The sequence below is a fragment of the Bufo gargarizans genome, chromosome 4 (assembly GCF_014858855.1).
Source record: "Bufo gargarizans isolate SCDJY-AF-19 chromosome 4, ASM1485885v1, whole genome shotgun sequence".
NCBI lineage: Eukaryota > Metazoa > Chordata > Amphibia > Anura > Bufonidae > Bufo > Bufo gargarizans.
Genome location: NC_058083.1, coordinates 19,007,693 through 19,260,479, shown reverse-complemented (window position 1 = coordinate 19,260,479; position 252,787 = coordinate 19,007,693). Strand labels below are relative to the sequence as shown.

The 252,787-nt window shown below is 44.1% G+C and overlaps 1 protein-coding gene and 1 long non-coding RNA gene across 2 annotated transcripts; both read left to right on the top strand.

Annotated features, from left to right (window-relative positions):
* Positions 1-15,161: 15,161 nt before the first annotated feature.
* KCNS3 (potassium voltage-gated channel modifier subfamily S member 3) lies at positions 15,162-160,375 on the top strand. Its single transcript, XM_044291375.1, is given in 4 exon segments — positions 15,162-15,441; positions 17,274-17,372; positions 158,052-158,839; positions 158,842-160,375. Coding segments are annotated over 2 exon segments (1,452 nt in total). The 5' UTR covers positions 15,162-15,441; positions 17,274-17,372; positions 158,052-158,094; the 3' UTR covers positions 159,549-160,375.
* A 76,051-nt stretch (positions 160,376-236,426) lies between these two features.
* On the top strand, positions 236,427-240,195 carry LOC122933997. The gene is made up of 3 exons (XR_006388622.1): positions 236,427-236,543; positions 239,358-239,385; positions 240,017-240,195. It is a non-coding gene; the product is annotated as an uncharacterized LOC122933997 (long non-coding RNA).
* The last annotated feature ends 12,592 nt before the right edge of the window (positions 240,196-252,787 follow it).

The window sequence follows — 252,787 nt, the reverse complement described above, 5'->3', positions numbered from 1 at the left end:
AGATTAGCAATTTTCATATTTTGAAATTCGGTCACGCTTCGTTTGGTGGTAAAAGATAAATTGCGTTATGGATTACGTTACCACGGACCTTAACGAAATTCTATGACGGAATGTCTTTAGAGGCATCCTGTTATTCATTCCGTCATAATAGAAATCTATGGTCTGCAAAACGGATCCGTTCCGTTTCCGTTATGCAGGGGAGTCCTCTAAAGGCATTCCATCATAGAATTGCGTTATGGTCCGTGGTAATGAAATCCATAACGCAATTCACCTTTTACCACCAAACGAAGTGTGAACGAATTTCATAAGCGGAAATTCGCTCATCTCTAATGACAACCTTTGTTTTGCTAAACATTTTTTGTACTGACATGCGACATGCTGTGACTGTAAAGTGTTAGTCGCCTGTCGGAGTGTGACACCATTCACTATCATGACAAAAAAAGTCTTAGTGTACTTGTACTCTTTTTGTCACGCAGCAGCACCCTAAGGCCCCTTGCAGACAAGCGTGAGCGGATTAGGTCCGGATTCGTTCAGTGAAAAATGCGCGATTTCACAAGCAAGCTCATTCGGTTTTGTATGCGATCGCATTCAGTTTTTATCACGCGGGTGCAATGTGCATTGTTGCGTTTTTCACGCGTGTGATAAAAAAACTGAAGGGTTATAAACAACATCTCTTAGCAACCATCCGTGAAAAACGCATCGCATCCACATTTGCTTGCGGATGCAATGCGATTTTCACGCAGCCCCATTCACTTCTATGGGGCCAGCGTTGATTGAAAAACGCTGAATAAAGAGCTTGCTGCGATTTTCACGCAACGCACAAGTGATTCCATGTGGGCGCAATGCGTTCGCATCACGCATTGCACCGGCGCGGAATACTCGTTCGTGTGAAAGGGGCCTAAGGCCCTAATGCACACAGCCGTTGTCCAGCCATGCCCGAATTGCGGTCTGTGAACGGTGGGTCCACAATATGCAGGAACCAGCAGTGTGCTCACAACATCCCGGATCCATTCACTTGAATGGTTCCACAATCCGTAAGGTGCGGTGCGGAGGCTATGAAGTGCTTCCGTGAGGTTTCTTTCCATGCCTCACGTTCTATTTTTTTGCGGTGTGGACGGATTATGGACCCATTCAAGTTGAATGGGTCTGGATCCATCTGTGGAATCCACACAGATGTTGTCCCCAATGCACAGAACGGCTGAGCAATCGCTGCACGGTTTTTCCATGGTGTGTAAAGATCTTATGCACTTTCTACATGCAATTCTACCTAAGAAAAATCTGCGGCGTATGTGTCGGAGGGCTTATCCAGACTTTACGTTTACGTCGTGTTTTTTGGAATGATTATGGTGTATTCACATGGGTGATTTTTGTGGCAGGTTCTGACACACTGGGGGAGACTTATCAAAACTGGTGTAAAGGAAAACCAGCTTAGTTGCCCAAGGCAACCAATCAGATTACACCTTTCATTTTCCAAAGGAGCTGTGAAAAATGAAAGGTGGAATCTGATTGGATGCTATTGAGAACTAAGGCAGTTCTCCTTTACACCAGTTCTTATAAATCCCCCCCCCCATTGTTTTGATAATGTCAGTGGGCACGCAGGCATATGCTGATGTCTCCACCATGGTGACATTAAGCATATTGGGAATTGTAGTTCTGTCACTGTTATTCCCCCCCTTTTTCCCTCCTTTTTCTCTTTGTGTCAGTTATCTTTTTCAGCTCATCTGAGGTGATTCTAGTGAGCAGCTGTGATTGGTCATCGGTTGCTTACCTGTTGCTGGGTACCTGTTTTCTGCCCAGCAGTGATTGGTCAGCCAAGGTCCAATGGCGGGAAACTTGTGTATTTATACAGGTGGTCAGCGGGTCCAGAGCTTCTCCGTCGCTGATACCTGAAAGGAGAAGACATTGTTCTGCCTGTCCTCCCTTTACAGAAGTCATGGTCCACAATTGGAGGGGAGGGGGGACAGTTGAGGAAGTACTGGTTTTTAATGGTTATTTCTTCATTTATTATTCATTAATTATTTATGAGTTTATATTTGGTATGTAAATTAACCCTTAATAAAGGACCGCGGCCATTATTTCACCATAATAAGTTGGGGTGAGCGAATCGACTTCGGATAAAACATCCGAAGTCGATTCGCATAAAACTTTGTTTCAATACTGTATGGAGCGAGGGCTCCGTACAGTATTAGAATGTATTGCAAAGTTATTACTTCACGAAGTCTCGTGAGATTTTGCATAATAACTTCAGAAATTGATTTATACTGTAAAAAAAACGTTTCCCCGAACTCTGCTTCGGTTCCAAGTGGTACCTTGCAACCAAACCCGAGTTCAGGAAATGTTATTTTACAGCATAAGGCCTCCTGCACACGAACATATTTTTTGTTTCCATGTCCGTTCCGATTTTTTTGCGGATAGGATGCGTACCCGTTCATTTCAATGGGTCCGCAAAAAATGCAGACAGCACACTGTGTGCTATCTGCATCCGTTCTGTAGCCCTGAAAAAAATATAGAACATGTCCTATTCTTGTCCGTTTTAGGCATTGTTACAATAGATCCGCAAAAAAAAAATGATGGAATACGGATGTCATCTGTTTTTTGGGCGGATCCGCAGTTTGCGGACCGCAGAACACATACGGTCTACATCAATTTCTGAAGTAATAACTTCGGCTCATCAGAGCCAATACATTCTAACACTGTAGAGAGCTCTTGCTCCGTAAAGTATTGAAACAAAGTTTTATGCTCATCCCTAATAAGGTTTAGTGTAATTATTTTATTGTTAAAATTAAAGTTATTTAACCTCTTCAGGACACATGACGTACCGGTACGGCATGTTGTCCTGGTACTTAAGGACACATGACGTACCGGTACGTCATGTATAGTTCCGATCACCGCCACCCGGTGCTTGGGGGGGAGGGCAGGCATGCGATCATCCGCCCGCCCCCTCTCTCAGGATAGCCGAGCGGTTTGCAGAGTGTCAGCACAATGCTGACACTCTGCTTGGCACAGATGCCATGCGCTTAACCCCTTCCATGCCGCCGTCCGTCGGGACCGCTGTATGGAAAAGGTTAAGAGGGAGGGAGCTCCCTCCCTCTCCCATCGGGGGCTGCTGTGCCTTTTCAGACCCTGATGGGAGAGGGAGGGGGCCCCCTCCCTCCCCATCACCCACTGCTCTGCTGTGGCAGCGAGTGATGGGTACCATGGCAACCGAACGCCTTCACAGGCGTCCGGCTGTCCATGGTACTGATCAGAGGCTGTCCATGGTGCTGATTAGACTTCTGCTAAAGGCAGAAGTCTAATCAGATTTTGTAAAGTGAAAATACAGTACAGTACACTATATAGTGTACTGTACTGTATTATGCAGACATCAGACCCACTGGATCTTCAAGAACTAAGTGGGTCTGCGTCAAAAAAATTAAACAAAAAAGTACAAATCAAAAATCACTGATTACAGAATTAGAGCCATAAATATTGAGTTTTTTTTGGCTGTTAACCCTTGCTTTGTAACTGGAACAAAATTATTAAAATGGAAAATCTGCACAAAAAGTTAAATTTTGAAATTGTATCTCTATTTTCCATTAAATCTTGTGCAACACCTAAAGGGGTAACAAAGTTTGTAAAATCAGTTTTGAATTCCTTGAGAGGTGTAGTTTCTTAGATGGGGTTACTTTTATGGAGTTTCTACTCTAGGGGTGCATCAGGGGGCTTCAAATGGGACATGGTGTAAAAAAAAAACAGTCCAGCAAAATCTGCCTTCCAAAAACCATACGGCGCATATTTCCCTCTACGCCCTGCCGTGTGCCCGTACAGTAGTTTACGGCCACATATGGGGTGTTTTTGCAAATTACAGAATCGGGGCATTAAATTTACCGGCTGTCCATGGTACTGATCAGAGGCTGTCCATGGTGCTGATTAGACTTCTGCTAAAGGCAGAAGTCTAATCAGATTTTGTAAAGTGAAAATACAGTACAGTACACTATATAGTGTACTGTACTGTATTATGCAGACATCAGACCCACTGGATCTTCAAGAACTAAGTGGGTCTGCGTCAAATAAATTAAACAAAAAAGTACAAATCAAAAATCACTGATTACAGAATTAGAGCCATAAATATTGAGGTTTTTTTGGCTGTTAACCCTTGCTTTGTAACTGGAACAAAATTATTAAAATGGAAAATCTGCCCAAAAAGTTAAATTTTGAAATTGTATCTCTATTTTCCATTAAATCTTGTGCAACACCTAAAGGGGTAACAAAGTTTGTAAAATCAGTTTTGAATTCCTTGAGAGGTGTAGTTTCTTAGATGGGGTTACTTTTATGGAGTTTCTACTCTAGGGGTGCATCAGGGGGCTTCAAATGGGACATGGTGTAAAAAAAAAACAGTCCAGCAAAATCTGCCTTCCAAAAACCATACGGCGCATATTTCCCTCTACGCCCTGCCGTGTGCCCGTACAGTAGTTTACGGCCACATATGGGGTGTTTTTGCAAATTATAGAATCGGGGCATTAAATTTACCGTCTGTCCATGGTACTGATCAGAGGCTGTCCATGGTGCTGATTAGACTTCTGCTAAAGGCAGAAGTCTAATCAGATTTTGTAAAGTGAAAATACAGTACAGTACACTATATAGTGTACTGTACTGTATTATGCAGACATCAGACCCACTGGATCTTCAAGAACTAAGTGGGTCTGCGTTCAAAAAATGCAAAAAAAAGTACAAATCAAAAACTGATTAAAAATGAAAAAAAAAAAAATTCCCTACACATGTTTGATATCACCGCGTCCGTAACGACGTGATATATAAAACGGTCATGTTACTTTACCCGCACGGTGAACACCATAAAAAAATAAAAAAACTATGATGAAATTGTAATTTAGCCCACCTTACTTCCCAAAAAAGGTAATAAAAGTGATCAAAAAAGTTGTATGTACGCCAAAATAGTACCAACCAAACCGTCACCTCATCCCGCAAAAAATGAGACCCTACCTAAGATAATCGCCCAAAAACTGAAAAAACTATGGCTCTCAGAATATGGAGACACTAAAACATGATAATTTTTTTTTTGTTTAAAAAATGAAATAATTGTGTAAAACTTACATAAATAAAAAAATAGTATACATATTAGGTATCGCCGTGTCCATGACAACCTTCTCTATAAAAATATTACATGATCTAATCCCTCAGGTGAATACCGTAAAAAAAAAAAAAATTTAAAAAGCAGTTTTTTGTCACCTTACATCACAAAAAGTGTAATAGTAAGCGATCAAAAAGTCATACGCACCCCAAAATAGTGCCAATCAAACCGTCATCTCATCCAAGCAAAAATCATACCCTACCCAAGATATTTGTCCAAAAATTTAAAAAACTATGGCTCTCAGATGCCAATAACTCCAAATATCTCCATTTGCCAATAACTTTTGTGCAACACCTAAGGGGTTAACAAAGTTTGCAAAATCAGTTTTGAATACCTTGAGGGGTGTAGTTTCTTAGATGGGGTCACTTTTATATAGTTTCTATTCTAGGGGTGCATCAGGGGGGCTTCAAATGGGACATGGTGTAAATAAACCAGTTCAGCAAAATCTGCCTTCCAAAAACCATATGGCATTCCTTTCCCTCTACGCCCTTCTGTGTGCCCGTACAGTAGTTTATGGCCACATATGGGGTGTTTCTGCAAGCTACAGAATCGGGGGAATAAACATAGCATTTTGTTTGGCTGTTAACCCTTGATTTGTTACTGGAAAAAATTGATTAAAATTGAAAATTTGCCAAAAAATCTAAATTCTGAAATGTTATCACCATTTGCCATTAACTCTTGTGGAACACCTAAAGGGTTAACAACGTTTGTAAATTCAGTTTTAAATACCTTGAGGGGTGTAGTTTCTAGAATGGGGTCATTTTTGGGTGGTTTCTATTATGTAAGCCTCACTTCAGTGACTTCAGACCTGAACTGGTCCCTAAAAAGTGGGTTTTTCAAAATTTCAAGATTTGCTTCTAAAATGTCATCCCCAAATTGATCCAAACATGAAGTAGTATATGGGGAATGTAAAGTAATAACTATTTTTGTAGGTATTACTATGTATTATAGAAGTAGAGAAATTGAAACTTGGAAATTAGAATTTTTTTAATTATTTTTTTTTTTTACTTCATTTTACCAGTGTCATGAAGTACAACGTGTGACGAAAAAACTATCTCAGAATGGCCTGGATAAGTCAAAGCGTTTTAAAGTTCTCACCACTTAAAGTGACATTGGTCAGATTTGCAAACAATTGCCTGGTCCTTAAGGTGAAATTAGGCTGTGTCCTTAAGGGGTTAAGTTGGTTATAAATGCTAGGGTTCATATGGCACCATGCTATTGGTCACTGTGGCAAGGTTGCGCCATTTAGTTAAAAATGCTGCGGTTTTGTCATGATTCTGGTGAAAATTTTCAACAAAGAGTGACACAAAAACCACTGTGGTCAATCTGGTAATGATAATTTATCTGCATGTACAGGGAGTGGCCACCATGTGGCAGCACTGGTACAGATGCATTGACTGTAGTCTGTTATTTCCTGGTTTATCTCAGGCTAAATGCATCCACAGGAATTCAATATTTTTTTCCCTCACTGTATTATAATGATCTCTGATGCTGTGACTCCGAAGCATATTGCGCATCTACGTGATAACATGATGCGTTGAGTTTTGGTTAGACGAGCAGTGGTCGATCTGGGAACCGTCAACCGTCGTACGGGAACCGTATTTCCTGGACTGCATGCGCTCATCTGCGCTCAAAAATCACAAATGTGCGAAGGAAGAAAAACGTAAGGTGACATCATGCATTGTATAGTGACAAAACATATAACATCCCCGCCTAATGACGTTCCTCAACTTGCTTATATATTTAGAATTTTATTTTCTCATCTTCAGTATCTCTGCTTGCTGTGCGTGTGTCAAAACATTCTTGTTGGAGTCCAGGTAAGCTGACAGAAGGATGTCCACCATTGTAACAAACCCTCATCTGCGAGAAGTAGTAGGTCTGTACTGGTTTAAAGGAGTATACCAGTTACATTAAGGATAGGGGATAACTATAAGATCGGTTGGGGTCCTACCGCAGGGACCCCTACTGATCACGAGAATAGGGGCCTCACACCCCGTGGAGCTCCTATAAAATGGACAGAGTGGCCGTTTGGAAATGTGCATCACCGCTCCATTCATTTCTATGGGAATGCTGTACTCTACTATCTCCCGAACCTCCATAGAAATGAATGGAGCTGCCGCACACATGCCCGACCATCCGCTTCGTTCATTTCAGGCGGACTGCAGGGAGTACGGGGCCCCCATTCTTGTGATCCCAGCAGTAGGACCCCCACTGATCTGATAGTTATCCCAGTCCTATGAATAGGGGATAATGTAATGTAACCGGAATACCCTTTTAACTCATGGGTACAAACAAGAATGATCCTGTTTACTGACAGTTAACAGTGATCTTGAAAATAGGGAGGATCAAAAGCACATTGTGACAATTTTTTTAAGCAAAACGCACCAGAAAACTGGTGAAAGTGACATGCGTCATGTTTAAGAAACAACGTGCGCAATTTTTTATGCTATCCTTTTAATTGCGTTTGCTTAAAAAAATGGCGGAATGGACAAATATTCTGAGTGATTTGCCTCATTATATGAGACCAACGACCAATCAGATTTCAACAGTCATTTTGGAAGCGGCCCCTAAAAATGAAAAGACTGTGATTGTATGGGAATGTATACCGCTATAACTTCACTGTAAAGAGCTACGAGGATATAGATGTATTCACATTGGATGGTTTGGTGGCGGTTTTTGTTGTTGCAGGAAAAAAAGCCACAAAAATGTCAAGTGTGAAAACACCCAACTGTTTCTGCGACAGCAGATGAACTGTAATGTTACTGTCCGCCATCTAGTGGCAGAACCTTCTACTGCACTGCATTTCCAGCAGCACGGAGCCCTAAGATTCTATGGTCACACAGAGGAAACTGTCAACATACATGGCAAGATTTCATGGTGTAGGCTAGGTCTACACGACGACATTTGTCGTGCGACAGATAGGGCGCAACATTTCTCGCGCGACATTTTGTTGCACTAATATTGCGCGACAATTTTTATAATGGCAGTCTATGGTGTTGCACTGCAACATGTGACATGCTGCGACTGCGATGCAACAGTCGCAGAAAAATCCATCTCTGCCATTATAAAAATTATTGTGCGACATTAGTGCAACAAAATGTTGCGCGACAAATGTCGTCGTGTAGACCTAGCCTTAATGGTCCAAACTTTTTTTTATTCTGTTGGACTACCAAAATAATAGTAATTTTTTATTTTTTTTGCTTTTTGTTAATATTTGGGGAAAACTGCAAATTTTAAAAATCACTTTTTTCAAGCTATAACTTCTTATTTTTCTAAATATGAAAACTGACACCAAAATAAATGAGTTTATTTTGAGCTGGTCGTTTTGATATATAATATATATAGTTTTGTATGCAAGGGGCGACTATGGTGACGCTTTATATTTTTTTCTTTTAGTTGTATTTTATTTTATTTTTTTACTTTTTTTTTTGGTATATAATATATCCCCCAAGAGGTCATTAAAAGACCTCTGGGGGACATTGACACTGTCACACCTGCATTTTCATGGCAGAAAATCCATAGTGCTATTCCCTGTGTAAACGTACTGACATGCTTTTTAAGTACCACCCATCCAGACCTATGAAGAGAAGTCTCCGGCATGTAAACTTCCGGCACGGATGGGGACACGTGCTCTGCTGCAGTCAATCAATAGTGGTAATGCTGGTTCATGAGCCACTTGGGGACACATCCCTGCAGAGACCAGTCATTGGCTGCAGTTGCACATGTAATCCTGTCCAGGCAGGAAGTTTACATCCAGGAACCGGAAAGCAGTGGAGACAGTGGTGGACACACAGAGCCAGAACTGATTGGTGGGGGGTGGAGTGTTATTTAAAAAGCATGTTAGGGTTGGACAAGACCTTTGAGGGGTCTTTAGGCACATAAAACTTAAAGGAGTTATCCCTATCCCATGAATAATGTAAGAAATGAAAATCAGACATTGTATAGCACATGACAATCTCTATCTAACAAAGCTAGAACCAGCCCTGTACCTCACATGGATCCAGAGATCTCCTCATTCATTGCTCCGCTAGATTTATATCAAGCTGACAGCTCAAGGGGAGGGTCTTTTCTTCTGCAGCTCAGGGGGCGTGTCCATGCTCTCCCTATCACAGCTCAGGGGGCGTGTCCATCCCCTCCCTATCACAGTTCAGGAGGCAGTTGACGGATGGAACTGAGCATGTGCGGCCATCTCAGTGAGCAGGACAAAGAAATAAGAAAAAACAAACAGCAGGTGGCGCTATACGGATACATTTTATTGAATAACTCAGTATCTTTGCTAAATGTTTAATTACATGCAATTACAGAAGTATTCAGATCTTTGAAAACTGTAGAATGTTTTTCGTGGGACAACCTCTTTTAATCAACGGACAATAATTAAACAAAATACTAAACAATATGTGTGGAAACATATATAAAAGAAAAGCCACACAAATGACAATACAAAAATACATCTTTATTAAATCATCCAAAAAGGACATCGTATACATAATCATAAGTGCTATGAAATGGAAGAAAGCCCTCCCCACATAAACTGGAGTCAATAGGGTAAATATACTTCCCTCAATGGTGGCTGTAAATAACACGGTTTAAGGGTCCATTCACACGTCCGCAATTTCGTTCCGCAAAAGACCCATTCACTTCTATGGGGCAGCACGATGTGCTGCCCGGATCCGGAATTGTGGATCCGCACTTCCGGGTCCGCAATTCCGTTCCCGAAAAAAAAAAAAGAACATGTCCTATTCTTGTCCGCAATTGCGGACAAGAACAGGCATATTCTATTAGTGCCGGCAATGTGCGGTCCGCAAAATGCGGAACGCACATTGCCGCTGTCCGTGTTTTGTGGATCCGCAAAACACATTGTGGACGTGTGAAGGGAGCCTTACACGGGGTTCTAAATACAGTATATACCTACAGGCTGAATGAGCCGCACATAGAAAATAACAGCAGCGGTCCTGAAGCCATAGCAGTGCATGCAGTAGATCAAAACATAACTATGCAAACCAGTGGAGAGCCAAGAACCGACGTACGTTTCGCAGACGCGCTTCTTCGGGGGGGGGGGGGGGGGGGCTGTGTCTAACCGCATCTTCAAGCCACCTATATATACCCCTACATATAACCTTTTTAATGTATAATGGGCAGTCATGTAGCTAATATGTTGTGTTTCAGTTCCTTATCATATGCAAGATCTCTGTTTGCTGTCAGTGAACAGTAACATTCTAAAAACCAAAGACATAACATTTTACAGTTGTATCAGTTGTAGGGGAAAGAAGAAGGTGCCTATTTGACCTGAGCACCCCTTGTGTAGGCAAGGAATGAGTTCCCATCCTTAGCCCTGCTTGTAAATACCCTGCCCAAGGTAGAGGACATTGCTGGGGCCCCCTCCCCAGTATTTAGTACCTGCCCCTTCAGGCTCTAGCTACACCCCTTGTCTCTGCTACATATCTCCTTGGACACAGTTTTTGACCGGGTCCAGACATGTCGGCAGTACAGCTGAGGGCCTATTCACACTGCGTCAGAGGATTCCAAGACATATGGCGCATACACCAAAAGGACGCAATGTCAGGATATCCTAAGATCTACAATATCTGTGCAGTCGTGTCACTGAGGAGCTCGTTGCTATCACGGCAGGAGGTGACAGAAGTTCTTCAGAAGAGTCAGCAAGGGTCTCGCCATCGCATCAGTCTCGTCTTATTCTTGGAGGCAGTCCTGAAGAGCGATCGCCTCCAAGAACATTCTTGAGATGTCTCCTTCCCATATTAGAATCTGTGACGGCTCTGGTACAGAATGGTAAGATTATATTACTGAGGCATATTCCAGATTTCATGGCAGGATAGAAATAGAAATTCATAGGGCCGTCCTCACTCACTGTCTATTAATGGGGGTCTTCTGGGACTTTCATATTGATGGCCTATCCGTAGAATAGAGGGATCCGATTGGTGAAGTCTGACTCCCGTCAAACACACTGGAGACTGATGTGCTCCCTTCATTGACCAGCAGGCACAGCTCTGTATATAGGGTTGAGTCCGTGGCTGATCTTACAGCTTAGTCCCATTGGGACTGAGCTGCAGTACCAGGCACGGCCACTATAAAATGTATGGCGCTGTGCCTGGAGGACAATGAAGAGGTTGAAGAGGTGGTACCTGCACCTTTCCTAGCGATATGTCACCAATGTCTGAGAGGACACAACCCTTTTAATGGACTTTCACTTTGTTCTGGCATGCTGTCCCAGTAGAAGAAACTGTATTGTGCTCACTGAGGACATCTAGTGGTAGCTCCATGCATGGATAGCAGAACAGGTCTCTGGTATAGAAGTGCTGTGTCACACCCAGGCTGTTTATAACAGGTAGTGGAGAAGAGGACCAGGGTCTGCTGATATAGGAAGGACCAGCTGCCAGGAGTAATTGTTAGTTATCAAGTGGGGGTGAGTGATGCTTGCAAATTGGCACACCACTATAAGAATCTAGTGAGAAATTGGAGCACTGACACCCACTGACCATGCAAAATGCCAGATACAAGGTTACAGGACTGCAGTTTTATATGCGACTGTCCGAGTAAACTTTCTAAATGGGAAGCCAATGGGGTGGCTGTGCATTTGTTTTCCCCAGGTGCTAGGTAAAGGAGGCTAGCCAATGCCAGGACTTGCTCTGCAGGCTTGCTAGAAATTGAGTTTTGGACATCTGGCACAGCTACCTCTGTAACCCCCCCAAACCCTCACATTGGAAAGAACATGGAGGTTATGCTGCCATCTACTGACCAATTGTATTATTACTGTTGGATAATGTGGCTGCAACAGGACTTTGTTCTTCTGACATCATGTTAGAAGCAGGCAGGAGATAGAAGAGTGAGCTGGGAACCTGCTGCTGGAAATAAAGCCAGCACTATTGCTGTGTGTAGCTAGCTAGCAAGTGGAAGTGATTGGTTCTAGTCATAACCTCAACCTAGACAGCTCAGGGGCATGGATAGAGCTACAGAGCAGCTGAACATCCCAGAAGAGTTCAGATTGGAGCTGAGGAGTAGAAAGAAACCACCTAGTCCATGCATCCTGATAGCAGCTTAGACCTATATAATACTCAGGCCTCTGACTAAGACCAGCCAGCCTGCTGCCTGTAAGAAGTATTGTATGAGAGACTCTTTGGAAGGGATCCTATAAAAAGAAGAAGCCACGATGATAACTGCAGATACAATCATCTTCATTGCTATTACTCTGAGATGACCAGAACTAGAGTGCCATCACCCTAGGCAGCTAGGTGGAGAGTGAGTTGTTGGCTCTTAAAGGAACTGTGTTATGTTTTCCTATTGCCCCTTAAAGAGACAGTGTAACTAATTAACCAGTTGCCTCTAAGCATGTGCCCTCATCGAGAGACTGTAACCACTAAGCCTGTTGCCTGTCAGTAGACTGTTGTAACCACTAAGCTTGTTGCCTGTCAATAGCCTGTTGTAACCACTAAGCCTGTTGCCTGTCAGTAGACTGTTGTAACCACTAAGCCTGTTGCCTGTCAGTAGACTGTTGTAACCACTAAGCCTGTTGCCTGTCAATAGACTGTTGTAACCACTAAGCCAGTTGCCTGTCAATAGCCTGTTGTAACCACTAAGCTTGTTGCCTGTCAATAGCCTGTTGTAACCACTAAGCCTGTTGCCTGTCAGTAGACTGTTGTAACCACTAAGCTTGTTGAGATCACTAAAAAACAAACAAACACCCTGTTATAGTAGCAACTGTGTCCATCCTAAAGTGGGGAGCCACACACACCGCTCATTGCTTCCTGTAAGGTCTGACACCCTTTCAGGAACTCTGCTGGAACTATTGTTTATGGTAGGTCAGGGTACTAGTGGATGGGGTTTGTATAGTGAAAAAAGTATGTGATGCATAAAGTGCATCTCCTGATTCCTTAAAGGGGTTGTCCCACCAAAAATACTCCACATTTTTCAAACCAGCACCTGGATCTAAATACTTTCGTAATTGCTTGTAATTTGCATAGCCACTGAGCTATTCAATAAGATCTGTCTGTATAGCGCCACCTGCTGTTTATTTTCCTTATTTCTCCATCCTCCTCACACGTGCTCAGTTTAAATCTTCAACTTTCATCAGCCATATGTTCTGTTAGAAGCTGTGGCAGTTACAGGAGAGAGCTGCAGCAGAATGGACATTCCCTCTGAGCTGTGATAGGAACAAAACTGAAGCAGAAAGGACACACCCCCTGAGCTTCCAGCTTGATACAAATCTAGCAGAACAATAATTGGGGAGATCTTCGGATCCATGTGAGGTACAGGGCTGGTTCTAGCTTTGTTAGAAGTTGTCATGTACTATATGATGTCTGATTTTCATTTTTGACATTAGTCATGGGGATAACCCCTTTAGGCTCCATTCAGACGTCCGTAGAATGGGTCTGCATCCGTTCTGCAATTATCCGGAACGGGTGCAGACCCATTCATTCTCTATGGGGCCGCAAGAGATGCGGAGAGCCGCAGTTCCGCAAAAAAATAGAACATGTCCTATTCTTGTCCGCAATTGCGGACAAGAATAGGCAGTTCTATGGGGGGTGCCGGCCGAGTGTATTGCAATTTGCGGATCCGCAATACACTACGGACGTGTGAATGGACCCTAAAAGTGTTGTCACCTGTCTTGTTTTAGTAACTCCTTGTATTCTCCATCAGATAGCAATTGTGGTTTATCTTTTCTCTGCATCTTTCTGTTCCTCTATTACTCCACCTGGGAATGCATAAATTAATCGCTGACTGGATGTTACCATTCTCCTTTTGTCAGCAGGGCGTGTCCCTATGTAGTCTGACATCGTCCAGTCACTGGTTACAGTTTTAGATTCTGTAAGGATACACACTATTGACAAGGGGAACAGTATAGGCCAATTGCCTATTTATTTCTACATTTCCAGGAGGAATAGCAGAGGAACAACACAAAGCATGTTGTCCATGCAGAACTTCAGGATAGTGTTGAGCGAACTTGTGTTTTAAGTTCGGCGTCTAAAGTTCGGGTTATCGAAGAATCGCATTATGGATTCAGCTACCACGGACCATAACGGAATTTAGAATCCATAACGCGATTCTTCGATAACCCGAACACGAACTTTAGGCGCCGAACTTAAAACACAAGTTCGCTCAACACTACTTCAGGAACCAAAGGTGTTGAGGCGCATCCTGAAGAGATCTTGTCCTAACCCCACCGTTGTGATAAAAACTCTTCTACTATACCCGTCTTATCGGGGGAAATTCTCTGTCACTGAAATGGTTCCCTTAGCGCATTATAAATGATGGGAGTCATTTACAAACATTTTAACGCCCGGTTTTGGTGTAAAAATGGTCGCAAGACACCTTATTGCAACTTTTTTTTAACGCCTGTGTGACAATATTTTTTCGGACAGGCGTTTTTACGCCAAGATTGCTACGAAGGAGTGGTGAGGGCGTGACAGAGGGACGGGGCTTCAACACACTTACCAAACTACTCCAGTCAGGGGCAGTCAGAGAGTAGTTTTTACCCAGGACTGCCGGAGGTGCAGGGGCACGCCTCGTCATAAATTAGGCAAATCCTTCTTCAACGCAGGGGGGGACAAAGACCAGCGTAAAAAGCTAGTCTTTGTAAATGACCCCCTATCACCGGTGCACCTAGCCTTTCTGCTGCCTGAGGCGAAAACTGAAACAATGCCAATTACTTAACCTAACCCCTTTGCCACAATGAAATCGCTCATTGCCCATGGTCTTTCCGCTGCCCCCTCTTGCCTCACCTGGCCTCATTGGGGGTGCACCCCTGCCCCCTATAATTGTGTGTGCATAGTCTAGCTGGGAGTAGTGTAGAGTTCTGCTACTACGTATGTATACGGAAAACTTACTAGCCTGCTCAAACATAACATATTTATACATATGTAGCAGAGCTGACAATGTCAGTTTAGGTGAGTTGGGTTTGGCGTGAACTCCTATGATCTCACAATATGTTATCTCTGTTTTTCCATAGGACTGCAAGCAAACCTCCTGCCTCGTGTCAACTCTGTTTATTACGATGTAGGAGAAATGGTTAAGCAACAAATCCAGCTCTGCTACAGAGAGGTAGACGGTGTAGAGAAGAGAGTGCACTACAACCCATCTGGAGAGGGAGTCCCCAGCTGGCATATGGTCCTGAGACTGCTGTGCTGTGTATTCCCCAGCCAGGAGGGGAGGGGAGATCAGGAGGTCCAATGATGGTTCTGCCTCTCCTGCCAGCATCTCCTCCCCATGCAGCCTGTGTGTGCTCGGGAGGGACCAGCCGCAGCAGCACAGCCCGGACTGGGAGCACTGACACCGACCCATGCACACAGCTCTCCCTCCAGGTACGTCACCCCAGGACTGGGCGCCCCAGCCAGGACTGGGAACTTTTCACTGCATGTGGAAAGTGCCAACTCCTGTCCCGTGTGTCTTATGCTGGCACCTACCCTCAGGTCTAGGCACTTACCTACTTGTTAGCTGTATGCATGCAGCATGGATTGTACAACCGGTATACTGCTGTGTCTGCGTCATGCTGAGGGCAAAGCGTAAGATGGATACGTTACAGATGCAGCAGGGCTGAGTTTGTCACTTGGTGCAGCTCGTAGTGCAATTGTTCACATAGAACTGCAGGTACTGCATTATCTGAATTTATCATAGGGCACAGAAAACTCTGTCAATGACTAATTCAGCTCTGCTACATGCAGTGTATAATATCTGTACCATGTATGTAAAAGAGCTATCTGCTAGGATGGGAAACAGTGGGCTCTTTCAGTAAAGATTCAGTATTTTCCCTGAATGGAAATTATTATGTGATGCAAATAAGTATGTAATATGTTATCTATCTATCTATCTATCTATCTATCTATCTATCTATCTACAGTATATTATATCTATCTATCTATCTATCTATCTACAGTATATTATATCTATCTATCTATCTATCTATCTATCTTCTATCTACAGTATATTATATCTATCTATCTATCTATCTATCTATCTATCTACAGTATATTATATCTATCTATCTATCTACAGTATATTATATCTATCTATCTATCTACAGTATATTATATCTATCTATCTATCTATCTATCTATCTATCTATCTTCTATCTACAGTATATTATATCTATCTATCTATCTATCTATCTATCTATCTATCTATCTACAGTATATTATATCTATCTATCTATCTATCTACAGTATATTATATCTATCTATCTATCTATCTACAGTATATTATATCTATCTATCTATCTATCTATCTATCTATCTATCTATCTACAGTATATTATATCTATCTATCTACAGTATATTATATCTATCTATCTATCTACAGTATATTATATCTATCTATCTATCTATCTACAGTATATTATATCTATCTCCTATCTATCTATCTATCTATCTATCTATCTATCTATCTATCTATCTATCTATCTCCTATCTATCTATCTATCTATCTATCTATCTATCTATCTATCTATCTTCTATCTATCTCATATCTATCTATCTATCTATCTATCTATCTATCTTCTATCTATCTATCTATCTATCTATCTATCTATCTCATATCTATCTCATATCTATCTATTTTTCTAGTTTTTTGTGTCAAAATGTCACTTAAGTCTACAGTAAAATATAAAGCTCTTGGTGCTCTTCCATCTGGATATGGCATTCTCCCAGCGGCTTCTCTATAGGACTTGTAAAAACACAAGAAAAACTTGTGACAAAATAAAAAAGTAACAAAACTGACTTTCGTGTACTTGAAGGACCCTTGTATTATACATCTAAAGTTAAACTCCAGTGAAAACCTGAATATTCGGTTCTCCAACATCCCACGTCCTCTGGGATTCAGGAAGCTGAGATATGAGGTGCTGTTTGCTGGGGTCTATTTTCCGCTCTGTGGTCGCTGGTGATATTCAGGCCTCCTGCCCACGGCCATAGTTCATTCATTTATTTTTATTATGGGGCTCCAAAAATTGTGGACGGCGCATCTGTGAGGCCGCAAAGCAAATGATAAAACGTGTCCTATTTTTTAAAAAGTCAGTTCTAGTAGAAAATTGCGGCAGCCATGTGGCCAGTGTGCGTATTTTGCAGATCTGCAGTTTGTAGACTGCAACACGGTTACAGTCGTGTGAATGAGGCCTTACAATGATGTTTTTTTTGTGTTGCAGAGTGACCACCAGTGTGAGGACCCTGACAAATAGCAACCCATATCTCAGCTACTTGGACCTGTATATGATGTGGTGCTGGGCTTAATGGAAGTCACACCAGTAGGTAGATGTTAGTGTATGTGTCTATAAGGGCTCATGCACACGAACCTATTTTCTTTCCGCTTCCGTTCTAATTTTTTTGCGGACCGTATGCGGAACCATTCACTTTAATTGGTCCGCAAAAACAACAGAAGTTACTCCGTGTGCATTCCGTTTCCGTATTTCCGTTCCGCAAAAAAGTAGTGCATGTCCTATTATTGTCCTCAAATCACGGTCCGAGGCCCAATTCAAGTCAATGGGTCCACAAAAAATACGGAACGCACATGGAACACATCCGTATGTGATCCGTATTTTGCGGATCCATACTGTAGAAACTCTATGCCCAGCCCATATCGCTCATGTGTTTGGTGATTAACAAGTTACGCAAAAAACGGATTGCATACGGAAACCATACGGATATGTTTTGTGGAATAACGGAACGGAAGAGGACTTAAATCAGAGGAAATAAAACTCAGATACGGAACAACGGATCCGTAAAAAAGGGACTACAAAACAACAACGGTCGTGTGCACGAGCCCTTCAGTGTGTAGTGTGATTATATGTGTGTCTGCAGGTTATCGTATGTGCAGTTACTATAGATGTACACTACTGTCACCTTATTTGATGTAGCAGGGCTGAATCTGCTGGGTTAAGGCATACAGATGTAGCAGTGCAGAATCTACTAGGTTAATGTATACAGATGTAGAAGTGTCAAATCTGCAAGGTTAAGGCATACAGATGTAGCAGTGCAGAATCTACTAGGTTAAGGTATACAGATGTAGAAGTGTCAAATCTGCAAGGTTAAGGCATACAGATGTAGCAGTGCAGAATCTACTAGGTTAAGGTATACAGATGTGGCATTGCAGAATCTGTTCGGTTAAGGTATACAGATGTAGCAGTGCAGAATCTACTAGGTTAAGGTATACAGATGTAGAAGTGTCAAATCTGCAAGGTTAAGGCATACAGATGTAGCAGTGCAGAATCTACTAGTTTAAGGTATACAGATGTGGCATTGCAGAATCTGTTCGGTTAAGGTGTACAGATGTAGCAGTGCAGAATCTACTAGGTTAATGTATACAGATGTAGCAGTACAGAATCTACTAGGTTAATGTATACAGATGTGGCAGTGCAGAATCTGTTAGGTTAAGGCGTACAGATGTAGCAGTGCCGAATCTGCTAGGTTAAGACGTACAGATGTAGCAGTGCAGAATCTACTAGGTTAATGTATACAGATGTGGCAGTGCAGAATCTGTTAGGTTAAGGCGTACAGATGTAGCAGTGCCGAATCTGCTAGGTTAAGACGTACAGATGTAGCAGTGCAGAATCTACTAGGTTAATGTATACAGATGTGGCATTGCAGAATCTGTTCGGTTAAGGTATACAGATGTAGCAGTGCAGAATCTACTAGGTTAAGGTATACAGATGTAGAAGTGTCAAATCTGCAAGGTTAAGGCATACAGATGTAGCAGTGCAGAATCTACTAGTTTAAGGTATACAGATGTGGCATTGCAGAATCTGTTCGGTTAAGGTGTACAGATGTAGCAGTGCAGAATCTACTAGGTTAATGTATACAGATGTAGCAGTACAGAATCTACTAGGTTAATGTATACAGATGTGGCAGTGCAGAATCTGTTAGGTTAAGGCGTACAGATGTAGCAGTGCCGAATCTGCTAGGTTAAGACGTACAGATGTAGCAGTGCAGAATCTACTAGGTTAATGTATACAGATGTGGCAGTGCAGAATCTGTTAGGTTAAGGCGTACAGATGTAGCAGTGCCGAATCTGCTAGGTTAAGACGTACAGATGTAGCAGTGCAGAATCTGCTAGGTTAAGACGTCAAGATATAGCAGACAGGTTAAGGCAAACAAATGTAGCAGTGTAGAATCTGCTAGGTTAGGATGTACAGATGTAGCAGTACAGAATCTGCTAGGTTAAGACGTACAGATGTAGCAGTGCCGAATCTGCTAGGTTAAGACGTACAGATGTAGCAGTGCCGAATCTGCTAGGTTAAGGCATACAGATGTAGCAGTGCAGAATCTGCTAGGTTAAGGCTAGATTCACATAACTGTTTCCGTGTTACAAACCGCACATTGCAGATCCGCAAAATACAGATGTCGACCCTGTGTGTCCTGCCCTTTTCGTGGCCCCCATTGTAAAAACTCCTATTATGCAAAACAGACGAGAATAGGGCAGGTTCTCTAATTTTAAACATTTTAAAAATTCGACATTTTTGAAGGCCTCATAGAAAAGAATGGGTCTGTGTGTGATCCACAAGAAATGCGGCTCTGACGTGCTAAAAATACAGTCGTGTGAATGTAGCCTATGGCGTATAGATTTAGCAGAGCTGAATTTGTTACATTAAAGGGATTCTACAGTTCGTTTTAACTGATGATCTATCCTCTGGATAGATCATCAGCTTCTGATTGGCGGGGGTCCGACAACTGGGACCCCTGTCGATCAGCTGTTTGAGAAGGCAGCGGTGCTATAGCAGCGCCGCGGCCTTCTCACTGTTTACCGCAGGCCCAGTGACGTCACGACTAGTATCAATGGCCTGGGCCGGGCTAAGCTCTGTTCACTTTAATGGAGCTTAGCCGCGCCCAGGCCAGTTGATACTAGTCGTGACGTCACTGGGCCAGCGGTAAACAGTGAGAAGGCCGCGACGCTGCTGGAGCGCCACTGCCTTCTCAAACAGCTGATCGGCGGGGGTCCTGGGTGTCGGACCCCCGCCTTTCAGATGCTGATGATCTATCCAGAGGATAGATCATCAGTTTAAACAAAGTGCAGAACCCCTTTAAGGAAATTAGATGTAGCAGTGCTGAATTGGTTAGGTTAAGGCACACAGATGTAGGAGGGGTCGAATTTGTGATTTAATTCTGAATAGTTTGTGCACAAGATGATGCAGTAGCTTTTACTTGCAGTCCCATGCAAATTCACAGATGGCACGCCACAACAGAACAACGGGTTGTGCCAAATGATTAGCTCAGCTTTACTAAGCCGATCATAGAAGTGCATTATGTTGATTCCATTCACTTTTGTCAATTTCCATTTGTCTATTTTGCCGTTTTGGTTTTGACCACACACCTATTAGACATGGCTAACAAGCAGAGCTGGGTTTGTCATTGAACTCTTCAGGGCCTGACTGTTTGCACACTGGAATCACAGATGACACTTGGTTTATAGTGATCTGATCTGGGGTTGTGCCACAATGATACGTTTGTAAAATCTCTCCATGATAACAGTGTACAGCTGGTATAATGTGTATTATGGCAACACTAGGAATTGTGGGTGATCACATGCAAATCTTCACCTTTGTGCTTTTATTTAGCTTAATGCAGTCAGATATGAAAATCTTGCAGTGTCCAGCGACCGCTCCAGGCTGCAGTGGTGTAGTGGGGGGCTGCGGGCGCTCTGTGAGGGTCCTCTGGAGTATTGGACTCACTTTTACTATACAATAATAGAGAAATCAGCTGCCATAATAACAGCGCTGTATATGTCCTTATTACAGAGCGGGGTCCTTATTACAGAGCAGGTTCCTTATTACAGAGCGGGGTCCTTATTACAGAGCGGGGTCCTTATTACAGAGCAGGTTCCTTATTACAGAGCGGGGTCCTTATTACATAGCGGGGTCCTTATTACATAGCGGGGTCCTTATTACAGAGCAGGGTCCTTATTACAGAGCGGGGTCCTTATTACATAGCGGGGTCCTTATTACATAGCGGGGTCCTTATTACAGAGCAGGGTCCTTATTACAGAGCGGGGTCCTTATTACATAGCGGGGTCCTTATTACATAGCGGGGTCCTTATTACAGAGCGGGGTCCTTATTACAGAGCGGGGTCCTTATTACATAGCGGGGTCCTTATTACATAGCGGGGTCCTTATTACAGAGCAGGGTCCTTATTACAGAGCGGGGTCCTTATTACATAGCGGGGTCCTTATTACATAGTGGGGTCCTTATTACAGAGCGGGGTGCTTATTACTGAGCGGGGTCCTTGTAACCTGGTAATAATAGACAATCGGAAGGGTAATGATTTCAGGTATTCCTTTGTGGTGGGAAAGTATCTATCTCTCTATCTATTTATCACCTATCTATCTATCTATCTATCTATCTATCTATCTATCTATTTATCACCTATCTATCTATCTATCTATCTATCTACTATCTCATATCTATCTATCTATCTATCTATCTATCTATCTATCTATCTATTTCATATCTATCTATCTATCTATCTATCTATCTATCTATCTATCTCCTATCTATCATATATCTATCATCTATCTATCTCATATCTATCTAATATATCATGCAGATCTATCCATATCATATCTATCTGCATATGTCTGTCTGTAGGGAGGAGTGGTGTGTGAATATGAGTAATTTGGTGCCAGACCATAAAGGGGGCTTCCGCTGGTACATGGCTGTGGTCCTTCCTTACTTATCATATGTCTCTTTATGTAAAGTATTCAGATGATATTTGGGAAGTATGGGAAGTAATGGGAATCTGCCAAGCGCCACTGAATTACGGAGAAATAATTGATATTGACGCCTGGTGCCGATGTTACAGTAAGGCTGCATTCACACGGCAGAAGCATTGCGTTGCGGTTCTATTCACAAGGCCTTTTTTAATGGTCCGTAAATAACTGATGTCAAATAATAGGATATGTCCTATTTTTTTTTCAGTTTTAGTTTTCACGGACCAACATCCCCCATACAATTGAAGGGGGTCATTATCACTGGCCGTTTTTCAGAAAAGCATCAGTGAATAAACGGCTGGTAAAATGAACTATTTTGCCATTTTTACCGGCTGTATTTTTTTCCGGACGATATAAGAATTGTGCTGATCCCTAGTCCTCACAGACCGGATTTCTTTTTAATACTCCATATAGCAGATTTCCCTTTTGAAATGTCTCTTCGTTCTTCTATTCCTGAGTGTTTTCTTGGTCTCTGGGCTATAAGCGGAGCCTGCACGTCGTGTGCTGTTCTCTAATTCCCCTAAGGAACTGTAGGAAGTAGCAGAGTAGATTATGTACTGATTGTTATTCAATGATGGTTCCTGGGAACTTGTTATGTTGTATACCGCTATGTCAGAGTTCACACTCGACCAATATAGTGCAGTTGTTATCACGTGTGCACAGCAGCGAGAAGCAGTTCCAGTAGGTCAATCTTACCCGGCGGGAAGCTGATCTTCAGCTGTTGAAAAGTATAACTCCCAGCATGCTCTGAGTTGCAATTTTGCAAGAGCACAGAGCCACAGGTTGGAGGCCACCGCTTTTGAGAATGACGACAGGGCCACACTTTTCTCTATGGGCCCCATAGAAGACACTGCTTATGTTCTTTGACCCCAGTGTGTGTTCCAGTAATACAGATGGTAATGAAATTTGACTTTTCATAATGTCTGTGAAGGTTCTCATTCATGCATGTCCTGGTATATCAGAGCAAATGGGCTTGATGTATGTATATTTTTTCTTGAAGACGTTTCGCTAGTCATCTGACTGGCTTTCTCAGTTAGAATGGCTTGCACAAGAAACCTCCGGCATTAAATACTGGTGACTCGTGCTTCCGTCATGGAGGAGTTGATTGCATTTGCATGACTGAAGCTATTGGGAGTGATTCAACTGCCTCAGGAGAGATGTTAGAACAGCCTTGTAAGTGGCAGACAATAGAAGCCACAGCAACATATGGCCCAGCATAGAAGACTCAACACCTGCGGTAAAGACTCAGCTGTTTGCCTACATATTAAAGGGCATCTGTCAGCAGATTTGTACCTATGACACTGGCTGACCTGTTACATGTGCGCTTGGCAGCTGAAGACATCTGTGTTGGTCCAATGTTCATATGTGCCCGCATGGCTGAGAAAAATGATGTTTTAATATATGCAAATGAACCTCTAGGAGCAACGGGGGCGTTGCCATTACACCTAGAGGTTCTGCTCTCTGCAACTGCCATGCCCTCTCCACTTTGAACGACAGGACTAGGACAGATAACATTTTCACTTGCTGCTCCTATCTTTCAAAGTGGAGAGGGCATGGCAGTTGCAGAGAGCAGAACCTCTAGGTGTAATGGCAACGCCCCCGTTGCTCCTAGAGGCTCATTTGCATATATTAGAACATAATTTTTCTCAGCAATGCGGGCACATATGAACATGGGACCAACAGATGCCTTCAGCTGCCAAGTGCTCATGTAACAGCTCAGCCAGTGTCATAGGTACAAATCTGCTGACAAAGGCCTTTAAGGACAAAGGACACTAGTTTGACAGCGAGATTTGCATCTTAGACACAGAGGAGAACTGCTTCAAAAGAGGTGTGAAATCGGAAAAAACAAGGTTGAATAGAGATGGACGGGTGCGACATCTATTGTTTGCCACTTACAATGCTGTTCTAACTCCTCTCTCAAGGCAGTATAATCTCACCTAATAACTGTAGTCATGCAAATGCAATCAACACGTCCATGACTGAGACAGGAGTCACCAGTTTGTAATGTGGGAGAATTCTGGTACAAGCCATTCCAACTGAGAAAGTCAGTCGGGCACCAGTTGCTCTGACTTAGTGCTGCTCATAGTCACTGTAATGTCATTTTCCAAGTATAATACATGAAGCATGACTAATAATCTGTATACCTGACTAATCATATTCGATGCCCTCCTCGTGTGTTCTTCATTTTGTAGCTGCACTTATTCTTCATCCCGCACTCCAATAAGAGTCTCGGCTCAGTGACTTCCTATTACATTGATCGTAACATGTTTGGTCCTGAGATACAGAGGTCAGATTGTGACCCTAAAGCTACATGCACACAAATGTATTTTGTTTCCATGTCCGTTCAGTGTTTTTGCGAATAGGATGCAAACCCATTTATTTAAATGTGCTGTCCGCATCAGTATGTCCATTCCATAGCCCCACAAAAAAAAATAGAACATGTCCTATTCTTGTCCGTTTTGTGGACAAGGATAGGCATTGTTGCAATCCATTTCCGTATTTCCGTTCAAAGATAGAACATGTCCAAACGGACAAGGATCTTACTGTTCTATCAGGGGCCAGCTGTTCCGTTTAGCAAAAACAAAGGAATGCACACGGACGTCATCTATATTTTTTGTGGATCCGTTTTTTGTGGACCGCAAAATACTGAAAAAGCCACACGGTCGTGTGCAAGAGGCCTAATGCTGAGATATGACTTGGTCGTAATGCAAACTTTGTAAAACGGCTCCTCCTTCCATTTATAATACTTGTGTCTTGTCACTTGGCAGAGGGGCGCCAGGGTCCAGGTGTGACTTCCACCTCTGTATCTCCTATAGCTTTGCCTCATAAGTGGTAATAGGGACTGATATAAATGTAAACTACAGAAATAAATGTAACTACCTACCTGTAATATATTTACTGGTGCTGGACCTACCATATTGGGGCATTTAAGCCCCACCAGAGCCTCCAAACTGATCGGGAATGCACTTAAAATTTGATTTTTGGAAAAATATTGAATAAACCTTTGCAGTCTTGAAGTTTGTGGTACTGTTGGCAAGTATGCTATAAGGCGACCACCTTTACTGGAAGGTGTAATTTGCCGAAATTATTCTCCGCTTTGGGTAACGTCTACTTGTTAGAAGGGTTCCTTGACAATAAGGTAATCATAGACTTTCTTTCTGCTGGGACTTGAACCTGGCAATAAGTGTTTAATTTCACTTCAGCACCACCACTGGCAAAATTAAGTATTACACGGTGTCCATTCATATCAATGTTTATTGTGCAGTGCAGGATAGGACCTCCGAAGATAGAGGGACACTCTTTATACCTATTTCAGAGCATGACATCTATCACTTATCTGCTTGATGGGTTGAGGTCTGATGTAAAACAGGTTCTCACTAGGCTGTTTGTGGACCTCCCATAGAATAATATGGAGTAGCTATCAAGCATGTCCAATGCCTAGGTCGTGCTGGTGTATGTGTTGGAGGGGGGGGGGGTACTGGTGTCCTTTATTCTCGCTATCTGTGCAGGTTCAAACCACAAGACCTGAAGGTTTAGACAACTCATGCTTTCTTGAATCAATAATTAACAGCAATGGATCCAGCGGTCTAGAAATGACTGCAGGAGAACACTTGTCCTGGGTGAGAGCCTGGGACAGAGTGATGGCTGTGTGAAAACAAAGATCAGATTGTGCAGGACGCTGGATTCTCTGTGGTTCTTTATTGGACAATAAAAAAAGTTCTGGAACAGGATTTTTGATTCATGTTCTGACAAAGAAGGCTGAAAGTGCAAGAATGAAAGGAAGCCTGGTCTTCTCTAATCTCTATGACTAGACTGAAGCTGTCTTAAAGCAAATCTGCCCCACAGTATCTGAGAGTAAGGTATGATCGGGGGAAAGAAGCTGAGCTCTGTGATCCATAGGTTTTTATGGTTTAGAGTAACGCCTCATGCATGTAACCGTATCCGTTTTGCGGTCTGCAAATTGCAGATCTGCAAAATACAAATGTGGTCCATGCCGTCCACATTTTTTTGGCGGACCCATTGACTTCAAAGGGTCCGTGGTCCACATTTTGCAGACATATTCTATCTTTTTGCAGAACGGACATAGTGATGCAGAAAGCACGTGGATGATTGCAAAATATGGACCACGGACCCATTGAAGTCAATGGGTCTGCAAAATATGCAGACGCAACACGGACTGTATCCATATTTTGCAGATCCGCACTTTGCGGACCACAAAATACATACGGTTGTCTGCACAAGGCTTAAAACAGAGAGAAAATTCTTATAGGACTCTTAGGTGTGAGAGCCTCGACTACCCCAATTGCACAGGATGAGTGACTGCCTTCTCCGATACAGTGAGAGCTGTCAGTAGTCTGGTATGGGTGGGGTAATCAGGACTCTCTCCTAGGAGTCCTGTCTGGATTTCCTCTCAAAAGTTACTCAAAAATCCTCCTCTATTTGATAACAACCTATAGATCACAGAGCTCGGCTTCTCTTCTTCTGATATCCTGCTCTTAGCCTTTAAAGGGGTTGTCCAGTTTTAGCAAGAAACCGTGCAACACAAGGAAGCCTTCTGCAAATAAAAAATGCACGCACGTTACTTACTTGACAGTTCATACACCATTGCATGGGTGATATCATGTCAAAAACATGTGACCACTGTAGCCAGTCGCTGGCTTCTTTGGTACAGTGATTGGCTGCAGTGGTCACGTGTTGTCAACATGATGTCACTGCTGCAGCCAGGTAAATGGACCATGGCCAGGAGAACTGTAGGGGTAGTGCAGAAACTGTCAGGTAAGTAGCACTCAGTTCTATTTTTCTGGAAGAATCCCTTGTGTTGTCTGTTTTCTTCCTGAATCCAGACGACTATTCTGCCACTGATGTACATAAGCAAAGTCCCTGAGTGTAAGTGACAATTTATTTTTACAAGTAATGGAAGATTGTGAACTCGCTATATACATTCACCTAGCGACACCAGTTGTATGTAGAATTCCATTGAGGGAGATGCGGTGGATATCCCTTTAGGTAATTTCTGAAATGTATCTTGAGAAATGAGGATAGGGGTCAAAGGAAAATCGTCTCTCCAGCTCTGTGATGCATGTCTTACAAACAGGAAAAGACTGCAGGACACAGGATAAGGATATGAGCTCACAGAGTAGTAGGAGTTAAGTTACAAGATGAATGACATAATGAATTACAACCATATATAACTTAATAAACCAAATATACCAATGGCCATTAGATGGCAGCAAAGTACACTAAGTGGGTAACAGACATAATAATATTAATCTCTATTTACATAGCACCACCATATTCTGCAGCGCTTTACAATCAGGGGGTTCGTGGAGTCGTAAATTACCTAGCAACAAACAGTCAATTACACAATTAAAAACAACAAATAAAACCAGCGAGGGCCCTGCTCGCAAGAGCTTACAATCTATGAGAAGATAGCAGTGACACAAAAGGTAAAAAGTGCTTGCTGGCTAGCCACCAGCCGATATCTGTAATGCATTTGAGTGCATGGCGGTATGGTAGATAGTATTTGGGTGATGGATCCGGTACAGAATAATGGTGATGAAGAGGGGTGAATGGAGAAGAGTCATATTAGGGGATGTGATAGGCCACCCTAAAAACAGGTGTTTTTAGGGAGCGTCTAAAACGTAATACAGTTAGGCCTCTTTCACACGGGCGTCAGTTTTTTTGCCCGGATAAGAGCCGGGTGCGTTGCGGGAAAATGCGCGATTTTCCCGCACGAGTGCAAAACATTGTCATGCGTTGCACTCGCGTGAGAAAAATCGCGCATGTTTGGTACCCAAACCCGAACTTCTTCATAGAAGTTCGGGCTTGGGATTGATGTTCTGAAGATTGTATTATTTTCCCTTATAACATGGTTATAAGGGAAAATAATAGCATTCTGAATACAGAATGCATAGTAAACCAGCGCTAGAGGGGTTAAAAAAAATTAAAAAAAATTTAACTCACCTTAGTCCACTTGATCACGAAGCCCGGCATCTCCTTGTGTCTCCTTTGCGCTGAACAGGACCTGGGGTGAGCTGCTCCATTAAATACAGGTTAAGGACCTTTGATGACGTCACTCCGGTCATCACATGGTACGTCACATGATCTTTTACCATGGTGATTCACCATGGTAAAAGACCATGTGATGACCGGAGTGACGTCATCGAAGGTCCTTAACCGGTATTTAATGGAGCAGCTCACCCCAGGTCCTGTTCAGCGCAAAGGAGACACAAGGAGATGCCAGCTTCGCGATCAAGTGGACTAAGGTGAGTTAATTTAAAAAAAAAAATTTTTTAACCCCTCTAGCGCTGGTTTACTATGCATTCTGTATTCAGAATGCTATTATTTTCCCTTATAACCATGTTATAAGGGAAAATAATAATGATCGGGTCTCCATCCCGATCGTCTCCTAGCAACCGTGCGTGCAAATCGCACGGCATCCGTACTTGCTTGCGGATGCCATCCGATTTTCACACACCCCATTCACTTCTATGGGGCCTGCGTCACGTCAAAATCGGACAATATAGAGCATGCTGCGATTTCAACTGAACGCACAAGTGATGCGTTAAAAACAACGCTCATGTGCACAGCCCCATAGAAATGAATGGGTCAGGATTTAGTGCGGGTGCCATACGTTCACCGCACGCATCGCACCCGCACGGAAAACTCGCCCGTGTGAAAGGGGCCTTATGGCGTATTATGAAGGAGAGCCATAGCTAGGACAATTACAACCCCTTTAAAGTAACATTACAGCAGAGATTTCATGTAGCCTCAATGTGCAGATTTCTATGCAGGAAAATGAGATTTGTCAAATTTTATATATACACAATGTATATTTTTACCTGTGGTGTGGCTTTTAAAATCTGCAGCATGTCAATTGTTTGTGCAGATCCTTGGCTAATGTATTGTACTTTCCCAATAGTCTGCAATGGGGTTGTTAAAATACACAGAAAATCCAAACCAAAAGCCGTGATAATATTGCATATATTGCAGATTTATGTTTTTTTTTTTTGTAAATGAGCTTTTTATGTTGTTTTTATGCAGACTTTCTGTATATAAATTTGCAGGTACCCTAAAGATTTTTTTTCTAGGGTCAGCATATTGATCCCTAGGATAGGTCCTCATTATGACATCGGCAGGGGTCCCAGTCCCTACATCCTCGTCAGCTGTTTCCAGTAGCCGCCACGCTCACCAGAGCTCTGGTGTTCGCAGCAGCTCCCGGCAGCTTTCCAATTGACTTGAATGGGGCTGAGCTGCAAATAGGCCGCATGACCGATCTACGATGATGTCACACGGCCCAGGAAAACGCTGCGGCGTGCACGGAGTGCCGGCCTCTACTAACAGCTGATCTGATATTGATGACCTAATATAAATTCCCAGCTAACCCCTTTAAAGGGGTTCATGATCTTGGACTTGTAGATGCAGTAATACATAAGTACTACAGCAGATGAGGACTAAAGTCTTGCCTGCTGTGGTGTGCTAACATAATGGAGACGACTCCTGCATGCACAGCAGTCCTGACAATGTATTTAGAAACATAGAATGTGTCGGCAGATAAGAACCATTTGGCCCATCTAGTCTGCCCAATATACTGAATACTATGGATAGCCCCTGGCCCTATCTTATATGAAGGATGGCCTTATGCCTATCCCATGCATGCTTAAACTCCTCCACTGTATTTGCAGCTGCCACTTCTTTCAGTGCAGTTCCAAGTGCTGACAGCGAGGGAACAGGGGGCAGTAGGATAATTCTGAAAAAAAAAGATCTAGACTCCTTATCTGCAGCACTACTCATGCAGTACTGCAGATGAGACTGCAGATTTTTTCGGTGACAGATTCTCTTTGAGGATGAGCCATCAATATGCTGATCTCAGAAAAGTATTTCAAGCGGGGAAGTGATGCCATCCATACAAATTAATATATGGTGATCTCTGGTGATAAGAGAGTTGCAGCCTTAAAGGGGTACTACAGTTAAAGTTACCCCCTATCCATAGGAGAAGGATTCATACCCCTTGAACTTTTCCACATTTTTTCATGTTACACCCACAAACATAAATGTATTTTATTAGGGTCTTATATGATAGAAAACCACAGAAATAAGATAATAATGCACTTAGTAAAGTAGATGCAAGCATTATATATGGACAAAGTCCTCACTCTGATATGATAATATCTGAGACACTTTTTGATCAAAACACATCTGCCCCTGCCTACCAAGCCCCAAGGCAGTCTCAGGTCAGGCGGGTCCTACGCTAAACCTACCTAAGCCATTGGGCTTCTATGTTCAGGAGCGCAGACGCCGCACATATAGTGTGCTGCTCCTAGTCACCTCCATGTGCATCCAGCAACCAATGGGAGGAGGAGCAAGCACACCTATATGTACCACCTAATCAAGGCGCTCCATTGGATAGGGGAGGGGGGCAAAAGTGCAGAGGAATGCTACTCCCAAGATAATAGGTGCGCATTCACACTTGAAGGTGCCACTCCCTCAAGCAACTACATAGAAAAAAAAATATAAAACACAGAAAAAACGAAGATAAAAACATCCCGCACGGTATGATATATAAATTTGCGGATGTCACTGGCCATATTATTGAAGAAAATCACAGAAATAAGATAATAATGAGCTTAGTAAAGTAGATGCAAGCACTATATATGGACAAAGTCCTCACTCTGATATGATAAAATCTGAGACACTTATATGATAGACCAACACAAAGTAGCAAGTATGAGTGAGGTGAAAGGAAAATGATACATGGTTTTCAAAATGTTTAATACATAAAAATCTGAAAAGCGTGGCGTGCATTTGTACTCAGCCGCCTGTACTCTGATCCCCCTTAATAAAATCCAGTGTGACCAAATGCCTTCAGAAGTCACCTACTTAGTAAATAGAGTACACCTGTGTGTAATTTATTCTCAGTATAACTGCAGCTGTTCTGTGATGGCCTCAGAGGTTTGTTAGACGAGAACATTAGTGATCAAACAGCATCATTAAAACCAAGGAACACACCAGAAAGGTCAGGGATAAATTTGTGGAGAAGTATAAAGCAGGGTTAGGTTTTAAAAAAATATCCCAAGCTCTGAACATCTCACGGAGCACTGTTCAATCCATCATCCGGAAATAGAAGGCGTATGGCACAACTGTAAAACTTACCAAGACATGGCCATCCACCTAAACTGACAGGCTAGGCAAGGAGAGGACTAGAGAAGCAGCCAAGAGGCCCATGGTCACTCTGGAGGAGCTGTAGAGAATCTGTCCACAGGACAACTATTAGTCGTGTACTCCACAAATCTGACCTTTATGCAAGAGTGGCAAGAAGAAAGTCATTTTTTAAAGCAAGCCGTAAGAAGTCTCATTTGTAGTTTGTGACAAGCCATTGGGAGACACAGCAAACATGGAAGAAGGTGTTCTGGTCAGATGAGACCAAAGTTGAACGTTTTGGCCTGAATGCAAAACGCTGTGTGTGGCAGAAAACTAACACTGCACATCATCCTGAACACACCGTCCCCACCGTGAGACATGGCGGTGGCAGCATCATGCTGCAGGGAGGCTTTTCTCCAGCAGGGACAGGGAAGCTGGTCTGAGTTGATGGGAAGATGGATGGAGCTAATACAGAACAATCCTCGAGGAAAACCTGGTAGAGGCTGCAAAAGACTTGACACTGGGGAGGAGGTTCACCTTCCAGTAGGACAACCCTAAACTTACAGCCAGAGCTACAATGGAATGGTTTAGATCAAAGCATATTCATGTGTTAGAATGGCCCAGTCACAGTCCAGACCTAAATCCCATTGAGAATCGGAATTGGTGTTTACAGACGCTCTCCATCCAATCTGACTGAGATTGAGCTATTTTGCAAAGAAGAATGGGCAAAAATTTCAGCCTCTAGATGTGCAAAGCTGGTAGTGACCCCAAAAGACTTGCAGCTGTAATTGCAGAGAAAGGTGGTCCTAAAAAGTATTGACTCAGGGGGTGCTGAATACAGATGCACGTCACACTTTCTGGATTATTATTTGTGCTAAATGTTGAAAACCACGTATCATTTTCTTTTCACTTCACACAAACTGTACTTGCTACTTTGTGTGGGTCAATCGCATAACATCCCAATAAAATACATTTAACGGGGTTATCCGAGACTAGCAAATATCCCCCATATGCTGGGCCCCTCACACTAAATATATACTTAACTGGAACCCCGCTCCCTGTGCCGCTCCTGGTCCCTGCACCGCCACTGCAGTTTCTCCCCGTGCGCCGATGAAAACATCTGGTGTCGGGAGGGAGCAGAAAATGACAGTTGGTGATGGGCATGAGCCTTCCTAGCATCGCGGGTGACGTTAGGGAGGCTCGTCCCCGTCACTGCCTGCCATTGGCTGCTCCCCCCGACACTGGATGTTTTCATCGGCGCACGGGGAGAAGCAGCAGCGGTGGTGCGAAGACCAGGAGCGGCACAGGGAGGCAGTGGCGTGCCTAGGTTGTTTGGCACCCAGGGTGGGTCCTTTCTCTGGCCCCCCCAATACTTGAAAAAATTGTGCCCCCTTCACAGTAGTTATGCTCTATTTGTGCCCCCTTCACAGTAGTTATGCCCTATCTGTGCCCCTTTCACAGTAGTAATGCCCTATCTGTGCCCATTCACAGTTGTAATGCCCTCTTTGTTCCCCCTTCACAGTAATAGCCTCCATTGTGCCCCCTTCATAGTAATAATCCCCATTGTGCCCCCTTCATAGTAATAATCACTATTGTGCCTCCTTCACAGTAATAATGCCCTTTAATAATAGTAATGCCCATTGTACCCCCTTCACAGTAATACTGCACATTGTGCCCCCTTAATAGTAACAATGCCCATTGTGCACCCTTAATAGTAATAATGCCCACTGTGCTCCCTTCATAGTAATAATGCCCATTGTGCTCCCTTCACAGTAATAATGCCCATTGTTCCCCCTTAATAATAGTAACGCCCATTTCCTTCACAGTAATTATGCCCATTGTGCCCCCTTCACAGTAATAATGCCCTCTGTGCCCCCTCCATAGTATAAATCCCCATTGTGCCCCTTAAAAGTAGAAATGCCCTCTGTGCTAGTAAGGCCCATTGTGCCCCCTTTATAGTAGTAATGCCCATTGTGCCCCCTTCACATTAGCAATGCCCATTGTGGCCCCTTCACATTAGCAATGCCCATTGTGCCCCCTCCAGAGTAGAAATGCCCATTGTGCCCCCTCTGTGTTACAGGGAGCAGGGAGCCAGGCTGTGGCGTGCATAGGTTATTTGGCACCCTGGGTGGGTCCTCCCATTACTTTTAAAATTGTACCCCTCACAGTAGTATTGCCCTCATTGTACATCCTTGACAGTAGTTTTGTACAGATGTGTGCCCCCTAAGAGTAGTTATGCCCACTTTGTGCCCCCCTCACAGTAGTTGTGCCCTCTCTGTGCCTCTTTCACAGTAGTAATGCCCTATCTGTGCCCATTCGCAGTTGTAATGTCCTATCTGTGCCCCCTTCATAGTAATAATCCCCATTGTGCCCCCTCCATAGTAATAATCACTATTGTGCCCCCCTCATAGTAATAATCCCCTTCGTGCCTCCTTCACAGTAATAATGCCCCTTAATAGTAGTAATGGCCATTGTGCCCCCTCAAAAGTAATAATGCCCATTGTGCCACCTTAATAGTAATAATGCCCACTGTGCCCCCTTCATAGTAATGATGCCTGTTGTGCCCCCTTCACAGTAATAATGCCCATTGTGCCCCCTTCATAGTAATGCCCATTGTGCCCCCTTAATAGTAATAATGACCATTATGCCTCCTTAATAGTAATAATGCTCATTGTGCCCCCTTAATAATAGTAATGCCCATTGTGTTCCCTTCACAGTAATAATGCCCTCTGTGCCCCATTCACACTAATAATGCCCTCTGTGCCCCCTCCATAGTAGAAATCCCCATTGTGCCCCCTTAAAAGTAGAAATGCCCTCTGTGCTAGTATTGCACATTGTGCCTCGTTCATAGTAGTAATGCCCATTGTGCCTTCTTCATAGTAGAAATGCCCATTGTGCCCCCTCCATAGCAGAAATGCCCATTGTGCCCCCTTCACATCAGCCATGCCCATTGTGCCCCCTCCAGAGTAGAAATGCCCATTGTGCCCCCTCCAGAGTAGAAATGCCCATTGTGCCCTCTCCAGAGTAGAAATGCCCATTGTGCCCCCTCCAGAGTAGAAATGCCCATTGTGCCCCCTCCAGAGTAAAAATGCCCATTGTGCCACCTCCATAGTAGAAATGCCTATTGTGTCCCCTCTGTGTTAAAAAACAACAGAGTAACTACTCACCTTGTCCCGTTCCTGGAGCTCACAGGCTCCACCCACACAGGCTGGCAGCGAGATCTGTGCCTGCAGGCTGAATGGTGGAGCGGGGAGAAGTCTTCCTGCTTCACCATTCAGAGCACCGCTGGGCTAAAGGAGGGGAGGAGCGCGGGGAGCTGAGCGGTGAGTGACAGGACCCAGCTCCCTGTGCTCCAGAAATGAGTGCTTCCATCTGTATTGATGGAAGCGCCTATTGCTTCTGGACTCTGGCACCCCCTGTCACCCAGGCAGGCCGCCCCCCACTCCCCCCCTCTTCCTTAGCATGCCACTGGAGCCAGGTAAGTAGATTCAGAGTAAGGGGCCTGGCATATTGGGTGGCATTTGTGAGTCTCAGATAACCCCTTTAAGTTTTTGAGTGTAATTTGAACAATGTGGAAAAGTTCAAATAGCATGAATTATTTTCCAAGGCACTGTATTAGATCAGTGGAGGTCCTACCGCTGTACCCGGCTATCTCTGGCTCTCGTATAGAAATGAATGGAGCAGAGGCGCACATTTCCGATCAGCTGCTCCGTCCATTTCAGGGGTCACATCAGCAGAATGGCGGGAAAATGTCTACCCTTTTATCCCCTTGTTCCAAATCAGATGGGCAATGCAACCTCTCTTCGCAACAACGTCCACCTGCTGGCCTCCGAAGCCAATAACGCTGTCTTCCCCTGTTAATGATGGTGGCTGCCGCCGACACCCCCCATATAGAGGAGGCCAGTCACCTACCCTTGGCAACTAAGCCCCAAACGGACCTGGCCCTTCTACATTTTCCTGATTTCCCACCTATCTACCAAGGTCTTACCCCTTTAATGACCCATTACTGCATCCCATACTGAACTTCAATAAGGTATATAAGATGAGGCACAGGCTACCGCAACTCCGTTCTGAATTCGCCACGTGTTACACATTGCAGTAACACAGACGTAACGTGTCCCTCTCCCACCCGCCTTACACATGTACAGTCACATACTATACTATAGCGGTTATGCTTCACATCAGGGATGCTCAACCTGCGGCCCTCCAGCTGTTGTAAAACTACAACTCCCACCATTCTCTTCTGTAGGCTGATAGCTGTAGGCTGTCCGTGTCCGGGAATGATAAGAGTTGTAGTTTTTCAACAGCTGGAGGGCGCCAGGTTGAGCATGCCTGCTTTACGTGAACTTTAGAAGATGCAGAATCACACTGATGAAGCTTTCGCTGTCATTAATAGCATAAAGCAGTGAATAGAAACCATTTCTTTGCTTTCGCTGGGTCTGCAGTGCGACAGATGTCATTGAAGGCCATTCGGCCATCCTATACATCAGCAGCACTTGTGTCTCCGGCAATCGCTTTTGTCCTCTGCCGTCTGCAAATATTTGTTTTCTGGGGCTGATGTACGGCGTGCTGAGAGTGCAACTCGTGTATTGATCCGAACTCTATGTACAAAGCAATAAAGCTCAAAATATCCAGACAAGTCTTTGGATAACGTGCGTTGCAGTCCAGTCTCAAAAAGCTTTCCCGCAGCTTTTAGGTAACCCTTTCTTATATAAATCCACCTGTATAGTACATGCTGGTGTGGAAAGTTTTCAAGTCCACAAAACACGCATTATACGCATGTGCAAAGCACATGGATCGTTCTTGTGCTTTCCGCATCCGTATTTCCTTTCTGTTAGGGCTCATGCACATGAACGTGTGCCGCCCGGGCCTGTCCTGCGGACCGACGCGAGATGACGCGCTTAGCTGGCCCGCGCATGCGCAGAAAAAGTTAGAGGGGGGTCACGTCACCAGCCTGCCAGCCAATGACCGTTGCTGGCAGGCTGGCGATTTTTTAAATCTCAAATCAGAAGCCATCTAACACATTATATTTGTAAATATGATGTGTTAAATGGCTTCCCTGCTCCTCTGCTGGTCCTTTTCGTCGGTTGGTCTCAGCAGAGGAGCAGGCTTCACAGTGAGTAGCACCAAACACTTCACTTAGCCCCAGATCCCCCCGCAGCACCCCAATTAACCCCTTGATCACCCCTTTGATCACCCCTGTCAATCACCTAGTGAAAGGGAAAAAGTGATCAGTGTAAACTGTCACTTTTTTTTCCCACTGGTATTGACTGTTAGGTTTTAGGGATAGTTTAGGCCCCTTGGTTAGGTAGTTAGCGATCGCTTAGCGCCCAGCCCACTGCACCGCAGTCCGTTATTCGCTGATTAGCGTATCGCTAATCAGCTTTTGTACTTTTATAGTATCTGGAAGTGATCAAAACAGATCACAGTCAGATCTATAATAGTATTAGTGTCACCTTAGTTCTCCCTCCACCCAAAACGCAGTGTTTGCCCGATCAGGCCTGATCGGTCGCCCACACGTGCGTTCACCCACGCCCCCGCCCCGCCGCAGTGACAAATTTTTCTGGGCCTTCTCCTCAACATGGGTCTAACCAAAAAACATGAATTGCGGTCATATTGGTCCACGAACCCAATTCATCACATGCCCATGTTCTCTGCTGCTATGTCCAGGGCACGATTTGAGGCCATCCTGCGTTTCCTGCACTTTAGTGACAACACCGCCTCCCGTCCCAGAGGCCACCCAGCTTTTGACTGGCTCCACAAAATTCGGCCCCTCATAGACCACTTCAACCAGAAATTTGCAGATTTGTATACCCCTGAGCAAAACATCTGCGTAGACGAGTCCCTAATACATTTTACCGGGCGCCTTGGCTTCAAACAATACATCCCAAGCAAGCGCGCCCGGTATGGGGTCAAATTGTATAAACTCTGTGAAAGGGCCACAGGCTATACCCACAAATTTCGGATCTATGAGGGAAAAGATCAGACCCTGGAGTCGGTCGGTTGCCCTGACTACCTGGGGAGCAGTGGGAAGACAGTCTGGGACTTGGTGTCACCCTTATTTGGCAAGGGGTACCATCTTTATGTAGACAATTTCTACACAAGTGTGGCCCTCTTCAGGCATTTGTTCCTAGAACAGATTGGCTGCTGTGGCACCGCACGAACTAGTCGCGCGGGCTTCCCCCAACGGCTCGTTACCACCCGTCTTGCAAGGGGGGAGAGGGCTGCCTTGTGTAACCAAGAACTGCTCGCGGTGAAATGGAGAGACAAGCGTGACGTTTACCTGCTCTCCTCCATTCACGCAGACACGACAATCCAAATTGAGCGAGCAACCAGTGTCATTAAAAAGCCCCTCTGTGTCCATGACTATAATTGCTCATGGGAGGGGTGGACTTCAATGACCAGATGTTGTCTCCGTATTTAGTTTCCCAACGCACCAGACGAAGGTGTCTGTATATTTAATTCAATTGGCTCTGTATAATAGTTTTGTTCTCTACAGTAAGGCTGGGAGAACAGGATCCTTCCTCAAATTTCAGGAAGAGATCATCGAGAACCTCCTGTACCCAGGAGGTTCCGTGGCCCCATCCACCAGTGTAGTGAGCCGTCTACACGAGCGACATTTCCCCAGTGTCGTTGCTGGTACCTCAAACCAACCGTCACCCCGAAAAATATGTCGTGTCTGTAGCAGGAGTGTAATAAGACGTGACACCCGCTATTTCTGTCCTGACTGCCCTGACCACCCTGCCCTATGCTTTGGAGAGTGTTTCCACACACAGGTACACTTAGCATAGGGATCACATCTAACCAGGACAGGCACACAGGGCTATTAGGGCCCATTCAAACACAGAGCTGCTGCAAACCTCTCCTTTCACCTGGGACAAAGTGCATAATGCACTTCGCCACATCTTTGGGCGATTTGCGCTTTGCACATTGTCCCATGGGGAAGGAGAGGTTTGTCCTATAAAGGTAAAAAAAACAAAAAAAAACACCAGTAAGCAAAAAAGTTAACGTTCAGTTTCAAAAGTTAAATAAAGTTTATATGTTCTGTTCTAAAGTTATTATAAAGTTAATAAAATGTATTGCGTTGCGGCCTGGTTTTTTCTTTTTTGTTTTGTTTGTTTACCTTCCAGGTGGACCAACCGATCGACTAGCTGCAGCACTGATGTGCATTCTGACAGAAGCATTGCGCTGCTGTCAGATTACACACAAGTCGGTGTATGCGGCGCTGCAAGACGAGATTTCTCCTCTGCAGTAAAAGATACGTTTGCCGAGGCATATAAGCTGAGGAGGTGGCGGTGTTCATATGCTTTGGCAAACACTTTGTGTTTGCCAAAGCATATAATAATAATTAATCCCGACAATGATTTATTTATCCACATCGATTGATGTGAATGGAGAAATCGGGTTTGCCAGGGCATACGAGCTAAGTGGGTATGGATGTTAAGCGGAGCGATCTGAATGAAGAAATCTGTGACGTTCATTTTTTCTTTCAGCCCAGAGGCTGAACGAAAAAAAAAAATCTCATTACCTGTATGCTCAATATAAGGAGAATAGCAGAAACTCCTAATGCTGGCCATACATGTAATGATTGCGGAGACCCTCAAATGCCAGGGCAGTACAAACACCCCACAAATGACCCCATTTTGGAAAGAAGACACCCCAAGGTATCCGCTGAGGGGCATATTGAGTCCATGAAAGATTGAAATTTTGGTCTCAAGTTAGCGGAAAGGGAGACTTTGGGAGAAAAATTTTTTTTTATCAATTTCCGCTAACTTGTGCCCAAAATTCTTTTTTTATATGAACTCGGCATGCCCCTGATTGAATACCTTGGGGTGTCTTCTTTCCAAAATGGGGTCACATGCGAGGTATTTATACTGCCCTGGCTTTTTAGGGGCCCTAAAGCATGAGAAGAAGTCTGGGATCCAAATGTCTAAAACTGCCCTCCTAAAAGGAATTTGGGCACCTTTGCGCATCTAGGCTGCAAAAAAGTGTCACACATGTGGTATCGCCGTACTCAGGAGAAGTTGGGGAATGTGTTTTGGGGTGTCATTTTACATGTACCCATGCTGGGTGAGATAAATATCTTGGTCAAATGCCAACTTTGTATAAAAAAATGGAAAAAGTTGACTTTTGCTGAGATATTTATCTCACCCAGCATGGGTATATGTAAAATGACACCCCAAAACACATTCCCCAACTTCTCCTGAGTACGGCGATACCACATGTGTGACACTTTTTTTCAGCCTAGGTGGGCAAAGGGGCCCACATTCCAAAGAGCACCTTTAGGATTTCACAGGCCATTTTTTACAGATTCTGACTACTTCTCACGCATCTGGGCCCCTAAAATGCCAGGGCAGTATAACTACCCCACAAGTGACCCCATTTTGGAAAGAAGACACCCCAAGGTATTCTGTGAGGGGCATGGCGAGTTCCTAGAACTTTTTATTTTTTGTCACAAGTTAGCGGAAAATGATGTTTTTTTTTTTTGTTTGATGCGTGCGAAGTAGTTTGAAATCAAAATCTGTAAAAAATGGCCTGTGAAATCCGAAAGGTGCTCTTTGGAATGTGGGCCTCTTTGCCCACCTAGGCTGCAAAAAAGTGTCACACATATGTGTCACAACCAGACAGCTGAGAAGCTCTGACAGAGGCCTTTCAGAACCTCCCCCTTGAGTTTCTTTGTTGTGGTATTCATTACTCATCTCGTTAGCCTCTCGTTAGCCTCTCTCAGCTGTCATGTGTTGGACTAATTGCTTCCCTTTAAATTCCTCCCCAGAATGCTTTTCTGGGCGGCCTATACTTCTTCCTGGAATGTGTGTGCATGCTCATCTGGTTCTCCTCTCTTCTACAAAGTTAAGTGTGGAACATTTATCTGTTATTTTCTGTTTGCTGGATCCCAGGTGACCCTGACTCCCTCTGTATCTTGTGTAGGGAGCTGGTGGTCGTGTCCCCTCACTATTGTAGGGTGCTCAGGGGTTATATAGTCAAGGTACGTGGATATGCAAACCTCCACCATTCGGATCTTTGCATAGGCTGAGCAGCCAGGGAAAGTGCCAGGTCTTCTGCAGGGGTCTCCCTTTGGTTCCTTAGCTCTTGGATCCACTCAGTCATATATGCATGTTGTTTTGCCTTGTTTCCTGTACACCGTCCGTGACAATATGGTATCGCCGTACTCAGGAGAAGTTGGGGAATGTGTTTTGGGGTGTCATTTTACATATACCCATGCTGGGTGAGAGAAACATCTCGGCAAAAGACAACTTTTCCCATTTTTTATACAAAGTTGGCATTTGACCAAGATATTTATCTCACCCAGCATGGGTATATGTAAAATGACACCCCAAAACATATTACCAAACTTCTCCTGAGTACGGCGATACCAGATGTGTGACACTTTTTTGCAGCCTAGGTGGGCAAAGGGGCACACATTCCAAAGAGCACCTTTTGGATTTCACAGGCCATTTTTTACACATTTTGATTGCAAACTACTTTGCACGCATTTGGGCCCCTAAAATGCCAGGGCAGTATAACTACCCCACAAGTGACCACATTTTGGAAAGAAGACACCCCAAGGTATTTCATGATGGGCATAGTGAGTTCATGGAAGTTTTTATTTTTTTGTCACAAGTTAGTGGAATATGAGACTTTGCAAGAAAAAAAAAATCATCATTTTCCGCTAACTTGTGACAAAAAATAAAAAGTTCTATGATCTCACTATGCCAATCATCGAATATCTTAGGGTGTCTACTTTCCGAAATGGGGTCATTTGTGGGGTTTTTCTACTGTTTGGGCATTGTAGAACCTCAGGAATCATGACAGGTGCTCAGAAAGTCAGAGCTGCTTCAAAAAGCGGAAATTCACATTTTTGTACCATAGTTTGTAAACGCTATAACTTTTACCCAAACCATTTTTTTTTTTTACCCAGACATTTTTTTTTAATCAAAGACATGTAGAACAATAAATTTAGCGAAAAATTAATATATAGATGTCGTTTTCTTTGAATAATTTTACAACTGAAAGTGAAAAATGTAATTGTTTTGCAAAAAAATTGTTAATTTTGATTATTAACAAAAAAAGTAAAAATGTCAGCAGCAATGAAATACCACCAAATGAAAGCTCTATTAGTGAGAAGAAAAGGAGGTAAAATTCATTTGGGTGGTAAGTTGCATGACCGAGCAATAAACTGTGAAAGTAGTGTAGTGCAGAAGTGTAAAAAGTGGTCTGGTCATTAAGGGTGTTTCAGCTAGGGGGGCTGAGGTAGTTAAAGACAGAACATGTCCAATTCTTGGCCACAAAATGGGTCCAGAAAACCCCAAAACATGGAAGCAACACGGACATCATCGGTATTTCACAGATCCGGACTGCAGAACACATACGGTTGTGTGCACGAGGCCTAAAGCTGACAGCTATTCCTCCCAGCTCCCCCATATGCACACATAACCAATGGTGCCGGTGCTCTCGATGGGGAAGTGAGGGCCAATGATTGGGAACTGGAAAGACTTGTTTTGCAGGTTTTCACTTCTTTCATGCAGCACAAAAATAAAGTCATTTGTTGGCGGCCGGTTGTCCTTTGTGAACAGGGACATGTTGCCAACCATATGGAAAGTGAATGGGAGAATGAATGATTGTAATGATCAGCTATTATTCCCCATTCAGTTTGCATTGGGCCAAGTGAAAACGAGGGGTGATCTGCTTATATACAGTATAGTCAACTAGCACTGAAAGTGCCCTGTGGAAAGTCTCATTCACACGTCAGTGTTTCACGGATGTATGCTGGTCATGGTCTCCACGGACAGCACACGTCTCATTCATTTTAATGTGTGTATTCAGACATCAGTGTTTTTAGCACGGATGCATGCTGTACTTTATCCGGATCCATCACGTCCATTATAGTCTATTGGTCAGTGAAAATCACGGATACAACAAGGATGCCATCCATGTTGCATCTGTGTTTCACGGATCATTAAGAAGAGATGCTTTGATAATAATTTTTCAGCTGTTCAGTGTCAGTGAAACACAGATGCAACACAGACAGCAAAAAACGGACACAAGGATCCATCACGGACATATCACTGACCACATGCTCACGGATTTGAGCGCGGACACGGACGTGTGAATGAGGAATAAGAGGACCTTAAATCACTGCCAGACATGGCTGAGCTCCCCTGAAAACAAAAGGATAAGGTGCTGAATTACAGCAGGAAAGAATCTTCTGTGTATGATCTCCGAAGTATAACCTCTACATTGTGTCACACTGTATGGTCCTATATCACTACGTTCTTACATGGTATGGCCTCATGTATGATCTCTACATTATATTATACTGTACGACCCTATGTATGATCTCCACATTATACTACACTGTACGACCCTATGTATGATCTCCACAATATAATACACTGTGCGACCCTATGTATGATCTCTACATTATATTACACTGTGCGACCCTATGTATGATCTCCACATTATACTACACTGTACGACCCTATGTATGATCTCCACAATATAATACACTGTGCGACCCTATGTATGATCTCCACATTATACTACACTGTACGACCCTATGTATGATCTCCACAATATAATACACTGTGCGACCCTATGTATGATCTCTACATTATATTACACTGTGCGACCCTATGTATGATCTCCACATTATACTACACTGTACGACCCTATGTATGATCTCTACATTATATTACACTGTGCGACCCTATGTATGATCTCCACATTATACTACACTGTACGACCCTATGTATGATCTCCACAATATAATACACTGTGCGACCCTATGTATGATCTCTACATTATATTACACTGTGCGACCCTATGTATGATCTCCACATTATACTACACTGTACGACCCTATGTATGATCTCTACATTATATTACACTGTGCGACCCTATGTATGATCTCCACATTATACTACACTGTACGACCCTATGTATGATCTCTACATTATATTACACTGTGCGACCCTATGTATGATCTCCACATTATACTACACTGTACGACCCTATGTATGATCTCCACAATATAATACACTGTGCGACCCTATGTATGATCTCTACATTATATTACACTGTGCGACCCTATGTATGATCTCCACATTATACTACACTGTACGACCCTATGTATGATCTCTACATTATATTACACTGTGCGACCCTATGTATGATCTCCACATTATACTACACTGTGCGACCCTATGTATGATCTCCACAATATAATACACTGTGCGACCCTATGTATGATCTCCACATTATACTACACTGTACGACCCTATGTATGATCTCTACATTATATTACACTGTGCGACCCTATGTATGATCTGCACATTATAATACACTGTGCGACCCTATGTATGATCTCCACAATATAATACACTGTGCGACCCTATGTATGATCTCCACAATATAATACACTGTGCGACCCTATGTATGATCTCCACATTATACTACACTGTACGACCCTATGTATGATCTCCACATTATATTACACTGTACGACCCTATGTATGATCTCTACATTATATTATACTGTACGATCCTATGTATGATCTCCACATTATATTACACTGTACGACCCTATGTATGATCTCCACATTATAATACACTGTGCGACCCTATGTATGATCTCCACATTATATTACACTGTATGACCTGATGTATGATCTCCACATTATATTACACTGTGCGACCCTATGTATGATCTCTACATTATATTACACTGTGCGACCCTATGTATGATCTCCACATTATACTACACTGTACGACCCTATGTATGATCTCTACATTATATTACACTGTGCGACCCTATGTATGATCTCTACATTATATTACACTGTGCGACCCTATGTATGATCTCCACAATATAATACACTGTGCGACCCTATGTATGATCTCCACAATATAATACACTGTGCGACCCTATGTATGATCTCCACATTATACTACACTGTACGACCCTATGTATGATCTCCACATTATATTACACTGTACGGCCCTATGTATGATCTCTACATTATATTATACTGTACGATCCTATGTATGATCTCCACATTATATTACACTGTACGACCCTATGTATGATCTCCACATTATAATACACTGTGCGACCCTATGTATGATCTCCACATTATATTACACTGTATGACCTGATGTATGAACTCCACATTATATTACACTGTGCGACCCTATGTATGATCTGCACATTATATTACACTGTACGACCCTATGTATGATCTCCACATTATAATACACTGTGCGACCCTATGTATGATCTGCACATTATATTACACTGTACGACCCTATGTATGATCTCCACATTATATTACACTGTACGACCTGATGTATTATCTCCACATTATAATACACTGTGCGACCCTATGTATGATCTCCACATTATATTACACTGTGCGACCCTATGTATGATCTGCACATTATATTACACTGTACGACCCTGTGTATGATCTCCACATTATATTACACTGTACGACCTGATGTATGATCTCCACATTATAATACACTGTGCGACCCTATGTATGATCTCCACATTATATTACACTGTGCGACCCGATGTATGATCTCCACATTATATTACACTGTACGACCCTATGTATGATCGCCACATTATATTAGACTGTACGACCCTGTGTATGATCTCTAGATTATATTACACTGTACGACCCTGTGTATGATCTCCACATTATACTACACTGTATGACCCTATGTATGATCTCCACATTATACTATACAGTACGACCCTATGTATGATCTCTAGATTATATTACACTGTACGACACTATGTATGATCTCCACATAATATTACACTGTATGACCCTATGTATGATCTCCACATTATACTACACTGTGCGACCCTATGTATGATCTCCACATTATATTAGACTGTACGACCCTATGTGTGATCTCCACATTATATTAGACTGTACGACCTTATGTATGATCTCTACATTATATTACACTGTACGACCCTATGTATAATCTCCACATTATACTACACTGTACGACCCTGTGTATGATCTCCACATTATATTACACTGTACGACCCTGTGTATGATCTCCACATTATATTACACTGTACGACCCTATGTATGATCTCCACATTATATTACACTGTACGACCCTATGTATGATCTCCACATTATAGTACATTGTACGACCCTATGTATGATCTCCACATTATATTACACTGTACGACCTTATGTATGATCTCCACATTATATTACATTGTACGACCCTATGTATGATCCCCACATTATACTATACTGTACGACCCTATGTATGATCTCTAGATTATATTACACTGTAAGACCCTATGTATGATCTCCACATTATATTGCACTGTGCGACCCTATGTATGATCTCCACATTATACTACACTGTGCGACCCTATGTATGATCTCCACATTATATTAGACTGTACGACCTTATGTATGATCTCTAGATTATATTACACTGTACGACCCTATGTATGATCTCCACATTATATTACACTGTACGACCTTATGTATGATCTCCACATTATATTACATTGTACGACCCTATGTATGATCTCCACATTATATTACACTGTACAACCCTATGTGTGATCTCTACATTAGATTACACTGTACGACTCTATCTATGATCTCCACATTATATTGCACTGTACGACCCTATGTATGATCTCCACATTATATTGCACTGTACGACCCTATGTATGATCTCCATCCACATTATAATACACTGTGCGACCCTATGTATGATCTCCACATTATATTACATTGTACGACCCTATGTATGATCTCCACATTATATTACATTGTACGACCCTATGTATGATCTCCACATCATATTGCACTGTACGACCCTATGTATGATCTCCACATTATATTACATTGTACGACCCTATGTATGATCTCCACATTATATTGCACTGTACGACCCTATGTATGATCTCCACATCATATTGCACTGTACGACCCTATGTATGATCTCCACATTATATTACATTGTACGACCCTATGTATGATCTCCACATTATATTACATTGTACGACCCTATGTATGATCTCCACATTATATTACATTGTACGACCCTATGTATGATCTCCACATTATATTACATTGTACGACCCTATGTATGATCTCCACATTATATTACACTGTACAACCCTATGTGTGATCTCTACATTATATTACACTGTACGACTCTATGTATGATCTCCACATTATATTGCACTGTACGACCCTATGTATGATCTCCACATTATATTGCACTGTACGACCCTATGTATGATCTCCACATTATATTACATTGTACGACCCTATGTATGAACTCCACATTATATTACATTGTACGACCCTATGTATGATCTCCACATTATATTGCACTGTACGACCCTATGTATGATCTCCACATCATATTGCACTGTACGACCCTATGTATGATCTCCACATTATATTACATTGTACGACCCTATGTATGATCTCCACATTATATTACATTGTACGACCCTATGTATGATCTCCACATTATATTACATTGTACGACCCTATGTATGATCTCCACATTATATTGCACTGTACGACCCTATGTATGATCTCCACATTGTATTACACTGTACGACCCTATGTATGAACTCCACATTATATTACATTGTACGACCCTATGTATGATCTCCACATTATATTGCACTGTACGACCCTATGTATGATCTCCACATCATATTGCACTGTACGACCCTATGTATGATCTCCACATTATATTACATTGTACGACCCTATGTATGATCTCCACATTATATTACATTGTACGACCCTATGTATGATCTCCACATTATATTACATTGTACGACCCTATGTATGATCTCCACATTATATTGCACTGTACGACCCTATGTATGATCTCCACATTGTATTACACTGTACGACCCTATGTATGATCTCTACATTATATTACATGGTATGACCCTATGTATGATCTCTACGTTGCATTATGTTGTATGATCCTATATATCAGTGATGGCGAACCTATGACACGGGTACCAGAGGCGGCACTCAGAGCCCTCTCTGTGGGCACCCGCACCCTGGAAAAAGTCTATGGTGTACCAATATGCTTTATACTTTTCCTGCAATTCATTCAGCGCAGGATGCACTATGAACGGCGCAGGCTGAATGTAGGCAGGCTATTATAGCTAAATAATAAAGTACATGGAAGATAGACTATACTGGACTGTAGTATTCAGGTTAAATTGCTGTGTTGGCACTTTGTGGTAAATAATTGGGTTTTGGGTTGCAGTTTGGGCACTCGGTCTCTAAAAGGTTCGCCATCACTGCTATATATGATCTTTATGTTGTATTACGTGTATTCATCACTCCTATGTATGATCTTTATGTTGTATTGTGTTGTATGTTCCTAGGTATTATTTCTACGATCTTAAGTTTCACAAATCAAAAGAAGCGCGTCATGGTGAGCAATGGGAACGTCGCCTCACAGCCGCTTGCTTTGCCTTTTCAATCACAAAAAAAGCTAAAGATGCTCTAACGGCTTCCTGTATATAGATAACTGCCTCTGATAATGTAAAGCTTAATTACACCCTGCCGGGCATTAGCCCTAACCTTCTCCTCAATGTATTGTATTCAGGAAGCTGTGATCTGGTGTGCTGTATGTATGAATCAGAGGTGTAACTTGAAGTCCCTGCACCTCAATATAATCTCCTGTAACAGGGTCCCCAGCTCTAACATCTACTACTTATATGGGCTAGAAGGAACTTATGGGCCTCCTCAGCCTACAGGGCCCAATGTGTGAAGGCAACCTCTGCACCCCTACCCCTGTTCGCGGTGGGGTAATGCTTTAGCTGATCCTGTATTGGCAGAACTTGCATGAAGGGAACAATAGGGGTAATTTCTGAGGTTCCTTCCTGGACTAAAGTAAAAATAGTTTTTAGTGGTGCAGTGAGAAGACCCTGTCCAACAGCCTCATGGATCTCAGCTTCCTGGAGCTTTAACGCCAGCTTCTGGCTGACACCAGGGAGCAATCAATCACATTGCTTACTTTAGCTTTCATTTACCTCTGATTAGATCCCACCACTTTCGATCTGGCCTGCAGAAGTCATATCCATGCCGCCTCTGGTAAAGTACAATTGAATCTTGAGCGTGCCCACCAGCAAAGCAACATCACAAGGAGTGCTGCCCCTTGTTGTAATAAACTTCTATTAAACCTACCGCACATTGCACAAGGTTATTCTTCACCGCCACCAGGGAGTCCTTCTAAGATTACTGGAAAAGAAGGAAAGGTAGACATTTTTGTTATTTTCATAGAACTGCAGAGGTAGCAGTTCCACCTGGTGCCTTATGGGAGCACAGAAGCCCCTCAGCCACATAAGAGGACAGTATTATAATAGATACAGTAGATGGTGTCCCTGTAATTGTAGCACAATGGTACAAGAAACCTGTTTAATAGAGAGTTGGTCGAGTCCATGCTTAAATGGGTTGTCCCACTAAAAATTTTCTAAATTTTTCAAACCACACCCTGGATCTGAATACATTTGTAATTGTTTGTAATTAAAAATTTTGTTTACTCACTGAGTTATTCACTAAAATCTATCTGTATAGCGCCACCTGCTGTTTTTCTTATTTCTCTGTCCACTTCTTTAAGGTGGGCACACATGCTCAGTTCCATCCTTGAATTACCACCAACTGCAGTAGACAGGGTATTCCCCCTGAGCTGTGATAGGGAGAGAGCTGCAGCAGAAAGGACACGCCCCCTGAACTGCCAGCTTGAAATAAATCTAGCAGTGCAATTGCACAAATGAATGATGAGATCTCTGGATCCATGTGAGGTACAGGGCTGGTTCTAGCTTTGTTAGAAAGAGAATGTCATGTAATATATGATGTCTGATTTTCATTTTTTTACGTTAATCATGTGAAAACCCCTTTAAGCAAGGACTGTTTCAAACATGGCTCCCGGCTATGGAGAACACAAGAGGCCATAGAAAAGAATAGAAGTCATATTAGATACAAGAGATCAATAACTCGGCCTCTTCAACACTTCAATTTTTTTTTATGCTGTACCCTAACCAGGACAGTTCCCTTTTAAATTTAATGAATGTATTGCCTATAATTTTTTTTTTTTACTAATTAAAATTAGATAGTGACACATATCCCTTAGTTTCTGTTTTTATTTTCTGAATGTAGATGGTTTATTCTGTTTTCTGTACATGATTATGTTAACCCCTTCTACCCAGGAGGTTTTTTGACTTTGCGTTTTCGTTTTGCGCTCCCCACCTTTCTATATCCATAACTTTTTTATTTTTCCGTTCACATAGCCGTATGTGGTCTTGTTTTTTGCGGGATGAGTCGTACTTTCCGGAGCCACCATTTAATATTGCATAGAATGTAGTGGGAAGTGGGAAAAAATTCCAAAGGTGGTGCAATTGAAAAAAAACACAAAGTTTTGTGACAGTTTTACAGTTAGTTTTTTTTATGGTGTTTATTATGCAGTAAAACTGACTTGTGATCTTCATTCTCCAGGTCACTATGAATCCAGCAATACCACATATGCATAGTTTTTCTTGTGTTTTCATACTGATTTTTTTTTTAAAACTAATTTATTTATTTATGACCCCTTACCATCTGCCTTTCGCCCTCTTCACTCTCAGAAACTGCCCTTACTAAAGTGTCTAACGATCTCCTAACAGCAAGAAGAAATTGTGACTATGCGCTACTTATTCTTCTGGATCTCTCTGCAGCGTTTGATACCATAGACCAGGGATGGGCAAACTGCGGCTCTCCAGCTGTATGCCTAGTATGCCTCCCAGTATGCCTAGTCTGCCTACAGCTATCAGCCTACAGCAGGGCATGATGGTATTTGTAGTTTTACAACAGCTGGAGGGCCGCAGTTTGCCCATCACTGCCGTAGACCATAAACTCCTCCTCACATGCTCCACTCAATAGGCCTTAAGGAGTAGGACACTGCTCTCTCTTGTTTCTCTTCCTATCTCTCTGGCCGCTCCTATAGTGTATCATTCACTGGCTCTACTTCTTCTCCTCTTCCTCTTGATGTTGGTGTTCCTCAGGGCTCATTACTAGGTCCTCTACCCTTCTCCCTCTACACAGCCCCCATCGGACAGACTATCAGTAGATTTGGCTTTCGTTACCATCTCTTTGCTGACGAAACCCAACTATACACTTCGTCCCCTGACATCACCCCTGCTTTACTCCAAAACACCAGCAATTGTCTGGCAGCTGTCTCTAACATCATGTCCTCTCTGTATCTAAAATTGAACCTCTCAAAAACGGAACTTCTCGTCTTTCCGCCATCTACTAACCCATCTAAACTTGATATTTCAATCTCTGTCTGCAGCATTATCATAACTCCTGTTTAACATGCCCGCTGTCTTGGGGCCACATTTGACTCTGATCCTTCCTTTGTTCCCCATATTCAATCACTTACATGCTCTTGACGTCTGCACCTCAAGAATATCACCAGAATCCACCCTTTACTTACGGTGAAAACGGCAAAAACTCTTGTTGTTGCCTTCATTCATTCTCATCTATTAGTAATCGGCCTCCCTTTAACTAAACTCTTCCCCCTTTAGTGTGTCCTAAATGCTGCAGCTAGGCTCATCTAAACCTTCCAACCGCTACACTGATGCTACTAGTCTCTGCCAGTCACGTCACTGGTTGCCCATCCACCACAGAATACAGTTCAAACTTATCACCTCACCCACAAAGTTTTCCACAGTGCTGCACCTCCATACATCTCCTCCCTCATTTCTGTCTACCACTCTACTCGTGCTCTCCGTTCTGTTAGCGACCTAAAATTAACATCCTCCATAATTTGTACCTCTCACTTCCGTCTTCAAGACTTTTCTCGAGCTGCACCTACTCCCTGGAATGCTCTGCCCCGGTATATTAAGTCAATTCACAACTTCTGCACCTTTAAACGGGCCTTAAAAACACATATTTTCAGGCAGGCTTATCAAGCTACCTAAAATGACTTTTCCCCGACTAAACCGCTCCCCCCAACCGACTCCTCTGGCCTGAACTCGATCCTCTAGTCCCAAAGCCGAAGTAGATTGGCCGGCACAACTCCTTTCAGTTCAATAATGGCTCAAATCCTACTTATCACAATCGACTACCTTATGTGTCACCCCCAATTTCTCATAGATTGTAAGTGCAGTACGCCGGACCCGCAGGGTATTGCGATTGTGAGGTCACGGTTTATGGGCAAGCAAGGGTTACTCACAGTTCTGTAGGAAAACTCTGGGCAAGCGTACAGCAGTGAAGGAAAGGCTGGCACAGCGGTCCTCTGGGGTACACTCTGTATTTTGGGACCAGGCCTTATGGTGGATGAGGTGCCCTGGATGTTGCAGATGTTTAATGTGCCTGGGGCAAGGTCCCTTTAAGAAACGTGACGCTAGTGCCTGCGACGATGGCCCACCGATTTCTAGCAGTAGTAAATGAGGAACACGATGGTATGGTGAACCAAACTTTGCTTTACTGGTGAAACAGTTGAACTTTGTACAGTTGGGTGTCAATACAGTTGCATATATCAGGTTCCCTTCACAAGCAGGCTTTCACAATAATGGCAGGTATACTGTTGCTTGCAAGATACTCAGAGGGTAAACAACAACACACTCAGATCAGGCTGTACCTTCTCCTCAGAAATAGTGTACACTGTTCCTTAGAACTCCTGCCTGGTTTTATCCCAAGGCCCGGATGCCCTAATACTGGCTTTATCCTTGGTAGAAATCCTCCTCCCGTATTTATCCTTGCTTTACATTTATAATCCTTCTGCCCTTCAGCTTACTTGTTTTAGCTGGAAACACTGGCTCTGCTTGGCTTGTGGGAACCGCAGGTTTCTCCCAGGAGGCAAACTCTTCTCATGGGGTGACTCTTCTGAGCTAACTCTGGCTCTTTATCCTCAGGCAGGCTAGGATCCTTCCACTAGCCTCCGGGTAGCAACTAGAAGCCTGGACTGTCTAGCTGCATGTCAGGAGGAGGCCCTCAGCTTATCTCTGGCTGGTGCCCTCTCACTTCTGTCTCCACAGACTCCTGACTACAGACCAACCCCTCCCTGTCTGGGCCTGAACATTTTTACTAGGGGCTCTCTATCTCCCTCTAGTGTCTAGGATGCTACACTACACCCCAATAGGCCTGCTATACATATCACAGGGGAACAATACATATAAAAGCATATAGAAAATACATTAAAATGGACGGTTAAATATACTGCCACTGTCCCTTAGGAGTAGGAGGACAACGTGGCCCAATTGACCCTTATGTAGCGCCCACCTTTACCTAGTGGGACACTACATAAGTTCTTGCGAGCAGGGCCCTGACTGCTAGTGTTTCAGTTGTATATTACCCAGTTACCTTTGTTCTGTACATGAACCCTATTAATTTGTAAAGCGCTGCGGAATATGCTGGCGCTATATAAATAAATATTATTTTTATTTATTATTATTATTATAATTTTTTTTTTATGTCATTTTCTGACCCCCTATACTTAGTATACAGTATGTATGCGGAGCTGTATGAAGGCTCATTTTTTTGCGGGCTCATTAATACCATTCTGGGGTGTGTAATACTTTTTGATCAGGAGAAGCGACCAAAAAAATGGCAAATCAGCCATTTTGAACCCTTTTTTTCATTAAGTCTTTTTCCATATGGGGAAAGGAGGGTGATTTGAATTTGTATGTATATTTTTATTCTTAAAAACTATTTTTTACACTTTTTTTATAGTTCCCATAGGGAACTATAACAAGCAATCATTAGATTGCTATTCTCATAGATCCCAATGCATTAGCTCAGATGCCGTGGTCAGTATTGACTACGGCATCTGAAGTATTAAATGTCGCGGGTGTCTGCTGTAAGAAACAGCAGGAACCCTGCGGCTATGGCGCCCACTCCGCTCAGGTGCAGGCCCTATCTTTAAGGACCTGGCCAGCGCCGTACTAGGAAGGGTTAAATGATGTTAACAGCATTCAGAGATACTTTGGAGAGAGTTCAGAGAAGAGCTACTAAACTGGTACATGGATTGCAGGATAAAACTTACCAGGAAAGATTAAAAGACCTTAACATTTATAGCTTGGAAGAAAGACGAGACAGAGGGAATATGATAGAAACTTCTAAATACATAAAGGGAATCAACAAGGCAAAAGAGGAGAGAATATTTAAAAGAAGAAAAACTGCTACAAGAGGACATAGTTTTAAATTAGCGGGGCAAAGGTTTAAAAGTAATATCAGGAAGTATTACTTTACTGAGAGAGTAGTGGATGCATGGAATAGCCTTCCTGCAGAAGTGGTAGCTGCAAATACAGTGGAGGAGTTTAAGCATGCCTGGGATAGGCATAAGGCCATCCTTCATATAAGATAGGGCCAGGGACTATTCATAGGATTCAGATATATTGGGCAGACTAGATGGGCCAAATGGTTTTTTATCTGCCGACACATTCTATGTTTCTATATATGCTTTACAACAGCCACATGGAACCTGCACCTGGAGATGATTTCTATGAGAGAGCTTTTTAGAAATGCTCTGTGTCCTGTGCTGTGGTCGTGGTGCAGGGAGGGGGAGGAGGTGAGCTGTGACCATTAGCACAGGATCCACTGCTCACAATAGCTATCTATATACAAGTGATATCTGTCATTGTAATATTGCCTGTAATGATAATGATAACTGAAATGTGATCTCTACAAAATAGGAAGTGTCAGGCAGCATAGGTTTAGCAGCTAATGTCGAAAAAAATATGAATGACGTCCGTGTGCATTCTGTATTTTGCGGAACGGAACAGCTGGCCCCTAATAGAACAGTCCTATCCTTGTCCGTTATGTGGACAATAATGAGACATGTTCTATTTTTTTGCTGAACGGAAATACAGACATACGGAAACTGAGTAACTTACGTTTTTTTTGCGGACCCATTGAAATGAATGGTTTCGTATACGGTACGCAAAAAAAATTGAATGGACACGGAAAGAAAATACGTTCGTGTGCATGAGCCCTTAAGGACAGAATAAAAAATGAGCTAAGGAATAAGTGAAAAAACTGTCATGAAGATAAGTTACAAAGCTGATACGTAAATTTTTGTAACTTTGCATTGTAGAGCAGAGATAATATTAAAGAGGACCTTTCATCGGTCCTAACATTGTGAACTAAGTATCATGACATGTACAGCGGCGCCCGGGGATCTAACTGCACTTACTATTATCCCTGGGCGCCGCTCCGTTCTCCCGTTATGTCCTCCGGTATGTTCGGGGACTTGGTTATAATAGGCAGAGTCTTAGGGGACTTGGTTATAGTAGGCGGAGTCTGCCCTTGTTCTGCTGGGCGTCTCTTTCTCCTAGGCTGTAGCGCTGGCCAATCGCATCGCAGAGCTCACAGCCTGGGAGAAAAAGCCTCCCAGGCTGTGAGCTCTGCGATTGGCCAGCGCTACAACCTAAGAGAAAGAGACGCCCAGCAGAACAAGGGCAGACTCCGCCTACTATAACCAAGTCCCCTAAGACTCTGCCTACTATAACCAAGTCCCCGAACATACCGGAGGACATAACGGGAGAACGGAGCGGCGCCCAGGGATAATAGTAATTGCAGTGAGATCCCTGGGCGCCGCTGTATATGTCATGATACTTAGTTCACAATGTTTGGACCGATGAAATGCCCTCTTTAATCAAAGGCAGAAGCACACTTTATGCAAATTATTGACATGGAGGGTTAATGTCATTTCTGTATGTTTCTATATTTTATATTATTTTTCTATATTTCATATATGTGCCAGCGCTGCACATTCATGTCCCTGCCTATCCTGTGTGTTTTCCAAGGGTTTTCGGAACACGCAGAGAGAAAATAGCTGGAGTAATTACTGTAACCGCAAGTCAACACATGACTGCCAATGAAAAGTGAAGGGATATTTACGTGAGGGCAGCTACTATACCAAGCCGTGCAAAATGACAGCCATGTTACACCCTCTAATAACATATTTCTGTGTCCATCACATGTCAAAACCCAGATATCTCATGAGCATCACATTCCCATTACGTATTTCCATATAAAATGCAGTAAAATAGCAGATAAGAGGAATTATGGTATTAAATTATACAAAAGCACAGCATTTAAGCCACAAAATTGGCGCACCATTTCCTGCTGCCTGTAAATCTTTGTCTATTACCATATTTTTTTTTTTTGCAATCCATTAGTGAAATAGCATTCTGTGCAGACGATTGGTGTAATCACACAAGTCCTCAGAGAAAACAAGCCTGGAACATGCTAATATTTCACCATGGAACAATGTTTTTTATTTTTAACCCATTAACTCCTTCAAAACCAAGCCAGTTTTCACTTTATTGACCAGGCCGTTGCGGATGCGATGATATCTAATATTTTTTATATTTTTTTACAAATTAAAATGACTTGATTATGGGAAAGGGGCACTTTGTTTTTTTGCTTGAAACTTTTTTATATTTGTAAAACACCATTTTTTTTGGGGGGGGATATCAAGTTTTAGGGGTCTGATCCCTTCTACAGTGCATTACACTATATAGTGTATTGTAATGCATTGATACTGTCAGTATTACACTGACAGTCGCCTATGAGGCCCAGCCCCCAGACAGTAGCTGGCAGGTCCCAAGGCCATAGCCGCCATCGGGACCCCACCCACCATCGTAGTGCGGGGACTCGATGGTATAAGAGAGGGAGCTTGCGCTCTCTGTAAACCCCTGTAACAGAGTTTTCTTAGATGCCAACGGATACCGCAGGGGCCAGGCTGTCAGTAAGTCGGGCCCCCATCGCTGATCTGGAGACTACAGCACCTGCGTCTGCCCGATCAGCACACTGTAAATGTACGGCACTGGCAGTCTATGGGTTAAAGTTTTTTTTCAGGATTACTACGGTTTTTAACAGATATGCTCTTCTGGCCTTTTTTTCACCATGTAAACCAATCCCTCTGGTTTGTTTCCAGCCTGTATGTAGCACTTCCTGTTCCTATATACAACCAAATCCATGATGCACTTCTTCTTTCTCTACCACAGCTCCAGTACCACCCCTAACGGCATAGGGCATAAGCTATCAATATTTGATCGGTGGGGGTTCGACTCCTGGCACCCCTGCTGATAAGCTGTTTTAAGAAGTTGAAGAGCTCTGTGGAGCAATGTGGCCTCTTCCTAGGCCAGTGATTTATTTGGTGTATAATAAATATCACACCAAATAAAGAGTCGGAAAAAATGTGTGGCACCGGTCTGTAGGAGGAGAGACAATACAGTATCTCTTATATGCATAGCTTCCAGTTATTTATAGGGGACTCTTTTGGACACCAGTAGAAGAGCCTTCGTTTAGAACCCATAGTAGTTTTTGTAGAGTGTATTTAAAGGGCATCTTTCACAATTGAAATCACCCTTATGGCTTCCTCCCAAAAAAAAACTATTGTAAAGGTTGTATAGCTCAAAAGACACATTCATAATATATCATTTGTATCTTTCTACTCTTGTGGGGTCCTCTCTATTGTTCACAGAGCTTAGGAGTCCTCTCCATTGTATCACAGAGTTTAGAAGTCCTCTCTGTTGTATCACGGAGCTTAGGAGTCCTCTCCGTTGTATCACTGAGCTTTGATATCCTCTCCGTTGTATCATGATGCTTTGGAGTCCTCTCTGTTGTATCACAGAGCTTTGGAGTCCTCTCATTAGTATCACAGAGCTCTGGAGTTCTCTGACTTGTATTACAGAGCTCTGGAGTCCTCTCTGTTGTATCACGGAGCTTAGGAGCCCTCTCCATTGTATCACAGAGCTTTGGAAACCTGTCTGTTGTATCACACAGCTTTGTAGTCCTCTCCATTGTATTACGATGCTTTGAAGTCCTCTGATTTGTATCATAGAGCTTTGGCGTCCTCTCCGTTGTATCACGGAGCTTTGGAGTCCTCTCCATTGTATCATGGAGCTTTGGACTCCTCTCCATTCTATCATGGAGCTTTGAAGTCCTCTCCGTTGTATCATGGAGCTTTGAAGTGCTTTCCGTTGTATCATGGAGCTTTGAAGTGCTCTCTGTTGTGTCATGGTCATGGAGCTTCGGAGTCCTCTCCGTTGTTTCACGGAGCTTTGAAGTGCTCTCCATTGTATCACAGAGCTTTGAAGTGCTCTCTGTTGTATCCTGAAGCTTTGGAGTCCTCTCCATTGTATCATGGAGCTTTGGAGTCCTTTCCATGGTATCATGGAGCTTTGAAGTGCTCTCCGTTGCATCATGGAGCTTTGAAGTGCTTTCCATTGTATCATGGAGCTTTGAAGTGCTCTCTGTTGTATCATAGAGCTTTGGAGTCCTCTCCGTTGTGTCACGGAGTCCTCTCCGTTGTATCACGGAGCTTTGAAGTGCTCTCCATTGTATCACAGAGCTTTAAAGGGCTCTCCGTTGTATCATGGAGCTTTGAAGCGCTTTCTGTTGTATCATGGAGCTTTGGAGTAATCTCCGTTGTATCACAGGGCTTTGGAGTCCTTGGTATACATGCCACTTTGTGGGCTTACTGTAGGGGAATGCAAGTGAGTAGAACGCTAACAAATACATATTCAGAATCTGTGTCTTTTGAGCTAACCAATCATCACAGTAGTTTAGGGTTGAGTTCTGTGGCGACAGATTCCCTTTAAGGTAGCGGGAACAAGAACCAAGGACTATCATTGTTTTGTGTTCCTTAGGTTTATTCCATTGTGCTATCGTGGATGATGAATCTCATAGAAATGAGGTGACGCACGATTGATTACTGCCGGGAGTCACTGAAGAAGAGACAACTGGACAACCAGGGAAACAGTGCACAGCCTGAGAGTCTGGGAAAACACAAAAAAACTAGTTTAATTTTTTTTTTTAAGAATTGATAATAATAATAAGATTCTATAAAAGGAAAGCTCAAATGGATTCATACAATTATTTTATAATGCTGGAAACTTAGGCTTTAGCGTTTGACCATCTGCTGGACTAAATACAGTGTGTAAATACTGCATGAGCCAACAAAATGCTAAATAGAAAAAAAACGACTAGTACATCTCTGGCAGAGATACAGACACTTAGTGCTAATAACAGATAGCATCTGTTCTCCCAGGTCATGTGAAAATGGTATTGGGTCGTATAGATATTATCAACTTATTAGGACATTTTTTTGCCTTCTGAGCTCAAGAACTTTTAAAGGGGTTGTTCCCTTTAATTCTGCATGACAACTGATTACTTGTAACTTATTTTCTGTTAAAAAATGCTTCAGTTGTGAGAGTCTTTTTATTCCAATATAATGGTGCCATCTGGTGTTCACCTAATGAGGTGATGGCACATGCTAAATTCCATTCTTTAACTGCCACCAGCCATATCTACTGTTAGAGGCTGTGATGGTTGCAAGGAGAGTGCTGCAGCAGAAAGGACACGTCCTCTGAGCTGTGATAGGGAGAGGGCTGCAGCAGAAAGGACACCCCCCTGTGCTATGATAAGGAGAGAGAGCTGCAGCAGAAAGGGAATAACCCCTGAGCTGTGATATGGAGAGCTGTAGTAGAAAGGACAATCCCTGGAGCGGTGATAGGGAGAGAGCTGTAGCAGAAAGGATAGACCCCTGAGCAGGGGCGTAGCTATAGGGGGTGCAGAGGTATCAGTCGCTACCGGACCCAGGAGCCTGAAGGGGCCCAAAGACCCCTGTGCCACATATAAAGACACTGTATTATAGAAAGTGCATGCTAGTCAAGTTACACCTCTGGTTGGAGAGAAGGGGTTAGGTCAAGAATTTGGCATGGGGAGGAATGGCTTACATTTTTGTCTCAGGCAGCACAAAGGCTATGTACTTCCCTGCTCCTTGCCACAAGGCACTGAGGGAAGGGGGGTCCAAGCTAAACTCTTGCACTAACCCTGCCCCTGAACTATGAGAGACAGAGAAAAATCTGCATCAGAAAGGACACCGCCCTGAGCTGTGATAGGGAGAGAGCTGTAGCAGAAAGAACACTAGGCTGCCAGCCTGAAATGAATCTAGCAGAACAATTGCATCAATGAATAGGGAGATCTCTGGATCCATGTGAGGTACAGGGCTGGTTCTAGCTTTGCTAGAAAAAGATTGTCATTTGCTATATGATGTCTGATTTTCATTTTTTAGATCAATCATGGCTTTAACCTCTTAAGGACACAGGGCTGTAGGGGGGACCCGATGGCATGGAAGGTAGCGCGATGTCTGAGGAAGGCATCGCGCTGCCTTCCGGTGACGAGCCTGTGAGGTCCAGCCCCCTGGATCTCACAGGCCGGAAGCTGTATGAGTAATACACACAGTATTACTCATACAGCCAATGCATTCCAATACAGAAGTATTGGAATGCATTGTAAAAGGGATTAGACCCCCAAAAGTTGAAGTCCCAAAGTGGGACAAAAAATAAAGTGAAAAAAAAAAGTAGAAAAAAAAAAGTTTTCCCCCAAAAAACTTTCAAGTTTCAAGTAAAAATAAACAAAAACGTCATTTTCCCCAAATAAAGTTAAAAAAATTGGTAAAAAATAGGGAAAAAAAAAGTTTACATATTAAGTATCGCCGCGTCCGCATCGACCGGCTCTATAAATATATCACATGACCTAACCCCTCAGATAAACAACGTAAAAAAAAAAAAATTAAAACGGTGCTAAATAAACCATTTTTTTTGTCACCTTGCATCACAAAAAGTACAACAGTAAGCGATCAAAAAGTCATATGCACCCCAAAATAGGGCCAATCTAACCGACACCTCATCCTGCAAAAAATGAGAACCTAAGTAAGACAATCGCCCAAAAAAAAATAATATGGCTCAGAATATGGAGACGTTTAAAACATCATTTTTTTTGTTTTAAAAAAGCTGTTATTGTGTAAAACTTAAGTTAATTAAAAAAAGTATACATATTAGGTATCGCCGCGTCCGTATCGACCAGCTCTATAAAAATATCACATGAGCTATCCCCTTAGGTGAACACCGTAAAAAAAAAAAGAAAGGTGTAAAAAAAGCCTTTTTTGTCACCTTTCATCACAAAAAGTGTAATAGCAAGCGATAAAAAAGTCATACGCTCCCCAAAATAGTGGCAATAAAACCGTCATCTCATCCCGCAAAAAATGAGACCCTACCTAAGATAATCGCCCAAAAACTGAAAAAACTATGGCTTTCAGACTATGGAGACACTAAAACTTGTTTTTTTGTTTCAAAAACGAAATCATTGTGTAAAACTTACATAAATAAACAAAAGTATACATATTAGGTATCGCCGCATCCGTATCGACCGGCTCTATAAAAATATCACATGACCTAACCTCTCAGATGAACACCGTAAAAAAAAAAAAAAACGGGGTAAAAAAAGCCATCTTACATCACAAAAAGTGTAATAGCAAGCGATCAAAAAGTCATATGCACCCCAAAATAGGGCCAATCAAACAGTCATCTCATCCCGCAAAAAATGAGACCCTACCTAAGATAATCGCCCAAAAACTGAAAAAACTATAGCTCTCAGACTATGGAGACACTAAAACATGATTTTTTTTGTTTCAAAAATGAAATCATTGTGTAAAACTTACATAAATAAAGAAATTGTATACATGTTAGGTATCGCCGCATCCGAGACAACCTGCTCTATAAAAATACCACATGATCTAACCTGTCAGATGAATGTTGTAAATAACAAAAAAATCTGTGCCAAAACAGCTATTTCTTGTTACCTTGCCTCACAAAAAGTGTAATGTAGAGCAGCCAAAAATCATGTGCAACCTAAACTAGTACCAACAAAACTTCCACCCTATCCCGTAGTTTCTAAAATGGGGTCACTTTTTTGGAGTTTCTACTCTAGGGGTGCATCAGGGGGGCTTCAAATGGGACATGGTGTAAAAAAAAAACAGTCCAGCAAAATCTGCCTTCCAAAAACCATATGGCATTCCTTTCCTTCTGCACCCTGCCGTGTGCCCGTACAGCAGTTTACGACCACATATAGAGTGTTTCTGTAAACTACAGAATCAGAGCCATAAATATTGAGTTTGGTTTGGCTGTTAACCCTTGCTTTGTAACTGGAAAAATTTATTAAAATGGAAATCTGCCAAAAATTTGAAATTTGGAAATTGTATCTCTATTTTTCATTAATTCTTGTGGAACACCTAAAGGGTTAACAAAGTTTGTAAAATCAGTTTTGAATACCTTGAGGGGTGTAGTTTCTATAATGGGGTTGAGTTTTGGGTGGTTTCTATTATGTAAGCCTCACAAAGTGACTTCAGACCTGAACTGGTCCTTAAAAAGTTAGTTTTTGAAAATTTCTGAGAAATTTCAAGATTTACTTCTAAACTTCTAAGCCTTGTAACGTCCCCAAAAAATAAAATGTCATTCCGAAAATGATCCAAACATGAAGTAGTATATGGGGAATGTAAAGTAATAACTATTTTGTAGGTATTACTATGTATTATAGAAGCAGAGAAATTGAAACTTGGAAATTTGCTAATTTTTTCCAAATTTTTGGCAAATTTGGTATTTTTTTATAAATAAAAATGAATTCTTTTTACTTCATTTTACCAGTGTCATGAAGTACAATATGTGACGAAAAAACAATCTCAGAATGGCCTGGATAAGTCAAAGCGTTTTAAAGTTATCACCACTTAAAGTGACACTGATCAGATTTGCAAAAAATGGCCTGGTCCTTAAGGTGAAAATGAGCCCGGTCCCTAAGGGGTTAAAGGGGTTGTCTCACTTAAGCAAATATAATTTATTATATATTGGAAGTTAATACAAGCCACTTTCTAATGTATTGTTATTATCCATATTGTTTCCTTTGCTGGTTGGATTCATTTTTCCATCACATTATACACTGCTCGTTTCAATGGTTACGACCACCCTGTAATCCATTAGTGGTGGTCGTACTTGCACATTTTAGGAAAAAACACTAGCCTAAGTGCACTCAGGCCAGCACTTTTTCCTACAGTGTGGAAGCACGACCACCACTGATGGATTTCAGGGTGGCCGTAACCATGGAAACGAGCAGTGTATAATGTGAAGTGGCTTATACTGTATTAACTTCCTGTACATAATAAATGCAATTTCATAAATTGAAATATCCCCATTAAGAGTGATTTTATTTTTGGGGCATCTTGCACTTTTTCAGATGCTGCCATACTATGTGTCAGTATGGGAGTGGAGACATGCTTCACCGCGACATTTGCCATTCAGTTTTGCCAGAAACGGAAAAGACTGAATGCAAAAGGGAATCTGTTAGCAGCGACCTCCCTATCCAACTGTTTGCATAGACCCAGTTGTTGTTCACCTGAATAAAACAATGTTTTTCTTTTGTTGATCGGAGGCTCCATTTCTGAGTTATGATACTTTTTCTTAACCCCTTAAGGACTCAGCCCTATTTCACCTTAAGGACTTGGCCATTTTTGAATATCTGACCAGTGTCACTTTAAGTGCTGATAACTTTAAAACGCTTTGACTTATCCAGGCCATTCTAAGACTGTTTTTTCGTCACACATTGTAGCTCATGACACTGGTAAAATGAAGTAAAAAAAAATTACTTTTATTTATAAAAAAAATACAAAGTTTACAAATTTTTTTTAAAAATTGCAAATTTCCAAGTTTCAATTTCTCTACTTCTATAATACATAGTAATGCATCAAAAAATTGTTATTACTTTACATTCCCCATATGTCTACTTCATGTTTGGATCATTTTGGGAATGATATTTTATTTTTTGGAGATGTTACAAGGCTTAGAATTTTAGAAGCAAATCTTGAAATTTTTCAGAAATTTTCAAAAACCCAATTTTTAGGGACCAGTTCAGGTCTGAAGTCACTTTGCGAGGCTTACATAATCACCCAAAAATGATGCCACCCAAAAATGATGCCATTCCATAAACTACACCCCTCAAGGTATTCAAAACTGATTTTACAAACTTTGTTAACCCTTTAGGTGTTCCACAAGAATTAATGGAAAATAGAGATACAATTTCAAAATTTCAAATTTTTGGCAGATTTTCCATTTTAATAATTTTTTCCAGTTACAAAGCAAGGGTTAACAGCCAAACCAAACTCAATATTTATGGCCCTGATTCTGTAGTTTACAGAAACACCCCATATGTGGTCGTAAACCGCTGTACGGGCACACGGCAGGGCGCAGAAGGAAAGGAATGCCATATGGTTTTTGGAAGGCAGGTTTTGCTGGACTGGTTTTTTTGACACCATGTGCCATTTGAAACCCCCCTGATGCACCCCTAGAGTAGAAACTCCATAAAAGTGACCCCATCTAAGAAACTACACCCCTCAAGGTATTCAAAACTGATTTTACAAATGTCGTTAACCCTTTAGGTGTTCCACAAGAATTCATGGAATATAGAGATACAATTAAAAAATTTCACTTTTTTGGCAGATTTTCCATTTTCATAATTTTTTTCCAGTTACAAAGCAAGGGTTAACAGCCAAACCAAACTCAATATTTATGGCACTGATTCTGTAGTTTACAGAAACACCCCATATGTGGTCGTAAACCGCTGTACGGGCACACGGCAGGGCGCAGAAGGAAAGGAATGCCATACGGTTTTTGGAAGGCAGGTTTTGCTGGACTGTTTCTTTTTTTACACCATGTCCCATTTGAAGCCCCCCCTGATGCACCCCTAGAGTAGAAACTCCAAAAAAGTGACCCTATTTTAGAAACTACGGGATAGGTTGGCAGTATTGTTGGTACTAGTTCAGGGTACATATTGTTTTGGCACAGTTTTTATTTTTTGTTGTTTACAACATTCGTCTGACAGGTTAGATCATGTGATATTTTTATAGACCAGGTTGTCACGGACGCTGCGATATCTAATATGTATACTTTTTTTTTTATTTATGTTAGTTTTACACAATGATTTCATTTTTGAAGCAAAAAAAAACATGTTTTAGTGTTTCCATAGTCTGAGAGCCATAATTTTTTCAGTTTTTGGGCGATTACCTTGGGTAGGGTATGATTTTTGCGGGATGAGATGACGGTTTTATTGGCACTATTTTGGGGTGTGTGTGACTTTTTGATCGCTTGTTATTTCTTTTTTGTGATGTAAGGTGACAAAAAATGGTTTATTTAGCACAGTTTTTATTTTTTATTTTTTACGGTGTTCATCTGAGGGGTTAGGTCATGTGATATTTTTATGGAGCCGGTCGATACGGACGCGGCGATACCTAATATGTATACTTTTTTTATTTATGTAAGTTTTACACAATAATATCATTTTTTAAACAAAAAAATGTTGTTTTAGTGTTTCCATATTCTGAGCCATATTTTTTTTTATTTTTTGGGCGATTGTCTAAGGTAGGGGCTCATTTTTTGCGGGATGAGGTGACGGTTAGATTGGTACTATTTTGGTGGGCAATTGCCTTTTTGATCGCTTGCTGTTGTACTTTTTGTGATGTAAGGTGACAAAAAATGTTTTTTTTAGCACAGTTTTTATTTTTTAGTTTTTACGGTGTTCATCTGAGGAGTTAGGTCATGTGATATGTTTATAGAGCCGGTCGAAACGGACATGGCGATACCTAATATGTATACTTTTTTTTTGCCCTATATTTTTCCCTTTTTTTTTCATCTTTATTTGGGGAAAATTACGTTTTTGTTTATTTTTACTTGAAACTTTTAATTTTGGGGGGGCAAACTTTATTTTTTCAAATTTTTTTCACTTTATTTTTTGTCCCACTTTGGGACTTGAACTTTTGGGGGTCTAATCCCCTTCACAATGCATCCCAATACTTCTGTATTGGAATGCATTGGCTGTGTGAGTAATACAGTGTGTATTACTCATACAGCTTCCAGCCTGTGAGATCCAGGGGGCTGGATCTCACAGGTTCGTCACCGGAAGGCAGCGCAGATGCCTCAGGAAGGCATCGCGCTGCCTGCCATGCCATCGGGTCCCCCCTACAGCCGCATGGGGACCCGATGGCACCGGACATCCTGTTCCGATTAACCCCCGCCACACCGCAATCGCGTTTTAAAGGGAACCTGTCACCAGGATTTTGTGTATAGAGCTGAGGACATGGGTTGCTAGATGGCCGCTAGCACATCCGCAATACCCAGTCCCCATAGCTCTCTGTGCTTTTATTGTGTCAAAAACCCAATTTGATACATATGCAAATTAACCTGAGATGAGTCCTGTCCCTGACTCATCTCACATACAGGACTCATCTCAGGTTCATTTGCATATGTATCAAATCGGTTTTTTTACACAATAAAAGCACACAGAGCTATGGGGACTGGGTATTGTGGATATGCTAGTGGCCATCTAGCAACCCATGTCCTCAGCTCTATACACAAAATCCCGGTGACAGGTTCCCTTTAAAGTTAGGACGTACCGGTATGCCCTGGGTCCTTAAGGACTCTCCAAACATGGCGTACCGGTACATCCTAAGTCCCTAAGGGGTTAATATGCAAATTATGCTTTGATTGACAGGGCCAGGCAGTGGCAAAGCACTCTCCCTGTAAAATAGGAAAGTCTTGTGAAATTGCAACGGACTTGGTCCTACCAGGGGCCCCTTAAAACGAAAGACTCCCAGGCCTGTCGTGACGCCACTTGGTTTGCAGCGGGCGGTAGACAGCATCTGGGGTTTCCCTTGCCCCTTAGGAGGTTTCTACAAAATATGAGCCAGTTGCAGGTAAGGCTACATTCACACTCGCGTTTGGTGCGGATCCGTCTCTATCGTTAATCCCTTAACAACCCTATGTAAAAATAAGTCAAGCAGGTCCATGCTGGATGGCACCAACTACTGTATTGTAACACCATTAGTCAATAAGACCTTTGAAATCTCATAATTTCCAAGGCCTTCCCATTGTCTGTCCTCACTACTACTCACTAAATGTTGATTAAAATGGTTATGACCTTCAGCTCATTTCACTACTGTTTACATTTCTGATTTTTTTTAGTTTTTGGAATAGGATCATGGTTTTTTATCTTTTGTTTATCTTTGCTTGAGAGTTTTAAGTCAATTGCTGGCCTAGACCAGAGGCACTATTGGTGGCCACTGATGGGCCCCAAAGGTCCAGCAGAAAACCATTCTATTTGGAGCTGACTTTGACACTTGCCACAAGGGACTATTTCTAATGGGTTGGTTCATCCATTAAATCTTATTGAAAATCTGTCCAATAGGTGTGCAATGACAGTAACAAAGTTTACAATGCAATTTAAAGGGGATGAGCACATGTATGTATGGAAGGTGGACTCTCAGTATTATTTCCTCTGGTGGTCCCAAGGTACCTTAGTGTGATCCCCAGATTGGATAGTTTTGCAGCAAATTGTAGGGGGAGTGGAGAGGATGACATTAGTTGTATTCAGGATGGTGGCCTTCACTCTGGTGCTCCCTGGGGACTGAAGTTATAGGAGGTCACATCCATTCTCCCCTTGGGGCACACTCAGACTTTGGGGCACTCTGCCTGATAGTGGAAGTGCCCTTGCAAGGGAGTGGTTTTGTGTAATCAGAGAGGTTACGTACCACCAATGATGAGACCGATGTTTGGTAACAGTTCAACAGCTTTAGGCTACATTCACACGTCCGCAAATGGGTCCGCACCTGTTCCGCAATTTTGTGAAACGGGTGCGGACCCATTTATTCTCTATGGGGACAGAAAAGATGCGGACAGCACACAGTGTGCTGTCTGCATCCGCATTTCCGTGCTGCGGCCCCGAACTTCCGGGCCGTGGCTCCGCAAAACATAGAACATGTCCTATTCTCGTCCGCAATTGCGGACAAGAATAGGCAGTTCTATGGGGGGTGCTGGCTGGGTGTATTGCGGATCCGCAATACACTACGGACATGTGAATGTACCCTTACTAGCAACTTCAGAAGTTGACAACTACACATGTTGGCAGAGTTCATATCACACATTACATAGGCAGCTTTCTCAAAGGCAGTGTATGAGGGGATGAACCTGATATAGACATTCCCTCTGAATCTCTTTTACAGATCCCTTGTGCTATCTTCTCAAAGAAAGGGGTGACATTCCTCTCCCTCTATCTCTCTAAGTACCCTTTGCAGAGACAGTTTTCATATCAGATGGACAGTCTGTATTTTCAATGTGGTAAAGGTCCTGAAGTATATTGTGCTATGGATAACCCCTGGATAAAAAACATACCTAAAAGCCAATTTCAGAGGGATTGTTCTAGACTAGAGGATTATGATACACAAAGTGAAATTATATTAGAAGGGTTTGTAGAGAAAGGATATAAAGAAGGAGAGTTGAGACTGAAAAGAGAAAATGTGCGACAAGGAAATGCAGGAATTAAGAACACAACTAAACAGGGAGATGATAGATAATAGTTCTCCTTCTCCACTGCATACTCTTCAATGTGCCCTCAAATCAAACATATTATTCAGAAAAGTTGGGGAATCCTAAAAAATTATCCGATATTAGGACCCCAGATACCTGCAAAACCTCTAGTTATCTTTAAACATGCACCAACTATTAAAGACAAAGTAGTACATAGCTGTTTTAAGGAAGAGAAACCTCAATAAAAAAAGGCACGTTTACATGGTGTGGTTTTTGCATGGGATGCAGAAACAGGTCACAAGAAGACAAAAAGAATAGAACTAGAAAAAATATAGTTGTAACAACAAATCAAAAAGAACTACAAGTGAAAGGGAGTTTAACCTGTGAGAGTATAAGTGTTATATATGTTTTAGAGTGCCCTTGTAAAATGCAAAATGAGGGTAGGACACTCAAAAAATTTAAAGCGAGAATTGGAGAACACATAAGAAATATTACAAAAGGTCTAGATTCTCACAGTGTTTCCGCACACATAAGAAATATTACAATATACTGCCTTTAAGAAGGTACATCAAGAAAACCCTTCAGGTTTGAATTTTATAGGGGTGGAGTATGTAGAGAAAAAATGGAGAGGAGGCGATCCAGTTAAACAAATAAACAGGAGAGAGGTAGAATAGATATACAATATGGGAAGTTGGGAACTCCCCAACTGAAGGGGTTAAATATAGAGTGGGATGTAAAGTCTGTATGTATGGCGTGAAGGAACTAAGTATAATGTGTGAAGGTTGAGAGCGAGCGATTCATGTTTACCGGTACTGATGTGGTTAGCAGCAGTAATATGGCATCCTGACTAGAGTTGAGCGAACACCTGGATGTTCGGGTTCGAGAAGTTCGGCCGAACATCCCGGAAATGTTCGGGTTCGGGATCCGAACCCGATCCGAACTTCGTCCCGAACCCGAACCCCATTGAAGTCAATGGGGACCTGAACTTTTCGGCACTAAAAAGGCTGTAAAACAGCCCAGGAAAGAGCTAGAGGGCTGCAAAAGGCAGCAACATGTAGGTAAATCCCCTGCAAACAAATGTGGATAGGGAAATGAATTAAAATAAAAATTAAATAAATAAAAATTAACCAAAATCAATTGGAGAGAGGTTCCATAGCAGAGAATCTGGCTTCCCGTCACCCACCACTGGAACAGTCCATTCTCAGATATTTAGGCCCCGGCACCCAGGCAGAGGAGAGAGGTCCCGTAACAGAGAATCTGTCTTCATGTCAGCAGAGAATTAGTCTGCATGTCATAGCAGAGAATGAGGCTTCACGTCAGCCACCACTGCAACAGTCCATTGGCATATATTTAGGCCCAGCACCCAGGCAGAGGAGGGAGGTCCCGTAACAGAGAATCTGTCTTCATGTCAGCAGAGAATTAGTCTGCATGTCATAGCAGAGAATGAGGCTTCACGTCAGCCACCACTGCAACAGTCCATTGGCATATATTTAGGCCCAGCACACACACAGGCAGAGGAGAGAGGTCCCGTAACAGAGAATCTGGCTTCATGTCAGCAGAGAATCAGTCTGCATGTCATAGCAGAGAATCTGGCTTCCCGTCAGCCACCACTGCAACAGTCCATTGGCATATATTTAGGCCCAGCACCCAGGCAGAGGAGGGAGGTCCCGTAACAGAGAATCTGTCTTCATGTCAGCAGAGAATTAGTCTGCATGTCATAGCAGAGAATGAGGCTTCACGTCAGCCACCACTGCAACAGTCCATTGGCATATATTTAGGCCCAGCACACACACAAGCAGAGGAGAGAGGTCCCGTAACAGAGAATCTGGCTTCATGTCAGCAGAGAATCAGTCTGCATGTCATAGCAGAGAATGAGGCTTCACGTCACCCACCACTGCAACAGTCCATTGGCATATATTTAGGCCTAGCACACAGGCAGAGCAGAGAGGTCCCGTAACAGACAATCTGGCTTCATGTCAGCAGAGAATCAGTCTGCATGTCATAGCAGAGAATCAGGCTTCACGTCAGCCACCACTGCAACAGTCCATTGTCATAAATTTAGGCCCAGCACCCAGGCAGAGGAGAGAGGTCCCGTAACAGAGAATCTGGCTTCATGTCAGCAGAGAATCAGTCTTCATATCATAGCAGAGAATCAGGCTTCACGTCACCCACCACTGTAAGAGTCAATTTTCATAAATTTAGGCCCAGAACCCAGGCAGAGGAGAAAGGTCCCGTAACAGACAATCTGGCTTCATGTCAGCAGAGAATCAGTCTTCATATCATAGCCTAGAATCAGGCTTCACGTCACCCACCACTGTAAGAGTCAATTTTCATAAATTTAGGCCCAGAACCCAGGCAGAGGAGAAAGGTCCCGTAACAGACAATCTGGCTTCATGTCAGCAGAGAATCAGTCTTCATATCATAGCAGAGAATCAGGCTTCACGTCACCCACCACTGCAACAGTCAATTGTCATAAATTTAGGCCCAGCACCCAGGCAGAGGAGAGAGCTCCCGTAACAGAGGATCTGGCTTCATGTCAGCAGAGAATCAGTCTGCATGTCATAGCAGAGAATGAGGCTTCACGTCACCCACCACTGCAACAGTCCATTGGCATATATTTAGGCCTAGCACACAGGCAGAGCAGAGAGGTCCCGTAACAGACAATCTGGCTTCATGTCAGCAGAGAATCAGTCTGCATGTCATAGCAGAGAATGAGGCTTCACGTCACCCACCACTGCAACAGTCCATTGGCATATATTTAGGCCTAGCACACAGGCAGAGCAGAGAGGTCCCGTAACAGACAATCTGGCTTCATGACAGCAGAGAATCAGTCTGCATGTCATAGCAGAGAATGAGGCTTCACGTCACCCACCACTGCAACAGTCCATTGGCATATATTTAGGCCTAGCACACAGGCAGAGCAGAGAGGTCCCGTAACAGACAATCTGGCTTCATGTCAGCAGAGAATCAGTCTGCATGTCATAGCAGAGAATGAGGCTTCACGTCACCCACCACTGCAACAGTCCATTGGCATATATTTAGGCCTAGCACACAGGCAGAGCAGAGAGGTCCCGTAACAGACAATCTGGCTTCATGACAGCAGAGAATCAGTCTGCATGTCATAGCAGAGAATGAGGCTTCACGTCACCCACCACTGCAACAGTCCATTGGCATATATTTAGGCCTAGCACACAGGCAGAGCAGAGAGGTCCCGTAACAGACAATCTGGCTTCATGTCAGCAGAGAATCAGTCTGCATGTCATAGCAGAGAATGAGGCTTCACGTCACCCACCACTGCAACAGTCCATTGGCATATATTTAGGCCTAGCACACAGGCAGAGCAGAGAGGTCCCGTAACAGACAATCTGGCTTCATGTCAGCAGAGAATCAGTCTGCATGTCATAGCAGAGAATGAGGCTTCACGTCACCCACCACTGCAACAGTCCATTGGCATATATTTAGGCCTAGCACACAGGCAGAGCAGAGAGGTCCCGTAACAGACGATCTGGCTTCATGTCAGCAGAGAATCAGTCTGCATGTCATAGCAGAGAATCAGGCTTCACGTCAGCCACCACTGCAACAGTCCATGGTCATAAATTTAGGCCCAGCACCCAGGCAGAGGAGAGAGGTCCCGTAACAGACAATCTGGCTTCATGTCAGCAGAGAATTAGTCTGCATGTCATAGCAGAGAATCAGGCTTCATGTCAGCCACCACTGCAACAGTCCATTGGCATATATTTAGGCCTAGCACACAGGCAGAGGAGAGGTTCATTCAACTTTGGGTAGCATCGCAATATAATGGTAAAATGAAAATAAAAATAGGATTGAATGAGGAAGTGCCCTGGAGTCCAATAATATATGGTTATGGGGAGGTAGTTAATGTCTAATCTGGACAAGGGACGGACAGGTCCTGTGGGATCCATGCCTGGTTCATTTTTATGAACGTCAGCTTGTCCACATTGGCTGTAGACAGGCGGCTGCGTTTGTCTGTAATGACGCCCCCTGCCGTGCTGAATACACGTTCAGACAAAACGCTGGCTGCCGGGCAGGCCAGCACCTCCAAGGCATAAAAGGCTAGCTCTGGCCACGTGGACAATTTAGAGACCCAGAAGTTGAATGGGGCCGAACCATCAGTCAGTACGTGGAGGGGTGTGCACACGTACTGTTCCACCATGTTAGTGAAATGTTGCCTCCTGCTAACACGTTGCGTATCAGGTGGTGGTGCAGTTAGCTGTGGCGTGTTGACAAAAGTTTTCCACATCTCTGCCATGCTAACCCTGCCCTCAGAGGAGCTGGCCGTGACACAGCTGCCTTGGCGACCTCTTGCTCCTCCTCTGCCTTGGCCTTGGGCTTCCACTTGTTCCCCTGTGACATTTGGGAATGCTCTCAGTAGCGCGTCTACCAACGTGCGCTTGTACTCGCGCATCTTCCTATCACGCTCCAGTGCAGGAAGTAAGGTGGGCACATTGTCTTTGTAGCGTGGATCCAGCAGGGTGGCAACCCAGTAGTCCGCACAGGTTAAAATGTGGGCAACTCTGCTGTCGTTGCGCAGGCACTGCAGCATGTAGTCGCTCATGTGTGCCAGGCTGCCCAGGGGTAAGGACAAGCTGTCCTCTGTGGGAGGCGTATCGTCATCGTCCTGCCTTTCCCCCCAGCCACGCACCAGTGATGGACCCGAGCTGCGTTGGGTGCCACCCCGCTGTGACCATGCTTCATCCTCATCCTCCTCCACCTCCTCCTCATCCTCGTCCTCCTCGTCCTCCAGTAGTGGGCCCTGGCTGGCCACATTTGTACCTGGCCTCTGCTGTTGCAAAAAACCTCCCTCTGAGTCACTTCGAAGAGACTGGCCTGAAAGTGCTAAAAATGACCCCTCTTCCTCATCCTCCTCCTCCTCCTCCTGGGCCACCTCCTGTTCCATCATCGCCCTAAGTGTTTTCTCAAGGAGACATAGAAGTGGTATTGTAACGCTGATAACGGTGTCATCGCCACTGGCCATGTTGGTGGAGTACTCGAAACAGCGCAACAGGGCACACAGGTCTCGCATGGAGGCCCAGTCATTGGTGGTGAAGTGGTGCTGTTCTGTAGTGCGACTGACCCGTGCGTGCTGCAGCTGAAACTCCACTATGGCCTGCTGCTGCTCGCACAGTCTGTCCAGCATGTGCAAGGTGGAGTTCCACCTGGTGGGCACGTCGCATATGAGGCGGTGAGCGGGAAGGCCGAAGTTACGCTGTAGCGCAGACAGGCGAGCAGCGGCAGGATGTGAACGCCGGAAGCGCGAACAGACGGCCCGCACTTTATGCAGCAGCTCTGACATGTCGGGGTAGTTGTGAATGAACTTCTGCACCACCAAATTCAGCACATGCGCCAAGCAAGGGATGTGCGTCAAATTGGCTAGTCCCAGAGCTGCAACGAGATTTCGCCCATTATCACACACCACCAGGCCGGGCTTGAGGCTCACCGGCAGCAACCACTCGTCGGTCTGTTGTTCAATACCCCGCCACAACTCCTGTGCGGTGTGGGGCCTGTCCCCCAAACATATGAGTTTCAGAATGGCCTGCTGACGTTTACCCCGGGCTGTGCTGAAGTTGGTGGTGAAGGTGTGTGGCTGACTGGATGAGCAGGTGGAAGAAGAGGAGGAGGAAGCCGAGAAGGAGGAGGTGGCAACAGGAGGCAAAGAATGTTGCCCTGCGATCCTTGGCGGCGGCAGGACGTGCGCCAAACAGCTCTCCGCCTGGGGCCCAGCTGCCACTACATTTACCCAGTGTGCAGTTAGGGAGATATAGCGTCCCTGGCCGTGCTTACTGGTCCACGTATCTGTGGTTAGGTGGACCTTGCTACAGATGGCGTTGCGCAGTGCACACTTGATTTTATCGGATACTTGGTTGTGCAGGGAAGGCACGGCTCTCTTGGAGAAGTAGTGCCGGCTGGGAACAACATACTGTGGGACAGCAAGCGACATGAGCTGTTTGAAGCTGTCTGTGTCCACCAGCCTAAATGACAGCATTTCATAGGCCAGTAGTTTAGAAATGCTGGCATTCAGGGCCAGGGATCGAGGGTGGCTAGGTGGGAATTTACGCTTTCTATCAAATGTTTGTGAGATGGAGAGCTGAACGCTGGCGTGTGACATGGTTGAGACGCTTGGTGACGGAGGTGGTGGTGGTGGTGTTGGTGGTACATCCCCTGTTTGCTGGGCGGCAGGTGCCAACGTTCCTCCAGAGGCGGAGGAAGAGGCCGAGGCGGCAGCAGCAGAATAGGCCGAGGCGGCAGCAGCAGAAGAGGTAGCAGGGGGAGCCTGAGTGACTTCCTTGGTTTTAAGGTGTTTACTCCACTGCAGTTCATGCTTTGCATGCAGGTGCCTGGTCATGCAGGTTGTGCTCAGGTTCAGAACGTTAATGCCTCGCTTCAGGCTCTGATGGCACAGCGTGCAAACCACTCGGGTCTTGTCGTCAGCACATTGTTTGAAGAAGTGCCATGCCAGGGAACTCCTTGAAGCTGCCTTTGGGGTGCTCGGTCCCAGATGGCGGCGGTCAGTAGCAGGCGGAGTCTCTTGGCGGCGGGTGTTCTGCTTTTGCCCACTGCTCCCTCTTTTGCTACGCTGTTGGCTCGGTCTCACCACTGCCTCTTCCTCCGAACTGTGAAAGTCAGTGGCACGACCTTCATTCCATGTGGGGTCTAGGACCTCATCGTCCCCTGCATCGTCTTCCACCCAGTCTTGATCCCTGACCTCCTGTTCAGTCTGCACACTGCAGAAAGACGCAGCAGTTGGCACCTGTGTTTCGTCATCATCAGAGACATGCTGAGGTGGTATTCCCATGTCCTCATCATCAGGAAACATAAGTGGTTGTGCGTCAGTGCATTCTATGTCTTTCACCGCTGGGGAAGGGCTAGGTGGATGCCCTTGGGAAACCCTGCCAGCGGAGTCTTCAAACAGCATAAGAGACTGCTGCATAACTTGAGGCTGAGACAGTTTCCCTGGTATGCATGGGGGTGATGTGACAGACTGATGGGGTTGGTTTTCAGGCGCCATCTGTGCGCTTTCTGCAGAAGACTGGGTGGGAGATAATGTGAACGTGCTGGATCCACTGTCGGCCACCCAATTGACTAATGCCTGTACCTGCTCAGGCCTTACCATCCTTAGAACGGCATTGGGCCCCACCATATATCGCTGTAAATTCTGGCGGCTACTGGGACCTGAGGTAGTTGGTACACTAGGACGTGTGGATGTGGCAGAACGGCCACGTCCTCTCCCAGCACCAGAGGGTCCACTAACACCACCACGACCATGTCCACGTCCGCGTCCCTTACTAGATGTTTTTCTCATTGTTATGGTTCACCACAACAACAAATATATTATTTGGCCCAATGTATTGTATTCAAATTCAGCGGGATATAAATTTGAGGCCTAGTATTTAGGCGCTGGGTGACCGGTATGGATTTAGTGACAGAATTAGACTTGGAAATGCACAGAAGCGTGTGTGTGAAGTTATTCTGAATGACCCTATGTGCACCTTCAATATTATATACCCTTTTAGGGATAGATTTCAAATAGCTCTGATATAGCAGAAACCACTAAATTATGAAATTGCTAAATTGGGAATTGTACTTCAACCCAGAACAAAAAATGTGCTTTGACGGACACTAAATATCTTGCCCAGCAACAACAGTACACCGGTGGGTAACGAGAGATTTAGAGGGAATTAAATTTGAGGCCTAGTATTTAGGCGCTGGGTCACCGGTATGGATTTAGTGACAGAATTAGACTTGGAAATACACAGTAGCGGGTGTGTGTGAAGTTATTCTGAATGACCCTATGTGCACCTTCAATATTATATACCCTTTTAGGGATAGATTTCAAATAGCTCTGATATAGCAGAAACCACTAAATTATGAAATTGCTAAATTGGGAATTGTACTTCAACCCAGAACAAAAAATGTGCTTTGACGGACACTAAATATCTTGCCCAGCAACAACAGTACAGCGGTGGGTAACGAGAGATTTAGAGGGAATTAAATTTGAGGCCTAGTATTTAGGCGCTGGGTCACCGGTATGGATTTAGTGACAGAATTAGACTTGGAAATGCACAGAAGCGTGTGTGTGAAGTTATTCTGAATGACCCTATGTGCACCTTCAATATTATATACCCTTTTAGGGATAGATTTCAAATAGCTCTGATATAGCAGAAACCACTAAATTATGAAATTGCTAAATTGGGAATTGTACTTCAACCCAGAACAAAAAATGTGCTTTGACGGACACTAAATATCTTGCCCAGCAACAACAGTACAGCGGTGGGTAACGAGAGATTTAGAGGGATTTAAATTTGAGGCCTAGTATTTAGGCGCTGGGTCACCGGTATGGATTTAGTGACAGAATTAGACTTGGAAATGCACAGAAGCGTGTGTGTGAAGTTATTCTGAATGACCCTATGTGCACCTTCAATATTATATACCCTTTTAGGGATAGATTTCAAATAGCTCTGATATAGCAGAAACCACTAAATTATGAAATTGCTAAATTGGGAATTGTACTTCAACCCAGAACAAAAAATGTGCTTTGACGGACACTAAATATCTTGCCCAGCAACAACAGTACAGTGGTGGGTAACGAGAGATTTAGAGGGATTTAAATTTGAGGCCTAGTATTTAGGCGCTGGGTGACCGGTATGGATTTAGTGACAGAATTAGACTTGGAAATGCACAGAAGCGTGTGTGTGAAGTTATTCTGAATGACCCTATGTGCACCTTCAATATTATATACCCTTTTAGGGATAGATTTCAAATAGCTCTGATATAGCAGAAACCACTAAATTATGAAATTGCTAAATTGGGAATTGTACTTCAACCCAGAACAAAAAATGTGCTTTGACGGACACTAAATATCTTGCCCAGCAACAACAGTACAGTGGTGGGTAACGAGAGATTTAGAGGGATTTAAATTTGAGGCCTAGTATTTAGGCGCTGGGTGACCGGTATGGATTTAGTGACAGAATTAGACTTGGAAATGCACAGAAGCGTGTGTGTGAAGTTATTCTGAATGACCCTATGTGCACCTTCAATATTATATACCCTTTTAGGGATAGATTTCAAATAGCTCTGATATAGCAGAAACCACTAAATTATGAAATTGCTAAATTGGGAATTGTACTTCAACCCAGAACAAAAAATGTGCTTTGACGGACACTAAATATCTTGCCCAGCAACAACAGTACACCGGTGGGTAACGAGAGATTTAGAGGGAATTAAATTTGAGGCCTAGTATTTAGGCGCTGGGTCACCGGTATGGATTTAGTGACAGAATTAGACTTGGAAATACACAGTAGCGGGTGTGTGTGAAGTTATTCTGAATGACCCTATGTGCACCTTCAATATTATATACCCTTTTAGGGATAGATTTCAAATAGCTCTGATATAGCAGAAACCACTAAATTATGAAATTGCTAAATTGGGAATTGTACTTCAACCCAGAACAAAAAATGTGCTTTGACGGACACTAAATATCTTGCCCAGCAACAACAGTACAGCGGTGGGTAACGAGAGATTTAGAGGGAATTAAATTTGAGGCCTAGTATTTAGGCGCTGGGTCACCGGTATGGATTTAGTGACAGAATTAGACTTGGAAATGCACAGAAGCGTGTGTGTGAAGTTATTCTGAATGACCCTATGTGCACCTTCAATATTATATACCCTTTTAGGGATAGATTTCAAATAGCTCTGATATAGCAGAAACCACTAAATTATGAAATTGCTAAATTGGGAATTGTACTTCAACCCAGAACAAAAAATGTGCTTTGACGGACACTAAATATCTTGCCCAGCAACAACAGTACAGTGGTGGGTAACGAGAGATTTAGAGGGATTTAAATTTGAGGCCTAGTATTTAGGCGCTGGGTCACCGGTATGGATTTAGTGACAGAATTAGACTTGGAAATACACAGTAGCGGGTGTGTGTGAAGTTATTCTGAATGACCCTATGTGCACCTTCAATATTATATACCCTTTTTGGGATAGATTTCAAATAGCTCTGATATAGCAGGAACCACTAAATTATGAAATTGCTAAATTGGGAATTGTACTTCAACCCAGAACAAAAAATGTGCTTTGACGGACACTAAATATCTTGCCCAGCAACAACAGTACAGTGGTGGGTAACGAGAGATTTAGAGGGATTTAAATTTGAGGCCTAGTATTTAGGCGCTGGGTCACCGGTATGGATTTAGTGACAGAATTAGACTTGGAAATGCACAGAAGCGTGTGTGTGAAGTTATTCTGAATGACCCTATGTGCACCTTCAATATTATATACCCTTTTTGGGATAGATTTCAAATAGCTCTGATATAGCAGGAACCACTAAATTATGAAATTGCTAAATTGGGAATTGTACTTCAACCCAGAACAAAAAATGTGCTTTGACGGGCACTAAATAACTTTCCCAGCTACAACAGGACAACGGTAACGAGAGATTTAGAGGGATTTAAATTTGAGGCCTAGTATTTAGGCGCTGGGTGACAGGTATGGGTTTAGTGACAGAATTAGACTTGGAAATACACAGTAGCGGGTGTGTGTGAAGTTATTCTGAATGACCCTATGTGCACCTTCAATATTATATACCCTTTTTGGGATAGATTTCAAATAGCTCTGATATAGCAGAAACCACTAAATTATGAAATTGCTAAATTGGGAATTGTACTTCAACCCAGAACAAAAAATGTGCTTTGACGGACACTAAATATCTTGCCCAGCAACAACAGTACAGCGGTGGGTAACGAGAGATTTAGAGGGAATTAAATTTGAGGCCTAGTATTTAGGCGCTGGGTCACCGGTATGGATTTAGTGACAGAATTAGACTTGGAAATACACAGTAGCGGGTGTGTGTGAAGTTACTCTGAATGACCCTATGTGCACCTTCAATATTATATACCCTTTTTGGGATAGATTTCAAAGAGCTCTGATATAGCAGGAACCACTAAATTATGAAATTGCTAAATTGAGAATTGTATTTCAACCCAGAACAAGAAATGTGCTTGAACGGACACTAAATAACTCGCCCAGCTACAGCACTAGGGACAGATTTAGCTGGATATAAATTTGAGGCCTAGTATTTAGGCGCTGGGTGACCGGTATGGATTTAGTGACAGAATTAGACTGGGATATGGCCAAAAAATGAACAGACTATTGCTGGTTAAATGCACTTGGTGTGACAGCTTGACCAACCACACCATTGAGGGTTAAATGCACTTGGTGACAGGCGCAGCTTGCCCCTGATTTTGTATATGGCCAAAAAATGAACAGACTATTGCTGGTTAAATGCACTTGGTGTGACAGCTTCACCCTGATGTAGGCTTTAGCCAAAAAACAACCACACCATTGAGGGTTAAATGCACTTGGTGACAGGCGCAGCTTGCCCCTGATTTTGTATATGGCCAAAAAATGAACAGACTATTGCTGGTTAAATGCACTTGGTGTGACAGCTTCACCCTGATGTAGGCTTTAGCCAAAAAACAACCACACCATTGAGGGTTAAATGCACTTGGTGACAGGCGCAGCTTGCCCCTGATTTTGTATATGGCCAAAAAATGAACAGACTATTGCTGGTTAAATGCACTTGGTGTGACAGCTTCACCCTGATGTAGGCTTTAGCCAAAAAACAACCACACCATTGAGGGTTAAATGCACTTGGTCGCAGCTTGTGCTGGCGCACCACAAGACACAAAATGGCCGCCGATCACCCCAGAAAAATGAGACTGACAAACGGTCTGTGCAGCCTAAAAACAGTGAGCAATTGAGGATCAGCAGCTCAATGATCCACAGCTGCAGATCGATCAGTTAATCAAGTCCTTTGGAGGAGTTAATCTGCCTAATCTCGCCCTACTGTCGCAGCCGCAACCTCTCCCTACGCTAATCAGAGCAGAGTGACGGGCGGCGCTATGTGACTCCAGCTTAAATAGAGGCTGGGTCACATGGTGCTCTGGCCAATCACAGCCATGCCAATAGTAGGCATGGCTGTGATGGCCTCTTGGGGCAAGTAGTATGACGCTTGTTGATTGGCTGCTTTGCAGCCTTTCAAAAAGCGCCAAGAAAGCGTCACAAAAGCGCCAAGAAAGCGACGAACACCGAACCCGAACCCGGACTTTTACGAAAATGTCCGGGTTCGGGTCCGTGTCACGGACACCCCAAAATTCGGTACGAACCCGAACTATACAGTTCGAGTTCGCTCATCCCTAATCCTGACGTTTGAGCGGGACGTCGGTCTTAACTGGACCTGCCCGTAGTTCTCGATATATAAACAACCTGAAGATATTAGATGAGATACGGTAGTATTGATTGTTAAATACGAGAGCTAGAGAACAAAATCTTAATATATAGAGATAGGAGGTATGGAGGATACTTTTAAGATATAACATGGAGTAAAATACCGTGGGAGAAAGCCAATGCACAAACAATATATATAATGAACTTTAATTTTATTGGTAAATTATAAACTTATATTTATGTTCTAAAAAGGAAAAAAAATATTGTAATGATAAAGACAATTGTATTGGAGATATAAGGAAAGAGAAATATGAAGGATATGGTTTGAAAGATAAGAAGATTATTGAGAAGTAAAGAGTTAAGTCATGTGATCTTATGATGTAGCTATAAAACCATCCCTGATGTGACGCAATGAAGACGCCCCAGACGAAGCAGGAACGAAACCCGTTTCGGGCTGCAATTTTATTGTATATGGGATTTTGAAAGAGAGAATTTTGGACACATGATAAAAGGATATCGTTGGTCGATCTGTGAAATGAATAAGCTTGGTGCTGGTCGGTATAGAAATTGAAAAGGTGGTGAAACTCGAGAGAAGATCAAGCGGAGGAGCCATCTGAGGAATCAGTAGTTTTCTGCAAGCTTCTATTCAAAAGTATAGCGCAAACCTATTATTTTTATTAGTATTAAATTTGGGCTCCTTATCTCTGCTCTCTCACATTATAAACACTTAATATAGCTCAATCCTTATTTTACTGATAAGAATGTGGCTTATACAAGTGTTTATGACCTCTTAGTAGTTTAGACTTAGAGATAATGATTTTTAGATGACCACAAAATAAAAGTACAGTCACACAGTAGGAAAAACAATTAACCCTTTGTGACAGAATGGCTCAATATTTTTAATAAAGGCCAACTGAAAATATGATTTTTACCCAAAAATTTGTAAAATGAAATCATAAACAAAAATTGACTCCAAAGGTGTACATAGCCTTTAAGCTGATATCAAGTTTATTTGTGGCCACTGCAGTGTTCCACCCAACATCTTATAATGTTTCTATATTTGTAACAACATTAAAATTAATCAGTGCTGTTTACTGCTTCCCGCAAGGAAGGATCAGGTTTATGGCTATACACTGCGCACATTCAGGATCTAGTTCTGCTATGTGGTGGCAACCGCCTCCGATAAAGGTCATGTCTTGTGTGCTCATTTTAAGTTAATAAGTGACTACAGTACAGTTCTGTAATTAATTATGTGAAATGTAATTAGAGAAAATTTATGTAAATTTTACTAACCTGAATTAATGAATGTAAATTAATAGAAATTAAAGTGCATTAAAGCTAAGGAAATGAATTAAATACGTGTGATAGTGCCCGAGAGTTGATACTGGGGTCTTAGTTTTGAGAGCTCCATGCTTTGTACATACAAATGTAGGGGGTCATTTACAGATATACACCACTTTTTGGCGTATGTCTGTCGCAGATTGCAGCGCAAATAACAATCTGAGACTTTTTCCCCTTTTCCACTGCTCACACCAGGTGGGGAAAAGGGCGGGCCGGCATTTACCATTTTCTACCCTGTTTTAGGTGTAGAAAATGGTCTAAATCTACACCAGCATGTGAGCTTAAGTACAGTATATTTAGACAAGTGTAAAGTCCACCTAAGTTATGTAAAGGGCAGCGCCTCTACATAACTAAGGCAGATAAACCACCAGCGCAGGAGGGACTAAGATCGGCGTCTAAATCACCGGTCTTCATAAATGTTCTCCATAGTGTGCCAAGTGCCAATGCTTGTAAGTTGGGTTCTGTGTCCCCTTCCACCAAAATTAAAGATTGCGGATCAAGATTTGAGATTGTATCAAACACCCAGTGGTGTCCTTTTGCACTGCTATCAGTTACACAGCTGTACAGCAAATACCAGATATTAATCCAAAGATCCAACGATGGAGAGGAACTGACGAGTTAGAGCTTGCTGATATGACTTCATGTGAAGTCAGTGGAGGTCTACCGCTTGGGAAGGAGGACTGGATGACCAGTTCTCCTGCTGCTACATCTTCTCCTGTCTATTAGTTTGTTTGGGGCAGTGGCTGTGCAGCTGTCTGACAGCCTGATCTATTAGTGTAGGTCAATTAGGTCAACTGATCACTCAGCTGTAGTTCAGGTTTGTTTGCAGAGAAGTTCCTGATTTAGCCTCTTTAGTTCCTGGTTAGCCTCTCATTAAATATTTCTAGCTTCTGCAGTAGTTTGCTGGTTATAGCATAAGCTCTGTGCATTTAAATCCAGTATCCTAGTATATTTCTAGTTTCTTGTTCCTTGCGCAATTTGCTTCTTGTTTCTGTTTTTTACTCCCTGTTTGAATCTTGCCTTAGGGTACTTTCACACTAGCGGCAGGATGCATCTTACAGGCTGTTCACCCTGTCGGATCCATCCCGCCGCTATTTCGCCGTGCTTTTAGTCTGGCGGCCTCTTGCAGTGCACTGCCGTGCTGCGCCGGAGCTCCGTCCCGTCCCCATTATAGTCAATGGGGACAGAGCGGCGGTCCGGCGGCACGGCGAAATAGCGGGAGGACGGATCCGACAGGGAGAACAGCCTGTCGGATCGTTTCTGCCGCTAGTGTGAAAGTAGCCTTACTGCTAGTTCTGCTCAGTTTGCGTTTTTTGTCTCTGGATCTTTCCTCCAGTTGTGTTATTGTCAGACGTCAGTACTACAGATAAAGCTTTTCAACTTGGATAAATTATGCGACATTGAGAGTCATAGAGACTAGTATTAGGACAAGTGTTCAGAGATAGATCTAGGGAATAGTTTTGATCGCGAATATTCTAATCGTGAATTTTTATCACGAATATTGGCACTTCGAGAATTTGCGAATATCTAGAATATAGCGCTATATCTTTGTAATTGCGACTATTCTAGATTTTTTTTCCTCAGTACCCATGATCCTTTCCTGCTTCTTGCTTGTGGGCCAATGAGAAGGCTGTAATATCTTTGACTTTAGGAGTAGTGTTGATCGCAAATTTTCTTTTTATTGCAAATTATTATCGCAAATTTTACGATTGCTGATTTTCGCAATCAAGAAAATAATGACTGGAGATCGCGAATTCTCGAATTTGCGAATATATGACGAATATTCACCCAAATATTCACGAAATACCGCAAATTCTAATATTTCCCCTGCCACTCATAACTGCTAGGGAAAGATTAAGAGAGTAAATTAGGGTCAGTTGTTTTCTGTTTTTTCATCTTCGTTTATCATCATCTATTTGCTCCAGTAACGGATTGTGATCACTAGACTTGAGCGAATAGAGCTTTGGATCATAGATCCTAGGTTGATTTGTTAAAAAATGTCGGTGTTAATGCTGTTTCCATACAGTAATAAAATATACTGGCTCCGTGAAGCCAAACTTTGTCTTGCCCAAAGTCATGTGAGACTTTGTGAATTACTACAGTATTCCTATCTGCATATTTCAAAACATTTTAAAATAGGAATCCGAAGGTGGCTTTGGTACTGGCTAGTCGGTACCAAAGTAGACTTTCGATTCCTATTTTAAAATGTTTTTAAATGTGCATATAGGAATACCGTAGTAATTCACCGAAGTCTCTCTGACGAAGTTTGGCTTCACGGAGCCAATACATTTTCATGCTGTACGATTCAAAGCTCGATTCGCTCAAGCCTAGTCATCACACAAAATACGTATGACAGCGCACCATTACACATGCAAACAATAGAACTAGAGATAAGGGATTATTCTGGATTACAGTGGTACTATACCTACTTAACATGAAAAATGGAAGCTCTTTGCGCACATTTTTGATCAAATGTGTGTCGGGCCCATCTACAAGCGTCAAAGTGGCTTTAACAGATGGGTACCTAACACTAACAGAACTGCCCTTCCTGGACCTAACCTAAGCCTACAATGTTCAGGGCAGTGTAGGAATCAACATATATCAATATATTCATACTCTGCTCAGAAGCCCTGGGCAGATGGGTGGGGAGTGCTCAATCGAAAGGAGGGAGTTACCCTCCAAACATTGTAGGCTTAGGTTAGACCCAGGAGAGGTGACGCCGGTAGGTGGGCCTGACACAGGTTTGATCAAAAATGTGCGCAAAGAGCATCCTTTTTTTATGTATAGTAGGTATAGTACCACTTTAATCCAGAACAATCCCTAATCCCTAGTTCTATTCTTTGCATGTGTAATGGTGTACTGCCATAGGTTTTTTGTTTGCTGTCTGCATGTTAGCTTCATAGATGTGCACATGTGACTTTGGATGTGCTAGTCTAAATGTTCTTGTAGCCTAGTCATCACAATCATCCTTTTTGGCAGTAGTCCATTTACTATCACCATACGGTTCCTGTTATCTGTTGATGACTTTCTATTTCCTTGCTTTTTTGTTACCTGCTAGTGTCAAAGGTGTTGTCCAGGCTTTTTCAGGTGATGGCCCACTCTTGGTATTGGCCACCATTAGCTAATCGGCAGGGGTCTGCCCCACACCACCACCGATCAGCTGTCATGTAGCTCCATTGCCGAAAGTCGGCGCCAGAAGTACACTGCACTTGAAACATCGTAGTGGACAGCGCTCATGAATGCAGTAACGAGTGCTGTTCACTACAATGTTGACGGTGCTGTCTAGTTCTGGTGATGGAGCTACACAGAACAGCTAATTGGACGGGAGGCGACGTGCCGGACGCCCACGGATCAGCTGGTAATTGCCTATCCTAAGACTGGACAACCCCTTTTAATATGTGCTTTATATTATTGTTCACATGACTGTATGGCAGTTACGCCATTTGGCACTGTTGTAAGTCCTGGGGGGTATATGAGTACTCAAAGATACTGTTAGAACCTGGTAAATGTGACTGCTTTAGGTGAAGTCCAGTTCTAACATCTACTGTCAAGCTGTGATTTCCATAGTGATACACCAATTTGCCATAACATTAAAACCAGAACCCTCCCAACCCCCCCCCCCCCCCCCCCCCCCGGTCTCTCCTTCCTGGTCCCTCTTGAGACCCAGGCAGGAAATGACTTCTCAGCCAATCATTTGCTGAGGTGGGGCAACAGACAGTGATCGGCAGAGCAGTCATTTCCTACGTGCCAAGAGGGACCAGGAAGGAGAAACTGACAAGGGACCTGGGAAGTGTCAGAACAGGGGATAGTTTTGAGGTGAGTATTGCTTCTGTATAATATTATATAGATCCTCTCGTACTAGTATGTGAGTATGTGAGCTCTCACCTTTCAAAGAGTGGACTGAATAAGACCTCTTATGGTGTCCTATGGTATCTAGAACAAAGATGTTAGCAGCAGATGCTTTACGTCTTAAAAGTTGTAAGGTGCAATCTCCATGAATCATGATTTGGAATGGGATCTGGGGAATTTAGAGACATGTCACTAGTCACCACCATGAATTCTTCCTTAAATTCCATGCACCATTCCTGAACAACCGTGTTGACGGACAACTCAAAAAGTTACGGCTCCTGGAAGGCGACAATGAAAAAATGCTGCAGCAAAATAGATCACATATTCCGAATGGACACTCTGCATCTATTGTATCTATGTTTTGTGCGTACAATGTATTTATTGTTTTTTTGTTTGCCGGTTCTAGGATTCTGTTGTGATTATTGGAATGTGCTGTTTGAATAGAATCCGGTTGTAAGAAAATGAAATTCCTACTGGGAACACATCACCCTGAGTACACACAAGTAGTTGGGCCCATATTATTACCAGTTGCAAAATGTAATCACGGTGGAGTACTTTTCATTGCACTTACAATATTTTAGGTTTACTTCTGAATGGACTGAAGTGTATCTAGTGATACACTGCTATGGAGCCTTGTTAATAGCGATTCATTCACGCGATTGTTAATACTCAGAATGGTCTCAAAAATAAAAGAAGCAATACTCACATCACTTATCCACTGTCGCCCCTGTTCTGACACTTCCCGGGTCCTCCTCGAGACACAGGCAGGAAATGGTTGCTCAGCCAATCATTGGCCCAGGCAGGACACTGCAGCAGACAGTGATTGGCAGAGCAATCATTTCCTGTGTGTCAAGAGAGACCAAGAAGGAGACACTGGCGGAGGACCTGGGAAGTGTCAGAACGAGAGCAACAGAATATCGGTGAAGTGAGTATTGCTTCTTTTATTTTTTTCGCCTATTTTGTTTTTTGTAAGAACTTTTTATCTGCTGGACAACTATTATGAGGCCCGATTGAGCCTTAAAGGGTCACTGAGCTTTCCAAAAACTTTTGATATATAATAGCGACATTTTAAGTTTTGATTAGTGGGGGTCTGAGTGCTGAGACCTTCAAAGAGAGAGGAGCGTTTACATGGCATACTCTCTCGCTTCACTGCAGTAGATGAGCTAAAAAAAAAGTATATGATCTTGATTCTATCTCCAAAGCGCTCTATGTCTGTTCTCCTCTCTCCTAGCTCTAGCGATTGGTGGGGGTCTCAAGCACTCAGACTCCCACTGATATGTCGCTATGACATATTAAAAATGTTTGGAAAACTCAGTGACCCTTTAATGCACTTTAATGCTCAACTATTTTAGTTTTTTTAGTTTTTGCCTCTCTGCTTTTTTTTCTTAGCAGCCATAATTTTATTTATTTTTTTCATTGACATTGCTGTAGGAGGCCTTGCTTTATGTTGGATAAACTATGGCTCTTTTATTATATAAAATACTGTGTATTTTGTATAATATTTTGCTGCACCATTATTGAAAAAAAAAAGCCATTTTAGGCACGGTAATTCTTGTTTGTTTTATACCATTCATGGTTTACACTGATTAACTGGTTAAATTGATTCTTCAGATTACAGTGTAACGGTTGTGTAGTTGCCTAATAAGTGCATTTTGTCTTTATGTCATGCATGCACTAGAAAATGCATTTTATACTAGAAAATGCATTTTATACTAGAAAATGCTAATTTTATACGAGAAAATGCTAATTTTATTCTAGACAATGTTTTATACATTTTAGTTGAACTTTTTTTTTTAAACAACTTTTTAAATCCCATTTAAGGTATTTCTAGTCACCCTATTAATATCAGGAGTTCAGGTTCAGATAGGCGTGGGACTCCTGGGTGGTATTATTCTACAGCACCGTAAAAATGCTGCATTGTAGAATAAATCTCTTTGATGGCCGCTGTAAAAAGGTGTAATAGCAGTCATTAAAGGTGAGCTTTTTCCAGTATGAACATAATGTCCAAATGAGAAAAATGATGTAAAAAACTCATACATTTTATGATACTATAAAACACTTGTATAGCTGGAGGAAACTCTTTGGCTGTTCTTTTCTCCTGCAGTGGCCACTACAGGACAAACATGGTATTACAAGGTGGCTATTTGTTGCATGGAGTCCACAGAGCTGGAGCTGTTGTTAGCAGCTGGTCATAGTCTTGAACACTGCAACATCCATAGGTCCCAACATATCCTATGGAACACAGTGGACAACCCCGTTAATGTAAAAAACAACAACATATTTTACTATAGTGAGATGACACTAGATTTACTATTCATCATCTTTATAAGCAATCTTCTTGTTTTACACCATCTAGTATCGAGGCATGACTTATAACTATGCATGCCTATACACAGGGCAGCTTCTCTCTATATTCCGAGGGTGTCAATGAAATTTATGATGAGTTTTTAAATCACTTGTTCGCAGTAATAAACCTTCCCTGGATGGCATTCACCGTTTTGTATTTACTACCTGTGTATACAGGCCTGGGAGTACATTTTTTTTGTGTGCCAGTGGCCCTGTGAAAACATGATATCTCACAAGCCGGTAACATTTATCTCAGCTGTTTTTCTTTTTTACTTAGATAAATAGGGTTGTCTTGGGATCATAGCCAGGGAAGAATCTCTGTGTACTGGCATTACACATGGGAAAAAAAATTGAAACGTAGAAAAATTTTGGATTTTTTTTGTTATAGAACTTAAATAGATTTTGGGCTGTTTTATTTTGCCAGTACCATACCATTAAAACATATAAAATATTGTCCTTTTTCTAGCTCCAAGAAATAAAAGTAAAGCAATCTCTGCTGCACAGGAAAAGCTTCATCTGCAAGGTAATAGTCATTACAATAGTAGGTAGAGGACTGGGATGACTAACAGAATGACAGCTCTATTGTTTTTTTCATATACCTAGATAAAAAAGCAAACAGAGGAGTATTGCGTTGTATAATATGAGAAGCCCTGACCAGCCACAGATACAGGAGGTGTGATGCTCTGAGTCACCACCCCTCACTCCTCCCTGGTCTGACTGATGGTCTGACAAAGAGTGTTATGGTCGATTTACACGTACAGATATTTAGGCAGATTATTTGGGATGGACTTTTCTGCGAACACTTATTCCCGACAATCTGCCCGTCTAAAGATGCAGCCGAACGTTTGTTCATTGGGTGAAACTGTCCTTAGTGCTGGCAAGTAAATTGTAATTTCTGGGCAGAAGATCGTGATTTCTAAACAGCGATCTGCTGCCGAGAAACAATGCAGCTGTATGAGGACGAGCAATGGCAATAGCGATCTTTCAATATCATACTGTGGAGGTGATCACTGCATGTAAATGCAGCACTTCACCTCCACTGAATGAGCAGCCAGTTGTCAGGAAAGAACTCTTCCACCTTTACGTGAGACTCTCTACCATGCTAAAAGCCAGGAGAGTTACTAGAGACTTCAGAGTGACTTCAAAAAACTATATTAAGAAAAACATATAGCTATTATATATATATTGTGACACAGGGAGCGGTTTTGTCTGGGAAGGCAGGCATTTTCCTCCCAACATGTGTGGCTGGGCCATGGCTGTTTTCCAGCCAGGTGAGGTCAAATACCAGACCAGAGTTTAAGTGCCGATCCGGGTTTTGGCAGCACCTGGCTGTTCTTAAATAAGAAGCTGAGTCTCTGTGTTGGGATCTGAGGAGGGCTGAGACCCATGTGCAGGAGGAACAGGCTCCCTAAAGCCTGCTGTGGACTACTGGAGGCAGAATTGTGTGTGAATTAACACCAAAGACTGCAAAGTGACATGCTGTTCTGTGCAAATTGAACTTTCCATTTGTGTGCAAATTAACACCAAAGACTGCAAAGTGACGTGTTGTTTTATGCAACTGCCGCAAGTGTGAATAAAAACTGAAGTTTGAGTTAAGAATTAGTATTTTACCTCTGTACTGCGGCCGCTTACCCTATCTACCAGAGTGAAACCTCACAATTGGTGGAGGATGGGGTCAAGCACAGTGAGGCTGGCGTGAAGGCACGGTTGTATTTCTTGCATCAAACCAGCGAGATTACAATCCGTGTCCCTAGACAAAATGGAAGCTGTCGTGAAAGCCCCTTGTGGAGGCTAACCTGCAGCAGCGGGAGACTAATAAGCAGTAGCAAGAAACAAACCAGCTGCTGTTACAACATGTAATGGCTTTACAGGCGACAGGAGCATCACAAAGCGTCGACGATGCCCGGAAAGCGGTCCGTGCGGCGATCCCCAAGATGACCCCCTCGGATGACGTTGAAACTTATCTGGGGGTGTTTGAAAAAGTGACCGTGAGGGAGAAGCTACCCAGAGATCAATGGGCTGAGGTCGTGGCTCCGTTTCTGGCATCCGGACCCCAGCAGGTGTATTTCGACTTACTGGATGATCAAGCGGCCGACAACCCGACAGTAAAGGGTGATATTCTGGCAAGACTGGGGGTGAATGTGTTGGTCCGGGCACAGCGGTTGCATCAGTGGGAGTTTAACCCGGCTAAACCCGCAAGACCTCAGTATTATGGTCTATTACACCTGTTGCAAAAATTGATGCAGCCTGACGTGCTGAGTTCCACTGCTATGCTGGACCTTCTGTTGGCTGATGTATGAGGCTACCAGGAATCTACAGAGGGGTTCTTTTGGGAGGCGGGCAGTCAAACCCTGAAAATCTCCACCCCAGGCCCAGTGACTTGTGCCAACAAAACCCGCCCGGGATGTACCCCCTACGGACCCGGCTCCGATAGTCTGCTGGCAGTGCCAGGAGCCTGGTCACGTAAGGGCTGACTGTCCCCATTGGGGTGAGCCCATGGACACGAACTATGGCTACCGGAAAGTCGGAATAATGTGTATTCATGGAGACTACCCCACCGCTACGGTGTCTCTATCCACGGTTGCTGGCAGGTGGACCCACAAGGTGGCCGTCGCCACCAATCTACACTATGAACTAATAATAGGGAGAGACTTCCAGGGATTCCCGGCACTGTGGCCTGCTACGAGAATTACCGATACCCATGAGACAGGGATTACCCTAGCAGAAGAGTGGCCCTGCTTAGAGGGGAGACCAGAACCCTGGTAACCTGAGACTGAAGGGCCAGTGGTAGGGGTGACCACCACTTCGGTGGAAGAGGGGGAGACAACCCCACTAAGTGTGATGGTGGGAGACGTGGAGGACTTTCCGCCGGGTCCTGAATTGGCAGACCTCAATGTCTCCGGGGATAATATTGGTACCTACCGCTTAATGTCGGGACCCAACACTATCCCGAGCCTGGGAAAATGTGTTAATGGTAGATGGTGAACCACAACAACCTGGGACAGAGTCAGTGTTTCCCTGTTTTGTGGTTCATCAGTATATGTTGTATCGGGTAAACCAACTACGGGGGGTGCCAATTAAACAGTTGGTGGTCCCCAAGGCTTATCGCAAACTCGTGTTAGATCTAGCCCACATTCTCGGGGTCACCTGGGGCTGCAGAAAACTCAGGATCGTATTCTACAGCGGTTTTACTGGCCCAGCATATTCAGAGAGGTGGAAGAGTTTTGTAAGTCTTGCCCGACCTGCCAGATAACTAGCCCCCAGCCACATTTCCGTAGTCTCCTAGTACCTCCCGATTATCGAGGTATCGTTTGACCGAACAGCTATGGATCTCAGGCCCAGTACCGAAGTCCGCCAGAGGGCATCAACACATCTTAGTCATCCTACACTACGCCACTTGGTACCCGGAGGAGGTGCCACTGAGACATACCTCCGCCAAACTCATTGATAAGGAGTTAATTAAGATGTTTTCCTGAGTAGGACTACCTAAAGAGGTTCTGACCGACCAGGGGACCCCTTTTATGTCCAAGGTGATGAGGGAACTCTGTAAGTTGCTGCACATAAAACAATTACGGACGTCCGTTTACCACCCGCAAACTGACGGTCTGGTAGAAAGGTTTAACCAAACATAAAAAAATATGTTGAAAAGGGTAGTGTCTAAAGATGGGAAGGATTGGGACCTCCTTCTGCCCTATCTCATGTTCGCAGTGCGAGAGGTAGCCTCTACTGGGTTCTCGTCCTTCGAACTTCTATGTGGCAGACACCCTCACGGTCTTTTGGACGTGGCTAAAGAGGTGTGGGAACAACAATCCACTCCACATAAAAGTGTCATTGAGTACGTTACCCAGATGCAAGATCGGATAGAGACAGTGTTGCCTCTTGTTTGGGAGCATATGGAGGCAGCTCAGCGAGCCCAGAGTCGGATCTATAATCGGCAGGCTCGGTCCGGATCTTTAACCCGGGTGATCGGGTTTTGGTTCTGGTGCCGATCATGGACAGTAAGTTCCTGGCTAGGGGGCAGGGGCCCTATGCGGTACTCGAGAAAATTGAAGATGCAAACTACAAGGTACACCAGCCAGGGCGACGAAAGCCAGAGCAGGTTTACCATGTGAATTTACTCAAACCGTGGAAAGATAGGGAAACCTGTACTGAAGACAGCCTGCAGCCGGGTTAGGAGAAGAGGTTCCGGCCCCTCTGTCTGATGCAAGAGAAGCGGCTGCCACAGTAAAAATTGCTGATAGCCTCTCCTATAAACAGACTCAGGAGGCCAGGGAGTTAGTTAGTCAGAACAAGGATGTGTTCTCGGACCTCTCTGGACGCACTTCCATAATCCAGCATGACATTGTCACTGAGCCTAAGGCAAAAGTCCGGTTAAAACCATACCGGGTACCCGAACCTCGGCGACAAGCAATCTCGAAGGAGGTGTAGCTAATCTTGCAGCTAGATGTCATTGAGGAGTCAAAAAGTGAGTGGGCCAATCCTATAGTATTGATACCCAAGCCGGACAGGACGTTGCGGTTTTGTAATTACTTTTGTAAACTTAACGATTTTTCTAAGTTCGACGCGTATCCCATGCCCCAGGTGGATGAGCTAGTCTCGAGGCTAGGACAAGCACGGTACTTTTCTGTTTTGGACCTCACTAAAGGGTACTGGCAGGTGCCCTTAACGGAGGCTGCCAAAGAGAAAACTGCCTTCGTCACACCTGAGGGGCTGTATCACTATAAGGTGTTACCCTTTGGTCTGCATGGCGCCCGCACCACTTTTCAGTGACTTACAGACGTGGACAAAATTGTTGGTACCCTTTGGTCAATGAAAGAAAAAGTCACAATGGTCACAGAAATAACTTTAATCTGACAAAAGTAATAATAAATTAAAATTCTATAAATGTTAACCAATGAAAGTCAGACATTGTTTTTCAACCATGCTTCAACAGAATTATGTAAAAAAATAAACTCATGAAACAGGCATGGACAAAAATGATGGTACCCCTAACTTAATATTTTGTTGCGCAACCTTTTGAGGCAATCACTGCAATCAAACGCTTCCTGTAACTGTCAATGAGACATCTGCACCTCTCAGCAGGTATTTTGGCCCACTCCTCATGAGCAAACTGCTCCAGTTGTGTCCGGTTTGAAGGGTGCCTTTTCCAGACTGCATGTTTCAGCTCCTTCCAAAGATGCTCAATAGGATTGAGGTCAGGGCTCATAGAAGGCCACTTTAGAATAGTCCAATTTTTTCCTCTTAGCCATTCTTGGGTGTTTTTAGCGGTGTGTTTTGGGTCATTGTCCTGTTGCAAGACCCATGACCTGCGACTGAGACCAAGCTTTCTGACACTGGCTAGTACATTTCTCTCTAGAATTCCTTGATAGTCTTGAGATTTCATTGTACCCTGCACAGATTCAAGACACCCTGTGCCAGACGCAGCAAAGCAGCCCCAGAACATAACAGAGCCTCCTCCATGTTTCACAGTAGGGACAGTGTTCTTTTCTTGATATGCTTCATTTTTTCGTCTGTGAACATACAGCTGATGTGCCTTGGCAAAAACTTCGATTTTTGTCTCATCTGTCCACAGGACATTCTCCCAGAAGCTTTGTGGCTTGTCAACATGTAGTTTGGCATATTCCAGTCTTGCTTTTTTATGATTCGTTTTCAACAATGGTGTCCTCCTTGGTCGTCTCCCATGTAGTCCACTTTGGCTCAAACAACGACGGATGGTGCGATCTGACACTGATGTTCCTTGAGCATGAAGTTCACCTTGAATCTCTTTAGAAGTCTTTCTAGGCTCTTTTGTTACCATTCGGATTATCCGTCTCTTAGATTTGTCATCAATTTTCCTCCTGCGGCCACGTCCAGGGAGGTTGGCTACAGTCCCATGGATCTTAAACTTATGAATAATATGTGCAACTGTACTCACAGGAACATCTAGTTGCTTGGAGATGGTCTTATAGCCTTTACCTTTAACATGCTTGTCTATAATTTTCTTTCTGATCTCTTGAGACAGCTCTTTCCTTTGCTTCCTCTGGTCCATGTCGAGTGTGGTACACACCATATCACCAAACAACACAGTGATTACCTGGAGCCATATATATAGGCCCAATGGCTGATTACAAGGTTGTAGACACCTGTGATGCTAATTAGTGGACACACCTTGAATTAACATGTCCCTTTGGTCACATTATGTTCTGTGTTTTCTAGGGGTACCATCATTTTTGTCCATGCCTGTTTCATGAGTTTATTTTTTTACATAATTCTGTTGAAGCATGGTTGAAAAACAATGTCTGACTTTCATTGGTTAACATTTATAGAATTTTAATTTATTATTACTTTTGTCAGATTAAAGTTATTTCTGTGACCATTGTGACTTTTTCTTTCATTGACCAAAGGGTACCAACAATTTTGTCCACGTCTGTATGAACATTTTGCTTCATCCACATCGTCGGTATGCTTCGACTTACCTGGACGATTGTCATGACCATGTTTATGGCCGTGACTCCTTGGGAGCCGCATACAGTTGCCCGCGGTTTGGTTTGTTGTGTCAACCGCAGCTGGGGGGCACTTTGCTGTTTGCCTCAAGTGCGGTTGCCGCGGACAACAGGTATGTGTGCGGTTGCCTTGGAGTTGTGTGTGTGTGTATGTATGCACTTTGAATGTCTGCTGTGCACTCTGTGTTATGTTTGGTGTGCACTGTGACATTTTCCCTTCACTGTAGCTGCCCCTGGCAACGTTTGGTTTGAAGTACATGTGGTGGCAGTGTCTCGGCCTTTTGGCCGACTCCCAGGACACGTTTGCCACACATGTCATTGTCAATGGTAACAGCTGCAGTAAGTATTTGTGTGTATTCCCCTTTCAGTTGCTGTCTTCCCTTCCCTGGTGTTGGAAGGGTTAATTCCCTTCTGTGTGTGTAAACACTGGGTGTGTCTCTATGTGGGTGTGACTACTTGGGCCTATAAAGCCTCAGTGTATAGTGCAGTTCAGGTGGGTGCTTCAGCCATGCTTTGCTGGAGACACTCTCCTGGTATTTACATCTGCCAGTAGGGGCCACCCTTGTGGTCATACGTTTAGGTTTATGTGTGATGTTTACTTGATGTTTTCCTTTGTTATTTGGTGCAGCTATGGATCTGGGTTCCTGTGTGTGGATGTGTGTGTGCTGTGTTCATTTTGTATTGTGTGGACATCAGCTTGCCAGCACAGGGATCCAGTCAGCAAGGCTGTGGCAGGTGGCTGGAACTAGTGCAGTTCACCTGCCATATCCATAGATCTGTTTATGTTCCCTTCTTCCTTGCAGCTTGGCCAGTGAGACTCCTGTTCCTCCGTGTCCAGAAGGAACAGGTCGTATTACCCTACTCCTAGTTCAGGGACTGGCGGAGAGTGAGTAGGGATCTGAGGTTCCTGAGCATGGGCCCTCCTACCTTCAAGGTCGGCCCATGCAGATAGGAGTTAGGGTCGGATTAGGGATGCGTTAGGAGGTGACCTGCTCCCTAATTCTCTCGTCCTGGCCAAGCAGCCGTTAACATCTTCTGGCATCGCACGGCTGAGGGTTTTCCCCATCCTCAGCCGTGAAAAAAACGATATTGTTATCCACAGTACCGACTGGAAGAGTCACCTACCCAAAGTGCAGGCTGTAGTGGACTCCCTTCGGAAGGCTGGACTAACCTCTAACCCGAAAAAATGTGCAATAGGGTTAGAGGAGACTAAGTACCTGGGGTATGTCATTGGGCACATCAAACCCCAAGTAAACAAAATAGATGCGATAAGAAATTGGCCCCGACCTGTCACCACTAGGCAAGTAAAGTCATTCCTGGGAATAGTGGGCTATTACATGAGGTTTGTTCCCCACTTTGCTTTGGTGGGCACGCCATTGACAGGGCTCTTGAAGGGACACAAGTTAGTGATGGTTTGCTGGGATGCCTCCGAAGTAGGCCTTGGTGCTGTACTGTCTCAGGAAGTCAACGGGGAGGAGCATCTCATTGTCTTCCTCAGCCGTAAGCTCACCCCAACCGAGATCAGGTATAGTATAGTGGAGAGAGAGTGCCTGGTCATCAAGTGTCAAACAATTTGCCACTTGGGCTAGAAACCACTCTTGTCCCAGACACTAAAACTTAACTTTTACTTCTTTTTTTAAAATGAATTGTAAGAGGTGAACACATGTGAGCTAACTGAAAGATTAAAACTAGCTAAACCCTACGAGTGCTCTTTTGAGACTAGTGTAAGCCGCGGGAATGCAGGCGGGGGTGCACTCACCCACACTGCCTTTCCTCAGATTCCCTGCTATATTAGCTGGGGTATTGCACTGTGCCCTATTGCTGATAAGCCCACACAATTGTGTTGCAAACTTGCGGAATACAGTCCGCACTGGATAATTGACACATAAAGCACAGATTAAGGTCTAGTCACTTGTAGAGTTCGGCAAATAAAACCTCATTTCTGCCGCCCAACATTTTTCGCCAGCTAATCTGGCTACATCAGGGGTAGAGGGCAGACTTGGTCATCAAGTGGGCACTCGAGTCTCTCCGCTATTATTTGCTGGGGGGAAAGTTCCGCCTGGTGACTGACCACTCCCCTCTCAAATATATGAGCAAGGCCAAGGACAGAAATGCCTGGGTCACCCGATGGTTTCTGTCCTTACAAAAAAGTTTTCAGGGGAACAGAGGGCAGGCCGGTTACAGGGAAACGCGGATGACCTGTCCCGGGTACACTGTCTGGTGTGTGTTCACCCCCTCAGGATTGAACAAAGGGTATGTGACACAGCGGGGGTTTTTTTATGGGAAGGCAGGTATTTTCCTTCCAACATGTGCAGTTTGTCTGGTTTCCAGCCAGGTGAGGTAAAACACCGGACCAGAGTTTAAGTGCCGGTCCGGGTTTTGGCAGCACCTGGCTGTCCTTAACCACCTCCCGACCGCCCGCTGACTATAAACGTCCGGGAGGTGGTTCTCTATCTCTGAATGGACGTTTCTGCAGAGGGTCAGTGACAGCAGGGCAACCCAAAGAGAAGGCAGGGACAGTTCCCAGGTGTCCCTGCCTTCTAGATCACTGTATACACAGCGCTTACCGAGCTATGCGCTTCCTGTTCCAGCCCGGCGGTCATGTGACTGCCGGGGCCGGGAGAGTGCAGGAGCTGTCGGTCGTTCACAGACCACGATCAGCCCTGCACTGAGGCTGTACAGCACAGTATAGTGCTGTACAGCCTCTCTGGGGGGTGTATTTCCCCTGTAACTGGGGCTACTATGTCGGCCCAAGTTACAGGAGAAATCAATAGTAAAAAAAAAGTGAAGTTAAATGTCCCCCAGAGGTCTTGTATGACCTTATGAAGGACGCAAAGTGTAAAATAAAAAAAATAAAAATAAAGTGTTAAAATAAAAAAAAGCTTTCACATATAAAAAAATAAAAATTCCCCAAGTAAGGAATTAAAAAAAAAGTTAAAAAATTTAAAAAATAAAATAGACATATTTGGTATTTCCGTGTCCGTGACAGTCGGCTCTATAAATATATCACATGATCCACCCAGTCCGATAAACACCATAAAAAATAAAAAAAACTGTGTCAAAAAAAGCCATTTTTGTCACCTTACATCACAAAAAGTGCAACACCAAGTGATCAAAAAGGCGTATGTCCCACAAAATAGTAACAATAAAACCGTCACCTCATCCTGCAAAAAATGAGCCCCTACATAATAAAATCATTAAAAAAATAATAACATAGCCAGGGCCAGCTCCAGGTTCATGTGGGCCCTTGGGCGATCAATCCCAGTGGGCCCCCTTGAGGCATTTCTTTACATTTACATGTCCCCCTGTGACTCCCACATGGTATAATGACCCCCAGTGGCCCCTATACAGTATAATGACCACTAGTGGCTCTTCACACAGTATAATGCCCCCCCAATGCCCCCCCACTGTATAATGACCCCCAGTGGCCCTCCATTCAGAATAATAACCCCCAGTCACCCCCATTAAGAATAATGACCCCCAGTAGCCCCCACACTGGGGGAATACTGTATGGAGGGGGCACTGCGGGTCATTATACTGTATGGTGGTCACTGGGGGTCATTATATTGAATGGGGGCTCTGGGGGTCATTATACTGAATGGAGGGTCATTGGGGATCATTATACTAAATGGGGGACACTGGGGGTCATTATACAATGTAAAGGGCCCTCACAGTATAATGACCCCACAGTGGACCTCCATTCAGAATAATGACCCCCCAGTCACCCCCACACTAGGGATTATACTGTATGAAGGGGGCACTGGGGGTCATTACATTGAATGGGGGCTCTGGGGGTCATTATACTAAATGGAGGGTCAATGGGGATCATTATACTAAATGGGGGTCATTATATTGTGTAAGGGGCCCTCACAGTGTAATGACCCCCCAGTGGCCCCCTCACATACCTATCATTGCTGGAGCGCAGGGAAGCCGGCGGTCCTGTCATCCACTAACTGCAACTCCCTGAGCTCCTTCTCTCCTCTGACCCGCTGCAACAGTGAGACACACGTCATGACGTCACCACAGGGCTGGGTCTGGAGGAGAGAAGGAGCTGTGCAGTGATGTAGCTAGAACTGACCGAGCCCCACAGCAAATTTTAGTACCCCCTTCCCCCAGTAGGTTCACATCACGTTTTTACTATCAGTTTGATGTATAGAAATGTTCAGCACTACACGGTTTTGTATTATGCAGAGTCCAGTAAACAATGCATACGTTAACGTATATGTTTGTTTACAATGGAGCTGTATGGTGAACGGACGCCGCTGTACGGCATCAGTCTGAGGATTGTATGGTGAACGGACGCCACTGTACGGCATCAGTCTGAGGCATCTGTTAATGTATACATTTTTGGTATACATTAAATGGATGCCACAAATAGGATGTGAACCCAGGCCTAGTGTCAGAATAAGCACCAGTACACAGCGGAGCAGCGTGGCGGAGAGGGGAGGCCGCCATGTACTGACAGAGCGCTACCTGGTCCTGGTGGTCAGGGATGAGGACTGTGTTTCCCAAGGATCATTTTCTACTGGGAAATACAGAGCACAGTATAATACACTAGAATCTATATAATATAGAGATATTAGCCCTACCCCAGAATAATAATACAATTAGGGGGTCATTTATTATATAGAAATACGTCTATGTTAGGCGTATTTCTGACACAGATTGTGGCACAAAGGTCCTTAGCACCGCAATCTGTATCTTTTCCTGCTCATGCCAGGTCTAAAAAAAGTGGCGTGGGAAGGGGATACGGTTATTAGATACCACTGCCATATAGTGATAACACCGACATACAATGATAAAACCACCATACAGTAACTGGATAAAAGGGTATAAGAGGGCACAGTACAGGGAATGACTAGGGGCACTGCACAGGGTGTGGTAAGAGGGCACAATGCAGGGTATAAAAGGGCACATCACTGGGTGGGGTGCACAGTACAGGGTGGGGGGCACAGTCACATGACCCTGTGACGTTAGAAGGTCCTTATGGTGAATGCGGTTCAGATGCCACCATAATGAGAGGCAGAGGAGTGAGACAGGGGCCCGGGGCCCTGGATGGACAGGAGGGGTGGGCACAGCAAGTAGGTGAAAGGGGCTCTGAGGGGGAGGAGGTCTGTGCAGGGCAGAAATAGGAGATAGGAGGGTGGAACAGTAGCTCTGGATACATGAGGGAGGAAAGGACACAGAAGGGGATCCATGAGGATGAGATAGGACAGGATATGGGGCGGGGGGCAGGTGTCATGGAGGCAAACTGCTTAATGAAACAGTAAAACAACTAAATAGAATGAAGCAGCATCCAGCAGCAGCACGAATAGTTCCCCCCTCCTGTCCCACAGAGAAAAGACAGTCACAGTGCAGACTCACTCACAGACTGTCCTCACACTTCTCTGCTCCAGCCCTGCGGTCTCTCTCCTCAGGCAGCATGTGTCCTGTGTATAGGGGCGTGTCCTGTGTAGAGGGGCGTGTCCTGTGTAGAGGGGGCGTGTTCTGAGTCTCTGCAGCTCAGAGGGCCCACCAGAGGTGTACTGCGTAAGTGAAATGACAGCAGTGAGAGCTTCCATCTGTATTGATGGAAGTGCTTATAGCAGCTCAGTGGGCCCCCCAGAAGCATTGGGCCCCGACACTTGCCCAGGGATGCCGGGTTATGACGCCAGCCCTGACTATAGCTCTCTCAGAACATGGACACATTAAAACATCATTTTTTTGTTTCAAAAATGCTATTATTGTGTAAAACTTAAATAAATAAGAAAAAGTATACATATTAGGTATCGACACGTTCATAACGATCTGCTCTATAAAAATGTCACATTACCTAACCCCTCAGGTGAACGCTGTAAAAATAAATAAATAAAAACTGTGCTAAAACAACCAGCTTTTTGGCCACCTTGCCCTATAAAACATTATAATGAATGATCAAAAAATCATATGTACCCAAAAATAGTACCAATAAAACTGGGACCTTATCCCCTAGTTTCCAAAATGGGGTCACTTTTTGGGAGTTTCTACTGTAAGGGTGCATCAGGGGGGCTTCAAATGGGATATCGCATCTAAAAACCAGTTCAGCAAAATCTGCCTTAAAAAAAAACATGTGGCGCTCCTTTTTTTCTGTGCCCTACCGTGTGCCCTTACATAAGTTTACCACCACATATGGTGTGTTTCTGTAAACCGCAGAATCCGGGTAATAAATTTAGATTTTTTGTTTGGCTGTTAACCCTCGATGTGTTAAAGAAAAAAATTGATTAAAATGGAAAATCTGCCAAAAAAGTAAAATTAAGAAATTTGACTTCCATTTTCCTTTAATTCTTGTGGAACACCTAAAGGGTTAACAAAGTTTGTAAAATCAGTTTTAACTAACTTGAGGGGTGTAGTTTCTACAATGGGGTCATTTATGGGGTATCCACTATGTAAGCCCCACAAAGTGACTTCAGACCTGAACTGGTCCTTAAAAAGTGGGTTTTGGCAATTTTCAAAATTCTAAGCCTTTTAACGTCCTAAAAAAATTAAATGACATTTACAAAATGATGCCAACATAAAGTAGACATATGGGGAGTGTTAAGTAATAAATATTTTATGAGGTATCACTTTCTGTTTTAATAGCAGAAAAAATAGAAATTTTGAAAATTCCGAATTTTTCAAAATGTTTGGTAAATTTGGGATTTTTTCATAAATAAAGGGGAAATATATTGACTCAAATTTATGACTATCATGAAGTACAATGTGTCACGAAAAAACTGTCTCAGAATGGCTTGTATAAGTAAAAGTGTTCCAAAGCTATTACCACATAAAGTGACATACGTCAGATTTGTAAAATTAGGCCTGGTCAGGAAGGGGGCAAATAACCCGGATGTGAAGTGGTTAAAGGGGTATTCTCATCTTGCTACTTCATCCTCAATTGCTGCCAGCTAGCTGTTCACTTCCTGGTTTTCTGCAGCTAAGGCTGGGCAGGCTTAGGCAGCTAGAGTGAAGGCCAGCCACGCCTCCTTATGACATCACACTGCGTGCTAGTTCATGTGAAAAGTATGAGTCATCAGTCTGGCAGCCTGCAGTGTCTGAGGGGAATGGTCACTCAGAGAGCCATGTGAAGTGAGCTCAGTGCACAGTAACACGTGGCTCTTCTGCACAGTTTTACACACAAAATCTCAGATCTTTTACAAACCAATTCTGTGCATCAAAAACTATAATTCCATATTATACATTAGCTCAAAAGCTTGACCAACCCCCACCCACCAGCACTGATGCAGATTTGTTTTCATTACAGCTGTACTCCAGTTGTGTATAAACCTTACACTATGTATCTTTATAGATGCATATACAGCTCAGCTACATGTGTCTTCTCCAGCCCCCTAACATCACTTTGGCTGAATGGCTTCCTATACAGCCCTACTACATCTTTATTCTACTCCCCCACTAGCACTGTGACTGAAAAGCTTCATATACAGTCTTCAGCTCTGCTACATCTCTTTCTCTCTTTCACCAGCATTGATGCCTACCTGCCACATATACAGCTCTGCTACATCTGTTTCTCTCTTTCACCAGCATTGACATCTGTCTATTCCCTTCCCCACTCAAACTATGGCTGAACAGCAGCATATTCAGCTCTGCTACATCCATCAGCCCCCAAAGTGCCTCCATCAGCCCCCAAGTGCCTTCATCAGCCCCCAAGTGCCTCCATCAGCCCCCATCTGCCCCCTCAAGTGCCTCCATCTGCCCCCTCAAGATGCCTCCATCTGCCCCCTCAAGTGCCTCCATCTGCCCCCAATCGCATGTATCACATCAGCCCCAATCGCATATATCACATCAGCCCCCAATCGCATATATCACATCAGCCCCCAATCGCATATATAACAAATACTCACCCCGCTGTCTCTCCCACGCCGTCCGCACTCATCTCTTCCTTCCACGAACTGATTGGGCGGCCGCGCATGCGCAGATCTATATTCCTTAGTGCTGCATTGGAGCCGCGCATGCGCGGCTCTATTTTCAACGCGGCTCAAAGGAAAATAGATCTGCGCATGCGCGGCCGGTGATGTGCGCGATCTCGAGGAGAATGGAGGCCGGCACTAGATCACCAGGGAATAATGTGCGCAATCGTGGCTTATGGATGCAGCCGGCGAGCGGTGGCCGTAACCATGGGCAGCGCTGATCAACAACAAATTTGGATTTTTCAATTATAAGAAGAATAGTATTTTATTTTTTATATATATATTTAGTAAAAGGTTTATTGGGGGACATTTAATAGAATAAACTATGATTAATCAAATGAGAATACCCCTTTAAATAAGCAGCTGAGTCTCTGTGTTAGGATCTGAGGTTTTGTGCCGGACTGGAGGGCTGAGACCCATGTGCAGGGGGAACAGGCCCCCTAAAGCCTGCTGTGGACTACTGGAGGCAGAACTGCCAGCAAGGTGACTTGTGACTTGATCTCTTGTCTGCTGTGTAATGCTTTAGTTTAAATGTCAGTTCTTTGTTCCTCTGTCCATGGCATCTAGGATTGCTCCAAACAACATTTCATTGTATTGTACAGTGACAATAAAGGCATCTTATCTTATCTTGTGCAATCTGAACTTTCCATTGTGTGTGAATTAACACCAAAGACTGCAAAGTAATGCGTTGTTTTGTGCAACTGCCGCAAGTGTGAATAAACACAGAAGTTTGAGTTAAGAACTTGTATTTTGCCTCTGTACTGCGTCCGCTTACCCTATCTACCAGAGCGAAACCCCACAATATATATATATATATATATATATATAGTAACATATATTGTAGGTTGGTAATAGGTGTTAAAAAAAATTGAGGGCCCCTTTAAACATACTGTATTTGCGTAAGTAGATACATTGGACATATGCCTCACTACCGTGCCCCAGCAACTACACCTATCTAAAAAAAATATTAAAAAATTCAGTGATTAAATACATAATATATCTTTGTAGTGTTTGTAGCTCTGTTATTTTAGACACAGCTCCAAATCCACTATATAGATGATAAAGTTCAAAGGTAAAATTCTGGCTACCTCCAACCACCACCATACTGATTATTCATTGAAGCTTCCCCTAGATTGGTGGTTGTAGGCAGCCAGAGTTTTAGCTTTTAACTCTGTGTTTATGCACGATACTTGGAGCTCTGTTTTAGAAAACAAGGCTTCAGCCACTAAAAGGATATATTGAGAAATTATTTGGCAGAGAATATTGGACCTAAAAATGACATGGCGTTGAAAGATGGACATTCACTGTAAATCTTTTTTCCTTTATACACAATAAGTGACCTTCAGTACTTAGTGAGGTCCAGAAATAGAATAAATTACTGCAAAGGTTTTTATAGGTACTACATTTGCATAGTTATATCAAGTGCTTTATATCGCCCCTCAGTCTTCTCTTCTCTGGCATGAATATGTACATTATGAAAAACTCTTTTTGTATCTGATCAGGCGTACATAGAAATCATGGGGCCCCATAGCAACTCAGTTTTGGACCCCCCCCCTGCCGAAATAAGTACATCTATCTATCTATCTATCTGTCTATCAGAGAGAGATCAAATGGTTCTCACTGTCCTATTAGGGTACGGAGTGAACTTAAAAAAGAGAAGAAGTCATATCTGTCCTTTATACTTTCTTATCTCTCTTTATGATTCACTCCTGATTTTGGCTTCCAAAACTGCATGCAGAAACCTGACTGTGTGGCTTCACCCTTACTATTAGCGCCCCCATAGACATCAAGTTCTGAGAGGAGTCCAGTCCCTCATTGCCCAATTCTGAACTTGAAGTATATGTCTAAGGAGGGATTGTATATATAGGACATACAGTCAAAGACCACCAGCACAACCACCAACCCCGACCCCCCTCCCCACTACATTGCAGTACAGTGTGTAACTATTTACACTCAATGTCCTGACTTCTTCATCTGCTCGGCCTGGCTGGAGTCAGTGGGACCTTTTCTCTGTCTCCAGCCTCCTGGATCTCTAGGTTGCCATTCAGGATGCCACTCGAGTGGCGTGGGCATGGAGGTCACACTGGCAATCTCGCACTGCCTGCCCCGGTGGGAATCAATCATGCTACCTTGAAGCTAAAGGAAGGGCCCTCACTACTGCAATAGATCCAGACTGAGTAGCAGGAAAAGCCAGAGCCTAGGGCAGAGGTCAGCTCACCAAGAAGCAGTGCAAGCAGCACAGCATCCCCATGCTTCTTGGCCACTTGAATATGGAAAACGGCCACAAGCTAATGCCTTTAGGAGGCCTCAATAGGGGGACTGAGGAGGGCCAGCATGGGATGCAGGATTTACTTCTACTTTATCTTTCTAGTGTTAAAGTGTACAACGCCATTCAGCCTGGCCACGACCGCCCAACCTGACGGGCCCTATAGTAACGCCATGGTTGCCTCGATTCACAGTACGCCACTGTATGTTAGATTTTAGCTCCAACTTCTTAGAGTAGTTACCAGAGGCACAACTTGAAGCTTCTGGATCTTCCTGTAAAAAATCTAGACCCCCATACTGTACCAAGTGAGCTTGCACCCAACTCATAAATTTACTTACAAAATAATGATCTGCATCCTCTGCTTGCTTTGACACTTCGTAGTGACCACCACTACTAAGGCGAAGCCTATCACACACAGATTTAAACAGCTTCCACTGAGTTCAATTTTGCTGTAAATGCAGTTAGCTCCCCCTAGTGGTTGCTGTGTGTGCCCATAGTTACCAAGATTCTAAAGGTCCTAGAGCTTGCTTTCAGGAGGAAAATGCATTTTAACTTCTATAGGTTTGAGCATTCATTGTTGACCCACATTACAGGACATGGGTAATCCTGTATAAGAAGACACTGCCAAGTCTTTCTGTCTTGTCTAGTGTGTTGTACATGGTGTTATTCTGACAATCAGTCCCTTGTGACGTGTCTATGTTGAGTACTGTAGACCAGTCTTGACTTAATGCCAGTTGTCTGAAACCCCATGAGATCCTTCTGTAGACTTCATCTTAACCCAGCATTGAGTTCATGCTTTTGAGTATTCTCAGGAGATCCTTGCTTTTCACTTAGAGGCAGCTGGTGCATGTCTGACATTGCTAGTCTTTGAAAACAATAGTTAAATAATTTTGTTGAATTGTGTAACAAGAAGACAACTCTCCTCATTGTACCACACTGATATTCTGCTTCCAAAGATTTTTTTGCCTTAAAGGTGCTCTCTAAGCAAACTGATATACTGTATCATGCCTGGTGCTCAGCCCGTAGTATGAAGCATGGCTCATGGATTTAGAGAATACCTGTGTCTTACGCCCTCCCTCCCCCTTCAGGCCTCCTAAATCCTCCAGACCAGCAAACTGCTAAAATGTCTGCTTTTATAGTGGTGGTCTCACTTGCTGATGATTAATTAATCAAGAGCATTTAATTAGCAACACCTGGCTGCTACTTACCCTTTTTACTTCCCATTATAGCAGCGAGATTGTATAACGGGCAGCGAGGATGGACCCACTGTGCCAACTAACTGGTTTTGCTTTGTGCTATCAATAAGGGCATTATTGTAGCAGTACTCTGTTTTTCATTCTTTAATCTATACACAGAAATCTGGTCTTTGCTGTAGGGGAGCCACCAGACCACTACCTCTTGAGATAGACCCAGTGTAGTTGGCGGCTAACCTATGGGGGTCAGAGACACTGGTACGAAGCACCAAGGCATAAGGCAATGTTCATAGTCAGAAACAAGTTGAAGTCTTGGAAGGTAGAGTTCGTGTGTAGCAGCGTATCCATGAAACTGGTCCGAGTTCAGGGCAGGCAGCAATGGTTCAATATGGCTAAAGTCAGAGCAGGAAGCAGATAATCAGAGTCAATGAACAGGCAGGCATATGTACACGAGCAGACAAACAAATAGGCACACCTTCACTGGAACGTTAACAATCTAGGAAACTAAAGCTCAGACACCTTCCACCTAGGGACGGTGCATGAACAGACGCAAGCAACCAGCCCTTGGCTGAAAGCAACTAGGGTACACGTGTGCTGACCCTTTAAGAGCCAGGGAATACTCACACGTGAAGCCTAAAGACAGGCCTGGAGGCCTTCACAAAGCAGCACAGGCTGCAATCTGCATCACAAGAGACACCCGTGGCCAGGACAGCTGCTGATGAGCAGATCTTCGCTGCTGGCTGCCAAGAAGAGAGGTGAGTAACATGGTTCCTGTGCCTGCCTGAGTGAGTGGGACAGCAGCAGGCACAGATCACCATTGTAACTGTATCTCCCCTTACACCAGGCATGTCCAAACTGCGGCCCTCCAGCTGTTCCAAAACTACAACTCCCAGCATGCCTGGATAGCTTACAGCTATTAGAGCATGCTGGGAGTTGTAGTTTTTCAACAGCTGGAGGGCCGCAGTTTGGACATGCCTGCCTTACACTCTCTCTTCTTTAGTATGAATTTTTGCAGGAACTTCTTGAGAAGGACTGGAGCGCGGGCTGCCACTGTATCAGGGTATACTTCGTTTTTCACACACAGCATCTGCATTTTGGCCTAGTTTTTGTTAAATAAATACAATGTCATTTGTGATGTGTTATTCATTTAAGGTTGTGTTTGCCTAATTGTAAGTCCTTCTAAGGACCATGTGTTTTTTTAAATTATATCTTAATATGTAAGATTATAGAATATAAAGAGGGTGTATTTTATCTTTTTATCATGACTGTATATATAGATTTGGAGCCCAGATACCGGTACCATTTGATTGACTTTAAAGATAAACTGTCACAGTGAAATGCAAAGCATGTTATAGAGCAGAAGGAGCTGAGCATATATATATACATATAAACAGGGGCGTAGATATAGGGAGAGCAGTCGCTACCGGGCCCTGGAGCCCGAGGGGGCCCAAATACCCTTCTGCCACTTAAGAAGACACTGGTTTTATAGAAAGTGCACGCTGGTCAAGTTATACCTCTGGCTGGAGGGAAGGGGTTAGGTCAAGAATTTGGTAGGGAGTGCCGTTTGAATTTTTGCCTCAGGCAGCACAAAGGCTATTTGCTTCCCTGCCCCTGGCCACAAAGCACTGAGGGAAGGGGGGCCCAAGCTGAACTCTTGCACTCTTGTTTTCCTCAACAATACTCTAGACCACCAGGGATGCTGACATTTGCCCCTCCACTAACTTCCACCACCAGGAAAGCAGAGACTCCCTTCTATTGTAGAGAGCCATTTAAATGATGTTGTCTTGTCATCGCAGGTGAGCTCGCACAGCTTGATAAAGATGCGTGCTAAGCTCCTTACGCTTCAGAGTTTTCATATATTCTAGCGCTGCTACATTTTTCTGTTTGTGTGCTTACGCATTGCAGTGGCAGCAGATATGAACCTGGTCATTTATTTCACAGCGTTATGAGGGGACGCCGGTGTTTTGCAGATGAGGTGTCCCGCATTGTAATTATGCCGGGCTCTAATGCACCAATTTTACCTTTAAGGCTGAATAAAAAACAAAAGTAAAAAAAAAAAAACCTTAAAGGTCATCATTTCCATCAGCGCGCGAGAAGTTAGCGACCCTTTACACTTCAATACTGAGAACTGCCTAGGTAGAGCAATTGTTGCAAATTGGTAAAGATTTGAGCTGTCAGCAGAGATTAGTTGTGATTTTAGCCAAGTATTGAACTTCCTTCATTGCTCTTGTGTCTTATCTGGGCAGAATGCTAATGACTATAAACTATCCGAGCTGTAATTCTGCACTTGTCAGAACTCCACTGCATCTCAATGACACCATCGACCGATTCATACTATTGGAAATTGGTAAAAAAAAAAAAAAAAGTACTTAAACAACACCTGTCAGCAGGATCGAATCTATTAAATGAGGTGTTGATCCTGCTGATTACAATGACATCTGCCTTGTGAAAATGGGTTGCGTGCGTTGTTTCCCAGTGAAAAGACTTTTATTTATTTTTTATACAAATAAGGGCTCATGCACACGAACGTATGGGTTCCGTTTCCATATTGAGGACCGCATATGCCATTCACTTGAATGGGTCCGCAAATCCGGAGATGCGGAACGGAAGCACGGAACGGAACCCCACGGAAGCACTAGGGAGTGCTTCTGGGGGGTTCTGTTCCGTTCTTCTGTTCCGCAAAAAAGATAGATGTCCTATATTTTTGCGTAATGGATCCAGAATGGGTCTGGATACGTGCGCAAATTGCGGCCCCCAATGCACAGAACGGAACCCATACGTTTGTGTGCATGAGCCCTAAGGGCTTCAGTGCACTGAGGGAGGGGCCTAGCATCTCAACTCGTTTTCACAAGACAGTTATCATTGTAATCAGCAGGATCAACCTTACCGGACAGTATGCCTTGTTTAATAGGATTAATCCAGCTGATAGATTCCCTTAACTATAATAATAAAAAAATGTAAAATGTAGTTATTTATGGTGCTTTTGTTTTTATTATTGCATACTTCCGTCAGATCCCTTTTTTATGTTATCGGTTGCTTGGTTACTGCACATCTACGTCTTTTACAGGGACATAGTAAGAGTCTAAATCACCTGCTTGATAAAGACCTCTATGTGGATAAAAATGTTGCTTTTTGGCATGGAGCATGTAAATGAATTGCCTCATTTTTCCTTATTTTTTCATTTTTAACTTGAAGAAAGTTGGTGCTTCTGGACTAATGAATGTTATATTCTTCAACTAGATTTTGCTTTTTATGTCTTACATGTAGCACGGTGGCTCAGTGGTTAGCACTGGTGCCTTGGAGCGCCGAGGTTCTAGTTTCAAATCTGACCAAGAGCAACATCTGCATGGAGTTTGTAGGTCCTCCTTGTGTTTGATTGGGTTTCCTCCGGGTACTCCAGTTTCCTCCCACACTCCAAAGACATAATGATGGGGAACTTAGAGCCCCATTGGGGACAGTGTGATGCTAATGTCTGTAAAGCGATGAGGAATATATTAGCGCTATATAAGTGAGCTCATTGATAGTAGTAGTCTTTATTTATATAGCGCCAACATATTCTGCAATGTTTTGCAATCAGAGGGCACATGTATAGACAATCAGGCATTACATAGGAACCAGCAAGTCAATGATTAACCTCTTAGTGACCACCAATATGCTTTTTTACGGTGGTCACTGAGGGGCGATCGAGGGTGCCGATGTGTGTATATTCAGGCTGGGACCTGGTGAGGGCCCCAAGCCAGCCTTGAGTGTTCCCCAATGGGCTGCGCCTCTCTGGCACAGCCTGCTGGTCAATGTCAGTAAAGCACTATAGGGATGGTGCATTGTATTTTAGAAGCAATCAAAAATTGCCTGTTATTGAGTGGTTCTAAAAGTAAAAGAAAAAAATGCATTAAATAAAAAATTCTAATAAAAATTTTTTTTTCCATTGATAATACACTTTTCAATAAGTAAAAATTGCAAAAATAAAATTTCCCCCACGTGTTTGGTATCACCACATCTGTAACAACCTGCACTACATAAATGTCATTTATCCCCTACAGTGAACGCTGCAAAAAAACAAACAAAAAAACAACAAATAAAATTGACAGAATTGCTAATTTATAAAAAATGAACACCGCAAAATTTATGACATAATAACTCAGTGGCAATATTGATATTTTTTCCCATCTCCCTCCCAGAAAGAGTTAATAAAAGGTAATCAAAAAGTTATGTGTACCCGAAAATGGGCTCATTAAAAACTACAACCTATAGCGAAAAAAAAACAAGCCCTCATACAGCTATAGATGGAAAAATAAAAAAAGTTATAGCTCTTGGAAGGCGACGATGAAAAAAGGAAGAAAAACATAAGGTCAGTAAGGTCCAAAACAGGCTGGTCACTAAGGGGTTAAAACCAGGGTGAATGAAGTGGGTGAATGAAGAAGAGTTAGATTATGTAATAAGCCACCCTAAAAAGATGTGTTTTAGGGCATGGTTCAAACTGTCAGAGGCAGCAATATTGTAAGAGCGCACTTAGAGGACATCAATAGTGTTGAGCGCGAATATTCGAATTACGAATATTTATCTCGAATATCGCAACTTCGAGAATTTGAGAATATTTTGAATATCGTGCCATATATTCGCTATATCGAATATTCGTCATTTTTTAACATCTAAAAACATGATTTCTCCCTGCTTCTTGCTTGTGGGCCAATGAGTCATGGGCCCACAAGCAACTTAAGCAGGGAGGAATCATGACTTTAGATGGGAAAAATGACGAATATTCTAAAAAACAAATATATAGCATTATATTGAATATATTAGTTTTTTAGAATATTCATAATATTCTAAAACAAGAATATATAGCAATATATAGCGAATATTCGAAAAAAACGAATATAGAGCAATTTAGCTAATAAAGTGCTATAATCTTCTTTGTCTAATAGTTGTAATTTTTTTCTCATCTGAAGTTCAGATTGGAATAAAATTACAACTATAAAAAAAGACTATAGCACTATATTAGCTAAATTGCTCTATATTGGTTTTTTTTCTAAATATTCGCTATATTGCTATATATTCTTGTTTTAGAATATTACGAGTATTCTAAAAAACAAATATATAGCACTATATCGAATATATTTGTTTTTTAGAATATTCGTCTTTTTTTCCCCATCAGAAGTCATGATTCCTCCCTGCTTAAGTTACTTTTTTTTTGGTTTATAAAAGGATAATATAGTGTAAAACCTAAATAAATGTAAAAAAGTAGACATATTAGGTATCGCCACGTCCATAAGAATCCTTTCTATAAAAATACCCCATGACCTAACCCCCCAGATTAACACAGTAAAAAAAAAAAAGGTATTTTTTTGTCACCTTACATAACAAAAAGTGTCATAGCAAGCGATCAAAAAGTCATATAGCCCCCAAAATAGTGCCAATAAAACCGTCCCCTCATCCCGCAAAAAATGAGCCCCTATCTAAGATAGTCGGCTAAAAATAAAAAAAACCCTGACTCTTAGGCTACTTCTACACGGCGACATTTGTCGCGCGACAATAAGTCGCACGACAGATAGGGCACAACTACACTGCAAAATTTGTAGAGCAACGTTTTGTTGCACGAATGTCACGCGACAATTTTTATAATGGCAGTCTATGGTGTCGTACTGCAACATGCAACATGCTGCGACTGCGACGCAATAGTCGCAGAAAAATCCATCTAGTCGTGTAGACGTAGCCTTAGACTATTGAAATACTAAAATGTTTTTTTGTTTATAAAAGGATAATATAGTGTAAAACCTAAATAAATGTCAAAAAGTAGACATATTAGGTATCGCCACGTCCATAAGAATCCTTTCTATAAAAATACCCCATGACCTAACCCCCCAGATTAACACGGTCAAAAAAAAATATATTAAAAATGGTGCCAAAACTGATATTTTTGGCACATTTTCCATTTTAATCCATTTTTTACGGTAACAAAGCAAGGCTTAACAGCCAAACAAAACAATATTTATTATCCTGATTCTGCAGTTTACAGAAACGCCCCATATGTGGTCGTAAACTGCTGTATGACCAAACGGCAGGGCGCAGAAGGAAAAGAACGACATATGGTTTCTGGAAGGCAGATTTTGATTACCTTTTTTTTTGACACCATGTCCCATTTGAAGAACCCCTGATGCACCCCTAGAGTAGAAACTCCATAAAAGTGACCCCCATCTAAGAAACTACACCCCTCAAGGTATGCAAAACTCATTTTACAAACTTGATTAACCCTTTAGGTGTTTCTCAACAGTTTATGGCAAATGTTGATGAAATTTCAGAATTTCTATTTTTGGCAACCTTACCTCACAAAAATGTAATATAGAGCAACTAAAAATAATATGTACCCTTAAAATAGTCCCAACAAAACCGTCACCTTATCCGGTAGTTTCCAAAATGGGTTCACTTTTAGGGAGTTTCTACTGTAGGGGTGCATCAGGGGGGCTTCAAATGGGACATGGTGTAAATAAACCAGTCCATCAAAATCTGCCTTCCAAAAACCACACGGCGCTCCTTTGCCTCTACGTACTGCCGTGTGGCCATACAGTAGTGTTCGACCACATATGGGGTGTTTCTGTAAACCGCAGAGTCAGGGCAATAAATATAGAGTTTTGTTTGGCTGTTAACCCTTGCTTTGTTAGTGTAAAAAGTTGATTAAAATGGAAAATTTGGCAAAAAATTGAAATTCTGAAATTTCATCTCCATTTGCCAATAACTCTTGTGGAGCACCTAAAGGGTTAATGATGTTTGTAAAATTAGTTTTGAATACCTTGAGGGGTGTAGTTTCTAGAATGGGTGGTTTCTATTATGTAAGCTTAACAAAGTGACTTCAGACCTGAAATGGTTCCTAAAAATTGGGTATTTGAAAATTTCAGAAAATTTTCAAGATTTGCTTCTAAACTTCTAAGCCTTGTAACGTCCCCAAAAACTAAAATTTCATTCCCAAAATGATCCAAACATGAAGTAGACATATGGGGAATGTAAAGTAATAACTATTTTTGTAGGTATTACTATGTATTATAGAAGTAGAGAAATTGAAATTTGCAAATTTTCCCCAAATTTTGTATTTTTTTATAAATAAAAATTACTTTTTTTTACTTCATTTTACCAGTGTCATGAAGTACAATATGTGACGAAAAAAACATTCTCAGAATGGCCTGGATAAGTAAAAACGTTTTAAAGTGACACTGGTCAGATTTGCAAAAAATGGCCTGGTCCTTAGGTGAAATATGGCCGTGTCCTTAAGGGGTTAAATACCAATTCTAATTGAACCAGGAAATGTATTGGGTGATTCATGGATCAAACATCTGTTGCGAATTTTTCTGTTAGGCCTCTTTCAGACGGGCGACATTTCCGCGCGGGTGCGATGCGTGAGGTGAACGCATTGCACCCGCACTGAATCCAGACCCATTCATTTCTATGGGGCTGTGCACACGAGCAGTGATTTTAACGCATTACTGTACTTGTGCGTTGCGTAAAAATTGCAGGATGCTCCTCTTTGTGCGTTTTCCATGCAACACAGGCCCCATAGAAGTGTATAGGGCTGCGTGAAAATTGCAAGCATCCGCAAGCAAGTGCTGATGCGGTGCGATTTTCATGCACGGGTGCTAGGAGACGGTCGGGATGGGGACCCAATCATTACTTTTTTCTCTTATAACATGGTTATAAGGGAAAATAATAGCATTCTTAATACAGAATGCATAGTACAATAGGGCTGGAGGGGTTAAAAAAAAATAAAAAATTTAACTCACCTTAATCCACTTGTTCGCGCAGCCCGGCTTCTCTTCTATTTTCATCTTTGCTGTGCACAGGAAAAGGACCTGTGGTGACATCACTACGCTCATCACATGGTACGTCACATGATCCATTACCATGGTAAAAGATCATGTGATGGACTGTGTGATGAGCGCAGTGACATCATCAAAGGTCCTATTCCTCAAAGAAGAAGACAGAAGAGATGCCGGCTGCGCGAACAAGTGGATTAAGGTGAGTTAAAAAAAAAATTATTTTCTTTAACCCCTTCAGCCCTATTGTACTATGCATTCTGTATTCAGAATGCTATTATTTTCCCTTATTACCATGTTATAAGGGAAAATAATACAGTCTACACAACATAACCCAAACCCGAACTTCAGTGAAGTTCGGATTTGGGTACAAGACATGCCGATTTTTCTCACGCGAGTGCAAAACGCATTACAATGTCGTAAAATCGCTCATTTTCCCGCAACGGACCCACATCTTATCCGGGCCAAAAACATGACGCTCGTGTGAAAGAGGCCTTAAGCTCCTTTTTAGAGAACAGCAAGTTGTGCAAAAAGCACTGAAACAGTGAGCAGTTGGACATGTGCATTCAAAAGTTTAGAGAAGGCCACATTAGGTTCACCTGTAAAGGTTAGAGTGCATTTTAGGTTCATCCTGCAATTTCACCCACAAGTCAAATATCCCTAACTTTTTGTGAGTAGTGTACAGTAACCAAGACAAGAATTAATGAGGGCAACAGAAAGAATCTAGAGATGTTTTTAAGATGCAGGTGCCATGAGCAGGCAAGCGATTGAATATAGGGGCTTAAGGAAAGGTCTGAGTGAAACAAAACCCAAGCGAGTGTGCTGCCCAGGAGTTATAGTAGTGTCACACACTGAGATGAACATATCAGACTTAGGTAGATTAGTAGATGGAGAAAACCCAAGAAGTTCAGTGTTTAAAAGATTCAGTATCAGATAGAGACATGATGTTAGAGACAGCAGACAGACAGTTACTGGTGTTTTGTAGTACATCTGGGGTGATCTCACGGTATGAGGTCTATAGTTAGGCGTAAGACTAAGTTCTTAACTTTTTTCCACGGGTTGTTATACTTACAGTTAATGGTGCCACAGATTTCCACAGCAGGCTGTAGTATAGCTGGCATATCTGGATTTTACCTTTTAGGTTTGTCCAGGGCCCGGAAGCCTTTGACCCTGTGGACAATATATGCTTTGAAGTCTATAATTCACATATAAGACAGTTTATCTACGCAGAGCTTGTACATGCACCTTCTTTCAATGCTTCTCAATGTTTCTCAATGTTTTCTACCTGGAATGCTTTTCAATGTTTTCTACCTCCACTTTTCTTCTATATACTGTATTTGCTTCTTTGGCTGTTTTTTATTGCAGGGCTGTGTCCTTCTGCATTTGCTCACTTCACAGTCACTCACACTACGCTCTCTCACTGAACTAGCTCCTCCTCCTTATGGGGCAGGTAGCACAGCCCCACCTAGCCACTGTTTGCAACACCCATTAACTCCATTAGCACTATGCATAAAGTGAAACACATTTTAACCCCTTGTTGCAGTGTACCATTACCGTAGTAGTGGGGGACACTGCATATGAAACTACAGTTTCTTAGAAAATTTTATAACTTTGCATTATATTATAATCTTTTTTTGAGTCAAAACCAGAATCCTTTTACACTTTTTGGATATCAGATATAGTCACATAGAGGCAGAGATTACAAATTAATTTGCAAAGGAAATTCAGATGAATGTATCTTAGTTGCTGAGTCATATTTCCATAAATGTATATTTTCTTACCATCAGGTTAATTTTGTGACATGCTCCTCTTGCCTGCAGACTGAGTGCCATATGGTATTGCATTTGCTGTTTGGGGTTATGGGTATGTGAATGTGTATGACATATAATATGAAGGCAAAATATGACATGAGGTCTCCACGTGTAATCATGGGAAGAAGAAGAGAAGGGGGACGTAGAACAGGATGGTGATTTCCCAGTACACAGAGAAACAGATGACGAGAGGCCAGGATAAAATCAGAAATACATTACCCATGGGTTAGGATCAGGAGTAAATAATATGGGCCAATTGGTGAAAGGCACTTCCGGGTCCACAATTCCGTTCCCGAAAAAAATAGAACATGTCCTATTCTTGTCTGCAATTGCAGACACGAATAGGCATTTTCTATTAAGTGCCGGCAATGTGCGGTCTGCAAAATGCGGAACGCACATCGCCAGTGTTAGTGTTTTGTGGATCCGCAGATATGCAAAACAAACACGGACGTGTGAATGGACCCTAAATGTGATTATTTCTACCTGCCAAAGGTAGGGATCTCCGTTTGATAAACAATTGCCGCCTGTTCTATTTTCTTAGGGCTGGTGATCGTAACAAACACCCCCAGGTCTGTCCAGTGGTGTGCATTCAATGAAGGCAGACATCACAACTGCTACAAGGCTCAAGATGGGGGGGTGAGACGGTACCTAGTGCTGATTTCCTTCTTCTGTTCCGAATATGAAAACACTGCATGCAGCCACCACTAGAGGGAGCTCAGTGCAAAGAGATGATTACAGTTTCCTTTGCAAACAATGGTAATTGCCGTATTTTTCGCCCCATAAGACGCAATTTTCTCCCCCCAAAAGTGGGGGGAAAATGCCCCTGCATCTTATGGGGCGAATGCTGCCATTTTACATCGCAGTCTGCGATGTATCAGCTGGAGGGGGAGGGAGGAGGGGCCGGTGTCATGCAAATGCGGCGGGCCAGTGTTGTCACTGTACTCTGGCCCCACCGCTCACTCACTTCCTTAAAGAGGACCTTTCACTCGTATACAAACTAAAAACTAACTCTATCTGTGGGCAGAGCGGCGCCCAGGGGTCCCCCTGCACTTACCAGTATGCCTGGGCGCCGCTCCGTTCGCCCGGTATAGGCTCCGGTGTCTCAGCTCCGTCTGTTGTACTGGACTGATTTTTTGTAGGAGGCGTGTCCCTTGCTGCAGTGCTGGCCAATCGCAGCACACAGCTCATAGACTGGCTATGAGCTGTGCGCTGCGATTGGCCAGTGCTGCAGCAAGGGACACGCCTCCTACAAAAAATCAGTCCAGTACAACAGACGGAGCTGAGACACCGGAGCCTATACCGGGCGAACGGAGCGGCGCCCAGGCATACTAGTAAGTGCAGGGGGACCCCTGGGCGCCGCTCTGCCCACAGATAGAGTTAGTTTTTAGTTTGTATACGAGTGAAAGGTCCTCTTTAATGCCTAAAACATTTTTTTCTTATTTTCCTCCTCAAAACCTAGGTGCGTCTTATGGGCCAGTGCGTCTTATAGGACGAAAAATACAGTGTATACATTCCTGTGCACTAAGCTCCTCCTAGTAGTAGCTGCAGACAGACATTTGCCATAAATCTGGGGCTTTGCACTTTGGGTTCTGAATTGCCTGGGATTGTTTGATATGCGTACTGGGAAATTGGTGGGGCAGGGGAGCCTATACTAAGTTTTTCTATGGGACCCTATGAGATTTGTGTGTATGCCTCTGGTTATATGCGTATACAATACAGAGTCCCCTTAAGTAGATGGTGCTAGTGATACCCAGATGTAGGAGTGCCAGAGTGGTGTAAGGGTAGCCTACAATGTCCCTTTAGATGTGGTTGTGCACGTGTCACGGTGCTCCTACCTGGATATCTGGTAAATCCAGGCGAGGCCGTCCGCTGCAGAAAAGGGGGTAGTTGAAGGGTGGGATGAGGAAATAAATCGAGTCCAGACTTGGTATAATGTTGAACAACAGCTTTACTTGAATAAACTTTCATCAGGAAACAATCTTCCAACTTTGTTTTTGTTACCAACAGGCTGTGGCATTAATTCTGGCAGGCAAGCACACTCGGCTCTGCTATGTTTGTTGCTCTCTGGCCCTGCTGTGCTGTCAGGATCAAATAGGAACTTTTCCTTTGCAGTGCTTAAATTTCTGGAGTCTGGTCTGTCTTTGCATTTACCCAGAGGAGCTTATTCTCCCTGGCTTCAGGCTTTTGCCTCTATGCCCATCAGAGATAAAGGTGCTCTGCCATCCTAGGCAGGGCTAGCCCAGCTGGGACGAGCTCCTGCAGCACAACCTCCCTTGGCAGGGGTTACTCTAGACACTGACCTAACTAACTAAACTCCTCTAACGGATCCGGAAAAAAAGGATATCAGTTTGCATACCGTTTGGCGTATCCAGCAGGCAGTTCCTTTGCCGGAACTGCCTGCCGTATTCAAACAATGCTAGTGTAAAAGTAGCCTTAGTGGAAAAAAAAAAGACGAAGGGCTTATTAGCCGTTGTGTGGTGAAGTGAGAAAATTACAGTCTTTATTGGGGTGTTTTAATTTCCTTTTTTATTTATTTATTTAATTGATCTAACAGTATGTCAGACAGGGAAGTGCCAGGCCCTGCACAGGGGAGTGGCAGAGGCCTAAATGTTTCTGGTGCAGGCACAGGTCGCAGCAGAGTAAGGGGGCGTGGCAGCAGGAGTCGCAGCGAGAGGCCTGAGCTCCCGGTGTCATCTAGCGGTCGTGTCTTGACCAGCAACCCAGCGGTTCTTGAATGGTTGACTTGGTCATCCACTTCATCCCAAGTGACATCAGACACCCCCAGCCAAGAGGCGGTAGGTTTGTCAAACACAACCTTTAGTTGGCATGGCCCTGGAGCAGGCCGTGTGCTCTCACCTGTCCTCAACCTGCCTCTGTCCTTTTCTGTTCCCTCAGCCAGAGAAGTATTATATGCTGTGTGTGCAGTATGCCAGACGGACAGCGGAATTGTACGTGAGGTCACGGTGTGAGCAATAGGTGAGCCGAGGTACATACGTTTCTGGTTACTCACGGTTACTTCATCCCTGGGCAGGCTCGCATAAGTGAAGAGGAGAACGGCATAAGAATTCTCTGGGGCACACTCTGGTGTAAGGGACACAGGCCAGATGGTGATTCGAGGTGCCCTTGATGGTCTGTATTAATGTGCCTATGGCAAGGTCCCTTGTAGTCGTGATGCCAGTACCTTTTGTGGGGGTACAACCATTTACTGTAGTGTTAATTGAGGAACTGAAGACTGAGACGAGGATGGTGTAATTCAACTTATAACTTTTACTGAACATTGCTCCTGGTAACAGTAACATCCAAGTATTAAACAGTCTCTTTTAAGATGGACAGAGGTAAAGCTGCAACAGGTCCACTGTTGACAGGTGTAATGTCTGTGTCTCTAGCTATTAAATGATATAGATTGTTATGCTTACTGGTAGTGGTATCCCAGTGCAGGTTAGTGAGGCTGCCAGAGGCTGGTAAATCCTTCACTTCTAAATCCAAAGGTCCTAAGGCGCTTGTAGAGAAGGCCGTAACCCTTTGGGGGGGTCTCCTTCTTTAGTATTCTCTGAATTAATATCCTGCTGAGTATATGGAGCACTTCAACTCAGGGCTCAAAACTCCAGACTGAACTGGACAAAACTCTCACTCTAGACTGACACACCCAGACTAGGCCTGAGCTGGAATATATATATCGGAGGTATTATCTAGTGGTAGGCTTAGTGTAATGCAATCTAAATACACCTGTTATCAGGGATTATACATAAAGATGCATTGCAGCATAAAAACTTTGAAGTACCCACGAGGGTAGTGGGACACTGCATGGGCTCAGCTCCACTATACAGCGAGGGCGAGCTACTAGAGGACAGTCAGCAGCTACTGGCCAGCCAAGATGTGGAGGAGACATCCGCTAGGCGGGCAAGTAGTGATGAGGAAAGTGGCTTGGGAACTGGTGTTGCGAGCGGTCAGGCTCCTGACCCAGAGACTGTTGAGGAGGACATCAGTGACGTGCAGAAAATACTCGATGATGATGATGTAGCTGTTCGCACTTTGGAGCCGGGTGAACTAGGGGCTTCATTGTCATTGGGAGAAGAGCGTGGCAGCTTGCCTGTGAGGCAGCGGTGGAGCCAGCAAGTTGCTAAGGTGGACGTGAGTCAGGGTGGCACCAGTGGGAGGTCGGGAGCCAAACATGCCCAGGGTAGATTACCCGCTTCACAGGAGCCTACCTGCCTGGAAAGTAGTGGTGCAGGAGTTCACGGAAGCAGCAGCGGTAGCAGTCAGTCAGTGCAGAGTGTTGGGGGTAAAATCCCCTACTCAGCGGTGTGGCAGTCTTTTGTTAAGCTGCCGGAGGAGGTGAACATGGCCATTTGTAGAATTTGTGGGCAGAAGGTGAAGCGTGGCCAGTGTGCCAATGTTGGCACCATGGCCCTGCATCAACATATGCAGCATCACCATATAGTGGCCTGGGAGAACCATGGCTCCGATGTGCATCACGCAGTGGCACGCACCCGATTTCAAGCAGTCAAGGCTCCACCACCTCAACTGAAGGGAGCTGTCTGTCCTTCCCATCATCTGCTGGTCTTAATGCTCCTGCTCCTCCTTCTACTCCTTGTCAGTTGTTCCGTCAGCAATCGATCACCAAAGCGATTGCCAAGAGACAACAGTATGTGTGCACTCATCCAACGGCGCAGAAGCTAAATGTGCTCCTGGCCAAATTGCTGGTGCTGCAGTCCTTCCCTTTTCAAGTGGTGGACTCTGCACCTTTCAGAGAACTGATGGTTTCTGCCGAGCCAAGGTGGAGAGTCCCAGGTAATTATTTATTTGCCAAAAAGACAGTACCAGCCCTGCACACGTATATAGAACAGAAGGTGGGCCAGTCCTTAAGCCTGTCGGTGTCTGCCAAAGTGCTCGGCAGCGCTGACGTGTGGAGCTGTAACTGCGGTCAGGGACAATGCATGTCTTTTACGGCCCACTGGGTGAATGTGGTTCCTGCACAGCCGCACCAGCTACTTAGCCAGGTGACGCCGCTTCTGCTTCCACGTTCTCACGCTGTTGGCCCTGTGACAATGTCCGCCTCTTCCTCCTCATCCTCCACCGTGTCCTCAGCCTCCACTCTGCAGGGACAATTCACAGTGCCCCTCCAGCATACCACATGTGCAGGGCATTGCAGTGTCACTCTGGGCGAACGGAGTCACACAGTGGAGGAAATGCTCCGTGTCCTACATCAAGAAATTGAATCCTGGCTTTCTCCGCGACAACTCAAAATCGAAACCATGGTGACTGAGAACGGGAAGATTGCCAAGAAGATTAGTGTCGGCGCTGCTTCAAGGAGTGCTGTGCCATGCGTCCTGCATGGCACATGTGTTCAATCTCATTGTCAATCGCTTCCACCCATCTGAAAGATATCCTGAAAATGGCCAGGTATTTTGCATGCACTTTAGCCACTCATACACTGCAAAGCACACCCTCCTTGAGCTGCAGCAGCAGAACGGCATCCCTCAACATAGGCTGATATGCGACGAATCCACCCGTTGGAATTCCACCCTCCATATGTTGGACCGACAATACGAACAGAGAAAGGCCATAAATGATTTCTTGATGATCCAAGCGGACAGGAGTACTCCCCTGTGTAACTTCTATCTCAGCAAGTGGCAGCTTATGCGTGTCACCTGCCGTTTGCTCGGGCCCTTTGAGGAGGTCACTTTATTTGTCAGTCACCAGGACTACAGGATAAAAAATGTCATTCCACTGCTTCATGTCCTGGAACAGATTCTGGTAAATCTGGTTGGTCAGGGGACTGGAGACGTGGCACCTACTGTAGATCTCACGGCCACATGACCCTTGTGGGGGCTGAACTGGAGGAGGAGGCGGAGGAGGACATTGGAGCACAAGCAATGTGTAGCGAAATGGGTGGTTTTTCTACACAGGTGACAGGAGAGGAGGAGCAGGAGCAGCCAGATGAGCTACAGGACGATGAGTAAGTCGAGGCAGAGGACCCAGACACACCATGGCAGTATGCAGTGGAGATGGAGGCAGGGAGTCCCTCTGAGTCACTTGCACAAATGGCCTGATGTATCTCAATTACTTGCGTAGTGACAGACGAATTGTCACCATTCGGCAGAGGGATGACTTCTGGCTCTCCACCTTGTTGGACCCTCACTAACGGTCCAAAATGGGGGCCTTTTTTTACACCCACTGAGAGGGAGGACAAACTGAACTACTATAGAGACATCCTATGTAGTCAGTTGGCCATTGCCTATGCACCATCGTCCATCCTCTCTCAGGGCCCTCTGTGCTCACGTTCCTCTGCCATGGCTGCTGTGGAGGGGTGGGGGGGTGGGGGGGGGGGGAAGTAGGAGCAGTTCCAGCTCCATTATCAGCAACTTGAGTCTAGAGTCGCTTATGCGCAGCTTTCTTCACCCGCCTAGTGAAGCAACTACTAACCAGCAGCACCTAGACCTGGAGCAGGACCTGAACCAGCAGGTGGTGGCATAGTTGGACAGCATCCTGCCACCCCACATTGTAGATCCGCTGGACTACTGGGCAGCCAAACTGGATTTGTGTGTGCAACTAGCAGAGTTTGCCCTGGAAAAACTGTCCTGCCCGGCCAGTAGTGGGGCCATAGTTACCCCAAGAAGAACTTGCCTGTCCACCCAAAATGTGGAGAGTTTGACCTTTATCAAGATGAATCAGGCGTGGATCAGCCAGGATTTTCAAACACCAATGCCTGATGCATTATACTAGATCATCCATGGTGCTACACCAACACTTTGACAAAAGAGACTGGTTTCTTCTGGCTACCTGCCTCAGCTACTATTCTGATGCTGCCACCCGCCTGTTGCCACACATCTTCACACTATGTCACCTTGCCACTCTGTGGTCTCCTGATGCTGCTTCCACCTCCACACTATGTCACCTTGCCACTCTGTGGTCTCCTGATGCTACTGCCACCTCCACACTATGTCACCTTGCCACTCTGTGGTCTCCTGATGCTGCTGCCGCCTCCACACTATGTCACCTTGCCACTCTGTGGTCTCCTGATGCTGCTGCCACCTCCACACTATGTCACCTTGCAACTTTGTGGTCTCCTGATGCTGCTGCCACCTCCACACTATGTCACCTTGCCACTTTGTGGTCTCCTGATGCTGCTGCCACCTCCACACTATGTCACCTTGCCACTCTGTGGTCTCCTGATGCTGCTACCTCAACACTATGTCACCTTGCCAGTCTGTGGCCTCCTGATGCTGCTGCTGCCACCTCCACAGTGTCATTGTGCCACTCTGTGGCCTCCTCCTGATGCTGCTGCTACCTCTACACTTTGGTAGCCAAAAGCAGGAGTGGGTACAAAACACAGAAGACATGCAGATATTCTATTCACATGCCATCGTTTTGGACCCACTCCTATTTTTTGGGCTTTAGCAATACTGATGGATTACTGACCAAGTGCTGACTCAGTGAAGGCGGATGCTCCACAGATAGGATCCGTTTTTTGGGGGTTATTGTTCTGATGGATCAGAGGAAGGGCAAAATAACGTCAACACAAACTTACTGCTGACACCCTCTCCACTCTGTTGGGGGGGGGGGCTCTACTTGTATAAGCATTTAATAGAGCAGGTTCTGTAGACATCTATGTGGAATCAGCTGCCGATAGTGTAAAAGGTGTGCGCTTCTTCTTGGCGCTAACATCGACCTGTAAGGCTGAGTTCATACTTGAGTTATTTGGTCAGTTTTGGCCCCGTGGCTGCCCAAATAAGTGAAGTGTGCAGTGATTCTAAGAGCGACGCCTGTTATCTGCATGTCATACTGACTCACAGTATTATTCCACTACCACAGAAAACTCCCTATGCATGTAACTACAAGGCACAGTGTTCTACACCACTATAAAGGCTCTCTGCAGCCAGGAAATAGCTGTTTTATAACGCGATTCACCACAAATAAATTCAGATTGAACCAAAGTTTTTTCGAAAAATTCGACAAACCGGCCAAATCGAATTTTTGAGAAACTCGCTCATCTGTAATCCTGTTATCACTGTAGGTTTTACTATGTGAAAATCTCAGCTATGCTCCATTGAAAATTTCAGCTCCATTTCTCTGAGTGCCCTCATCCGGTAGTGCTGCCCGCTGACAGCTCCCTGCTTCACTATGGTAAACTAGTGCAGGGGCACCCGGAAAGCGGATGAATCCTTCTGGTGACCGGGTGCCTAGAAAAGGGGACCATCTGGTGTCCCTTCAGGAGTGAAGGATAGTGCACCCTGTGTGGTCGCACAGATTGTACACCCCTAAGGCCATCCCTGCTTTGGAAGCCATGGCCCGTTCCAGTACTGTGGGGCTTGGACTGCCGTTATTTTTTCTTATGTATTAGGCTGCAGCCAGTGTATTCTGTGGACAGATGCTGACTTATTAATAGTATTGTATTTGTGTTGTTTTTAGCGTTATACCGGATTCCAGACATAGAAAACTCTCATGACTGTGACATTTGGAATGGGGTGGAATTGGATTTCTGTCCTTCTGCCCCCAGATGGAGAGATAATAATCTGTAGTCAAGTTCACACATTAAAAAAAACAACCTCAAAGAACATAAAAGAATTGCCCCTTAAAGAAAAAAGCAAGTAAAAAGAATCTGATTTAATTGATTCTCACACCATGAAATGTGTCAGCCGTATGTTAAAAGGGTTCTCCGGGAATTAAGAAAATGAAAATACTTAAATATTACTTTACAATAAATATATTCCCGAATACCTTTCATTAGTTAGGCCTCTTTCACACGGGTGTCATGTTTTTGGCCCGGATCAGATGCTGCTGCGTTGTGCGGGAAAATGCGTAATTTTTCCGCGCGAGTGCAAAATGTTGTAATGTAAAATCGGCATGTTTGGTACCCGAACCCGGACTTTTTCACAGAAGTTCGGGTTTGGGTTAGGTGTTGTGTAGATTTTATTATTTTCCCTTATAACATGGTTATAAGGGAAAATAATAGCATTCTTAATACAGAATGCATAGTACAATAGCGCTGGAGGGGTTAAAATAAATAATTTAACTCTCCTTAATCCACTTGCTCGCGCAGCCCGGCTTCTCTTCTGTCTTCATCTTTGCTGTGCACAGGAATAGGACCTTTGATGACGTCACTGTGCTCATCACATGGTCCATCACATGATCCATCACCATGGTGATGGATCATGTGATGAGCGCAGTGACGTCATCAAAGGTCCTATTCCTGTGCACAGCAAAGATGAAGACAGAAGAGAAGCCGGGCTGCACAAGCAAGTGGATTAAGGTGAGTTAAATTCTTTTTTCTTTTTTTTTAAACCCCTCTAGCCCTATTGTACTATGCATTCTCTATTAAGAATGCTATTATTTTCCCTTATAACCATGTTATAAGGGAAAATAATAATGATCGGGTCCCCGTCCCGATCGTCTCCGAGGAACAGTGCGTGAAAATCCCACCGCATCCGCACTTGCTTGCGATTTTCATGCAGCCCCATTCCCTTCTATGGGGCCTGCGTTATGTGAAAAACGCACAAAATAGAGCATTCTGTGAAAATCACCGCTCATGTGCACAGCCCCATAGAAATGTATGAGTCCGGATTCAGTGCGGGTGCAATGCGTTCACCTCACGCATCTCACCCGCGCGGAAATCTCGCCGTGTGAAAGGGGTCTTAGAGTGTCTAGTTTTGTCTACGGAGCAATCACTAGGAGAAATAAAATGGCCGCCGTCCTACCAGTACACACAGAACCTGTCCTAATCACACAGGAGTACAAGTTACTTCACTGCACTGAGTTAAAGAGCTGCCTCATCCTCCTCTCTACTCCGTGGGAATGGAAATGATGAGGAGACATGAAGTACAGAGAGGAGGATGGGGGTAATGAGCAGCAGCACTTGTATGCAGTCTCCATTGCCACAGCTCCATACCACCACAGTCTGTCCTGTCCCTCCTCTCTGTACTTCATGTCTTCTCTGAACTAAATTCCCCAGAGATTCGGCTAAAGTTCTTATTAGCTGTATTCAGGATCATAATCACTTACAAGTAGAGAGGAGGAGGAGGATGAGGCAGTTCTTTACCTCATTGTTGTGAATTAACTTGTCCTCCTGTGTGATTAGGACAGGTTCTGTGTGTACTGGTAGGACGGCGGCCATTTTGTTTCCCATGATGATTGCTCCCCCGACAAAACGAGCCATAATATATAATGAAAGGTATTTGGAACTATATTTATCATAAAGTAATATTTAAGTATTTTCATTTTCTTCAGTAAATCACCACAGGGGTCAGTTGTAATGTACTGTGACAGGTAAGCTCCACCCCAGATAGAAGACGCTGGAAATCATGCATCATGTGATTTATAGAAGACCCATCACCTCTCCTGACATGTCCATTTTGGTAACTACTTGCATTCTTCGTGTAATCATTTTGGAGCATTTGATTGTATAGTGTCAGACTGTGCATGGACCCCCCCCCCCCCCCCAACTTGTAACATCCAGATAGACTTAATTGCAGACAGCTGGCAATTCATTCTTACAATTCTAGTAGGAATAACGGAGGGATGGCATAATTTAGAGTCATAAAAATAGATTCTCCAGAGTTATCACATGAGGAATACAAGTGGTTACTAAAAAAAGATATGTCAGGAGAGGGGTCCGCTTTAACCAAAAATAAAGGGGTTGTGTCATCTTAGACAATGGTGGAATATTGCCAGGATATGCCACCAATGTCAGATAGGTGCGGGTCCCACCTTTCAGACCTGCTTCTATGTCCAGAACGCCCCCCCAAAGGAGTTTTAAAGTCGGATAGAAGTGAATAGAGAGCGTACTGCACTTGCCTGGCTCCCTCTCCATTTATCGCTATGGGACTGCCGGAAATAGCCAAATAGCCAAGCCGGCACTCGATTATTTTCAGAACTCCCATAGTGGTGAATGGAGGGTGGCCGTGCTTAAGTACCTCTGGGACCTGCACCTATCTGACATTGATGGCATATCCTAGCGATATGCCACCAGTGTCTAAGATGAACATCCCCTTTAAGGAATGCAAGGGCGTGAATACCATATAGACAAACCATATGGCTGCTATTGGGCTCTCAAAGTTAACCCTTTCCAGACCGGGCCTAATTTTGCAAATCTGACATGTGTCACTTTATGTGGTAAAAACTTTGGAACGCTTTTACTTATCCAGGCCATTCAGAGATTGTTTTCTCGTGACACATTGCACTTCATGTTAATGGTACATTTGAGTCAATATGTTTTACCTTTTATTTATACAAAAATCCAAAAGTTAATACAAAAATTGAAAAAAATTCGCTGTTTTCTAAATTTTAATCTCTGCTTTTAAGACAGATTGTGATGCCTCATAAAATATTCATTATTAAACATTCCCCATATGTCTACTGTGGCATCATTTTGGTAATGTAATTCTATTTTTTACAACAAATGATTTTTATTGGATTTTATAAAGTTATTCAAATAGAGATAAACAAAGTACATGTGTATGTTCTGTAAATCATACCATTGCGTCATATTATAGCAGTTGACAATTCTGCATACCAATATATAAGGAGTAATACATATATCTCTGAAGCAAACAATACCAAGGTGTTCCTCCATTCTTGAGGAGCTATTGGACATGTACATGCGAAAAGAAAAGAAATAGCAACAGAATATGAACAAAAGAAAACGGAAAAACAGCAGCAGGTTTTGTGGTAAAGTGGCAGGTGAACCTGGATACCTTGCTTTATCTTTCTCTGCTGTGCAGAACATCCACGTGAAAACCACAAAAAAAAAACTTGTATAAATCTGCGTTTCCACCTATTATATATAAAGATATATTGACAAGGGAAAGCGTCACATAACGCTGCAGATATGGGGTTGTGTACCCATGAGCTTGGAGTAGAAACCACAATTGGGACCACATGCAGCTTCATGTCCTTTTCATCCCTCCATAGTTTATTACGGTAACGCTGTAATATTATTCCTGATCCGGAATAGAATCTGTTATCAGAAGACAGCCATCATTACAGCAGATTCATTACTTAGAGTGGCCGCCCTGCCACATCAGCACATTCAGCACTCGCCCCATTATTAATAGTACCGGTGACTGGATCAGATAACGTGTGCGAGCTGCTGTCCTCATTTACCACCACTGCCAATAGTAGTAGATAGATATTTATTCACCAAATGCTAAAATGGAGAAAGTAATGACTTAGTAATGTATAATTGGATGACACCCCCTGAACGCCCCTCTCCCCCTATCCCTGTCAGGACGCTTTCACACTGTCTGGGAGACATTTATCAAAGCTGGCATAAAGGAAAACTGGCTTAGTTCCCATAGCAACCCATCAGATTCCACCTTTCATTTTCCAAAGCAGTTCTTAAAAATGAAAGGGGAAATCTGATTGGTTATTATGAAAACTAAGCCAGTTTTCCTTCTAAAAATTTTCCTGTGTCTGATCGGTGATTTCTATCAGCGATTGTGACCTAAAATCTGAATCATAGCCTTTACAGACATAAATTTGCACCTGTTCAGTGGTTTTGACCACCCCTGGTTTTGGCTCAAAATCACTGATGAAAATCACTGAATAAACACTGGGGCAAATTTACTAAGACCATCTTTTTACGCCGTTCTTAGTTTTCCCACTTGCCCTGCCCTATGATTCTTGTGGATTGTCTGACCTGTACCTGTGCCGCCTGCCCTGACCCATTGCTTGTTTGACATTGCCTCATCCTTCGGTTGTCCTGCACTGTCTGACGCTCCAGGTTACGACTCGGCCTACTGACTACAACTGTACATCAGGTACCTTGCACTGGTACCCCCTGGTCCACCTGGACCCGCTGCCTCATGTGCCAATTCTTCACAATCCCTACACTGTCCCTTTTGCATTATACTTTCTGTAAGAATCCCTAATGGTATTCAGCATCTCTGCTTGCTGTCATTCAATAGAAACATTACTGCTCATTACAGTGCAGTTATTAGGGCTGTGTCTTGAAATGAGTCCTGCACCGATGACCAGGACAGATGAGTATTCACTGGCAGTACACAACAAAGAACTATTAACTGCCACAAAGAACTTGCACATGATGATAATTTTGTACAGAAAGTATATTTTATAAGAACCCAGGTTATATCATTACAAGATTAGCATATCTACCTCCCTAATGGTCAGTAACCTCAAAGGGAAAGCTCCAGCCATTTATTTCAGTACCTGATCATATCGTCTTTAGTAGAATATAATTCTAAATAGTGTACAGCCCCGATTCCAAAAGCCATATTTTATTCACAATAGATCATAGAACACATATCAGATGTTAGAAGACATTTTACCAAATTTAACTCATTTAGAACTTGACGGCAGCAACACATCTTAAAAAAGTTGGGACCAGGCCATGTCTACCATTATATAGCATCCCCTTTTCTTTTAACAAGTCTGTAGACGCCTGGTGAGTGAGGAGACCAATTGGTTGAATTTGGGGAGAGGAATGTTGTCCTATTCTTGTCTGATGTAGGATTTGAGCTGCTCAACAGTCCTGGGTCTTCTTTGCCTGATTTTTTGTTTCATGATGTGCCAAATGTTTTGTATAAGTGAAAGGTCTGGACTGCAGGTGGCCAGTTCAGCACCCGGGCTCTTCTGTGAAGCCATGCTGTTGTGATTGCTGCAGTATGTGGTTTAGCACTGTCTTTCTGAAATATGCAAGGCCTTCTGTGAAAGAGACGTTGGCTGGATGGAAGCATATGTTCTTCTAAAACCTCTATATACTGTTCAGCATTTATAGCGCCTTTTAAGATGTGTAAGCGGCCCACACCATAGGCACTGGTCCCATACCTTCAGAGATGCAGGCTTTTGCACTGTGCACTAACTAACAACAAGCTGGATGTTCCCTCTCCTATTTAGTCCACAGGACATGGTGTCTGTGGTTTTCAAAAAGTATTTCAAATTTGATCAGGACAGTTTTCCATTTTGCCATTGTCCATTTTAAGAGCTTTGGTCTAGAAAAGACGGCGGCATTTTTGGATCGTGTTGATTTATGGCTTCTTCTTTGCGTGACACAGCTTTACCTTGCATTTGTGGATTACACAGTGAACTGTGTCCACAGACAATGACTTCTGGAAGTGTTCCTGAGCCCGTGCAGTGATTTCCACTACAGAATCATGCCTGTTTGTTATGCAGTACAGCCTGAGGGCACATAGATCACAAGCATCCAATATTGACTATCGGCCTTATCCTTGCGCACATGGATTTCTCCAGATCCTCTGAATCCTTTGATATTATGTACTGTAAATGTTGGATATTGCAAGTGTACGCAATTTTACACTGCGGAACATTTTTCTGAAATTGTTCCGCAATTTTAGATGCAGTTTTTTGCAGATTGGTGAACCTCTGCCTATATTTGCTTCTGAAAGACTCTGCCTCTCTAACATGCTCTTTTTATACCCAGCCATGTGACTTAGTAGCATATTGCTCCTCCAGCTGTTATTTATTAGTACCACGTACTTTTCCAGTCCCTGTTTGTTGCCCCTGGCCCAACTTTTTTTAAATATCAAGTTCTAAATTTGTTATTTTTGTCATAAACAGCTAAAATGTCTAGCTTTCAACATCTGATATGTGGTTTTTGATGTATTGTGAATACAATATGGGTCCATGAGATTTGCAAAGCATTTGCATCACTTCCCACATTTTTGGGGAATTCAGTTTGTAGAATGAATTAGTACAAGTCATTTTTAAAAGGGTATTCCCTTCTGGGAGACTGATGGCATATTGCTAGGATATGCCATCAATGTCTGGTGCAGGTTCCACCTCAGAAACCTCCTCCTATCTTCGGAACGGGGTCCCCTCAAAGTGAAAGGAGAGTAGTCGCACATGTGCAGCCACCCTCCATTTACAAGTATGGGAGTTTCAAAAATAGGCGAGCGTTGGCTCAGTTATTTCCGGTAGTCCCATAACGGTAAATGAAGAGGTGGCTTACTCTCCATTCACTGGTATGGGACTTCTAGCAGTATGCTATCAGATGGAAATATTTATTTAAGTACCCAGATCTTTACCAAGTTTCACCTCACGCTTCATTGGTCTCTTTAATTCTTAGTAAATTTCTTGGTTCATTGAACAGATCACAGGTCCTCTCTAGAAGCAAATTATATTCTGCTTATAGTTAGAGAAATGGACCAGTTCCAGCAGTTTACAAAGTAGAATGTGATACATCTGGAGGTGTCTGCAGTCGAGGAAGCTACAAGAGCCGGTGCATTAGGCACATAAAAGCAAAGAGGATTAGGATTTTCTGTGTCTGTGCTTTTAGTGCTGTGCTCAGAGAAAAGGCATTAATAAGTCAAATGGCTCTTATCGCTTCTTGTCCTTTTCTACTTGTTTTCACATTGCACTGAAAAGCTCATCAATCTTCATTCCGCTCTTAGCCATTCTCTAATTGGAACCGTTCCTTCCACATGTAATGCACAAATGATACATGCGAAAGAGAAGTTTATTACTACTGGCATGCTAATATCCCTGTCTTTATAATGCTGAGAAAAGCCTCATGTAATGTAATCCATCAGGAACGTATACCAGTGCCATAACTATTATCTCAGAGGGCTTCGTTGGTCTGATATCAGTAGAGCTTGAATAAGAGCCTATGTAGACCTCTCACTTGCAATTATAATTTTATCTACAGGATACCCCCTACACTGAGTCAAGTCCCCCATACACATTACATTATCATCAGCAGAAAATGCTGATTTTCGCTGGGGCCAGCCAACTGTCTAAATTGTATAGGGGCCTCCAGGCATCATCAGTCAGGGGAAGCGAAGAATCTAGCAGGTTCAATGTGAACACCTGATCCTTTTGTCCTGGTAAGAGGTAAGCCGCTGGTAATCGGGAGGAATGGTAGTGAATTGAACATCAGTATAGAACATGGATAGCTTGGGTTCATGTTTATTACTCAGAGCACTCTCCGTTCTGGCTTATTGAAGTTGAGTAAAAAGTGGGAGACTCCCCCCTCTATGATGTCTGTGTGTCCTAATAAGACACAGGATGGGAGTTGTCTTCTGGAGACCACCCCTTTAAAGGGTCAGACAATGATTCACAGGGTAACCAACTAAGGGAGCTAAGACAAGAAGTCTAGGAAGTATTTTCTTTACTTGTGGCAAAGATTCAGTCTGCTGCCCTAGACCTGAATCTAAATACTCCAAGGCGGAATGGCTTGTTGATGACCCCTCTGTCAATCAGCATCCGAGGTACAAGTCGTGCCACCCCTTGAATAAACCCCGAAATCGGGGTTTAAGAGGTTGGACTATACTTCTCCTGTCTACATATATTGGATAATTGCCAGCATTGTCAACATTTTCCTCAGTCGATGAATATTAGTTGGAGGAAATCCATTTACAGAGCCTCTCCTCTCATTACAGTGTACATTGAAGGGGTTTTCAGGGAGTAAAATATTAATGACCTATGCTCAGGATAACAATATCACCTAGAGGCACAGCACTCTCTGCAACTGCTGCACCCTCTGCACTTTAAGAGATATCAGAGCCAGGTGTGAGCACATTTACACTGCCTGGCCCTGTCAATCAAAGTGTATGGGGGGTGGCAGATGCAGAGAGAGCAGAGCCTCTAGGTGTAATGGCACCCCGTTGTTGCTCCTAGAGGCTCATTTGTATATAATACAAGTTTATTTTTAGGAATGTGAGCACATATAAACACGGGACCAACACAGATGCCTTCAGCTGCCAAGCGCACATGGAACAGGTCAGCCAGTTTCTTAGGTACAAATCTGCTGACAGATGCCCTTTAACTCTGCCCAATGCCTATCTATACAGACCTAGTTCTCTTTGCAACCCCTCACAGTAGTTAGGCCCTCTTAGTGCCCACACACAGTAGTCTTGTCCTCTTAGTGCCCCACACAGTAGTTATGCCCCCTTAGTGCCTCCCACACAATAGTTATTCTATTTAGTGCCCTCACACACAGTAGAATGCTCCTTTAGAGACCCCTTACAATAGTGCTTCTCTGCTGCCCCCTTAGTTAGTGTCACCCTTACAATAGTGTAGCCCCCTTAGTTAGGCCGTCCTTACAAAAGTGAAGCCTGTACTATTAGTGAAATACAAAAAATGAAACTCACCTAGCCCCATTCCCACAGCGAATGTGGTACTACCTCTACCACGAGCCACACCAAAAAGGCAGTGGGAGATTAGGCAAATTAACAATTAGCTCAAGAAATGGTGTAGGAAGCAGGTTTGGGTTCCTGGAGAATTAGGCTGACTTCTATGTCGGCTACAGGTTCTATTGTAGGGATGGGCTGCACCTCTATGGGGAAGGGGCAGCTGTTTTGGGGTAGAAGATGGCTAGAAGGTTGGAGTGTTTAAAATAGGGACTGGGGGTTAGGGTAAATACATTATAGGAGGTGAAGATAGTGCAGATAGAGACCTGGGGCCAGGTAATGGGACTGGGGGAGGAATGAAAGGAGGGACTAGAACAGTTCATAAGAAAAGGTGTAGGGTAAAAAATATACATAAACCTCTTTACTATATGTATATTAATGTCAAAAGCTTGACTAGTAAAACTGGTGAACTGGAATTCGTAATGTGTGAGGAGGACTATGACATAATGGGAATAACTGAGACATGGCTGGCAGGGGTGTACATAGAAATCATTGGGCCCCGTAGCAAGAATCTGAATTGGGTACCATAACTCCGCCCAATACCCACCCTGGCCCATCCCACCACCTGCCTTGGCTCCTCCCTGCCACACCCCCGTTGTATGTCTAATGACCCAGAGAATGAAGGGCACAGGTCGGTTTTGCAGCAAAGGGAACACCGTAGGAACAAAACACGTAAAACGAGGAATTATATATTTTTTACAATTCCACCCCATTTGGAATTTTTTGCCTGCTTCCCACTACATTGTATGCCATTTTAATGTACAACTTATACCGCAAAATATAAGCCCTCATATGGATATGTGAATGGAAAAATAAAAAAGTTATGGCTCAAGGAAGATAGGGAAGAAAAATGAAAATGCAAAAGTGAAAAAACCTCCGGTATCTTAATAGTTAAAAGGTTTATCCATCCTATTATGCCCCCCCAAAATGCAACAGTTCTTCACCCTTATGCCTTCAGAATACGCCACATGCCCCTTCCCCTCACAGCAATGAGTTCCCCTCACTCACGGCATCTGAGAATGTTAAAAACCGGAAGTGTGGGATTCCTCTTCAGGCACGCTTTCCCCCAGCGGAGATCGGGAAAAGCACCATGTTCTATAAATAAGCCACAGCCTGTACTAGGCTTCCAGGCTCATTGTTAGTATTTCCCAGTTTAGGCCACTAGGTGGCAGCACTGAACTGTGATATAGTGATTTCTATACAGACTAATGGAGCAATTTACATCTGATGATTGTAAGTTGTGGTCCACTTGGGGGACCTAACAAAAAGTTAGAAAAATGTAAATAAAGTTTAGAAAATATAAAAAAAAAAACATTCTCCAAAATCAAAAGAAACAAAAAAATAGCATTATGGGCATCACCGCATGTGAAATCTCCCATACTATTAAAAAAATTAAAAGCCCATATGGTGAATGATGTAACAGAAAAATATTTTAAAAAAAGGGCTATTCACGTTTTTTTCATCATTTTATCGCCCAAGAAAATTGAATAAAAAGTGATCAAGTCATACACACTCCAAAATGGTATTGTCAAAAATGACAGATAGTCCCACTAAAAAGTGGACATACCTATAAAAAAGTTATGAGGGTCAGAATATCGTGATAAAAAAAATATAACATTTATGAAGTGAGTCCTGTGTATTTAAGTTTTATTCAGACTCTATTTTCAAAATGTTTCTGTGGGGATTTGAACTCACAACCATCTACATTAAAGGTAAGAACCTTAACCACTGGGCTATAGAGGTTTCTCTTGTATTAAAAACCTCATAGAAGTTTCTCTTGTATGACACAAGAGAAACTTCTATGGTGTTTTTCAGTAATGACTTAGCACTGAGCTCTATAGCCCAGTGGTTAAGATCCTTGTCTTTAATGTAGATGGTTTTGAGTTCAAATCCTCACAGAAACATTTCAAAAATAGAGTGTAAATTAGACTTGTATACACAAGGTGTCCCCCAAGCATAGTGACCATGCTTGGGAATACCCCTTTCACGTTCATAACACTGACTCCATATATGGTGTCAGAGCAGGGACTCCTAAGCCTGGAAATTCCCCACTCAGGGGCCTTGACTGAGCATAGGGGAAGCAAGCAGGGCTCCAGGCCCCCCTGTGCCATGGGCCCCATAGCAGCTGTGTCGTCTGCCTATATTGGCAGTACACCACTGATGGCTGGATGATAGTTATAACAGTGGGAATAAGGGCTCATGCCCACGACCGTTGGTCCGCAATACATGGGGCACCGGCCGTGTGCATTCCGAATCACGGATATGGACCCATTCACTTAAATGGGTCCGCAAATCTGGAGATGCGGTGCGGAACGGAACCACGAAATGGAAGCACTACAGAGTGCTTCCGTAGGGTTCTGTTCCGTGCTTATGTTCCGCAAAAAAGCAGTGCATGCACAATTTTTTTGCGGTGCAGACCGTCGGATGCGGATCACGGACCCCATTCAAGTGAATGCGTCTGCGATTCACATGCAGCTGCCGCACGGGCACTGAGTGCTTATGAGCCCTAACTGGTTAACGTACAGGATTACAGTTTGTTTAGAAAGGATCGCCAAAACCGGAGAGGGGGAGGGGCCTGCCTTTATGTTAAGTCCTGTCTAAAGCTCACACTATGGGAAGATATAAGTGAGGGACATGAAAATGTGGAGTCACTGTGGGAAGAAATACATGGAGGTAAAAACAATAAATAATTATAGGAGTTTAATATAACACACCTAATATACCAGAGTCCACAGAAAACCTTCTACTAAATGAAATAGATGAGGCGGCAAATCGCGAGGTCGTTATTATGGGGGACTTCAAATTTCATAAAGGAAACAGTTTCTTGGCAATAACCAAAGACTATTACTAGGGAAGAACGAATTTCTCAAAAATTAGATTAGATTCCGAAAAGATTCGATCCAAATTTATTTGTGGCAAATTGCGTTCTAAAACAACTATTTCCTGGCTGCAGAGACCCTGTATAGTGGTGTAGTGGTAGTGGTGTAGAACACTGTGCCTTGCAGTAACACGCATAGCTGTGGTAGTGAAACATTACTGTGAGTCAGTATGACATGTAGATGATGTCGCTTTTAGAATCCCTGCACACTTTACTTATTAGGGCAGTCACTGGGCCAATACTGACCAAATAACTCAAGTATGAACTCAGCCTTACAGGTCGATGTTAGCGCCAAGAAGAAGTGCACTCCTTTTACACCGTCATCAGCTGATTCCACATAGATGTCTACAGAACCTGCTCTATTAAATGCTTATACAAGTAGAGCCCCCCTGACAGAGTGGAGGGGGTGTCAGCAGTAAGTTTGTGTTGACGTCACTGATTATTTTGCCCATCCTCTGATCCATCCGTCAGAACAATAACTCCCAAAACACGGATCCTGTCTGTGGAGCATCCACCTTCACTTGGTCAGCATTTTGTCAGTAATCCATCAGTATTGCTAGTGCCATAGAAAAATAGGAGTGGATCCAAAACAGAGACGTGTCGTGAATGGAATATTTGCATGTCTTCTGTGTTTTGTACCTACTCCTGCTTTTGGCCACCAAATCATAAGCCAATTCTGATGGGACCATTACAGGCCTTATAGCTGCTACGTAGACAGGATCCATTGTATGTCTAATTCTTCCTTCCTTCTAAAAGATCAGAAGAAGGGTCAAATTAATGATGATGTCAAACAGGCCAAAAAGGCAAAAAAGTCTCACAGTCATGAAGTAGGGAGGGTGGGAACAGCATGAGAAGTCCACAGAGTGGCCCATCACATAGTGGTGATGTGGTAGCAGCATGAGGAGACCAGAGAGTGGTGAGGTGGCAGCAGCATGAGGAGACCACAGAGTGGCCCAGTGACAGAGTGGGTAGATGGGGGGGGCAATACCAGTACCAGCTGAAGATCATGGCAGACAGTAGGAGCACCTGGCAGCAGGTGTGGCAACAGGAGGGTGGCGGCATCTGAATAGTAGATGAAGCAGGTAGCCAGAAGAAACAGGTCAATTTTGTCAAAGTGTTGGATGGCACCATGGACAATCTAGTCTGATGCATCAGTCATTGGTGTTTGAAAATCCTGGCTGACCCACTCCTGATTCATTTTCACACAGGTCAGTTTCTCTTCATTTTGGGTGGACAGGCGAGATCACCGCACTAAACACCTCTGATGCCACACTGCTGGCCGGGCAGGAACGCTTGTCCAGGGCAAACTCGGTCAGTTGCGAACACAAATCGATTTTGGCTGCCCAGTAGTCCAGGGGATCTTTGATGTGGGGTGGCAGGGTACACCCCAAGTATGCCACAACCTGCTGGTTCAGGTTCTGCTCTATGTCTACCTGCTGCTGCTGGTGAGTAGTTTCTTCAGTAGGCGGGTGAAGAAACCTGCTTATCAGCGACTCTAGACTTAAGTTGCTGCTGATGGAGCTGGTAGTGCTCCTGCCCCCCCCCACCCCAGCAGCCATGGCAATGGAACGTGAGTGCAGAGGGCCCGGTTAGACCTATGAGAAGATGGACGATGACACAGATAGGCAGCGGCCAACTGACTACTTAGGATGTCTCAATAGTAGTTCAGTTTGTCCTCCCTCCTAGCGGGTGTGAAAAAGGCCCCCATTTTGGATCGGTAGCGATGGTCTATCATGGTGGAGAGCCAGTAGTCATCTCTCTGGCAAATGGTTACAATTCGGCTGTCACTACGAAAACAAGTGAGCATGCATCGAGCCATTTGCACAAGTGAATCGGAGGGACTCCCTGCCTCCATCTCCACTGCATACTGCTACGGTGTGATGGTGTGTCTGGGTCCCATGACTTGTCTTCCTCATCGCCCTGTAGCTCCTCTGGCTACTCCTCCTCTCATGTCACCTGTGTAGAAAAACCACCCATTTCTTTACACATTGCTTGTGCTCGAATGTCCTCCTCCTCCTCTAGTTCAGCCCCCACAGGGCTCATGTGGCTGTGAGATGTAGTCGCCATGTCTCCTGTCCCCTGGCCAGCCAGATTTAGCAGCATCTGTTCCAGGACATAAATCAGTGGAATGACGTTGTCCTGGCGACTGACAAATAAAGTGGCCTCCTCAAAGGGCCCGAGCAAACGGCAGGTGTCATGCATGAGGTGCCACTGGCTAACATTGAAGTTACACAGCGGAGTACCTCTGTCTGCCTGCATCATCAAGAAATCGTTTATGGCTTTTCTCTGTTCATATACTCGGTCCAACATTTGGAAGGTGGAATTCCAATGGGTGGAAATATCACATATCAGCCTATGTTGGGGAATATTGCATAACGTTTAGTTTTTTTACTACTCCCATATGCAGCACGAGTCCCCAAAATGTAATCATCTCTGCTGCATCTACTGGGGTCCAACCTAGGGGTCTAGCGTATGCCGTAGTAGGGTTCTGGGAAATGAATAGTTGGGCATATAAATTGGTTTGGGCCACCATTAAATTTACAAAATCTTCAGAGAAAAAGATTTAGAAAAAATATAGCTCAGTGAGGCCCGCACAATCTATCTGAATTCCTGAGTTGCCCACAAACTCAGGAATTTGGGGCTAATATTCCTCAGGGGGTAGGCTCCTCTGCTACCCTGGGAAGCCTTCTAGAGGGTCCCTCATCATCGGATGATGATGAGCTGGTAGAGGAGTAGAGAAAAGTGGCATCCTCTTCTCCCTCACTGACACACTCAGTTTTAGAGGCAAGCATGGCGTATGCTTCTTCAGCTGAGTAAACTCGGGATGGACGGGCCATTTTTATTTTATTGGGGTGTAACGTGCGAAACGTGTAAACCTTTATTTATTGTGGGGTGTGTATGTAGTGTTTTCACACGTGAAGGGGGTTGTAATAAATTTGAAATATATGGAAAAGTAGTAGAGAAAAAAGTTGTACAAAAAGTATTTTCTGCACAAAAAAATGTGCTACTATTGCACCCAGTTCTTCTTTTATAGAGTAGATAATGCCTCCCTATCCTTTCCCTACACCTTGACTAATCTTTCCCTGAACTTGTAAATTGTTTTTTCAGCACAATGAAGTATTTTCTAACACTGTCCCTAGCGCCTGCTGATGTGATGGCTGAGGGTATTTATAGGGCTGTGATATCACAAGGGCTGGCTGAATGCTGATTGGCTGCATGCATGGCATTGTGGGTGATCCCTCGTTCCCAGAGTTCTTTGCTCCATGTCCTAACATGTGCAGCAGCCATTTTAGGAAAAAATTTAATTTGTTACCACAAAGCGTGAGGACATTCGGATTCTATGCGAATCAAATTTTTCTTGAAATTCAGATCGAATTCCACTTCGTCAACTTCGATTCACTCATCTCTAACTATTACCTTTCCCAACTGGTTCAGGACCCGACAAGTGGGGCAGCCACACTGGACTTAGTATTAACCAATAGACCTGACAGAACAACAGATGTGCAGGTTGGGGGACACCTGGAAAATAGTAACCATAAAGTAATAACCTTCCAATTGTCATTCAAAAGAGTGTTTCTTCAGGGAGGCACAAAAATACCAAACTTCAAAAAGCAAAATTTGACCAGATAACTAACTAACTGGGACAAAGTCCTCAAAAATAAAAATGCAGCCACAAAATGGGATATTTTTAAAAGCATTCTAAAATCTAATTCTGTGAGGTACATACCTTATGGGAATAAAAGGGTAATGAACATGAAAATGTGGATAAATAGAAATGTAAAGGAAGCAATAAATTACAAAAAGAAAGCTTTTAAATCACTAAAACAGGAGGGTAGCGAGGAAGCATTGGAAAACTATAAGGAAAAAAAATTGAATATATAAAATACAACGTAGAGACAGAGAGATTAATTGTCAAAGAGAGTAAAACTACCCCTAAAATGTTCTTCAATTATATAAGTGGTAAAAAGTATAAATCTGAATGTGCCGGCCCTTTACAGAGTGAACGGGGAAGGGAGGGGGGGGGGGGGGAGGGTGTTGTAGACAGTGATGAGGAGAGGAGAAAGCAAAGTTAATATTCTCCACTGTATTCACTGAGGAAAATAAACTGTCAGATGAGATGCAAAGTGTAAAGTAAATTCCCATTAAAAGTGCCTGTCTGACCCAGGAAGAAGTACAGCGGCGCCTTAAAAAGAATAAAATAGACAAATCGCCAGGACCAGATGGCATACACTCCCGTATCTTAAGAGTATTAAGCAATGTTATAGACAGACCCATATTTATAATATTTAAAGGGGTTCTACAGTTTGTTTTAACTAATGATAGTTCATCAGCTTCTGATCGCCGGGGGTCCGACACTCGGGATCCCCGCCGATCAGCTGTTTGAGAAGGCAGCGGCGCTCCAGTAGTGCCGCGGCCTTCTCACTGTTTACCGCTGGCCCAGTGACGTCACAACTAGTATCAACTGGCCTAGGCGGGGCTAAGCTCCGTTCACTTGAATGGAGCTTAGCCCCGCCCAGGCAAGTTGATACTAGTCATGACGTCAGTGGGCCAGCGGTAAACAGTGAGAAGGCCACTGCACTGCTGGAGCTCCGCTGCCTTCTCAAACAGCTGATCGGCGGGGATCCCGAGTGTTGGATCCCCGCCGATCAGATGCTGATGATCTATCCAGAGGATAGATCATCAGTTTAAACAAACTGCAGAACCCCTTTAAGGACTGAAATCAGAATCATACAGAGGTGCAGTAGAGGCCTCATATGAAAAACCGATTTTAAAGCTCTACACAAAAAAGAGCCATGATGCGGCTGTATGAATGGGGCCTAAGGGTGCTTTGTTTTCAGTGACCCACAGATATAGAAATATGCTGCTTTAATATATGTTATGCAGCATAATTCTGGCCTGTGGAATATCATGTAAAAAGATGAGTTTTCTGGTTGTTCACTATATAAATCCTATCCCCTAGGGAAGTCGAAATTCCTATTTCAGCAATGTCTGAACAAGTAATTACATTACAAATTCAGATTGCCTATGCCTTGATCAATTTATAATTATCAAATGACATGAAATCCAAAGGCAGAGATTTACACAGTGCTATTGAAAGCATTTACAGGTCTCTGTGGCGTGGTCCTGTAACTCTCTGCCCCCAGCTGTCACACTGAGCTAAAGAGTTAATACCCGAGATGAGAATAAATACACAATGATAACGAGGATGTGATAAAGACTCTGAGAAAAGTGTGATAGCACGAGAAAACGCTTCAGCGGTTATAACCCTCCTGCAGTTATAATACCCCTTGGAGTGCCCCCTGTATTATAAATCCCCCCTTGTAGTGATCCGGCCTGTATTAATGCCCCACTAGTGGCCCTGTATTATAATGCCACCTCTGTGGTGCTCTGGCCTGTATTAATGCCCCCAGTAGTGCCCCGTGTATTATAATTCCCCCCGTAGTGCTCCAGCCTGTACTAATGCCCCTAGTAGGGCTCCATGTATTATAACGCCACCCTCCCTGTAGTGTGCTGGCCTGTATTCACGCACCCAGTAGCGCCTTTGTGTAATAATGTCCCCCCAGTAGTGCTCCATGTATTATGATGCCACCCTCCCTGTAGTGCCCTGGCCTGTATTAATGCTCCCAATAGCACCTTTGTATAATAATGCCCCCCTTGTAGTGCTTCGACCTGTATTAATACCCCCAGTAGTGCCTCATGTATTATAATGCCCCCCTTTAGTGCTCCTTTAGTTCTATGCCACCATCTGTGCCTAAGTTAGTCCATCCCAGTGCAGTGCATCCCAGGAGGTTGTGATGACATCACCGCTGCCTCCTCCACCCGGTCTCAGGCGGTGTGATGACATAATCTGAAGCCTAAAGCTGCCTTCACATGTACTGTAATTTTCCACTATGGACACATCTGCACCAAAATCCACATGTCTTGCATGGGGAATTTGATGTGGATTTGCTGCTGAGATGCTGTCACAATTTGCATCGTATTGCTGTCCAACTGGCCTACCTCTGAAGATGGGTTTAGTTATTACATACAGTAGCTCTGCCTGGTTGATAAGAATGGAGTTACTGATAATTTAGCCTTTATATATGCAGGCCTTACTCTATTCTGGTTGTTGGGCATAGCATTTGCTAGCTGCATTCCTTTTCAGATATTTTGTTCCTTGTTGTGTTCTTGGATGTGTAGTTTAATTTAATGATTGTATCTTTTTCTAGTCTAGTGTGTTTTCTGTGTATTCTAGGATCTTTGTTGCTGTGTTTGAGATTTGTTTGATGCTGTGCTGTCTATGCTGATTTTCTGACTTCAGATAGGGTCAGTTCAGTTTCTGTATTATTCCTCCATTATCTACCTGGATCATCTCCTCCTTCTGTGACCTTCAGCATTTGTTTGCAGTCATCACTTTGTGAGTTTTTTTCAGGGCTCTGGTTTCTGCCAACTGTCCAGTTGTGCAATTAAGCCTTACTATTAGGCTACATGCAGAAGACCGTGCTGTTTTTTGTGGTCCGCAAAAAACGGAAGCCACCCGTGTGCCTTCCGCAATTTGCGGAAGGAACGGGCGGCCCATTGTGGACATGCCTATTCTTGTCCGCATCTTTTGCGGCCCCATTGAAGTAAATGGGTCCGCATCCGAGCCGCAAAACGGCGGCTCGGATGCGGACCAAAACGACGGTCGTGTGCGTGAGACCTAAGTGTGAGATTGTGAAGCAGCTCTTACTGCATGAACAGTTATTTTGCTGTTTGGCCACAAGATGCTGCTTTTCCCCCCACACAGCTAAACAGACTGCCCAGATTTAAATATTCATAAGAGGTGGAGCTGGTGTCCATCTTAGTTGCAAACTGGAAAAGTGTATGAGAGAAGAAATCCATTAACATCCAAGCATGGAGTCACCCTTTTGCGACCAGGACTGCAGCCAAGTGAAGATGATCATGTCAAGGACCCGGATCTGGTCCAGGAGAAGAAGTACAGCTGCCAGGATCGCTGATGAGAGCTGAAGAGCAAAGCAACGGACCCCGCGGTACCGCACGTGCGTGGATCAGCCTTTGTTCAGTTCACAGTGATCAGTGGAGACAGAGCAGACCCGGGCAGTAAGTCAGAACGTGCACACACCTCAATATAAGATTGGCGCCTAAATACTAGAGACTGAGATCAAACCTTCCGGTAGTTAGTTAGTGTTGCTGAGTGGCAGGCTACCAAGAATTGCTGCTTGTTTATCACAAGGACTTATCAGTTAAAGTTCTGGTTCGCTCCGGAGAACAGAGAGCACTTCACCATAATCTCCAGTTACCCCAGCGTGTTTATCCGGAGTGATGCATATTAGGCACGTGCCACATTACAGTTTGGGAAAAGGGCGGGGGATAGTACTGTATAGTCTTATAAGATTGTAAGCTGCTGTGTCGCACCGCAGGCTAGCCTGTATTTCACACACACACACACACACATGATTGTTCTTGTCCTTCAGGGTAATAACAAGTATGGCGAGGCAGAGTTAGCTCTGCTCGCAGTAGGTAAAGTGCACAAGTGTTTTCCGGCTACCATCGCGGGGCGCCGTGCTGTGCAACACAGGGGTCTTAGCCTCCAGGCTGAGTGTATATAATCTGATTTTATGTTCACTACATTTGGGAGTGTGTTTGATATCACGTAACAGTAAAGCAAAGTCTGTTCTACAACAGCTGGTGTCAGAGTCGTTTTTCTTGTTTGTGACTTCGCTGTATCCTGGGGAGCCCACCCTGGTACATGGCTTACATTAGTCCTAGTGGTATCTGAGTACCAAGAGACACTGTTCAGATTTGAGAAAGGTGACTGCCATAGGTGAAGTCCAGTTCTGCAGTCTTGTGCACAACTGGCATTACCACTACTGGTGATACTCTTGTCACAGATGGAAAAACTACATATCTAAATAAAAAGTAGGGTATTTAACATATTATCCAATTAAGAAAAATGTATGATGGAAGTATTTATTGAAGCTAGTACTATTAGATCTGGATGCCTTAACTTTGAAGTTTGTTGCCTTTGTTTGTTGAAGACCTTCAGCCAACTTTCTGATTGCTCTGATCTTCTTTACTATTATATATGTTTTCAGAAAAGTTATTTTTTACTACTATCAACTGATAAAACTCGGGACCGTATATTGCTTAGGTCGTACCATGCACTGAAAAGCAAATTGAATAGGCCAAGCCACATTTACCTACTGTTTTTTCAAAAAGCTGTCCAGATCACTCAATGGATCTTGGAAATCAAGCATTGCTATGTATTTTATTTTTATTTTTTTACAATTTATGACCATAATTTATAATATTCAAAACCAAACTATATTTATAGGGATTATTTAATTTATTTGAAGGGAATCTGTCAACTCTAAAACACTCCCTAAACAAGAGTGAGAGATGAGTAGTGTAAGTGATGCTAAGTCCGGTTATGTAATTTTTATCTCCATGCTCACTTGCATTCTGATGCTGTGCTCCCACAAACCAGTGATAAAATGCACTGAGAGGACTCCTGTTTAAAGGGGTTGTCTCACAAAAAATATTCTACAGTTTTCAAACCAGCACCTGGATCTGAATACTTTTGCAATTGCATGTAATTTAATATTTTGTATAGCCACTGAGTTATTCAATAAAATGTATCTCTACAGCGCCACCCGCTGTTTTTCTTTTTATTTCTTTTGCCTGCTCACTGAGAAGGATGCACACGCTCAGTTTTATCCTTCCACTGCCTCCTGAGCTGTGATAGGGAGAGGATGGACACGCCTCCTGAGCTGTGATAGGGAGAGCATGGACATGCCTCCTGAGCTGTGATAGGGAGAGCATGGACACGCCCCCTGAGCTGTGATAGGGAGAGCATGGACACGCCTCCTGAGCTGTGATAGGGAGAGCATGGACATGCCTCCTGAGCTGTGATAGGGAGACCTTAGACACCCTCCTTAGTTGTTTCAGAATAGACACTGAGCGGTCAGCTTGATATAAATCTAGCAGAGCAATGAATGGGGAGATCTCTGGACCCATGTGAGGTACAGGGCTGGTTCTAGCTTTGTTAGAAAGAGATTGTCATGTACTATATGATGTCTGATTATATTTTTTTTTACATTAGTCATGGGATAACTTCTTTAAAGGGAACCTGTCATCAACTTTATGCTGACCGTACTGAGGGCAGTATAAAGTAGTGACAGAAATGCTGATGTCAGCGGTGTGTCACTCATGAGCTAAACGTAAGTGGTTGCTGAGAACCAGCATCATAATCATTGCAGCCCAGGCCTTGAAAAGAGTCAAATCTACCTGAGAAGAGTCCTGGTTATTCATGAATTCCCGCTCTCTTCTGCCCATCTGCTGATGGCTGACAGTCTTCTACCTAGTTTTCTCCCTTTCTCTCTAGGAGGGAACTGCCAATCATCAGCAGATGGGCGGGAGAGCAGGAGATTATGGATAACCAGGACTCTTCTCAGGTAGATTTGACTCTTTTCAAGGCCTGTGCTGCAATGATTATGATGCTGGTTCCCGTCAACCAGTGACTTTTAGCTGATGTTTGACACACTGCTGAGATCCGCATTTCTGTCACTACTTTATACTGCCCTCAGTATGGTCAGCATAACGTTGGTGACAGGTTCCCTTTAAGTCCTCTCTATTATGTGCATCTCTATTATGGAGTCCTCTCACTGCATTTTACTGCTGGCTTGTGGGAGCACAACAGAATACAAGTGAGTATGAAGATAAAAATTACCAGGACATAACCGGACTCGGCACCACTTACACTATACACAGCTTACTCTAGTTTGGGAAGGTGTTTCAGATATGACAGATTTCCTTTAAGACCTTGAAATTAGAGAATTCCACCTTGTATGGATAATAAGTAGAAACCACATTTTAAGCTGTTTCGGGTCCTTTACGCCAGCCATGCATTAGCAGAATTGTCTCCTCTGTAGACACTTCCAATCCAGTTTTGGCCTCGTCAGTCTGAGACAATCACGTATCCGCTGCAGAATACATTATTTCTTCCTCCTTTTCATTTATGTTTGCATTCTCCACTGTTTATAAAAATGTAAAAGACAAGAGAGAATCTAATCGGCAAGTAAAATAAAAGAATGCTTTGCATATAGAATGGTTTTATGTAGAGTAAACATGCCAGACATCAATTTCATAGCTTTCATTTGGCAGTGAATGAGAAAATAATAGAGAGCGGGAAAGGAAGGGTAAGTGAGCGGAAAGAAAATGAAGTTTATATGTAGTTAGGGATCGCCTTAGGTTGCAAAATTTGCATCATCTGCGCCTGCTTAAGGAGGCATTACCAGTGGCCTGGCAACCTAAAGCTTGAGACGACCAAGAAATGTAATGTTAACCCTTTCAGCCTCAGAGGATTTTCAGTTTTTTGGCGTTTCCGTTTTTTACTCTCTGTCTTCCCGGATCCATAACTTTATTTTTCTGTTCACATGCTTTTTTGCTGGAGCAGTTTTACTTTCTAATGCCACCATTTAATATAGCATACAATGTGGTGGGAAGCTGGAAAAAAAATTCCAAATGGGGTAAAATTTGAAAAACAATGCAATTCTGACACAGTTTTATGGGTTTCATTTATCTATATGGATGAGCGAACTTGTGTTTTATTACAATTCCGATATGGATTCCGTTGCCGCGGGCCATAATGGAATTCTATGACGGAATGCATAATGGAATGCCTTGAAGAGGACGCCTGTATAACAGGAACCAGACGGATTCGTTATGCGGGCCATAGACTGAACAAAAATATAAACTCAACACTTTCGGTTTTGCTCCCATTTTGCATGTGCTGAACTCAAAGATCTGAAACATTTTCTACATACACAAAAGACCCATTACTCTCAAATATTGTTCACAAATCTGTCTATATTGTTAGCGAGCACTTCTCTTTTGCCGAGATAATCCATCCCACCTCACAGGTGTGGCATACCAAGGTGCTGATTAGACAGCATGAATATTGCACAGGTGTGCCTTAGACTGCCCACAATAAAAGACCACTCTGAAATGTGCACAGTTTTGCCTTACTGGGATGGGGGGCACACCAGTCAGTATCTGGTGTGGCCACCATTTGCCTCACACAGTGCAACACATCTCCGTCGCATAGAGTTGATCAGGTTGTTGATTGTGGCCTGTGGAATGTCGGTCCACTCCTCTTCTATAGCTGTGCGAAGTTGCAGAATATTGGCAGGAACTGGAACACGCTGTAGTATACGCCGTTCCAGAGCATCCCAAACATGCTCAATGGATGACATGTCCGGTGAGTATGCTCGCCATGCAAGAACTGGGATGTTTTCAGCTTCCAGGAATTGTGTACAGATCCTTGCAATATGGGGCCGTGCATTATCATGCTGCAACATGAGGTGATGGTCGTGGATGAATGGCACAACAATGGGCCTCAGGATCTCGTCACGGTATCTCTGTGCATTCAAAATGCCATCAATAAAATGCACCTTTGTTCGTTGTCCATAACATACGCCTGCCCATACCATAACCCCACCGCCACCATGAGCCACTCGATCCACAACGTTGACGTCAGCAAACCGCTCACCCACACGACGCCACACACGCTGTCTGCCATCTGCCCTGAACAGTGAAAACCGGGACTCATCCATTAGCAGAACGCCTCTCCAACGTGCCAGACGCCATCGAATGTGAGCATTTGCCCACTTAAGTTATTTACGACGACGAACTGCAGTCAGGTCCAGACCCCAGTGAGGACGATGAGCATGCAGATGAGCTTCCCTGAGATGGTTTTTGACAGTTTGTGCAGAAATTCTTTGGTTATGCAAACCGATTGTTGCTGCAGCTGTCCGGGTGGCTGGTCTCAGACGATCATGGAGGTGAACATGCTGGATGTGGAGGTCCTGGGCTGGTGTGGTTACACGTGGTCTGCAGTTGTGGGGCCAGTTGGATGTACTGTCAAATTCTCTGAAACGCCTTTGGAGACGGCTTATGGAAGAAAAATGATCATTCATTGCATGGGCAACAGCTCTGGTAGACATTCCTGCATTCAGCATGACAATTGCACTCTCCCTCAAACGTTGCAACATCTGTGGCATTGTGCTGTGTGATCAAACTGAACATTTCAGAGTGGTCTTTTATTGTGGGCTGTCTAAGGCTACTTTCACACTTGTGTTCGGGGTTCCGCTTGTGAGTTCCGTTTGAAGGCTGTTACAAGCGGCCCCAAACGGATCCGTACAGGCCCAATGAATTCTGAGTGGATGCGGATCCGCTCAGAATGCATCAGTATGGCTCCGTTTGGCCTCCGTTCCGCTCAGCAGGCGGACACCCGAACGCAGCTTGCAGCGTTTTCGTGTCCGCCTGGCCGTGCGGAGCCAAACGGATCTGTCTAGACTTACAATGCAAGTCAATGGGGACGGATCCGTTTGACGTTGACACAATATGGTGCAATTGCAAACGGATCCGTCCCCCATTGACTTTCAATGTAAAGTCAGGAGTCCCTATTAATATACCATCGGATCAGAGTTTTCTCCAATCCGATGGTATATTTTAACTTGAAGCGTCCGCCTCTATGTTAGAATATACCATCGGATTTGAGTTAGATCTGAAAACTCAGATCCGACAGTATATTCTAACACAGAGGCGTTCCCATAGTGATGGGAACGCTTCAAGTTAGAATATACTGAGAACTGTGTACATGACTGCCCCCTGCTGCCTGGCAGCACCCGATCTCTTACAGGGGGCTGTGATGCGCACAATTAACCCCTCAGGTACCGCACCTGAGGGGTTAATTGTGCGGATCTCAGCCCCTGATCGGGTGCTGCCAGGCAGCAGGGGCCAGACCCCCCTCCCTCCCCAGTATTAAATTCATTGGTGGCCGGTGCGGCCCCCCTCCCTCCCCAGTATTAAATTCATTGGTGGCCAGTGCGGCCCCCCCCTCCCTCCCCAGTATTAAATGTATTTGTGGCCAGTGCGGTCCCCCCTCCCTCCCTCCCCAGTATTGAATTCATTGGTGGCCAGAGCGCAAAGTAGCCTAAGGCACACCCGTGCAATATTCATGCTGTCTAATCAGCACCTTGATATGCCAATATTTGAGAGTAATGGGTCTTTTGTGTATGTAGAAAATGTTTCAGATCTTTCAGTTCAGCTCATGCAAAATGGGAGCAAAACCAAAAGTGTTGCCTTTATATTTTTGTTCAGTGTATTATGATGGAATGCCATCATAGGATTCTGTTATGGCCTGTGGTAACGGAATTCATATCGGAACTGTGATAAAACCCGAACCTTGAACTCGAACTTGTAAAACACAAGGTTGCTAATCCCTATTTATATGTCATTCCCTATGCAGTAAAACTGAGCTGTTACCTTTACCTCTGGGTCAGTAGGATTACAACGATACCACATTTATATAGTGTACTTCAGTTTTCATACAAAAAAAAAAATATAATAAAAAGCTTTGGATTTTTTTTTTCTTTTCTTCACCATATTCTGACCCCCATATATTTATAGATTTACGTCTATGGAGCTGTGTGAAGGCTCATGTATTGGAGGCGATCTGTAGTTTTTATTGATACCATTTTGAAGTGTGTACGACTTTGTATTCCATTTTTTGGGGAGATGAATAAATGGTGAAAGAACCATTTTTTTCTTTCTGTTACGTCATTCATCATACGGGCTAAAAACGTGTTTTGGTGTCTTGGGATGCAGCACTACCTGTGGTGTTTATTTTTTTATTGTTTATTTATTTTTATTTTTATTATAGGGATAGGGAGGGGATTTTAATTTATTTTATTTTTTTTAAATATTTTTTAAAACTTTTCCTCTTTTTATGTCACCCTAGATGACTATAAAAATAAATTTTTAGATTCTTTTCCAAAATTTGCGAGTTTGCTATGTTCTCATGGAGCCCTGCCACCTATAGGTCTCCATAGGAACTACAAATGCAATAGCATGGGTTTCTTCAGAGAGACCCAGGCTATCACAGACAATGAACAACCTCCCCGATCACTGCACAGGGGAGCCGATTAGGCCCCAGGAGTGCATTGCTCCCTGGGAAAGATGCCTCAGATTCAATGATCACAATTGATCACAGCAACTAATGTCTGCAATTGGCATTATCACCAATCACAGACATTAGCCCCCGGTGTCTGCTGTTCAAAACAGCAGAAACCTGGCAGCTTTGGTGTCCGCAACACTAGTGAACGGACCCAATTTTTAACAACCCCACTGCCTTTGTATATGTACCCCGGTGGTATTATTTATTGTGTAGACATTGGGACATATTTACTAATATCACCTAAGTGTTCTGTAAAATTTCTCACAATAGCTGATGCTAGATAAATCTGCCGCACCTTTACGTTGTCTAGCTTACCCTGTAAGGGCGTAACCAGTTTTCAGTTTTGTTTTGTTTTTCTTCCCTTCCATCCAAGAGCTATAATTTGTTTTCAATTCACATAGCACCATTAATATACAGCAGGCATGCCCAACCTGCGGCCCTCCAGCTGTTATAAAACTACAACTCCCACAATGCCCTGCTGTAGGCTGATAGCTGTAGGCTGTTCGGGCATGCTGGGAGTTGTAGTTTTGCAACAGCTGGAGGGCCGCAGGTTGAGCATGCCTGATATACAGTATTGCAACATTGAATATTCCATTCAATGCATAGGGAAGCTGAAAAAAATATATTAATGGTGTGGAAATGGAAAAAAACCTCAAGTCTGCCATTGTTTTACGGGTATTGAATTTGCAGTGTTCACTGGGCAGTAAAAATGACGTTACCCTTATTTTGCGGGTCACTACAATTACACATTTATATCGTTTTTCTTATGTCTTAAATGTCATCTGTTATGTCTTAAAGAGCCTCTAGGAGCAAAGGGGGCATTGCCGTTTCACATAGAGGCTATGCATTCTCTGGAACTGCTGCACCCTCTGCACTTTAATTGACAGGGCCAGGCAGTAAAAACATAATTATGCCTGGCTCCTAGAGACTCATTTGCATATATTAAAACGTCATTTTTCTCAGCAATTCCGGTACATATGGACATGGGACTAACACAGATGCCTTCAGCTGCCAAGCGCACATGTAACAGGTCAGCCAGTGTCATGGGTACAAATCTACTGACAGATGTGCTTTAATGCTTTAAGTAAACCGGACGGATCCATTATGCGAGCGTTTGAATAGACACAGGAGTGGGATGGTTATGCTGATAATAGCGGCATCACCGCTCACTATCTGTGTTGATTCCTGAAAGTTGTGTAAAACCTCACAGTGGTCAGACATCCATGCCCACTCCTCGCTTGTAAAGAGCGGAAGCTGACTGGAAAGGCGACGACCATGTTGCAGCTGGTATTCCACTACTGCCCTCTGCTGCTCACAAAGCCTGGCCAACATGTGGAATGTGGAGTTCCAGCGCGTGCTCACGTCGCACAACAGTCAGTGAGCTGGCAATTGCAAGCGCTGCTGCAGAGTTGCCAGAACGGCGGAAGCTGTCGATTACTTGCGGAAATGGGCACACACGCAGCACACCTTCACCAGTAGCTCAGGCAAATTGGGGTAGGTTTTTCGAAACTGCTGAACCACTAGGTTGAACACGTGGGCTAGGCATGGTATGTGTGTGAGCTTGTAGAGCTCCAAAGCCTGCCACCAAGTTACGGCCATTATCAGACACACCCATGCCTGGTTCTAGGTTGAGTGGCAAGAGCCACAGCTCAGTCTGGTCCCTTATATCGTGCCACAGCTCTGCGGCGGTGTGCTGTTTGTTCCCTAAGCATGTCAGCTTCAGCATGGCCTGTTGCCACTTCTCGGCTGCAGTGCTACACTGCTTCCAGCTACCGACTGATGACTGACTGGTGCTGCACGCAGATAATTCGGAGGTGGAAGTGGAGGAGGAGAAGTGGGGGTTGGGGCCACTAACGTAGGTGGTGGCCGAAACCCTGATGAAAGTAGGGCCTGCAATCCTTGGCGTCGGTAGCACCTGTGCCATCCCAGGGTACGACTCACTCCCGGCCTCCACAACATTCACCCAGTGTGCCGTCAGGGAAATGTAGCGTCACTGGCCAAATGCACTTGTCCATGTTTCCGTGGTTAAGTGGATCTTCCCAGTAACTGAGTTGGTCAAGGCACGTGTGATGTTACGGGACACATGTTGGTGTAAGGCAGGCACAGCACACCTTGAAAAATAGTGGCAGCTGGGGACTGCGTAACGCAGGACGCCCACTGACATCAGGCCGCAGAAAGGCCTCAGTGTCCACAAGCCTAAATGGCAACATTTTCAGGGCCAGTAATTTGGAAAGCTGCACATTTAGTGCTATGGCCTGTGGGTGGGTGGCTGGGTATTTGCGCTTGCATTCAAATGCCTGGGGTAAGGACATTTGTTCGCTGTGCTGGGATACGGAAGTGGATGTGGTCACTGATGGTACTTGCGAAGGTCCAGGTGCAGGGTGGGATGCATCCGGGCCTGCACCTTCGACAGGGGATTGGCCAGCACGTAACACAGGGGAAGAGGAGGCAGTGGTGTCACCTGCAGACACAGATTGTGGACCCAGGCGTTCGTCCCACTTATTACGGTGCTTGGATGCCATGTGGCGGATCATGCTGGTGGTGGTGAGGTTGCTAGTGTTCACGCCCCTGCTCATTTTGGTACTGCACAGGTTGCAAACTACTATTCTTTTGTCGTCTGCACTTTAAATAAAAAAAACGCCATACTGCGGAACACCTAGGCCTTGGTAAGGGAGATTTCCGCAAGGGGATGCTCTGTGGAACAGTTGCGGGCCTGTTTGATGTGGTGGTCCGCCTTCTCCCTTTTGCCACCCCACTGCCTCTTACAGCCTGTTGCGGTGCAGCAGATCCCTCCCCCTCTGTACTGCTGTCCTCACTCGGCTTTCCACCTTCCCAGGTTGGGTCAATGACTTCATCATCCACCACCTCCTCTTCCACTTTCTCACTCTGCTCATCATCTTGACTTGTTGACCTAACCACTACCTCAGTGATTGACAACTGTGTCTCATCCTCTTCATCAACCTTTTGAGACAGTAATTGCCGTTGAGTTATTGGCAACTGTGTCTCATCATCATTCACCTCATTAAACAGTAATTGCTGTTCCCCACCGTCATCTTCTTGTGATTGTGGATGCTCAATAGTTTGGGAATCAGGGCACAAGATCTGTCCCTCTTCAAGCGTGCTTGGCGAGAAGGCCAAATCAAGGAATGGCGCTGAAAAGAGCTCCTTGGAATATCCGAGTGTGGGATCACTTGTTTGCCCAGACTCTTCATGGTGGGAGGAAGGAGGATCAGGGTGAGGATTGGGTTGAGCAGACTCTTGGCTACTGAGACTGGACTTAGTGGAAGACAGGGTGTTGCTTAATCGACTGGAATCATTATCTGCTGCAATCCAACCGACCACCTGGTCGCACTGGTCTGACTTCAAGAGTGGTGTCCTGCGCCGCCCTGCAAACTGGGACATGAATATATGATTGAAAGTCTGTCACACGTACAGTAGCGTAGGATGTGGAAGTGTATGCGCAAACAAATTCAAAAAGGTATTTTGGATGTGGAAACGTCACACAGGAGATATCCCACAGATAATGTCAATGCTGTCACCAGCGGCTAATGAAAAATTACAGGGAATATCACAAGTTTTTGGAATGAAAAAACTTTATACAGGAGAGGTACCACCGGTAATGTCACTGTCCGCAGCGTCTACGCAAAAAAGTACACTGTATGTCACAGATACATTTTTGAAGCGCACACATTACACTGAAGATGTGGCCCTGGTTATGTCACTGTCAGAAGCGGACACCGTCTATGGAAAAAGTACACTGTATGTCACCGATTTTTTGGGGATGCGCACACTTTACACAGGAGATGTGGCGCAGCTATTGTCGCTGTCTGCAGCGGCCTAACTATTGTACGCTATTTAGCACAGGATGTGCTAAAAATAGATATTGCTGCCACACACAATAGTCCTTAGAAGGACTTTTGGGTCTGTAAAGTTTTAGCAATTTGCTCTAAAAATTTAGATTGCTGCTGCCACACACAATAGTCCATAAAAAGATTTTTTAATGTTAAAAAATACTTTCAAATCACTCCCTCCACACTATCTGTCCCTTCCGCAGCACAGCTCTCCCTGACTAAGAATGAGCCGAACATGTGTCATCGGGTGCTATATATAGCACCCGATGACGAGTTCTGGCCAGCCAATCACTAAAATGCCAGCAGCCAACATGGCTACGGCATTACAGTGAGGGCAGTACTTACCTGCATATTTATTGGCTGCACAGCAGCCAAGAAACTTGCTGGGCGGAGTCTCGAGCATTGCGCTCAAGCACATGCAGTATTCGGCCAAATACCGCCATGTGCCGAGCATCGAGATGCTCGAGCCGAACTGGTGTTCGGCCAAGCATGCTCAATCATCACTAGTAAAATACTATTTAAAGCAGAATTCCACCTAATCATGAATTTCACAATCTATAGCCTACATCACTAAATAGTCCAGTGGTGCTCATTTTACTTGCACTTTAGCTGGAGGAAGGTTAAGAAAAAGATTTATCTGTTGAGAATGTTATGGGGCTCTCAGCACGTTACATTCTCTACCTGGGATTCGAGCCAAAGGCCTAACCATGCCCTTTCCATCCATGATGTCTCTTGACATCTTCTTAATAGAGATATGAAGGAAAAAAAGAGTAATGGACAGAAAAGAAAAGGAAGATTTGGGAGAAAGTAGAGATGCGGAAAGGAATGATGGTGAAGGAAAGGGGGGGAGCCAAGAAAAAAGTTGGGATGGCAAAAAAGGAGTGAAGAGTTAAAGGGGTTGTCTCACTTCAGCAGATGGCATTTATCATGTAGAGAAAGTTAATACTAGCCACTTACTAATGCATTGTGATTGTCCATATTGCCTCCTTTGCTGGCTGGATTCATTTTTCCATTATAATATACACTGCTCGTTACCGTGGTTATGACCACCCTGCAATCCAGCAGCAGTGGTCATGCTTGCACACTATAGGAAAAGGAGGTAGCCTATGTGAGCTCCCATGATCCAGTCCACCAGAGAGGCCAGAGCTTTTTCCTTTGACGTGCAAGCACGGCCATCGCTGATGGACTGCAGGGTGATTGTAACCATGGAAATGAACAGTGTATAATATAAAGGAAAAATGAATCCAGCCAGCAAAGGAAGCAACATGGACAATAACAATACATTAGTAAGTGCCTTGTATTAACTTTCTCTACATAATAAATGTAATTTACTGAAGTGAGAAAACCCCTTTAAAGAGGACCTTTCACTCGTATACAAACTAAAAACGAACTCTATCTGTGGGCAGAGCGGCGCCCAGGGGTCCCCCTGCACTTACTAGTATGCCTGGGCGCCGCTCCGTTCGCCCGGTATAGGCTCCGGTGTCTCAGCTCCCTCTGTTGTACTGGACTGATTTTTTGTAGGAGGCGAGTCCCTTGCTGCAGTGCTGGCCAATCGCAGCACACAGCTCATAGACTGGCTATGAGCTGTGCGCTGCGATTGGCCAGTGCTGCAGCAAGGGACACGCCTCCTAAAAAAAATCAGTCCAGTACAACAGACGGAGCTGAGACACCGGAGCCTATACCGGGTGAACGGAGCAGCTCCCAGGCATACTAGTAAGTGCAGGGGGACCCCTGGGCGCCGCTCTGCCCACAGATAGAGTTCGTTTTTAGTTTGTATACGAGTGAAAGGTCCTCTTTAAGAGACCAGAAGCAATTTGAATAAATGAATGTATGTAAAGTATGTATGTAACTTTAGTTTAATAATGTGTGTGTGCATTTTATGGAACACGCAGTGAAGTCAATAGTCAGAAAAGTATCCATGGATTAGTCCCAAGGAGAGATGGAGTATAGTTGCTTCCCCAGAGCCCAGAGAGTAGCAGGGCAGCTGCATACAAGCAAATGTTTTGGGACCCCATAGATCAGGGGACAACTCCTGGCCAAAAGCAGTTAGAACAAATGGGCACATATACCGCCTGTGCAGCCAGTTCAGTTGCACAAGGGCCCAAAGGGTAAGGGGGCCCTTCCCAGCTGTAGTGCAGTAGCAGAAGTGCCCAGGCTGCATTGCTGAGCGAGCCAATGGGGGCAGAATTTAAAGGTGTGATGGGGCAGAACAAAGGAGGCAGAGCTTAGGGGTGCAATGGCAGCCCCCAGACATAGCTTTGCTGTGGGCCCCAGACATGTCAAATTTCCACCTGGCTATATGAGGAATGCCATCTATGCGTATAGTGATTAGTGTTACTATCCTGCCATATCTGGGCCTCTAGCAGTACAATATATTTGCCATCTGTCATTGAATCCCACTGTCCTCTAAAGATAATGAGATGACTCTGCTTATTCTTCACTAATCTACACAGAGTTGCTGAAAACTGGAAAATCCAGTTCTTTTTTACTGTGTGCTTTAGTAGTCAGTGTAAGTACTGCAATTTTTCTGTATACAATTTTTTTTTAGGGTAGAAACTTCATTAAAATAATGCGCCATTTTCAGACGATACGTTCCCTTTAAAGCGGATGGGGATCTATTAGGTAAACGTAATTTATCATAAACTATTCAGAGGTGTCTGCCGTCACCGTTCTATAGAAAGTAACGATAAGGGCATGAAACAGACAATAAAAGAATCTGGTCAGAAAATGGCGGCAGAAGATGGTAAGTATGGAGGGAAGGCATGACATGTTCTAATTCTTTACGCTCATAAGTATTATCAATAGGTAGGTGAAAGCAAGGTTAACTGCCGCAAATCCACCGTGCTGCAGCATTGTGTAAAAGGTTAGAAAGCATAGAAACAGTTTAAGGAAAGGTCTACGCTTTGTGAAAATACCCTTTAAAAAATAATGAAAGCATTGAAGAGACGCAGCGCTCTATAAAAGAGCTTTGGGGAAAGTATAAGTAAATGTCAATCAAGGAAAAATTGGAAATCCGTGAAGCATGGAGGATTTTTATAGTAATTACACAAGAAGGTAGAGGTTATTTTATGGCATTAGATCCCACATCATGAAAAATAAACCTGTATTCATTTATACAATACTTAAAGTGACAGCATTCACTTTTGCAGTAAGCCCATGAGAAGCCAGAGCGGTGGATGGGAGTGGTAGTGGCTCTGGTTGTCACAGTTAGTCACGGTGGCTGTCTTCACCGTATTTCTCCCTAGGGCTGTGCAGTGAAAGGAGAGGGCACCTTTTCTTCCCTCGGGGCACACCCTGTTTCTGGGGCCCCGATGTTTGTAAATGGGGTGCCCATGATGTTAGATGTTTGGATAGGTGCAAGGCAGGGATTGTAGAGAGCAACAGCCGGTATATGGTGCAGGAGTCAGGAAACCAGGCCAGAGGTAGAAGAATAAATGTCTCTCTTTACTGTAGTATAATGGGAGTTGTAGTACATCAAACTATAGCAATTCTCTCCCAGATTGCGATGTATGGATTTAGGCAAGGATGGATTTTATGGCCCTATTTCCTCTTTATCGTGCTAAAGCCTCTTTCAGTAGAATCTTTTGAAGGCAACAGTACCTTGGCAATGATGGTTTTAAAAGGTAAGTCCAGCATATGTCCAAGTGTGAAGGGGTTTTAAAGGTGTCCCCCACTGCAGCAAAGTCTGAATGGCTGTAGTAGCAGATTATCTTGCTGACTCCTATGCTTGAGCATAATTTAAACAGAGATCTGTTATCCTCTGGAACTTTCTGAGCTTAAAAAGGAGGAGCATTGGTCACTGCTTTCTTCCTTGCTGAACTCCAGTCTAGACTGACTAAGTGAGCTGGGATTGGGTCCTGGATCCTTACCTAACCTCCTGCAAATGGGTGAACCAGGAGTATTAACCCTGGGTGTGCCTTCCATACACGGCTATGCTTGGTGTGATACATTACAATACATTACATAACATTAAATTACAAACCATTTGTATATACCCCCTCCTCCGGGGTTCTGTAATTTGATGTGATATTATTGTTTAGAAAACATAATATAGAAATGAGACTTCTGTCATGTGAATATATTGTAGAAGCCCGTAGTAAATGAGGATCTGTCACCTCTCCTGATATGTCTGTTTTAGTGAATCCTTAGGGGCTCTATCAAAATTCTGCCGTAGAAAAGTCGCACATTTTGGAGCAAGTACTGTACTAGTTTTGAAAAGTGGATGGGAAACTTAGCATGGTTAGGTAGATTAATGAGGTTTTTTTCCAGATTTATCCCAGCGACTTTTCTAAAATGTTGTAAACCCATTCCAGTGAGGGTCATAAAAAAGTGCAGTAGTATTTCTAGACAGATGTGTAAGGTGCACCAGATTTTTCAAACACCACAGAGCTTATTTCTGGAGAACTTCGGGGGTAATTTATCAACGGTGTTATGCTTGTTTTACATTTTTACTTTTGCACAAAAATGTGGTACTTTTTATGGCTCTGTTTTGTGCTTGTCTTGTCACTTTTTTAAAAGTGCAAGGAGGGGGTGTGACAGGTTTTTGACATAAAAAAGTCTAAAATTTTGGCACAAGTCCCATTTTGATTCAAGTTTGGGACTTTTTGCAGTTTTGTGCAGCTCTTGCTTCTCTTGAATCATTGTTGTGGAAATCAGCTGTGGTTTGCCATGTTAATTAGTTTAACTCTAGATTTGTCACTGCAAAAAAGGCGCAAATTCACTGTAGAAGGAACCTTCTTTCCTCTCGATTTAGAGGATATCCTCTTATCGTGGATAAAGGAATGGAGTTTGTATGTTCTCCCTGTGTTTGTGTGGGTTTCTTCTGGGTACTCTGGTTTCCTCCCACACTCCAAAGACATACCGATAGGGAACTTAGATTGTGAACTCTACTGGAGACAACTATTTATAACAATGTCTGTAAAGCGCGGCAGAATATGTCACTGATATATAAGTAACTAAAATGATAAAATTGTGCACCACGTAAATGATTTGTACAGAGGTAAAACTTTGCTCTTGTTATGAGTATTTATGCCTCTTTTGGTGCATCCCATGCCTTTATTTGCCTTAGCAGCAGCTGTCTGAAACTGGTTGCTAAAGTTAAAGGGGTTGTCTCATTAGAGGCATTGGTGGTACAGTATATGCTAGAATAAGCTGCCAATGTCAGATAGGTGCTGGTCCAACCTCTAGGACCCACACCTATCTTCAGAACCGGCCCCTGAAAGTAAACTAAAGCATGCTTGTCTATTTTTGGAAGTCCCATAGAAATAAATGGACTGCGCACTGCGCAAGTGCGCCAACCATTCTATTCACTTCTATGGGATGCCAAGGACAGCCGATCCAGCGCTGGACTATTTTCGGCAGTCCCTTAGAAATGAATGAAGGGCGGGTGTGCATGTGCAGCTGCTGCCTCACTTCGGGGGTCCCATTCTGGAGGTAGGTTCAGGTCCCATGCTCTCTGACATCGGTGGCATATCCTAGCAATATGCCACCATTGGCTGAGATGAAACAAGCCTTTTATGTGTACTGTCCACCAATATTCCCAAGTATTCTTTCGTGGCATTTATCTGGGTACAAAATTGTGATCTACAGTTTAAAAAAATACAAGGTTAGTATATCGCAAAAATTATGGACAAAACTTAATCAGTATTGTACCATATGTGGATGAAACCTGGGTCTAATGTCTGAACCAGATTGTGTAAGCATCTACCTACTTACCGTGCTGTATTGTTAGTTGCCTTGCCAAAGAGAATTTTATGCTAAACCTATTTGTGTTTTTTTCTCATAGGTGAAATGTAAACCTTTTAGCTTCCAAGCCTCAAGCGGTCAAGATGGTTTATGGAGAATTCTTTCATAGAACTAAAGGTGATGATGAAGTGGTGAAGCTAAACGTTGGGGGCTTCAAGCAATGCGTGGCTCAGAGGACCCTCCAAAGATTTCCTCACACCAGACTTGGAAAACTACTCAACTGCAGTTCCGAAGAAGCCATACTTGAACTTTGCGATGACTACAATGTAGCAGACAAGGAATATTACTTTGATCGGAATCCTTCCTTATTTAGATATATTTTAAACTTTTACTACACTGGAAAACTTCATGTCATGGAGGAGTTGTGTGTGTTCTCCTTTTGCCAAGAGATAGAATATTGGGGGATTAATGAACTTTTCATCGATTCATGTTGTAGTAACAAATATCAGGATAAAAAGGAAGTTATCTCAGATAAAAACTGGGATGATAGAAGTGATGTCATGAGTGTAAGCTCCTCTTCTGACCAGTCATCGGTTTTTGAAAAAGAACTGGAGTTGTTTGATTCTCAAAAATTTGGGAACGTTCGTAGAAAAATATGGATCCGACTTGAAAACCCTGCATTCTCTCTTACTGCCAAGCTATTTGCCATCTCCTCATTAAGCGTAGTCTTAACCTCCATTGTAGCTATGTGCATCCACAGCATGCCTGAGTTCCACAAGACTGATGACAATGATCGAGAACAAGAAGATCCTGTCCTCGAAGTGGTGGAGATAATATGCATTGTGTTTTTTACCACTGAACTTGTTGTACGACTTGCTGTAGCTCCTTCTCAAAAAAATTTTGGAAGAACCCCATGAACATTATAGATTTTGCCTCCATTATACCATTTTATGCCACTTTGGTTGTAGACACCAAGGACGAGGAAAATGAAGGTATTGAGAACATGGGAAAAGTTGTCCAAATACTACGACTTATGAGGATTTTTCGGATTCTAAAGCTTGCAAGACATTCTGTTGGGTTGAGATCCTTAGGAGCTACTTTAAGACATAGTTACCATGAAGTTGGGCTTTTACTATTATTTTTGTCTGTTGGGATTTCAATATTTTCAGTTCTTACTTATTATCTAGAAAAAGACGATGAATTGTCTTCTCTAAAGAACATTCCTACCTGCTGGTGGTGGGCGACAATTAGTATGACCACTGTGGGCTATGGTGACACTCACCCGGTTACTTTATATGGGAAGCTTGTCGGCAGTGTTTGCATTATTTGTGGAATACTAGTGGTTGCTCTCCCTATAACAATTATTTTTAACAAATTTTCTAAATACTATCAAAAGCAAAAAGCAATCGATGTGGATGGATGTAACGAAGATGAGCCAAAAGAGAGATTTAACGATCTCCCGTATTTCAACATTAGAGATATATATGCAAGAAGGATGAATTCCTTCATTTCAAGCCTTTCTTCTGTTGGTATTATTGCAAGCAATGACTCAACAGATGCTTCCAGTATCCAAGAAATGGAAGATTCTTACAATTAGGAGTCTTATTTTCTGTGCTTGCCATGATTTGTCACTTACTGTATATTAACTCTTGCTACCTCCGTTTCCAGAACTTAGAAGCTTTATAAGTTTTTCTTTGGTTCTTCATAGCACTTAATTCTCAGGGTATGACTTGTAGCCATATTTTAGAACATATACTGCTACTAAATTATATGTAATATGGCTTTATTTTATGTTTGAGGAGGTTATAGTTTGCTTCTTTAATGTTTTATTTTTTTACATAAATTTATATGAAAACAAAATCAAAGATATTTTACTGGACGCACATGAAAAATATATTTATTTTACATTGTATTGGAGCCTAATAGTCAGTTAGATAGAGTGGCTCGGCTTCTTTTGTTTTAAGGGAAGCATGCAGACTAATGCTGCTGATGCTAATTAGAATTAAAAAAATAGCCACCTACCTGCAATTAGAAGAATCATTACATCAGAGTTTGTCTGGTCTTCTAACAATTAAGGAAATGCTAGCATGGAGAACTTTGCATAAGTAATTGTTTTCTATCCACAATTCTGGATTGATGGTTACTGTATGTAGAATCTGTGGGTTAATTGATATACAGCAGCATTTACAGGGTGTTCTGATTTTTTTATTCCAATTTTTGTTTTTGAGACAATTTTAAAGTGAGTCTGTTACCAGGAAAATCACTGTTAAATCTGACACCAGGGCTTGTAAGGTCAGTTCAGCTGAATTTAATGTAAATTTTCATTTAGCGATCCGTTGCTTCATTCTGGCAAAAAAGTACCTTTAATACATATGCAAATAAGCAGTTTAGTGCACCGAGGGTGGGCCCAAGCCACTCTCTGCATCATTTGCATATGTATAGAAAGTACTCCAGAATGAAGCAATAGATTGTACTTTCACACTAGCGTTTTTCTTTTCCGGCGCTGAGTTCCGTCCTAGGGGCTCAAATCCGGAAAAGAACTGATCAGTTTTATCCCCATGCATTCTGAATGGAGAGTAATCCGTTCAGGATGCATCAGGATGTCTTCAGTTCAGTCTTTTTGACTGATCAGGCTTTTCAGAAAACCGTAGCGTTATATTTTTACCTCCGGCCAAAAATCCTGAACACTTTGACTGAACGCCTGATCAGGCCTTTTTCCCATTGACTTGCATTAACGCCGGATCCAGCGCAGTGTGTTCAGTCAAACCGGATCCGGTTTTTGCATGTTAAACCTGAAAATTTTTAAATCAAAGTTAAAGTCCATAAATGGCGGATCCGTTTTTTCCAATGCATTTTTTCATTGTGATCAAAATCCTGATCAGGCTTCAAATGTAATCCGTTTTCACACGTTTTTCCGGATCCGGCGGGCAGTTCCAGTGTCGGAATTGAATGCCGGATTTAAACAACGCTAGTGTGAAAGTAGCCTAAGTGAAAGGCATCATTACATTTATCTGAGTTAGCCCTACAACCTCACAGATTTACGAGCTGTAACACAACAACCATAGACTTCTAAAGAACCTTTCAGAGCCTCCATTTTATACAGAATTTGGCTGAAAAAACAATAGATTAGACTTGAACATATTGAAAAAGTTTTCACTCCTAGAGTCATTGCTCATTGGGGAGATATACCTTGTAATACTGTGCTTTCTAGTGCACTACTTGGCGATAAAGAGTTTACGGCTCTGTAGTCCAGAATCGGCCTACATACACAAGGCTCTGCCTCACTGTGAAGGTTCTTCATATTCCACTCTTCCTCTGGCTCCTGGATGGTAAAGGCTACGATTGATGTTTAAAGGGACACTTCCATCAACCACATACTAACCATCTATATGTGAATATTCTATGCATTTTTAAAAAAAAATTGGTGGGTAGTTTTCTGAATATCATTTTTTAAATCACTCAATGATTTCTACATCCTTTCCTGATTTTTTTGTTTTCACTGAAAATGGCCTCACCTAATTTTCTGATAGTCATACCGTGTATTCCAACCAGAGAGGGAAGGGGGTAAGTGGCTCAATTAGAGCATCACACATTAAACTTATAAGTGCAATGTCCTTATGTGGGCATCTTCATCTAGGCCTATCAAGAGAACGATAGAGCTAGTCATACTGTCTCCCCAATTCTGCTAATCTACAGGGTGGGCCATTTATATGGATACACCTTAATAAAATGGGAATGGTTGGTGATATTAACTTCCTGTTTGTGGCACATTAGTATATGTGAGGGGGGAAAATTTTCAAGATGGGTGGCCATTTTGAAGTCGGCCATTTTGAATCCAACTTTTGTTTTTTCAATAGGAAGAGGGTCATGTGACACATCAAACTTTTTGGGAATTTCACAAGAAAAACAATGGTGTGCTTGGTTTTAACGTAACTTTATTCTTTCATTAGTTATTTACAAGTTTCTGACCACTTATAAAATGTGTTCAATGTGCTGCCCATTGTGTTGGATTGTCAATGCAACCCTCTTCTCCCACACACTGGTAGCAACACTGCAGGAGAAATGCTACCACAGGCTTCCAGTATCCGTAGTTTTAGGTGCTGCACATCTCGTAGCTTCACAGCATAGACAATTGCCTTCAGATGACCCCAAAGATAAAAGTCTAAGGGGGTTTAGATCGGCCACTGGATATGCGAAATTGCTACATTATGTTGTGTTTCCCTCTTTATGCACTGAAGCTGGCACGTTCCCTGAGTTTTTCCTAGCAAGATGGTGCACCACCACATTATGGGTGTCAGGTCCGAGCATTCCTAGATGAACAGTTTCCTGGAAAGTGGATTGGTCATCGTGGGCCAGTTGAATGGCCCCCAAGGTCTCCCGATCTGACCCCCTTAGACTTTTATCTTTGGGGTCATCTGAAGGCAATTGTCTATGCTGTGAAGATACGAGATGTGCAGCACCTGAAACTACGGATACTGGAAGCCTGTGCTAGCATTTCTCCTGTGGTGTTGCTACCAGTGTGTGAAGAGTGGGAGAAGAGGGTTGCATTGACAATCCAACACAATGGGCAGCACATTGAACACATTTTATAAGTGGTCAGAAACTTGTAAATAACTTGTGAATAAAGTTACGTTAAAACCAAGCACACCATTGTTTTTCTTGTGAAATTCCCAATAAGTTTGATGTGTCACATGACCCTCTTCCTATTGAAAAAACAAAAGTTGGATTCAAAATGGCCGACTTCAAAATGGCCACCATGGTCACCATCCATCTTGAAAAGTTTCCCCCCTCACATATACTGATGTGCCACAAACAGGAAGTTAAAATCACCAACCATTCCTATTTTATTAAGGTGTATCCATATAAATGGCCCACCCAATAGCATTTTACTAACAGATACCATCTTTCTCTCATAACAGCAGTAACCTTACAATGGGATCCCTATCTAGATAGGCATTTTATCTCTCTGTGCTGACTGCTACAGAAGGACAATATTTAGCATTTCCTTTTCAATGGCATTGTACTCAAAAAGCCAAAATTCTAAAAATAATTATTTTATTACTACTGAGTTAAAAAAACAAAAAACAAAAACCCTTTCTGATGGAAGTGTCCCTTTAAAGGAAATCTCTCACAAGTTCTTTATATAACACCGATTAGTGTGTTGGGGTCCTACTCCCATTGTATGAGCTAAAGTCCACCTGGCCTGTTCTTCAGTACTGCTTCTAGAGCCTAATGGGACATCCAGCCCTGTGCTCACCCTAAATTTAATGTTCACCTCTGATGCTCCTTTATTCAGGTTAGGATATATATGGGCATATGGAGTTACGACAACACTGAGCCTACGTGGTACACATTAGCAGTGATGTAAGTTAAATCTGCTGTGGTCTAATGCATAGTACAGTCCTGATCAAAAGTTTAAGACCATTTGAAAAATGGCAAAAAAATCATATTTAGCATGGCTGGATCTTAACAAGGTTCCAAGTAAAGCTTCAACATGCAACAAGAAGAAATGGGAGTGAGACAAAACATTTTTTGAGCATTCAATTTAATGAAAACAACAAATAAACTGAAACAGGCTGTTTTTCAGCTGATCAAAAATTTAGGCGTACACCTCCAAAAAAACGCTAAACCCCCCCAAAACAGAATTCTAACTTCCAAACATGAACTCAGTAATGAGTAGCTCCGCTGTTATTGTTTATCACTTCAAAAATTCGTTTCGGCATGCTTGATGCAATCGTTTCCATAAGGTGAGTGGGAACATTTCTCGAAGTGGTGAAGACGGCCGCACGAAGGCCTTCTACTGTCTGGAACTGTTGTCCATTTTTGTAAACTTCCCTTGCCATCCATCCCCAAAGGTTCTCAATTGGATTTAGATCAGGGGAACACGCAGGATGGGCCAAAAGAGTGATGTTATTCTCCTGGAAGAAGTCCCTTGTCCTGCGGGCATTGTGTACTGTAGCGTTGTCCTGTTGAAAAACCCAGTCGTTACCACACAGGCGAGGGCCCTTAGTCATGAGGAATGCTCTCTGCAACATCTGGACATAGCCAGCGGCTATTTTACGCCCCTGCACTTCCTAAAGCTCCATTGTTCCACTGAAGGAAAAAGCACCCCAGACCATTATGGCGCCCCCTCTACTGTGGCTCGTAGAAAACATCTCAGGTGGGATCTGCTTGTCATGCCAGTAACGTTGGAAACCATCAGGACCATCAAGGTTAAAGGTTTTTCTCATCAGAGAGTAAAACTTTCTTCCACCTTTGAATGTCCCATGTTTGATGCTCTCTTGCAAAGTCCAAACGAGCAGTTCTGTGGCGTTCAAGGAGACGAGGTCTTTGAAGACGTTTTTTGTTTTTGAAGCCCTTCAGTCTCAGATGCCGTCTGATGGTTATGGGGCTGCAGCCAGCACCAGTAAGGGCCTTAATTTGGGTTGAGGATCTTCCAGTGTCTTGACGGACAGCCAATTGGATCCTCTGGCTCAGTGCTGATGAAATTTTTTGGGGTCTTCCACTTGACTTTTTTGTTCCATAACTCTCAGGATCATTTAAGAAATTCCAAATGACTGTCTTACTGCATCCCACCTCAGTAGCGATGGCGCACTCTGAGAGACCCTGCTTATGCAGTTCAACAACCCGACCACGTTCAAAAAGGGAGAGTTTTGCCTTTGCCATCACAACGTGTGACTACCTGACAGAAAATGACAATGAATCCACATCTTTGCACAGATTTGGCCTTTTAAAGGCATGTGGTCCTAAAATTTGGATCAGCTGAAAAACAGCCTGTTTCAGTTTAATCGTTATTTTCAATTAATTAAATGCTCAAAAGATTTTTTTTGTCTCACTCTCATTTCTTCTTGTTGCATGTTGAAGCTCTACTTGGAACCTTGTTAAGATCCAACAATGTAAAATATGATTTTTTGCCATTTTTCAAGTGGTCTTAAACTTTTGATCAGGACTGTATTTAGCCCCTTCCCAAATGACAAACATCATTTGTAAGACTGGTCTTTTAATATGAGGCAAAGAGGTGTTTTGGGTACCCTCAGGCTCCAGGACCTGGACATGACTGTTATCGCTGCATTGCCCAATTTTACACCCCCCACTCAAAACTTCAGTAGATGATAATTCAAGAACACACTAAGTCAAATATACATTAGTGTAATACAAGTGTATTTTTGTATTTATATTGCGTCAACCAATCCCGGCCTTAAAGGGGTTCTCCAGGCTTTTTCTATTGATGACCTATCCTCAGGATAGGTCATCAATATCAGATCTGTGGGGGTCCGACACCCCTGGCGATCAGCTGTATGAGGAGAGGGAGCGTGCAGTGCGCACGTGCCATCTCCCTTCTCTCTTCCTGTCCGCTGCTGTACAGTATGTCTATGGAACAGCAGCACCGAACAGGAAGAGGGAAGGGAGACGGCAAGTGCACATTGCGTGCGCCGTCTCCTCAAACAGCTAATCGTGTTGGACCCCTGCCGATCTGATATTGATTATTATCCTGTTTTTTATTTTATTTTTTCAGTTCCTTTAAGATTTGCCATATAATTCCCTATAGCACGACTGATAACTTACATGAGCATCTGTCGTTTGTTCTTACTTGGAGATTGTTAAAACATATTGAGAAAATATTCACCGGTGATTTGCAGATCTCCTCTTGGCATGTAAAATATGCATTATTGAACAATTGTGAATGCAGGAAAGCATGTAACATCTGATATAAAATTTAAGGAATCCAATAAACTTCCAATTGCAGCGATACAGTCCTGTATTAAATTCTAATAGTTGATGAAAATGCACGCATGACATGTTTTTGAACCATACATGTAACCTGTCCTTCTTCCTCACGGTTTTGATTTTGCCATAACTTGGTGCTGGCTAGGGAGGAGCAAATTTCTTAAAATTTGAATCGGAGCCAAATTGGTTGTCCAACAAAATTCGAAAGTGCTCTGATTAATTCTCTCTCTCCCCCGAATCACAAAAAAATCTGGTTTATCAGAATCAGAATTTTTTTAAACGATTCGCTTTTCCGTAGTGCTGGTGTCTAGAGAATATGCTTTGTTTTTGAGTAAAGAGATGAAAGGAGATTGTGGATCAACAGACAAAACAAAAGCATCCAAAAAGTTTCAAAAATAAGAAAAAAAAGGCACATCAATGCCATCAATGTCAGGCAGGTGGGATTCCCTCCTCTGGGATCCGCTCCTATCTCCAGAACAGGGCCCCCGAAGTGAAGTACAGAACACTGCTGCCATGGGACTTGGGAGTGCATGGCTTTGGGCTATTTTCAGAAGTCCCATAGCATTGAATAAAGGGTGGATGTTCTTGAGTGGTGTGTTTTCTCTCACTTTGGGTTGTGGAGATATGAGTGGGTCCCAGACGTGGAACCTTCACCTATCTGCCATTGATGTCATATCTGAGTGATATGCTATTAATGTCTGAGATGGGAATACGCCTTTTATCTTGGTTCTTGTCTATTACACTTTTTGGACCAGATTGGTGGACCACCACAATATGTAATATATGATCAACCATGTACAAACAACATTGTAGTTCATACATCTTTATAACTTTTAGCGTTTTTTACTTGAGAATACCTGACTACTAGAGGATCTTCCAGTGGACCTAGTGTCTGAAGCCATAGTGGGCCCCAAAGATCCAGAAGAAAAATTCCATTAGGAGCTGCTTTTGGATCTCATCACTTGCTACTAGTGTCTATTCAAAACCTATTAGACCTTATTGATGAAATAAAGGTTTGGCCCCAAATTTTTTTTCCTCTGGGTGGTCCGATGAACCCCAGTCCAACACTGCCTGTCCTTGCCATCACACTTCCTGCTGATGTTCAGAAACCTACTCAGTCACTCCAAAAACAGCTGAGTAGTGTAATGCCTCATTCACACCTGAGTGCTCTGTCAGTGAATTCCATCCATGATTTTGAGCCAAAACCAGGTGCGGCTCTTAACACAGAACAGGTGCAGATCTTTCCCTTATACCTTATGTCTGTGGAGGCTCCAATCCTGGTTTTAGCTCACAATCCCTGATGGAAATCACTGAGCAAAACACTGACATGTGAATGAGGCTTAAAACATCAAATACTAAACAAGAGGAAAGTGATGCAGATGCAGTCTATTGTCCTCAGATTGATGATGATGGCTGCATCTCCCACCAGAGGTGTAAATGTGATGGCAGGAAACGCAGAGAGTACAAGCTGTCTGATATCCTACATAATCGCGCAATGTGGGAGGCTTCCAGCATTGTGCTGTTCCCTCAAGCCCTACTGGACACATTTTAAGTGACAAAGTGGTGAGGTAAGTGCTCAAGTAAGAGAAGGTGATAAGGTAAGTGCATTCTCTATCATGATGGTGTCCCTTGAATCAAATTTCAATAACTGGTTCAGTGTTTATAGTCATTGATGTGGACCCTTCTTTGCTCCATCTACCTTGTACTTATGGTGGTCATGAGTATATTACTGTATTAGGTCTTCATGTTAGACTTTGTCCAAATTAGCTTTATGCTTCTGTTTATAACGGAGCTACATGTATGATCGCCGTAAACTCCACTTTCTGGTGGATCCATATGGTCCTAAAGGACTCAGTTGACTTTCATAGTGTTCATCTGGGTTCTGGTATTTCCGATGGTAAGAACAGTGCTGCTGTCTGCAATGTTGTTTCCATCAAAGATACTGGAAAGCGTGGGGAAACCTTGAGGGACCACATCCTGAATCAGAGTCTTTAGAATTTCCACCTAGAACTAAAAAGTGTCCATATATTATTAACCCCTTAAGAACACAGCCAGTCTTGTCCTTAATTAAAGGGGTTGTCCCGACATTAAATGTTCTTTTAATATAATTCAGCATGAGATACCAATACTTTTTGCTATTTACTTTACATTCCAAAAATTCTCAAGCTTTAGCAGAAAGGCCACACTCCAAGAGCTGTGATAGGGAGAGTGCTGCTGCAGAAAGCACACACACCCTGACCTGTGATAGAGAAAGAACTGCTGATAGAGAAAGAACTGCTGCAGAAAGGTCAGGCTCCCTGAGCTGTGATAGGGAGAGCGCTGCAGCAGAAAGGCTACTTCTTGAGCTGTGATAGGAAGAGAGCTGCTACAGAAAGTACATATCACCTGAACTGTAATATGGAGATAGCTGCATCAGAAAGGACATGCCCCTGAGATGTTATATGCAGAGAGCTATGGCAGAAAGGCTATACTTCTTGAGCTTTGATAGGAGGAGATCTGCTACAGAAATTACACAGCCTCTGAGTTGTGACAGTATCTGGGAGAGGTACAAACGCAAAAACACAAATGCAATCGCACTCTGCAACCAGCACTCTGCCCTGCCTTTATGCTGGATGTTGAATAAGGCATTGGTGTACATTTTGGCCAAAGCGTAATAAGCCATTCACCACGTCAAGGTCGCCTTCATGAGTGGTCCCTAACACTAGTTCCTACCTGTTATGGGCCATGATAGCCGTACAAAGTCCAGGGAGTGTAGGTACAGCATGCACGCCAAACACACTCTGCTTTTAACCCCGTCCGGTGCCATTACAGCTTTCATCGGATCCAGGGATGCAAGTACCAACATGCATGCTGAGCCCACTATATACTTCTCCTGGAGCCAAATGGCTACTGGTAGGTGCTATATAAGCAGACTCAGTTTTATACTGACTTTAAAACCAGCCTCCAGGGCATACTAACTGGTCAGGTGTGCATGACTGCTTGGAGATCGCCACGCCTCCAATATATACTACAAAGAAAGAGAATGGGGGGTTCAGCCCGCACAACCCCTAGCAGGTGCAGATTGCTATGGCGAAATACAGACACAAGCGCAAAAACACTAAATGCAATCGCACTGTGCAACCAGCACTCTGCCCTGCCTTTATGCTGGATGTTGAATAAGGCATTGGTGTACATTTTGGCCAAAGCGTAAATAAGCCACTCACCACGTCAAGGTTGTGACTGTATCAGGGAGAGAGCTGTAGCAGAACACTAACATGTCTACTACAACTTTCTCACAGAGACTCACCCTACACCCGAGGGCTTCTATTCCAGTCACAGTTGACCATGTCTTGAGGGTTCTATATTTTGCACATTCTTTACTATCATGTCCAACAGGTAGTTACCACCTCAGGACATCAACCACACTTCAGAGCTCCACCTTGCTCTCGCTTAGGCATCCAGTCAGGTTTGAGCACAGGACCACTTGCCCCAAACACTGCCTCCCCACCCAAGCTGTCTATTCCCACAGCCTCAGACTTCTCTTTGCTCACCCCACAGACCATATATTAGACTTCAACTACCATATTTTAGGATGAGGCCCATGTAAAACTCTGATGGGCACACATTAAACATGGTACAGTACTTCTCAGTCAGCTCCCCAAACACAGATGGTCATCTGTCAGCTCATTGCCCACTCTGCGAGACATCCTCAAATCCTTGCTCAACAGGGCAGTTGTACCACCTTCTTCTCCAGCATTTGCTCCTTCTCTCGTGGCTTCCATCACAGCTTTCAACCTTGAGTTAACCAGGTCCACAGAATTGCTTTGACCCTCTTCCACCATATTGCAGGGGGACCAACTTGCTCTACGGTGAACAGAAGGGATGGGCAATACAAGAGGTTAATGTGCACAACGTGTGGAATCAATTCTATTCCCTTTATGGGATCCCTTCAGCCTCTTCCTACCAACATGTAATGGATTCATTGCAGTTCAACATCTGCACTCCTCTTACCGGAATATATTTAGTCAACCATCAGAAGGGCTGACAGGTTTTCTCTTAGAACACAGCCACTCATAGCAGGAAACTGTGCAGCGTATCTGGCCTAAAGGTGGAATCAGCGGCAGATATCCGCAATGTAAACTGACATGCTACATGCCACACCACAGGACTAGTTATGCGCAGATATTTCTCCGGGTACACTACGAGGAGTGTGGATGAGATTTTCTAAAATCTCATCCGCTTCTCTGCTATTGGAATGCTTTTTATTTTCAGCAATCCTCAGGTTTTACACTGTGTCTGGCCATACCTTTTAAAGGGGTTGGCGCATCTCACACTTTGGTGGCATATATGGAGAATGAGGCCCCCAAAGAGAAGGAGAGCATAAAGTGCATGTGCAGCATGATCTCCATTCACTTCTATGGGACTTCCAAAAAGAGTCAAGCAAGTGCATTCCACTATTTCTGAAACTCCTGTAGAAGGGACTGGACAGCACACTGTGCAAGCGCGGCCACTTCTTGATTCACCTCTATGGGATTTCTGGAAATAGCTGAGCCTGGTATTCAGCTATTTTCGGCACTCCCATAGAAGTGAATAGAGGGTGGCCACGCTTGTGTGGTGCGCCCTCGTTCACTTTGGGTGCCCCATTCTAGAGATAGGTGTGGGTCCCACCTATCTGACATCCTAGCAATTTGCCACTCATGTGTGAGATGGGCCAACCCGTCTAAATCAGACATTAGGCTAGGGCTACACGGCGGCATGCTGAAGGGATCGCCTTGGGACACACAGACTTCCATGACTGGGACACGACTTTCTAGACTGCGACCGGTCTGTGAACTGGCTGTTTTTATTTCTTACATCCACATGGCACAGTCGCAGACAAGGCACACAAATGTTTTTAGTCCTCCTTTTTGTTTCCTAACCCTTTTTGAAGACTTTTACCTCCGTCAGCCAAAGATATAGACTTGCCGTGACTCCACACCTCAGGGTGAAAGTTCGTTAATTACTGGCTCTGATTATTTCTCTGCACTTTGACCTCTCTCAAGGGCCGTCTTTAATATGGATTGGACCCTGGTAAGAATTTACTTGGGCCCCCTGGATCCCGCCTTCCTACACCCTAGCATGCAATCAAGCCCTCCTCCACAACACACACACACACAAAAAAATCCACCCCCCCCAGTACCTTTAGATATCATCATCAGCCACTCCATGCCATTGCCAATGATCCATGTCCCCCAGTGCCATCAGATATCATCAGCCCCTCTATGCCACTGCCAATTTGCCATCCATGTCCCCCAGCGCCATCACTTCAAATCACAGGTGCCCCCTTCAAATCGTGTCCACTGCGTCTCGCTGCCAAACAGACTGGAACAGATCTGCCCTGAGAGATCTACTCCATCTGTCGTGTGAACCCTGGGCTAGGTGAGTATTGGTTTTGAAAACACTATGAGGGAACCATATTGGGGCACATTTATCAAGTTAACCTGTTTTCAGCCATGAAATTAGACAGTCGTATTTCATTTGTCTATCAGTCTTTTTCTGAGTATTTATTAAAAGTCACACAGCCGTTGATGAATTAGACTTGGCGTATTTTTATTAGTCTGACCTCTGGTGGTTCTTTCTCAGTTAGAAAGGTTGATATATACTTAAGGGGAGATTTATCAAACTGGTGTAAAGTAAAACTGTCTAGCAACCAATCAGATTTCACCTTTCATTTTGGACAGCTCCTTTGGAAAATAAAAGGTGGAATCTGATTGGTTTCTATGGGCAACTAAGCCAGTTCTCCTTTACACCAGTTTATTCCAGCTTCAGCAGTTGTCTACATGCTTTTGGCCACAGAGTCCATGTAACTAATGTGCAACAGCAATAATAACCCCCCTTGAGTTAAATCTCTAGCACTAATCTTTGGTTGGGGGCACACAAGGGGACATTATACTGTGTTGGGGCACATAAGGGGGAAATAATATTGTGTGAGGGACATAAGGGGGAGATTCAGGGGTGCACCACTAATGAGGCCAGGTGAGGCGATCACCCCAGGCAGCACCAGGTTGGGGCAGGGGGGCAGCCGAGGGGCCATGAGCTGAAGGGAAGGGGTTAGGTTAAGAAATTGGGGGTTGCGCTGTTTCAGTTTTCGCCTCAGGCAGCAGGAAAGCTAGGAGCACCCCTGGGGAGATTATATTGTGTGGGGGACATAAGGGGGTCACCATATTAGCTTAGAGGTATGTCAGGGACCCCCTAAACTCTGCTTAGGGCCCTGGAAATGCCAAGTCCACCCCTGCAGATAATGTATTGATTAGTAGAATTCAACGGACAATGGGGGAGATTTATCAAAACTGGCGTAAAGGAAAACTGGCTTAGTTGCCCATAGCAACCAATCAGATTCCACCTTTCATTTTCCAAAGAAACTGTCAAAAATGAAAGGTGGAATCTGATTGGTTGCTATGGGCAACTAAACCAGTTCTCCTTTACACCAGTTTATTCCAGCTTCAGCAGTTGTCTACATGCTTTTGGCCACAGAGTCCATGTAACTAATGTGCAACAGCAATAATAACCCCCCTTGAGTTAAATCTCTAGATAGAAAGATCTTTTCATCACTTATTGTCAAATTCCGTATTACAAATATGAAATAATAATTCAAAAAAATCAGCCAGACATTTTTGTTAAATGGCTTCACTAGCATAAAGAAAACCTCCCTTTTTCTTGCGGTTTTTATCGTGAGTTATTTTAGGCTTTTGATTCTTATTCTAGTCAGCTGCTAGATCTATATTCTCTTTTATCTTCCTGATTGCCTCTTTGTTTGCTTTTGTTCTGGGGAGACTTGGCTCAGTCTGACGCCGCTCTTGAATGCCAAGAACTTGTGCTGAAACATTCTTCTTTAATCCTGAAGCCCAAAGTAAGCACTTTTTTTTTCTTTTTTTCTTTTTCCTACCTAATATAATATAGAGAATAATAGTAACTAGTGGAAAATGGCTTTGTATGTTTCAGTTCAAACCTCGCAGAAGTCTTATCACTGCCGCAACCAAAAACCAAGGGCTATAAACCACATATTTGTGCATTCAGTTCTTGCCACAACCATTGGTGGCCCTACTGTCTTGCAGAAGGAGAAGCCATATAATACGGCCGCTACCACCAGTATTGTTATACAGCACCTGCCACCTCTCCCGGCATGTCTGTTTTTTTTTTATAAATCTGTGTGTTTCTCAATAAAATATCAATTCAGGAGCATCTGCATTGTGGTGTTCCTCTGTTGTTCTTCCTGGAAATGTATGAGGACCTGGTCAACCGTGTTCCCGGTCAGTGGGGTGTGTCCCTCCACACTGTGATGTCTGGAAATATCAGACTGTGCAGGGACACACAACTGATAAGGAGAACAGTCACAGCAATTTATCACTACATTTCCAGCAGGAATAACAGAGGGACATAAAAAAGCACAGTTTTAAAGCTGCTTTTTTTGTAATAAATAACATAAAATTGTAGTGTTTTTACATGTGTCTTTTAGGCCTCCTGCATACGAATGTGTGCGCCCCGTTGCCGTATTGCGGACTGCATTTGGTTTGGTTCCATGGGCATTCTGCATCACAGATGCAGACCCATTCACTCCAACAGGTCCGCAAATCCGGAGATGCGGAATGGTGCGGGATGGAAGCACGGAACGGAACCCTACGGGAGTGCTTTCGTGGGGTTTCGTCCTGTACTTCCGTTCCGCAAAAAGATAGAACATGTCCTATCTTTTTGCGGAACGGCCGGATCGAGGACCCATTAAAGTAATTATTTAACTTTTTTTTTTATAGACGTCAACAGAAAAAAAATCTAAAAAAAGCATGCTGCCCTTTGAAAGAAAAAAACAAACAAACGTAAAAACACAAAAAAGTCTTAAGAGAGCATTTTATAATTTCCTATTAGCCAATATGTAATATCCGGCAATAGCGTTTTTTGATCAAAAAAATAATGTCAACCAAAAGAAACCTACAATAACAAAAAACTAAGAAATGGTGCTCCAGAATTAGGACGCATGTACACAACAACAAAAACGGATGACAACCGTGTGACGTCCATGTTGCATCCTTTTTTTTTGCGGATCCATTGTAACAATGCCTGTAACAATAGAACATGTTCTATTTTTTTGCGGAACAGACATGCGGACATACGGACACGGAATGCATACTGATTCATTTCGGTTTTTTTAAAGCCCCATTGAAGTGAATGGTTGCGCAAACGGACCTGTAAAAAAACTGAACGGAAATGGGAAAAAAAATGCGTTCATGTGCATGAGCCCTTATTATATTATAGATCTATGGGTATTTGCCCCTGTTAGGAATGAAATGTTCATCGTGCCCTGAGATTTGCTTTCTGATGATCATTTAGTGCAGATATTCAGTTCGCTCTTCCCTTTTTACTAGAATTGGCATCATGCAGTAACGATCATCCGCAGAGATATGCCCCAGGATGAAGGTATATATTTAGCAGGCAGAACAGCGGAGTGTCTCCTAGTCCTTAATCCTACACAATGCAGGTTCGGGCAGGAGCAGTGCACATCACGCACAGCCTGTACGGCGCAGCAACTTATCTAGTCAGCCTGGCTGCTTGGTGTCTCCTGATACTCATTAGACTTGGGCTATATGTGCGCTGTCTGTTGGTGATTTCAGACAAAGTTTTATTTCTCTTAGGGGCGCTATAACACATTTACCCGCTGAATTTTCAGAGGAAAGTGCAGTGGATTTTGTGCAGAGAATAAACCGGATTTCCTGACTAAACACATACGGTAGAAAACAGTCACTACCTTGCACAGACGGTCCTGTGTTTAAAGGAAAAGGTGCTCCTGATTCAGAAAGTGATCATATTTGTATCGAGGAATCTATCACCAGTAGATGCTTATGTCATACTATATAGCCACTTAAAGGGTTTCTGTCATCACAAAATTAGTTATGTATCTGGCTGACATTAGCGTAAATTCACACTTGCGTTTTTATTTTCCGGCATAGAGTTCCATCCTAGGGGCTCTATATCGGAAAAGAACTGATCAGGCATATCCCCATGCATTCTGAATGGAGAGTAAGGCCCCTTTCACACGGGCATTGCGGGAAAACGTGCGAGAGCGTTGCGGGAACACCCGCAATTTTTCCACGCGAGTGCAAAACATTGTAATGCGTTTTGCACTCGCGTGAGAAAAATCGCGCGTGTTTGGTACCCGAACTTCTTCACAGAAGTTCGGGCTTGGGATCGATGTTCTGTAGATTGTATTATTTTCCCTTATAACATGGTTATAAGGGAAAAAAATAACATTCTGAATACAGAATGCAGAGTACAATAGTGCTGGAGGGGTTAAAAAAAATAAAATAAAAATTTAACTCACCTTAATCCACTTGTTCGCGTAGCCCGGCTGCCTCTTCTGTCTTCATCTGAGCTTTGTGCAGTAACAAGGACCTTTGGTGACGTCACAGTCATCACATGATCCATCACCATGGTAAAAGATCATGTGATGGATCATGTGATGACTGTGACATCAACAAAGGTCCTTGTTACTGCACAAAGCTCAGATGAAGACAGAAGAGGCAGCCGGGCTACGCGAGCAAGTGGATTAAGGTGAGTTAAATTATTATTATTTATTTTTTTACCCTTCCAGCGCAATTTGACTATGCATTCTGTATTCAGAATGCTATTATTTCCCCTTATAACCATGTTATAAGGGAAAATAATAATGATCGGGTCTCCATCCCGATCGTCTCCTAGCAACCGTGCGTGAAAATCGCACCGCATCCGCACTTGCTTGCGGATGCTTGCGATTTTCACGCAACCACATTCACTTCTATGGGGCCTGCGTTGCGTGGATTATCGCACCGCAACGCACAAAGAGGAGCATGCTGCGATTTTCACGCAACGCATAAGTGATGCGTGAAAATCACCGCTCATGTGAACAGCTCCATAGAAATGAATGGGTCGGTATTCAGTGCGGGTGCAATGCGTTCAACTCACGCATCGCATCCGCGCGGAATACTCGCCCGTGTGAAAGGGGCCTAAGGGTACTTTCAAACTTGCGTTGTTTGATTCCGGCAGGCAGTTCCGTTGCCTGAACTGCCTGCCAAGGCAAACTGTATGCAAACGCATGTCAATCCGTTCAGGATGCATCAGGATGTCTTCAGTTCAGTCATTTTGACTAATCAGGCAAAAGAGAAAACCGTAGCATGCTACGGTTTTATCTCTGGGGAAAAAAACTGAAGGCTTGCCTGAATGCCGGATGCAGCATTTTTTTTCCATAGGAATGTATTAGTGCCGGATCCGGCATTCAAAATACCGGAATGCCGGATCCGTCCTTCCGGTCTGCGCATGCGCAAACCTTTAAAAATTAGAAAAATAAATAAATACCGGATCCGTTTTGCCTGATGACACCGGAAAAACTGATCCGGTATTGCAATGCATTTTTCAGACTGATCAGGATCCTGATCAGTCTGAAAAATGCCTGATCAGTCAGAAAAAATACTCTCCATTCAGAATGCATGGGGATAAAACTGATCAGTTCTTTTCCGGTATAGAGCCCCTGTGATGGAACTCTATGCCGGAAAATAAAAACGCTAATGTGAAAGTAGCCTAATCCGTCCAGGATGCATCAGGTTGTCTTCAGTTCAGTCATTTTGACTGATCAGGCAAAAGATAAAACCGCAGCATGCTAAGGTTTTATCTCCGGCAAAAATAACTGAAGACTTGCCTGAATTGACTTAAAGGGGTTCTGCACTTTCAATTAACTGATGATCTATCCTCTGGATAGATCATCAGCTTCTGATCGGCCGGGGTCCGACACCCGGCACCCCTGCCAATCAGCTGTTTGAGAAAGCAGCGGCGCTCCAGCAGCGCCGCGGCCTTCTCACTGTTTACTGCCGGGCCGCCTGCCCACTGACGTCACGACTTGTATCAACTAGAGTGGGCGCGGCTAAGCTCCATTCTAGTTGATACAAGTCGTGACGTCAGTGGGCGGGCGGCCTGGCGGTAAACAGTGAGAAGGCCGCGGCGCTGCTGGAGCGCCGCTGCCTTCTCAAACAGCTGATCGGCGGGGGTCCCGGGTGTCGGACCCCGGCCGATCAGAAGCTGATGATCTATCCAGAGGATAGATCATCAGTTAATTGAAAGTGCAGAACCCCTTTAATGGGATGGAAGAATCACCTTCCGGCTTCCCACTTAACCTCCCAACTTCCCCTAAATAACACACCAGCCATTATAGTGGTAAAATATGGCCGTAGCGGCCACCTTTATTAACTTACATAAAACATCCCTTTTATTTTAACATAATACACATTTTCCAACCATAATAAATAACAGATCATCATTTAAACTTGTAAAACCGCTGTTATCCTTTACGAGAGATCCTGGGAGGCAACCCCAAGCACTATGGGGTTGTATTCCCTCATCCAATTCCTTATGACTTTGCCCTTGGCCGCATTTCACCGACCCAAGGACATCTGTTCCACAAACTTCCAAGTATTCAACTCCCTAGGCCTTCTTAGCCTACAGGAGCCGCACCCACCATATTTACCTCCACGAGACGCGTATCACACTATATAATGCATTCTTAGCCATGAATTGCCCCCCAGGATCCCATATCCAACACTGCCCTGCTAAGAACATGTAACCACCCCAGGCAAAACCGTTGGGCAACACCTAACAAATAAAAAAGGGGTGGGCGGGCGGGCGGGAACTTCCACCTTGTCTCTCTCACCACTTCCTACACTTCCTTCCCTCTCTCCTATATACTGCTCGCGAACTGGTTCCCTGGCTCCGCCCCCACTCTAACTCCCGTCTAGCCCTTCTCCACATTTAACCCCTGCTCTGCCTACAGTCTTCCCCCCAAGTCAATGGCGCATTCCGCTGCGCCACGCTTCATTGCTGTTCTTTTCCCCATAGGAATGTATTAGTGCCGGATCCGGCATTCAAAATACGGCATGACAAGCGGAGAGACGGATCCGTTCTTCTTGCAATGCATTTGTGAGACGGATCCGCATCCGGATAAGTCTCACAAATGCTTTCAGCCACATCCAGATCGGTGGATCTGGCGGGCAGTTCCGACGACGGAACTGCCCGCCGGATCACACTGCCGCGAGTGTGAAAATAGCCTCAGCGATGTGCTCATGTCAGCAGTACATAACTGTGTAACTTTTATCTGCCTACATGGCGCCGTTCGCCCAGAAAACTAACTTTTACAATATGCAAATGATCCTCTAGGTGCTATAGGGGTGTTGCAGCAGCACCTAGAGGCTCCGTCTCCTCACCGTTCGGCACACCCATTTTGCTTTGATGGACATCTCTCCCCTTCCGCTTTAAAAAGTAAAATCCCGCGCCTGCGCCGCCCCGTTTAGTGTTTGGCGCAGGCACAGTGAGTGAAGAACGCTCGCCTGCTGCCGGCTGTCTTCACTTCTGGGGAGCTCTGTGACGTATTTGAAGAAAGGCGTGCAACACGCCAGACCTGCAGGGTATAGCGAAGTGAGGTCACGGTTATGGGCAATCAAGGGTTACTCACTGTATTGGAGAACCCTGGGCAGGCGCGTGGCAGTGAAGGAGAGGTAGACACGGTTCCTCTGGGGCACACTCTGTATGTAGGGACCAGGCCTGATGGTGGATGAGGTGCCCTGGATGTTACAGGTATTTTGAGTGCCTGGGGCAAGGTCCCTGTTGGATTCGTGACGCCAGTGCCTTTGGACGGTGGCACGCCGGTTGATAGTTGGAAAGATGGAGGTACACAGGTGGTGTAGTGAACCAAACGTTACTTTTACTGAACAGTTCAACTTTGTACAGCAGGTGGTAACACAGTCTTTCAATCACAGTTCCACAAGTAGGCTTTCTCCACAAAATGGCAGGTATGAATTATGCAAGATACGCAGAGGGTAACTTCACAAGCACTCAGAAGCAGGTTGTACCTTTCCTCAGAAATAGCGTACACTGTTCTTTCTAGAACTCCTGTTCTGGCTTTCTATCCCAAGGCCCGGATGCCTAAAGGGTGGCTTAAATCCTTGGTAACTATCCTCCTCTGGTATTAATTAAATCCTTGCTTTACTTTCTATTTGCATCTGCCCATCAGGGTTACTTATCTTTCCCTGGAACTTTCTCGCGTGGCTGTTGATTAACTGTGGGTTTCTCCCAGGAGGTTGGGTCCTGCCACTGGGGTGTCTTCAGAGCTAACTAAGGCTCTCTTGGCTTCAGGCAGGCTGGAGCTTCTCACTAGCCTCCTGGACATCATTAGCAGCCAGGGCTATCCAGCTGCATGTCAGGAGCAGGCTTACTGGCCTCTGTCTTCTCAGACTCCTGACTCTGCACTCCCTCTCCCTGTCTGGGCCTGGATATTTATACTAGAGGCTCCCTATCTCCCTCTAGTGTCTGGGATGTCTAACTACACCCAACTAGGCCTGCTATTGCATCATACAGGGGTACATTGCATAGAAAAACACATTAGAACACACATTAAATATAACATTTCTGTTCCTTGTGAGTAGGAGTAACACGCACACCAATTGACCCTTGTGTAGTGCCCACCCCTACCTAGTGGGACACTACAGGTGCAGTGAGGGAGCCGGCAGCAAGCAAGCGTCCTTCACTCATTGCACCTGCGCCGAACACTAAACGGGACGGCGCAGGCGCGGGATTTTACTTTCAAAGCGCAGAGCAGAGATCTCCATCAAAGCTAAATGGGCGTGCCGAACGATGAGGAGACAGAGCCTCTAGGTGCTGCAGCAACGCCTCAATAGCACCTAGGGGCTCATTTGCATATTTGAATAATTAGTTTTCTGGGCGAACAGCGGCATGTAGGAAGATAAAAGTTACACAGTTATGTACTGCTGACATTAGCACATCGCTAATGTCAGTCAGCTACATAACGTTATTTCTCATGACAGAAACCCTTTAAAGAGTAACCAAACTTTTATTCAAGTTTTTTTTTTTTATGTCCCAAATGCCCTAAAAATAATTTTTGTAATAAACTTTATTTATTGATTTTGACTTTTTAGTAAAGACATTTCCACCTAAGGGCTCATTCACACGACCGTGGTTTTGTTCCGCATCTGAGTCGCATTTTTTTGCGGCTCGGGTGAGGACCCATTCACTTCAATGGGGCAGCAAAAAATGCGTACAGCACTCCGTGTGCTGGCCGCATCCGTTGCCCCGCAAAAATGATAAAACATGTCCTATTCTTGTCCATTTTGCGGATAAGAATAGGCATTTCTATTTCCGTTCCGCACATTGTGGAAGGCACACGGGCGGCATCCGTGTTTTGCGGATCCACAATTTGTGGACCGCAAAACACGGCACGGTCGTTTGAACAAGCCCTAAGGCGTTGCTTCTGTGATCAGAGAAAATCGTGCGAGTAGGTACGTAATTGCAGTCAGTTTTGACGGCAATTGCGTTCTGATCTTCAGTTTTTATCACAATTACGTCATCAAAGGTCTTTTGGCAGGTCCTGAAAGAAGAAGAAAGAAGACGATGCTGGCTGCGCGAACAAGAGGATGAGGTGAGTAATAATTTATTTTTTTTTAACCTTTAAAGCCACATTTTACTAAACATTCTGTATTCAGAATGCTATTATTTGCCCTTATAACCATGTTATAAGGGAAAATAATACAGTAAATTGACTTTTATCAATTTACTTATATCATCTCCTAGCAACCATGCACTTACTTGCGGATGCTCCGATTTTCACGCAGGCCCATTCATTTCTATGGGGCCTGCGTTGCGTGAAAAACACAGAATATAGAGCATGCTGCAATTTTCACGCAATGCACAAGTGATGTGCGAAAATCACCGCTCATCTGAACAGCCCCATTGAAGTGAATAGGTCCGGATTCAGTGCGGGTGCAATGCGTTCACCTCACGCATTGCACCCGCACGGAATTCTCGCCCGTGTGAAAGGGGCCTAAAAGCTGTGATTTCAAGCGTGTTTTAAATTCACTATTCTGGCACATGGCTGACTTGTCAGCAGTGTACGGAGTAGGGAACACACATTGCTGCTCCTGCCTGTGCCCCCTGTGGCTAAATGCTGGCATAGCAAATGGGTACCCTGTAAGGATGTGCTTTGCCTGGATTAGATGAGCGGAGAGGGCTCCTGCCTGTGCCTGCTTTGCAGCAATCAAGTTTAATTAGGCCTAGTTTACATTTCCGTTTTCACTGACATGTGCTGTCCCCATTTTCCACAGACAGGACATGTACCCATTGATTTAAATGTGTCTGTTCACACATAAGTATTTTTTTACTGACCAAAGTAGAGACATGCACCACTTTGGTCGGTGATGTGGGCCGAACACACCCATTGAAGTCTATGGGTCCGTGAAAATCAAGGACAGAACACGGTTGGCATCTGAGGTTCATCTTTTTTTTCACAGAAGACAGGCAATTTTCAGCTGAGCAACGTCCGTGGATTATAAATCACACATGGAGGGTAAAAATGGACACACAGACCAGCCATGGATCCTTCAAGATTAAATCAGGATGCTTTATTCACGTACGCAATACTGACACAGAAATGAGAACAAGGCCTTACTCTTTAAGACTTAGGGTGCCCTCACATGTTGTAGAATGTTCCACAACAAAATCCGCAACATAAAGACATCAATACTAGTGATGATCAAGCATGCTCAGCCGAATACCGCGTGTGCTCGAGCGCCATGCTCGAGTCTCCTCCCTGCACCCAATGACACGTGGTTCGGCCAGTCTTAGGGAGAGCTGTGCTGTAGAAGGGACAGATAGTGTAGGGAATTAAATTATATTTTTTTGTTAGGCAGGGTTGGTGTTAGAGACCCAAAAGTCTTTTTAAGGACTATTGTTGTGTCTGGCAGCAATATATATTTTTAGCGCAACCTGCGCTAAATAGCTTTCAATTGTTTGGCCGCTGCAGACAGCGACATTATCTGCGCTACATCTCATGTGTAACATGTGTGCAGCCTAAAAATATCTCTGAAATCCAATGTGCTTTTTCGATAGACTGTGTCCGCTGTGGACAGTGACATTACCTGCGCTACATCTCCTGTATAACATTGGCACATCCTAAATATCAGTGACATTCAGTCTAATTTGTTTGCGCATACACTTACAAAACCTGCGCTACTGTACGTGGGATATACTTGCAAGCATATATACCATTTAATATGCAGAAGGCGAGCAGTAAGGGACGGGGAAGTGGCCGTGCTGCTGATGGTGCACGCAGAGGCCGTGGCCCTGGGCGCGGTAACTCTGCCTGCTGCCAGAGCACAAGAAACACACTCATCCATGATACCTAGCTTCATGTCCCAGTTTGCAGGGCGGAGCAGGACACCACTCTCGAAGTCACACCAGTGTGCCCAGGTGGTCGGTTGGATTGCAGCAGATAATGCATACAGTCGGTTAAGCACCATCCTGTATTCCACAAAGTCCAATCTCAGTAGCCAAGAGTCTGGTCAACAGAATCCTCACCCTGATCCTCCTTCCTCCCACTATGGAGAGTCTTGGCAAACAAGTGATCCCGCACTCCGATATTCTGAGGAGCTTTTTTCATCGCCATTGCTTGATTTGGGCCTCTCGCCAAGCCCGCTTGAAGAGGGACGTGAGGAGATCATGTGCACTGATGCCCAAACTCTTGAGCATCCACAGTCACAAGAAGATGATGGTGGGGAACAGCAATTAGTGTTTCACGAGGTGGATGATGATGATGATGAGAAACAGTTGCCAATAAGTCAACGGCAATTAGTGTCCCAAGAGGTTGATGATGAGGATGAGACACAGTTGTCAGTAAGTGAGGTTGTTGTTAAGTCAACATGTCAGGAGGATGAGCAGAGTAAGGAAGTGGAAGAGGAGGTGGTGGACAATTAAATCACTGACCCAACCTGGGAAGGGGGCAAGCTAAGCGAGGACAGAGGGGCAACAGGCTGGAAGATGCAAAAGGGAGAAGGTGGGCCACACCAAACAGGCCTGCAACTGTTCCCTGGAGCACCCCCTTGTGGCAATCTCCCTTGCCAAGGGGTAGTTGTTCCGCAGTCTGGCGCTTTTTGAGGACAGTGCGGACAATAAAATAATTGTCATTTGCACCTGTCCCGTACCAAAATGAGCAGGGGTGTGACCACTAGCAACCTCACCACCACCATCATGATCCGCTACATGGCATCAAAGCACCCTAATAGGTGGGCCGAACACCTGGGTCCACAATCAGTGTCTGCGGGTCACACCACTGCCTCGTCTTCCCCTGTTTTACATGCTGGCTAATCCCCTGTCCAAGATGCAGGCCCGGATGTCTCCCGTCCCCGGCACCTGGACCTTTGCAAGCACCATCAGCTAGCACATTCACTTCTGTGTCCCAGCGCAGCATACAGATGTCCATACCCCAGGCCTTTGAGCGAAAGCGCAAATACCCAGCCACCCACCCACAGGCCATAGCACTAAATGCGCACCTTTCCAAATTGCTGGCCCTGGAAATGTTGCCATTTAGGCTTGTGGACACTGAGGCTCTCCACAGCCTGATGGCGGCAGCGGTCCCTCGTTACTCAGTCCCCAGCCGCCACTATTTTTCCCGGTATGCCGTCCCCGCCTTACACCAGTATGTGTCCCGTAACATCACCTGTGCCCTGACCAACGCAGTTATTGGGAAGGTCCACTTAACGACTGACACATGGACAAGTGCTTTTGGCCAGGGACGCTACATTTCCCTGACGGCACACTGGGTGAACGTTGTGGAGGCCGGGAGCAAGTCGTACCCTGGGATGGCACAGGTGCTACCGACGCCAAGGATTGCGGGCGCTACGTCCATCAGGATTTCTGCCACCACCTACATTAGTGGCTGCAACACCCCCTTCACCTCCTCCACCTCCTCCTCCACTTCCACCTCTGAATTCTTATCTTGCAGCACCAGTCAGCCATCAGTCAGTAGCTGGAAGCAGTGCAGCACTGCAGTGGGGAAGCGGCAACAGGCCGTGCTGAAACTAATTTGCTTATTTGACAAACAGCACCCCGCCGCAGAGCTGTGGCAGGGTATAAGGGACCAGACTGAGCTGTGGCTCTTGCCACTCAACCTACAACCAGCATGGTTGTGTCTGATAATGGCCGTAACTTGGTGGTGGATTTGGAGCTCTACAAGCTTACACACATACCATGCCTAGCCCACGTGTTCAACTTAGTGGTTTAGCGGTTTATCAAGATCTACCCCAATGTGCCTGAGCTACTGGTGAAGGTGCATCATGTGTATGCCCATTTCCAAAGTCATCTACAGCTGCTGCCAGTCTGGCAACGCTGTAGCAGCGCTTGAAATTGCCAGCTCACCGACTGTTGTGCGACGTTACACATGTTGGCCAGGCTTTGTTAGCAGCCGAGGGCTGATGCGCGGCCTAGTGTCACAAGGAGATAAAAGTTTTGGAAGATGGTGGAGTACGTAGCAGACCGTGTCAGTGTCCTCAATAATCCCTCTGTGCCTTGCAACTATTGGGTGTCCGAGCTGGACACGTGGCACGAACTGGCGCTCTACGCCTTGGAGGTGCTGGCCTGCCCTGCCGCCAGCGTTTTGTCAGAGCGGGTATTTAGTGCTGCTGGGGGCATAATAACTGATAAGCTCATCCGCCTGTCAACTGAAAATGCTGACAGGTTGACTCTTATCAAAATGAACAAGGCCTGGATTGCCCCTGACTTCTCTACTCCACCAGAGGAAAGCGGCTGAACATAAAGGCACTTTAAATGTGGCTTTTATGGTGTATTGAATACACTGTATTCCCATGCACCCCTTCCACCACAAAAAATGATATTTTGTTCAATCTTCCTTTTCTCGTCCTCCTCCTTCATCATATTAACATGCTTATTAGGCTGCCCTTGCTCCTAATGTTTTAGAGGGTCAGCTCAGCAGCAGGCCCTCAACCATAATTTTTCCGATGGTCAGCTCAGCAGCAGGCACTCGCCCCTAATGTTTCAGAGCGTCAGCTCAGCAGCAGGCCCTTTCCCATAATGTTTTAGATGGTCAGATCAGCAGCAGACTCTCACCCCTAATGTTTTAGATGGTCAGTTCAGCAGCAGGCCCTCGCCCATAATGTTTTAGATGGTCAGCTCAGCAGCAGGCCCTCGCCCATAATGTTTTAGATGGTCAGCTCGCCAGCAGGCCCTCGCCCCTAATATTTTAGATGGTCATCTCAGCAGCAGGCCCTCACCCATAATGTTTTAGATGGTCAGCTCAGCAGCAGGCCCTCGCCCCTAATATTTTAGATGGTCATCTCAGCAGCAGGCCCTCACCCATAATATTTTAGATGGTCAGCTCAGCAGCAGGCCCTCGTCCATAATTTTTTCCATGGTCAGATCAGCAGCAGGCAATCGCCCCTAATGTTTTCGAGGGTCACCAGCAGGCCCTTGCTCCAAATGTTTTTCAGGGTCACCAGCAGGCCATCGATCATAATTTTTCAAGGGTGTGTATGATGCCCTCCTTTATGTGTAATAAAGGGTGTATTGGAGTGTCGGTTCCTTGTAAATTTTGGCAGCCCTTTCACTTAGTGCATAGGCTTTATGAGTGTATGATTCCCACTACCTGAACAATTGTACCACAATGTGAATAAGGCCCTCCTTTATGTGATATACAGGTTGTATCGGAGTGCATCTTCCTTGTATTTTTTGGCAGCACTTGCACTTTATATAAGTAAATATACAGGAAAGAATGTTTCGGACACGTCTACTTGCTGGTAGCCGCCGCAAAAAACCGCCCCCTCCTCCTGTTGATTGACAGGGCCAGCATCTATCTCCTCCTCCGGCTGGCCCTTTCAGCATTTCAAAAATCCCGCGCCTGTCTTCATTCGGCGCAGGCGCTCGGAGAGAAGGAGGCTCGCCTCCTCAGCACTCCCTCAGCCGATGACATCACCGAAAGAGAAGACGTCATCGGCGCAGGCGCACTGAGGGAGTGCTGAGGAGGCGAGCCTCTTTCTCTCAGAGCACCTGTGCCGAATGAAGACAGACGCGGGATTTTTGAAATGCTGACAGGGCCAGCCGGAGGAGGAGATCGCTGCTGACCCTGTCAATCAACAAGAGGAGGGGGGCGTTTTTTTGCGGCGGCTACCAGCAAGTAGACGCCCTACTTGCTGGTAGTGAAGCGATTTGCATATTTTAAAAGATCGTTTTTTAATGAAAAGAAGCCACAGACAAAGGTAAGATCCCTATATAGGGAATAGTCGTTAAATAACGATTTTAACAAGCCCCCAAAAAATAAAAGGGTTTTGGGGGTGACAGAAGCCCTTTAAGTCAATCAAAGTAACGGTGGAGGCATCTATATATATGTACACGGGTGGCAAACTGATTAAAGGGGTTGTCCCATCACATGAACTTATCCCCTATTCCTTTTCCGCTGCTCCATTCCAATCATAGAACTCGATCCCCTGTTCTCATGATCAGCAGGGGCTCTACAGGGTACCCCAGCCAATAACACACATCCCCTATCCCAAGTTCTTGTAATGAGACAACCCTTTAACCGACAGGAGGTGAAAAATATCTTTAAACAGAATACAAGGAGTTTTAAAATGGAGAGCCAGAAGGTTATGTCCTGGACCCAGTGCTTGCTAACCTTCCTTTAAATGGCTTTGTGGAAGGAATACATTTTGAAGCACCAGTTTTTGCTGATGGCACAAAACTCAGCTTGATCTTAAAATACTATAGAGAGACCTTGACAAGTGGGAAATCTGGGCAAGGACTTGGCAGATGAATCTGAATGCTGATAAATGTAAAGTAACGCACCTAGGCCATGGTAATAGTATGGGTGCTTATACAATAAATGAAGTTCAACTGGGGATAACGGAGAGGTATGAATGACAGTAACCTAAGCAGCATTACTCAATGTCAGTCAGCAGCTGCAAAAGCAAATAAATACAAACTCAGGGTGCATAAAAACAGAGAAAAATCTGTGGTCCAAATGCAATATTACCAATCCATAAACCTCTTGCAGGACCTCATTCTGATACTTAAAGGACAATCCTACTAATGAGCATGAACACATACAAAGCCAATAAACACTGATATCAAATAGGTGACAGACAGGTGAAGTGAATAAGTGATTATCTCGTAATAATGGCACCTGTTCTGGGTGTTATGTATAAGGCAGCAAGTCAACAGTTCTTGCTGTTGGCGGTTAGAAGTAGGATAAATGGACACATGTGGGGATCTGAGTGACCGTGACAAGAGCCGAACTGTGATGGCTAGACAGCTGCGTCAGAACATCTGGATAACGATCTGTATTGTGGGAGTTCCTGGTATCAAGTGGTTAGGTACCACAAAAAGTGGCACCCAAAGCTCATTCATCTGCATGAAAGCTGTCTGTTGCCATACCATAGAAGAGAGAGGTAGAGTGAAAGAGAGTGGAAGAGTTAAAGAGAGAAGATAAAGGAAGATGTAGAGAGAGATAGATAGGAAGAGGGAGAGATAGAGAGGAAGAGGGAAAGAGATAAGGATAGAGAGGTAGAGAGAAAGGGAGAAAGATAGAGAGATAGAGAGGAAGATGGAAAGAGAGAGAAATAGGAAGAGGGAGGGAGAAATAGGAATAGAAAGATAGAGAGGAAGATAGAAAGAGAGAGGGGGAGAGAGATAGGGAGGAAGAGGGAGAGAGAGAGAGAGAGAGAGAGAGGAAGAGGAGGATAAACTCCGCCTCTGAAGCTCCATCTCGATTTCCTGTCTGTGCCCGCTTGAAAGATCGCAAGATGCGATGGGGGCCGCATCAAGGGGAGGCTTCCCCACAGTCCACTGCAGAAGAGGCTCCCAATGGAAGCGACCTCTCCGATTTGAAGTAAGCTCTAGAGGAGATTCGTCTCCCACAGCTCGTGCCGGGAGCAGCGAAAGAAGTCCCTGCAAACCCTCCGCCGGCTGGTGCGGTGGGGGCAGCCGGAGATTCTACTCCGCCGCCCAGGAGTGAACCACCCCAGATGAGTGAAAAGGCCGACTCTTTCAATTCTATAGTACCCTGGAGGGTGACCGCCCACATCACCGATGCTTGGGAATACTGAAAGGCCGCCGAGGAGTGGGTCCTCCGCCTGATCAACCGCCCGCTGCCTCACGACCCGATACTGGAGCGCAGACAATGAACCATACTGAAGTTCGACATCGAGAAAGGTAGGGGTATATCTAAGACGACCGATCAGGGACGGAATTGTTTGTCAGTCGTCATTCAGTCAAGAGGCCGTATCTGCCCCAGGTCAGACATAATCTTTACAAGGGAGAACAAGTACAATACATGCCATGAGGTCCCCGAAAGGTTACTTCGCCGCAGGAGTGTGCCTATTCCCTAAATCAACTGCGTCAGTGCCCGAGCAGAAGCACTGGCAGGAAAGCCCAGCTGCCCGAGATCGGGTTAGCTACCTACAAGGAGAGGAGAGCGAGGTCCGACAACATCCAGAGAGGTCAGCACCTGAGCCAGAACTCCTCATACCAGGACTACCTGCGCCCCCAATTATGGGATGGCACATGGGACACATAGATCATACAACCTTTGTCTATAGTCTATAGACTATTGGGTCCTATCAGTTACCTGCGAAATCCCAGCCGCAGTAAGAAAAAAGGGAGTACCCGGAGTTATCAATCCGACCGACCCAAGGGGAGGTTTATCTTCGTACACCACTCCAGCCAGAGATCCGGGATCCTTTTGACACGGTAGGAGCACTTGCCCCAATCAAGCAGAAGATGGCTGCACAGATGAAGAGTGTGACCACACAATCAATTCTGACTTCCTCCACTGGAAGGCAGTGGTGTTCTACTACTCGTGCTAGGATGGATTTCCAGAGGGAGGACAAACCTCTCATCCAGTTCTCAAGCTCAAGTAGTGAAGAAGACTTCCAGTCCCTCCTCTAAGCAGCTGGACTATCTCTACTCTCTTTTACAAGAACATTGACTCTGGGAGCCACAATATGGACTGATCCTGCACGGTGAGAACCTGTTGGCCATGTTTTACTATTCCAGTTTTTTTTTTAGGTTGCACATTTTAGCCTCACTCGTCTGGTCATGTGCAACTACCAAAATCCTAGTTGCACTGGACAGTGCTCATTTTCCTTTCTCTTTTTTCCCCTTTTTAGATTATTTGGGAGCCTGTTGCTATTGGTTCTCGTGACCTGTGCTACTACACTACTACCCATGTGGATTACAAATGACTATGTGCCTTGTGGATTACAAATAACTTTATTACCTCATTTGGATTACAAAAAACTTGTTGCGCTTAAAGAGGACCTTTCATCGGTCCAAACATTGTGAACTAAGTATCATGACATATACAGCGGTGCCCAGGGATCTCACTGCACTTACTATTATCCCTGGGCGCCGCTCCGTTCTCCCGTTATGTCCTCCGGTATGCTGCGATTGGCCAGCGCTACAGCCGAGGAGAAAGAGACGCCCAGCAGAACAAGGGCAGACTCCGCCTACTATAACCAAGTCCCCTAAGTCTCCGCCTACTATAACCAAGTCCCCGAACATACCGGATGACATAAAGGGAGAACGGAGCGGCGCCCAGGGATAATAGTACGTTCGAACATGCGCGAACGCGCGCGAATGCGCGAACGCGCGCGAATGCGCACTTCGCTCCACGAGGCAGAATCTAAAAGTCCAGGCCATTTTTTGCAAATCTGACCAGTGTCACTTTAAGTGGTGATCACTTTAAAACGCTTTGACTTATCCATGCCATTCTGAGAGTGTTTTTTGTCACATATTGTACTTCATGACACTGGTAAAAAAATACCAAATTTACAAAAATTGGGGAAAAATTTGCAATTTTCCAAGTTTCAATTTCTCTACTTCTATAATACATAGTAATACCTCCAAAAATAGTTATTACTTTACATTTCCCATATGTCTACTTCATGTTTGGATCGTTTTGAGAATGACATTTTGGTTTTTGGGGATGTTACAGGGCTTAGAAATTTAGAAGCAAATCTTAAAATTTTCAAAATGTTCAAAAACCCAGTTTTTTGGGACCAGTTCAGGTCTAAAGTCACTTTGTGAGGCTTACATAATAGAAACCACCCAAAAATGACCCCATTCTAGAAACTACACCCTTTAAAGGTATTCAAAACAGATTTTTACAAACATCGTTAACCCTTTAGGTGCTCCACAAGAGTTAATGACAAATGGAGATAAAATTTTTGGCAAATTTTCTATTTTAATCAATTTTTCCCAGTTAAAAAGCAAGGGTTAACAGACAAACAAAATGCTATATTTATTGCCCCGATTCTGTAGTTTGCAGAAACATCCCATATGTGGCCGTAAACTACTGTACGGGCACACGGTAGGGCGTAGAGGGAAAGGTGCGCCGTGTGGTTTTTGGAAGGCAGATTTTGCTGGACTGGTTTATTTACACCATGTCCCATTTGAAGCCCCCCTGATGCACCCCATAGAGTAGAAACTCCATAAAATTGACCCCATCTAAGAAACTATACCCCTCAAGCTATTCAAAACTGATTTTACAAACTGTGTTAACCCTTTAGGTGTTGCACAAGAGTTATTGGAAAATGGAGATAAATTTGAGAATTTAAAATTTTGGGCAAATTTTCAATTTTAATCAATTTTTCGCAGTAACAAAGCAAGGGTTAACAGCCAAACAAAATGCTATACTTATGCTGGCTCTGAGATCCGATGCGCAGTGCTCCTCTCTCCTCGGCTCCCTGACTGAAAAGGAGGAAGAGAGGAGCGCTGCAGTAATTTGAACTACATGCCCCTGCAGCCGACCAATGAGAGGCGATCCTGAGAGGTGATGTCACATCACCTCTCAGGATCGCAGGATGGTGATTGGTGGTGTCAATGAGAGGCGATCCTGAGAGGTGGTTATCACACCACCGATCACCATCCTGTTCTAACCCGGAAACGCAGCAAATCGCAGGTCTGAATTGACCTGCGGTTTGCTGCGATCGCCGACACGGGTGGGGGCCAAGGTGCCTGCTCAATGATTTGAGCAGGCACTGGGCTCCGATCACCGCCCGGTGTCCTTAAGTACCAGAACAACATGCCTTATCGGTACGTCATGTGTCCGGAGGAGGTTAAAGTGACAGTTCCATGCACTTTACCTTCAAGAACAGAGGAGACTCTAAAGTGACTCTATTGCCTTATTGCATTATTTTATTGCATTATAAAAAAATTGCCTTATTAAAATTTGCACTAACCGTTTTACCTTTTCAGCAACGTTCAAGTATTGTGCCCATTGTGTATTTCTCTTGCAGGTACAACAATGTGATATTCTATATGCATTTTTGTATGGATTATGTTTGCACTTTTTTCAGATCACCATATAGTAAGCACTTTATTGCTTAGTTGTTAATTACTGCCTCTGAGTGCGTCTGGTACGTTCCAAGCAGGTCTTATTCTTTGCTGCTCAATATTGATTGCCTCTGAGTACAATTAAAACTAATGGTTCTAAACCAAGTGGTTATGTGCTAGGACATGTAAAACTATCACTATCTAACACCATTAAGGGTGACCAGCTGCTATTCTCTCTGGAGTCGTAGGAGAAAATGTTCCTCCTCCTGAATTATTGGACTGTTTTTAGTATGACTAATCCTCCTTGTCCTAAGGCCAAGTGCACCAGGCTTAGGAAAAATATTTTGCAACCTGTTTCATTCATCAAGGTGACATAGCGTAAAGCATAATTAGACCTTGTTGCCGGAAGAGAATACAGGATAATGCCACCCTTCTATCTGCGGGTGTTTTCATTGCATAGTTGTGAGTGATGGAGTGAAGTCACCCCTACGCTTACTTTGATGCTACGGATCCAGTATACAAAGTTTAGTCAGTCATGATTGTGCACAATGTTTGGTTCTCTGGTTATACCTGAGAGGGAAACTGTTCTTGGACACCCTACGCATAAGGGCAGAGAGACCTTTTGGTAGCCGTTGCCTTTGCTATATTGGATGGTAACATTGCAGCATGTTATACTAATTTGGTACCCTGAGAGCATATGTTGGTATTTATCTTTACAAATACCCGAAGCACAAGCCGAGGGTGGTTTGCCTTGTATGTGCCGGGGAATGTAATGTCCCGGAGGGCCATTTCAACCTCCTTTGTACTCCCACTATCTTGGTTGGTGCATCCTGTGTCATTAGATATATATTTAATGTCATTTCCTGCAATGTATGTATTCATTCATTTGATAATGTAATGTTACATGTAATGTGCCTGGTTCACCATCGGGTGGCTGAAACATTGACAGAGTATTAGTTTCTCTGGAGAGGAACCTCCAGGTTCCTTCCAGCTCTCTCTAGAGATGGACGAGTTTAGTAAGTCAGTGAGTCAGTGTCTAGTCTACCCTACTTAGGAAGAGGTTGTGTGTCGGCTAGTATAGCACTGCCTGCTCTGCTAGGCCTGCAGGCCCTGCCTGCAATATCTACATGGTTGCTTGTCCCCTCCTGGCCTGGGTTTGCATTGCCTTCATCCAAGCTGAAGCTACAGCTTGAGGTACTCGAAAGCCAGGACAAGAAGTTCCTAGGATTAAAGTGAGAGACAGACTACAGCTAAATTAAGTTCCAGCAGAAGTGGAAAAGTTCCTATTTACCCCAGCCAAGCATAGCACAGCTGAAAAAGCTACAGCATAGTAGAGCTGAGATTGTTGCAGAGAAGTATTAGCCTGCCAGATTAAGTCAATACCTGCTGATGACCAAGATACCGTTTTGTAACTGTTTGCACTACCGTTTATGCCAAGTAAAGCTGTGTTTAATGTTACTACAAGTCTGGATTCCATTTATTCTACATACTAGACATTAAGCCTGTTACAATAAAGGGCTATAGAACAGTAGTGCATAAACATTAGTAGGAACAGTCTATATTTAATGGCAAGGGAACTTGACCACACTGACTGCTGGCACTGACTGGTGGCTGTGGCTGAGACTGCTGGCACTGACTGGTGGCTGAGACTGGTGGCTGTGGCTGAGATTGCTGGCTGTGGCGTGTGACTGAGACTGCTGGTACTGAGTGCTGGCTGTGGCTGAGACTTCTGACTGCGGCTGGTGGCTGAGACTTTTGGCACTGACTGGTAGCTGTGGCTAAGACTGCTGGCTGCGGCTGAGACTGCTGGCACTGACTAGTGGCTGTGGTGGAGACTGCTGGCTGCGGCTTGTGGCTGAGACTGCTGGCACTGAGTGCTGGCTGTAGCTGAGAATGCTGGCACTGACTGGTGGCTGTGGCGGAGACTGCTGGCACTGGAGTGCTGGCTGTGGCTGAGAATGCTGGCACTGACTGGTGGCTGAGACTGGCGGCTGTGGCTGAGACTGCTAGCACTGACTGGTCGCTGAGACTGGTGGCTGCGGCTGGTGGCTGAGACTGCTGGCACTGACTGCTGACTATGGCTGAGACTGCTGTCACTGACTGGTGTCTGTGGCTGAGTCTGCTGGCTGCGGCTTGTGGCTGAGACTGCTGGCACTGAGTGCTGACTGTGGCTGAGACTGCTGGCACTGAGTGCTGGCTGTAGCTGAGACTGCTGGCACTGAGTGCTGGCTGTAGCTGAGACTGCTGGCACTGACTGGTTGCTGAGACTGGTGGCTGTGGCTGGTGGCACTGACTGATGGTTGGAATGGCTGGCATTGACTGGTGGCTGACACTGCTGGCACTGTGACTGGTGGCTGTACGACTGGTACTGACTGCTGGTCCTGAGACTGCTGTTAGCGACTGGTGGGTCAGACTGCTGACAGGGGCTCCTCTCTATATGGCTGATAGTACTCTGACTGACGAACAGAAATGGCGTCTGAGACTGATGATCAGAAATGTTGGTGCCCCTACCTGCTTGCCGGCGTGCAGGTGTGGGCGGTGCAGGCGGCATGTGGAGCGCCGTGTCCTGATTGGTCGGCTCGCTGGTGTGAGCGGTGCAGGGGGCGTGTTATTATTAGGGTTATTCCTGCAGTATAGAAATCTTTTGCTAGAGGTAGTTGTTCATTGTGTGTGTGTGTGTGTGTATATATATATATATATATATATATTACTCTTGACGAGGCAAGGTAACCAAAAAATGACTGTTCTGGCACAGTTTTTATTATTAGTTTTTTTACAGTGTTCACCTGTCAAAGTAAATAATGTGATATTTTTATAATGCAGGTCATAACGATGCGGCGATACCTAATAAGTCAATTTTTTACTTTTATTTTGGATTTACATACTGAAATAAAAATTTTAAATCATGTTTTTGTGTTTCCATTTTCTGAAAGCCCTATTTTTTTTTATTTTTGGGGTGATTGTCTTAGATAGGATCTCATTTTTTGTGGGATGAGATGACGGTTTGATTTATACCATTATAGGGCACATATACTTTTTGTGATGTAAGGTGATAAAAAATGGATTTTTTGGCATATTTTTTGATTAAATTTTTTTAATGGTGTTCACCAGATGGGTTGGATCACATGCTATTTTTATAGAGCACGTCATTACAGACATGACGATACCTAATATATGCATTTTTTCTTACTTTATTTTATTCAATAAAAGCATGTCTCCATTTTCTGAAAGCCATATTTTTTTTGGGGGACGATTGGCTTATGTATGGGCTCATTTTTTTGTGGGATGAGGTCATGGTTTCATTGCTGCTAATTTTGGATACATATTACTTTTTTGATCACTTTTTATACCATTTTTGGGAAGTGTGGTGGGCAAAATTGCAATTCCATCATATTTTTTATTTTATTTTTATAGTGTTCACCGTGTGATAAAAGTAACATGATCCTTTTATAGATCAGGTCCTTATGGATGCGGCGATACCAAACATGTTTAGTGTTTTTTATTTTTTACATTTTTAACCAATTATTTGTGGATATTGAAAGTTTTTTCCTTTTTTTTGCTTTTTCACATTTTTTTTACTTTTTTTTTGACCCAGACCCACTTAGTTCTTGAAGATCCAGTGTGTCTGATGGCTTACAATACATTATACTATACTACAGCAAGCCGGATGCCTGTGAAGGGTGCCATGGTAACCACCGGGACACTGCCACAGCGCAGCGTCCTGGTGGGGGAGGGAGCTCCCTCCCTCTGTTTAACCTTCACGCATCATCCGCTGTCACAGCAGAGCAGCGGCCTGATGGTTAGCCCCTCCATACAGCAGTCCCTAAGGACCACGGCATAGAAGGGGTTAAACGGCCGACATCGGTGCCAGCACCAGTGTCGGCTGTTTCGAACAGAGTGTTAGCTGGACATTACAGCTAACACTCTACCCCGCTGCCGCTCTGCCATCCTGAAATGGGGGTGCTGCGCACTCTGCCATCTTGAAGGGGGGGGTGCTGCGCTCTCTGCATCTCCTTTATGGCCGCTGTGGCAGGAGCAGGGAAACTTGTGTGTAGCGATGTGTCCGTGTGGAGCGACGTGTGTCCTGATTGGATGCCGCGCATGCCCAGTGCAAAACTGGTGACACACACACGGACACAGCGCACTCACACAGGGATTTTATTATTATAGATTCATCATCCAAGTTCAACTACCCTTTTTGCACTGCATCGGACCACTTAACGTCTGGGATCCAAGGATATCCAGGTAGGAACACCGTGACACGTGTATACAACATCTACAGAGATTGTAGGCCACTCTATATCACTCAATCCTACCCTGGGTGCCAACATCACCATCTACAAGGGGGAATCCATGTCCTCGTTGCTTAACTGCAACTAGCGTCACGTTTACTTTCTCTATGAGCGACATATTTCGTAGAAACCTCCTAAGGGGCAAGGGACACCCTAGGTGCTTAGTGGGCCCGTTGCACATCTCACATAAAAAGTGGATGGATGATTAGGACAACTGTATAAAGTAGGTAATATAGTAATAATATCTTTTATGTAGTGTTTTGGGTGAATGGAACCACCTTACTTAGGGAACTAAGGGTATGGTAGAACCAGAGATGGTGGGAGGAGGGTGGCTGAGAGGTGGACACTATGCTGCCAAAAAATGCATGGCTATGCAAATCACATCTGATTTCTATTAGATTCTTTAAAATTGTCAGTCGCTTGCTTACTATTAAGGGCCACATGTTCTTTTCGTCCGTGTCTCAATACACCTTTGATTTTATATCAAGACACGGAGGCTCATATTTGCTTAACTCTTTCTTTACTGAACATATAGCAGCAAAGACAACTGAAGAAAAAGACATCAGTGTAACCATGGTAATAACCCCACTCCCATAGCCCCTATATAAGGCGCATCACCACATGGACACTTCCTCTTTCTTTGCTGCTTCACAGATAAGTACATGGTTATTATTTGATCTGTGCTAGGTTTGTTTAATCTGTATGATTTTCATTGCCTAGTATATTTATGTTTTGCCCTTTATAAAGGTAGGGTTATAAAGGTAGGGTTCTCCGTTTGCGGTCGCCATCCTTGGCGTCCGCTAGTTAGGGCTCATTTCTCTGCCCGTTTTTGCCTCACGCTTTTCTGTGGGATTCTTTCTCTCCCCCCTCTTTTGTTTTTTCCTCTGTAGGTGGCCCTCCTTGGTTGTCATTGTTTTATTTCGGACGGCCTTTTATTAGTACCGCCTTGTCTCTGGTGCGGGTGTCCAGCGCTTGGGTCTCTCCCTTCTTACTGCTCGGCGTTCGGCCATTTTTCCCCCCCCCTCACATCCCTAGTCCTTACCTTCTCGCCGCTTCTTCCCGGGCTGCACGCGTTCGTAATCTCGCGAGGTGTGAGATTCTCGGGCGCCATCTTAACTTCTGTGGATTCTTGGCACCGAGATCTCGCGAGACTGCGGACGTCATTCCGTTGGCGTCCGCTCATTGGCCCTCACTCCTGGGAGGTGGAGACTTGTGGTTTTCCACTCCCCCACCAGTTCCCGGGCTTTTTCATTGCGTCCCGGCTACCGGTACTGCTCCATCTCTCAGCACCGCTCGTTTTCTCCTGTCGCAACTGCCCTGCTCTGTAGCTACTGTGCCTCCCTGCGCCGCACATTTAATCCCCTATTCCTCCTTCTTGGTTCCTCTATTGGTCTTTTGGGGTGACTTACTCCTACAGATTCATTTCCATCATGTCCTCTGTGCCAGCGTCCCCTGCCGTTTCTACCCAGGACAGGCATACTATTCAGGTAACCCCCACCACCCCTCACAGGGTTAATGAGGTTTCTGCTCCTGTTGTGCAGGCTACACATTTGCAGCAGTCTATCTCTGATGCAATTGTTGCTGCAATGGGGACCATGTCAGCCTCTCTGACACCAGAACACTTCTGACTGATGGCTCTGGTCCATCCACTGACTGCATGAATAAGTCACGCAAAAGAGCTAACCCGCGCCCGGCAGAAAGGGTGCGATCATGGAAAACCGCCCGGGCACAACCGGAGCCGGTTTCTGATTCAGACGCAGAGTCTGTTGAGGAGGCAGGTGAGAATTGGTCCACTCACTCGGGGGATGAGTTGGTTGATATTGCAGTTGACACTGCCTTAGATGACCCGTCTCTGACAACGGGTGTCATTACTGAGCCGCTTGAAGACATCAAGGACGCAATTATAGACCCCATGGGAGATCCTCTGTTCAACCCTGACCAACTGCACCATCCACGGTCCTCTGAGTGGCTTCCCGCTACCCATGTGACCCAATATCTTGAGGCCAGGATCCGCACGCCTCTTTCCAAGGAGGCTCGCAGCAAACTGCGCGCGGAATGTCCCCGTCCCTTAATCCCTAACAGGATATGCGAAACGCCTTCCGTGGATCCTAAAGTGGTCCAATTCCTGGCAAAAAACGGTTTCAACCCCCGCAAGGGGCTTGATTCTGCGCTCAAGGCTTGCCAGGATAAACTGCTGGATGTGACCGGCCCTCTGGCAAAAATCTTCGATTTAGCCGAGGCCGCTAGAGTAGCGGGCACGCAGGTCGATCCAGAGGATCTCAGCGGCTGGGCCCAAAGAGCCATATGTTTAGTGGGCAATGTGAACACTTCCATTGCCATCGAGAGATGAAAGGCCATCTTGATAAAGATAGAGCCCAAATTAGCTAATCTGTCCCTATCTGAGTCTGGCAAGGAGGCGCAGGGCCTCCTTTTCGGAGATCCCTTTATTAAAGAATTGGGGAAGTATGTTGGGGCCTTTACGGCCCTTGATAAGGCGCAGAGTTCTATGCGCCGCGTTTTCCAGCCTCGTTTTTCCTCCAGGGCCGGCAGTCTCAGGGGCCGACTATCCGGCCGCTCCAATTTTCAGCCCAGAGGCACGGGCAGAGGCTCCTTCAATTATCGTCAGTCCCTGCAGGACCCCAAATACCAGCCAACCTTCTTCCCGTCTCGCGAAGGTTATTTCCGCTCCAGAGGATTCCGAGGCGCTCCAGGATCCAGACACCCATATGGTAAGTCATCTCTGTGTGTCTTATCCGATTTCGCTACAGGTTGGGGGAAGACTCCGTTTCTTTTCCCGTGCGTGGTCAAGGATCACCTCAGACCAGTGGGTCCTCTCCACAGTCCAGGGGTTCACCATGGAGTTAGTGTCCGCCCCAAGAAACCTTCCTCCCATCCCGAGGGTTTCTTGTTCGATCCAGATGCAGACACTCTTAGATACAGAACTTTCTTCCCTCTTCCGGAAAGAGGCGATAGAATTATCCCCCGATCTGCACACGGGAATACTGAGCAGTATTTTCCTGGTGCAGAAAAAAGGAGGCCAATTCCGTCCAGTCATAAACCTCAAAAACTTGAATGTCTTCGTTCGTTACAGACATTTCAAAATGGAGGGCATCCATCTGTTAAGGGATATGCTTCAACCAGGAGACTGGTTCGTCAAATTAGATCTAAAGGATGCATATCTCACAGTCCCAGTGGCCCCTGCATCCCGGAGTCTTCTCCAGTTTCTTTGGAGGGACCGCATCTGGCATTTTACCTGCCTCCCGTTTGGACTGTCGTCTGCCCCATGGTGTTTTACGAAACTCATGAAACCGGCGGTGGCCTGGCTCAGGGGGAGGGGAATACGTCTGATCATTTATTTAGACGACATCCTGATTATGGCCCAGGATCCGCCCCTTTTACTTGGTCACCTGAAATTGACCCAAGACCTTCTTCAGGGCTTAGGGTTCATTCTCAACCTGGAGAAGTCTTGCCTTTTGCCGGCCACTTCCATAGAGTTCCTAGGTTTTACCATAGATTCTGGGAGTCAAACGCTCAGTCTGCCTGCGTCCAAGGTCAAGGCGATCCGCAAAGAGATCCGCCATTCTCTCTCCCTCCCGCAGGTATCTCTTCGTCAGCTGGCTCGCCTGATTGGGCTTCTAACTTCTTCCATTCAGGCGATTTTCCCAGCCCCCCTCCACTATCGAGCCCTTCAGAGGCTCAAAATTGCGCACCTCAGGGCGGGGGCTTCATTCTCGGACACTCTGGTTTTAGACACAGAGACCAGACACGAACTGGTGTGGTGGATCCACAATTTATCTGTGTGGAATGGCAGAGCCATTTTCGGTCCCAGTCCCGACCTTGTCATAGAGTCGGATGCCAGGCTCTTGGGTTGGGGGGCCCATTGTCAGGGGGTGTCCACGGGAGGAGCGTGGTCCCTGGACGAATCACACCTACATATCAACGCTCTCGAGCTCTTAGCGGGATCTTTTGCGATCCGCAGCTTTGCTCACGGGTCGGCTCGGGCGTGTGTTCGTCTACGGATGGACAATGTTTCGGCTGTCCGTTATGTGAACTGCCTGGGAGGGACGCGTTCCAGGGTCCTGTCTTCTCTGGCCAAAGATTTTTGGGAGTTTTGCCTGTCCAGGGGACTATCAGTGGGGGCCGAGTACCTTCCTGGGTTACACAACACATTGGCCGACTGGAGTTCTCGGTGTCTTTCAGATTCCAGCGACTGGAAGTTGGATTCGGGGGTGTTCCAGGATATTGTATCTCTCTGGGGCCCGTTGTCCATCGATTTATTCGCGTCACGTTTGAACGCACAACTCTCCAGGTTCTTCAGCTGGCGTCCGGACCCAGAGGCCGAAGCGGTGGATGCTTTCCTCCAGCCCTGGGGCGGTCCTCTGCTTTACGCTTTCCCTCCATTCGCACTCATCCCGCGAGTGCTCGCTCAGGTGTGTCGCCAGCAGGCCCAGTTAGTTCTGATAGTTCCTTACTGGAGAACGCAGTCTTGGTTTCCCCAGCTACTTTGCCTTCTGTCGGAAGAACCTCGACTCTTGCCATCTTTCCCACTCCTCCTGCTCGACCCTTACGGTCGTCCACACCCTCTACTCCTAGACGGATCGCTTCATCTTCTCGCCTGTCGAATTTCAGGGGTTCCTGGGACCCCTCCAGCTTTTCGGCGGCGACTAGACGTCTGTTGGAGTCTGCATGGGCCCCAGGCACTAGACGAGCCTATCACGCTGCATGGGACAGTCTGGAGTCGTTGGTGCGATTCTCGGGACTTGGATCCCGTACTTGCCCCTGTGACGGACATTCTTCAGTTCCTCACATCTCTGTTTGAAGCGGGGAAGGCTTACCGTACTCTCAATGTGTACCGGTCTGCCATTTCTTCCAGGCATTCCGGTTTTGACGGTGTTCCCGCCGGTCAACATGCTTTAGTGTGCAGATTGTTGCGCGGTTGTCGTTTAGCCTCCACGACCTCGCTTCTCTTCCACTTGGGACATGGCGACGGTTCTCAGGTTTCTAGAGAGTTGGCCTTCCAACTCTATGTTGTCTCTCCGACAGCTCTCGGCCAAGTTAGTGACCCTTTTGTGTTTGATTTCATGTAAACGTGTCTCTGACGTCCGGGCTTTGGATATTGATGCTCGCTATTTTACGCCGGAGGGAGTTTTGTTCAATATTTCTCGACGCACTAAGACGAGCATTAAGTCCGTTACTTATCCGTCTTTTCCTTCCTCCCTGCAGTTGTGTCCGGTGGCCTGTCTCCGGGAGTATGAGGCTTGCACTCTGGCTTCTCGCACTGGGAATTATCCCCAGCTTTTCATTTCGTTCCGCCGTCCTTTTGCGCCGGTTTCAAGTGTCACGCTGTCCCGTTGGGTTAAATGGATCCTATCCCTATCCGGTATCGACAGGTCCATCTTTACCGCGCATTCGGTGCGTGGGGCAGCGGCTACCTCTATGTCTGTGGCTGGTGCTCGTTTGGAGGATGTGTTGCGTTTGGCGGACTGGTCCCGCGTTGCTACATTTCGGGAATTCTATTTTAGACCTGTTCCTCACGCTTTTTCCTCCGTGATTGCTCAGCTTTAAACTAGCAAATATGAGCCTCCATGTCTTGATATAAAAGTCATGATTTTATGAAAGACACGGAGGCGAGTATTTCCCTCCCATTATTTTGGGCCCACCCGTCTGGTCTGTGATGTCTCGTGACCTTTCATGGAATGTTACTTATTTGTATTTATTTAATGCCTTATTGCTTTCGCAGGGAATGAGTCCGGGTATGGTTGTCCACACTCGGATTGTTTGTATCCATATTACCATGATGTCTTATTTTCTCTTCAGGTTGATCGTCCTCTGTCAGCTGTTCCCAGGTGTTCACCTTGCTGCAATCCAGTGTTGTTCACAGCCGAAGTTCAGGCTGTTTGTTGACCGTTCCAGGTTCCAGGTTCTCGTCGGTTGAAGTCCACAAAGAAAGAGGAAGTGTCCATGTGGTGATGCGCCTTATATAGGGGCTATAGGGGTGGGGTTATTACCATGGTTACACTGATGTCTTTTTCTTCAGTTGTCTTTGCTGCTATATGTTCAGTAAAGAAAGAGTTAAGCAAATATGAGCCTCCGTGTCTTTCATAAAATCATGACTTTACGTCATGACTTAGGAAAATCCTGAATTCTATTCTAAAGGTACGTTTACACAGTGGATTCTGACGCTGTCAATATGTGCCATGTACTATGTGTCAGAAATAGCCAAGATTAGGGCTGTGTGAAAAAGCCCTAACACGTGATGTTTAGTAGCAATTACTTTCAGAAGTATAATCATAAGTGTCTTCCGCCAGTGCAGTGCGTTGTGATGGGGTATAATGTCTTTCTTGGGATTTTCAGAAGGCTCCTTACATTATGATCTCCATTAATCATGATTCCAAGAAATGAGTCTCCACTAATGTATAGTAATTGGGATAATCGCCCTCCGGTATATATGTGCTAATTACCACGCACCCTCCATTTATCAGGGCAATTAAGGTCATTTTCTGCTGCATTCATTTGTTATTCTGCAGCTTGTGGTGGACCATGCACCGTTGCCTCCCTGAAAGACATTGGTGATATGTTCAACCTTGGATTGTTAACATAATTAGACAATAAACTAATAATAATTATCACAGCTGGAGATGAGCGAATTTCCAAAAAATTCGATTAGCTGGTTCGCCGAATTAAAAAAAAAATTTGGTTCAATCCGAATTTATTTGTGGCGAATCGCGTAAAAAAACTGCTATTTCCTGGCTGCAGCGAGCCTTTATAGTGGTGTACAATACTGTGCCCTGCAGTAACACACATATGGAGTCTGCTTTGGTAGTAAAATAATACTGTGAGTCCGTATGACATGCACATGACAGGCGTCGCTCTTAGAATCACTGCACACTTCACTTATTTGGGCAGTCACGGGGCCAAAACTGACCAAATAACTCAAGTATGAACTCAGCCTTACAGGACGATGTTAGCGTCAAGAAGAAGTGCACTCCTTTTACACCGTCGGCAGCTGATTCCACATAAATGTCTACAGAACCCGTTCTATTAAATGCTTATACAAGTAGAGCCCCCCGACAGAGTGGAGAGGGTGTCAGCAGTAAGTTTGTGTTGACGTCACTGATTATTTTTACAGGCCTCAGAGCTGCTACACAGACAGGATCCATTGTGCTTCTCATTTTTCCTTCCTTCTGACAGATCAGAAGAAGGGTAAAATAAATGATGATGTCAGCCAGACTGATAGGCAAAATAGTTGCCTAGTCATGAAGTGGTGAGGTGGCAGCAGCATCAGGAGACCACAGAGTGGCACAATGACATAGTATGGAGGTGGCGGCAGCAGCATCATCAGGAGGAGGCCACAGGGTGGTACAATAACAGAGTGTGGAAGTGGCAGCAGCAGCATCAGGAACCACAGAGTGGCACAATGACAGTGTGGAGGTGACAGCAGTATCAGGAGACCACATAGTGGCATGGTGACATAGTGTGGAGGTGGCACCAGCATCAGGAGACCACAGATTGACCCGGTGACAGAGTGGGGAGGTGGAAGCAGCCTCAGGATACCACAGAGTGGCAAGGTGACATAGTGTGGAGGTGGCAGCAGCATCAGGAGACCACAGAGTGATCCAGTGACAGAGTGGGGAGGCGGCAGCAGCATCAGGAGACCAAAGAGTGGCAAGGTCACATAGTGTGGAGGTGGCAGCAGCATCAGGAGACCACAGAGTGACCCGGTGACAGAGTGGGGAGGTGGGTGGCAATACAAGTACCAGCTGAAGATGGTGGGTGAAAGAAGGAGCACTTGGCATCAGATGCGTGGCATCAGGTGGGTTGTATCATCAGAATACTAGCTGAGGCAGGTAGCCAGAAGAAAGCGGTCATGTTTGTCAAAGTGTTGGTGTGGCACCATGGATGATCTAGTCTGATGCATCAGGCATTGGTGGGTGGAAATCCTGGCTGGTCCACGCCTGATTCATCTTGACAAAGGTCAGTCTCTCCACATTTTGGGTGCACAGGTGAGTTCTTCTTGGGGTAACTATGGCCGCAGCCGCACTAAACACCCGCTCTGATGCCACTACCTCAGGGGTCAGTATTGGGCCCTATTCTCTTCAATATATTTATTAATGATCTTGTAGAAGGCTTGCATAGTAAAATATAAATTTTTGCAGATGACTCTAAACTGTGTAAAGTAATAAACACTGAAGAGGACAGTATACTGCTACAGATGGATCTGGATAGATTAGAGGCTTGGGCAGAGAAGTGGCAGATGGGGTTTAACACTGACAAATGTAAGGTTATGTACATGGGAAGGAATAATGCAAATCACCCGTACATACTAAATGGTAAAACACTCAGTAATACTGACATGGAAAAGGACCTAGGAATTTTAATAAACAGCAAACTAAGCAGGAAAACCTGTGTCAGGCAGCTGCTGCCAAGGCCAATAAGATAATGGGTTGCTTCAAAAGGGGCATAGATGCTTCAAAAGGGGCATATATGCCCGTGAGAGTCATCTGCAAAAATTGATATTTTACTGTGCACGCCTTCTACAAGATCATTAATAAATATATTGAAGAGAATAGGGCCCAATACTGACCCCTGAGGTAGTGGCATCAGAGCGGGTGCTTAGTGCGGCTGCGGCCATAGTTACCCCAAGAAGAACTCACCTGTGCACCCAAAATGTGGAGAGACTGACCTTTGTCAAGATGAATCAGGTGTGGACCAGCCAGGATTTCCACTGGGTGATTTGCATTATTCCTTCCCATGTGCATAACCTTACATTTGTCAGTGTTAAACCCCATCTGCCACTTCTCTGCCCAAGCAGAACATAGTCCTACCACTTTACAAATCACTAGTCAGACCACACATGGAGTACTGTGTACAGTTCTGGACTCCTGTGAACAAGGCAGACATAACAGAGCTGGAGAGGGTCCAGAGGAGGGCAACTGAAGTAATAACTGGAATGGGTAGACTACAGTACCCTGAAAGATTATCAACATTAGGGTTATTCACTTTAGAAAAAAAGACGACTGAGGGGAGATCTAATTACTATGTGTAAATACAGTATATCAGAGGACAGTACAGAGATCTCTCCCATCATCTATTTATCCCCAGGACTGTGACGAGGGGACATCCTCTGCAACTGGAGGAAAGAAGGTTTGTACACAAAAATAGAAAAGGATTCTTTACGGTAAGAGCAGTGAGACTATGGAACTCTCTGCCTGAGGAGGTGGTGATGGTGAGTACAATAAAATAATTCAAGAGGGGCTTGGATGAATTTATGGAGTGTAATAATATTACAGGCTATAGCTACTAGAGAGGGGTCGTTGATCCAGGGAGTTATTCTGATTGCCTCATTGGAGTCGGGAAGAAATTTTTTCCCTCTTAAGTGGGGAAAATTGGCTTCTACCTCACAGTTTTTTTTTGCCTTCCTCTGGATCAACTTGCAGAATAACAGGCCCAACTGGATGGACAAATGTCTTTTTTCAGCCTTATATACTATGTTACTATATTACTACTGGCCGGCCAGGACAGCTATTCCAGGGCAAACTCTGCAAGTTGCTAGGATTTGATTTTTTGATGAAGGACGCAGACCAGTTCCTCCCCTGTGTGACTCTGTTCGCCCACACCGACAGGCAGACACCGACAGGCTCAAGGACTGGCCCACCTTCTGTTCTACATGTGTGTGCAGGGCTGGTACTGCCTTGTTGGCAAAGAAATTTACGGCTTGGGACTCTCCACCTCAGCTCGCCACAAGCCATCAATTCTCTGAAAGGTGCAGAGTCCACCACTTGGAAAGGGAAGGACTGCAGCACCAGCAATTCAGCTTCTGCGCCTTTGGAGTGCGCGCATACTGTTGTCTCTTGGCAATCGGTGATCGATTGTTGACGGAATGACTGACTGAGGAGTAGGAGGAAGAGGAGCAGGAGCATCAGGACCAGCAGATGATGGGAAGGACAGACAGCTCCCTTTGGCTGAGGTGGTGGAGCCTTGACTGCCTGAAACCGGGTGCGTGCCACTGGGTGATGCAGCAATTTCTGCAGCAGGCTGGAGCACCACATCAGAGCCACGGTTCTCCCAGGCTATTTTATTTTGACTCTGCATATGTTGACGCAGGACCGTGGTGCCAACATTGGCACCCTGGCCGCGCTTCACCTTCTTCCCGCAGATTCTACATATGGTCATGTTCACCTCCTCCGGTGGCTTCACAAAAAAACTGCCTCACTGCCGAGTAGGTGATTTTACCCCCAACACTACACACTGACTAACTGCTACCACCACTGCTTCCGTGAACCCGTGCACCACTACTTTCCGGGCAGATAGGCTCCTGCGAAGCAGGTGGTCTACCCTGGGCACATTTGGCTACCAACCTCCCACTGCTGCCACCCGGCCACACTAGCAACTTGCTGGCTCCGCCGCTGCCTTACGGGCAAGCTGCCACCATTTTCTCCCAATGATAATGCACCCGGCTCCCAAGTGCGATCAGCTACATCATCATCATCGAGTACTGTCTGCACATCACTGATGTCCTCCTCAATGGTCTCTGGGTCAGGAGCCTCACCGCTCGCAACACCAGCTCCCACGCCACTCTTCTCATCACTACTTGCCCTAGCGGAGTAGGCGGCGGATGTCTCCTCCACATCTTGGCTGGCCAGTAGCCACTGACTGTCCTCTAGTAGCTCGTCCTCGCTCTACAGTGGGGCTGAGCCCACAGCATATAATACATCTCTGGCTGAGGGAACAGAAAAGGACAGAGGCAGTTTGAGGACAGGTGAGGGCACAGGGCCTGCTCCCGGGCTATGCCAAGTAAGGGTTGTGTCTGACGAACCCACGACTCTTGGCTGGGGGTGTCTGATGTCACTTGGGACAAAGTGGATGACCGAGTCAACCATTCAAGAACCACTGGGTTGCTGGTCAAGACACGGCCGCTAGATGACACTGGATGCTCAGGCCTCTCGCTGTGACCCCTTGCTGCCGCGCCCCCTTACTCTGCTGTGACCTCTGCCTGTGCCAGAAACATGTAGGCCTCTGCCACTCCCCTGTGTAGGGCCTGTCACTTCTCTGTCTGACATACTGTTAGATCAGATAAATAGATAAAAAGTAAACACCCCAAAAAAGTCTGTAATTTTCTCACTTCACCACACAACGGCAAATACTTTTTTTCTTTTTTCCAATTATACACTCCACAAAAGGCTTTAGAACATATAACTGCACCGCTGAACGGCAAATAGATTTTTATGTTTCCACTAATACACGACAAAAAGGGCTTTAGAGCATATAACTGCACCGTTGAACTGCAAATATATTTTTCTTTTTTTTCTTTTTTATTATTGTTTTTATGCTTTTACAATACCAAAAAAGGACAATACCAAAAAAGGACATATGTATCTTTGCTGCATGTAAAATCAGTATTACAAAATTGTACATCACCACATCAAAATTTATAATTTTCCACCCCCCCTCCCCATAAATGTTAGGGGGATATCCACCTTATGAAGTACCTTAATATAACCAAGCACTTCATTCCAAAAATTTTGGAGAGAATGGCACTCCCACAGTAGATGCACATCCTCAACTTCAATCTCCCCACATTTTAAACATCTAAATACCTTATTCTTAAATATTTCATAAGTTTGGCAGGGGAGTAATATAAACAATGCACGACAAAGAATTGAATAAACCTATGTGCTGGGTTCTGGGAGGTCTTGTTTACTACTTGAAATATTTTGCTCCACCCTTCGGAATTTATCTGTTCCACTCTCCAATTCCATTTTTCCATCTTAATCTTCACACCTTGTTTTTCCCTCATTTTTTTGGACAAGATAATAACCATATTTGATATTCTCCTCCTACCATTAATCATTTTTGAAATTACCTTGACTGGTGAAGGGAGTGAGGTAGCTATTCTTTCCCCCAGCAATGCTTGTTTAAGAGCCGCTCTGAGTTGAAAATAATGGAACCAATCTTTATCTACGAGACTATTACGTTTATCTACTTTATTTACGTTTAAAGTCTTCAAAACCCATTATTTCTCCATTTCCCCATATCTGGCCAAGAATACTGATTCCATGTGTCTGCCAGAACCTCTCATCAATACCTAATAGTTATTTTAAGTGATAATTTCCCCAAAGCAGCGTATCATCGTGATAGTCTGTCTTTTCCTATAGTTGTCTAATAGCTTGCCATGTTTTATACATTAATTTCATAGCAGCGGATTTATTAAACTAGGGATGCAGGTGTATACCAGCTTCTAATATCTGGGATATTTCAGTGGAAGTAAGATTTTTATATATGCAGCTCAAAATAGAATTATAAGGTTGGGATTTACTCCAGTCCAAGCAGTTTTTAAACTGCCCTGCCACAGCATATGCTTGTAGGTCAGGAATTGCCAGACCACCTTCTCCAGTCGGCAATTGTAACAGTTGTAATCTCATTCTTGGCCTTCTACCCCTCCAAACTAAATCACTCAGGAGACTCTGTATTATTTTATAATATTTCTTACGGATTTCGATTGGACAGTTCCATAAAATATGGTTTATCATTGGGAGTAGACACATCCGAATCAGCGAAATTCTACCAGACATAGACAGGGGTAGTTTTTTCCAAATGTGTATCTTATTTCAAATTTTCGCTATTGTGGGAACTCGATTTAATTTTATGTAGTCTTGAGGGTTAGATGATATCTGTATTCCCAAATACTGCAAATTCTCTCCCTCTTTTATAATCTTTAAGCAACCAGGGATAAAGTTCCCGATTGGATCTAACGGTATACAGGCTGATTTATTCCAATTTATGAACAGACCAGCCACCTTCTCATAACTCTCGAATCTCGCAATTGATCGAAGCAGGGAGTCATGGGACCCTACAAACAGCATCAGATCGTCCGCATACAAAGACATTTTTTCCTCGTGCTGATGAAATTTGAAACCCACGATATTCTTATCCTGTCTTATCCGAGCGGTGAGAGGTTCCATTACAATAGCAAAAAGAAGCGGGAATAATGGACACCCCTGTCGTACCCCCCTCTTAATGTTAATTGGGTCTGATATCTCTCCATTAATTGAAATTCTTGCTGTTATGTCTGTATACAGGAAGCTCAACCCAAGCTATAAAGTTTTTCCCAAAGCCCATTTTCCTTAGAGTGGCTACCATAAAGGGCCATTTTTCTTTTTTCTACTTATACACTACACAAAAGGCTTTAGAACATATAACTGCACCGCTGAACGGCAAATATATTTTTCTTTTGCCACTAATACATGACAAAAAGGGCTATAATTTTCACACTTCACCACATAAGCCTTTTTCCCCCACTAATACAAGCCAAAAAATGCTTATAACTGCACCGCACAAATAAGACATAGAAATATTTCCTTGTAATAAACCCCGTTAATGACTGTATCAAACAGCACTTGCACCCCAATAACAAGAACGGTTTGCTGGAATTACAGAGCTGTATAATGGCAATTTGGGTCCCCAGTCAGTGCAGCAAGGTGTAATAGGATTGTTCCTATTACCCAGGCTGTAACCTTCCCTACTGAACCCTGTTCTACAGAAATGCCGTGGAATGATTCCTCCCTATGCTTTCCCTACACCTTAAGTAATCTTTCCCTGAACTTGTAAATCAGTTTTTTTAGCACAATGAAGTCTTTCCTAGCACTGTCCCTAGCGCCTGCTGACGTCTCCCCCTGCACTAAGTTCACTGGAAATGGCAGAATCCAAGATGGCTGAGGGTATTTATAGGGCTGTGACATCACAGGGCTGGCTGGCTGCTGATTGGCTGAATGCATGGCATTATGGGTGATCCCGCATTCCCAGAGTTCCTTTCTCCATGTCCTCACATGTGCAGCAGCCATTTTAGGAAAAATGTGATTCGTTACCACAAAGTGTGAGGAAATTCGGATTTGGTGAGAATCAAATTTCTCCTGAAATTCGGATCGAATTCCAAATCGTCAACTTCGATTCGCTCATCTTTAATCACAGCGATGCAGGATAATTGAAAGGTGTGCAAGTGGATGAGAGGTGAAGAAGCTGTTGCCACACGCCTCTGGTAGCAGTTTATTGACTATGGGAAGGATTGGGCACATTAAAATCCAAGATGCCTGATCGTTACCAGCATCTGCCATCAAGTTGACCTCATGCATATTAGATAGTTTTGTAATCCCACGAAATGTTTGATATTAGTGATGAGCGGCAGGGGCAATATTCAAATTCGCGATATTTTGCGAATATTCGCCATATATTCGCGAATTCATGATCTTCAGGCATTATTTTCGCATAAAAATTCGCATGAACTGGTATTTTCACAAAAATCGAACATCGCAATTACGAATATATTTTGCAATAGTCGAAATATTCGCGAATTCTCGAAGTACCGATATTCGCGATTAAAATTCGCAATTTGAATATTCGTGATCAACACTATTTGATATATGAGCAGCTTTAAGATGGTCAGAAACATTGTGATGATGTTGTTAAGTCAGGTCATTACCAGTGGTCAGTATTTGCAGTTTCAACAATTTTAACCTCTTAAAGGCAATCTGCCAACAGTTTTGTCTGTGTGAAACTGCCGACAGCTCTTGGTAGGCGCTGGTGAGAGCAGGACAAAATAGCTGTTGTAGAGCTTTTCTCATTAGGAGTAGTGAGAATAAGAAGTTTTATTCTGCTGAATTCTGCTCCTGCAAGTGCTCAGGAGGTGGACCTTCACTGTGATGTGCTCTCTGGGGAAGGGCTGTGAAGTAGCTGAAAGAAGAGAGCACTTCAAAGTGAAGTTCCATCTCCTGTGCCCTTGCAGGACCAGAATTCAGCAGAATAAGGCCTCATGCACACGACAGTTTTTTTTCACGGCCCGCAAAAACGGGGTCCGTGGGTCCGTGATCCGTGACCGTTTTTTCGTCCGTGGGTCTTCCTTGATTTTTGGAGGATCCACGGGCATGAAAAAAAAGTCGTTTTGGCGTCCGCCTGGCTGTGCGGAGCCAAACGGATCCGTCCTGAATTACAATGCAAGTCAATGGGGACGGATCCGTTTGATGTTGACACAATATGGTGCCATTTCAAACGGATCCGTCCCCATTGACTTTCAATGTAAAGTCTGGAGTTCTTTTATACCATCGGATTGGAGTTTTCTCCAATCCGATGGTATATTTTAACTTGAAGCGTCCCCATCACCATGGGAACGCCTCTATGTTAGAATATACTGTCGGATATGAGCTACTTCGTGAACCTCAGATCCGACAGTATATTCTAACACAGAGGCGTTCCCATGGTGATGGGGACGCTTCAGGTTAGAATACACTACAAACTTTGTACAAGACTGCCCCCTGCTGCCTGGCAGCACCTGATCTCTTACTGGGGGATATGATAGCACAATTAACCCCTTTAGGTGCGGCACCTAAAGGGGTTAATTGTACTATCATATTCCCCTGTAAGAGATCAGGGCTGCCAGGCAGCAGGGGGCAGCCCCCCCCCCTCCCCAGTTTGAATATCGTTGGTGGCACAGTGTGCCCCCACCATCGCCCCCCCTCCCTCCCTCTATTGTATTAAATCGTTGGTAGCACAGTGTGCCAACCACCATCGGCCCCCCTCCCTCCCTCTATTGTATTAAATCGTTGGTGGCACAGTGTGCCAACCACCATCGGCCCCCCTCCCTCCCTCTATTGTATTAAATCGTTGGTGGCACAGTGTGCCAACCACCATCGCCCCCCCTCCCTCTATAGCAGTAACATTGGTGGCAGTGTGCGGTCTCAACAGTAGAAGATTCATACTTACCTGCTTGCTGCTGCGATGTCTGTGTCCGGCCGGGAGCTCCTCCTACTGGTAAGTGAAAGGTCTGTGCGGCGCATTGCTAAAGAACTGTCACTTACCAGTAGGAGGAGCTCCCGGCCGTTCACAGACATCGCAGCAGCAAGCAGGTAAGTATGAATCTTCTACTGTTGAGACCGCACACTGCCACCAATGTTACTGCTATAGAGGGAGGGGGGGGGGCGATGGTGGTTGGCACACTGTGCCACCAACGATATTCAAACTGGGGAGGGGGGGGGGTCTGCCCCCTGCTGCCTGGCAGCCCTGATCTCTTACAGGGGGATATGATAGAACAATTAAGCCCTTTAGGTGCCGCACCTGAAGGGGTTAATTGTGCTATCATATCCCCCTGTAAGAGATCGGGTGCTGCCAGGCAGCAGGGGGCAGTCTTGTACAAAGTTTGCAGTGTATTCTAACTAGAAGCGTCCCCATCACCATGGGAACGCTTCTGTGTTAGAATATACTGTCGGAAATGAGTTTTCACGAAGTGAAAACTTAGATCAGAAAAAGCTTTTATGCAGACGGATCTTTCGATCCGTCTGTATGAAAGCAACCTACGGCCACGGATCACGGACACGGATGCCAATCTTGTGTGCATCCGTGTTCTTTCACGGACCCATTGACTTGAATGGGTCCGTGAACCGTTTTTTTGACGGACAGGATACACGGATCACGGCCTCGGCTGCAAAACGGTGCATTTTCCAATTTTTCCACGGGCCCATTGAAAGTCAATGGGTCCGCGAAAAAAAACGGAAAACGGCACAACGGCCACGGATGCACACAACGGTCGTGTGCATGAGGCCTAAGGCCTCTTGCACAGACGTTCCGTTTTTTTCGTTAACTATACAGACTGTATACGGAACCATTCATTTCAATGGATCTGCCAAAAAAAGGAAGGTACTTCGTATGCCTTTCATTTCTGTATTTCCGTTTTTCCGTTCCGTTCAAAGATAGAATATGTCCTATTATTGTCCGCATAACGGACAAGGGAAGTACAGAATGCACATGGACGTCATCCGTATTTTTTGCGGATCCGTTTTTTGCGGACCACAAAATACTGAAAAAGCCATACGGTCGTGTGCAAGAGGCCTAAGGCTACATGCACATCATTTGTGTTTGTTTCCGTGTCCATTCCGTTGTTTTTTTTTGCGGATAGGATGCGGACCTATTCATTTCGATGCTGACCGCATCAGTATGTCCGTTCCGTAGTCCCGCAAAAAAAAAAAATAGAACATGTCCTATTCTTGTCCGTTTTAGGCATTGTTACAATGGATCCGCGAAAAAAAACAAAAAACGGATGGCATACGGATGTCATCCATTTTATTTTGCGGATCCGCAATTTGCAGACCGCATATACGGTTGTGTGCATGTAGCCTAAAACTTCTTATTCTCACTACTCCTGATGAGAAAAGCTACACAAAACAATGTCTGTACTACGGATGTAGCAGGGTTAAAGGGTTTCTGTCATCGTTATGTAGCTGACTGACATTAGCGATGGGCTAATGTCAGCAGTACATAACAGTATGCTTTCTAATTCTCTGCCTGCCGCCGTTCTCTTAATATAAATCCAGCACCTGCGCCGTCCCGTTTAGTATTCAGCGCAGGTGAGTGAGGGACACGCTCCTGCTGCCGGCCTCACTCACTGTGCAGGCGCTGTCCCGTTTAGTATTCGGCGCAGGAGTGGAATTTACTGGACGAAGAGGAGAACTCGCCAGGCAATCAACTGGACCTGGGCGTGCCAGAGGGTGAGTAGACCGAGCCTCTAGGTGCTGATGCAACGCCCCAGTAGCACCTAGAGGCTCATTAGCATATTGTAAAAGTCTTTATTTTAAGAGGTGGCGGCAGGCAGGAACTTAGAAAGCATACTGTTATATACTGCTGACATTAACCCATCGCTTATGTCAGACAGCTACATAACGTAATTTCTGATGACAGAAACCCTTTAACACACATGCTTTTTGAGACGTTATCTAAACTAAATGCGTTAAGCAATTCCTTTTCAATGGCTTTTGTTTAAAGATAACGTGATGAGTTAAGAAATTTGAGTTGAGTGTGTGTGTTACCCCTGCTACATCTGTACTCTCCCCAGCCCCTACTTAGTGCTGTCAGCAGTTTAGCATCCTCTTCTGTGGCTGTGCTGTTCGTGGCTTGGTCATATGATGTCATCCAGTGGAGAACTCGCCTCACCCACCCATCCTTTCAGAAGTGCGCGCCTCCGGATTCCATTTTAGTGTGCAGACTCCGCATCCTCCACCCCTGCTTGCTCCTGTCCCATCAAGCGTTATTACTTGCCCAATCTTCTCCTGCGCTGCATAGGCATATATGCAGTCTCCGGTCCTAGTTTTTACTGTGCCGACTCCCTATGAAGCGTTTAGTTCAGACAACGCAGGCGCCAAACACTTCATAGGAAGTGTCAATCAATAGATTCAGCCCCGCCTCCTGGTGCTTGAACTTCTCATTTGCATATGAATAAAAACACTGATATTTCTGTAGCTGTTTAGCATACAGACAAAAGAAAGGTATTGTTTGAATCAGTATGATGAGCCGTACCAGCCAGTATGCCAGATTTAATAGGGTTGATCCTAGTGACAGTGTCGTTTTAAGTATCTGCTCCCATAAATATGAACAGAAAAGAGAATAATTATCATAAACCAATGAGCAATACTACTAACCCACAAATACCCAGAACACTGTAACCTACAGCCATAGATGTGTGCTCTGTACTGTACAGCCAACATACATCAGATACTTAACAAGACATGTAAATGCATTTCCCTATAATTGCTTTAGCCAAATTAAGTTAATAAAATTAATTAAGCGTGGACATCCTTTCTTTGCTGAAGCTATATTAGATAATTTGCTAAAATTAATGATTGCATCTTTTCCAAGCTTACCCAACTGCAGCAATAAATTACCTTCAATGTGAACCATAAGGGAAATGTTAACACAGCAGATACAGTTGCAAGAAAAAGTATGTGAACCCTTTGGAATGATATGGATTTCTGCACAAATTGGTCATAAAATGTGATCTGATCTTCATCTAAGTCACAACAATAGACAATCACTTTCTGCTTAAACTAATAACACACAAAGAATTAAATGTTACCATGTTTTTATTGAACACACCAGGTAAACATTCACAGTGCAGGTGGAAAAAGTATGTGAACCCTTGGATTTAATAACTGGTTGAACCTCCTTTGTCAGCAATAACTTCAACCAAACGTTTCCTGTAGTTGCAGATCAGACGTGCACAACGGTCAGGAGTAATTCTTGACCATTCCTCTTTACAGAACTGTTTCAGTTCAGCAATATTCTTGGGATGTCTGGTGTGTATCGCTTTCTTGAGGTCATGCCACAGCATCTCAATCAGGTTGAGGTCAGGACTCTGACTGGGCCACTCCAGAAGGCGTATTTTCTTCTGTTTAAGCCATTCTGTTGTTGATTTACTTCTATGCTTTGGGTCATTGTCCAGTTGCAACACCCATCTTCTGTTGAGCTTCAGCTGGTGGAAAGATGGCCTTAAGTTCTCCTGCAAAATTTCTTAATAAACTTGGGAATTCATTTTTCCTTCGATGATAGCAATCCGTCCAGGCCCTGACACAGCAAAGCAGCCCCAAACCATGATGCCCCCCCCACCATACTTCACAGTTGGGATGAGGTTTTGATGTTGGTGTGCTGTGCCTCTTTTTCTCCACACATAGTGTTGTGTGTTTCTTCCAAAGAACTCAACTTTGGTTTTATCTGTCCACAGAATATTTTGCCAGTAGTGGTGTGGAGCATCCAGGTGCTCTTGTGCAAACTGTAAACGTGCAGCAATGTTTTTTTTGGACAGCAATGGCTTCCTCTGTGGTATCCTCCCATGAAATCCATTCTTGTTTAGTGTTTTACGTATCGTAGATTCGCTAACAGGGATGTTAGCATATGTAAGTCTTTAGCTGACACTCTAGGATTCTTCTTCACCTCATTGAGCAGTCTGTGCTGTGCTCTTGCAGTCATCTTTACAGGACGGCCACTCCTAGGGAGAGTAGCAGCAGTTCTGAACTTTCTACATTTATAGACAATTTGTCTTACCGTGGACTGATGAACAGCAAGGCTTTTGGAGATACTTTTATAACCCTTTCCAGCTTTATGCAAGTAAACAATTCTTAATCGTAGGTCTTCTGAGAGCTCTTTTGTGCGAGGCATCATTCACATCAGACAATGCTTCTTGTGAAAAGCAAACTCAGAACTGGTGTGTGTTTTTTATAGGGCAGGGCAGCTGTAACCAACACCTCCAATCTCATCTCATTGCTTGGACTCCAGTTGGCTGACACCTCACTCAAATTAGCTCTTTGAGATGTCATTAGTCTAGGGGTTCACATACTTTTTCCACCTGCACTGTGAATGTTTCCATGGTGTGTTTAATAAAAACATGGTAACATTTAATTATTTGTGTGTTATTAGTGTAAGCAGACTGTGATTGTCTATTGTAGTGACTTAAATGAAGATCGGATCACATTTTATGACCAATTTGTGCAGAAATCCATATCATTCCAAAGGGTTCACATTCTTTTTCTTGCAACTGTATGTACAGACGTTAGAATGAAACTCTATGGAAATATATGTGCAGTGACCCTCTGGTTCACTATTAATGTGTTAATGCCATAGTGCTATGGTTTACTGCTAAAAGTCTTCATGTTAAAGTTCATTGCCAAATCTATTCCGAAAGGCTATGTGGGGGTAGGAAATATTTAACGGGCATTCTTTAGATTTAGTTGATGGGTAATGGACTGGTCCCATTTTCCCCTGGTTAGTTGAGAGTCTGCTGCTGTACAAGCTATAGTGAAGACCTATTTGCATATACTGCTGCCAATTATGTCAAGACAAGAGCTTTTTCCTGGAAAGAAAAACATTCTTTACAGTGGAAATTGCCAGAAAAGCAACTTTACTAAGCATTTCCTCTTGAGAGAAGGAAGCATTGAATGTTACAGAAGATTTAGGACCTTGAAGGCTGTGATAGACTAAGACAGTAAAGGTAACAAACACATACAGCTTTAGCCTTTACTGCATGTGGTTAGTGTTAATTGCTTCTGGCACCCTCCACACTATTGAGAATGACTGGCGATCTGATCTAGGATTGTACTCCGCAGTTGGGCTTTGCAGAGACTTATTGGGAGTTTGCATAACTTTGGTCTATTTGGGAAGGTTATTAGTTCCTATAGAGAGAGTGACTCTGGGAGGACCATCATTACAGCCACCTTTTTTACACAGTCTTTGGAAAAACCTACTCTGTTTGATACCTGAGAACTGTGCCTACTGCTGGTGTTTGAACTACAACCCCCATAATCAGTAAAGTGAGACTTTATTATAACCAAGCTGGCCTAGTCATTGCCTTCATCATCCACTGGTCTTGCCCTCCTGTTGTTCTGCCTTGCATCCTGCTATCCATTCTCCTGATATCAGGGGCACCCCACCCAAAAACTAAGGGTGTGCCCTGAGGGGAGGAAGGGTTGTGCCTCTCCATTCACTGCACATGTGGTCCCTGGGGAGCACTGAAGCAGGGGATTAGCCACCGTAAGGACTACAGCCACCTTCAACGCTACGGCCCCCACTCCTGTCCTCCTCTCCAGCGCTGCATGCCCTCCACTTGAGGGCAGGTGCACTGTATACAGTTGAAACCAGAAGTTTACATACATGTTTTTTTCAATAGCTGACATAAAATCAGAATAAACCTTTCCTGTTTTTTTGTCAATTAGGATTAGGCTTCGTTCACATCACCGTTCAGCCTTTCCATTCTACTGCCCCGTTTAGGGGCAGGAAAACTGAAAGGACAGATTTGGCACATAACTGAACCAAACGGAGTTCTAAACGGAGCCCTAAATGGAGCAGGAGAATGGAAAGGCTGAACGGTGATGTGAATGAAGCCTTACCATAATTATTATTATTTGCCAAATGCCAGAATAATGAGAGAAAGAGAGAATGTTTTGATGCATTTTTAATTCTTTCTGCAAAGTCAAAAGTTTGCATAAATTTCATTAATATTTGGTACCATTGCCCTTAAACTGTATGAATTGGGTCAAACGTTTTGGATATCCTTCCACAAGCTTCTCACAATGGTTAGTCGAAGCATTGTAATGGCTATTCCAAAACATTGACTTTTTTATCCTTAAGCCACTTTGTAACCAGTTTGGCAGTATGCTTCGGGTCATGGTCCATTTGGAAGACCCATTTCCGCTCAAGCTTTAACTTCCTGGCTGATGTCTTGAGATGTTGCTTCAGTATTTCCACAAACTCTTCTTTCCTCATGATGCCATCTATTTTGTGAAGTGCACCAGTCTCTTCTGCAGAAAAACAACCCCACAACATGATGCTGCCGCCCCCGTGTTTCACAGTTGGGATGGTGTTCTTAGGCTTCCAAGCTTCTCCCTTTTTCCTCCAAACGTAATGATGGTCCTTATGGCCAAAAAGTTTAATTTTAGTTTAGTCAGACCACAGGACATGTCTCCAAAAATGTAGGTATTTGTTCCTGTGTATATTTGCAAACATTAATCTGGCTTTTTTATGTTTTTTTTGGAGTAATGGCTTCTTCCTGGCAGAGTGGCCTTTCAGCCCGTGTTAATACAGTAATTGTTTCACTATGGATATTGACACAATCTTATCAGCTTCCGCCATCATCTTCACAAGGTCTTTTGCGTTTGTTCTTGGGTTGATATGCACATGTCGGACCAAAGCACGTTCATCTCTGGGAAACAGAACCCGTCTCCTTCCTGAGCGGTATAAAGGCTGGACATTCCCATATTGTTTGTACTTGCGTATAATTGTTTGTATAGATGGACAAGGCACCTTCAAGTATCTTAAAATTGCACCCAAAGTCGAGCCGGATTTGTGCAAGTCCGCAATTCTCTTCCTGATATCTTGGATGATTTCTTTAGACTTTCCCATGATCCTACACAAAGAAGCAATGCGTTTCAGGTGTGCATTTGAATACATCAACAGGTGTGTCTCTAAGTAACTCAGATGTTGCCAACAAACCTAACAGGAGCTTCCAAACACAGAATTGTTTAAAGGCATAGTAATCTTAGTGTATGTAAACTTTTGACTTTGCAGAAAGTAATACAAATGCAATTCTCTCTCTCATTATTCTGGTATTTGGCAAATAATAATAATTATGGAAATCCTAATTGACCAAAAACAGGAAAGGTTTATTCAGATTTCATGTCAGATATTGAGAAAAACATGCATATGTGTCTTTTTATATAGTGTATGGAAACTTCTGGTTTCAACTGTATGTATGTATGTCCACATACATACTGGGGTTCTGGGGCGTAATGTGCCCAGTGCGATGTTTGGGGGATTACTGGGCGGTTGGAAAGGGGAGGTTTGTTACTCTTTTGATTCATGATGACGGCTCTTTTCTGTCCCGTTTCCAGTTTCTTGCAGTTTTCCGTCGGTGTGTGGCTCGCCTGGGTTTGGATGGGACAGGTTATACGGGTCATTCCTTCTGCATAGCGGAGGCCACTGAGGCTGCAAGGCACGGGGGAGGGGACGAGGTTGTTATGCGGATCGGTCGGTGGGAATCCCTCTGTTTTAAGTCTTACATATGCCCGGTTTGGCTTTATGGGGTAGGAGGTTTTGTTGTGTTTTTGTTGACTTAAAAGGGCAGTTATTATTCCTAAATTAGGCTAATGGGGGGGGGGGTACCCTTTTTTTTTTTTTCCTTCTCTTTGCAGATCTGCGGCCGGCTTTAGTCTGGATAATGGGACATTCGTTCGTTTTTTTAGGGTGCATTGCGAGCGGTGGTAAGGCAGGACGGGCGACAGCTTAGTTTTTTAAGGGACGTGGCAGTGATCCATTGGCTATGAAAGAGAGGTATGTTGTGGGGTAATGTGTTACCAGAGATACACAGGTTTGTGCGTTTGGATAGAACCCCTGATGTGTTGGTTTTGCATGTAGGTGTAAAAGATTATGGGGCATGACCTTTCGCGAGTTAATCAGAGATATAAAATTAGATTTGTTGCGGATCTTGGCATTTTTCCTGGCATAGTAACCGTTTGGTCAGATGTGTGATCTACAGGCAGGGGTGCATCAGGGGGGCTTCAAATGGGACATGGTGTCAAAAAAACAGTCCTGCAAAATCTGGCTTCCAAAACCTGTATGGCATTCCTTTCCTTCTGCGCCCTGCCGTGTGCCCGTACAGCGGTTTACGAACACATATGGGGTGTTTCTGTAAACTACAGAATCAGGGCCATAAATGTTGAGTTTTGTTTGGCTGTTAATCCTTGCTTTGTTACTGGAAAAATGTAATTAAAATGGAAAATTTGCCAAAAAAGTGAAATTCTGAAATTTCATCTCCATTTGCCAATAAGTCTTGTGGAACACCTAAAGGGTTAACAACGTTTTTTAAATCAGTTTTGAATACCTTGAGGGGTGTAGTTTCTTAGATGGGGTCACTTTTATGGAGTTTCTACTCTAGGGGTGCATCAGGGGGGCTTCAAATGGGACATGGTGTCAAAAAACCAGTCCAGCAAAATCTGCCTTCCAAAAACTGTGTGGCATTCCTTTCCTTCTGCGCCGTGCCGTGTGCCCGTACAGCGGTTTACGACCACATATGGGGTGTTTCTGTAAACTACAGAATCAGGGCCATAAATATTGAGTTTTGTTTGGCTGTTAACCCTTGCTTTGTTACTGGAAAAATTGAATTAAAATTAAAAATCTGCCAAAAAAGTGAAATTTTGAAATTGTATCTCTATTTTCCATTAATTCTTGTGGAACACCTAAAGGGTTAACAACGTTTGTAAAATCAGTTTTGAATACCTTGAGGGGTGTAGTTTATAGAATGGGGTCATTTTTGGGTGGTTTCTATTATGTAAGCCTCGCAAAGTGACTTCAGACCTGAACTGGTCCCTAAAAATTGTTTTTTTGAATATTTCTGAAAAATTTCAAGATTTGCTTCTAAACTTCTAAGCCTTGTAACATCCCCAAAAAAATAAAATATCATTCCCAAAATGATCCAAACATGAAGTAGACATATGGGGAATGTAAAGTAATAACTATTTTTGGAGGTATTACTATGTATTATAGAAGTAGAGAAATTGAAACTTGGAAATTTGCAATTTTTTAAAAATGTTTGGTAAATTTGGTATTTTTTTATAAATAAAAATGAGTTTTTTTACTTCATTTTTCCAGTGTCATAAAGTACAATATGTGACAAAAAAACAATCTCAGAATGGTCTGGATAAGTCAAAGCGTTTTAAAGTTATCACCACTTAAAGTGACACTGGTCAGATTAGCAAAAAATTGCCTGGTCCTTAAGGTGAAATAAGGCTGTGTACCAAAAGGGTTAAGGGAGGGTTTCCAGTTCGTTTTTCATATCCCATTTGTTTGGGGGATGCGGTTTTGGTAAAAAAGAATTTGCGCTCTGCGTACGAGGGATGTAGTCGCGGAAAAGCTGTTTCGGGAAGTGCGGCTGGGGCGGATGGCCAGGCCATTTTCAGAACGTCAGGTGTTGGATTGGCGTTTTTCCCCACTGGGGGTGGTGCCCAAGAAGGACCGAATACATTTTAGCTCATTCATCACTTGTCGTATCCTAAGGGTTCGTTGGTCAATGATGGGATAAATCCCGAACTATGTTCGGTGGAGTATATGTCGCAGGGAAATGATGATAATGGAGATTTGATCAAATCCCTAAGATGAAAATGATGAAAATGGAGATTTGATCAAATTCCTAGGGGAAATGATGAAAGTTTCTTTGAAGAAATTTAGACGTGTTAGTGGATTCCACAGTTTTGGTACATGTAACTAAGGTAGATAGAGGCCCATTAGATGGAAATAACATTGTGGGGATCGTATTAGATATAAAAAATAATTTATACCAAATTGGTACCTCAGTTGGAATTATAAAAGATTGGCTACCTAGAGACGCTCTTCAAATAGCTACTACAACATTTAGGAAAATTATCCTTATTTGGAGGTCAAGGATTTAAGAAGTGTTCTTGTGAACAATCCAAAATACAATGTAAAACAAAAAGATGTGCCTGTAAAAAAAGTAACGTACTTTTCAACTCGAGATGCCACAAATAAACGTGTTTTAATAAAAATAAATGAACATTATTATTTATTAATTACATTCACTAAAAATGTTTAAAATTTTGCTAAAAATATCCTTTTTGTTTTTAAAAATATCAGCTTAGGTACCTATTTCTTACAATATTATTTCATATTATTATATTATCAAAAATATTAAACTTTTCACTAAAACAGTTAAGGGATTACTTACTCTTTAATAATTTGTGTTTTAATGACTATTGTTGTATTACCTACTGTACATTTATTAATGCATGGTTTACAAAATAAATACTTTTAATATCTAAACAATATTATTTCATAATATTATTATATTATCAAAAATATTAAACTTTTCACTAAAACAGTTAAAGGGAGTCTGTCACCACATTTTAGCATGTTAGACCGTTAAAATAGGGTTATGTGATCCACCCAGAACATAAAAACTGTACCTTTGTGGTAGAAAACGGACTTTTCTTTTTGCCGAAAATGAACTTATAAGATTATGTTCTGAGCCCTCTCAAGTGCCCAGGGCGGTCTCTCAATCCTCGGAGCCCCAGGCAGGCACCTCCTAAACGGCTCATAACCCCGCCCTCCGTGCGCCTCTGCCCGCCCGTTTACTCCCCTCCCCTGTCCTTTTCCACTGCTGCTGTGCGGTCCAAATCGTAGCGGGCGCATGCGCAGTAGGTATTGCGATGCCCTGCCAGGAGCGGGCATCGCATTGCGCATGCGCCCGCTACGATTTGGACCGCACAGCAGCAGTGGAAAAGGACAGGGGAGGGGAGTAAACGGGCGGGCAGAGGCGCACGGAGGGCGGGGTTATGAGCCGTTTAGGAGGTGCCTGCCTGGGGCTCCGAGGATTGAGAGACCGCCCTGGGCACTTGAGAGGGCTCAGAACATAATCTTATAAGTTCATTTTCGGCAAAAAGAAAAGTCCGTTTTCTACAACAAAGGTACCGTTTTTATGTTCTGGGTGGATCACATAACCCTATTTTAACGGTCTAACAGGCTAAAATGTGGTGACAGACTCCCTTTAAGGGATTTGATGATCAAATCACTTACTTTCTTTAGGGAACATCATCTTCCGTGAATTGATCATCTCCCTTAGGGATTTGATCAAATCTCCATCATCATTTCCCTGTGACATATATAAGTATACCCCATTGAGATATCAGTATTATTTAATAACTAAAAGGGGGGGTGAAATCACAGCCTATAAAAAACGCTAAATATGAATTAGGTAGAAGGTCTCGAGTCTCATCCAGATGTATCTTGAGTCCCACCCATGTTTTATTACGGACCTACACACATTTAAAGACAACAATGGTTCCATTTTATTTTTATTATTACCACTGAGGAAGAAACTCAGTTCCGAAACGCGTCTGATGAATGAGGACAATAGAAAAAGGAATTGAAGCTGCAATACACTATTAAGTGTACTTTTAACATCTATGTAACAGCACTTACTAAATACCTGGCTTTTGGAGGTTCAGCATGGAGAGAATTGCACTGCGCACGCACACCAGGTGAACAGGAAAGGCGAGCACGGGACCCCGGCCGAATGGCCAAGGGCATTTTCAGTGAGGATAAGGATAATATGCGGTAAGAAAGCCCTGGCTTGGCATTTACATTATCTATGAGAGCACAAGCAAAAGAGCAACTAACATGATCTGATATACACCACGTTGAATCCCTTTATTTGGCGTCACCGCAACTTCACTACAGCGGTTTTAAATCGCCAGTGCTTGTAACATAGCGCCAGTGTCAGCAATACAGTACAAGCCGCATTTGGACAGATCTACTTGTATAAAACTATTTGTTATAAAAGGGGAAGTTTGCGGACATTTATGCGCATATATAATGAGATCATACCGCTGTAATATATACCCCTTTGGATGCAAATTAAGACATTTTTCAATATACATAGCGGCGGTTATCTGTCACGCAGCGCATGAATAACAAACTAACAGTGCTGCAGCAATATATGTCCTCATAAATTGAAGTGTATTATACATGCGAGAGCGCCGCAGGTTATAAAAGTGGATGAGACCAAGATCTTATAGCATATATTATAATATATAGTGCGATTTTTATTTTATTTTATATTTTTATAGATTTTATTGCAACATCAATTTTGTACTAACTATGGCAATATACGTTTAACTAGTGTGTTTCATAAATGTAATACAATTTATATGTTTTTGTGAGCCAGTCAATTAGTAAACTTTTAATTAAAACAAACTTTCCTTGCTAAAAAAAAAAAAAAAGGAACATTTATTTTCTTGCATTTAGCCTCCAGCTTTCTTTCCACCGTCCATACGATCCGGCCAGCTGCTGCAAGGTGACAGAAGAGTTTTTGTCATTTTTATAAGTTTCACGGTTTTATGATTCTCTCCCAAGGCCAGGTTATAAAGTTGTTTTTACGGCCTACAAAGTGGTAATAAATTGTCTGCAGTATCTGTACTTGTCTCCGAAAACAATCCCTCCTCACAGCGCCCTGTCCCTCTAATTCACTAATACTGCATGTCACCCTGTGTATATATAACCGCTCTGTAAAATGTGAGGGCTAACATCTGCCACACAATATGGGGAAATATAACCTGCGCTTCTTGGAAAATACTTGGAAAAATACCAACATTTGAAGGCAGCAATGTACTAAAGGTGACCGATAAGATAAAATGTACAAAGAACTCCTGAAAACTGGACTCTGCATGGGGAACATGGATGCTACAGTATGTAAGTCAGGCCTCATGCACACAAACGTATTTTCTTTCCGTGTCCGTTCCGTTTTTTTTGCAGACCATATGCGGAACCATTCATTTAATTGGGTCCGCAAAAATAAACGGAAGTTACTCCGTGTGCATTCGTTTTCCGTATGTCCGTATTTGCATTTCGCAAAAACATAGAACATGTCCTATTATTGTCCGCATTACGGACAAGGATAGGACTGTTCTCTTAAGGGCTAGCTTTTCCGTTCCGCAAAATATGGAATGCAAACGGACGCCATTTGTATTTTTTGCGGATCTGTTTTTTTGCGGACTGCAAAATACATACGGTCGTGTGCATGAGCCTTCAATCTGTGTCTCCAGTTTGTACTACACTTAAAGGGATTATACAGGAATTGATAATGAGGGGTCATCATTATCACATCAGCAGTGGTCCAACTGCCAGCACCCCCGCTGATCAGCTGTCTCAGGGAGCCGCCATGCTCACCGGAGCTCTGGTAGAGTGACAGGCTCCCAGCAGCCTTCCAAGGACAGCGCCGTACATCGTATAGTGGCAGTACTAGGTATTGCAGCTCAGCCTCATTAACTTAAATGGGGCCGAGCTAAAAAATAGGCCATGTGGCCGATGTATGGTGATGTCACATGGCCTAGGAAGAGACCTCAGTTCTCACGGAGTGCTGGCCTCTTCTATCAGCTGATCGGTGGGGGTCCCAGGTGTTGGACTGTTGGACCCCCACCGATCTGATACTGACGACCTATCCAGAGGATAGGTCATCAATATAATTTCCCAGATAATGCCTTTAAAAGGGGCGTTTCAAGCAGAAGCCTTTGTCCTCTATTCGCTGGATAGATGATAATTGGCAGGGCTGTTTGCCATAAACTTTAAATGGAGCCAGGGCCAGATTGGCCATAGACCTTACAGGGAATTTTCCCGGTGGGCCGATGTCAAGGGGGCAACTGAGCCCTCCTCACGGCCGGCCAGTGGAAGTTTTTGGGGATGTATTTTGTGCTGCTGGCAGTATTTTATGATGGACTGTGGTATTTGGCTCTGTTGGGGTGGAATAATGTGCCACAATATGGTACTGCTGGCCCTGCCTTCCATGAATCTGGACCTGACTACAAAACGGGGCCACTTATTATTATTTTTTTACAGTGCCTCCTTAAGTACTCAGTCCGCCCCTAAATGGAGCTGCAGGTCAACTCTCCATTCGAACTTCTTCAAGCCATGGTCTTGCAGCTTGGGGGATACAGGGGCAGGGTTGCCAACAATCCAGACATTTCTGGACAAAAAAATAGAGAACTTTTTTAGTGAAAAAAGATAGATGTGCCCTCTATTTTTTTTTTGGCTTATGTGACTTAAGCAATTTACTTTGGTAGGAAGGACTTATTATTATTTCCCAGTTCCCAGTACATACTGTTAATGAGATTTTACTGGTTTACTGGGCTATAGACATATATTACTTATAGTTAGAGATGAGCGAAGTTTTGAAAAATTTGATTCGGCAGCTTCGCTGAGGATTGACAAGAAATTTGATTTGTTACGAATTAATTTGTCACAAATTGCTATGTTGAAGTCCCATTCAGCCTATCAATCAATGGGACTGTTTTTAACAGAAGTGCACCCACCTAACAGCCATGAAAAATGGTAGTACACTAATGCAATCACTCACCTCTTCCACTTGCTCGCTTTCTTTCTAAGATAACTCCAGATGCAACTTTAGGAAAAATTATTTGTTACCAGGAAGCGCAAAGAAATTAGACTCCGTTTAGAATCAATTTCTTCATAAAATTCGGACCAAATTCCACTTTGGATGCTTCACTTCGCTCAATACTACTTATAATCTTTTTCTTTCAATATTGTTTTCCAAGCTGTCCATAAAAATTGTCGGATGTCCATGATTTTTGGATAAGAGTGGGTTCACACTAGCGTTAGGGATTCCATTATGGCTTTCTGTTATAACATGGTTATAACAGCAAATAACGGAATCCATAAGACGGAAGGACGGATCCGTTCTTCTGCCCATAGACTTGTATTAGGACGGAATACAAAACGGAAGCCTTTAAAAGGCATTCCGTTTGCTTTCCGTCCTAATAGAAGTCTATGGGAAAAATTGGGGAAAATTGATTTATGGAGCACAAGGAGATTTGTATAAATATACATACCAGAGATGAACATATCAATTCTATCAGATCCAAAAAATATTTTGCAACTCATTTCAGGCAAATCAAGAGAGAGATCTGCACGTGAAAAACATGTACAATTCATCTTTCTTTGCAAAAGAATTAATGGGAATCTGTCAGCTATGCCTGCAGCCTATCACAGGCTGGCTCAGGCAGCGCGATGACGTCATCATCATCGCGCTGCCTGAGCCGGGCAGCACACAGCAGGGACACAGGCCGTAAGAGGCCTGCATCGCTGCTGATGATGGTAAGTATTAGTGTTTTTTTTTTTTCTTAGTGGGGGGAGCTGGCACTATGGAGGGAAGAGGGCTGGCACTATGGGGGGAAGAGGGCTGGCACTATGGAGGGAGCTGGCACTATGGGGGGAAGAGGACTGGCACTATGGGGGGGACTGGCACTATGGGGGGGAGCTGGCACTATGGGGGGGCTGGCACTATGGGGGGGCTGGCACTATGGGGAGCTGGCACTATGGGGAGCTGGCACTATGGGGGAGCTGGCACTATGGAGGGGGCTGGCACTATGGGGGGAAGAGGGCTGGCACTATGGGAGACTGGCACTATGGGGGGGAGCTGGCACTATGGGGGGAGCTGGCACTATGGGGGACTGGCACTATGGGGGGGAGCTGGCACTATGGGGGAGCTGGCACTATGGGGGGGCTGTCACTATGGGGGGGCTGTCACTATGGGGTGTCTGTCACTATAGGGGGGCTGGCACTATGGGGGAGCTGGCACTATGGGAGACTGGCATTATGGGGGGGAGCTGGCACTATGAAAGACTGGCACTATGGGGGGAGCTGGCACTATGGGGGGGAGCTGGCACTATGGGGGGGAGCTGGCCCTATGGGGGACTGGCACTATGGGGGGCTGGCACTATGAGGGGGCTGGCACTATGGGGGGATGGCACTATGGGGGATATGGCACTATGGGGGATCTGGCACTATGGGGGGAGCTGGCACTATAGGGTAAGAGGGCTGGCACTATGGGGGAGCTGGCACTATGGGGGAGGCTGGCACTATGGGGGGAGCTGGCACTATGGGGGAGCTGGCACTATGGGGGATGGCACTATGGGGGGAGCTGGCACTATGGGGGGAGCTGGCACTATGGGGGGAGCTGGCACTATGGGGGGGAGCTGGCACTATGGGGGCATTTCTTACTGGCACATTATGGGGGGGCACCCTGGGGGAGAGGAGCACTATGGGGGTATCTGGGGGCTCTAAAGGGGCTTTTTTTTTTAATTATTGGCACAATATGGGGGCACTATAGGGGTGAGAGGCACCATGGGGCATCTGGTGTCACTATAGGGGCATTATTTGGGGACACTATGGGGAAGTGGGGGCTCTAAAGGGGCCATTTTTATTGGCACATTATGGGGGGCACTATGGCATTTGGTGGCACTAAGGGGGCATTTTTTACTGGCACATTATGGGAGGCACTATAGGGGAGAGCGGCACTATGGGGCATTATTTGGGGCACTATGGGGGGAGTGGAGCACTATTGGGGCATATAATGGCACTAAGAAGGGGCCTTTTTTAATGGCACATTATGGGAGAGAGGAGCACTTTAGGAACATCTGCTGAGGGCACTAAGAAGGGGCATTTTTTACTGGCATATTAAGGGGGACACTATGGGGAAGGGGGAGAGGAGCACTATGAGGGCATTTACTGGGGCACTATATAGGGGTATTTTATACTGGCATACATTATGGGGACATTAGCTCAACTGTGGGCACTAAGCGGGGGTATTTCATGTACTGTCATATTATAGGGAGAATTATTACTACTAGGGGGTATTATGGGGAGCTTTACTGCTACTGGGGGCTATGAGGAACATGATTACTAGTATAGGCACTATAGGGGCATTATTACTACTAAGTGTGCTCTGGCAGATAATTATTTCTATTGGTGGGATTTTGGGGAGCACTGTTACTTTGGGGGGCACCCTGGCATAGTATCAGCTTAGCACAATTATTTTTAGGGGACATTATCTTTATACTATTAGTGTCTGGGCGCAGTTATTTTTTAGAGCACTGTGTGCCAATAATTGTTGAAGGGGGCACCATCTGTGTGGTAGTAGTATTCCCAGGGGTACTGTTTCTGCAGTATAGTATTGGGGGCACAGCGGGCACAGTATTGGGGGCACTATCTGGTAGTAGTATTTCCAGGGAGACTGTTTCTGCAGTATAGTATTGGGGGTGGCAGGAAAGGGTGTTCAGAAGATGTGAAGATGATGGAATTGTGGGAAACTAATGTCTGTTTCTCAATCTCTGCAGAGACGGGAGATGGCTGAAAAATCATCATGGCGTTCTGGTCTGATTGGAAAAGATGAGGAAAGAGAACGTCTACAACAAAGGTGACATCACTGGATGTAAGAGGTAGGTGGCGCTATGTAGGAGAGGAGATGCTCCGGCTCCTCCCCCTGCCATTTGCAGAAGGAGGATTCAGAGCTGGGTGAGGACGGCCAAGAGGGACAGCAGGCCACGGGCGGGTGGCAGATGGTGGGGGGAACCGCAGGTCTTGAACAGGGTCTGGGGAGGGAGGAGAGCGGAGGAGCTTCCTGGCTGTAGCCTGCTGTTTATTGTATAATGTGAAGCAGGCAGTGCAGCCAGGACAGGCCTCCCCTCTCCGTATGATGTGTAGAGACAGGCCTCAATTATAGAATTTCAGCTGTACAGTGTTTGATGGGCGTGGCCTATTATATGTAGGAGGGGATTTTAAATAATGGGCGGGGCTAAAAATGGGCCACTTGACTGGATTTGCCCTCCAGGGCTAAGGCTGCCAGCCCTCCCCTGATGGACTGGGCCTCCCGATCCACTAAAAAAGTTTGTTCTGCACCTTAAAATACCAGAAAAAGAATATATCTGATAAAACACAACAAGTGTTATCATGCTGACAAAAGTTTGCATCGCTTACAGCTCTGGAGTCCACTCTAAGTCCAGTAACCTTTAGTCCAGAGCCAGCTCCTCATAGCTGGGGAACTATTTCTCAGCAGGAGGAATATTGTAGGACAGCCAACGCTCCACAAAGAGCTCTCTCTTCCAGTACAATTTAAAATGTTTAAAAGAAGATACGGTAAATAATTTCTGTCATTTAACCCTAATAGTCCCTGTGCCCTCATCACTTGAAAGTGTAAGGATCATTCATATGGTGAGCCGACCCCAAGTGTTGTTCCATTAAAGGGGTTATTTGAATTATAGAGAAACTCAGGCAACCCCTGTAAAATGGCTTAAAATAACAAATTCATGGAAACTCACCTGTTTCTTAGAGCCTTCTTCCTCTGATAACGTCTTCTTGGCTACAGCAGTGATATTCAGTGCACAAGTCACTGCTGCAGCCAATCACTGGCCTCAGCAGTGCATGGGATGTCTCTGCTGAGGCCAATCATTGGCTGCTGAGGTCAGTGACCTGTGTGCACAAAACATTACTGCTGCAGCCAGAAAAACAAAGAGCATCAGGGAGGACTGGAGCGCAGCAGAGGAGAAAATGGTAAGCATCCGTTCATTTGTTATGTTAGGCCGATTACAGGGGTTGTGTACGTTTTTAAATAACTCGGACAATTCCTTTAAGTCTGAGCAATATTTTAGGGAAGTAATAAAAATATAGTAATAGAAAAGAATTTAAAGTCACCTTCAGGAGGCCCCCTAATCCTGCGCCACCTTCGCATCCTCTCCCCCACTTGGCTGAAGTGGTGTCATCCCATAAAACACTGAAGCCAATCCCTGGCCTCAGTGGTGTACAGCACAAGACTGCTGAGGCCAATGACTGCTACAGTCAAAACATTACATTGCGGCTGCAACCTGGCGAAGAGGACAGAGCGGCAGCATTGGATCCGAGAGGCCTCTGGAAGGTGCGTTTAACTTTTTGTTTTATTATTTCAACTCTTTCCCTCCTGTCCTAAAAACTCATACAACCCCTTTAAATGGTAGGGATAACACCCAGTTACTGCAGTGTGAAGCCACCTGAAGGACTAGGACCATTATAAAAATCTTTATAACATACCCCTGGAATAATATAGATTCCCGCTCCTGATATTTTAATGTCATAGCACAATTAAAGGGGTATTCCGGTTACACAAAGTAGTATCTATGTTACAGAGTTTTACCATGTAAATGGCTCACTAAGGGTACCTTCACACTAGCATCGCTGGATTCTGTATGCAAACGGATACCATTTGTAGACGGATCCGGATCCGCAGCATGCTGCAATATTTTCTCCGTCCAAAAACTGTGCGTAGCATTAGCACCGAAATATTTCTTATAATTATGACATTATTGTATATTATTTGTTTTGCAGAGCGCTGTTGCATAGTTTTAGCACCTTTATTAGGCAGCCAGCCTTTGGTTCATTCAAAGTTTTCCATGGTTACAGCAAGCACTTGTGTTCATGTGAAGCAGAGAGAAATCAGGGCCTATAACCTCTGCCCAGGGAATGGATGAGGTTTGGGTTTTTCCCGCCCATTTTGGGTCCAGGACAGTGCAATTTTGGCGAATTCGTTCAGTTTTGTATGAGATCGCGCTCAGTTGTTCAGTTTTTATCGCGCGGGTGCAATGCTGATCAAAAACTGAAGGTTTACAAACATCTCTTAGCCTCCATCCGTGAAAAACGCATCCACACTTGCTTGCGGATGCGATTTTTACGCAGCCCCACTCACTTCTATGGGGCCAGCGTTGCATGATAAACGTAGAATATAGAACATGCTGCGATTTTCACACAGCGTACAAGTGATGCGTGAAAACCAACGCTCAGGTACACAGACCCATTGTAATGAATGGGTCCGTATTCAGTGCGGGCGCAATGAGTTTGCATCACGCATTGCACCAACGCGGAATACTCGCTCGTGTGAAAGGGGCCTGAGGGAAAACGCCATAACAGTAAGAGCGAATTACAGGTCGAAACGGGAGAACAGTAGTAGGATAGAGGGGTAACGCTGGAACCCTGAAATCTGTTTCTGTAGGGGTTAAGACTTTCACACATATTGCAGCGCAACACTGCAGTTTAAAAAAATAGCCTAACACAACTGGAATACCCATTTAAGTAGAGGTAAAGGAATTTTGAAAGTATTTAAAAAATAAAAAAAATAAATAAACAATGACCTCTGTTCGGCCTCTTTTTCCGCCTCCGTAATACGCAAAGATTCTGGACAATATACTATCCGTATTATCATCAGTATTACTTAGATAATTCATCTGGATTTACATGCATAATCCTATTTTCCGCACTATTGATCTACTCCCACAGACTATAAACCAAGTCCAGATATAGGTCGGCACTCCACGCACTCCTTCACGGAGACCCGAGTTCAATGTCCTAGAGTTGGTGCTCTACATCACAGCTTCAAAAATCCATATTCCAAGAAAAACTTGGCACTTACCATTAAAATTATATCCTTCATTCCAGAAACATAAAAAAATACAGCAAGGACGTGAGATGTAATGGCAAGTGATGGCTTCGACGAAGAAACATGTAACCATGCAAAACATCCGTCAACTGCCATTACATCTCTCGTCCTTGCTGTATTTGAAATGTTTCTGGAAGAAAGGACATCATTTTCAGGGTGCATTCATATGTCCTTATGAATTTTGCAGTCCGCAAAATGCAGATTCACCAAAAAAGTGTGGCATCCGTTTTTTTGCTGACCGACTGTAACAATGCCTATTCTTGTCCACAAAACGGAAAAGAATATAGGACATGTTCTATCTTTTTTCCAGGACTGCAGAACGGAAATACAGATGCGAACAGCGAAGGGTGTGCTGTCCGCATTTTTTGTGGCTCCGTTGAAATGAATGGGTTCGCACCCAATCCGCAAAAAACATGCAGATCGATGTGGACGAAAGATACGGTCGTGTGAATGAGACCTAATGGTGAGTGTCATGAGTTTTTATGGACTCCCATAGACTATAATGGGTGTATTTCGAACCACATACTCACAAAACTAGGACTCCCTGATGGAAAATACCTACGAACAATATACGCCCATGTGAATAGCCCTATTCATTTATATTAGCTGTTGATCAAAGAATTCAAAAATTCGATTATGCTGCTTTGCCGAATTTTACAAATAAAAATAGCTCCATGACAAATTACTTAATCACGAAGCGCATTTCTTTGTAAGTAGTGGGTGCAATGACAGGGAGCGGCGATTGTGCCGATCCCCGTCATTTTACACCTAAGATGCCGCGTTCATAGCTGATCGCGGCATCTGACAATATTACAGCGTAAAATAAAAATAAAATCATACTTACCCTCAGCCATTTGATAGCGAGGAGCCGGCAGTGGCCATCTTGATTAAAAATTTTGTGCAAAATCTCACGCGGCCCTTGATGACGTCATCATGCCGGCTGGCACAGTGACATCATACATCATCGCGCACGGGATTCCGTGCGAGATCTTCAATCAAGATGGCGGAGGCCGACTCTTCAGGCTCAAAAGGATAAGGTAAACATGATTTTTACAAAATTTTTACCGCCATTCAGGGAAAATTGATTTACTACCACAATGCACGAGGAAATTCAGCTTCACGCTGAATCGAGTTTTCCCTGAAATTTGGATCGAATTCCACTTTGCTCAACACTAATAACTAATATATCAATCCTATATTTTCTCCCATTACTGAGATAGAATATGGAATATTATTTGCAGGACGGTAATATTGCATATTGAACACGTCAGGACCGCTGCTCTCCTGTAGTATGCCCAGTGAGGGAGTGATTAATTGGTTAGCATATACCCTCGTAAATGGAGCAAGACCTGTTAATAGAAAATGGTTCCTACTTTTATTTCTGATGAATCACGCTCTTTAAGGGTCATTTGTTAACTTCGCTTACATTTCACACTGTGCAATTCTTAAAGGGGCAGTATGCAGTTGCAGGAAAAAGTATGTGAACCTATTGGAATGATATGGATTTCTGCACAAATTGGTCATAAAATGTGATCTGATCTTCATCTAAGTCACAACAATAGACAATCACAGTCTGCTTACACTAATAACACACAAATCATTAAATGTTACCATGTTTTTATTGAACACACCATGTAAACATTCACAGTGCAGGTGGAAAAAGTATGTGAACCCCTGGACTAATGACATCTCCAAGAGCTAATTGGAGTGAGGTGTCAGCCAACTGGTGTCCAATCAATGAGATGAGATTGGAGGTGTTGGTTACAGCTGCCCTGCCCTATAAAAAACACACACCAGTTCTGAGTTTGCTTTTCACAAGAAGCATTGCCTGATGAGAATGATGCCTCGCACAAAAGAGCCCTCAGAAGACCTACAATTAAGAATTGTTGACTTGCATAAAGCTGGAAAGGGTTATAAAAGTATCTCCAAAAGCCTTGCTGTTCATCAGTCCACAGTAAGACAAATTGTCTATAAATGGAGAAAGTTCAGCACTGCTGCTACTCTCCCTAGGAGTGGCCGTCCTGTAAAGATGACTGCAAGTGCACAGCGCAGACTGCTCAATGAGATGAAGAAGAACCCTTGAGTGTCAGCTAAAGACTTACAAAAGTCTCTGGCATATTCTAACATCCCTGTAAGGCTTCATTCACATCACCAGTTCAGCCTTTCCGTTCTCCTGCCCCCTCTGTATAAAAAACAAAAACACAGTAACTACTCCCGTTCCTGAAGCTCACATACCTCTCTTCCCTGCAGGCACAGATCGCTCTGCAGCACTGTGTGGGTGGAACTTATGCAGATTTCCAGGCTGCAGGCACCGCCCACACAGGCCGGCAGAGTGATCTGTGTCTGCAGGATGAATTGTGGAGCTGGGAGAAGTTTTCCTGCTTCACCATTCTGTGCGCCACCGACCTGAAGGAGGGGAGGAGCGCGGGAGGCTAAGCGGTGAGTGACAGGACCGCAGCTCCTAGCGCTTCAGCAATGAACGCTTATATCTGTATTGATGTAAGCTGTCATTGCTTCTGGCACCCCCCTGAGAGCTGCCACTGGGGCAGACTGCACTCCCTCCCTTAGTACACCACTGGTGTGAGGAGCAGGAGAAGCAAAGTCCAATATGTAGCTGCCAGGGGCGTACATAGAAACCACTGGGCTCCATGGCAAGAATCTGAATTGGGCCCCCCTTAGGTGACCCATAGCACCCCTTAGGGTATGTGCACATCTGCTGCAGAGGTTCCAGCAGAAGCCTCCATTGCAGATTCTGGCAAAAACAAAGGGCAAAACACCTCTGCATGCCTGATCTCGAATGACCCCATGATTGTGCCAGCAGTGTTTGGCATATGCTGGATCTGGCGATTCTGGATTTCTGCTGGTATACTGGAACAGAATACCAAAATCTGATCGCAAGTGATTACTTAGCCTTACCCGATGAACTGTGCCCGCTGCTGCTACTTCTTATATAGTTGTCACCCTTCCCCATGGACTGTGCCCGCTGCTGCTTCACCTCCTCCTGATGCTGACTTACTGTTTGTGCTGCTGGCAGTGCGCAGTCAGGGCCTGGGGCAGATCTTCACCGAGCTGGACGGGAGTCTGGACTGGTGACACTGCTGAATCAGGTCAGGTCCGGGCTGGTTAGTTAGGTCACAGTACGACACGTGCAGGCAGAAGAATAGGACAGGGACATTTTACAAAGTGCAGATACAGAAAACTATAGGATTTAATCCAGCCACAACTGATGTTTCTCTGACTGCTGCAGAACCTCCTAATACATACCTCAGCTGCTGCAGAACCTCCTAAGATACACCTCAGCTGCTGCAGAACCTCCTAATACATACCTCAGCTGCTGCAGAATTTCATAATACACATCTCAGCTGCTGCAAAACTTCATAATACACACATCAGCTGCTGCAGAACCTCATAATACACCCCTCAGCTGCTGCAGAATTTCATAATACACATCTCAGCTGCTGCAAAACTTCATAATACACACATCAGCTGCTGCAGAACCTCATAATACACCCCTCAGCTGCTGCAGAATTTCATAATACACACATCAGCTGCTGCAGAACTTCATCATACACATCTCAGCTGCTGCAGAACTTCATCATACACACATCAGCTGCTGCAGAACTTCATCATACACATCTCAGCTGCTGCAGAACTTCATCATACACACCTAAGCTGCTGCAGAACCTCCTAAGATACACCTCAGCTGCTGCAGAACTTCATAATACACACATCAGCTGCTGCAGAACTCCATAATACACACCTCATCTGTTGCAGAACCTTATAATACACACCTCAGCTGCAGCAGAACCTCCTAATACACACCTCAGCTGCTGCAGAACCTCATAACACACCTCAGATGCTGCAGAACCTCCTAATACACACCTTAGCTGCTGCAGAACCTCATAACACACACCTCAGCTGCTGCAGAACCTCAGAATACACACCTCAGCTGCTGCAGAACATCATAATGTCGCTAGAGAACATATAAGGCTTTGATCACATCTGTGTTGGGGCCTCATTTGCAGATCAGATCATAAATGCTGGACACAATTTTATAACCTGGCAGATGGAACCCATTAGATCTCATCATAGTCAGTGGGATCCGTCAGGTGTTGTCCTCCATGAAGTGCCAGATCCGGAAATGCAGTGATTTTCGTTAATTTGCTCCAATGACAGTTAGAACAGCGAACGTCACCAGAACAGATGTGAACAAAGCCTAACACACACCTCAGAAGCCGCAGAACATTATAATAGTGACAAGGGAACTACAAGTCTCATCATCACCAGATGCTATTATTGGAAATTAGGGGGCGACACAGAGAGAGGTAAAAGTGAAGAGAACTACAACTCCCTGCATGTCCAGGCTGTTATTATTGGATACAAGTAGATATTACACAGAGAGTATTAGGCCGCGTTCACATTACTGCTTAGTCTTCTGTTCTTCTGATCCGTCAGAAGAACAGAAAAATAAAGAAAAAAACTGATCCTGTATTTCAAGCATCAGGTCTGCATATTTGGCATCCGTTTATGCAATTTCTGTCTGAGATCTGTTATTTTAGATGGACAAAAGTCCTGCATGCAAAACGGAAAATCGAACCCAGCCTAAGAAGAGAGAACTACAACTCCCAGCATGTCCAGATTATTATAGGACATAATCCAGTTGTGCTAGGTGAGAGCTTTAAATGGAAATAACTATAACCCCCAGTATGGCCAGACTTGTTATGTATACATTACAGAGAGGAAGTATGAGTGAACTACAACTCCCAGCATTATCAGACTGTACTAGGGCATAAGTTGAAATTGCATGGACAGGACAGAACTACAACTCCCAGCTTTTATAGGATGTTATATGGGTTATCCGTGGACACCACTAACCTCACCTCCAGCAGGCACTATACAGAAGCTCCGCCCCCTCACAGCCACATCCACACAGGGCTTTCACCAGTCCTCTGCACTGGTCACATGATGATGACATCACCAAAGGTCCTTCAGACTTCTGCTGCTCTGCTATTCCTTGGCTTCATGCACTGATTACATGGTTGATGACATCACCAAAGGTCCCTCTTTAGACTAACTTTGTAGCCACCTGCTTCTGTTTAGTTGTGGATAGGGTCAACATACGCAATACAAATCACAGCCAGAAAATTTGTGTAAGTTGATTGTGATTTTTATTCAGAAAAAACATGAAATGCGGGACCATGATCAACGGAGAACAAGAAAAATTAATCAAGGACAGAGAGGCGGAGACACCACCAGCCACCAAGCTTCAACAATGACGACTCGCTCACAGGTAGATATACCACCTACCACAATGCATTCACTGGTGATCAACATTTCTTCTGCCTCACTAAGTACAGCTGAATTGGAACTTTTACAGAAAGGGTTATCCTTCTATCCTTCTTACAACCTGGACACTTTTCAGCTTGACTTAGACCTACAACGCTTCTATAGAAATGTCCAAATTTGTTCCCACAAGGCCACAACCACAGAAGAACCTACTACCAAAATATAAATTGCTGAATTAGGTCTATGCAAAAAGAGCACGTATTCTCCTCCTAAGACCTATCCCACGATAGAAACATTTATTGAACTGGTACAAAAGGATGTGGATACCTTTAAAAGGGATATCCATAGGGGCAAATATAAATACAAGAATAATATCAACACAGAGCGACAAGCGCTCCAAACACTTAAAAGATCCAAACAACTAGTTTTAAAACCAGCGGAAAAGGGGGTGCCCTGGTTGTAATGGATAAGTCTAAATACATTGCAGAAATCAATCGTCAATTACTGGACACATCTGTATACAAGAAACTTAGTAATAATCCTGCCCAGGGGCGTAACTATGGGGGAAGCAGGGGAAGTGGCTGCTTTGGGGCCCTGACCCTAAAAGGGGCCCATCCAGGAAGAGGAGGACTAAAAGATTTTGTCAGGGACCCCTCAACAGAGTATAGACAGTGTAGAAAACGGCTGCTGGGCCTGGTCTGAGAGAGCGATCTTTACTAGCCACAGGAATGGGGGCGGCATGAAAGGAAGGGGTTGTAAAGAAATTACTGGGGGAGGGGGGCCCCATTCAAAAATATGCTGTGAGGCCCAGTCATTTCTAGCTACGCCACTGATCCTGCACCATCCATTACCAAGACGATACAGGACACCCTCCAGCATTATCATGCACACAACATCATAGACACAAAAAACGTAAATTTGTTGACCAAATCCCAGTTTTTTACATCCTACCAAAAATCCACAAGGATTTAATGACTCCCCCGGGTTGCCCAATAGTGTCTTCTACGGAATCATTACTATCCCCACTCTCCATACTTTTAGAAAAAATTCTGACACTGCTGGTTAAAAAAACTAAATAATTTTTACTGGACACCACGGCATTCTTTGATATCATCAAAAACCTAGGACCACTCCCACGGGAAAGCATCCTTGTCACATGGGACGTTACTAGTCTATATACGTCTATCCAACATCACAAAGGGATCACAGCAATACACACATTACTGATGAATACGCACCAGGACACTGATATCATTTCTCTGTGCATTGATTTATTGAACATCGTCCTTTACAACAATTACTTTATGTTTCAGGACACCTTCTATATGCAGATACAAGGGACAGCCATGGGGTCTAATGTGGTCACCCCCTATGCTAATTGTTATATGGCAGATCTTAAAGAGTCTCATATATATAAAAACGAGTTATTCAGGAAACACAGTCTAATATGGAAATGCTTTATAAATTATGTGTTCTGCATATGGCAAGGGTCCCTTGACAGCTTAATGTTATTCCATGAATACTTAAATAACATCTATCCGGAACTCTACTTTACGATACATTATGACAGTTCGGCAATTAGCTTCTTGGACACAATGGTACACAAGGACCAATCAGGACATCTAACCACTGATCTTTACCGCACAACAACTGACAGAAATAACCTACTACATTTCAGCAGTTTTCACCCCTCTACCACAAAAAAGGCACTTCCAGGTTCCCAATTAAAACGTGTCCAAACCATAGTCACAGATCCCACAATTAGAACCAAAAGAGAAACTGAGATGAAAGAAAGATTCCAGGAAAGGGGTTACCCTATACACACATTAAAGATTTGTATAAAAACAAAAACAAGAAACCGAACCAGAAACGTATTCCTTTTGTTCACAAATTTCATCCTAGTACTAGAAAAGTAGTTAACATAGGTCACTCCTTAAAAAGGCATTTCCGGAAGTGGACGAATTCAATAATCCCATTCTTGCATGCAATCAAAGACCAAAAAATCTCAGGGACTTCCTAGTAAGGGCAGACATTGGACCATCCAGACCCCCTTCCAAACAGTTAATTCTTCAGACACAAAAGACGGGCACTTTCCCCTGCCTACACTGCGCACAGTGCTCAAAGGTACAGAGAGGATCCACCATCTCACACCCGCAAACCCATAAAGATCCAAGGTTTCTTCACCTGTGAATCAGATCATGTAGTTTATACCATAAAATGCCCTTGTGGTCTTATGTATGTAGAGGAAACAACTCAAACAATAAGAGACAGAATCTGTCAACAAAAATCTACTATCCGTCGACAAAACCTATTATTACCCCTCCCACACCACTTCAAAGAGGCACAACACAATATTTCGCAACTCAAATTCCAAATAATAGAACAGATCCAAATACCAAGGAGAGGTGGAGACCGATCCAAAATGCTCAGTACAGGGAGGCTTTCTGGATCCACATGCTACAAACACTTACTCCGAAAGGACTTAATAGGTTTCAAATAAAATCTCAAATCATTATAATTTCTCACCAGACATATATATATATATTCCCCCCCCCCCCTCCACACACGAGATAAGATTATAGTGCGTCCCAAGGATTCAATATAATAATAATCAAAGTTTAAAAAATAAATAAATAAGTCTACTGGGTTTCTTGAGATTGCTTTGGATTCTAAAATAACTAATAATAGTGTAAAAAACTAATGTAATAGGCTTCTATAAAATAAAAGGATGTATCTAATGATGTATAATTCATTTATTACTGACTGTATATTATGGAATATTGTTTCTGACTAATGTATCCTTCTAAATTCCTTTTAGGCTCCATGAAACTAGAAATTACTACCAGGTGATGCGAAGGGTATCCTTTTTCTATGTTATCCCCTTCTTGTCGCCTCTTTCCAATCTCTTTGTGTTTTCTCTTCTATCTCCTGTATACCAAACTATCTGAACTGTGCTCGATTGGTCTTCCCTGTCTCTGCTGAATCAACTCTGTGCTCTGCTTCCTGCCTTTAGAACACACTACCGCTCTGACAGTGCGTTCCACACGCTCTTCCTTCTGGCCATTGGAGCGCACCTCACAGCGTGCCCTTCGCCCACCCACTGCTGCACGCCGGTCCCGCAGTCTTTTTTTAGAGCGGGAGCTCGGCAACCTCCTTACACCATCCACTACAGACGGCCTCTATGCCGTGTACTTCTCCTGAATCTTCTACCCTCCAGCGGCACAGTTAGAGATATTGACCATAGCACATCTTTATGACTACTGAAAACAGAGGTCCTAAAAACCAGTTTGAAGGCTATGTGAATGTAATTGCAATACCCCTTGAATGTATTTAATGACATTATCATACTTATGTACAAAGCAACAACCTTTTACCACAAGGGACAACTAGTTGCTGAGGAAATCTTATGTATTTTATTACCTTAACAATTGTACCTAGATGACATGCTGTTGTTTTCCTCTCGTTTTATTCCTCCAGGCATGGCCGAAAAATACTATTATACGACGGCATATCTTGAATGTATATATATTTTCCATAGTGACTCTTTACGCTATATATCTGCATCACTTTTGATGTATGTCAACACAAACCTCACTTTGATTATATTCCATTGTACAATTGTAGTGCCTGACGAAGGCTGAATTGTCGTCTGAAAACGTTTGCACAAGGAAAGCCGCATTTCACGTTTTTTCTGAATAAAAATCACAATCAACTTACACAAATTTTCTGGCTGTGATTTGTATCACCAAAGGTCCTTCACCACTTCTTACATTCTCTTTTCACAGGTAGCTATACAACTGTATTATCCTCCACTGTGGGCCCCCTTCCCCCAGGGGCCCCATAGCAGCTGCGTGGTCTGCCTCTATCGGAGGTACGCCACTGGTAGCTGCTATCGTAGCCCCTTGGCCCTGGCCAAGCTGAGGGAGTATGGAGAACATCCTTATGCCTCATTCACACATCAGTGTTCGGTCAGTGATTTCCATCAGTGATATTCAGCCAAAACCAGGTGCGGCTCTAAACACAGAAGTGGTGCAGATCTTTCCCTTATAACTCATGTCTGTGGAGGCTCCAATCCAGGTTTTGGCTCACAATCACTGATGGAAATCACTGACTGAACACTCACAGTGTGAATGAGGCTTTACAGCTACCTAGCACAGATCAGAGTAAACTGTGGTTAGAGAGAAAGTCTACTGGAGATAGAAATAGCATTATCTTATAGACTCCACAGCACCAGTGACCGGGAGAAGCCTAAAAGCACCTGGACACATTCGGACAACTAGGCGCAAGGTTGTCCATTACCACAAAGCAGTAATCAAAGCAAAAGGTGGCTACTTTGAAGAACCTAGAATATGACATATTTTAAGTTGTTTCACACTTTTTTGTTATGTATATAATTCTACATGTGTTAATTCATAGTTTTGATGCCTTCAGTGTGAATCTACAATTTTCATAGTCATAAAAATAAAGAAAACTCTTTGAATGAGAAGGTGTGTCCAAACTTTTGGCCTGTACTGTACCTCTATGGACATTATGGACCAGTGTTTCTGAAAGCAACCAGTGCAAACAATGGAGCAGATGATTCATGCCTGCCATTAGGGAGACTGCCCTGTGGGTTGCCAAACACAAGTGTAACACCCCAGAGTTGTGTTACAAAACTCTTTTACTCCGCTGCAACCTGTTAAGGGCATTAACTTTGTCATCTTATGTAATTTCATATCATACTCTCACAAATGTGCATTGTAAAGTATATATTGCTGTAATTTCTATGTTCCACCAGCAGGTGGCAGCAATGTGTTCAGCAAGGACTGTTTAGTGTTTCTGAACTGGAATAGTTCATTCCAGTTCAGCTCCCCCTTCTATGAGAAGAAGTGGGCTGGCCCATGTCCTGCCTCATGGGGAGGGGAGGAAGTTAAGTTATGTGTATAACCCACCCCCTGCTAGGGGTAAGGTGTGCATGTTAGGAGCTCCCAGATTTAGGGATCCAAAGCCAGGATCTTGTCTCGGCTGAGACAATTGATCAACATCCCCAGCCTGAGCCTTGCAGCCTCAGCTGGTAGAAGCAAGCAGCCATCTTCAGTATTCCAGGAAGAAGCATACCCTGTGAAGTTAACTGTGAGTACCGCCCAGAGACCCCAGGAGAAGGAAAATTCCTCCTCAGCAAGTCAGTTCCCAATTCAGCAGAAGATAGATAGTGCAGAAGATAAATTCCTGCCACATTACAGAGCAACAAGCAGACGTATTTTTCCTGCAAAAGCTCCAGGCACATGATAGAGCAGAAGATAGATTCCTGCCACACATTGCCAATACCTGCTGGGACTTCAGACTAATCTAGTAAAGACAAGTTTGAACTTTATTCAAAGTCTGGATCTCAATTACTGCTGCAAGTTCCTCAATTACTCCTACTAGCACCACACTCATTTTATTGCAAGGGAGCCAGGATCCAGAAGTCCAGCCATATCCAGGTAGGATACACCGTTGACACTATTGCCACTACCATACAGAGACATCACACCACTCTGGCATTCCTAACCTGGTACCTGAGTTACAACACGTTAAAGGGCCCTGTGTTAGTACCCTGCTCACGCTGCAATTGGGGTCACGAACAAATCTATAACAGTACACCTAACAGTACTGGCATCACAAACACCAGAGACCCTGCCTCCACGGCACCTTAAACCATTCCACCAAGGGCACCTCAACCACCTTCTGGCGGGAGTCCCTGGACAACAGAGTGTGCCCCGAAGGAACTGGTGCTGTCCTTCCATTCACTGCACACTGGCCCAGGGAGCTCTACAGAACAGTGAGTAAACAACTACTACCCCCATCGGCCCACCAACACTCACATATTGCCCCTGCGGCCCGGTCGCTGCATATTCACAAACCTTGGCACCCACAAGGCTTATAAAAAAAGCCATTATAGGGACTTATAATGACATTTAGAAAGCCTTTTTCTGACATGTAGCAAACATGTAGTTAAAAGTTGGGATACAGTATCTTCAGAGTTGCGCCGGACATGATTCCCCCTACTAACGATTCGCACTGTGGGTGGTGGTGGGGTGTGAGAGTAATGTGAGCTCCGTATGGTGTGCCAGTACCTTGTCCAATACGATACTCTTCTGAGAAAATCCCTATGGCCGTGAAGAGGTTAACTGAAACTGTAAGTGTAGTATAGCCTCTGAGACATCAATAGTCATAAAACCCCACCACTTATCTGGTGACATCACTGCGGTTGTTTGTGAATATACATGCTGCATAATTTCCCCCATTTTGCAGTGGTTAATGGAGCGCGCAGTAGATACGCAGGGAGGACACTGCTGTAAACTGATAAAAAGGACACACAAAATGAACCACATTCACCTCTCGCTGCCTTCCTGATTTAAAATTACTACCAGATGTCGCATTGTACATAAACGGCTTTACTGTGTAATAACTTCCCTTGGTCCTTGCATATTAACTGCAGCTTCATAGTGGATCGTGGGGATGGGGCAGCAGTAATCACACTTTTTCTCATTGCTGTTCCACTAATACATAAAGAAATTGGGAAATAAATAATTATAATCCAGTATCCTCTGAAACAAAGGCATAAAACTACACGACTATGATATCATAATAAGTGGTGGATGATCAGCGCTCTGGGCTCGTCTGGTGCAGGAGTAGGATCCCAATCTATTAAACCACAAGAGGGAACTTGGCATTAAAATACACTCACCTAAAGAATTATTAGGAACACCATACTAATACGTGTTGGACCCCCTTTTGCCTTCAGAACTGCCTTAATTCTACGTGGCATTGATTCAACAAGGTGCTGATGGCATTCTTTAGAAATGTTGGCCCATATTGATAGGCTAGCATCTTGCAGTTGAGGGAGATTTGAGGGATGCACATCCAGGGCACGAAGCTCCCGTTCCACCACATCCCAAAGATGCTCTATTGGGTTGAGATCTGGTGACTGTGGAGGCCATTTTAGTACAGTGAACTCATTGTCATGTTCAAGAAACCAATTTGAAATGATTCGAGCTTTGGGACATGGTGCATTATCCTGCTGGAAGTAGCCATCAGAGGATGGGTACATGGTAGTCATGAAGGGAGATGGAGATGGTCAGAAACAATGCTCAGGTAGCCCATGGCATTTAAACGATGGCCATTTGGCACTAAAGGGCCTAAAGTGTGCCCAGAAAACATCCCCCACACCATTACACCACCACCACCAGACTGCACAGTGGTAACAAGGCATGATGGATACATGTTCTCATTCTGTTCACGCCAAATTCGGACTCTACCATTTGAATGTCTCAACAGAAATCGAGACTCATCAGACCAGGCAACATTTTTCCAGTCTTCAACAATCCAATTTTGGTGAGCTCATGCAAATTGTAGCCTCTTTTTCCTATTTGTAGTGGAGATGAGTGGTACCCGGTGGGGTCTTCTGCTGTTGTAGCCCACCTTTCTTTCCCATTCTGACATTCAGTTTGGAGTTCAGGAGATCGTCTTGACCAGGACTACAACCCTACATGCATTGAAGCAACTGCCATGTGATTGGTTGACTAGATAATTGCATTAATGAGAAATAGAACAGGTGTTCCTAATAATTCTTTAGGTGAGTGTATGATCCAATACGTGTATTTATGAGTATGGCATAAAGGAAACACTTTATGTGATGTGACATGCTGCAATCTGAAAGTCTTAAGAAGGTCTAACGTAACTGAGACATTAGTCTGCTTTCACACTGGCGTTTTGGCTTCCCGTTTGTGAGATCTGTTTAGAGCTCTCACAAGCGGTCCAAAACGAATCAGTTTGGCCCCAATGCATTCTGAATGGAAAAGGATCCGCTCAGAATGCATCAGTTTGCCTCCGTTCCGTCTCCATTCCGCTTTGGTGTCCGTCTGACGAAACTGAGCCAAACGGACACAATAGAAAACGGATCCTTCCACCACTTCCACTTATAATAGTGTTCAAGAAGGATCCGTCTTGGTTATGTTAAAGATAATACAAATGGATCAGTTCTGAACGGATGCAGACGTTTGTATTATCTGAATGGATCCGTCTGTGCAGATCCATGACGGATCCGCACCAAACGCGAGTGTGAAAGTAGCCTAATGTGGATTGTACCAATAAATACACCTGTTTGGTCATAAAAGAGCAGCCTATATCCACCTCCCCATTCTGGCAAAAAATTCAATTATTGTAACTTAATTGTAAAATTCCTTCTTAAAATGCTTGTATGTAGTAGTAGACTTAGCAGATTCCTGCGTGTAGCTAGCTAACAGTGGAGGTGAGTGGCACTAGTCTATAAGGGATACTGACACTGTCTATGGGGGTGCTTTCTGTCTGGCACTGTATGTGGGGGACTTCTTTAGAGCACTCTCTCTTGGCACTGTTTATGAGGGCATTCTCTGTTTCCGTCTGTTTGTGAGGGCACTCTCTAGCTCACACTACCTATAGGGACACTCACTGGACTGCACTGTATTTTTTATAGGGACTCTGTCTGGAAATATTTATTGAGACAACTTACCAGCTTACCATGTCTTACCATGTTAGAAAACTCTCTCGCTTGTACTGTTTACCGGACACTCTTTATCTTCCACCATTTATGGGTATGTTCTGTCTGGTACTATATACGTGTATGGCAGTGCTGAGTATCTGGCACTATTTATGGGGACACTCTCTAACTTCTGATGGGAACACTTTCTGTCTGACACTAGCTTGCATTGCACTGCTTTAGGAGACACTACTATCTAGTACTATTATGGGAGCACTGTCTTTGATACTTTGTCTTGCACTATTCATGGGCACACTCTCTGGCTTGCACTATGTACAGGGGACTGTCTTTGACCTGTACTATTTATGTGGACCTCTCTAGCTTGGGATGGCTAAAGGTTAATTACAGCTAAAAGAGTTAATTTACCTTTACTAAGTCAGATGTTGTGATGTGATGTCAAAGCACTTAATGTTTTGTGCCTTATGTATACCTAATAGCAATGCATGGGGAATATATGGTGAATACTGGCAGGTTACCAGGGTGATGGCCTTAGCTCACCCCCTGGTCTTGACTAGTCTGAGCAGAGAAACAGAGAAGACCTACATATGCAAGCTCTTGAGAGTTACGCCTAGGTCCAGAGAGCCTTTATCTCTGAGGCTACAGCTGCCAAAGAAGATACTTTATCATCAGAGTACTGTTGAAGAAAAGATACTAGACATCTTAGAAGACCATGAAAGATAGTGTCAGTAAGGTAATTTGCTTGTTTATGGCAAGAGACTTTTCTGCGGTGGAAGGGATTATTGCCTATGTCACCAATCACACTGGCCATTCGTGCCTATAGTTTGCACCTCTCAGTCCTGGAATTACAGAAAGAGTTAACAAGAACAGAGTAACGTGCCTGTGGTTCTTTGGAGAGACTGCAAGGTGTCTCTAGAGAGACGGTCAGGGAGCAATACCATAGACAGCTACTTGGAGGAGACTATACTGTGATATACCTCGGGACTGTACCAATCACTGCTATTTGTACTGCAATTCTCATCATCTACTGTAAAGAGACTGTTGTGTTGTAACCACACTGGTCCCGGTCATTGCCTCCACCATCTGTAACTATCATCAAGGGCACTTTTACTGCCACCAGAAAGGAGCCCCAATACCAGGGTGTGCCCCGAGGGAAAAAAGGGTGCGCTCTCCATTCCCTGTGCATGGCTCAAGGACTGCCACCGTGAACTCTGAGTATTATGACCTCCATCATAGGCCACTACCACCCCTTCTATCCCCTGCTCAACAGGAGCACTCTCTGGCTGTTCCATGTGAAAATATCTTAACTTTTCTTCTGATGGGATTAATAAAATATACATAATATACATATTAATATACATATTAGTAAAGTGGTGACCTGAATATTAGAGTTCCAGAAAAGTCTAAATTACGTTATATTGAAGCTTCACAGAGAATCCACGAAGCCTTGATGTTAATCTCACGACTATCAGTTTGACACTAATTTAAAATTACATTAGACAAACTAATGAAATGAGTATCAGCAGAGAAGCCTCTCTGGGGCAGAGACATGTCAGGGCTACAAATCAGTCCGGCGTAATATAATGTGATTACCTATTAATTCTGTGTACAGGATCAATCAGCTTTCAGGGAATGTGCTGTAAATCAGTAAGCAGGAGCTCCCAGTACAGAAACTATGAGATCACGGCCATAGCGCCGAAGCAGTGAGATTATGGATTCACCGCATGAAGTCTGCAGACGACACTATGGACAATTTGATTCAAAACTGCAGAAAAAGCTCCATGTCCTCAGAAACAGCACCAGGCGCACGTTCCAGTCCGCAGTTAGTGCAGTGGACGGTATGAAAAGAGGAGAGAAGGGAATACATAAAAAATAGCAAATTAACTCCTGCCCTCTGTAATATACAAATTATAATGTATTACAGTCAGAACGGATGTTCTCTCTTCTGCCGCCTGGTGGAAGCAGGAGGTACTGCGGATATTTAGCTCCATGCATTTATTAAGAAACGATTTCCTCACAAAACATTGAAAATGTACAATAAATAAAATATCGTTCTTTAAAAGAGTTGTCTTATCTCAGACATTGGGGGCATATCGCTAGGATAGGCCTCCACTGTCTGATAGGTGCGGGTCACACCGAGAACAGAGCAGGGGAAAGGTGGTGGAGGGCGCACAGCGCATGCGCAGCTGCCCTCTATTAATTTTCTATGGATCTGCTGAAAATAGCCAAGCGCTGGCCCAGCTTTTTCTGTCAGTGGCCAGTTATGCGCGGTGCACTTCCATTAACTTCTATGGGGAGAGCGCTTGGTGGTGGCCGGACCAGAGTCCTCCAGACACCATTGCGGGGCTCCATTATTGAAATAGGTGCAGTTCTCAGCGGTGGGGCCCGCACCTATAAGACAATGGGGGCATATCCTAGTCATATGCCCCCATTATCTGAGATGAGACAACCCCTTTAATCTTTTAATTTTCTCCTTTCCTCTGAACCTATTTTCCATCCTATTACAATTAAAACTTTAGAGGTATATAAAGAAGTATTTTCTACGAGCCACTTGTGCTCAGGCATGTCCCCCTCCTCCTCCTCACTGTCAGGTGTCTGGCTGTAAAACAAGTGGCTGGAGCAGGAGCCTCCCTATTCTTTTTGTCTGCAAGGAAAAAAAATTGTTGTTTCCACCCCAGCCTATGAAGCAGTAGAATGGAGCAGGAGATCGCAATTACATCACAGTGACCTCCTGCGCCGGGTCTCGTGAGATGACGTGATGACGCGGTGTAGGAGGGCACGGTGATGTGTTCCTGACCGCCCGGTGATCACCGAACACAGCACTGCTATCACACAGCGAAAAGCTTGACCACAGGGTGAGTACCACCTGATTGCCGTGTGGGATGCCACCGACAATAACAGACAATTGAGCCACCGAATGCGCAGTGAGTAATTAATAGTCCATATTACCACACACTGTTTTCCTGGCATAACCATTACTCACTCTGCTGGCGCACACTACTTATACCACCAAGTGTCTACAACTGACATTGGATTAACCCAACAATTATATCATCTTCATCTATTATTTTTTACTTTTTATTGTTATTTTATTTTTATCACTTATTATTTTTCATTTTTATATATTATTATTTTCCACTTCCTTGGACATTTACCTGCATTCAACTAAATCACATCATGTACCCATATCTATGAACGAACTTCAAGCACTTACCAGTCAAAAGACACATTAACTAATAAGTGCACTTTCACATTAGCGTTTTTCTTTTCCAGCATAGAGTTCTGTCACAGGGGCTCTATACCGGAAAATAACTGATCAGGCATATCCCCATGCATTCTGAATGGAGAGTAATCCGTTCAGGATGCATCAGGATGTCTTCAGTTCAGTCATTTTGACTGATCAGGCAAAAGAGAAAACCGTAGCATGCTACGGTTTTCTCTCCGGCCAAAAAAACTGACGACTTGCCTGAATGCCGGATCCGGCATTTTTTTTCCATAGGAATTTATTAGTGCCGGATCAAAATACCGGAATGCTGGATCCATCCTTCCGGTCTGCGCATGCACAGACCTTTAAAAATGAGAAAAAAATAAATACCAGACCTTTTTGCCTGATGACACCGGAAAGACGGATCCGGTATTGCAATGCATTTTTCTGCCTGATCACTACCATAACCTATTGCTAACCTTTTAATTCTCACAACCCTTTTAATCATTTTAAAGCTTATTCTATATTTTAAAGATATTACCAAATAAACGACTTATTTTATATCTACTAATAAATACCAATTCTGTAATAACCAATATAGAGTGCCTGCCTAATATTTATTCATTCATATTCATCTTAATCTGAGCACATTCATATTTCCTGAAATACTTTATAATCCCTTCTCACTGTAATGAATTATGACTGAGAGAAGATAATGCCTTGCTTTAGTTATCCTGGAATTGGCAAGAAGGATGACTGCATTTCAGTTCTTTGTAAGAGTGCCCCCTAGTGCTGAGCGCCACTATTGCACAAAATGACCAAAAGAAAAAACAAACCCAGACACATGCAAAAATTGGTGCACACCAAGCATATAGCAAAAACACTTAGGCCCCTTTCACACGGGCGTGTTTTCCGCGCGGGTGCAATGCCTGAGGTGAACCCATTGCACCCGCACTGAATCCGGACGCATTCATTTCTATGGGGCTGTGCACATGAGTGATGATTTTCACGCATCACTTGTGCGTTGCGTGAAAATCGCAGCATGCTCAATATTGTGTGTTTTTCACGCAACGGAGGCCCCATGGAAGTGAATGGGGCTGCATGAAAATCGCAAGCATCTGCAAGAAAGTGTGGATGCGGTGCGATTTTCACGCATGGTTGCTAGGTGACGATCGGGATGGGGACCCGATCATTATTATTTTTCCTTATAATATGGTTATAAGGGAAAATGGTTCGGAAGAAAAAGATGTAGAGGGTTAATCACAAGACTTATTTGGAAAGGAATCCAAGAAGTCTATATAATTAATTTGCAGCGCGCCAGAGGAGGAGAAGATAAATAGTAGGTAGAAAGAGGATCAGGTGCAATAATCGAGAGGCTGCCGGAATGCACGCTGAACAAGTGCGCATGTGCAGTGTCCCAGGGGGTCAGTAGTGTATGCTGGGCTTTGTAGTGCAGATTGACTCACTAACCTGGGATCCACTGTCGTCTTCAATTTTGGTCAGATACTGGAACAGGCAGGTATTTAACAGTTCGTGACGCCAGTGTCAATTAAACGGTGACACGCCGTGTATGGTATTGTAGAAGAATGAAGCAAGCACAGGATAGCCAACAAAAACTGGAACTTTACTGAATATCAGCAATAGTAATACATGGACGCAGTTGGAAGCGCAGTTCCATGAAAGACAGTTGGTTTTCCATAAAGATACAGGTAGTTCTTGGGAGCACAGAATGGCCCGTCTTAGCAATGTATAATACAGAGTGTTGATTGCAGGAGATGCAGTACAGGCGGCTTACACACTATTCCTGACTGGTCCTGACACACGTGACTTTCTCTCCAAGGTCTAATGCCCTTTATCTGGCGTACCCTTGAAGCTGTCCTTATCTAGTACCTCCTCTGTTATCTTGAGTACCTCTTGCTTTATCTGATCGGCCTCTGTGGTAATCTGTGTCTTGGCTTGTGGCTTGCTTATGCTGCTTCAGCTAAACGGATGGTGACTCAGGAGGGGAACCTTTTCCTTGGATCCGGAACCCGGTTACAGGGCCTTTACTACCCTCTCCTAGTCGGCAGGCTTCAGGCCTGCTCTGCTCTCACAGGCCCATAGCCTGGCCTTCTCTCAGACACAGGATCATTTCTGACCTCTGCTCCCACTGTCTGTCTCCTGCTACTACTTCCTGACTGGGCCTTATATCACCTAGGGTTCCCTAGCTCCCTCTAGTGACTCAGAGCTGGAACTACACCCTAGCCGGCCTGCAAATGCACGTTTCACAGTAACAGGAAAATACATAGCATGACATTATAAGATATTCTATACCAACCTCCCCAAAAATACAGGGGGAACGACAATACCCAAGTGACCCTTCTGTAGTGACGGGGTATTACTCTCCCGTACACTACATACCCCGCTGCTTTAAGCTGAGTATGACCTCGTACTCCATCAGGGCCCGCCCAACTGGAATCATGACCTGAAATAGAGGAAGACACATGCATACATACATATATGTCAATTACACTCTTATCAGACGCAATTGGAAATGGTGAAGTCTGGTGACAAGGGGCGTCGTTCTCTTTTTCACAGGATAGTGAGTGGAACGGGGGCGCTGACCTGGCACAGCGGATGTTGAAAGAACCAGGATAGTCCATGACAATAAATAAGTCCATAATAAATTAACCTCTCAGAGGCTTGCACATAGGAAGTCCATCTCTGGGCACATATACTTGAATAAAAAACCGGTTATTAAATACTGTCAGCAGCACATATATAAAATGACAATACAGGACTCTGACAATACCAGGGCCTTGTTATCCTGGCAAGTCCTGCTTACCCTTTAAAATAGTGCTGACATAAAAATGTCTTTTCAACCTGAAATGGGGGTAAAAAGGGAAAATTTGTGCAAAAACTTCAAGGCACAACTGGGATTATAGCAGCAGACCGGATGTCCCAAACATAACAAGGGCAGCTGGAAGCAGTGGTAGAAAGTGGCACATTATTCAGTTAGGATGCCACCGGCCGTGTATAACTGGCAGCGAGCTTCACCAGCTCTGCCAACTGGAGGGACAAAACGGCCATTAGGGAGATGGACAGGAGGGCCGGTGTACTCACAGGCGAGTGTCGTATTCTTCCTCGGATGATGAATCGACGTACGGAACCTGCAGCAATTGTTCAGGCAAGGCCGGCCACATTTGGAAACCGTCTCCTCTTACAATCTTTAGAGGGGGAGGCTTGTCTTTCATGGCCTCCATTTCGGCATCCGTCCTGGGAAACGGGAACCACCGCACGCCTCCAGCGCAGCCGAGGTCCGCCACCCAATACACCCTCTTACGTTGGGCCTCTAGTTCAGCTTTGGTGCAGGCGATCGGAGCTACCGGAGGTTCAGGGGCTGTGACCGCTGGGGTAACAATGGCAGCTGCTCCTTGGCGCCGGGCCTCAGCACATTCCTCTGCTCGCCGGCAGCTGTCCTGCCGCTCCTTCTCTTCCTCACGTCTCACTGCATCCGGAGGGGGATACCGCTCCTCCAGCCCCTGCAGCACGATGGGCTCCCAGAAAACGTCGGGACTGAGGTACGCCTGGCTATGCAGATGGGTGGTTCGGGCCTGTTCCACGTGCGTTCTCTCTGTCTCAACTGGTTCTGACCTCTCTTTCCCAGAGTCCCAGTTCTCAGCCGGCGCCTTCGGGCGAGTCACTGCGGTGGCGTAGGGACCCCTTAGACTTTCGGCGGGGGTGTACTCAACGATCTCTCCCACAGTTAAATTATGGAGATGCTCCGGGAGATAGTGCCGCTTCACCGATCGCCGGTTTACATAGAAGTCCCGGCCAGTCCCCAACTCCTGGATAAACCCGTAGCCTTTCTCTTTATCAAAGGACACCACGATCCCGCGGCGCCTTTCTAGCTGGGGCTTACCCGGAAAGGAGTCTCCTTGTATGGACTTAGCCATTTCTTCAAACCGCTTCTTCCGGCTGGTGTTCTTTTTCGCCACCGCGGCTCTCAACTCCTCCATAATAGCCGGCCATTCTGCGTGCCGGCGACGGATCGGTGGGGACTCAGGTCGGGCGATACTTAAGTCCATGGCCTGGGCCCAGGGGGTGGCCGTCCAGGCTAGAAGGTCCCACGGCCCTAACTCAGGAAAGTCCGGTGGAGTGGCGCCCCACTCGCACGTGGTCTCGACTTCTCTCTCTGCAGCACACGCCATCTCTCCTCTTCCTGGTTGCCGCGTCGACACTGACTCCTCCCACGCCCTGGGCCAGTCTATCTCCATCTGAGCCCCGCCTCCCAGGCGTAACTCTTCAAAGCAATCAGCCATGTCGTCACTCCTCAAGGTGGGTGGCGCTCCAGGGCAATCGTCTCCTCCTTCTTCTTGGAAGGTTTCGGCGCCAAATATTCGCGCCTCTGCACTTCCTGATGGCGCAGTAAAAAGCCTCATGGCGTCGGCGGCCATTTTAAGTGTCCTGATGCCGCAATTCACTGACAGCAAGCAGGATGATGAAAAGTCCAATAAAACACAGTCCACAAATGCGATTTTCTCTCTGGGGGTAGCGCAACACAGTA